The sequence below is a fragment of the Gouania willdenowi genome, chromosome 16, assembly GCF_900634775.1.
Source record: "Gouania willdenowi chromosome 16, fGouWil2.1, whole genome shotgun sequence".
Lineage (NCBI taxonomy): Eukaryota > Metazoa > Chordata > Actinopteri > Blenniiformes > Gobiesocidae > Gouania > Gouania willdenowi.
Window position 1 is genome coordinate 9,690,857 of NC_041059.1, and position 261,083 is coordinate 9,951,939.

Consider the following 261,083-nt stretch of genomic DNA (forward strand, 5'->3'; position numbering starts at 1 on the left):
GAAAGCAACTCTGGCGACTAGATTACATTCAAAATCAATGATGCAATGTCAAGCGACCGCCCTTCAAGCGGCGGGACTCGTGCAATTCCAGTGACTCAATCATGCGATCTGAGTTGCTGGAAGTTGCTCAAAGTTGGAAATTTTTAATTTTTTATGCGACTATGAGTCGCAACATTCAGTCAGCAATGTGTTTCTCCCTACGTCACTTCCCTGGTCTTCATATTACTGTAGAAACATGGTGGAAAGAGTCATTGTCTAGCTTTATGGCGATTATGGATTTTGTACAACAAGTATAGTGCTGCAATCGTGGTAGGATTAGCCTTATTCATGTGAACATGAAGACTGAGCAGGAAACGCACTTTAAAATTGTCGGGGTAGATGAAGCGGGTGGAAAGCGCGACTATGTTCAAGCCACTCATCACGGGTGATTTAAGTAACTACAGTCACCGAAGTCGCGTTTGGTGTGAACGCACCTTTTTATTGAACTTTTGAACTTCCTAAATCTTTGTTTTGTCACACCAATTGTTAATATCATATTTCACTTTGTAATATATCACAGTTTGCATACACACTGCAGATAGTCACTGTGGATGCTTGGTACAAGGGCAAGTTGGGTCACTTTTTATGCCTTGCCATTCTCAGCCAGTGTATTACAGTGCTATAGATTTTTCATCTCTGTATAAGATATACAGAGCATCAAATGACCTTAGCTACTTTGTACAAGCGGTACATCTATGTCTGAATCTTGCTATCATAATAATGATAAAGTGTTGTTTTGCTTCTATTTGTCCTGCCTCTGACCTCTGACATTATTTATATGATAAACAACGAAATCCCTCTTAATCTTTGTTTAGTTCAGAAATCTGCTGGGGATTATTATGAATCCTCGCAGTGGATTAAGATTACACAGACATCCAAAACACACGGAGCAATGCTAATACGGCCAAATGGCAAGACATGTATCCAAAAATCTCCTCATGGCTGCTCTTTATTGTGCAAGCGTTGTGGGATAAACGTATTGAGAGTGACATTTAGATCAGATGCTAGAGGATCTTTTGCTTTCACTTGATGTGGAAATGTAACCTTGACTTTGATCTCAACATGAAGTCATCTACACAGTAACATGTTTCAACAGTTTTGGCTCTGTACTTCAGCGCATTTCATCTACAAAATAGCGCTAATATGTTAAAAGTGTTCACTGTCAGGCTTAATTTTTGTGCCTTTACATCTACGTTAGAAGAGTGGTGAAGCTATTCTTCTGAATCCTCAAACTGCAGGACAAAGCAACAGACTGAGGCATGAATTTACAAACCTTCACTTATGATGTTAAGTCCTACTGAAAAGGACATTCAACACCAACTTACGAAGACAGCTCATCTGAAAGACTATTACGGTATATGTAACTTTTACTGGTAGGAACGAAAGTTGATTTAGAAGCTGTATATGCAATAAAAAGCACTTTAAACGCACGCTTGTGGAGGTCGACATGTTTGACAAACTGTGATGTATAGTGAGTATGCTCATGGAAGTGTTTCATTAACGTAACTCCAACTGGTTTTACGAGGTTAAAGGCATCCGATGGTTCTGATCACAGCATAGACTTACCTCTTTTAAGATGTCTTCCTTTTTCAAAGTTCAATGTCTTGTTTCCTGATGGTATAGGTATCACTTTAATGTATGTGCCAAAGGTTCCAGTCGACATCATTTTACCCATTCAACTAAATATATCAAAACACTCGCTGATATTACAATATATAGATTGGGAACGACCAAAAAAATTAAAAAAAATAAATAAATAAAGTAAAAACAATGGGAGCTCATCTTGATTTTAAGCTCTTCCAGATCAGGAGCGTGATTATGAAAAGCTGTTTAAACGTAAACTTGATATCAGTGATATTAACCATAGTTACAGTGCCTTGCGAAAGCATTCGGCCCCCTTGAACTTTTCGACCTTTTGCCACATTTCAGCCTTCAAACATAAAGATATAAAACTGTAATTTTTTGTGAAGAATCAACAACAAGTGGGACACAATCATGAAGTGAATTGAAATTTAACAAATAAAAAACTGAAAAATTGGGCGTGCAAAATTATTCCGCCCCCTTAAGTTCATACTTTGTAGCGCCACCTTTTGCTGCGATTACTTCTGTAAGTCGCTTGGGGTATGTCTATCAGTTTTGCACATTGAGAGACTGGAATATTTGCCCATTCCTCCTTGCAAAACAGCTCAAGCTCAGTGACGTTGGATGGACAGCGTTTGTGAACAGCAGTTTTCAGTTGTTTCCACAGATTCTCGATTGGATTCAGGTCTGGACTTTGACTTGGCCATTCTAACACCTGGATATGTTTATTTGTGAACCACTCCATTGTAGATTTTGCTTTATGTTTTGGATCATTGTCTTGTTGGAAGACAAATCTCCGTCTCATTCTCAGGTCTTTTGCAGACTCCATCAGGTTTTCTTCCAGAATGGTTCTGTATTTGGCTCCATCCATCTTCCCATCAATTTTAACCATCTTCCCTGTCCCTGCTGAAGAAAAGCAGGCCCAAACCATGATGCTGCCACCACCATGTTTGACAGTGGGGATGGTGTGTTCAGGGTGATGAGCTGTGTTGCGTTTACGCCAAACATAACGTTTTGCATTGTTGCCAAAAAGTTCGATTTTGGTTTCGTCCGACCAGAGCACCTTCTTCCACATGTTTGGTGTGTCTCCCAGGCGGCTTGTGGCAAACTTTAAACGACACTTTTTATGGATATCTTTAAGAAATGGCTTTCTTCTTGCCACTCTTCCATAAAGGCCAGAGTTGTGCAGTATACGACTGATTGTTGTCCTGTGGACAGAGTCTCCCACCTCAGCTGTACATTTCTGCAGTTCATCCAGAGTGATCATGGCCCTCTTGGCAACATCTCTGATCAGTTTTCTCCTTGTATGAGCTGAAAGTTTAGAGGGACGGCCGGGTCTTTGTAGATTTGCAGTGGTCTGATACTCCTTCCATTTCAATATTATTGCTTGCACAGTGCTCCTTGGGATGTTTAAAGCTTGGGAAATCTTTTTGTATCCAAATCCGGCTTTAAACTTCTCCACAACAGTATCTCGGACCTGCCTGGTGTGTTTCTTGGTCTTCATGATGCTCTCTGCGCTTTTAACTGACCTCTGAGACTATCACAGAGCAGGTGCATTTATACGGAGACTTGATTACACACAGGTGGATTCTATTTATCATCATTAGTCATTTAGGTCAACATTGGATCATTCAGAGATCCTCACTGAACTTTTGGAGAGAGTTTGCTGCACTGAAAGTAAAGGGGCTGACTAATTTTGCACGCCCAAGTTTTGATTTTTCATTTGTTCAAAATGTTTGAAATATCCAATAAATTTCGTTTCACTTCATGATTGTGTCCCACTTGTTGTTGATTCTTCACAAAAAAATACAGTTTTATATCTTTATGTTTGAAGGCTGAAATGTGGCAAAAGATTGAAAAGTTCAAGGGGGCCGAATGCTTTCGCAAGGCACTGTATGTTATACTAGCACATTTTGAGTACATGTACTCAATTTTGGTTTACTCGTACACAAGTAGACTTTTCTAGTAAAGCAAAATCATCTACTAGTACAATATTAGTATGTTCATGATCAAAATAGCGGTAGCCGGGAATATTGTGCTACAACTAGTACTAGTAGATGTAAACTCTCAAAGCTTTTCTTCTACTAGTAACACAAACTTGTCTACTAGTAGATGATTTTGTTTTACAAATAAATTCTACTCACATGTTAGTGCTGCGAAGACCTTTACTAGTAGAACTAAACATTTGTTTATTAGTACTACCAGTACACTTAAAATATCACTAGTAGTACTGGTACTAGTAAACTGGTTTAGTCTAAAAGTAATATTGTACTCGTAAAGCCAAAGGATTCACTAGTTGTATTAATAGACTTAATGCAAATGAAGTAGGAAGGATTATAACCAAATCCAGCACCCTGATTTGTTGTAAAATGTATAAATGCCTTCCTTTTACTGTATATACAGTATAAGGCTTAATCGTGACACTTTTTCCTTCCCTAGTAGTCTACGCGTGCAAAAGTAAACCAAAGTTAAGTCATTTTTTATTTTTTTTTTCGAAACTTTATTTGTCCCTGAAGGGCAACTCAGTCTCTGCATAACTCATCCCTGAGGAACATTGGGCAGCCACGGTGTAGCGCCCGGGGAGCAGTTAGGGTTAAGGGACTCAACATCCCACAGTGATGGCCCAAGTGAGATTCGAACTGACAACAATCCGATTACAAGCTCGCCTCTTTAACCACTGGGCCACCACTGCACCAAACATGTACTTCATATTTGAGCATTGTCAAGTTTATGGTCAGTTTGCCATTAGTGATAGCTTTTTATACTGCAGATAATAACATATACAGGGGAACAAAATTACATATTTTCTGGAGAAACTAAAAGAATTTGAAACAATAAATGGTTAACTATGGTTACATTAGACACCTGGGCAGCAAACCTATGTGGATCAGTGGTGAACATGTGTTCACTTGGGTTGAGATTAGTCCTGCTTGTTGTGTCTTTCATCCTCCACTCCTACAATTAGGGATGCACCGAAATTAAAATTTGTGGCCGAAGACGAAGCCGAATAAAATATAAACGCTTGGCCTAATACCGAATAAAGAATACTGAATGCGGTGGTTAAGTTTTTCCCTATTTTTTTTAATAGTGCATAAATGGCCGAGAATAACTTTTTTGACATGTTTTTCTTTTTTTTTAAAGAAAGTAAATGTTTACTGAATATAATGACATTTTTAAAATAATCCAGTAGTCTTTGCGTTTCAAAAAAAGCACAACAGTTTTTCATTTATATTAGCCCCTCAAATAAAACAAAATATGCATCAAAAAAATAAATTAAGTAAAGTGCATTAAAGGGGGGGTATGATGAAAAAAAATCACTTTATAATGGTTCTGCTTCATGGATATACATCCATTTAGCCTCATTCAGAGGGACAAAGTTGAAAAAGTTCTGTTTCTTCCCTCCCTTGTTATTCCACATTTTGTAAAAACTTTTGCCCACGTTGGCAGGTGACGTCACCTAACACGCCTCCTAGAATCTGAACTCCTCCCTCTCCAACTATCTTACAGCTAAAACAAACACTGCGGTTTAACATAGAATATATATTATACTTTATTGCCATATATGTAAATAAAAACTGCACTACTGGACGCCCAAACTGCACTACTTTTTCTGCTGTCGTTTGTGTTGGAAGTCCCTGCTTGGAGCCACGAACCCATTGTTTACACAGATCAGCTATTAGCACTCCGTGCTAATGCAACACCAGGCTATGCAGCAAGACCCGACATTGCTTGTGAACTGAGGAGGAAACAATGGGGATGTTTACGGATTTGTGACTCACAGTGCTAACAACGAACTCGGTTGTGGAATTGGACAGCTTCCAACAACGGTGACGGACGACGGAGAGCGGTAAGCGGAAAGGAGAGAGTCTGGCTGTGTTTGTGTGCGGAAAGGAGGAGCTGCTGCTCCTGGTTCTGCAGCAAACACTTTTCCGACTCTAAATCACTGCAAGTTGTTTGATTGCGTCATTGCGTCACACGGTGCTATTCGGCCTTGCTTTTAACTCACTAAACCGAAGGCCGAATGTGGGGTTTTTTGCAATATTTGGCCGAAAATTTCCGGGGGCCGAATATTCGCTGCATCCCTACAATCCCTCATCAGTTTGAAGAATAGAGTTTCATCCCAGTGACCATGATATGCCAACTTTAGGACTTCTATGTATGAAAGATTACCGACAGGCAGAGATTTTCACGGATGCAAATCAGCACACGTGAATGTTGTTGCAGTGCTGTGAGAAGCAAAGACGTCAAAATCATGTGAACTGCTGTCATCATTAAGCTGGAATCAACTCTCGCTCTTCTTCTTTCCTCTTCTTTCCCCATCTTTCTGTAGACGCCCGTGGGACCAAACATGAAATATATAGCTCATGTGAGTTTCTCATAATTGTCTGTAAGGTGACACGAGTAAACAAGCTGTTCCTGCTGACTCCAAAACAGGCGAGATGAATTCAGCCTTTGTACTTGTGTGTACTAGTCTCTCAATGCTGGTTTTTGTTGATATGGTTGGCAGGTCTCAGGCAACCTCCAGTCGTTTTAACAGACTTTAGTCACAAGGCTGTCTCTATTTGTGAATATGTGTGTTGTTTCTGTCACTGGCCATGTGCTCCTAGGTTTTGTTACAATATTGTTGCAAAAGGAGAGCCTTCTGCACTTATTTGTCTGTTAAAAAAGCTATTTCTAAGTGTTGTACTTCATTTTAAAGAGCTCATGTTCGCTTGCAAAGTAGCAGCGCTGTTCCTCGGCAAGAGGGTTCATTTGTCAATTTTCCCTAGAAATAATTTCACTGTTCAAAAACATAGACTATTCTATACATCCAAGGGACTGCAGATGTAAATTTGCGTTAGCTAGATGACACAATGCATCAAACGGTGACATTTTTGTATAATATTGTACAACGTCCTATTTTTTAAATAAACTACTACTACTACAAACGTGTCAGTTAGGTTTAGGTGTCAGGATGGTGAAACCAGAGATAGTGTGAATACTCAGGTGTAGAATGGATATTTACATTTGGTAAACAACAATTTTAAAACAGTTGGAGAGACTAAGAAAAAAATCTCTGCTGACGTTTATCTGGAACAGTCTGAGATCCTACTTGACGTATTTTGATTGAATCATCGATGCTAAATGATTGTGACTATGCTGCTTGACCATGGTTATAGTTCTGATATTTACATGTGTAAACAACAGTAAAATGCAAACTTGAAATGTGCAAGCAATGTCGTCGTTTCATGTTGTTTGTTGCCATTTCTAAAGTGGTTAATAGGATTATAATGGCTGAAAAGCTACATTTACAGTACAATGACCAAAAGCCAAAACTCACAAAGCCACAATGCAAGTTGATTGTGTGACCCAACCAGAGATTTACCTCTTTGATCTTTTTAATTTTATCTGTTGGTAAAAGGAGAAAAAATTCAACAAAAAAGACCACAATAAACTTAAATCATAATTTATAAATATATAATATGTAAGCAGCAATTAGAAACTACGTGATACGTGTGTGAGTTTCTCTGTGTTAAGAATAAATTATTATTATTATTATTTATTTTTTTTTAATGCAGGCTGTTGTGGCCAGGTCTTCTACAACATATAATTGACTGCAAACCAAAGCTACAAATAACTGTAGTTTCAATGTATTGTATTGAACAGAAAAATCACTCTTAATCCAACATCATCGATATTCAGTTTACTTACTTACTTAATCTACTTTCTGGTTTTTACACAAACTCCAGTTTAAATGACGTCATCGCTGAAACTGATTGTGTTCTAACTTTCCAGCTCCTCAGTTACTTTGGTTTTATGTGTACTTTAGTAGGACATGAACACTAACTCTAATCACTTACCAATCACTAAATGGGAAGCTGAACTTTCAATCACTACGAACACCGAATTCTGGACAGAAATTTGTTGTAATACTTTTAAGATGACTAAAAACACAAATATTCCGCCAATTCAATGCAAGGTCCTCCACAGAGTGGTTGGTCTGCTGGCTGGGGGCGCCGGGCCCCGTCGGTGCCATGTCTGGGCAGGGGTGTCTTGGGGGTGGGTCTTTGGGTTCGGCGTCTTGGGGCGCACCGCCCCGCCGCCTGCCCGAGGACTGGCCGCGGTTCAGTGAGGTACCGCGCCGCCTTGGGCGGGGTGGGGCTGGTGGCTGCTGGTGGCGCGCTTTGGGGTGCTTGGTCGGTGTGCCTGGGGGCCGGCGAGGCAACTTGCAGCATCCCCTTGGTGCCCTCGGCGACTATGGGCGTGGTTGCCTTCCCTGGGGGCGCTGCTCTCTTTGCCGCTTCCATTCCAGGTCCTTCTGGCCTGGGGTCCGGTCCCTGCTGGCTCTGGGCCCACCGGCAGGCGCCCGCTGGCTGCCCGTTTGGCGCAGCTCTGGCCGTCTGCTGGGCGTGGGCCTTGGCTCCTCTGCTGGGGTCTCGGGCGTGGGGCTCTCTGGGCCCTCCCCTCGGGGGACGGGTGCTTGGGTGTGGGTGGGTGGGGGGGCGGGATGCTGGCGGGGGGTCTTGGGGTTGGGGGTTGGGGTCTGTGGCGGGATGCGCTGGGTGCTCGGCTGCTTGGGGCTTCCTCGGATGTGTGTGTGGGGAGCGGTGGCTGCCGCTCCGCCTGGGATCTTGGGGGCGTTTGGGGGATTGCTCGGCCGTGGGGGGGTGGCCTGTGGCTCCCTGGCCCCCTCTCTTTCTGCTGGCCTGGCTGCATCTGCGGGCCCGGGGTAGTTCCTGGGTTTGCGGTAACGGTTTTTGCACATATACTGGTATACGATGCACTGGCACGCCTTGAGATGTGGATTAAAACTCATACTGGGCTTAACTTTAGACACGGTAATCCCAAATACCTGCTTTAGGTACTAAGACTCACTCACTCCCCCTGTCCACAGCCACCACCAGTATAGCTAAGCTTCACACTTGATTACACAACATAATAAGCACAATATGTTCTACAACTTCACATTTCACCCTCACTGTAAAACTATCTATTCTTCCCCACCCTTTCTATTTCCTACCTTGAGTCTCTCCTCCCTGCTCCCTTTCCCCTCCCCCTCCCCCTCCACCTAGGTGTAACACTGCTCTCCCTTTTTATATCCTCCCTATAATAAAAGATTTCTTACCCTTCCTTAGGGAGGGCTGGTGATGGTCACAATTAAGTAATACAATAAATCAATTTATTTTTTTGCAATAACAAAACATGCATTGCTGTCTCATAATGATTGCACTTCTTGTAGTGTTGACCTTTGACAGCATGTGCAGAGAAGTAAAAAAAAAAGAAAAAAAAAGTAGGACATGAAGGCCTAGGACAATGTGTTTACTGTATTTTGTTGACTGTGCGCCAGTAAGGAAGAGCACAAACTTTGATTCAAAAGGTCCCTACAAAGCACCTCCTGTATTAAGACCCAATGATCACTAATCAGATGTTTTATTCGTACAAAAACAACGCTTGACTCAAAATCTAATCACAATTTTCAAAGTCATTTAACGCTATGACATCACTGAACTGTAAGAGGGGATGATCTTGTTGAACATTCAGCATGAGAAATAAAAAAAACATTATTTCTTAAAATTTAATTAACTTTATTACTGTTCTAAAATTTTTACCCCTTTTTTTCAAATTTTGTAGTGATGGGGGTGTCCTGGAAACTTTTCAATCTTCAAAAAGGGGGTACAACAGAAAAAGTTATGGAACCACTGTCAACATATAGGGACAGACAGCCATGCATTCATCCAATCTCACAGCAAGTTTGGACTCTCCAATAACAATACACCATATTTTTTTATGAATCCTAGCGTACTCAAGGCTTATTTAATGCAATGTTTATATAAGGCCAGAAAAGCACACCATACACACACAGCATCAATACCAAACATGAATATCTCACCCAGAGTTTCACAACTTTGAAAAAAAACTGAAAACTATACTGAAAAAAAGTAAACAATGATCTTGCTATTATTAAGCAGGGTATATGGGTTGCTAATTGTTTGATATTTTATAATATTCTATGTAAAGATGATGGGATTAAGGCTTAAAATAATATTGTTGTTTTTTCTCATCTTACTTGACAGCATCACTCTGCCAAAATAATAGAAGAAGAAGAAGAAGTCGATTAAACAAGACACTGTCTGTTTGCTCATTTATTTAATGTCTGTCATACAAAAGCAAATATTTAATAACTACCATCATTGTATTTGTTAGTACTTAGTGTCCCTGGCAATCCATTATCTATTGTAATCCCCCAATTTAATAACTGTTAGTCATCAACTTCCTTAGATCATTTCATTGAAGAAGAATATTTGGGTTGAAGCAACACTGAAATATTTATTGATATTGTTTTATAGAAGATAACTTTATTCCTTATATTTTAGTAATTGAATATAGAGAGGTTTTGTTGTCTCTATGGAATTTAACTCGCATTTAATGAATATAATTAAAAATGTTTTCTTCCATTTAGTTTAAAATGAATCAAAAAGGGATTTCTTTGACATGTTCAATTTTTAAATCCAAATTTGCATACAAATGAATTTCAGTCTTTGCAGACTCATTTCCAAGTCACAGAACATCACTTTGATTATAATTGGTGGTTACTTTTATTAGAGTATAAACACGTTAGCTTAGGAATAAAATATTCAATAGCAATTTAATTGTTAATGACACACATATTTTGTGATCAGGGATATACTGTAATGGTGTTGCTAGTGTTACGCTGTAAACAACTGCATAGACGTTTGCTGTCAGCCCCTCACATGAACATAGTTAATGGATATGAAATTTTTTCATTTTTTGCTGGCATCTTTGTTTAAACCATGTATTTTATTAGTACAGTACTTTTATGTTAATTTGGTTGACAGTGTTATTTTCTACAAAAAAAATATTTTATTTAAACTTCACGTTTTTATTAAAATGGTAAATTAGGCCATTCGTGTTTGTATGAAATTTATTGTGTCCTTAACTCATTCTAAGTGGAAGAGGGGGTACATGTAGCCCAAAGTGGATTTTGTTAAATAAAAGTGGATGTTGTTCAATTTTGCATAATTGTTAAATTGTACAAATATTACATATTTACAATTAGTTAAAAGTTGTTTTTTTGATGGCTAGTAAAATAGGAACATGATGATTTTCTGTGAAATGTAATTAAAGTGAAACAATTGCATGAATTATGAAAAACACAAGTGTTGCAAATAAGAACCTAAAGATTTTCTACCCTTTCAAGCGACTGTTAATCTTCCTTCATTATCCAAAATGACCCTAAAATGTAGTATTTATGAAGTTCTTTTTAAACTGGGGACCCTGTCGGACTGTTCACTATGTATGAAGTAGTGACCCCTGCTCCAGACACTCAGCATCACATGCACACACCCTTAAATTCTTATCTATTCGGTAGGGATGGACGATATAGACTAAAAAAATTATCCCGATAATTTCTGGTATTTATCACGATAAAGATAAACATCACGATAAACAAAAACCATAAATAAATAAAACAATTCCCAACTTAAAGTGTAAACAGGTTTCTTACAAACACAAGTAAATCTTAATACATCAACACTAGACACATTAAAAAAGACTACAATAGCTGCTGACTCAAAGAGCTCACGAGCTGATATTTTATAGAATACAGTATATTAGTGCATGTGGATTACTCTATTAGTGTAATTGTATGTAATTAATGTATTTCCTCACTTAAAATGAAATCATTTTCTAAAACTGGAAAGCACAGGAAAAGCAAAAATAACTCCATGAGTGTTGTTACTGCTGCTGAATCTTGTTTCATTTATCTTATAATGAGTTACATAAAGTTATGGTTGATAAATATATATCTGATTTCCAATAATTAAACCAGATCAAGCTGATGATTGAATCATTCAGTATATTTTGGTGTAATAATCTCAATAGTTAGCTTAGCATAGTTAGCTTTAGTTGAGTTTCCAGTTCATAATCATCGTTGCGTGTTCAACAACTGTAACATCACATTGCACTCTCACCTTCAAGTAGTCGATTCTTCCCCACCCCTTCCATTTTCCTACCCTGACTCTCTCTTCCCTGTTCCTTTCCCCCTCACCTAAGTGTAACACTGCCCTCTCTTTTTATATTCTCCCTTTAATAATTTTTTTCTTACCCTTATTTAGGCAGAGCTGGTGATGGTCACAATTATGCAATAAAATTAATGCATTTATTTAATTGCAATGATAAAACATGCATAGCTATCACAAAAAGACTGCACTGCAAGTAGTGTTGACCTTGGACAGCATGTGCAGACAAGGCAGAAGAAAAAGGGAAAAAAAAAAGATGATTTATAGCAATTTACACAAAACGTTAAATTAATGGTAAAATAAGGGTTGATAAACAAACCATTCACGTGGCATTTCTATCTATTTAAATAGCTGTAGTGCTTTTCCTAAAGCACGTGACAATTCATTTTTGTTTATTTTTGTTTTCAAAGTGAACGGACGTGTTTTATTTGTTCATTGGATTAGGTTAAGGTTATGGTTAGATAAGGGTTAGGGTTAGGGTTATAATCTTAGTACGCAGGTGAAAGTAAAAAAATGACTGAAAAAGCAGGAATCGTTATGTAACTTAAACTCATAATATTTGCAGGGGCCTTATAGTTTTCCCTGTGCTTATATCACATGATTGCATTCATTTTTAACGTGAAACTTTTTTTTTTTTTAACTAAAAATTCTTACTAAATCCTTAAATTTTCCTAAAATTCTTACATGATATTTTACCAAATCTGGGAAATTTAAAATGAAGATCCTATTGGGACTGATATCTGTCACTTATTGCATGTACAGTGTCGGTTTCTTGTATATTTAGTATTTTATCTATATATGTAGAAGTCTAAACTCGGGCACAATAATGTTGAAATTACTAATTTTCCCACATAAAATCTGTGGCACACTTGAGATCAAGCTGTACCGTATTCGGCCCCTGAACTAAAATGAGTTTAACACCTCTGTCCTAAAGTCCAACTCAATATGTTTAAATCCCTCTATTGGAACTCTGATTGGCCAGTTTATGGAATATCAACATCTGGAAAAAGGAGAATGGTGTTTATCACAAAGACTGGAAACCCCATCCAATGGGCTGCGACATTAGTGCAGAGCTCTCTTTGTGATTGGCTGAGATTCCTGTCATTCTTGTGATTGTGGGCGTGGTTATGAAGCTGTTGTGATTTCAGTGAGAGCGGCTCCAGTCCTGTCACACTCACCGCAGTGAGGGGGCGCGTTTTGTCTCGCTGGCGCTCTGGGATTATTAACTCGTAATTTCTTCTTTTTTCCGGCGTTGTTTTCGCTATTTACCTTCAACACTAATCTCTATTGAAGACTGCAAAGACTTTTATTCACACAGTGGAGATGTAGGAGGCTGCCAAAGAAGGGTAAGAGAAAGAGAAGTGGCTGCTCGGAGTCTGTGGCGATGCTGAAGCAGCTGTGCCTACTTTGTTGATTAAGTTGGTTACACCGGAGTGGTTTTCTGTGCGTGTACAGGATAATAGACCTTATAGGTGACATTTCTGGGTGGTCGGATTGGCCAAATTTGTTTATTTGGCGCATTTCTTTTTGTCATTCGATAAAGTCACTGTATTTTGTGTTTTTCAGCGTTGTTTTTGGTCATTTCTTGCAGGCTTGGAAAGGGGGAATTGCGTTTTTATCTCGGCTGCACGGCTTTTTCACGTTTTTGTGTCTTTTCCGCTTTGAATAACCTACAATATGTGGACACACACATTGCTTTGAGTTGAGTCCGATCGCATCTCCTCTGTTGTTGCAGGAGTCCTGTCCAAGTTTGTGCCATAAAATGTTTATATTTCATTTTTCCTTTTGATTTCATCTTACTTTAGTGTCTCATTTTGTGTTCTGTTTCCCAGCCATTTCAAAGACATCACAAAGATTGCTAAAAAGGGATTATGGATCTCTTTTGTTTGCAAAGGGGATTGCTTTGTAAGACATTATTATTTATTTTTTTTTCTTTTAAATTATAAATAATGCTTATTCCTTTCAATGCAAAACAGATTGATTTTTGTCAAATAACAACACTATGTCTCTGCACACATGCCTACTGTATTGTTGTTCCGAACAATACAGTAGGCTATAACCTATTTTTCTCCTCTTTGCATGCAGTAACTGCCCTGAATGATACTCCTCATGCAAAGCGGGTTCTTTTAGCACATTTTAATAGCCAGATTTAACGAATTTTGGCATCCATTTAAATCCTGCTCAGTTTATGCTTCTATAAAACACACTGTCAACACATAAACTAATCCCTGTTTTTTTTTTTCTTCTTCTTCTTTCTAAATCATGTTTACTACATGGTTTCTGTTAAAGGAGCAGAAACACCTCCAGTAATGTCTCCCTATGCATGCATCTTCAATCTTGATTACTCCATCTGCAGTTGTGTGGGGATGCCAAACTAGGAGGTGAAACGATGAGCTCATTGTTCTAACAGGTTTCTGCTCTAGCACGCAGTTCCAAATTAAAGAGAAATGAAAAAAAAAACATGTTTTTACTTTCCAGTGGTGTTTATCAATGTTCAAATATTTGATTAGGAGCACTTTTTTCTTTTCTTTATAGAAAAGGGAGGACCTGACTTTGTCTCAGCTTGTTTTAGATTAATCCTCTCATCCAGTAGGTCTCCAGTTTGAGGGGGTGAAAACACAAAGGCAAATACATCTTCCATTACCCAAACAGAGAGAGATTAGAACACTTATTCTCAGTAGAGTTGGCTCTGCTGCAAAAAGCGATGTTTGTGCCCTCTGGTCTGATTTGAAGGATGCCTGCTCCTGTCATTTTGCTATACACGCTCCTCATCTTTACCAAGATTTACCAATGTTTTTAAAAATGCAACCACAGTTTGAAGGATTTGGCTTGTTTGAACAACGCAGCTAGGTAGTCAGAGAAACAGTCACATGTTGTAGTGGTCCTGTGATTCCTGTTGTTGTGCCCTTTCGGTCCGTGCTCATCCTGGCTACTGCAGGAGCATGGTACGACAAAGAGGGGCCACTAATGATCTGCGGTTTCAGAGTGACTCGGCACTCTTTGTTGCTCCAAGGACATTAGAATGTGGTTTTAGGGGATCTGATTTGACTTGTACCTAGTTTGTTGACATAGTGCTGCTGTTTCCGTCCGGCATCCAGTGAGATTCTCATGTGCTGTGATTTGGCGTTATATCAAATAATGTGATTTTGTTTCAAGGTTATTCAAACTGTTTTTCTAAACCATTGTTTCACAAATGGGGTATACGTACCCCTAGGGGTACGTGATGGCACTAGTCGGAAATTAAAAAATAAAATGTCAGCCTTGGTCCCACACCTGGCATAAGATGACTGGAAAGGATAAAAACTGTAGAAATCTATTCGGGTGCCACTAAATCAGTGTTTTTCAACCTTGGGGTGCGACCCAATGTGGGGTCGCTTAAAATTTCTGAAAAATTAAAAGATTTTTGAAGCTTTGTAATTCTTTTTTTTTTTTTTTTTATCAATATATCAATACAGAATCAGAAATACTTTATTGATCCTGGGGGGAAATTGCTTTTTTTAATTTTAAACAGATGCCCCAGAAATGTTTTGAATGAAGACATTAAAACATAGAAAAGAAAAAAAGTGGAAAGGCATGTGTATGAAGCCCAAAAAGCACTTTTCTGATGTTTAAAGTGCAGAAAAGTTGATTTAGCGTAACATTAGCCCTTTTAAGTGAAGAGTTGTATGAGATATTCATATTACAATCAAACTTTACGAGATACAGATGAACAAGAATATTATTTATAGTTTTTCACAAAACAAGCTTTCACATAAATACATTTTTAACAGTCACAACTTTCCTTATTCCATCTTTAACAATATAAGTGTTAAACTGAACAAACCAGGCTACATAACTCACTCACTGTCCCTCATGAGATAAATACTAAGGTGGTGACGCGTAACTAAAGAAGTTTCGTCACATGTTGATGCTGCAGGTTGTTAAGAGTGATTGTATGGCATTTCACACCAATGACTTTGACCCAAAATCATCTTATGGTAAGATGTTGATGGTAAAAAAAAAAAAAAAAATATATATATATATATATATATATATATATATATATAGTACACTGACTTTACACTTGGCAATGCATTTTTTTTTTTTTTCATCACAGCTGAAGATGCTTGCTCTCGGTTCAGTCCTCTTTCAGACTCTGGTGTTTTTGTCACTTGGGTGGCATGGTTAATGATGCTTTAGGCCCAGAGTGTGATTTTTATTTCTGATTTCCATTTTGAAGGCTCCTTTTAGTTAGACACCAGGAGGAACCTGGTGTCTCTAGATGTCATCTTCCTTAATGGTCCTCAGGGTAATGATGGTTGAAATAGTCTCATAACCAAGGCCTCTAGACTGTGGCCCTTTAGGGACATTACGACAAGCTTATTTCCATTTTCATCATAAGAGCAAAGTGCTCCTAGATACATATATGTAGTTGTTCATACACAGTTGCTAGTTTTGAATTATTGGAATAGGAGACAATGTTTTCAAACAGATCTTGACACTTCCTAGATTCCTAAAATTGGCTTTGCTAAAATACTGCATTCAGGCTTGTATCCGTGTCATTTATGGCCAACTTGAGAGCAATGGATGATATAGTTTAGAGCCATTTTGTTGCACTTCAACAGCAGTGAATTGTCTAAACCTCAGGCTTACGTTCACCTATGCATAAAGGTTTAGGGAAGCAACAGTTAATCTCTGTTTTTCATCTCCATCATATGTAACATTGTTTGACCCCACACCTGAGAGAGGCTCTGGTGTGTGGCACCTCATATTTCATTCCTGTAATGGCTGGTAACCCATGGCAACTGTGTAGCCAATAGGAACTTTGCTTTTTGAAGGGCATGGGGAAAAGAGTTGACTTGAGAATATTTGCTCCATGGCTCTGTTCCCTTCTCCCTCTTTTAGTCTTACTCCTTCATGGGAGGTTTAGTTAGCTAAGCAAAGAACCTCAGACCCCTAGAAAGAGACTCTTTACTCATCTAAAAAGACTCCATGTCTTCCATAATCCAAGGTTAAACCTTCAAAGGCCTGGTCAAGTCCACCTGACTGGACAACCAAGTCCCTACTGTGGGTTATGGCTCATTTTGGCAACAGCTTGATGGAATGAGATTACAAATGTGCATCTGTGATGTGAAGTTTCATATTAAAAATGGGAAAAAGCATTTCTACAATTGGGTTTTAAGTAATGTCTTATTTTCTTGCATCAAGCCCTCTGATGAATCTCATCTTATGAAACGGCTTCTTTGTCGTAACTACGGTAGGACTTCAGATTTTCTACGATTGCGGAAAAGGGACGGAAGGGTATGGATTTCACTTCCTGAAATAGAAATTGCTATATGGTATGAAATATACCCTCTGTTAAGGCCCCTTAAGAGGTTTGTTACCAAAGATGATTAACAGAATAAATAAGTTCATGTTTTTCCTAAATATTGCTTATTTATTATCTTTAGAAAATTATAATTATATTAATACCATACTGTGCTCAATGATTATAAATGTTCCTGTTTAAACCAAATCATGTCATCATGACATTCTTCAGTAAAATATGCAACTCTGTGCATGCACTTTGCAAGTGTTTTTAAATTTAATAGAATAGTCTACACAGCCAATATTTAAGACGAGGGCATTATTTTTCAACAATATTGGCATGTCTACATTTTCTAGCTCTGAGAGCTTTGGCCATTGAACTGTCTACTGCGTTTGGAAAGGCACACTCACTTGTGACAGATGTACTGTATCTCCCCACAGTTTTGCTCCGCCGTCCGGCAATCCCCACGGTTGCGTTTTGAGTGTGCCACGGCGCAGTCTGGTTGGGTGACTGACGTCCCGGGACCGAGGATTACTCTCGATATTTATATGATCGCGCAAGAAAGGTTAAAGGCGCATGTTATAAAGGCAACAACAAACGGATAAACAGGTCCATGGTGTCGTGAATGACCTCTGAAAACCTCATACCTGTAGACCCCGCATTATGACGATTTGGTGATGTAGTTACTTGAAATATGATCTGAAGTGTTTTATTTTGAAAATTAACCGAATGTTATAAGTATGTGCTTAACTTCCTGTTTTGCTACATTTACACTGTGCTAAGTTGATGCGTCGTGCTCCGGCATCCGCCAGAATTAGAAGTCCTGCGTATCTCTACCTGAGGGCTTCAGACTGTTGGAGCTGAGAAGGAGCAGATATGCAGCGCACCGGACCCGGTGGAAATTAACACATACCTGTAGACTAAAGTGAAACCTATTAACTTCACTGGCGTGGCGGAGATGTAACGTTCTTGTGAGTGGAATGTTATGTTCATTTCTTGCATGGAAATGGCAAACTCTTTCACTCCCTCACAATCACAAGAATGCATTGAGGTCCCGAAACATGGTAACATTTGATTTTCCGTAAATCTGTATCAGATAATACCAAAGGAATTTGGTCGTTACCTAAAAAATGACCTGATTTCATATGAACGAATCGATGATCGGTTCTTTTAAACGCACTGCTCTGTGATCAGCCCAAAAATCCTGATCATGTAAAGCCTAAATGGTACTGAGTGGAATTTGAAATGGAAAATCTGAGGTCCTTTTACAATACTAATTTGTTGGTCTTTGCCTATATTGTTTAATTACTGCATTCCACTGAAAAAAGGTGAAAATATAAATGTTTTCTTTTTCTCTCTGAACCCTTGACAAGTTATTTAAAACTTTTACATTCTATATTTGTCTTAGGCAGTTTGACTATTTTTTCCATTCTTTTTTTTTTGGAAACAGACTTGCAGTTTCATACATACTCTTTTCCTTGTGCGGTTAGGGCAGATCTCAAATCTGTAACTGGTGAGTGTGGATATTTTCAGAGGTGGCTTTAAAGTTCATTGAGAGGCCAGAAGTAGTGAAAAAAGGAGTGGAAGACAAAAAAAGTGGTTGACATGCCTTGGTCCTTCTGTCCAGAGTGCACATGGCTGTTTTTTTTTTTTTTTATTTATTTTTTATTTTTTTGTTAGGCTGGACTACCGACCTAAAAAGCCACTCACTTTGTTCTTGTTGTGTACACTAGTTAAAATCGTTACTCCTCTGTTATTCGTGAACGGATCCGGCTGACATTTGGTAGGTATAATCTATGGATGTGTATGCATCAACGCTTGGAGCCTGATTTTTGATTTGAGGCCCAGGGCCCCCAAAAGTTTAAAAAAAAAAAAAAAAAAAAAAAAAAATCAAAAGTTGATTTTTTTTTTTTTTTTTTAAGTTATTTGTGAGTCAAACATTACGACAGTTGGTGGTACCGAATTATTGGCACATAATAATATATAAATGGGACCCATTACTAGGCCTGGGCCAATAATTGATAAATAAATTAATGGGATGGTAAATAAAATGAACTCAATAAGATTGCTGGCGCCGGTATATTGCCATATTCACGCATAAATTTGCCGACGCGCCCGTCGGTGGAAGAGGCTAGTGTTAGCAACAGATATTAAACAGCAGATGACTCAGTCAGTTCTAATAATTTCTCAGTGAATTTGCATCGTAATTACTCAGATGTAGTAGTAGATGCTGCAACTCTGGACCTACTACGTAGCTTCGGATTGCTACGCCGGCTGCATCCAGCGGCCTGTGAGACAGCAAAGCCTCTTACCCGCGGTGTCTGCCAGCGGAAGAGATGCGGTGTGATCAGAAGCAGAAACGGGGAGGCTGAGCAAGGCTAGCAACCAAGCTAAGTTTAAGTATTTTTTTCCTCGTGTTTCGCCTCCAAACTGGCTGGATGACAAGAGGGTTCACCCTCAGCGCCTGAGCATTGTTGTTTGTTCCATAGCGGAATGAACAGAGTAAACTAGAAACTATTTGGTTTATTCTGTATGGTTTAAGACTGAATGAAACGGGGCGGTGGGGCCGCTATCATTTTTGTTTACAAAAGTTCTAACTGGATTGAAAGTGTTTCCTGTTAAGGAATGTAAGACTATATGCCTCTGTGCCTCAATGTTTCATATTTATTGCAAGTGCAATTTTGGTTTTTGAGAGAGACTTGATAAACCATTTTATTTATTGCTTTGGTTGTGTGTGGTTTTGCATTTGAGGAGTTTTTTTTTTTTTTTTTTTACTATAAAACAGACACTGTCTATTTTATTGCTTGTTTGTATATTTATTCAAGTGCATTTTTTTGCTAACAGAGACTGAGAGTTTATTTTACTTTGAGTGTTTTATTCGTTTAAAATATTTAAAAGTTCTTGACATTCTAATTACAGTGGTAAAAAATACTAATGAGAAATACAAGTTGATTGCATTTTTATGATGTGATTAATTATTGGCAATACATTGTCGGACGATATATTGTCAAACAAAATCTGTTATTGGTCGAGGCCTTGTACATGTCACGGGGGTGCCAGGGGGCCACATTTTTCAAATGACTACTCTTCCGTTCTTGTTAGATCGGAATGCAGTTTGGTATGAATACTCTGAATATGATGAGACACTCGGAGCCCTTTTTTGAAATGGGGCTCCGGTAATTTCTAAATTTATGGGAACAGTTGTGATATATCATTTCAAAGGAAATTCAACATAGATTACTATTATGCCTCACACAATTCGATTAGGGGCCCAGGGACCATCCCTGTTTTTTTTCTGTTATTTTTATTAAAGTTGATTTGTCTTTTATTTGTGAGTCAAATATTGCGACATACCAATATATGAATGGGGCCCGTTACTCCGTATATGCCAGGGGGCCCCATTTTTTTTGCTCTGTGGAACTGAGTCATTTGACTGAATTCTCGGGAACGTGGTACGTGCGTGGAGACGTTTCGCGGGGGCGGCCATAGTTCATCCAAACTTGTTTTTTGAGCTGCTACATGGAAACATGAACCACCGCCAATATGAACTTGGGCTCTGCTTGAAAACCCACATCAGCCACTAGCAGCATTGTAGCATTGCTGGATAGCTCTCTGGTTACCCTTCATAAAGTGCAGTGGAGTGACTCCAGCAACGGGTAAGGATGAACTGTGGGGCTATGTCAGCAAATGGCCCCAGATTAATAACTTTACACTAGAGTTTGACTTGCATTCCACGAAAGAGCCCTTGGTCTATGATTAAACCTCGAGCTCTAGTGTACTTTCTAATCTAATTTCCTTTTCTAATTTTGAAGAAAAGTAATTCATTCAAATTTAAGTTTTTCTAATTTTATGTCTTAAGTCGGTAATACTGAAGCTTGTTTTTGTCTCCCATGCTCATTTACCGTTTGCCCTTTAAATGAAGGACAGAGTGCTTTCCTCAGTGGCCACAGTTACATGATGTTTTTTTTTTTTTATTTGAATTAAATTATTCAGAATTAAAGTGTTTATTATAGTAAAACCAGTTTATTTGACTTTAGTCAATTCCGCTTTAGGTTTTGTGGGCTGGGAAGGGTTCTGATTGGACAGGGGATGAACATGACATATCACGTCTATCGGGATAGACTATTTTTGGCTTCAACATGAAAGACCGCATGATAATGGTTTTCACTTTTAGTTTGATTGTAGTTTTGAAGCAGCAGCTTGACAATAACACAGTTTTGCTTTCATCCAAGCAAGAAGTCCGTACTTTGGTCACTCAAAAAGCCAGCGGTTAATGAAACAGCTATTCTACCTCCATTATAAAATGAACTTTATAATGATCCATGCTTATTAAATAAATAGTCCGGGCGGCCATCCTGGACTATGTCATCACGAGCGCGTCATCGCGGCTAGTCACGCTTGCACAGACAACCGGAATTAACTTAAAGCAGAATGAAGTGTTTACAAGAGGATTTATTTAATTTGGAATTCAATTTGCATCAGGAATTTAGTGTTTACAAGGTCAGTTTAAAGAGGAATTAACTTTTATTCTGAATTTAAGAGGAAATGAAACTCCCATGTAAACTAGGCCAATCACACCCACTGATTTGCGTAACAAGGGAGATTTGTGTGCTACCCACAGGGCAGCCTAAAAGCAGCATGCACAGAACATAATCTTTAAAGAGGACCTAAACTAGTCATGTTTATTACACAAAATGTGTTTATCATCGATTAACAAAATATGTGCAAATTCATTTAAAAAAACACATTGAGTACTTTTTGCCTCGATTTTTATTTTTTTTTATTTTTTTTTCACATTAAAAGTAAAATTTACTTTTTGTTAATGTTTCTGCAATGCTTTTCTCAATTTTCTTCAATATAATTTTATTTGTTGCTACAACAATGCAAGAATTTGTGTTGAAGCTACTTTCCAGCTGGAGTTTATTGTGAGCTCTTGTTGCGCATCAGAGCGGCCACAGCTGGCAGTTGATATGTGACTGAAGTAAATAAGAGAGCGAGTGAACTTACTAGGGAGGAGTCTGAGGACATTGAAGGGACTTAGAGGAGGAAAATCCGGCAGAGAAGTACCCAACGGCAGAGCCACTGGCAGCGCAAATTCAGTGGTGTGACATCACTACAAGAGTCTGAGGGGAGCAAATTAGCACTGACAGTATCTCCCTTGTGACCAGGTTTTTTTCTACTACTGGATGTTCTTATCTAGCACTAGAAATTGAAATAATATTTTTCTGTTAAGGGAACAGTAAAATACCGTACAGGGTTTCAAGGTTTATTAGCTGATGGCTGAGCACAATAATCTTCAAAATTGCACTTTCCTCACATTTGCATGAAAATACAGTTAATCTAAAAAGCTTAGTACTCATTAGTAGGCAACAGAAACCCAACATCCCCTTTCGCTGCACAAATTTTAAATTAACGGTTAGGTGATGTTGAGGAGGTGATTCGAATGCTGGCCTCAGGCAACAACTCGTTCTTGAGTTGTGTGCGTGCACAGACTGGCATGGTGTTGGGCTATAATTAGTTGGGCTTAAAAAACTCATCTTTTTGGATCAGATGGGTTTGGACCACATGTTTGAGGCCCGATTACAACTCTAACCAGGGTTTACCACAGCAAATCAGACCCAATGTGCAGCCTGTGAGAAAATGCCTCTGAGATGCTTCAGCACATAATGGCATGGGAGATATTGGTATGATTCAATAGCATGAAGATGTACAGTCAAGTAATTGGGATAGTGTACTGTAACCACTGTGCTCAGTATGAACTGGAAGCTCCCAAATCCCTATGGGACAAACCAAGGTTCTGTAGACTTTTTTCTGCCAGACTAAGAGCTGTTGGCTTAAGGCCCAAACATACATGGGCCAAACGGAACATTTAGTAGAAGTCCGCATGGACTCGCAGCAAATGTCCGCAAGGCCAGTATGCAAAAATCCTCTTTTAATTTTATTATTAGATGCACTCAATTATGGAAGCTCTATTGACTGTGGACATGCCACATAGTCTACTCCCCACACAGTCTGCCCACGTATGTTCGGGCCTTCATAGGGCCCTATAAAATCCACGTTAACGGAATCGCGGACGGAATCACGGAATCGACCAATAAACGGTTAACCGCGGAAATGGACAAAATCGGCATGAAACGCCGTTATCGTAGGGCAAAGAACGGTTTTTATGGGGAAATGTTTCCGGGGACCACTTATTAGGTGCACCAACCTCTCTCCTCCTGTCCTGGCTGCATTAAACTCAGCTTAAACCACCGCAAACACCGTCTAAAACAACGCAAACCATCACTGACTCCTAACTACAGAACCTCTAGTGCCAGTTAACTTTGCTGTGCCTGTAAAGCTCCGCCCGTATTTCAAGTAGCGCAGCGGTGCTCCATGAGAATGTGATCAGCTTTAATCATCTTCACCTGCTCAGTGTTTGAACTGATAACTCAGTCCATGTTGTCCTTTAGTTCTTTTTATTCCAGCCTTTTGTCCCTGTCTTGTAGGTAGACATTCACAGTCAGAAAGCTACCTCAAGTACAACCGTTTCAGTGGGAACTTCCGGTTTACAAAATAAAAGTTTGTTGGCGCAACGTTACATTTTATCATCTCATCAGAGCTACAGTAAAATGCATGTTGAAATAATGAATTAATAAAAAATGAACTAATGAAAACAAAGTTTATACTTAATTGATATTTTTTAAATTAAGCAATGAAATATGTATTTTTTTTTTCTATTTAGAGTGCATGCCTTATTAGCCAGAACATTGTTTTGTTGTTTTCCTAAAAAAGATGTTTTGTTTTCTTTTGTTTTTTACCTTCAGTGTATTGCATGGTGGTACTTTCATCCTGACTACGGGGGACAAAAGTAACAAAGTGCAACATCTGGTCAATGTCAAATTACACAGAAGATGGGGTAATTTAAATTAGGTTAATTTAAACTAAGATCATCAGAACCTAATCAGTAAACCTGATCAGATTCCGTAAACCATTGAGTGGCATTAATGCTGTTCTCATACATCTTTATGACTTATGAATAATTAAAAAGGAGCAGTCAGAATAATCCATGTCACTACAACTTATATCTACCTTTTAATTGTATGTACTTTATTTTTGACATACATTTGGTTTAATTATGAGGTTTTTTTTTTTTTAATTGATTAGTATTTATTTTGTTCCCTCACAGGGGTTAAAAACTAATTTCTTTTAAAAATTATAAATATTTCTAAAAAAAATTAAAGTGGAAAAAACGAAATTTGGAAAAAAATAAAACAGATTTTATATGGCCCTACCTTCACAACTTAAATGTAGGTGGCTGACAAACACCAGAACAGGGCAGTGTTGAGGGACGTGGAATACCACCTGACTGAATATCAGGAAGATGGAACACAAAGTAGAGAAGTATCAAGGTTTCAACTAAGGAACAACTGCAGCAGATGTGGATGGTGAAAGTGGAAGCACAGTGACTCCAAACTAGAGTGTGGCTTCAACAGGTTCCAGGAACAACATCTGAAGCCTCGGTCCAGAAGGGTGCAGTGCTAGGAACCATCAGACTCTCAGGCCTCTATAGAGGAGTCTAGCTTGACGATGACAGTTACCATTCATTGAAGGGGGAGAGGAGAGTTTAAAAATGTATAAAAGGTTCTACAGCAGCAGGTTGTCAAATCTGCTTGTCTAACTACTGTATATTATTTTTTATGCATCCCACCACTCTTCTCCAGTTCCATCTTCTTCGCTGTTTGTTGCTTATTTTAATTCCATGAGCCTAATTTCCCAGATATTGTCTCTCAATTAAGCACCATGGGGAGCACTTAAATGTCATTTTCACCCCATCATTCATTTGCACATTAATTTTCTTTGTGTGTTTCTTTGCCCATTAGGCCATAGCCACTATCGCAGCTACTGCTACCAGCCCAGTTACTCTCCAGTTACCTCCAAACAAATGACTGTTGTTTCTGGATGAAATGTGACTATACATCTTTGTGCCAGGGGTTATTTCCCTTGAAAGGCACACCAGATATATCCGGGGTCACTCCCTACATCTATTTGATTTGCTTCACACACTTAAAATAGAAAAAAAAACCTTGACAACGATGTTTATTTTTCTATTATTTTCAGGATCAGAAGTTATTGCCAACACATGCTGCTTTGAATTTTAGCACGTTTGTGCCTAGGAGCAGGATTGGGGAATTTGTTTAACAGCATAGTTTGTCCTGACTCGTCTGGATGAATATGAATGCATCAACTTGTATTCAGCCTTCGGTGACATGATTAAAATCTTACAGTTGAATAAGTAAACAAAGAGGAAATTAGGGTGAACCAGATACGTTTGGAAAGAAAAAAGGTTGGTGTCTTTAAACTTGGCAGACTAACCCTGAGAATTTGCAATTTTGGCACAATTTGTCTTTAATTTATCAGTGTTATTCAAACTTAAGTGGGGTGGATTGACCTTCACAGCACACTGCTACAATTTTAAACTTTATGTCCATGAGTCATCATATGTTCAAGCTTTCCTGTTTTGTGAATTTTATTGTTGCATGATGTTTTCAGAAAACACTGCACATGCACAAATGTTTGTGTGTACCTGTTCAAATTGTAATTGCACGATACCCACGGTGCCAAATTGTAACGGTTCCTACTATACTAGAAATTCTACACGACAGTACTATCGTGGATTACGATACTACCGCTGCCAGTTCCATTACATAGCGGCTGCCTCTACTTTCCTCCCGGCTTCTCACTGCATGGTCTAAGCTCACTGCACGCTGCTCACTTGAAAACAAACCAACATGGGAACCGAACTACACAGCTGCTGAATGATTGGCTGTTTGCCTGTTACTGGGTCCGCCCGTCTGTTAGCTGATTGGCTGTTCGTGTGTTTCTCCCGGCAAGAACAAACTCCATGAAGACAGCGCCACTTTGACAGAAACTTGCTTCAAAACAAACAGCAAGCTGAAGTTCTGACTCTCCTGGACACGTGCACAGCTTACAGTCACACACGAGACAACACATGGCAGAAGCACCAGCAGTTCATAAATATAATAATAAAAAAAAGGTTTCAGTATTGCGATATTACCTGGAACTGTGATACTTTGTGACAACTCTAGTTCAAATAACCTCTTAAATGTAAAAATTGTCTTGATAAAGTCATAAATGAATCAAAACAGCACAATGGATAAATAAGCGTTCATTTTTGAATTTTTAGACCTGTTATGTAGATTGAGAGCCATGGTACACAAATACACACTTGGGTTTGTTGAAACAAGATTACTGGAGCGCATTGAAGGCTTCTGATTAGAGCTTGGTATTATGGCCAATTTCCTGAATTGATTCAATTTCAATTAATTAGGTTTTGAATCGATTATTCACAATTTGATTTCAATTAGTAATGATCTTTCAAATTTTACTTGGATATTAATAAGAGTTTCAAAAAACTGGCTTAAGTTAGGGCGGCTTACCCAGCCAAGCTTTGTCTACAATATTTGCACTGAATCAGAATGAGAACAGTTTTATTTGCCAAGTAGAGTTTAAAACAATACAAGGAATAGGGTTGGGCACCGAGAACCGATTCCAAATAGCAACCGGTTCCTAACATCTGGAACGTTATGACGATGTTTGAATTTCGATTTCAAGTTTCGGTTCCTAAATTCCCACACTAGTTTGTTTTTGTGGCTTGTATTACTCCACCTGGCTTTCTCTGCTTGTTTCCAGGGTTTGTATTACTCCGCCCTGCTTGCTCTGTTTGTTTACGCGGGTGCGTTCACACCGAACACAACTGTAGCGACTGCAGTCACTTCAATATAGTGGCTCTTTTTGGTCACGCCATCACTTCATCGCTCCAGTGACCAGGGAACAGACTCTGTGGGTGTGTGCGGGAGAGAGAGAGAGAGAGAGGGTTGATCACTTCTTCTCCAGCCGCATCACAGACAGCGGTGCTTTTACGGTTTAAACAATCAATTTACGGAGTTACTAAAGAGTTCACCCAGAATATAGGCTTATTCCAGAAGTTAACAGATTTAATTTTGTGTAGTACAGCAGTGCGCTGTAGTTGTCTCAGTGGGAGGGAGGGGCTGTAGCCTCGGCTTTACAGATAGTGATGGCTGAGGGAGTTGTTGCTTGAAGTCGCTTTAAAAAGTTCACATTTTTCAACTTTGAGCAACGAGGTTGTGCAGGACCTAGCTGCCAGAATAATAATCTTCCCCAACTGGAACTGTTGATTGATTTTTGTCACATGACTCCTCCAGGGTTTGTTTGGTTTTTTTTTCAGTTTCACATCTACCTGGGCTGCTGCTCCTAGTGTTTTTAGACTTCTGCCAACTTGTTTGTAAGTGTTGTTTCAGTTTTACAGTTACAGTTGGGGACTTTTGTAATTGAATACCCTAGTTATAGTACAGCAACCAAATGAAACTGTATCAAATAAATGAATTAATAAAAATGGCCTGTGTAAAGGCTTTTTCAAATGAAAAAATAATCCTGTGAAATCTGTGACCTGTTGACCTGCACAACTCAAAGAATCACAATCAAGAATTGCAATCAGAATTCCAAACGATACCCAACCCTAACAAGGAATGTGACTGTGGATGGTGCGAAAAAAAACCCAAAACAGAAACCGTATTATAATAAATATTAAGAATAGAACCCACTCTTGCGTTGAGTAGGCACAGTAGTCGACTTTGTTAACGCCACACTAAAGAGTAAAAAAACAATCGATTTCAACACTTATGAAGTGATTTTGGAAAATTTCCATGAAATCAATTTAATTGAGTAATTAATTAATTTTTTTACTCAGCTTTACTTTTGATGGGCTTAATTCAAGTTTACTATGTACGGTATATACGACCTCGCATTTGTGGGGACATAATTAACTTCTGTTTTTTGTTTCCAATGTTGCATTTTAAAGTGCAACATTTGCATCTTGACGTTTCAGTATGTTTTAATGTTTTACCATAAAAATCAGTTGTACTACAGATATTCTCCATGTTAAGTAGAAATGCTTACATAAGCCTGTTTTTAATGAAACCAGAATTATTTTTTATTCCAAGTTCCTCCTCAACCTATTTATATTAAGTCATTTCACTTGTGTGATTTGCCGCTGATGTTTTTGGAGTTTGTGCAGGAAGATGACAAATGATGCACATTTGCATTTCAAAGATTGAGGTTTATTATACATTAGCATTATCTATTCTCTATTTTGTACATTTAACAGGCATTTGTAAATTAATTTGCCAAATTTCCAAGACATTAATTAAAAACAAGTTTTCTGTAATCATCCAATATTTCTGAGAATGTCGTCATTTATGCATTGTTGAAATGTGGTATTAAAAATGCAGAACATCAATAATTTTTTCTCGGCATTCAAAATGTGCTGACCTGAAGTGAGACTTTTAAAGATTAAAATGGGCTTTAAATTACATTATTTTCTTAGCAAATTGCATCATTTTCTGAAGAAATTGGATGACGCTATTGCAGAACTGTAATGTGTATGTACTTTTATTTAGTCCTAATTGCATTTAATTTCCAAGCTTGCCAAAAATAGCAAAGCTGTTTGACCTTGTTACTGAAAAAATTGCACCCCTTAACTTCACACTGAGAACACAGTTTGTATTTCAAACTGTCTGCATTATAGGTGGAAAAGTTCATAAAGTTTTTTACATTTGGCTTCGATTACATTTTGGACTTCTACTTCTGGCTCTTTATCTAATAATTTATACAGGTGACCTTTGCTTTGTAGATCGGAACTGTGGTTGAATTCCAGCAACAAAAACACTTCATACTTTAATTAATCTATAATTAAAATCAGACTGTGCTACATATCCTCATGATTTAGCCCTAATTTCCACTGATATATAAAACAAGAACTGTAGTTTTCAGAACTGAGTGCATGTTTAAAGGTAGATGTTTTTTTTAATGACCCTCCAGCTTTCATGCTTTTGTGTGTAATTCAGCCGACATTATTTTTGTGGTGAAAATGTGCCTCGGACATGGTGTGTGTGGTAGTGTGTGTGATGTCCCTGCTTACATTTGGTTTAGTTAGTTTTCCTCTACTTCTCAGTACCCTAAGATTGTTTCCATTGAGGTGAGGCTATTTTTAAACCAACGGAATAGAGGGGTGGGTAGTACAGGGGTCTATTGGGAGGTCTTGGTTAGTGTCATCTGAAGCCAACCCAGGCAGTGATCCAGGGTGAGTTAGACGGGCCTAATCCTCCTCCTCCTCCTCCACTCCAGTGCCTTGAACTCTGGCTGCATTCTTTGAGTCAAGAGGTAATGAGGAATTCTTCAGAGATGCATCAGGACACCGTCAAATGGTCAATCAAAAGTCCAACGAAAAGTGAACTGGGTTGTATTTTGTTTTTTTCTTCTCAAAAACTTAAAGTATCAAGATTTATTTTTAATACACACTTATCATAACAGGATTAAATCATTTAAGATCAAGGTTTAACATGCATTTTACAGAAGATTTCTTGCTGCGTTAAATCATGATATTAGTTTCCCTCCTTGCTTGATTTTAAAATTTTTCACATACAACCTAAAGACTAAACTGTGGGCTTAAAATCCTTTTTATTCAAATAAACCACCAGGTACCTTTTACAGGATATGGTTGTCTGTTTAATCCAAATTATCAAAGAAAAAAAAAAAGGATCCTTAAAATGGATAGTTGAAAGTAAAAAAAAAAAAATAAGCAACTTCAGCACGTTTGATGGACATGAGATATTCCTACACAGCAGTGTTCTGCCATAAAGTGAGAAAAGGCAAATTGTCTAAGTTCATGCCTTGGATAACCCAAAAGGTGACCTACAAGGAACATGGCAAGTGAAAATACATTCTGAAAACCAAATCTAATTCAAATATCTGCATGACAATCTGTTTATGGCGATTAGTGTTATCTTGCTACTTCATCTGAGACAATTGACTACTCCTGACTTATTCTTGCACACTGAGCAGACTTTTGCTATATATTTCTGTGCATAATTTTTAGAGGAAATATTAGTTTTTAACTCATGTGAGGAAACAAAATATGAATAAATAAAAAAAACCCATAATTAAACAAAAATGTATGTCAAAAATAAGATACAATTACAAGAAATATAAGTTGTTCTGTGAGGATACAAAATAAATACTAATAAAAAAACTAAACATTAATGTATGTCAAAAATAAAAATAATTTAGAATGAGTAAGATACAATTAAAAGGTAAATATAAGTTGTACTGACATGGATTATTCTGACTGCTCCTTTTTAATTATTCATGTCATATAAATATGTATGAGAGTAGCATTAATGTCACTCAATTTCCCCTCAGGGATCAATGGTTTACTGAATCTGAGCAGGTTTATTGATTAAGTTTTCATCAACTTAATTTAAATGATCCTGATGACATCATTCCAAACTGTAATGATTAAACAAAAATAAGAAGTGTTTTTTCACCACTAGGGCTAAAATTGAAAAAGGTCCGGTCTGAAAGTTGTGTAATCAAATACACAGGTACGGCAGTATATTTAAAAATTCATATCATAACGAAAATAAATACAAATATACCACCGAGCCCTACTATAGGTTAACACTTTGTATGCAATAATTTTGCGATAGTTAGGAATGTTTTATTCTTGCAAAAAATAAACACATTTATCGAAGTGCTTAATTTAACCGGCCCTTCTTTAAGGGAGGGTAAGCTTAACTTGATTGGAGGTAAGATGTAATAAGAGAGGGCAGTGTTAGGGCAGGGGTAGCAACTCCAGTCCTCGATTACTGGATTCCTGAGACTTTTAAATGTGCCCCTACTCCAACACACCTGAATCAAATGAATGGCTTGTTATCATGCTTCTGCAGAGCTTGATGACAACACATTGGTTTCAACCAGGTGTGCTGGAGCAGGGAGACATCAAAAAGTCTCAGGAATTTGGCCCTCGAGGACTGGAGTTGTCTAGCCCTTTGGGCTGGCTATCACCAGGTACCGCCAGTGAATCGATAACGTACCGCTAGACGAAACCTCGCGATATATCGTCATTTATATTTTGGCACACCCTTACTACCCCTGCACTAGTGAGAGGAAGAAGAACAGGGGAGAGAAAGTTGGGGTAGGACATTAGAAGGAAGGCTTGATGCTAAGCTATTTTGCTTGTGCTGAGAGTATAATGTGATGTTACTATTGTGCTGTGGGGTGCAATAGTCTGTGCCAGTCAGGTGACAAATGCAGAGAGAGTGAAGAAGGGTGAAAAGCTGATGTTTCACCCAGTCTTTGGCATACAATGGCATGCATGTGCTTTCACTAGTGCACCCTCCCCACCCATCACTTCAACCTTTAGAAAAAGGTGAACTTTATCTCTTCACACCTAAAAGTTCCTTCTTTGGTATTAAAATGTCTTCTTTATACTCAAAGGTCCAGCTACTTCATTCATCCATCTGTAATTATGGGCTTACCTTCTGACAGTTAAAATAAGGTTAAACTTATTCTTAAACAATATACTTTTATTTCAAGTATCCACCTCTTAACGTCTCTGTGCGTTTGGTCAAGGACATGCCCTACAGCAAATGTCAATCTTTCCTTTACAATTTCAGAATAATTGAAAATGAGGATATTCAGGTTGAAAGGTTTTCTTTGCACAGAAAAAGTGATTCTCAATCAAAGCTTTTGTCCAATTTCACTGAGGTTCTGATGGAATGAATTATGTTTGCTTTAACAAGCCCCAGCTCCCTTGCCATGATCTGTCAGGCATGCCTCCTGCAGCCTGTTTCACTCGCCGCTTTTTGGTTCAAGCCTTTCTGATGCGAGAAAGGCAAGTGTTAAAAATTAGTGAGTCTGGCTGGTCGGTTTCCAGCATGTGCGGAAGTCACAGGTCATTTATTGCATCGAGGCAACCTATTCACAGAAATATCTTTTTAATTAGGCTATGTCCTTTTAATTAACCAGCCAGCAAGTAGCCTATCAATTTGTCACCCCTGCTTTGCTCAGTGGAGTTGGGTGAGACTACCCTCCTTTGTCTTCTCACTGTTTTAGAGGTCTCTGCTTCCTATTGTACATTCTCATTCATTGCACTGTTTTTTATTCCTCTTTAAATTAGCATGATAATACCTCACGTAAAGGAGGAAAAGCAGTGAAGATGTATTACCGGAGACCTCATCAGATTCCCCACGTGCGAGACTCGGCTATTATCATACTGAATGCGCCATCAGTTAAACTAACAGCCGGAATTGCGACGCTTATCTGCACTATCATAGACTGACTGTCAGTTGCACAGGGAGCACAATGCAAAATTACAGGTTATGTCTTGCTCCAGGATAACTCCCCAGGGTAATTATGCTATGCTAATACTGCCCCGCCCGACATGCACTTCACATGACGGAATGAAGCCCCTTTGACTCAATGGAGGGAGTGTGCGCAGTGAGTGACTATACATGCTAAGGCCTTGTCTGCATTTATAGCAAATTTGTGAAGGACAACATGGTAAGTTTCTAAATAATTTTAAAACTGATAACAGTGCACGTGGAGGGAATTGGCTTACTTTTTACAATGACTGCGGGAATTTGCTTGTCAACTACCTCATTGGTTGTCGCAATTTTTTAGACAATATAGAGTTGTAAAACCAGCTTTTTTTGTACCTTCGATACAATAACAATATTGCCGCCTTGAGTATGGGTCAATACTAATGGTAAATGGACTTGATTTTATATAGCGCTTTATCCCCACACTGAAGCAGTCTCCAAGCGCTTTACATATCAGCTCATTCACCCAATCACTCTCACATTCACACACCAGTGGGACAGAACTGCCATACAAGGTGCTAGTCAACCACTGGGAGCAACTTAGGGTTCAGTGTCTTGCCCAAGGACACTTCAACACATAGTCAGGTACTGGGCTCGAACCCCCAAACTCTCGATCAGAAGACGACCCATTACCACCTGAGCCACGGTCGCCCGTGGCTCAGGTGGTAATATAAAATATGATCCAATATCAGCATGAATTAGAGGTGTCCCGATCCGATATTGATATCGGATATCGGTCTGATATCAGGCAGAAAACGAATATCGGATTTTATTGGACTGCATCTAAAATCATAAAAATATAAGCTCTCTGATAACATTTTCCGCTCCAGCACTTCTATCCATAGGTGACTGTGGTTCACACTCCAACAAAGTAACCTACTGTTGCTGACTATTGTTCTTTGTTTGAGTAAAATCACTTGATCAAGCCTTTTCTAGCATTTCACACTACAAAATAAGTAATAAAAGTATGTATGATTCGTGCTGATATCGTATCGGATCAGAATCGGTATTGGTCGATACGTAAGGCTACAATATTGATATCATATTGGAAGTGAAAAAGTTGTATCAGGACAATCCTAGCATGAATCAGAACCTTTACAGAAATTTGAACAATGAAAATTATAATCTACAATCGAGTAAAATGAAAATAAAATAAATCAGACGATCCAGAAAAATAACCTCAAGAAATCATTAAAATCAAATATATATTTTTAAATTGCAAAATAACCATTAGTTTAAGTTAAACATAGGAACAATTGATTAAAATAAATAAAAATGACCTCAAAACCAAATAAAAAAATATATATACTTTTGAAGTGCAAAACACCAATTTAAGTTCACTATTTAGTTCTGTTTAGAGTTTAGACTGCTTTTGTCACAGTGATTATATCAGATTTTAGATGCAGGCCTATATTATCCGATTAGATTTCTTTTTCGATAGCTGACCGATTTCCAATCCTGCTGTCCATTTAATTTTTAATTGTTTCAGATGTTTTATCGCCCTCTGTGTGTTTGACTGACACAGGGCTTTGTTTCCAATGTTGGTCATTTCTGTGGAAAATAAAAAAGTAGCCTCTAACAAGATGGGAGATATTCTACTCTGGAACTTGTATCCGTTTCTCTTGCAGACAAGGTCAGATGCAGGTCAAGCAACCTTAAACTGACCGGCTGGATTTATTATTGCAAATGTGGACAGGTCGTGCCATGCTCCTCCCCTCAACATGATGACTTTGTTAGTATTTGATATGGTTTGGACACTGGCAGCATAGACAAACTTTGGTCATACTGTTTAAGGAGAAGCCTACAAGGGTCAGAGGTTGTAAGTTAATGGGGGGCGTCTCTCTGGCATGGTCTGCATACTGATTGATTTTCTATCTTGGGATGTAGGCCATCTCTGTTGATGGCAGAAAGGTGGGAGGGTCAAGCTGCTTACCCTTACCCCATGTGGCGGTGTGTAGTGAGGGAATGTAGTACTAGGGAGAGGAAAGGTTTCTGGAGTAACAAGCCTGATGGTTGTGCTAACTATGTAAATCCACAAGTATGTTTTCACTTTCTCTGTAACATGAAGCTGGACCAGCCTTTTATTAAACTGTTGTGCACAGGAAAGACTGCAGTCTGTTTGCCATTTAGAAGACCTATTCAGTTCGGCTAGATTTATTACTTGTCCATAAAGCGTCCTCGCTGCCCCATTACCATAGCTTAAGAGAATGAATACAAATAGGACTTTTTTTGGTGTCGAGATGCATTTAAATAATCAAAAATTATATTTCAAATAGGCACTTTGACAATATCTCTCCTAATCAGCAACTTTAATTATTACATTGTACCTCCTTTTACAGTGCCTTGCCGGTTGGTTTTAGCACGGCAAATGGTGAGATGTTGATACAATCTATGCTTTTTCTATTTTACTATACCTAGCATCACGGGTGGCTTAATTAATCTGTGAGTTTGTTTTTTCAGAAGGAATGGAAAGACTGGTGAGAATGAGTGAAGACTTCCAATTCAAAAGCACATAACTAACTGTTTTTATAAATATTCAGAAAATGTTGGGGTTTTTTTTCATGGTTTAGTTATTTTTAATGATCACAAATATAAACTTAAACCTTAATCTTGGATAAGGCAGGATACGAGGGTTCAGTTGAGTATTCTACCTCAACTGAACAACAAGACCTAGCATGTATAGTAATGTTTTGTTTTGTGTGCATTTCTTCTAAATCTCTGACATGTAGTTCACCCCGTATAATTTTATTTCTTGAATAAAATGCTGCATAACTGGGCGGACATTTATATATTTCCTCTTGAAAATAGTAGTGGTACTTGTTGATTAATTGTAGATATAATTGCAAAGGTTGTTACATGTTCTCTAATTCCATTGTTTTGTCTGTTTGCTTCAATCGATGAACAAGTCTCTTAAGAGTGAGTCAATGCATTCATAATTGATTTAGCAGATTGTCAGGATCTAAATGTTCGAGGTAGACAAGTAAACATCCGATCCAGGGCTGAGGTGGCCAACACATTGATCTGAATTATGCTTGAGTTATAGCTAATGTCATATTGGAAGTTGTTAAAATACCATGACTAGAGAATTCTGTGGACCACTTTGCTGGGAAACCTGAATGTTGTGCTTTTTTTATGGTTTATGAGATCTGGGGGTATTTCATGAAATAATTGATTAGAAACTGATCCATTATTAAGTATCTATAGTTATTGTTTTGTTTTTAAACACCTGCCAGGGCCGTAAAGGATTTTGATCAATTGTTTCTTGGACTATTCAGTGTTTAAAGTATGTATTAGACTTAAAAGAAACATGAAATTATGTAATGTGGACTCAGTGAGCTGTAATACCCACACTAGTTAAATTGCAGCGTGAAACCAAAGCCAACTGAATGAGATATATTTTTAATTTCCAAATAATCAGAATCCATTGGACTGTCCTCATATGAAAGTGGCCAACTAAGTATCAACTGCTACTCAATTTTGTTTTGACTCCAAGTTTAGGTTTATAGCACATTGCGATCATTTTTTCTTTTTTTTTTTTAAAAAAAGGGAGGGGGTGGGGTATGAGCAGTGACTTAAACACATCACCAATGACTATTGAACATCCTGCTGTCGCCTTGATCCGTCAGCCTTATTTTCAGAGAACAAAGTTGGTGGTTTTTTGTAGCGATTTTTTTGACTGACTCTGAACTTTTTTCCAGTTGTGCCTCTTTCTGATTTGATGGTTGTTTTTATCTACTGGCCTTGCTGTTGACTGCTGAAATTGAATCTTTGTGATTTTTACCTGTTGGATCTGTACCTGTAACATTAATGATTCCAGTAGATGTAAAAAACAAATCCTGTATATATAGGGCCATTATTGTAACAAAACTATTTGTGTGCGTACTCCAATCTTTGTTTGTACCTTGATCTGTGTGTGTTTCGATCCGATCACCAACACTACTTCACACCCAAATACTGTTGTTTTTTTTAGCAGAAAAAAAACTGGTTTAGGGGTTTAGTTATGCTTTAAATAAGCCAAGCCCACATCAGGGGGCAGAGGATTAAGCTCATATTCTGTGTTTCTGTTGCTCTGTCTTTTCTTCAGCATGGATTTTTCTATGATGCCTAGTACAAGTTTGTGTTTTCACTGCCTTGTATCATAACTACTCATCATTGTTTCATTTTTGGCCTGAAAGTAAAGTGACACATTGCTCTTAATCCTCTGATTTTTCTCTCTGTGTGTTTATTGAGCCGAGATGAGTGATGGTACGACATCAAAACATAAGAGATGAGAAAAGAAGCAAAGAATGACTTCTCCGTGAGACTGCAGTCACACAAACAGCTTGGTCGCCTTTTTAACAAAACTGTATAGTCTGTACATGAAAGAAAATAAATAATCTAATCGTGCTAGGATTGATGCATATTAATGATGGTATCAATATTCGAGCAATCCACTTACCACTGGTGTGGGAGGCCTATTGGTCCCATCCACAAGTTTGTGTCTTGCTGGAGTTAAATAGTGATTTAAAACCATGCAGACATTGTTTTAGGCTCTTTAACTAAAGTACTCCTATGAAGGACCCCGTTCATCCTTTCTAGATGCATCAAGGGTTTTTTTGTTGTTTTAATGGCTCCAGAGATACTGTAGTCTGGAACTGTTATCGAGGCAATACAACATTTGTTCTCCACAGCAATTGACCAACAGTTTTTGTCTCAATTAGAAAATGGAAGAAAATAGATATTAGTGGTCACCTAATGAAGATTTTTGATAAATTAAGTGGAAAAAAAAAAACAAAAATCTTATTTCTCTAACCCTAACTGAACCATTATCAACATGTGGCCTCCAGCTGGAGAGCAAACTAAGCCAGAGATGCGGCCTTAGCAAATCTTCCTGGCCTTTCATTCTTCAAATATGCCAAAGTTTGAGTCATACTTTTGCAGTAATTATGGAGGAAGTGTTAAAAGTTGTTAACTTGTTAAATACGAGACTATACAGCACATCTCTGAGAGCCCTTAATGCTAATATCGTAATTGTCAGCTTCTTAAATAATTGTCATGTCAAGTGAAGCTTGAAGGTGAATTGTAATGGATTAACCCATTATTACACTCATGCATGGAGAGAGGATATTTTTGGCCCTTTTTTCCATACTGGGTAATCCAGCTGTGGTCATGGTGTGCTGCTAGCTTACTGTACATGTACTGTATGAGATGACTCAAATTCAACATTTGATTGTTGGTATCTGTTTTAAGTGCTCCTCTAAGCTGGTTGTTGAGATTTATGTCTGACCTGATATAGCATTCGGTATAAGGCTATTTTTTTTATTTTTTATTATTGCCCTCTTTCTTCTTTATCATCTATACTACTTTCCTAAATGTTCAGGCTCACTCTGAGGAGGGAGACACCCTGTGCTCTGACTCATGAAAAGATTTTTCTTACGAGTTGAAACTTGTATACAGCAGATGCAGCTAACCTCTTCAGCTATGCTATTAAACATGAGTTATTTCACATTTATAGCGGTGGCATGTTGTGGAATGTAACTATTAAAAGTGGTTAGCATGTGTAATCGGCCATTGTTATTAGAATGAGAGTTTTTTTTTTTTTTTTTTTTATGTTGCCATGCATGTTTCAACTTCAGGGAATTTGCTTTGGTGTGTTAGTCGCAAAAATATAACAACTTTAAAATATATTAGACGGTAGAAATACATATTTATATACATGCACATACTTTCCAAAACTGCTCATACAGAGGCTAATCACAGAAGGACTGATTCATGAAATTTTACAGTTTGATATCAAATTCTCTCCTGTGGTTCCCCTGTGGTTCTACTGTGTCTGATCTTAAAGTAACTCTAGGTTTATATTTGTTCTTACCTGACACGGTTAAAATTTAGTCCCTTTCATGAACAATTTTTTGTCTCCCTTCTAGGTTCACTGACCCACTGCAGGCTGCTCTTTCCTACCTGTGGGCTTGAGTCGCACTCCGCAGACATCTTGAACCTAAAGGTAAGATTGCTATTCTTTAGAATAAATGCAGTCCTGTCAGCTCAAAAGCAATAAAAGCTTTTTGACAAGATGTGAAGCATCTCCAGAGAAATTAAACCATACAAAGCAATTGTATATTGCCTTTTTTAGACATGGATGAACAAGATTATCTTCAGACTAGAAGTGGTGTCATTGGCCAATTTTTTAAAAGGGTGTTCCAAATATGCAATGTTTATTCTTTTAAAGGTTCATGCACCATGCTTTTGAAATTATCGGGGCAAAGAGATGCAATAATATATAATAATACCAATTCGAGATGTTCACTTCATTGTGTTTGCTTTGTAAAGAGTGGACGTCCTTGGAGTTTTCTTTATTAAAAAAGGCTTTCACATCTCAAAGAAGCTTTTATCCAGCTCTTTTGTTTAGTGATACGCCATTTTTTTTACCATGTGACCATATTTATCATGACCTTGATTATTGAGAACCTTTGCATACCAATTGTTTTGTCCTGGTTTCTATTAGTTGTGCAATGTTCGGTTTGCACAAGTGATTTAAGAAAATAAATATTCTTCATTGATTTTTTTTATAACTTGGTTTGATGCATGATTTCTTTCAATATGGAAGAGGAGATCTACTTTAAGGGAGGGGTCCATAGGGAGTATTTTAGATCTTCAATTTAAAAACCTTTCCGTAGTAGTTTTCATGGATATCCGGATGATATACTGAATGTTCTGGATTTAACTGAGGAATACTGCTGACTTCTTATAGAGTTTTCTCTCTATCCAAGGACATCTACTTAAATCAGTCAAAGATACGAAATGAAAAAAGTCCAATTCAAGAAAGGTAATTCTCCTTCAGTATGTAGTTACCCCAAAATTTGAGGCAACCTGGTTGTCATGACTGTCATAGTGGACTTTAAGCTGAGGTGAAGTTTACTTTTGATATATTATTTTCAAAGCCTTCCTTTTTGGACTTTATTGTTCAAACTGTGCTTTATTTGATGTTGCTTGAAGTTGTCCTCTGAATTGTCTCGACATCCTCATTGCCCTTTATCTTCCTGGGATAGAAAAAACTAGAGGTGACAATGACTTGATTCTTATCTTGTCAATAGCTCCTGATTGGCATGCCGATAGCCAACTTTGTCGATGTGTGGTCTAGTGTTTTTTTTTTTTTTTTTTTGTGCGTTTTTTTGAGAGCTTGTCAGTCAACTGAGAGACATCTGCATAAAAGTGTCAAAAAACCTTGATTTAAAAATAAAAACAGCTGTTCTGAGGCAATGTGTTTTTCTCCGTAAGCTTGAATCTGAACAGGAGAGGAAGAGATGGGAAAGCTCCTGTGACAGAATGCCACATGGGAACAGTGGAGACAGATGGTTGGCCAGATGCAGGCCTTCTGTGACCTTGAGCATTTAAAATGTCTGTTGCAATCAGCAAAAAGTGACTAATTCAACAGGAGGGGTGATTTTTACGTGTTTGTACTGTAGTACATGCAGTGATCGGAGTCTACCTTGTCTTGTTTAAACCGCCTCTCATTTGTGAGAAATTGCTTTGTGCTAGCTCTTTGACTACTTGCATTTCTTTCTCTTCATATATTGATTAAAATACATAACAAATGAGACTGAATTTGATCATCAGTTGAAAATAAAACTTGCTGCTTATGCATAATCTACTATTGGCAAGTCTTCTACCTACATACTACAGTGCTTACTGTTTAAAACATCATCCAAACATATATTTGTGACAGAAAGTTTAGCTTTTGTGGCAATTAAACTTTTATTTTGTGATTTTTGTATTATTTATGTAAGGCAAGGCAAATTTATTTGTATAGCGCATTTCATACACAAGGCAACTCAGTGCGCTTTATATGATAAAACATTCAACTGTTTAAGAACATTTAAAATCAAAAAAAATCATTATCACCTTAAATGCACTGTTCCTGTAGTTAATAGAGATGAGGAGGTGAAGAAAGTGACTTAGCAGCTTAAAACTATGATGTTTGAAGCAGCAGCTGAAGCACACACAGCCGCTGAGACTCACAAAAGCTGCTTGAATATCCATGTGTTTTACTGTAATGTGCAGTTTTTTGGCTGAAAACAATAAGTGTGCGGATTGCAAAAAGAAAATCGCTTTGGTGATCACTGATCTCCCTTGCCGTGCGAGACCAAGGCATGAAGTCAGCATCGACAGACACACCTACTCTTGAATATGCTTAAGCAGGCCCTAAAGCAGCCCATTTATATAACTGCTCAGAAAGTCACTTTTCAGAGGGCTACAACTCCAGAAAACAGGCGGTTTTGCGAAAATAAACCTCAAATACTATGTTGTTGGGGTTCTTGGAACAAGTGGAGATGGATGAAAAGCAGTATGATATAGAACCTTTAAACCCTAATCCGTATAATGGCAATACAAAAGTAAAGTATAGTGACAAAAAGATCACTGGAATGCCAAATATGTACAGAATGTTGATGTAGGTAAAGATAACTAAATGGAGATGTCTCAGAGCAGAGGAGGAACCTGCAGACAGAGGTGAAAAAAAAGAAGAAAAAAAAAACGGAACAAAACAAATTTCAGCCCGATCCGTTCATGAATAACAGAGGAGTAGCAATTTTAACTAGTGTACTTAACAACAAGAACAAAGTCGGTGCCATTTTGAGTCTGGTAGCCCAGCCTAAAAAATCCCATTTTGTGGAATGAAACAGTGTTTAGTGTCTCCTGAATAGATTTATTTCTGTAATTTCTCTCAGATACGGTCATCTTCCGCCTGCTGTGGGACCAAGACTGACCTTGATTTTGATTAATGGTCTAATCAAGATCATTGTCATCATTATTATTATTATTGTCATTTTTACCTAAAAATTAACATTATAAATCCCCATATTTTTAATGCTTTCAATTTCCTCTCTCTCTCTCTCTCTCTCTCTCTCTCTCTCTCTCTCTCTCTCTCTCTCTCTCTCTCTCTCTCTCTCTCTCTCTCTCTCTCTCTCTCTCTCTCTCTCTCTCTCTCTCGTACCCCCTGTAGTGCCAGCACGTACCCCCATTTGAGAAACACTGTCCCTAGTATACATAACACTCCATCCAGGCTTAGAAGCTAGCAGATTCCTAATACTTTTTCAGACCCTCCAGGGCTTTAAGTTAAGCAAAAGGAGACCCATGATCAGAGCAGGGAGCTGGCCATAGGGGTGTAAGGGTGTGAAGAAGAGGAGGGAAAAGGTAGGGCAGCTGTGAGAACCAAAGAGCGATTGCGGAGGGTCGAGATGTCATGAGTATAATTGGGGTGAGGCGATCTCTGGGGTGGATAGAGGGGAGCTTTATTAAGACTACTAGGGTTTGATGTGCTTGCACAGCCACTGAGCTCGTTTTAGCGTGCGCGCACACCTACACACACCCATACACACTTTACTGACCATCCACTTTTCCACAAGATTCTGTAACAACAAAGGGATGAAGGCTATAGTCCTCATCCTCTCCTCTGTCACAGATAAGATAAAGGACCCAATTACTTTAAAAGCACTGATGTGAAGGCAGCGGCGCTTACATCTGTCTTTTCATGTTGAGTCAAAAGATTTTTAATTATTTTTTAATTATATACTTTTATTTTCATTCAAAGTAAGCTAAACAACTTGGTCAAGAAACAATCTATAATTTCTGCTCTGGTTTTGTGCTCCTGTGGTTTTTATCCAGTAGATTTATAGCTATAACTTATTGTATTTATATAAAAACATGGTAGGAGGGAAAACTGCCTCTGCATAAAGAGGGCCCCTTCTGCAGCCATGTTGGCTAATCCGCTGCTGCCTTGTCATGGCAGAATGATTGCAGAGTTTTTCAAAGCTGGGTTGTCTTCAAAGTAACAGGGATCCAGGGGCTTGAAGAGCACGGTGAAAATGAGCTCCACCTCAGGCAACGACTGCGATGGGTTCACCTTGCATTTCTTTGGAAATACAGATGGGACTCGCTAACCTTTTTTTGGATTACAAATACAATCACACGAATAAGAACATTTATGAGTCATTAGGATCATTTCAAAACTACCTAAGAAAAACATAAAACACAATACAAACGTAACTCTGCAAATGGGCATGAACTATGCCTCAGAGAGACGCACCGGAAGCTAAAATCGTGTGTGCTGTTCTCAATTTCTTTTGTCTCCTTTCACTGTAGCTGCCAAAGTTTCTGAATTACTTTAATGATTCAAAATATTTTCATTTTTATGTGTTTATTACAATAAAGCATTTTCTCTGTGCTCTTAGGTTGCTAAGGCTCTTATGACGCTCATATCTGCTAATGTAACACAGTGATTGTCTTAAGTGGAGCCATGGGATTTAGGTTTTTACGTTATTTTGTCTTTATGTGTCAGAAGTGTTCAGTGGAAACACACAGTGACAGTCTGACATGAATTGCATACAGACACGCATTCAGCTATGTTGTCAGTGTGAGATGTAATATGTGTGATGCTTTACTAAGGTATAATCCATTGTGTAGGTTAAATTGGTTCAGTGTTTCCCCTGGCATTGGTTCCTTTATTGCAGTTTTTTCCTGTTTGTTCCAATGTCAAGACTTCCTGCCTTGATTAAAGGATAGTTCACTTTTCTCTCAAGTAGCCTTTTCTAAGAAAGATAGTCAGTGCTTATTGCTCAGTCAAAATTATGTATGTATATATTAAAAAAAATTTTTAGAAAAATGACAAATGAGATACCAGTGCCTTGTCTTTAATTTTAACGTCAACTTTGTTGGTCTACATATCGTTCATACAAAATACATTTTAATGAGTACCATTTTAATCTACTAATGTTTTTAATGCCACTTTTAAAGAATTTTTTTTATCAACTCATTTGATAAAGACGGTGGTGGAGCCTAAGCTGACCATCGAGGTATTCTGGTCCAGGCTTCTAGTGGACTTGTCTGGCCTGCCACAGTGAAGTGAAGACTGACTCTATTGACTATACAAGTCAGTGGTTTATGGGTGCAGTTGATGCCGCATGTGGTTATTGAACGAAGCTGCTGTTGTAATGTGGGTGGACCCGCCTGATTAGAAGTATTGACCGCGTTGCAGTGAGGCTAGGTTATTTCCTTTACACTTTCTTTAGACATTCCTCACCTTGACTGTTTCCACTTGAACAGTCCACCCACCACCACATTTTTTCCACCACCACCAAGTGATTTTTGGGGTGGTGGTGAATTGGAAGATGCAACAAGTTGTGGTAATGCATTTCTTTATTGTATGTCTATTGCCACAGTCATCCTTTGACTGTTGTAAAGGGTGAAGTGGGTTACTTGAGACTCATATTTTACTATTTTATGAGACATTCATTTGGCTGGAATGTAAATGCAACATGTTCAAATTAAACCTTCAGTATTTCATTCAATCAATGAAGTGTCTATAATCACAATAGGGTGGCTCGAGGAAGAAGCAAGCAACTTGTTTTTTTTTTTTTCCTCCGGTTATTTTACAACCATTAATCACAATATCAAGTTTTAATCCCAAAATGAAAGAATGTGTATTTTAGGTTCTTTAGGAGTTATACATACTGTATGGTGTTAAACTATTGCAGTTTTTTTTAATTAATACTGTAATTTATTTATATTCTACCTCATAGTAATTTATCCACATTCTACCTCATTGTTGTTCGTTATTTGTTATTTGTTGTCCGTATGTCTTTAGTTAAGTTATTTGTTGTATAGTATTGCTAGTTGTCTTTTTTTTGTGTGTTTGTTGTGTGTTTTAAGTGCTCTTTTTATGCACTGCAGGTTTGCACTGGGGGTTGGGGGGATTGCAATTTCATCTGTGCTGTATGTTTAACATGGGGCATATTTGACAATAAAGAACCTTGAATCCTTGAATCCTTAATGTTGTCAATGCTGCTTAGTTCAAAGAAAATGCACATTAATGATTTTTGAGGAATAATGCATGAATAAGTAATTTTCACATTGAAATAACATTTTCTACCTGTGATCATGTTTATACAAAGCATGCATTTGGTTGCATTCTGAGTATAAATATGATCCTGTTTGAGTGTTGCAATGTTCAAATATTCTATTATATTCCATTATCATACTGTTGGTACATTTCTAATCAAATAAATCCAATCAATAAACCATCGTCTCGTGTTTTTTTTTTTGTTTTTTTTAGGTTATTCTTGCTGTAATGCTATGACCTACATTTTTTAGTTCTTGAATAATGTGGCATTTTATGATGCTCGGCCTCTTCACCATGCGTGTCCCGTGATGGACGACTTGTTAACTGACACAGGTAGACTTGAGCATTAAGTCTTTCTGTCTGTAAAACCACCAAACTCCCACTATATTTAGTGTTATTGACAATATATATCATACATGTGTGACAGTGGTGAAAATGAGTTCACCTTAGTTCTATGCTCATCCTCGACATTACAAGATGCTTTTGTGACATGAAGAACATTATCTCCACATCCGCACATCCCGTTTGTAGTGGGGGTTAAGCGCTCTTCTCATAAGCACTGGTGTGTCCTGAGATCCCAAGATGGGAGTGGGCGTATAGAAGGTGGGTCATGATGATGGAGTCTATAAGGTGGAGCAGGTGAACATGGAGGGCCAGGTTGGGGAAAAGGGGCAAAGTCGAAAGTGGAATTGTTTTCAGTGCTGGAGTGAAACCTTCTTTAGAAAAACACTTTGCAGTCCTTTAATTCTGTTTGTTTTTTCCCCTCAATCGTTCGTTTCTCCATCTGCTAAAGCCAATTCGTTTCCTCATTTGTTTTGTCTTTTCTGTCTTCCCCTTCAACTGTCTTTCCCTTTCACCTGTACCTCCCTCTGCACAGCTACTGCACACTGAACATCAATGATCTAATCTCATCCCTATTCATAGGCTTCAGAGCACTTTTCCTTTTCTTCCACATCACTCAGCGTGTAGCCTGCTGCTTCTGCCCCTCTCTCTGTTTCACACATTTTGTTTAGCTTTTAAGTCCCCTTTTTTTTTTATTTAATTCTAACTGATTCGCTTACCCCAAGGAAAGTTGACACAAATTCGTCTGCAAAAGGCTTAATAAGCTTTTTTAAGAACCAATCACATTGCTCCTTTTCCACTGCCATAATTACTGCTGAAACAAGCTGCTCTGGGAAGCTTCAGCACTGGTGGACCCGTCATTACTGACAAACTCTCAGCCTTTATCTGCCACTGCTAAGACCCTCGCACACTATGTGGCTGTGATTATGGCCTGTGCTGGTAGAGCGAGAATAGTGTGTTGAAGAGGAAGGGATGATCAGAGCATGAAGTGTTGCACGTGACCTGCGAGAGATGTAGGTGTAGTTAAAACCCTTCAAAGGGGAAAAAAGTGTCTCTAACCAAACAGCTCCTCAAAACTGCTGAACAGCCAGCTCAGTTACCATGGTGATTTAATACTCTTCGGCTCCAAGTGGCTATCTTCAAATCCATTAACTCTCACTCAGTCTGGCACGTCTTTCTTTTCCTTTTTTTCTGATGAGGTGTCCCAGCTTGGCTTACAGCTTCCTGTCAACACCCAGGGCTAAAAATCGCAATACGTCTCAAACTTCAGATCAAGACATCAGCAGTTTGTTCTTTCCCAACTCCAGATGTACTTTGTTTTTTTTTTTTTTTGGTGGTGGGCTATGGACCAAAATGATATCTCAATTATTATTATTATTTTTTACAAAGTCGGACTATAAAGATAATTTTTGGGTTAAAATCACTCGTGAAAAATGCCACATAGGCAGTCGTATTCACGGCCAACTGCACAATGTCAACATGTTGTGCTAGTTTTGGCATTTTCTCTCATTATAGGGACAGTATGTGTAAGTACATTCTGTAGTGTGGCCACTTTAATTCATGGTGGGGTTGTCACCACATGAGTGTTTCAGACCCTGTCAAACACATTATTCAATGGTCGATGTTCTTATTTATTTAAAGAAATAGTTTCCCCTTGTATGTTAGGGAAGTTCTACATTTGCTCTGCAACAAAACTGAGTTCCACTATATTTATGAAATTTGCAGACTTAGGAACAAGTGTAATGGAAGTAAAAGGTACTTTTTATCTTTGGTAATTTAAACTTTTTTAAAGGAGGTCTTGTATTCTTTTCTACAGCTCTTGCAGAGCACCTGATGGGCCACAAATGGGCTCTAAAAAAACTTTTTTTGTAGTAGTGGAACATCATGGTGATTGACCCCGATGCAATTTGTTTGTGAGCACTGCACAAATTAATGATCAAGAATGACATAATGCATACAAATTTTGTCACAATGAAGCATTGCATGAAATTGAATTGACACCTTTAGACACAATAATTTAACACAATTTTAATGAAATACAGAGCTGGTATTTCAAAAATAGTTTACTAGAGTTGTTTTTCCCTAACTTTTTCAAACAGGACTTTGAATTGAATTTGTATTTCTTGCCATAGCACTTGGCTCTGAGTAATTTGGTGTTTGTTAGGTAAGTAGTTTCAGCAGCCTTTCAAATGGTGAAATATCACATATTTTTCAGTTTTAGAAATCTCCTGTTGACAATGGTTGCTAGTCATTGGTAGTAATTTTGAAGGTCTATGAATGTTTGTACCAGCTATTGTGCGGGCTGCACCCAGTGTTTGTGCCCCAGCCTTCTATGAAATAGTTTGGCTACATTTTCTGGCTTTTAGGTGTCATTACGTGCGTGCAGTTGGGTGTTACAGTGTTTTGCATTGAGCCCTATCCACTCCCAAGTGGGCGTGTGACGGCTAAAAAGAGAAAAGCTGCTGGCAGAGAGCTTCTTGGAACCAACAAGTAGGGACAGGTGTTTTTAATTGCCTGCTTGGCTGTAAGCAACCACCCAAAGGTGAAAACAAACTGGTTTAAAAAAAAAAAAAAGATACTCGACCAGTGAATGCAGTTACTTAAAATGCAAATCTGTCACCTGGGTGTGGTTGTGTTTTCAGTTAAGAGACAGAATTGTCTTTGTCAACGTCAAACCGAATGTCATAGGAAAAAAATCCCTTTTCACTATAAAATTCAAGCACATCCCTCCATTGGTATGTTTAATTATACATTTTAATTTTTTTCCCAACAAACATGTATATTAATGTGTAGCTTTATATGAAAATCATGAAGTAGATGAAGCGTTGCAACATTTTGTGCTTCGTTCAGCCTTCAAAATTCAAATTTTGTGTTCACTTGATGTAAAATTTTGATGTGTTAATGGGCAAATTAAACCTTTGCACTTAGTAAATTATCTGCAGCACTAAAATATGGAATTTACTGTTGCTTCAAGTCATTTTTCAAAAGATGTAATTCTATACATCATTGGAAGTAGAAGCATATGACATCTCACTAAAATTAATTTGAGTTACAACTGCAGAATTATACAATAATGCTTTTTATTACTGGTACACATAAGGCATGCTTGATGACCTTTGGTTGTGAATTACAGTAATTACTTTTGCTAGGGGGAGGCTGTTATATTAGTTGACCTAAGAAAGTATTTCTATCACTTGTTGTTGCTGTTCATTTTGTTTTCTCATTCCAGCATCATTTTGTTATTCACTGATCATTTTACCATTAATTTCATGTCGGATTGATATCACATTCTTGTATAAACTGGAGAACCGCTAATGTATTCCATCATTTGGCTACGTTGACCTCTGGTATGACGTTTTTTCTGTATTGCTCTTAACATTTGTTTTGTAGATATGTGCATCATATTAAAGTTTAAAGTCACAACTAGAACCTGTTAAGTGTTTTTTGTTCCTCTTTTTAAATCCAATTTTCTGGTTATTTGAGCCAGCATGAAAATGATCCTTGTTGTACCCCACACACTCATTTCACAGCTGTGTTTTCCTTCAAGCTCTGTTTCCAGTTATAACATTGGTGGGATCCTGGTACCTCTTTCAATCATAAATTAATCATCAGTTTATTTCTACCCAAAGGTCACATGCATAATTCAAAAAATGGACGGTGTAACCATCTTAGAATACAGTCTTCCTTGGTCGTTTTTTTTTTTATTCTTGGATAAAAGTATGCGTAGCGTTGGTGAATGTTATGCAAGTGTGATGCAGTGGGAGGATTTGTTTCAGGATTGTACATTCTAGGACAAGTATACATGTACACTAACTGCAGAATACCAACTCAAACTGGACTTTTGGTGTCCCAAGCAAAGTCTTAAATGGGGAAAAGTCTCTGTGACCTGTGAAACCCATCCCTGCGAAATTTGAAGAGTGAGCCACAGTTACTACATAGTTCAGGCGTGCACCCGTTCAGCTTTTTTTTTTTTCTTTTCTGTACACCTCCCCACCCCCACCCCCTGCTTCTGCACTCATCTTCTCACTTTTGAAATGGTAATGGCATTGAACCACGTCGAGCTCCTCAGCCAGGAGTGAGCCCTCTGCTCTGAGAAAATACTTTCTGGACAGTCATGCAGAGTTTTCAAAGTTAGTTGTGGTAGCGAAACATTTTGTGCCACAGTCTCAGCAGCTTACTGTTGTACAACACTGCTCTCTGGCTATTGTGACTTTGGTGATTCTGCATATACAAATGATATGCTGCAGGACTCACCAACCTTTCTGAAACTGTGAGCTACTTCATAGGTACCAAATAGCCCAAAGGGCTACATGTTTTAAATACTTTTAAAATAAAAAATACTTTTTAAATACTACATTTTCACGGTTTCATTTAATTACAGGATAAGATGAGACTTGCCGTAACTTAAAAAAAAGATAGGAAGTGTTTACATTTCAACATAGTACTCTTTATTTCTCGTAATTTATGCAATTGTTTCATTTTCAATACATTTTAAAGAAAATCTCCCTTGCAGTTTTAAAAGTATGTATTTTATATATCATATTATATATAACCTACCACTGAACATACTGTATACCAGATCCGCAACACTTAAACATTTGTTTCAGTGAAAATAAACATTTAAAGATTGTTGATTTAATACTAATTCTTTATCTGCACTATTTAACTCTACTAAGTACTAATTACATCTCTCATCTATATTTATCTTTGTGAATTTGAATCCTGGAAAATAAATCAGATTTTAGATGGAGCTCCTTGGTGACTAGAGCTTCTGAGGGCCCCTCACATGGTCCAGGCAGGCTGCCGTTGGTGACCCCTGATATACTGTCTTTACTGTTCCCTTTTCTTTGCTCCACATACGAATGCAACAACGTCTACATGCCACGTTTACATCTCAGTCGAGCTAAATCAAAGTTGCATTTACAGCAGAGACATCCACAACATTCATCATCCCCTTCCATTTAAAGATGGCGTAGCCACAAAAGAGACAAATCAAAGGCCTAGATTGTTTTTGGCTTTCGACAAGCGTGGACGTGATCACACATAAACTACAGACCAAAGAGCTAACCCAGAATTCATCTGTCAGCTATTGTTTTTTTTCTGCTGAATCCAGATTTCACAAACAACCTCCAGCTGCCAGAACACTTGTCACATAATAAACAGGAAATATTTCTTCTAAGTAACTTTAACCACTGAGAAAAATTCACATTAGTTAAATCCACCAGAAAGGCATTGAAACGGTTCTAAACTGGTAAAAACATTACACAGCAATACCAGTAATACCATACAAAAATATTATCCACATGTGTTTTATATGTTATATGGTAAGCTCTACTTCTAAAATTACATTTTAATGATGCTTCGATGTCAGTTTTTCCTTTCATTGCGAAGCAGAATTCACCAAGGTTTGGTCGTTTCTCCACTTTTAGAGCACGTGAGCTGTAATTGGATATGTTTAATTTGCCATACTAATGGTGTGGTGTTGCCATAGTAATTTTTCAATCCGTTGATCACTTTTAATACATTTTTTGTGATTTTAAACTACTGTTAACTATAAAACATGAACAAAGATTTTGGATGTCATTCCAACTTGTACCAGTTGACAGAAGTAAACAAAACTTGATGGCATAAAAGTGGAAAGGAAATCTCTTTATTTATAGATGAAAAAATATACCCTTGATTTTTTAAAAAAAAAAAAATTGTCTTTTTTTTCTTTTCTTTTTTGGGGGGCATTTTAATTTCTCACTTATATATGAAAAGGTTTCTAATCAAATATTGAAACCTGCGTAATCATTGTTTCAAGTCAATTGATCACATAACTATTGACCTAATAAAGCTGGTTTATGTCGAACCCATTCCTTTTTCCTAGTAGGTAACTTTGTGAGAGAAGTGAACTCATCTGGAGAAAAATCAAAGCACAGCAACCCAGCAACTTCTAAAAATAGTTGGACAAATTTGAAACAGAGGCTGTGTTGGAAGGGCTGGCTAGACTAGATGGTCATCTAGCACTGATGGCATCAATGACCCCAACTGCCCTGCTGTCAAACTGTGTCTTTAAATAACTGGACTGTATTGCTACAGTGTTTTTCAAGACTTAGATCTTGGAGAATTTTATATCAACTGGCCAAAAGACTAGAGAATAAAATAAGACAAAGGCTACAATCGCACATATTTACTAAATGTGAATGTAAATGTATTTTTGTACTTTTTATTAATAAATGAATAGATAAATGTGCATGAGTTGACTGGGGTCAAAGAGTGAGGGAGAGTCTGACTGTCCTGATATTCTGTTACGAAGTAAAGTGTTGGTGGCCAAATTGTAAATGAACCGTATTTAACACTGAACTAATGATCAGGAGATCAAGGTAAATTTCCTGAAAAACAGTTGTCTTAATAACTGGAATTATAATGCTCTCTGCGAAAGTAATTTATCTAAAAATAAAAATATTTTAATGTTTGTCGACACAAACAAAGCTTGGCCTGTAAAAGAATGTTCATTTTAAACCAGAGGCAGCAAAGTTTATTCTCTGTGCATTCTGGGAGTTTTTGGACATTTTTGAAGATGGGTAAAGGATTGTGGTAAAGTGCTCCTGCAGGCTATAGAATGGGACTCAAAAACTTATTAAAAAACTTTGTCTATAGTTCCCTTAAACTTAAAAACTGGCTTCATTGTGGCTTTCCAAAAAAAAAAAAACCTAAAAAACATCACTCATGCTTTTAATGAGTTTTATACCTTTTAATTGAGAAACGTGTGCTATGTTTGTGTGTGCAATGTTTCCATTCTGATTCTCAGTACCTCCTTCTGCTTGTGTTTTCGTGTACCTCCTTTTCCTCATTTAACATTTCTGTTCCTCATCTCTTTCATTCACAGGCCTGAAACGCTTAATTGACTTTTTACTGACGCAAGCCGTAATTGGCTTTTAATCACCGTTTTACATCATGTTTTAAAATTCTAATCGGCACTGTCAGCTCTGAGAAAAGAGTCTCTTTAGTGCATGGCTGTCATTCACAATATGTAACACTGTGCCCTTGATGTTGCCATGACTCTCCATTCAGGAACACAAAACGACTGTCATTTGGTGGTGTAAGATGTTGGCACCCTGGGCTGTCCTTGTGGATGTGACAATGCATTTCATTGAATGTAGCTAACAATTGATGCACTAGGCATTCTAAGTTTATACCTGAAGCTTTAGGGAGATTCTCATCTTAGTCATAGCTGTTGCTGTTTCAAAAGCAACCATTGGCTACAAGGGAACCAAGGAATTACACGTTGATTAAAGTCTTTATCCTGTACATGTACAATAAAACGATTTATTTGCACTTGTGGAAAAAAATAGGTTTTTAAAATAATTAATTTGTGATTAATTTGCTCTTCCAACATCTGTTTTATCAATAAGATGAGGAAATTGATCAATACATATTGAATATTGATGTACACATACTTAATCCGTAATATTGATAACAAATACTCGACAATTGATCAATAAGTATTGGTTACTTTTCCAACCTAACCAAATACATCGATATTAATGTCAGTTTCTACAAGCTGTGTGGTCAAAACTATTCCTGAATTAGTTTTGCTTTTTGGCAGAGGTAAATCCACAGGAAGATACTGCTGTCATCAGGGATTGTTACTACTGTGTCTGTTGTCAGAAGCAGCTCTCCATAAATTAGGAATGTAACGATTAATCGTAAAGCAGTTAAAAATCGATTCATAGGTATCACGATTGACATTGATACTTTGAAAATTGAATCGCAGTACTTTTTTTAAACAGCAGCTATATATTTATCCCTTCTTTTGTCCAGCAGTGAACACGGCGGACCGAATCTGCTACTACTTTCTTTCTGGCCGCCTTCTACTCTTACAAAATGTGAGTGTGAAAATTACCACAACAAATCTTACTGAAGGTTTTACCATTAAAACAATAAAAGCACATGGTGGAGATATGATGTTTATGAAACTAAAATAATCAAATATTATGATTTAACATAGATCCACACACTGTTTACATGTTATATTTAAATCATCTAAAGCAAATCAAACAAATGGACAGGGCTTTTGGCAGTTTGCCACGTCATACATTACAAGTGCTAGTCAATAAGTCAGGGTCAATCCTCCACAGTCACTCGACACAGTCAAAGCCGTTCCCACGCTCTCCGCTACCAGTCGAGGACGAGAGCCACACCACTCATCCTTTATACAGCACTTAAGTCTGTTCTGTTTTCTTTTCTGTCTTTTGTTATGATTAAATATGGCAGCCAAACTCAGCTGTAGAATGCCCATAAACTCTCCAGCTTCACCATGGCATATCGTTATTTGTGCTCGAATAGCGAACACGTCCAATCCCTTGATGGCTCCGAGCTCTACTCAGCAGCTTTTCATAGCAGTAGACAGAGTGCCACAGGAGATATGGATTAGCATTCATGAGTGCTTTTCAACTTTCCTTCTGTTTTTCTACTCTTTACACTTTGCCAATCCCCTCTACTCTCTCTTGCATTCTGTCACTGTCTCTCTTTCACTTTGTCATTATTTCTCCCTCCACTGTTGTCTCTCGCTCTTCTCCCAAGTGGCCGAATAATTCTGAGTGACGTTAAGCAACTCTGTAACTGCCAGGGAGGCTTTGGTTGCATGCCTGCTCTTTTTAGAGTGTCCGATTCTCCCCAACAAATTGTGACACCGAGTCGAAGCGTAAGATGGCAGCCAGCATGTAAACCATTCAACTCCTCAGACCAAGGACAGGGTTTTTTCCTCTCACTGCACCATGGGACCTATTCTGCTTCCCTTTCACTCTCCCCAGGCTCCAGGCATATTTAAGTGTCTTTCTTATTGCTTCTTGAAGAGGGAGCAGAGATAACTCTCAATGCTTATTGGACTAGCACACCTCAATTTCCCATCTATTACCTTCCTTCATTTAATAGTGAACATATTTAAAAATATAAATAGTTTTCTAATTACACGCGCAAGTTTTGATTGTCTGAGAACCTAAAAATGTAATGAAAAGAACACCAGTCTTTTTTTTTTTTTTTTTCAGTCTCAGAATTTTGAGTGATAGTGTTCATATCAAGCAGCTTCTAATTTGTTAATAGATGCCTCTGAGGCTTGGGAAGCTCATCACTGCTTCTACTGTGGGATGTGACTAAGAAAATGTTAAATAAAACCTACTTGAATTGCTGAACTTTTTTTTGCTTTAACCAAAGGCAATTTAAACAATGGCATGACTGACTCCCATTTAATAGGAGTTTGAATGTGACTGGTCAATTGTGAACACTCACATCCACATTCACACTGCAATATTTCAGCATTTTATTTTTTTAATACTTCTCCCAACAAATGAATTCAGGTTATCTCCACCAAAAAGGTAATTCTTTCACCAGCATTTATTTCTTTGCTTGTTTTTTTTTTTAAAACTAGATTTCAACCAAAGACAAACTTTACACAGATTCCAGATCAATAAACCGATTCTGGATCAGTTCCAAAAATTGAAAAATGTTTGTTCGTAATTGTACGATCTTTATGAAATTTGACTTCAGTTATGTTGGGTTGGTTCCTCAATTACCACAAAGAGTTTCATCTGGAACAGATCATTTTATTGAAATGTTTTGATATAATGGGACAGCCCATACATTTTGACCTACTGTATAGAGATTATTGCAGATAGACATGTCTTCCAAGCGATTAAAGTGTTAAAAAAAAAATCATTGTACCATAATCAGGATCACTGATCCAGATCACTACCAGTATCTGGCAAAGACGGTGCTTGGCTCTTAACTCATTCGCTACTAGCCATTTTCAGAGCAGCCAACCCAATATTGCCAGGCATCTTAGATCATTTTCACTGATCGTTCAAGACCCACAGAATAATTTGCACTATGACAATCTGAAATCTGAAACCAGATTCTGAAAGATTACTTTTTTTGTTCTTTCGTAATCAGCAGTTGAATAGAGGCAAGTTTCACACAAATCGCCAGTTTGTGACAAAAAGCAGAGTGACTTTAAAGCATTTTTTTTTTTTTTTTTTGTTGCTTTAGGGACACCTCAACATTGGTTTCCTTCTGTAAAACTACAAAAACAACACTGAGACCGGGCTTTTGATGGCAAAATTGTTATCTAGGTCAGAGTTGAATGATTTTCTTACTGTATTTTGGCCTTCCTCCAGGTTTTTCCCCCCCGTCATTCTCCACACACACAACTTCCTCCTCATTGCTCCATTTTTTTTTTTTTTTTTAATCGTTTTCTCTTACCATCGCGACATTTTCAATAGTCCACTTAGTTCCACACGTCCTCTGGTCAAGTGTGCGCTGCTGGGAACTCAACTCAGCATCAACTCTCGTAGTGCCATTTTCTGTAAATTCTTTTCCTCTTTCTCTGTGCTCAGCACATCATGAGTGATCCCTCATCCAAAGGTGTGCTGCTACCACCTACATGTCACCAGTTGGTCACTACATCATGATACAATATTTTCCTAGCATTCTCAGCCAAAAAACACAATTGACATCTTTTGACGTTATTGGCAGTCAATCAGTTAATGAATCATGTTGGTCTCATTTTAATACACCCCAAAACCTCATTTCATCTAGGGGATGCATACTTATTATAGCCATTTTATGTTTTGCATTAAGTTTTAAGGCCCTTTTCCGCATGTGTTTGTGCGAGGCACCATATATAAACCAGAAGTGACACACATACATGCATGTATTCACATATTGGTGTATAGTAATATGCAACAGATTCACACAAATGTGTGTATATGTGAACAGCGTTTAGTTAGCTCAATCATGTTGAAACATACGTAGCAAGCACTGTTGTATTGGGATCAACTCTTGATAGAAAAACAAAATAACCTGCTCTACTCCAGTCATATGTCTCAAATAAGAGTGAATTGGGTTAGGCCCCTGATTGGATTTGGCCAAATCCATCAGAATGGTCAGTCACTGGATGACTCACCATTAAAAGTTTGTTCAGTCTGAACCTTTCATGAATCACTCACAAGTCTAAAATTTAGAGCATTTGTCATTTCTGTTGTTGTGCCACATCGCACACTACGTTGATTTGTGTTTACACTCCTCCAACAGCCTCTGAGCACCTTTTTTTTCCCTACTTCATAAATCACACATTTCTTCTACATTGCAGTTCAAAATATTTTTTTTTTACGTCAATCATGTTTCTGAAAAAATTTTACAAATTGTAATATATTTAATTTACATGTAACAACGATTCGCAATTTTAAATTTTAAATAGAATCATTGGTCAGACTAAACTGCATAAATGAGAGACCAATATAGAGGAGCAGAAGAAGACTTGGAATTAAAAGTATTTGGGGAGTGAATACAAGGGCGATCGCTGCTGGAAGGCAAACTGAGTGGTAACCTTTGCTTAAGTGAAGTTTACCATTCGCTCTCCTCATGAGGATGTGACATTTCAGAGGTTGGTGTCTTGGTTTTGTGGAACTAATTAACATTGCTTGATATGCCAGCTGGAGAGGGATGGCCCGTCAGTGCTGCTGTCTCCCCTTTAACCCTCAGTCGTGTTTGCCCATGAAGTTCTGTGCTCTCTGTAAATGCAGCTGGCTCTTGGTGACTGCTCCCCTATGCCCCGAGGTCTTCATTGTGTGACGACACACACAGGCTGTGCCAGTGTCGTCTCAAATGTTCCACTGTGACTAGTTTATTTGGAATTGCCAGAGGTGTCAGGCGACGGTGGCCATGGTGACCACTGGTTTGGTGTCTGAATTCGTTGGAGGTGTCTAAGCCTTCAGGGTACAAGAGATCCAGCTTCAAGGGTCTGTCATGCTCAGTGCACTACCACGTCAGATACAGTACGTGGATGAATGTCAGGTCTTTGTTTTCAGTGGTGAAAATGACACCATGTGTTTTGATGATTTACATTTATTTAAATATATATGTTTTTTGCATTAAGTTAGAAAAAAATATTTAGGCTTTTAGTTACATCAGTCAGTTTTAAGAGTTTTTTTTTAGGTTTATTTGTATGTCTCTTATAGGGTACTTTGGGATATTGATGAAAAATGTATTTGACTTTTCTTAAAACAACTTTATATTGGATAGCAAAAACTGCTTCTACAATAATTGGTTAGGGACCGTTCTTTACTTTTCCCCAGTTGCTCATTACAACTTGCTTTATTTTAGGGATACACCGAAATGAAAATTCTTGGTCAAAACCAAAATCCAAAAAAGAGAAGGCCAAGGGCGAAAACTGAAACGCCGAAAAAATGTATTATGTAAATTATTAATCCCATTGCATTTATGGGTATAAATATGTAGTAACCTCACTAAAATAAAAACATTGCAATTGTATAAATTAATGAATGCTTCAAATAATAAATCAATGAAAAATGTGAAAATAATTATTTAGAACATTAGACTTTTCAACAATGCACAATATAGAATAAAATAAAAATTGATGCTCATGTCTTTACAACAAAATCTTTCGGTGGCCGTAATTTCTGTGCATCACTACTTTATTTCTTTATATTTATATAATTAAGCTGATATAGCTGTTGATTAAAAGTAGCATCAACTGTTGGCTGATTCTGTAAGAGCTCAAACACCATCGGATTAAAGTCGGCTACTTACCGGGTCAGGTTTTTAAATTTAAAAATGCTTGTTTTTTTTTAAAATGATTACATCATAAATTAAATATAGTATAGTACTGAGTTGTGTAGCTGTAGGTTCAGCCTTATGTTTCCCTTTGTTTTGTTTTCAAGCATTTGAAAAATTGTGCAGGATCCATGTTATGTAGAAAAGAAAAGCCAATGAAATCACAGAAAGTCAACAGCAGCAGCAGCACTGAACAATTAGCAAAGCAAGGCTTCTGCTCTGAGTTTATAGTTGCAATCAGAGCACAGGAGGAGGGTTAACTTTTTCCTGCTGCTCGTCTTTCATGGCAATGAAGCACAGCAGTTGGTTTATGTGCAGTTTTCTTACAAAGTATCATAATATGTAGTGTGGCTGTGCAAGTGTGAGAAAAGAGAATATAGGAAGTGATCAAATATTCTGCTTTGTACAGCTTTTTTAGTGCAGAGCAGTGTGATGCAACGCATTACTGAGAGCTTTGATCTTACATCTTTCACCAAATAATATCAAAATGAAGCTTTGGGGCGTAAGCAAAAAAACATGGTCCTTCTTATTCCATTTATTTTTAGTGTTATTGTTCCAGGTAGAGTTTATTCCGGTATTCAGAATCCTGTGTTTTTCGGTTCAGTGTTCCTTTCTTTCTTTGATTTTTCTCATCCATCTATCCATCCATATGGTTCTGCAAGGTATTTTCCTATTGCTGAGGGTAAACTGCTACATCTCTACCAACTTAAATATTTAAAATATGTATTTAAGTTGGGGCAAAAGGGTGAAACTAACTTCCAGTTGATAACATCAGAATAAAGAAATATATTTTAAGGAAAGCACACTGTGCCACTCATTTTCATTTTGAGCTGCCAAGCTCCGTCAAACCTTTGCTGCTATTATTCACATTGCTAGCATTTTAGTCATGATTGTTGTGTTGCATTGTTATTCTAAATAACACTGATACAAAAAGTCTTTCTCCTGATTTGAGTGTGCACGTGACTGTGTTGTATTGTGATTTACTCATCAACCCAGAATTTGGCTGCTTATTTGCAGTGCAAGTGCGTATTGAGCCTGTAGAAAATGACAGATTTGCTGGACTTGCTGTGCCAGGCTCTTAGTCCCTGAGCCCAGAACAATGGAGGACAAAACTCAGAGTGGCAGCTTAAGGTTGGAGGGGCGTGAGGGCGTTATAACTTTTGTTAGAGATGGATGCCACGCTAGAGAGGCAATGAGTTCACTCACCAAACAGCGTTAGTATCAGTGATTTGAGGCTATGGATTGCTCAAAGACTGATTCAGCAATCTTCTGTCTTAAAGACATGTGATGAATATAAAGCACGAGTGGTAGCGTTTGATGTTTGCTGCTGTACCCTTGCTGTCAGTTCAAAGAAAATTGGTTTTTTTCTTTCCCATCTGCTTCTTTTGCTTGAGGTGGAGCTTTCCTCCACCCCTTCCCTCATTCATGTGACATTTCACCGTCTTTGATATCCCTGATTGTGTACTCCACCTCAATTTAAACACTGTCTGTGCAGGTCTCTATAGACTGTCTCCACTGATCAATTCCTCAACCCATCTGTCTGCCAGCTTACTCACAGGGCCGCACCGCAGGCCACAGCAACTCTCACAGCAGGAGTCTTCATTAAACCGACCCTACTTCCTCCTCCTCCTCATGCTCTTCTTCCTCTTTCTATCTCTCTGCAGGCCTGGGAAAAGTTAATAAGGAGGTTCGATCAACTGGCACCGCCCCACCTGTTTACCCTCACCTAAGTCATCATCACTGCCATTGTTTTCTTCAAGTTTCTACATTGGAGCATTGGACAGAGAATCCAGGTGGGATGCACATTCTATGATGGTCACCTTAGAATCCATATTATCACTCATTAGATCATTGTTGGTTGTAATATTGAAATAATTAATAATCAAGCTTTTTCATTTTTTTGATCAAATTATTCTGAAAAATGTATTTTAATTCAATTTTGTTTAAATACCAGTCTTAACTTTCAACAACAATACATTGTTGATAGTTCTGGATGCATTTGTAAACATTAAGTTTTGTTTGACACTAATGAAACTCTAATGAAACTGATAAAACACTAATTGTCTAAAAATATTTAAAAAAAAAAATTGAATCCTCTACCACTGGTTAAAGGGTAGTGAATTTCTATTAAAAGCTAAATCAAAAGATCATACACTGTAAAATATTTGAGGTTTTGTTTGTTTTTTCTTGAGAAAGTTTCGTAACAGCCAGGAGTTATATAGACCTGCCATTTCGTCAGACATGGAGCCACCATATAGTGGTTCATGTTTTCTGGTTCCGGATTGTGTCACAACTCCTTCTACAAAGTAGTATCTCTGACAAAATGAGAGATTTAATTAAGTCTTGGCTTCTGCAAAAGGACTTTTAAAGAAAATAACCCAACCAAACCTCTTAATATTATATATGATCATTTTGATAGAGCTTGCAATTGAATTTACTTCAGGTATTCATTGAATCAATTCACTTCAGTTTGCTGAAGGTGGGAAATAGAAAGGAAAATAAACTGAAGTATATTGTGTTTATTTAGTCCTTAGTTGAACATCATTCACACAATGTGACTAGAAATATTAGAAAAAGTGCTTTTGTCAAATAAGCATAATGCATTTTTTTGTTTGTTTTATGAATCGTGCATAGACACCAACTATGAACGTTTTTAATGAAGAAACATCTTTAGTTCACTTAGCGCATTGTCCTGTTGTGATATTTGGTTTATTTACACAGATTGTTGATTTATATGGAGAATGTGAAACAAACAATGCTGCATTCTGGGAATAGTTGACCTTCGGGATAAATGTATGCTGTGTAAATGAGTATTCGTCCAAGACAAACAAATAGAGGAGGTTAAAGTAGATCTAGTAATGTAGTGTTGTTTATATGCAGTTAACCTGATCATAATTGATGTAATTTTTTTTTTCTTACTTTTGTCTCAAAGTGGTGCAAACCTGTGTTTGTGAAAGAGCTGAAGGACAAATGCTCATTACAAGGACTCCATTAACCAAGCACGCATGTTTTTAGGCTCTGGAAGGAGGCTAGGGAGTCACATGAAGCCACAACAAGCTGAAAGCAGCAATGTTATTGTTAGTATTTCACAATAACCTTGTGACAAATATTTTGCATGATACTTTGTGGATTACATTGATTTATGCTTTGCTCCTATATACAAACATCCCCTAAAAATAACTGCCTCCCTATTAAAATGGTGTTTGTTAAAACCTCTATGCTTAAAGTTAATTCTAGTGGCTGTTGGTGGTGGTGGAAAGTGATGGTGCTGTTCAGTTTTCCTGCCAGAGAAATGGATTTGCAGTGATGGATCACACCAGTGGCAGTGTACAAGCCTCAGCGTGTTGGTGAAATGCAGCTTTAAACTAATTTTGTGTTCACAGCGGAGTCATTGTGCTCTTTGCCTGAGCTCGAGGTTGCGCTCGTTTAACAACCCAGCTGAAGCTTGCATGACAATTAACCCTCAGCTGCTTCTCCAATAAGAGCAGACGGAGGTTAGAAACTCACTTGCTAAAACAAATGTTTTAATACATTACTGTTTTGTTTCATTAAAACAAGAACCACCTACACTTTATCATTGGGATGATGTGTGATTTAATTATATTTGTCAGGCCCTTATTTTCCCTTTGCCATTTGTTAACGGAGTTCACTGCCAACAACAGCATCTCCTGTTTGATTTACCTTATCCTAAGCGTGTTGACATCCTCTTGATGTCTTGTGTTTTGTAAGTGGTGCACAGGTCTCAAATCTGTCTCCAACTTTTGATCTTCCGGCACGATGCCTACTTTGTTATAGCTTTGTAGGAGCTGCTAAAAGTATTTATTTATTTTTAATGGCAGAATTGGGCTGTGTTCAAATCTGTGCACCCCCCACCCCCACATGCTCACAATATTAGTAGCACAATTATTACTTCCTGATTGAGATTGCAGGTCTATACACGTAGCATTATAATAGCAAAGCTTACCAATGATTGTCACCTGACACATCAAATGGGATGAAATCATGATCATTCTCTGACATATTTTGATGTTTTTGCTATCATATTCATGCATGAGGTGTGGAGCTGTAGTTTTGGAACAAAAATCTGAAAGAGTGATTTTATTTTTTAAGTTGTATCAAACCAAATTTGTCCTTAAAGTTACATTTTAAAGTTAATTTAACTTATAGCCTTTGTCATATTCTTGCAATGTTTTTTCCATCATCCATCCATCCCTTGCCAACCCACATTTCCTCTCTAGCAACCATATATTTGATTATCTTTGTCATTGGACACTAATGCCTTTTGCCAACAAACCAAATGAGGAAGTTCCTGAAGTGGTCAAGAACCTTTTGAAGGGATCACACAGTAATGAGTTTTCCATTTAAGATGGTCTATGTATTTAATCTACTTTTATCATTTATGATAAATGACCTTCAAACCTTTGGATTATCTTAATAATGGGGCGTAGAGAGTTTGATTGAAGGAACTGGACATTATAGCAGTTGAGACGTGTTCTCTGAAGTGAGAATCCTTCTCATTCCTTATCTGATTAATTGGTCTGGGTTAAGCCGGGAAAATAGTAGCATCAATGGTGCATTGTGCCAAGTAAAAGGTCGGTGCTGTAGGGTTGTTTTTCAGGATTTGGCTAATGGAACCCTGAAGTGGATGCCACTTAAGATAATAGGTGTGTAAAGGCAGATGAGTAAATATTTATAATATTGTGGTTTTATATATGTATAATATTATGTTACTCGGTCATTATATATGGTATTGTATGGTTAATTATTAGGGCTGCTTTAGTTTTTGCTTTTTTAATTCAAGAACCCTTTTACATGGCTTTGGCTTGCATAATTAAGGCATGAATAGTTACTTATTCAAAGTCACACCTCTTATCTTTCCTCTGTTACAGCTAGCTAAAACCAGCAACCCTCATCAGGTATAATTTCTCAAAAGTCATACATGAGTCAAACAAATAAATCTAAAGCAACCTGTATATGTCTAAATATTGAAGTCTAAGTTTTTTGTTTAAAATGATATTAAACTTTCATATGTTGGCTGAAGTTTTATAGAATAATTATATCCATCTCAAGTCACTGCTCATTCTTTTATTTTGAAAGGAGCATGGCACGGAGAAGATAAACAAGATATACTTTAATACACTGTGCGACTGACTCAAAGTGTCAATATTGGGTGTAAAATTTGCAAATTATCCCAACCAAATGCTTATGCCATTAGGCAACAGTTGCAGCCACCAGTTTCTATTTTAGTGTTCAACAGATAAACCTACTGGTCTGCTCAGTGTTCACCTGTCATTGGCAACGATATTAGAAAAAGTGGAAAAGCTATGCATTGATTAAGTTTTTAGATTTCTTACATCATCCCTTGTTGTTCTTAACGATCATATCCCTCTACATCAGTTATGTAGCCAGTATTGATGGTATATATGCACTTTTAGAGTAAATACACACATCTGAGGTTATACAGACTAAACAAATGTGTTCTATTTCTGTATTCTCACAAAGATCTGTAGCCATCTTACCTTTACCCCCCGCCCCCTCTCGCTCTCACGTTGGACCTGTTTGTCTCTGTGATGCATAAAGATGAATGCAGCCATTTTGCTGTCAGATGATGAATCACGGGCTGCAGGGGACTCTCCGCTATGTAAAAGAGGTGCTTACAGGCGTGGCAGTTTCATCAATCAGATCAAGGACTACTGTGATGCTGTTACACTGCAGAAGATAAGGAGCAGTCTCAGTTTGTATGCTGCAGACATATTTTTTTTTCATAGTTATGCATGCATACTGAAGAAATTCATTGGATAAAAATCTTGCTTTAGAGCTCATCCAAGGTGATTCCATTACAGGGTCAGCTTTGCTTTCACTGGAGAAAAGATACATTATCAGACCTTTGGGACACACAGATGGCATCATCAATGCTGAAAGTGACACTAACAATAAGCCATTCACAAATGATATAAAATAAGTTCCTCTACAGTCTGCCATTAACTTATGTATTGATTTATAGATTCACCAATTCTGATAAACATGGCTAGTGTCTTTGCTGTGGTGATGTGCTGCAGTAGAATTACCCATTCAGGAGTGTTAATGGAGCCGTTGGGAATAAAAAGGGCTGTAGCTTTTTTTTGTATATTATTTTTGTAAACCACTTTTTTAATTTCAAATCAGTTAAAATAGCTTTATAACATACTGTATATAGCCTTAATGAAACTGAGAAGCATCAACTTTTTATTGCAACTTTAACAGATTTGGTCATTAACTTGTTACCAGAGACCTGTGCTTTACTTGTCATTGCTATACCTTACAATAATACAAATCAAATCAGTCAGTTAAAGCCATAAAGCTGTTTTTAAGCTCTCTGTCTTTAGTTTGATCATATTTTCCTTCAGCTCATATTCTTCCACCATCTCAAGAAATGACACTTTTTGTAAGCTCTGCGAAACTTACCAGTCCATCTCCTCTCCTCTGCTTCCTCATCTCCGCTTTCAAGTTTCCACTCTGTCATTCTCTCCACGTGAGGCTGTGCCGTCCTGGTTGTCGTTACGGGAGGAGGTGTGGTAGAACCCCGGCTGTTTTGGCAGATAAGCCTCAGCCTGCTCACCTGCTTCCCTGCTGCTCATCAGCCAAGCAACACAAGCACTATCACCAGTGTTCATTTGGCAGCAGGAGACAGCCACCTCAACATATCACCACGACCCCGTCCTGGTGTTAATTATCATGCAAGTGAGGGACAAAGTGAATCAGATCTACCTCAAACAGTCCAAAGAATCAGAATTCAGGCAATCAGGCAAATTGGGTTCTAGTTTAACAAAAATCCACTGTTTTACCAGCTTTATTTTATCTCTTAAAGTCAGACTGATGGCCAAAACATACACATTATTGAATCAGTTTTACTAAATAAAACAAGTGTTTCCTAATCAAAAATTACTTTTTAATAGACTAGTCATTTCGGTTTGTTAGTGTGAAAAGGTAAAAACAATTTGGTACTTCTATTTTGCATTAATGGATAGAAAGAAAATTACTGTTAAATATAGTCTGTACTGCAGCACTGTCTGCTACACTGTTGAAATTCAGCAGATATCTCCCTCTGAGTGGTTAGTGGAAGTTAACTGATGTGTTTTTCTATATGTCATTGTTGCACAGTTTAAGCTATAGTTTCCATGTCTTGATTGCACATTCTACATTCTTCTCAGGCATTGACTTGCACACAGGCCTTCAGTGGGTGATAATACCTGATTGTATTGGTTTCCATAATAATGACGGCTACAAAAGGTTGTCATACAACCATCAGACTGTCAGTGAAGCTTCCCCCTTACCATATATAAAGTGTCCCAAACTGTGGTATATTGGGGATTTTACAGACCTGAGTTGTGACATGCATGACATGTTCCTTGTTTTCTATTTGGCTGCATTATCCACCCATTTAGAACAAAAACACCTCTGACTTTTTGCACTTTGTTTCCCTTCATGTGAGTTATCGGAAACCGATAACTCATGCACCTGTCTTTCCTACTGAGCTTCCATCTTCTTCTAGTTTGGGATGAATTAACAAAGCCGACTGTTATGTGCTTCAGAGCATCTGATGTTTTTGATGGGTTATCCTGCTCCTGTCCCACACAGGAACACCCTGCTCAGAATCTGGTGTTCTGGTTTATATAGTGACTAAATCACTGCCCTTTTTGGTGCAATGTTGAGTCCTGCATCCTGTCTGTTGTAAAAGTGATGGTGAAGTGATGTATCCCCAAACGTCGACAATTCCTATGCACAAATAAAACTGGTGTAATTTAAAATAAATCAAAACCTGCTTATGCTTCCACAGGGAAAAGTACCTGGCCAATGAGAGAAAAAATAAAATATCACTGTAGTCCTCTCCCTTAGATACTCGGCCAGGAGTGCAGCTGCCAATATGCAGTCCTAACACCCTCACCCCCTAGTCTGCGGAAGGAAGGCCAGTTAAGAAGCTGGTCAGCGACAGACCAAGGTTCAGGTCGGGGTCAGTTAGTCAATTTGGCTGTGAAATAACTCACCACAGGCTGCATCTGAGGCCCTTACAATTTCTATCAGCTTTTCATTTCACAATGTTTTTCCTGTGTGTTTTTTCTTTCTTTATTCGATTTGTTGCTTACTGGCAATATCTTGTTCCTTTTAGCTTTTGTTTTATCCGCTGACACAAGCAGAAGCATTCACGTTCTCCCTTTCCTCCAGAGACTTAATGTTTCCTGTTGGAAACCTGTTTACCAGGCTTCACAAAGAATTAGTTAACGAAGAGAGTGCAGGGCAGCAACGTGAATTGTCTAGGAATACCACCTCTCTACCATAGCAACTCATCTTGCTTTCATTTTTCTTTGTTTGCTTGTTTCTATATATAATTGGTGAGTTATCAAATCACTAATTGGTAAAAATAAGTCAATCTATTGTGATGAGACTTAGTTTGTAAAAAGATGTGTGTAATTGAGCATAAACAAATATCAACTCCAAACTTGTAAAATGTGTGTTAGGGCTGCTACTAACCTATAGAGATACTACCGGTCATTAGTATTGGTCTGTTGTGAACAAAGCCTCCAAGGGAACACAAAGGGCCATAATGATTCATGCAGTTTGAGATACAAGCGTGTTAAAAACAAATTCTTTAAGCGGCCACTCTATCCTTACAGTTTATCCGTGTGACTCATGACTTGTTGCTGTGAACTTTTACTCGGCAGGTTTATAATGTGGGCTAAATATGCATCCATCCTGCCAAAGTTGTTGAAGTTGGTGCGTTTCAGCTCTGTTGTGACTGCTCTCATTCATTAATGGAGAATGTGTCGGATGCATTGGTGTGTGTGTGTGTGTGTGTGTGTGTGTGTGTGTGTGTGTGTGTGTGTGTGTGTGTGTGTGTGTGTGTGTGTGTGTGTGTGTGTGTGTGTGTGTGTGTGTGTGTGTGTGTGTGTGTGTGTGTGTGTGTGTGTGTGTGTGTGTGTGTGTGCGCGCGATTTTGAAAAGCTATTTTTAGAGAAAGGCTTTCATAATATTGTTGTAGACATTTGTAATTATTCATTTAATTTCCCCTTTGCTTCAGAACAGAAAATCAGGTTCAAACTGTAATGAAGAGTACTGGTACATAAAACAATCCATACGATAGGGAATCTAGGAGAGCACATTTAAAGGTCTGTATTTTACACAGGAGTGAACATGTGATAGATTACGATACATTCACCTTAATAAATAAAGATTAGCTGTTGTTTTACAGCTTGATTCCTGTAAACCTGTGTCCAGCCCAGAGGTTTTAGTTTCTGACGTTCTTGTTGAAAGCTCCACCAAAGCAGGTTGTTTTGGAACATAACACCCATATGTTAAGGTAACACGCAAGCACAGAAGGGAATGCCACTCAACAGGACACGCTATGATGCAAACTCTCTTTTACAATGGTAAACATGTTGACAAGGAACAGACATAGGCACTTTAAACCCCGGCAAAAATACAACCTCATGGACAAACCCTTGGAGCTAAACCTCTCGACTTTGAGGGAGAGATGTTGATTTAAACACTCTGGTATGTCACACTTTTATTTATCCATTAGGAGTATTTTTTGCGATACAAGATTGTGATAACCTCCTTTTATGCGTAGTTTAAATTCATATGATGAAACTTAAAGTGCTATTTGAGCTTCTGTCAAAGTAATGCTATGGATATTTATTACCTCACCCAAGGAAGGTAATTATTTTTTACCAGGGTTTGTTTGTTTGTCAGTTAGCAGGATTAAGTAAAAAGTACTTTCATGGATTTTAACAAAACTTTTAACCAAAGATAGACCTTACACCATGGAAGATTCTATTAAGTTTAGGAAGGACTCTCGATCAATATACGGATTCTGGATCAATTTTGAAACAAATTTTTGAAAAAAAATTAGATATATATGTTTGTAATTGATTTATCTATTGACTCAGTTATGTTGGGTTGTTTCCCTAATTATGTCACCGAGTTTCATCCATATCGGATGTGGATTGGGCAATTTATCGCCATTTTTCCATACATCATACATTTGAACCTATTATTATTGTGGATGAAAATGTCTTCCAAGCCTTTAAAGTGTGAATGATCATAGTACCATAATGAGGATCACTGATCCAGATAACTGTGTATATCTGGCAAAGAGAAGATTTGGTGCTTGGCGGAGGTTTGCACTCTTCTCCAAGTACTTTTGACCTCCAATCTTTTCTAAATGTTCCTAATATGCTTTGCAATGTTTGTAGAAATGATTGCCTTCTGTCCTTATTTTGAAGCCATCCATTTCTAAATGCAGATTATGTTTTTCTAGATCACCTTTGATTGGTTCCAGTACACCATGGCTCTAATGTGGGGGATATTAATGTAAAGTAACATTGAAATATGAATAGGTTGTTTGTTTTCCCCTGTTACAATTTGTGTGCTACATATAGGTAAAATAATACTATTAGTATAATAATAATATTAGTTCTTAAAGCTTGTAGTCAAAGTAGTTTAATTAGAGAACCAACAGCTTTACGGGCTTGTTTTAGACTAACTAAGGTGCTAGAAAACTTGGTTTTACTAGTTTCTTTTAAAAGACACTTTCTTGGTGTTTGGTTCCCTAATCGGTAGAAGCAGCTTTGCAAACCTCCAAAAATAAAATAAAAAAAAATAAATCCTTGCTAGAAGTGTTGATGGTTATTGCCGATGAGAGGGATTCTTATGACATTGTTTTTATGACAGTCATTGTCTTTTATATGTACCATAATTACTGAAGAGATATGCTCACCAGGAGATAGGCAAACAGGGGCTTAATAGTCTAGCTATTTGGGTAGAAGAATGAGGATGTCGTTGACAAGACAACGGGAGCTCATTATCTCCTCATCTATGCCGATCCACGGCGTGCCTTTGATGGGTGTCGGAGGAGAGTTTAAAGCGGACAGATGGGGTTTCACCCTACATTTCACACAAAAGTCGAGCGAGTGGGAATAATACATTTGCAGAAATGACATATCGGTGCTGTAATCCTGGATTACCTGTCTGCCTTGCCTCGCTCTCCTTTTCCGCGTGTTGCAGATTTTCACATCAAAGATGATCACGGCTGCAGCGAGTCTGTTTTTGAGCCTTACTGTCAACTCGAGTTAAAAAAATCATGTTGTAGTCTTTCTGCTCAACCTTTGCTGACCACATTGTTTCAAGTTGAAGGAGTCTAGTGGAAAAAATCTCCTCTATACGTATGAACAAAACACTTAAATGATGGCCTTGAAGTAAAGATTGTGATGGTACTTTCTCTGATGTGTAGTAGGCAGTTATACATGCATATGATCAAAGCAGACCAAACATCAATTTGTAAATGAAATTGGTAATCCACGCATGGTTTTGGGTGACTGCTTGATTCTCTCATACCTGATCGAGAATACAAGGTTGGCTACACCCTGAACAGGATGCTAGGTCAGTTACACACTTTTACCTAATGGCCAACTTCAGAATGTATTGGTTATTGGATAAAATAGTTGAATCGTGGTACTTTTGTAGCTCTATCTGTGTTCTGCTCACTTTTGGCTGGAGACAGTTGAAGTTTTTGTGTTTTACTGCGTGTGGCTGCTGCACTGATTGCTGCCAAGAGAATCTGTGGGACATCCTCCAGCTTTGTTCAGTACCTATTCTCTTGTTTTATTTTCTGAGTGTAACAACTTCTATTCTGAGAGGCTGTGGGCTGTTTACATTTATGTCTCTCAGCAGTAAAAGATCCTTTGCTGGACCTGTTCTGCTGCTGGTGTTTACTGAGGGTACGTCTCATGTTTGGAAGCACTGAGTGGGAGAAAAGCGAGTCAGTGTTGTCCCTGCTCACAATTTGCATGATTTTGGTTTGAAGCACGGTGGAAGCCTGCAGAACTATAGGCACAGCTTGTTTGCACAAATAATCACTGAGAACAAGCAGAGACGAGACGACTTGGGTCGTGGCTCAGATTTACTTTCATATGTTGATGAGGATCGCTGTTGTATATTAGAAGAGCTGTGGTGCTCTGACAATGCTAGTGATTGTGAAAACACACTTTGTAAAAATTGTTTCACAGCTTCAGAATCTAATAAAGAACATAGAACATGAGATTAGGCTGCAGTGTGACAAAAATCTATCTGATGGAAATTCACCCGTTTTGTTTTCTGCTAGCTTATTTCTGGTTTTGTGCTTGAATTAGACAATTTTTTCACACATTTAAATTGTATCAGTAACAGGATTTCAGTCCAGTGAAGAGGTCCAACATGTCTTTGTCATCAACACTTTTCAAATATCAAAAGCTAAGGCACACTGTAAACATAATACTTTTTTTATTTGACCATATACAGTATATTACCCAATACTTTTAGTATTGTTGTTGTTGTTGTTAATATTAAACCTTGCACTAAGGGAGTGATGTTAAAGTTAATCAAAAAGAGATGTATATAAAAACAATAATTTAAAAGCGAAAGTTCATATCCTAATCAAACGTGAAATAATTGTAAATTTTCATAACAAAAACGGAAATTATAACAGACAGAAATGTAATTGTAACCAAAGCATACTTAGTTTTGTTAAATCACACACTGGTGAAGAAACACATCAATGTTGCAGGAGCAGCGTTGCAAAAATAGTTGTTGGGTTTTGGTGGTTTAGTAGAAGAGAGTTGGCTCTGTGCCCTGCTCAAAGGCTACTCCACATCTGGCACTAAAGAGGGCACTGGAGAGGGAATTAAAAATGAAGTCACTACAGTGCCCAAGGTGTTAAAAAATGTTAATTAGAGGCTCTCAGTCTCTTCAGGGTAATTAAGATCGAGAAGCCACCACACCATAACTGCATATAGAACAGAGAAAGTTCTTATTTTAGGTTGTAAAAATATATATTTATTAAAATTATTTTTAAAAGATAACAAACCACCAGCATAAAAGTTTCTTCTCCCTCATCATATACATCACATTGTCATTTTTCAGCTCACATTATATTTACCTTCAACTTTCCAATTTAGCTGTACGTTATTGAAAGGATGAGGAGAAACAAAACAAAACAAATGTCACTCAACAATAGAACACACACACAGTGTTTTTCCGGCACCGTCTGTGGGATTGACTAAGACAGATTTGCGATAGACACATCAGAACTGATGCGTCACACACGGTAGGAGGGAGAAAGCTGTGAAGATTGCTGGTGACGCGATGGAAAAGCAACATGTTGTACAAACAAAATATGCACTGCGCTGTGTTATTGAAATAAAGCTCAGGTCTTTGTTCTTATAGTCGACTGTACAAACACCCGAGTGTGCATCGCTGGGTTACTGCAGAAGGGAAAGAAGTGCTTTTTGGTGTAATGTGTTGTTTAATAAAGACACAGGCTGGCAGATTGGGAGTGTCAGTGCATGTGACATGCTGCCTCTTAGGTGATTTATGAGCACACAGCTAGGCTATTACATTATAAGCCCCAGTCCTATTCACAGGGAGCGATAAGAGCAGGCCACCTTTGTCGTAGCACTGCAGCTACAAGCATTTTGTTTTGGTGAACATCAGTGTTTTTTGATAAAGGAATTGTGTAACAAGTGTCTCATCCAGCTAGTCTCAGTGCCTTTGTCCTTCAGAATTTGGAGTTTTTTATGTTTTTTTTTAGATTGTTAGCTTTGTTGTACAATTTCTGACCCATTTTGTAAACATTATAAAGTGACTGGTTTTCGAAAAGTTGTGAGAAAAGATGGATAACTTGAGTCTTCAGTTTGTGGTGCAAGGGAAAGGGAATTTGAAAAATGATGAGGTGATTACCACAAGTCCAGAGTTGACTCCACGGAGCATTGCAGGCAAACGCCAGTTGTCAACAACCAGCAGAGGGTGAATCAGCAGGACGTCAGCCTGAGTGCTTTGGAAAAAGGACGAGTCAGGGTCGCTTTCAATTAGCGCAGCATGGGGTCACTGCAGCAAGCCAAGGGAGCTGAGAGAAGGTGGAGAGAAGGCCCTTATTTTAAAGAAGGAGAACAGGTGAGAAAAGGGAAAAACAAGAAGAAACTACTTTAATAGCATTTTGACAAACTACATTTTGTTGTCTTCAAACATGTAGTTTGTCACCCTTCGTTGTGCACGAACACGCCCACAACATGGCTCTGTGTGCGCATAGAAGTCAGATGCCGAACTACGCTGCAGGTGAATCAGTTTACCAATTAACGCACCGTACAGTAGTTTAACAAGTAGTGCATTAGATTATAGTTCCCCCTATAATGAAAGCAGTTACAGTAATAAATAACTGCAGATGTATTCGCAAACGTGAAAGCGTGTATTGACGAACAGCAGATTGGGGGTCATTTATAATTGTAATCATGTAATTGGTAATTAATTACAATTGTGACATAATTGAAATAATCTATTGCTGTTGTAATCATAATTGAATTGTAATTGAGTTTAGAAAATTGACTGTAATTGTAATTTGAGTGATAATTCTGTCATTTTACCATTTTAGAAAAAAAGCTCAGAAGGCCACACCAAAAATATGAATACCAATATTTTCATTAATTAGGAAGCTTAACAAAGTAACCAAGAGATGAAAAACAAATTAGATGATAGATAATATATTTTAGTATATTTTACAGCTGATTTAAAACATGGGTCAAACTGACCCATTACAATAAGAAATGTTAACAGAGGCTAACACAAGAGGAAGGCTATGATTTACGTGGTTATTTATTAAAGACACCTCAATCATGACGAACAGTTATATGTGCAGTTAGTATTAGAAGCAAATGCATTTTAATTAATTGTTGACCATCACCAAAGGCTTTTAAAAAACCAGAAGTCTTGCGGTTAATTTTTTTCTAAATAAAATGTGTTTCAGCATGACCACTTATAGAATAGATATATTTCAAATATCTGTTTCAAAGCTTTCAAGACCCTTGTGCATTTTGTGTTTTCTTCAGTTTTTGTCGTCTGTGCCCTTTTGTTTCAATGTGTTTTCCACAATGGTCTCAGCGTAAAGAGCTGCCAATGGATATGAACAATAAGACTTCAGCTGCTGCAGTGGAGTCAAGCAGAGTTAAACTTCGTCAGAAATGAGGAACTGGTTCATAACTGGCTCCAAGGAGGATGAAGGAGCAGAATAATTAATGTTTAATAGCCCACTTTATCCTGACAGCCCTTCAAGAGCTCCTCTATGACAAGAAAGCAAAAAAAGATCTATCTTTTAGTCAAAAATAATGATTAAGAACAGTCTATTTAGGATTCATAGCAGGAAATCAGACTGAAAACAGTGGCTGTGTTTGGGAATTTAATAGAAGGGTTGTTCTGATTTATGATGTTATAATGTCCGAGATGGGAAATGGATATATGCAATTTCCCCACCCCACAACAAGGAGTAATTAAAGCAAATGAAATAAAGTTTTCACACGTAACTGTAACTAGCTGTATAAGCAGTGGAGTTTTCCCGAGAGGTTTTGGAGAATCAGCAGAGAAAGATTGAATCCTCTATGGTGTACTGATGAAACAAATAACGCAGTTCCTAATTTGGTCGGCATCATCCCCTTCGAAGTGCAAGGCTATTTATGTTGAGTGTGGGTGGGTGTAATGAGTGTGGCTGCACCAATGTGCCAATTAGACTCGTACTCCGAAAGTCAAACATGCCGCCTGCCTCGCCACTTGTTAGGAATCAAGATATACTTTTGACATAAATAACTGTTGCAGGAAGGGTGATGGTGGGCGTTGATTTTCAGAGCAAACTAAAATTGTGTCCCTGGAATCATGTCATAAGGACCAGAGTGTTTTAGGATGAAACTTTTTGACCACTACACTCTTGAGCCCTATTCGCATGGGACTAGTTTTACCTAGGGGCCACATGTAATAAATAAATTACCCCCCAACATCTGCTTTTTATGTGGCGTATTCAATTTTACTGAAATTTATGGACGTCTGAAAACGGGAAACAGTGTGTGAGATTATTTCAAACAACTTTGCAGGCTTTTGACCACAGCTCGGTGCTGTGTTACTGCTAGTGCTAGTCAGGTGTATTAAATAGAAGGCTACAAACGGGGAAAAAAAGTGACTGACATGGCCGATTAGCACGGGATTAACATCAGACATTTTCCGCAATTATTACAAATCGCATGTGGTCCCTAGGTAAAACTAATCCGTGCGAATAGGGTTTTAGTCGCAAACATCACATTCATCATGTTGGAGATCACATAGTGACACTATATGGTAAGCAATTTAATCTTATTTACATGTTTCGGGCTGGGACACAGATTGTGGAGGAGATTCTATTTTCTGAGGGTTCCACTATGTGTCAGCCAACCATTTTTTAATGGTCAGCCATTCATTTTTTAACCTCGGTTAAGGAGGTTAAGTTTTGTCTGTGAACAGTCTTTCAAAAACTAATTGATGGATTTGTGTGAAATCCTCAAGAAATACCAGATATGGGATAAAATGCTACTGTAGTGAATTTGTTTTGGGGATTATCTGGATCAATATCCTGAATCTAACATTTAGTTGACAATGCAATATGGGGAGAGTGAGTGGCAGAAGAATGCTTGCTTTAAAAAAAAAAAAAAAAAGAAAATAAACAATTTTTTTTTTTAATACAATTGCTTCAGTACTTTTACTTAAGTAATGTTTTGACGAAGATCTTTGAACTGTATTAAAATAAATGTTGACAACTAGTATCTAGGCTTTTACTCAAGTAAATGAAGTTGAGTACTTTGTCCACATTTGGTAACATATAAACATAAATAAATAGCTAAAAACAAACTAAAATAAACACTTAACTTTCAGCTTTCGCTTAAGTAATTTGGGCTTTGGTCAGGGGAATTGATTGAGGACATAAAAGATATCAAGTAATCTGCCATTTGGGGATTTATTTCTGAAAAAAATATGATTGACAACTCAGCAGAAAAACATTTCAAGTAGCTAATTTATATCTAAAAGTGGGAAGAAGGTATTTGTAGAACACATAAATATTCCCTAAAACAAGCTTATGGCAGTTGACTTGTTTTTTATTTTTATTTAGTTGGAGTCATGCTTGCTCCATTTGTGAGGAACTCTTTTGTTATGTTTTTAACAATGATCTCACACCAAAAACTCTGATGTGGATTCTCTGAGAAACTCTGAAGGACAGCAAAGAGATGAAGGCAGCTCAGTTTTCTCAGATTCTGCAAATAGTTGTTAAACAGCACTCTCGGCCCATTTTTTTCAGATACCCAAGAGTCTGAATGAAGAACTAATGCAATGCAGCTGAGTTTTTACATGGTGATTTCAAGGTCCAGCTGAGGATTCAACAATTCATCAGACCTTTTTTAAATACGTGTTGGTTAGCAGTAAAAGCATACTAAGACTTTTTGAACTCTGATCTCAGAGGATTCATTCCTTAATTGAAAAGTCCTCCTTTTAAACAGACTTGAGGATAATTTTCAGCCAACCATAGTCCTTTACCCTCACTCTTGTCAGGGCCCCACTCCTATTACATCCTCCTCTTTTTCTAAAAGACTGCAATTAATCTAATTAGTAATCAATCAGCCATTGGGCCCCCGCCTCCTCAGGGCTAATGGAGGATATGACAGGCCTGGACCTTGCATTATTAATACCTCCATTCCTGAAGCCGAAGGCCCCCTTGATGCCCACAGCTAGGGGCCATTGATCACCACCACAACCCAGTGAGCACCACGGTGTCTACAGGGAAATATATGCAGAGAAGTGGGAACGTGGTGCAATAAATCTGTTAAGTGGGATTTCGGATAACATTTGGAAGGAATGGATTTTGTCGACCATTTCTCAGAGGAGATGCAAAATCCTGAAATAAAGAAATGTTTGCCTCAGCTCATGGTGTGTTTGATGTAGAGAGATTGTATGAGTGCTTTTAATGGGAATACAGTGCCCTGGAAAACTCGTTTGGCAAATGGGGCTCCCTACAAAACCGTTCCTCAACGGTACAGTTACCGGAAAAAGAGATTAGAATTTATTGGATGCCACTAATACACAAGCAAAATGATTGCAGTGTTGCAATGAAACAATAACTGTGATATCATCCTCCTCCTTTATGTGTTACATGCGCACACAAGTGCCACAGAGCTTGATAACAATGCCAGCACCAGCTGATCTTGTGTGCTTATAATCAATACCGGGACCTCTGGCTGTTCAGACCGGAGGGAACAAACAGATGAGCAGAACAACAAAGCCTGTTTGCCTCGAGGGAAGATGGTAACAAATAATGGGCAAACACACGGCCTTCTGCACTCCGAGTCCTCATTGACTGAATCTGCTGACCCTGATTCAGCTAACTGGTTTTCCATTGACTGGTTGTCCATTGTTGGAGTTGTTTACAGGAAAAGCAGTCTGAAATGTCAACCACTAAGTGCATATATATGTAATATCTATGCGCTGACTAGGATTAGACAAGTTTAATTGTTGTTGTTCTTCAAATTAGTTGACACTTTTCCTAAAACAAACACAAAAAACACAATTTTTTAACAAGGACATATAGCGTTTTCTCCATAGATCGATTTGTTTGGACACATGAGAACTCAGCAATCACACTCGCACTGTAGGGGAATAAAACAAGCTGTCCGAGATAGTCTAGAAGGGGCACTCAGTTCGCTTCCATTAGACACCTGTAGCGGATCGTTACAGTGAGAACATAGCCGACACAAGTGACTCATAACTGCGGTTCATCCTCTGATCAAGGGTCTGGCAACTGGCAACCAAAACAAACGAAACATTGGAAGAAGAACTAGCCACCAGGGTTGGGGTCAATTCCATTGTACAATTATGTCTTTGATGTTCAATTACAACTCAAGTTTACAATTACAATGAATCACAAGTACTGAGATTGAAATAAATAACCCTACAGAACTTTTCTTTCCTCGTGTTAGCGTTTTGTTAGCATCTCCTTTAACGCATCGGTTTGTCTTAAATTACCTGTAAAATACACTAAAAAACAATGTTTACCTAGCTAGGCTTCCTTATCCATGAAAACATTGGTATTAATATTTTTGGTGTGGGCGTCTCATGCTTTTTTTTTGTCAGTATACCCCTAGATTTAAATTGTTTTAATGAGAAAGTGACATTCAAGACAACTGACAGGTAGTGGGAAAATTTAATCTGAGACATATTTTTATAATTAACTACATGTGTGTAATCTGTAGAACTGTAACATGGTTCCACAGTTTTGCATTTAATTTAATTGTCATTGACAACTTTTGTATAATTTCCATGCTAATTCCAACTACAGAGTTAAATATCTGAACTGAATTACAATTATATCAATTACAATTATAATTGATCACAACCCTGCTAGCCACACATGCTGTTGTGCTCCATGGTTTTTATTTTGTTAACTCACTTAATTGCCCTACGTTGTAAAACTGTGTGACCTCACCAGGCCACTTCCATCAACTACATCCAAGTGATATTTCCACCCTAAACTCTAAACTTTCCTCTATTCAGCTCTACCTTCATGAGATTAACTACTTACCTAAACACCCATTCAAGTCAGCACACCCAAAGGCTAAGTCACCACTAGCCTGTGTGCCAAAGCTGTCGCACCATGCTACTTGATATGCTTAAGGCTGAGGTTTTTAACTATTTACAGGCCCTTTGTGGATTTTTCGAGCTATGATGGGAGGGAGCATTAGTGCTGAGCTCACAGCAGCTGCAGTCAGCCACCTCATTGAGAAGGGATTGGGAAAGCAATGCACATCATCTGCTTTACAGTAGGGGGTGAGTCAGTGGATCTGTTTTATCTTCAACAGAGGATGTGAGAAACCACTTTGCGGTCAGGACCTCATTAGCCCTCTTCCCTCTTCTTCCATCTTGAATGTATGTTCATCAAAATGCCCACATGAAGACCGACTTTGGTTACAGCAACTCTAGTGATCAGTTGCCATTAGTCATCGTATATGAATGATGTGAGTTTAGGGGTGCTCAACCTGCAGTAATAGTCACTGGAAGTTTATCGGTTCTGAATTTTCTTCTGCGTGTTTAAGGGGTTTTTTTTTCCTCCGTATTCGAGCCAAGTACAGGATGTCACCACTGTTGATGAGGTATTTTTACAGAGCAGTGTGGGTCCAAACCACAGCTGCATTCTTTGAAATTGGTCTCCTGAGGACTGATAGGAGCTTCAGGCAAACAAAGTTTCAAAGTAAGAAAAAAAAAAGACAAGAACATCATCGAATAAAAAGTCTGCGGAAAACACAGTGAGTGATACAACTCCACAGATGACTTGGAGGGGGAAAAACTGCAAGGCTGCTGGAAATTTGAAGTCAAACTTTTACATGGAATGCAGTGTTTATTAACACAAAACTGCAACATCTGCAGAAATCAGGAGTGTTACTTTTGTGCTCCCAACTCTACTGCATCACATCATGCATTTTGTTTTTATTCCGATGTTATATTCCATTGTAAATCTCACTTTTGTCATCCCCTAAATATTCCAACAGTCCAATGGCATCTTTGTCAAAAATCAACTTCATTTCACATCAAACTTTGATCTAACTTTATTCCTGACTTTAGCCCAATTAGATGATACAAACTTGATGTTATTCAGCCATGTTTTCTTCACGGTTTTAAACTTGTCAACTGGACAGGTTTATATAATGTCTCTGGATTTTATTCTGAACCGTCTACACACTAGGGGTGTGACAAAAATATCGATACGATATATAGCGAGGTTTCGTCTTGCGGTACATTATCGATTCACTGGCGCCAAATATCATTTTTTCTAATTTATTTATTTCTATTGCAACATACAAGACATGACTAAAACAATTATATAATATGATACAGAGATAATGCAGTACATACACAGTACAATGAGACAACAGGTGCGGAGCTACTGTGCAGTATACACTTTGTTTTACTTGGCTGTCATTGATGTGAAATTGATTGACAATGTTTTGTAATTGCTGTGAAATTGATTCAGTGCAGTCAATACATTCTGATTTTCTTCAGTGACACAGATATCGTAATGTATCATGGATGAAATTTCCTGCAAAATATCGATTATGGCAGAATCGCTGTATTGTAATATAATCGTTATTGTGGGCAAAATATTGTGATGTATTGTATTGTGAGGTACCTGGCGATGCCCAGCCCTATTCTACACCCAAATTAAACTCTTTCTAAACCTTTTGGTGTTTGGGCTTCAGTCTGGTTGCTAATAACTTTTCTATGCATGCAAAGTTGGAAATTCTGACCAGATCAATTAGGAACTTGTAGCTTCTCAAGGTTCATTGTCCATGTACATACTTTGGTAACAGAAAGCAACACTGAAAATATGTTTTTGTTTACATAATAATTGTAAAACAAATTAAAACAAGAGAGAAAAAAAATCATTCAGGCTTCCAGAACTATTATGCCTTCTGGTCCTTATTATATCTTTGCCAAGTTTCATCTTTACCAGAGAGCATCCCAGCACATCTGGCTCTATTTACAACCACTCTGCTGTAGTTACTGCTGATGTTATGACAGAGCAGTGACTGAAGAGATTACTCTGAGTGGACGATGAGCTTCTTTCCACGGAGGCTCTATGGGTCACTAGCCCCATTTAAACTGCAGAGATAAAACCCTGGAGGTTTCATCACTTTGTTACGCAGAGCAGCTGTTCCTGTTGTGTTGTCCGCACTCATGTCAACTTCCTCTGTTTTGCACGCACAGAAATTTCGTGGAAGTCTCTGTGGGAAGAGAGCCTCAAAGAAGCTTGTACCCTTTTCTCCGACAAGCTGCTGTGCTAAACTTCAGCCTCCATAATACAGCTGAGCTGAGGTTGTCTCACAAGGGAACAAGGAGGAGTACGGAGTGCTCGGTGGGGCAGGAAACAGATGTAAGTGCAAGTTTCATCCCTATTTTTGTTCAACACCTACAATGCGACACGTTATTGTTCATTAAACCTCACTGTTTCCCAATGACTGCTTCCGTCATCATCTAATTTCCTTTATACTTCCACTATTCCAATTTGTATTCAGTGATGTTTTATTTAGAATAGAATAGAATTTATTGCCATATGTACAAGTTAAACAGAACAGGTTCATTGGAATTCTTGTGCTCGGATTGAAGAAAAATACAAACTATCAGCCAAGTTGGTATAAGTAGAAAGTGCATAACAAGGAAAGAACAGAAGTACACTCTACAAAAAGATAAATGAATATATATAAACTGATATTTAAAGTTTCATTCTGTTCTTTTTTAAAAAGAGAACGCCCTGTAGCACTCTTAAGATATCTTCCTATCACATAACCAATTAGAGAAATTATGTAGAATCGTTTAAGATTAGAGTTTGTACAAAGTCTGGTCACGTTTTATTTGAAGTTATAAACATAAGGCTGACATTACGCTGTCAATATCTGTCATCAGCATGAATAAGGTGTCTTGAAGGTTGTTGTTTGCTAAATTATGACACCTTTCACTAAATTATGGCACCTGTGGAGCTATGTTGCCATGTTTTGGGTTAGATAGAGGGGTCTAGTGTTGTTAGTTAGGGTTAGAGGTTAAGGTAAAGAAGGGTTAGGGCGAGGGTAACGAATGACACTTAATAATAATGATACATTTTCTTTATAAGGTGCCTTTAAAGGTACCGAAGTATATATATCACTGTATAGAAAACAGGTTTAAAACAGTAGTAGTACTGAATACAAAAAGAGATCAGTATCTAATTAAAATATTAATATCAGCAAGTAAAAAGTAAATAACAAGACTGTGGTATAAACTGACGCCCCCGAACGTGGAGCGGTGGGCGGACACTGTGGAGGAAATGTATGCAATGGAGAGACTCAAACAAAGACTGAGACTACAAGAACCACAATTTAATAGCAAATGGGAAAATTATGGACAAAATACAGAAGACAGGAAGAGGATGCAGCCACCACCACTCCTACTATCGGACAATAAGGACATGTTGATTACTTGATAATGTATATGTTGCACTTTTCCACTGTAAATGTTCAGAAAACCTTAATAAAAAATAAGTCAAAAAAAAAAAAAAAACAGTAGTAGTAATGACACCTTATTCATGCTAATGACAAGTGTCATGTCCTAATGATGATGACAGCAAGTATAAAACTTCGGGTCTTTTTCGGGTTTCTTGTTTAATTCAGCACTCATTTAAGGCAATTGCATAAAAAAAAAAAAAAAGTGTTTCAGTGGATTTGGTGTGGATTACTGTATTTGAAAGCACTGCTGTGGTGCGATCCTTCTTTTGGCTGCCAATGCATATGTGCAACACATGAGCATTGTGCATCAGTCAGAGTGAATAGGAGCCCACCCCTTCTGCACCGGACTCTGCTGACAGCAGGAAAACAATACATGATGGGTGGGTGAGTAGATCGAGCACACAGTGCCAAGTTGTTGGTGTTGAACAAGATCATCGGCTCAGGGATCGCAGTGTAGCCAAACGTTTTCTGCCTGTCAATATTTATGATACAAAGACTCTTCAGAGTGTGGCTTAAACACGGTCAGCTCACTCAACTTGGTTTTTTTTTAAATATTATTTGAGACAAACGTGACAGAGGTAGAAAGCCACTTATGACATTGTTCTCATACCTTGTCACCCACTCATTGACAAAGACGACACTGTGTCCGTGACTTGCTTAATGAAGTATGAAGCCATGCACTGTTTGGATGTATGAACATTTGTTCATCGCCCATACTCTTGATACATGACACAAACAAAGGATTCTTTGTACCAAACACCAACATCAAAAAGCCTGGGGCGAACCCAGTTCTCTCACCCACTCCAGTCACGTTAACAAGCAATTGAACAAAGCTTTAGAAGCTGCTTGATGTCGCCACATAAAGGATTTGATTCAGACTTTAGACGTTACAACCTCTGAGTTACAAACATTATTTCCTGAATAATGTTAAGCTTCCTTTGCAAACCCATGTGCAATGGAAAGACTCGGTAATTACAGGATTCTACTGACCACAGTGATATTCAAGAGCACACAGGTATCACACTTCTTCAATCAAGAGGTATCTTCCAGTCTAATATCATTTCAAGAGATTTTTAATGAAATGATTGAAAACCTCAAAGTTTACCGTACTTGTATTTGGAGCAAACGTACACAATAAATCTTACATTAGTATACTATCATTAGTATACAGTTACACACAAAAGTTTTATAGTGCATGGTGGAGTAGTGGTTAGCACGTCCGCCTCACTGCAAGAAGGTCCTGGGTTAAATCCCTGGGGTGGACACCGAGGTCCTTTCTGTGTGGAGTTTGCATGTTCTCCCCATGCTTTTGTGGGTTTTTTCCCAGGTACTCAGGCTTCCTCCTACAATCCAAAAACATGACTGTCTCTAAACTGCCTGTAGGAGTGAATGTGAGTAGTTTTCTGTGTGTGTGTTGCCCTGCAATGAACTAGTGCCCTCTCCAGGGTGTACCCCTACCCTGAAAAAAAGTTTTATAGATCGTCTGATTCTCCTGTGATTGTATGTGGCAGTCAAATGGAGGGTTTCTGTCTTTAAGACCTGATGTTGCCAAACTGAAGCAGGAATATCCAACCTTTTCTAAAACTTACAGTTGTATTTCCCCAATCAAGTGTTCAAATTACCTAGACCAGTAGGTTGTCAAAAGGGGCTTGATTAAGGTTACAGATAGGGACACTGGAGGTACTAACTTACCCATCTGATGGGGGAAAGAATTCAGATTCTGGCATGACATTTTTCAGACAATGGAAAAAGGTGACAATCTTGGCTCCCTGTAATGCTTCCTCTTCAAAAGATGAACCAACTAATGAACAGACATGACGACACAAAAATAGCATTAGCACTATGGAAAAACACCATGACTTACCATTATCCTATACATTTTCTGCTTTATATTTTGTCCGTAGAGAAAGATAAATCCATTTCAATGCTACGATGCATATTTGTAATGGTGTCTACAGGTTTCCTTTCCTTTACTTCAGTAAAGGACAAGCAGCTGTCATTCATCCCGCCGTATTTGTAGCAAGGCAATAACTCACTGTCACAGCCAGCAATGTGTCACAGTCCAGCCAGATAAGGCTTTTGACTTGATTACCCCACAAATGGTGCTTTACTATCTTCACAGCTATCTAGATTTTATTTATTATCTTATAAAACAAATATTTATATACATTTAAATGTTTTTCCACAACATATGATTTTTGTTTGCCAAGCTGAGACAACCTTGTAGCGTGGGCAAAAATGATCTCTTTTTCTTCTACACTTGCTGAAGCTACTCAGGTGTTAAAGCTCATTAAAAGGCACAGGTCAAGGTTTCTAAGGTCAGTACATTGACAGAATGTCTGAACTTGCCTTGGCAAAGCTTGATGGCCATTTTTCTCACTTTAAAAGTTGTTTTTGCATCCTATAAATGATATAGGGTGCATTACTGAGTGTGCAATTTCTGTCTTTATGAGGCATATTTGTTTTTTCTAGATCTATAAATGTTAGTTGTTTATAGGCTGTAGGCCTATATCCAAAACAAAAGCAGTTTGTTGTTGACTCATCAAGATTTGTCTTTTGTATATTTCTTATTTTTGGTACTTTGTTGAACTCCAGTTGACCTCCACTGTCTCATGAGAGCCTCAGGCTTTTTCCAATGCCTTTTTCACCCCCTCCTTTCTTATTTTTCATGCTCTGTTGTTCCGGGTGCTGTGCTTTTGTTCAATGTTGAGCGAGGGCACGTCCACATTTCTATGTGCTGTGACAGTTTGGCACCGAGGAGGCAGATGGTGACAGGGAGGAGACTAGTTGTCATGCTTTTCGCTCAAGCGACATGAATTGATCTGCATGCTACAGAGCCACCGCACATGTACCACTTATGTAATCTTTACTGTGCTAATGTAAAGCTACACTCGCTATAGCAAACTCTGATCCACATGACACCCAAAACCAGCAATCCCTCACTGTTTGCATCAATGTTGTGGAGGTGCTTGCTGTTACTGGCTTGTTTAACAATAACATGAAAGCTGAGGGAGTTCAACAGAGCGCGGGCTAATGGTTGGCTGGAGGAAATGCTAACAGAATACAGTACACTTCGCATTAATAATGTGCCATACATGTCAGCTCAGCATGCCTGACTATTCACTAGTAATACTGCCGTCTTACAAATGTTTGCCCATGAGGCTTTGGTGCAGATCGGATGAAATCCCCATGTGTGTTTTTCCATTAGAACATGATTGCTGCTAAGATGATAGTTTTTGTGACATGACTGGCACTGTTCCTTAGACCGTGTCCTGTGGCTGCTACAATGTTCCTCTCCTGGGTTTTTCTTTGCTGCCGCACACACCAAACACTTTAAAATGCACCCTTCATGGTTAAAATTCCATAGGGTTTAACCTAAGTAGGAACATATCTGCTCACTTTCCACAAGCAATTTAAGCGAAGTGAGCACTAACGTAATAGTGGCATTTAAAAAAAATAATAATAATCTTTAAACACATTAGAAACATTGGATGGTTTTTTGGAATTTTTGGGGTTTTTCTTAATAATTTTATATTTTGGCCGTGCTTCAAGATGACTTTTGTTGTAATTTGCACTATAAATAAAGTTGAATACATGAAATGCTGCAAGTCAAAAAAATACAAATTTATAGCAAAAATAGCATTTAGATCTTCTAATTTTCCTCCCCAAAAAACAATGTAATTTTAGAACTTAAAAATAAAATATTTAAAAAGTGGATTGAAGGCTTTATGTACAAATACCATCAATGGTGTGTGTTTTTTTTAATAATATTTGTAAAAGATACAAAAAAAATTAAAGATTATCAAATTTCTTGTTAAACCTCCATTTTAGATCAAATTTCAGTAACCCTTTACTTAAAATTTAATAAGGCTGACATTACGCTGTCATTAGCATGGATAAGGTGTCATGAAGGCTTTCATTAAGTGTTTTTTTATTATGACACCTTTGGAGCTATGTTGGCATTTTTTGGGGTTAGGTGGAGGGATCTAGTGGGGTTCATGACACCTTATTCATGCTAATGACAAGTGTTCTGTCATAATAATGTCAGCCTTTATGTATAAAACTTCAAGTAAAGTATTAAAAAGCATCTAAATTGGCTTTATTACACCCCAATCTGTTTGTTGGGTTCAATTAAACCTGTTAGTGCCTCAAAAAATGAACAACATAATGGCATCATTTCAGTCTATTTAGTTTTTGACTGTAAACAAAATTAACTTGTTTGTAAGTATTCTTGTCGAATTCTGTGGAAATGGAGTTAACAATTCATTTGAATGCATTTTTTTCAATTGAATGGACTTTGATTTAAACGCATGTTCAAGCAGCAGATGGGAAATGGGATAATTACCGGCTTTGGCTTTCCTCACCTGGAACGTGACGGGATAACAGTTTCCCACGGTTGCTTAATATTCAGTGAACCTGAGAGCCCTGAGCAGCAGGAAATCGATCTGGAGATGTGATGCATTCACTGCCTTCCTAACTGGCATCTGCAGAGATTCGCTTTTAAACAGAGTACTTTTTTATGATTTTACCAAAGCTGTTAAAATAGGTATTATTACAGCTGATTTATTTAATTATGTCTTAAAGAGGAAAACAAATCTATGTTTCTCTAAATTCAAGCTATAAGCCAATTTTTGATTTGACTTGCTGCATCACATGCAAACATCTGAGAGAAAAAGCTTATACCATAAACAACATGTGAAGTTGGCACCCGAATAGACACTTTTAAACAGTTTAAAGTTGAATTTTCATTTATTAAAAGTGATTACTGTAGATGACGAAGGTAGCTAAAGTATGCGCAGAAATAAAGCTTACAATTATAATAACGGTAACTGTACTGTTAATACAGTCTCCTGGCCATGCCTTGTTCTTGTTAACTATTATTATTATTTAACCTGTGGTTCTGTTCATTGTTGATTTTTCTTGTTATTGAAATTGTTTCTATTAAATTTAAGGTCATTTAATAGAAATAAATAATACCTGATTATCGGTATCAAGTTCAAAATGTTAGTATTGTGACAACCCTAATTAGTTTACAGGCTTTCATTAACAGAAAAAAAAGCTTGTACACTATCAGTGAAAATGAAAGTGGGAAGCAGACATCTTGCAATCATTTCAAATAAGGTCCAGGCATAGCTGGGTATTTTTTATAATGCTGTTTCACTTAACATTTTACATTTTTCTTCCAAAGCAGCAGCAAAAACTCATTAAAAGCTATAATTACCCAGTAGTTCTTAAGTTTTTTATTTTTTTTTTTTTTTTTAAATCAAACAGAGAAATGCATCTAATTGGGCTGTGGGGTCAATCCTTATTTCAGAAAATGCATGCGTACTTGAGTAGAAAATGCACATGCCACTCAGAAGGCTTAAGGTCTTTATTCAAGTGGACGGACCTTTTAGTTGAGAGGCAGGATCATCAACCTCCACTTTCACCGTAATCTGCTCGAGTAAATCAGATTAACAAGCCACAGCTTTCACATGAGGTAAGTTCCACTTTTGACCGATGAAGTTGAGTAAACCAGTTTCTCATTTTAAAAGTAGATTTCACATTAGCGTTGCTATATTACTGATATATTGACGTAAACAATCAGGATACACGTTTGGTTGAGGCTATAATACTTTGACTCTAAAGATGATCTGGACATCCTGATAGGATGTCTAATTATATTGAAATATATTTGCTTTTTTTTGGAAAACCAATTTATCACCAAAACTTGAGGTTTTGTATCTTAGTTTGTAGAAGACACATCACAACATTAAAATGGATAAACCTCCCAAACAGATTCCTTATATAAAATTGGATTATATTGTTTAGCTTGTGACTCTTTGTATTATTAATTGCACATTATGTTTGCTGCACATATTCCTCTCAATTATATTCTTGACCTTTCGATTCAAACAGCGAGAACAGTTGCAGTACAAAGGGCCGATGATTGTATTGCTTTTAGGTAGTGAGTAATATGAGATAATTGTAAAGTTTATTTGATGTGCAAAAATGACTCTTTAATTAAAAAAAGCTGTCAGAAATATTAAAATGGGTAGAGGTCTTAAAAAGAGAAAGTAATTAAAGTTTAATCAGTGGCTAATCAAAAGCTTGTGACTTTTCAAATTAAAAAGTCTGCACTTAAAATGTCAAGGTTTCAGATTGTCTCACCTGCATGCAAAAAGGCTCGCTGCACTGTTAGCAAAGTAGAAATATTAAGGAGCTTCTCTTTCTAAGGTTACTTTCTAAATATTTAAACTTCCACAAAAAAAGTGCCATTTAGGATTTGGTTTCAAAGAGAAAAAAAGATGCCCAACACACATTTTCAATGCATGTTACACACAGAGATGAGCTGTAAAGGGGTCGATTTTTTTGCTATAGAAACCTGCTGCTGTTTCAAATCTAACGGTCGAGTATATAGGAAAAAGTGTTTCCATCGCGCTTTTGTGACACATTTCAATATTGAAACGTCTGAAATACCTCCTCATGAAAGCGTAAAAACTTTTTAGCAATATTTGAGTGTTTTTTTTCCGAAATTTAGGTGTTTCCATCACCAGTTTTTGTTGCACTATTTAGATTTTGCACATTTCAAAGGGCAATGGAAACGCAGCTGTTGTCATTTTGTTTGTTTAACCATTGTACAACAGAAATATACTCCCACTGATATAGATAAAACACTGATTCTGCTGTGATCTACTAAACGTAACTTTGTTTTGAATTCGGTTGCAAAGTTTACTTGACCAAGAGTTTGATATGTTAAACTAAACAGTTTTTTGTAAGAAGAAAAAAACAATTATGTTATAGACAGTGTTGGGATGTAAGGCAGCGTAGAAATATCAGAAAGTCCCAAAGCTATGAACTAAACTTTTGTTGTTGTTGTTGTTCAAAACATCACGAGATGTTATATCTCAGATATGATTGGAGGGAGTCAAAAGGTTTGAAAGCAAGAGTCGACGAGCATCAGAGCCTAGTATCCTTTTCTTTTTTATTTTTCTAATGACAGAATGGGCTCCGGCATTGAAAAGACTGATTAAAAGCCTTTTGTGCTACAGTCTGGATGGCGATAGCATATGGCCACTGGGCTTAAGCATACTGAGTCGACATCTGTGGCAGCAAATCACTGCTATGGAATCAGAGAGAGAAGTGACTCTGCCTTCTTCTTCCCCCAAAGTCTTAATTTATGAATACCACTAGTTTATAGTTTTCAATGCATGACAGAAATTTAGGGCATGACACATTATTGCTATTAGTACCACTGATTAGTTAGTTACAGGGCAAGAACGTTTTGTTACCTTACTGTTAATATTCAATATTTGGTGTTAGGTCTTTGAATATTTGTTTGATGTTGAACAGCATCATAGCCTTAAAGGGGACATAATGTGCTTATTTTCATCCATCTAAGAACCCCAACAGCATAGCAATGACCAATTCTAAAACTGGGCTGTTTGAGTGTGCGTGTCTATAGACGCAGACTCCAGTTGATCACTAGCAACTTTCTTTTCCCATTCACACACTCTTGTTATTGTTTTTAGCCAAAAGACTGCACATTACAGTAAAACACATGGATATTTAAGCAGCTATTGTGATTGTGAGTTAGAAAAACGCTGTTTCATTGAGTGTGTGCGCCGTGCAGCTTTAACAGTAAAAGTAGCGGTTTCAGCTGCTTCAAACACTTCCCAGAGCTGCCACGTTGCTTTCTTGTCATCGTAGGGATTACAGGAATGGTCCATTCATGGTGTTAGTGCACTATTTTGTCCGACCACTGCATCGCATTGTCACAAACAGTGTTGCCAGATTAGTGGTTTGTGTTTGGGCTGTTTTTATTGGAATGGGCGGGTTCTAAGATATGATTGGGCTGGAAATTGTCAATCTGATCTGGCAACACTGATTCCCCATTTTACTTGTGACGTCACAAATGTAGAAAATTTTAAACGGAGCAATTTTCACTGTGTTTTAAGACTTACACAGACCACAAACAAATGACTGTTGGTGGTTTTATGTCACATTTTGTGTGCTGGTGGGGTCTGAAGTTACCTCATGTGATCAAAAAAAACTGCAAAAGTAGATTTTTCATAATATGTCCCCTTTAAAGTTCAAAGGTTCAGTATAAACATTCCTATACAGTCAAACAGTGGCAAGATTGGAGTTGAATGACGTGAAAGATGTTTATCTGTAAACATTAGAAATGCAAACAGTTTTCCCCTAGGCAAACTGACTGTTTTATTTCTTCAACTGAATTCATGTTATATTCATTTTCTATGTTTGTGTTAGGCTATACAACATGGAGAGAAATTAAATTATTTCAGTCTTTCAGATGCATTCATCCCCTCTGTCATTATTTTAACTTCAAAGAGATTCAGACCATGTTGCCACTAAACCCTGGAGTATTTAGAGCAGCTTTGAGAGTGATTTTCAGAAGTTTTCACTCATTCTTATACTGACAACTGGTGATTTTCATTTTATTTTTTTTTTTGTTTTATGCAATCAAAGCCCTGGTGCAAGTCGATGTCTGAATAACATATTGTTATAGTCAATAAGTCTAACTAGATGGTCGTATTATCTAAGATGATGAGTTTTCCAGCTCTATTGTTGTTCATCAGCAGTCAGTGCATGATGTGTAAAGTGGCACCTGCTCCAAAGAAGCTCACGCTTAATGAAAAATAAACTTCAAGGTCATTGTGTCAGAGAATCTCTCAAGAGGGCCAAACAATCATCTGCAAAGAGAGCAAATAAGGCCAGGTGGCCAATGAACTCCAGAAATAGTTTGACAAACCTCACCACCAGTCACGAATTTAAATGCCATCGGCTTTCCCCCCGTGGCGTCACATAAACTGTGCAGTTCTGCTTAGAGCTCGACAGTGCACGAGAGGATCAGGAAGAGACACAGTAACAGAAAACACAGACAAATTCTTATTGTCCGTATTGATAAATCCAGACATCCAGGCGCCTGTTCCAGCCTCTGTATCCTCTTCACCACCACCTTACACAGCTGAACGACGCCGTGTATGACATGACATTAAACTACAGTGGATGAAGGAATGATAACATTCATTTTCTCACTTCGCTTATGTCACACATGGCCTTGTTGATGCTTTGTGTCACAAACCTTTCTGCAGATCCAATTCAGCAGAGTGCTGTTCATAAATAATAGTGAAATAAAAGAACTTGGCCAGGGGCAGACAGGTCATTGTGGTTCAGCTCAGACACTCGAATCATCACATATATTCACATGCAGACATGGAAGTAGTGTTCTGCTTTACCCATCCATAGGGAACACTGTGTGGGACTTTCCTTTGTGAAGAGGTAGAATTTCTGATTACCATGACACGGAAAACAAGTTATTTCTCCTTTACCTATACACTGGGGAAAAAGTACTCATGTTATTCTAGATGAGTTGTTTTTATGGGTACTTGTACTTTTTTTTAGAGTACATTTTTAAATCAGTAATTTTACTTGTACTTAAGTACATTTTAGTGAGGTAGTAAAGTAATTCATTACATTTCTACACCTAACCGTTTCTGAGTAAATCGTTATATATATATATATTTTTTTTTTTTTTTTTTTTAAATGATCAACTGATTTTGTGAAACTACAAAAAATGTAATGACCACACAACACTCAAATGCAAACCAGATGAAACGTAGTGCACTATACCAAAACAGCATTGAATGCCGGTTATTTTCTAAGTTTTTTTTTATTAAATTAATTGGTCTTTTTTTATTTAAAAAACACAAACCTTTTATTTTATACAGAGGCCTTTGTCGAAAATAGATTAAGTCAAAATTGTGCAAGATTAGTCTCTTCCTTTTTAAGTTTATATGAGATGTTTACTGTATGCAAGGGAACCGTGGCAAGATATATTACCAAAAATAAACATGGGGTGTGAAAGTAAGTGAGTACTCTTTAATTGACTTCCTTTTTACTTGTACTTGAGTATTTTGTGTATGATGTACTTTCAATCAAGTAACAGTACTTACACTTCTGCCTATACATAGTTACATAGTCTATATCATGTCATCACATATATTAAAAAAAAAATCAGGGTACAACTTTCAAACTATAACATTTATGAGTTTCTATTAAAAATACCACTTGACATTGGTTGAAATGTTTAAGCAATTTCCCCATGAGATTAATAAATAACTGTAAATAAATTCTGAAATGCTTTTACTTTATAGAAAACCCTTGTTTCTAGCTGCTTCTGCAGCTTAAATAAAGGAAATAGACAGTCAAATAGAAGAAAACATTCCCAAAGTCAATTATACACATTTAAACTAGTATTGATTGTTTTTTTACTGTGGAAGTGCATCATAATCATTTTGCACAATGTAGAAAAAGCTTACATTACATTTTTTATTGAAATGTGCCCCACACAACAAGTCCATGGCTATCGCCTCTAACAAATCTCAAAACTAGCTACTGTACCAATGAAAAACTCCTAAAATTAATCTGTTATAAATCAAGAAATGTCATCTGAAGTGTCTTCTATACATTCACAATCATTTCTCTTGAAGTCTCTGCGTTTATTTCTATTACATAGAAAATTAACCATCGCTCAGGGCGGCTGCATGACTAATGACCTCCAGGTCATCCCCTGTACATAGACTAATGAGAATCTCAAATCCAACCAGCATGGTGCATTTATCACAAACTCTCACTTAATGAGACAACAACCCAGGCTCAAGAATGAACCACTATCACTGCCCGATGGATGATTAGGCTTGTACTTGTATTTTTCAGACTAAGAACAAAAAAGGAAATCTGATTATCAAAAATAAGCCTTTTTTTAAATTAGGAATACATTTTCTCCTGGTCGTAAATGTATTCCTTGGATTTCAAGCACATTTTTTTTTTCTTGTCTAATGTTCCTGTTGAGCTTTGGTTAATGAGTTGATTGAAGCTGCATACTGTGGTGCTTTGACAAACTCTGAATATTTGACTTTTAAGATAGTTCATACATTGAACTACTATGATTACGCACAATGGGATTTCGTAGCATAACAGCTATTTAGTAGTTAACCATATTACAATTCATAAACGCAGTCTGGTTTAGTATCCATATCACAAAACATTGTTTAAGTTGGAAAAATAATAAGAACTGTTGAAATCCTTACTTACCATGAAAAGCACATTATCTAAACTGAGACCAAGGCCAGTTTTTGAGACACTCTTTATAGACATTAGACAAATACACTGCTTGACAGTCTGATATCAAAACATTTTGTAATATGAACCGTGGGCCGCTTGGATTGCTGCCACCACAGTGTATGAAGTGTATCACAGCTGTCAGATTAACTGCATCAGACCATGTGCCTGTTTCAAAGGGATGAGCTAAAAGATAACTGAATTAATTCAAGGCTTTCTGCCACAACAACACATGATTGTAAGCACAGCCAATTTTCCCACACCACTATCACATTTGTCACACTTAAAATAATTTGTCAAAATTGTTTTTTTTTGCCTAAATCATCTCCTCATGATGCCGGCAGTGACCACCTATGGTAAAATCACCTACATCCTCAGTTGATCAGATCATGTGATTTTACCCTTTTAAGATAATGGCCTGTCAAGTATGTTACACTTTTGGTGAAGTTTTTTGTGTTTCCTGAAAAACTTTAAAAAATTATTTAGGCGTTTATTTGACGATTACTGTATGTTTGTGGTGTGGTTAGCATCGTCAAAGCATTAACTAGATCTAAAAGCAGCAGCTGATTAAGTTTGTGACTTGAAACTAGGGCTGTGTTAAAAATGGCATACTAACGTACTACTCGTACTAAGTATGACGTAAGTATGTAGTGGGTTCACATTAGGTAGTATGGAAAGATTGAGTATGCGAGAAATACCCTAGTCATACTGAAATGCCCCATGATGCATTGCGAGAAGAACGTAAAATTGTCCTAGGACAGGCTTCAAGCTAAAAGTCAAACATTCTTTTATCAAAATAAAAGCATATTTTCTTGTCTTCCATTAGTTTAAAGTTTTTGTAAATAGGGCTCTTGTTTTGAAGTTAACTGGAAGTTTCATCAGTAGCACAATGGCAGGTCTCCGAAAATCTCTGAAATGTCGGCATGAAATGTGTTTCCATGAGTTTTATGGATCAAATGACCAGATGTTGATTTTCTACTTGGTTGCTTTCTCACTTAAAGTGTTTTCTGTACTTTCAAAAGTGGCGAATCCACTGAGATAATTAGCCACAGTGTGCTTCTGGTTTTTGTCGTTGTAGGTTTGAAATGCATTTTTGGAAACTTGGAAGTAGACTTTAGGTCATCATCCTAATCCTCCTAACCATACTAATGTTATATAGTAGACGGTATATACTCATTGAGTGAATAGTGTATAGTACATTTGATTTTTCATCTGTTTTTGATTGCTAAAGTTCTCCTGTAGCAGCACATCAACATTCACGCAGAGGTCGTGCAGTCACATAATGTTAGAAGTAAATGGCTAAGCGGGGGCTGATCCAAAGTAGAGCACAGATCGTCAGCACTATATTGTTTGTCACAGATCACTTGCATTTGTCACATGTGACTACTATAACTACTCATTAAAGTAATTTGGCTCTGCTGATAATTGGTGGTGGAGTCGGACCTGCTGGCCTGAAACTGAGCGGTGGAATTGATTTTCTGATTCCGGACCAGTGAGCTGTGAGACACTGTCAGTTCCCTCCTCCTCCTCCTCTTCATTGAGATTTCTCCCTTTCGTCTGTCACTTCATGTACCTTTTTGCTGTCTGATGCCTTGGATTTCTCGACCCTCTACCCTTGCTGAGGTGAAAGGCGCTATGCAGCATGATTGCCTGCACCCTTTGGCTTATTTATAGTTTTTATGAATGAGCTTAAGGTTCCAGTATTTGCTGATATGATCAGATCTAGTAAATCCAGGTCAGTCATCACTGAAGGCTACTGACCTCAAAGCTTCGGCTCTTATAAACATCTTTTGTGTAATGACACCCATGTGTCAGGTTTGAGTGGAAAAGTCGTCCAATAATTGGATGCATGCTCCGCGTGTGGAGGAATGTTTATCCCAAAGACAATGATAAAGTGTTTAATCTTCTCAGGAATAGCGAACCACACAGGCATGAGAATACCATTATATCTGCACAGCGCTATCTCAACGAAGGCTCACTGTTACCCTTGATTTATACTTCCTCTCATCAGCATCGACTCCTCGGATTGCAAAGATCGTTCATTTCAAAAAGCAGGGCTCAATGCTTCTGCACTTAAAAACCTAAAAAGCACCACTTTTGTCACATTTCTTTCCCCCATTGTATTTTCTTGTTGAGTGTGATGTGGCAACAATGGATCTTCTTTGTGAATGCTGTGATTGTTTCATTAACGAGGGACAAAAGCTGTGGAAGAATCTTCACGGCTATTTTTCCTCTTTTCGATCAATTCACAAATTCTTTGCCTTCTCCTGCTTTTTTTTTTTTCGAGAATAAATCTTTCTTGTTGCACAGTTAAAACTCTGACATCCTCCTTTGTCAATGCAAAGACCAATAATTCTTTATAAAAAGGTTCCTTAACACAAAGGGATGACCGTATTGATTGGCACAAGAGGGCAGGTAACTGATATTTCATCGATTCACAGTCATCCTAATTTTGAAAGGGATGTCACTAAGGATTCACTTTTTTTTCCAGACAGGGTGAAAGCCCCATTGGGTTGATAATTCATGCAGGATGTCTTTCAAAATAGGAAGCGCTTGAAATGCAAACGGTGCAGCAAACTAATTGGTACCACAGGGGAGATTGAGATCAAATAGGCTCAGTGTTAATAGAGAACTCACACTTTACTCTTGTCTGCTGCCTAGGTAATGGGTGCAAAGCCTTCAAGAAGTCCTCTGTAGTGGTGGTCTTAATTTTAACATTTCTCTACTATGATTAAAAAAAAAAAAAAAAGGATGAGTTTTGTACTGGTTTCTTGGAAAACAGGCATTCCAAAAATGAACCCTAAATGAGGATTTCTTAGGGCCCTATAAAATCTGCGTTAACGGAATCGCGAACGGAATCGACCAATGAAAATGGTTAAACGCGGAAATGGACAAAATTGGCATGAAGCGCCATCACCGTGGGGCAAAGAACGTTTTGTTTTTTATAAGGAAATGTTTCCGGGGACCACTTATTAGGCGCACCGCCCTCTCTCCTATCTTGGCTGCATTAAACTCATCTTAAACCACCATAAACACCCTCTAAAACAACACAAATCATCATTGACTCCTAAATACAGAGCCTCCAGTGCCCGCAGCGGCACTCCTTGAGAACGTGATCAGCTTTAATCATCTTCACCTACTCAGTGTTGGAGCTGTTGGCCTGGCTAACTAAGAATAACTCCGTCTGTGTTTTTTTTTAATTTATTATTATTTATGTTGTTTCCTCACAGGAGTTAAAAACTAATATTTTCTGATAAATATTTTTTTAAAAAAAAATGGAATTTAAAAAATTTAAGTGGAAAAAACAGAATTTGGAAAAAAATAAAACAGATTTTAACAGGCCCAAATTTCTTGAAGAATGCGTTTAATGTAAATGCCAATAATAAGGAGCTGACGAACTATCGCTTTTTAGCTTGTTTGTATTTGTACTATGGGCTGGGACTTCTGTGCAACCAGCTGTCTTTATTGTAACACTAGTAAAATCATAACCTTTATAATAATGTTCTCCATTTAGGATTTTCAGTAACCTCAATGACAAAGTACTTAACATGGAGCAAAATATATATATGAAAAAGAAAAAGGCAGAACCAGTAATGGAACCTTGCCAAAATAAAGATAGAAGTATTTGCCTAAAAAAAAATTGTTCCAGAAAGTTAACAAATGCAAATATCTGCTTCTCATTGTGGTAATCTGAATTGAGACGACTAAATATGAAAAAACAGTGAAAAAAACAACAAAAAATTGAACCGGGGGTCCAATGAATTAAAGCATGGCTTCATTTATGACTCAGAATCTGATAGGGAATTGGTAATGATGAATAAAATGTGAAATTATTGCGTGCCAAATTTAGGTAGCCAAAGTCGGGTCCCCACTCCGGTCTCCACTCCTTGACGTCACACTACGGAAAAAGCAGTTTTATTTGGTTTTAGTTTTAGCCTTTATTTTCCATTAAAATCAACTTGTTTTTTTCATGCCACTAAGACTTTAAGTCCTTTTTGCTTCTCCATAATGTGGTCAAGATTTTTCTTACTTTTTCTCCATTTTCTTATTGTATTCTCTTATTTGATTGTTTTTGATGCACTGTTTCTGCAGTGCCTGTCTTGGTTGAAAATATACCACACAACATTTGTCTTTGCAATGCTGCAGCCCAGATTCAGTTGTTTCAAGCCACACTCGCTTCTTTTTTCGAATTCATTTGCATTCTATCTTTCATATGAGAGCCTGTGCATACCAAACTCCCAAAACTTTTGCACTCACCTCTAACCATTACTAAGGGTGGCATCTCTATTTGATAAGTTGGCTGACTTGAACTTCTGGGTCAGTCCAGAGTTCCTGAAATAGAAAGGTAAAAAAAAAAGAAAGGAAACGCAGAAAACTTCTACGATGCTCCTGACTTCTCTTCTCTGCATTTTGCATCAGTAGCCTCCCGGGGTATCCAATTATGACGCCCTTGAGAGAATGACAGTGATTAGATTTCTGTCAATACAGGGTTCAGGTAGTGTTTCTCAATAACATCCTGAATTATTGATGACGGGGAGATTGAATGAAGATGGTGCTGGTTAGCGTTCACATTTTTATATGAAGAGGATATAAACTGGAGGAGGCAGAAGTGCCAGGATGTGAAATACCAGCCGGCATATTTTACAGCTATTTGTATGATTGAGTGAGTGATGGTAATGCTCACTCTCAATGCCAAAAGGATTGCAGAAGATGGATGAGAAAGCCTCAGTGACAGAGGATTAAAATGCAGTAATTAGATAAAAATATAAGACCTCTCAGGATAAATGGAATAAAAAAATAGGGCAAACAACTAAAGTTGATTTCACTGGCTCATGTTGGTCCATCTTACACCGCTGATATTTCTCATCCATTGCAAAGTAAAACTAGGCAAGACCTGTATTCGCAAAGCAATTGCGTATTTGGCAATTGAAAATTTATAAAATTGGAAATAATTACAACCTGTATCTGGATTTGTTGACAAGTTTGTTATTTTTACTAATTAAATTGAAAGCAATAATGCAGGAAAAACAGAAGACTGACCTTAAATATGACCTTGAAAGAAGGTCAAGGTCACACATTGAAAGAAAAATGTTGTTCAATGGTACCAGTCTGAGCACTGTATATCAATTTGTGGCCAATTATTTATATATGTATATATATTAAAGCGAAATCCACACCACACTCTAATCGGTGCAGAATTTTTGATTAGGACAGTGTATAGTCGTCAGACACAGTGTAACAATCCATGGCCCCTTTGAAAGGACAACCTGTCACTTGTCTGACCTTGGGTGGGAACTAAGGTTAAAGCCGTCCTCTCCTGGGAACTAGCTGAGTGGCACTGATGGCAAGGAGGGTCCCAACCTCTCTTGACAGAAAGATCTCAACTTGGATACCAACCTACCTTTTCTCTGCCATATCATGATGCAGACAATGTTAAAATGAGACTATATTATACTATCACCAGGCAGCTGACATACTAATCCAACAAAAGGGCGACCACAGGGACTATTGATTTTTCCTCCCTCTAATAAATGCATCAAACCACCTATCAACCATTTTGGAGTCATTATGGTAATGGAGATTTTAAAAGGTTGCAATGCTGTTTCTTTCTAATAGCAACTCTTTTTTTTTTTTGTTTTTTTTTTTGCCATTGTGTGGTCTTTACGTTCCATCAAACTTCTCTGACTCGCTTTTCTTTTTAAAGCCTAGCTCTTTATACAGTTTGTTTGCACAAACAATTCAGGTAAAAAACACTGAATCTTCAAATATTTGTTTCAAATTTGAGACTTTAATACCCCCATCACTCTTTTGAAATTACAAACTTTGTCTGATTAAAACCTAAAAAAGACTTGGTTTTGAACTGAAGTAAATCATATAGACCTGGGTTTCTCAGCTGGTCTCACGCTAGGACCCACATTTTGCCAAATTCAGTTTTTCAAAAATAGCTGTTGAAAATATTCATGTAATTGTAATCTTTGTAGAAGCATAAATCTATGTATTTTCCTGTGCAACATGCGTTTCACAGCATGCCCGTTGAAAGAAACAAGTCCAACATGAGACATTAAGTAAGCTATTTATTTATTTATTTATTTTTGACCAGCTGTCCGCGACCCATCTAGTATAGGTTCGTGACCCACTTTTGGGTCCCGACCCACCAGTTGAGAATCACTGATATAGACAACATATAGTTGGTGCCGTAACAAATGTTTATTTTTTATTTTTTTCTGTTCATGTTTGTCTGTTAAAAGGATGAGGTCAAAAGAACCCAATGGATTTTGGACAAGAACCAAAATATACTGATTCTGGATCATTATTTATTTTATTTTTTTTTAATTCAAAATATCCTCATTATTGGCAAAAATTCATATCTTGGTTTATAATGACCGATCTTTATGAAATTTGACTCAATTATTTTGGGTTGGTACTTCAGTTACCCCGCTGAGTTTTATATGTATCTCACTCGGATTGCAAATTCCATTTTTTTTCATTAAAAAAATGGAATTTTTTTACATCCTTTAAAAGTGTGTTTGATTATGGTAGCATAATCATGGTCACTGATCCAAAAAGTCTGCCATAATCTGGCAAAGAGGATATTTGGCGTTTGGCGGAGGTTTGTGTTCTCTGTTCCCAAACAGCTACATTTCCCACTATGATTTCTACGGTGTTTTAGTTACTTGACCACATGTAGAAAACTTTCCACCTAAGACCCCACAAGTAAATGTTTAAATAAAATAAAATGTACTTTCTGATCTCAATTCCAAATTGCTGCAATTACATTGATTGGGTTAACCATTGAAAAGAAAGCTAATTATCCAATTCCTCCCATGTGTGGGTCAAGTATAAAAAGTGAAAAGAAAAAAAAAACAGTAGGTTGAAGGATGAATTAAAGCTATTTTTTTTTTTTTTTTTTTTTTTTTTTTTTTTTCTTGTGCCCTTTTTTGTTTTACATTCAGCGACTGTAAAATAAACTCTTGCCCAAAGGAGAAGTAACTGTAAGATAAACCACCCTTTGCTGATGGTTATAAGCTGTGTGATTTGTCATAAGACTGTAGGGGGGTTTGTTTTCTGATGAATCTTCCAATAGGAGTTTTTTTTTTTTTTTTTTTTTCTTTTAGAGGTAATGTAGCTCATTTCTAAACAACGCAATGTTTATATCATAAGTCACCAGTCATATCATGGGATGTTCTTTTTTTTTTTTTTGCTCCTTTTGCACATCATTCTCATGCGACTGTATTGCTTTGAAGAAAGCAACCATCAGGCTAAAAATGAATGACTAGATATATATTGAAGTGGTAAAATGAGAAAAACAGGGCGAGTTGAAAAGCAGACATAATTTTCTCCTTTGAACGAAACACATGATCATTGCTGTAATATAGTATATGGCTTCTTTTAAAGTTATGTGCCTCCATAAAGATATTCATACACCACTGAAGAGTAACTGCTCTTACAGCAGGTTAATGGAGGTATAAAAGATCCCACAAAGACACTAATGGAAACTGATGTATCTTTAAGCACCACTTACACCATCTCAGTGCTCCATGTAGTGATATGTATGACCTGCACAACATAACCCCTTTTTTGTTAATGTAAGGCTCAGGTAATAAGACATGTTTTTTGGGGGGAGTAGGGTTTCATTTACAATTGTAGAAATAAAGCGTATTTATTCTAATTAATGGTATATACAAACCCCACTCCCCACATTTTAGTGCTTTACAATTCTCCACATTCACGTGTCCCAATGCACACTGAAAATATAAAATTTAATTCAATAACAGTAAAACTAATTTTAACACGGAATTTATGCAAAAGTCAAGTTTAAGCTAGGAAAATAGAAAACATATCATTTTGTATTGATAGGTAACAATAGTCAAATGTAAATTATCATAAAGTAAGGTGTTGGATTAGTGTTGTCCAAACTGGGTTTAAGTCTCCACCTTTGGACCTTCCTCTATATCAGTGTTTTTCAACCTTTTTTGAGCCAAGGCACATTTTTTTCATTGAAAAAATCACGAGGCACACCACCAGCCAAACATGTTAAAAAATGATACTCTGTAGCCTATGGCCTATATTAACAATATAGCCATTCTCATCAAAGTGTCTTGAATAGGAATCAAATAAACACAAAGAATAAAGGACTTTATCATCATTTGTATTTCTTCTTTCAAATAAAAAGTGCACTTAACATGTCCACTTCAAAAATACAGCTTGAACATAACAAATGAAACAACAATGTGGTCTTAAAGGTAGTAGAAAACGTCAAAGTGTTTTGCAAACTCTAATTCTGTCCAAAATTATTAATTACCAGGAATACAGAAATATCGTGCTTATTATGACAGAAGCAATAATATTTGGGAAAGATTTCACTGTTCTACACTGAGAATCCAAATGAAACATAACTCTCTCTGTATTGCCTCGAGCTCACCGTCTTTGTTTTCTTTCCTCCACTCATACTAGGGCCTTCTTCTGGGTCCGAATTTTGTCCAGGGCCCAGTTCGGAATTGGTATTTTTCCTCTTCAAAAACTTCTCCATCACTGTCACCGTAGTTTCGCTTACCCACAATGCTTTTACCGCCAGCTGTCACTTTCATGCCTCACTAATTCTCTTGTCTCAACGGACAATGCAATTCGCTACCTGCTGCCATCTAGTGTTATGGAAGAGTTTTACATGATTACGTTCTCAAGGTGGGTTCACACCGAACGCGACTGAAGTGACTGAAGCGATGCGATTACATTAAAAATCAATGTAAATGACGCAACGTCAATTTATCCCCCCCTCAGCGACGCGACTTGCATGATCAAAGTTGAAAAAATTTAACTTTTTAAGCGACGTGAAGCGATATCGCCCGTCCTCCACTGTCTGTAGAGCGGAGGCAGCAGCCCCTCCCTCCCGCTCCCGCTTCAGTGCTGACGGCTGCAGTGGAGGCTGTTCTACTTCCTCAAAGTATCAGGTTCAAAATTAAAGCGGTAAATTTCTTTAAAACCACAGTAACTACTGATCAAACACATTCTGAGTGAAGTCATCCTTTAATATCTCCGTTAAGTTGATCATTTAACCGTAGAAGCGGAGCAAGAAGGAAAAAAAAAGACGTCATCAACACTCTCTCTCTCTCTACCCTGTTACCGGGGCGCCACACACACACACACACACACACACACACACACACACACACACACACACACACACACACACACACACACACACACACACACACACACACACACACACACACACACACACACACACACACACACACACACACACACAGCTCCCTAGTGATCGCGTCGCTGGAGCGATGAAATGATGGACTGACAAAAAAGCACCACTATGTGCAAACTACCGATCAGGGACGATTTAAGGCAACGGCATCGCTTCCGTCGCGTTCGGTGTGCACGCACCTTTAGTCACTACTGCAGCACGGACACTCGACAATGGTATATTATTTGCAGATAATAATTAATATGTTTTCAAATTTTTTTTTTAGACCAATTAGGTGAAATTGGATAATTTCCCACGGCACACCTGACGATCTCCCGCGGCACACTAGTGTGCCGCGGCACAGTGGTTGAAAAACACTGCTCTATATCATCTTAAAGTACAAGAGCTAACTTTTGTGTTTTGCACATTAACTGTTTGAATAAAATGTAATTTTGAAATGTGCGATAACGTACTTGATAAACCTACACTGATCATTTCTTTGGAATATTTTTGATCTTTTATTCAAAATGTTTCACAGCATGTTTTCTTAAATATCTCTTGTTTTTTTGGTTTTTTTTAACAATAAAGGTAATAGTGGAATATATAGGTTATGTAAGGGATGCTTTCCTTGCCTTCCATTTTGCACCTCAATCAGGTGACAAATGTTAGTTTTTCACAATTTAAAAAAGTAGTAAAACATTTTTTGCATTGAGTTCTTCAACATCTTGGCAAGGATTACAGCATCCCATCGATCCTTGGCTAGTGTTAGTGTCAGCATCTCATACTGAAATGGCTGATGTGCTCTTTCACAGAATATATTTTCTGCAGTTTAAAATTCCACAGGATGGGCTCCATGCCCTATAATTTGATAAAGGTGTGTGTCAGAAAGTTTACCGGTTGTGAACTTTATTTTCAAGTTCTAATAAAAGATTTTGTCTAATGCTAGAAGTTCAGTTGGGTATCGTTGGTCATAAATCCTTTTCAAGGCATCGCAGTAACCAAGTAACAGTTCCTTTGGAAGAAACGTCAGCACCATGTTGTGTCCTTCATGGGCACTGAGGCAATGTTGTTTAGTCTGATTAACAGTACTCGATGTCGATTTATACAGCGTGTTCTGAAATGACTGGAGTCTTGATTTAGAACAAGATCTTACCTGTTCGGCACATGTGGATCCACCGTCTCGCACATCTCTGGTGGCTTTTTCCTCCTCGTATTCACTAGAATGTGATAACACTCCTCACCATCATTGTCCCTATCTGGCTCAAGCAGATAACCATTCATAGCCATTTCATTACAGTTACTAACCATAAGTTTTGGTCATGGTTCTGTTTTCCTACAAAATTCAGTTTACTCACAACAAATAACTCAGTATCAAGACTACGTCACATTCGCTTGAGAAAAGCTACAGCCCATTAGTTCTATCCCAAAAATAGAAATGTGCATGGTTTTTTGCTAATTTGTAGTACAGAAAAAAATATTTGTTTATAAATATATATATATATATATATATATATATATTCTATAAATATGCCTATTACAGGTATATTTTCATGCAAAAAAAGCACAGTTTGTCAAGACTTTTTTTTTTTTTTTTTTTTTTTTTTTTAAAGGTGTTTAGTTTTTTTACTACTCTCTTTTGTTTGGCTTTTTGCCTATGTGACAATTAAGAAAGCAGTCATTTATTTACATTTCTTTCACATATACCAAAGAGTGGTTTGAAGTTACTCGGAGCTTTATTATAATATCAGGAATCTGCAATGATCCACGAGCTGTCTGTTAATTATATATATATATATATATATATATATATATATATATTATTACACAGGCCATTTGTGGTTGAGCATGGTAGGAATTTTCACACTCTTAAACAGTACAGTATATGATTATGCACTATATTTTAAAAAATGCCTTATCTCATAAGCCTTTTTGACTCCCAACTACCAAAATGCTCTATTTAATGAATTGTATGTATAATTTTATATAATCCAATATGCTCCACACCAAGTTTTTTTTTTTTTTTTTTTTTTTTTGTGGAGCCATGATAACACCCAAGCCAAAAGCCTATTTCATACATGCCTGTTGAGAGCAGATCCCAATGTGGCCTTTTGTGTTTGGAATTACCATCAGGCCTGGAATGTGCTTGCTAAAATGTGCTCGGGCCAGTGTGCATCTGAAATGTGTCACCGTGGAAGGTGTTGTGCTTTTAAAAAAACTCCCAGCAATGGGACTGGGAGATATCCAAGTACACAAGCTGAAACGATTAATCTATTCTGTGCAGTGAAAAGCCTGCAGATTAGCCTGTCACTGCAGCACCGAGCAGGTTTGGGGGATATTTGAGTTGATTCAGCATCTGGGGCTATCACGTCAGATTGAGGCTGAATAAGAAGAATCATATTATACCGTATATATAGATTTGACACACTTTAAGGTTTCTTGGATACATGTATGAAAAAAGAGTAAATACTTCCTTGTTTCAGTCAAAATGCATTTTCATACATTACTGGATCAAACTAAGTGCAGGCTTTATCAAATAATCAAAGGTTTGGACTTTTCAAGTTTTAATTAAGTTCATTAAAATGAAATTATCCAAATGTCATCTAAACCTGCAACACAGAGCAAAGTAAATCCACAGAGCTATAGTTTATATCTTTTAGATTGCCTTTAGCCCGATTGATTTTGTTAATTTCACCCATTTATTATGTTATCGAAGTTTGAAAAAAATGTTTCCACAAATCAGAAATAACTTTTTCTGTTGACGCACTACATCGTAGCTGAACAACAGAGGCTTAGCAGCTACCGCTCAGTCTTTGTATTGAAAAGGTCAAATGGGATAGGAGGTAATTTGCCTGAGCTTAATGAAATAAGAGCCTTAACCTTTAATCTACGTATGATGAATCTCTAATCACTCAGCAGGTTTTATGCTGGATTTTTGGAAAAGCTTATTGAAATATCGTATCATTTAAAAGAAAGTCAAAACCTAACTTTATTCAGCATCACAAATTATGCCTGGCGAGGACATTGTAAATGAATGTTATATGTTGGTGCCTTGAATGAAGAGCAACTTCCCTGTACAACTTTCTGCTTGATTTTTCCACCTGTGAGGGTTTAAGGGACTAAGAGCTTCATTCATTCCTGTAATAATGAATTTGTTGTTCAAAGAAAAGTATTTGTAATACATATTTGTTTCCTTTTTTTGCCTGAAGATACAACCTCCTTTAATTATAGCTTTTAAATGTGAATGTTTTTGGATCCATTGTTTTTACATGAAAGTAACTCAAATCATTTTGGCTTGAAAAGTTTTTTTTTTTTTAATCAATTACTGAAAATTAAGGCATCAACAACTGATCATAAAGTGCACACCATCACACTAACATAATGCATTTTGTTTACACTCCTTTGAATAATGGTGCATATCAGAATGTATGGTATTATGTGCCTGATGATGTAGTAAATCAGATCTGAATCAAATGCAACATTGGTAATGTCTTAGCTTGTGGAGTCGTGTTCTTCTCAAGGATGGAAAAACCATTTGAAAAGTGTCTGATTAAAACATCCTGTCAGATTCTGGCACAGTGTCTCTATAGTTGACGACTTGTTGACGTGCTTTCAGATAATCATACACCTCCTCCCTGTCTCTGACAACTTCCTCAGTGCTTTGGAAAAACACTGAAGGTCACAACGAGACAGGCTAACTTGATTTTCAACTTTTGGCACTGGCAGCCATGGGAGGTATTGCTGCTCGACTAAAGTACATACAATAATCTGTGTGTTTGTTATAGAAGAGTCAGGACTCTTTGACAATGTTTTCTTTTGCTCCAGTATTAGTCTATGTGAGAGTCAAACTTTCAAAGCCAGTTCTTTGTTTTTCTTTGTGTGGCTCTTGATCAAGTTGTTCCTCACACACTGTATATAAACCCATATTAAGCCTTGAGGCTGAAATTATGTCTTATAGGCTGGTCATATGCAGCAGTAGCGAGGCAGGATTCTGATAAGTCCTCAGCAAACAGCCTGGACTGTCTGTGGTTTCACTATGATAGCCTGAGCTTTAAGGTGTGTTACTGGCCTTCGGGGAGCTCTTGTTCTCTCTTAGGTGGTCTTGCTGTGCACGCATCATCTTTGCACATTGCTGGCTGCCTTCCCATTGCTAAGTATTTGGTAAATAAATAATCTCTTCCTTCCTCATTTGGAGAAAGAACTCCATGTTTACCTAGCTTTTGATTTTGGTAATTCCCCATAAATAAATATTTTTGCTGTTGCACTGCTGTGAACTGAAGAGTGACTTTCATAATGATGTTCAACATGTTCTTGAGTTTATATTCTACTTCTCCATTCTCTTTTTTTTAATATTAGATACAAAGTTTGCTCAAAGTGACAGCAGTTAGATTCTCGACCCAAACTGACGCATATTTAGTTTGTGGCCATCCTTTTCAAGGAGAAGGGACATATGCGGCTCATCCATCTGGTGTAATGTCCTTTTGTTTCTCCCTAAAGGCAGGATACATTGGTTGTCGTATTTCAAAAAGTAAACACAAGCATCCCATAGATTTATAGCACAGAGATCATAACTTGACCTCATCACTAAATGCAGCGTTGTTCCCTCCATTTAAATTAAGTTGACCATTTTCAATATTGATGGAAGTTTGTGGCTCTGCTGAGTTAATTTTCCTCTCCCACTCAAACCGTCCGACCAAAGTCTCACTGCCAAGCGACACCATCGCTCAGACCTGGGGTGACTTCTATGGAGCCGTTTAGATGACATGTTGGCCTTGTGGCAGGCAAAGATCTGTGTAGTTAAAGATTGTTCTGACAAGTAGCACTTTCATCCATCTTATGCTGTGTTTTCCTCTTAATACCAAACAGATGAGAGAATTAAACACGTTAAATGTCTAAATGACAAAGGATTATTCCCACACAGACTTTCCACTCATTTCTATCCTAACTTGTTTTCCTTGGAGTGTTATGCACTTATGTGGCTTTCAATCTCCGCATTTTCTAGAAAAAATGTCTTAAAAAGCCACCATCGATGTCTTCTGTGTGTTTTTGTGCCTTTGTTTTTGTTCTACATTTTTTTTTAACTTGTTATCAGACGCGGTCTGAGATTTTATGATTCAAATGTAGTTCCACAAACTGATTTTATCTTTTATTGTCTTGTAGTAACACAATGCATGACTCACTGACTTGCATGGTTGTTGTTTTTGTCTCAAATAAACATGCTGTGTGTACATCTGTGTGTTTGGCATTGTATGTTCAAAACAACAATTTAAGCAAACATAATGGCCACAGAATAATAAAGCTATGCTACAATAAACCCAGCAGTCACTCGGAAAAGTAAAAACATGAGCTTTATTAATATCTAAAAAGGAAAATATGAACAGCATGCACTGCATTTGTAGTTGACCCTACCTTTTTGAAGGAAAACTCTACAGTAGTAGTTCAATAGGATACAAAAACAGCCGGGAAAATTGTTTTGACAGTAACGTACAAGTTATATTATACATTGCAAAAAAACAAAACAAAAAAAAAACAAAAGAAACATGATCAATTGATTTATTTTAAGATTGTTGTGAATGAAAGTTGTAATCCGTGTTAGCCACCTTTGTTTAAGGAAAAAGCAGTGGATTGTGCTGACTGATGTTGGCAGCAGATAAACTTTAAAACTCTAGGTTTTTATTTTTCCTTCCAACATCATCTTATCTTGAATTTATCCCAACAACTTGGGTATAGAAATGTCGAAGGTCACTATAATGGCATTAGATCAGGGCTGTACAATTTGGGAACTGCGGGCCAAGCGATTGAAATTATTTTTATTTTTTGATACCTTAAAAACACAAAAATTAATGTAATACAGTACAGTGACTTATAAGAAAAATGACTAAAGCTGATTTCCAATTACATTATTTTTCTCAAATTTAAAGGATTGTTCAAGGCACTGGAAAATGTAGTGTTCAATCGTATCGGCGGCGTATGTTGTCTCCCATTTTGTTGAATTTATATCGCACTAAATTATGTCTTTGAAGACATTTAGATGTTAAATAATTTTATGCCATGAAGCACAATAAAGAAAAGTGTTCTTCAATTTCAAACTACTTCAAGTGCTCATATTGCACAGTTGTTATTGCCGCATTTAATTTCATGCACTGCAACATGGACCTTTATTTTTGGCCCACGGCCCTCCGTCGTCATACATTTTTTGGTCCTTCAGTGAAAAGAATTTGGGCACCCCTGCATTAAAGTATGAATTATTTAGATATTTTAAACATATCTTTAAAAACTAAGTTAATTTCATACATACAAGACATCGATATTTGGTATTGAGTCACACACCCAAAAGTTAAACTCTACATCTAATAAAACCACCATTAGCACTTTGCGTCGTGGCAGCTATAACAAGGTGTACATTTGGTCTTGACAAAGTCTTAATTTAAACCTTGTCACAGGTAGCAGGCGGTAATGTGGTAGGTGTCCTGGTGATCAGACCACCAGTGGTCAGCCTTCTTTTTGGGCGGCTTCCGTGTTTACATCCCCTTTATTCTGTTTGTCTCTCTAAATGTTATAAATTCCACTCACACAGTTGTTGGCTGACACTAATGTTGCTCCTTTGACATCAGGCACTGAATGCTGATAAGAATTGACAAGATTAAATTTATTTTGAACTACTAATGAAAGCAGCTTCATCTATCCACTTAATGAAGTGGTTTGGATAAATCCAGTCTGTGATCTTGTACATATGAAAGTCTCTTCATACTCGTATAAATTGTTGTTTTAAGCAGCCTTTTGGCACCTCATCGTCATTAGGTTTAACCTTTGACAGTTGATAGGATAATGTAAATTAAGTTGATCAAAACGTAATCAGTAAACCAGCTCAGATTTGGTAAACCATTGATAAATTAGGTGGCATTAATGCTGCTGTCATACATCTTTATGACATGTAAATAATTAACAAGGAGCAGTCAGAATAATCCATGTCAGTACAACTTATATCTACCTTTTGATTGTACCTTACTCATTATTTTAAATTACATTTTTATTTATTTATGGTTTTATGTTTTTTATTAGCGTTCATTTTGTTTTCTCACAGGAGTTAAAAACTCAATTTGGGAAGAAAAAAAAACCATTTGGAAAATATAAAGCTGAATTTCAAAAAATATGTAATGGATTTTATAGGGCCCTAAGTTGACACCGTTGCACATCTAACAACGACAATTACTTTAGCTGCTTCAGGAGGCATTACCGCATTGAACATTTTATACATTTAATCAATAACAGTAATTCAATTCAACTTTATATAGCGCAAATTACAACAAAGTCATCTCAAAGCGCTTAAAATATCGAGTCCATAGTAAGAAAGAAAAAACCCAACAAGATCCACATGAACAAGCATTTAGCGACAGTGGGATGAAAAAAACTCTGTTTTTTAATAGGATGAAATCTCCAGCGGAACCAGGTTCAGAGATGGCAGCCGTGTGGGATGGTCTCAAGGGCCCAACATATAGGGAACATAGGCGGGAAGGGCAACTAGCATGCAGACCATACCTAGGAACAGTTTAAAATCCCTTGTCCAAACTTCTACAGGTTATTATATATATTTTCACAAAACTTTGATGCACTTGCTTAGAGATGTGGGATGGCATGACATAAGAACTTGCAAATCTTAAATAAAACATTACTGCTGATGTATGCCAATATGTAATTAGATTCACCATCAATGCCTTACTACAAAACAAATGTTTCAGACAATTATACAAATGTTATCAAGATTACAGATAATTAGACACATTTGAACAATAAGAAAATTCTAACTGTTTGCATCCGATATTGAATTTGAACTTTAAACAGAAAACTGACAGTTACTTTAGCTCTTGTTTTTGGGAATGGGAATGAAACTTTGTGCGGTTTCCTGACTACAAAAGTGGCTGTTATTAGGGCTTTATTTTCTTTATTACAATTCTATAAATTCTTAACATTTCTTTGGTATATTTTACTTTATCTTTGATTCACACTTGAATGGGTTTGTGGGGTACATGTTTGCATTATACAAACAAACTCATGTGCTTTACACTCGATGTCTAATTATTGGAATTTTCCATTTACGATCAAGTCCGGAAATAGAGCTGCAACACAAACTAATTATATCGGCAGTGGTAATTAATTATATAAAACTTTCTATTGTAGCATCAAAACTTTAGCTGAATTTAAACTGCCTCAGACAAATATTCACAAGTCTAACCCTTGTTCGTTTTTGTGTCCTATTAGTTGGGCTGGATGCATCTGTGGTGGGCCATGCATTTCTGGTGAAGACTCGTCTCCTGCCAAAATGTGGCTGATGTCCAGCTCACCTCGACTTCTCTTGCCGGTCCTCCTGGGCCTGGCTTTAGTCTCCTTACCTCGGCTGTCCTCTGGAGCCACGCCGTTCCCCCAAGACCTGGAACCAATCAGCATCGTGGGCAGAGATGGTAGGTGGAAAATATGTTATGTTGCCATGGCAATCCCTCATGAAGGTAGACATGAAAATGTGGATTGGCGTATACATTGTATCTCATCACAGGAAAACACGCAGTTTACTGAGGTGGCTGTGTTTGAAGCCATCAAGTAAAATTGTGCAAATGTATTCTTCTGCTACAGCTTACATTACTGTTCATTTGTTGAGATTGGTTGGTTTGGAGGACGAACAAGCACGCTTTGCAGTACGGTGCAAAACAACAAGCAACAAACAAGTGCTCTCAAGCATTTGTTTATAAGGGTATAATTAAATATTTGGATTTAAAAACTAAAGTTTATGCAGTGATTTCTTTGTCTTTACAGATGAGGTGTAAAACATATAGTATGCATGCAAAAACATGCCAACCAGACGGTTCATGGGCCTCATTTATAACTGTTGCGCACACAGAAATCTGGGCTTGAAAGCATTCCACACAAAGTTTGTGATTTATAAAAAAAACGTACCGTGAAAATGTGTGTACCGGTACTTTCCCAATTGAGGCCACATTCTGACGGTACCATGCCTCTATCCTTTTGGCCTTCACCTTCAAATCAAGCATTTTCTTCTTATTTATTAGTGATGCAACATACAGTATGTGACCACCAAGTATATAATATACTTTTTCTGGCCTCTACTTTGTTCTGAAATTCCTTTTCCTAGTGTTTTCTGCCATGATTGTGTAAAATCCCACTGGGATTCGTTTAGATGCAGCAATGCATCTATTTAATCTATAGTCCTTTGCATTGGCCATTTTTAGAATGTGGGTGTGTTGAGGGCAGGATATGAAGTGAATGAACTTGCGTAAACTTTAGGGTGAAATGTGATTCGTGGAGGGGAATAATGGCTGCAAGTGTACTCGGCATGGTTTTATAAAACTATATATAAAACACACTTTCAGATTTTTGCCACACTCACACTTTTGATATGGATCCTAAGCATTGTTTTATAAATGAGGCCTTAGGTCAGTTTTTGTACAAGAGTCACAGGGAATTTAATCCATACTTTGCTGTTAATTTCAACATCTGATTCATAGCGTTTATAGAACTATTTGTTATAGTTTACACATCTAGAATGTATTGTATACAGTACACAGTTCTTCTTGTTGTGTTCTATTACAAAATCTTATCAGCATTGGGTAAAATAAAACCATGTCACATGACTATACAAACCCAGCTCACGTTCCTACGAGCACGTTTGTGCAAGTGGATCATGTTACCAATCGAGGGTAGATCGGAATTACTATTTTATTGTATTCATTGTTTGGGGACACACGGGCAGACTTTCATACTCGCACACAAAAAACACTTTGAAACGAGAGATGCACACACACACACACACACACACACACATTATTTTTCACAGTCAATTTAGAGTCTCCAGTACAACTAACATAAGGACAGTGGGAGGAAACAGTAGTTTCCAGGTTTTGCCAAGACAATTAAAGAAACTAGGTACAGTATGCAAACTCATTATCATTATCCAATAAACACATTCATTTTATTCTATTTATGCAGTGGTTGTACCTTTATTTAAACATGCAAACATTTAAGAATAGGTTCTTTAATCCATCAGCAACCTGAGATTTACTGTAAAACTCCTGAATACATTGATTTGTTTGTCTTTGCTGAGTCGTGTAGATTTAAGCATTAGTTCTATAATTTAGAACAAAGTAGTTAAGCTTCATGATGTTTGTATAAGAATTTTTAAATATCAAAATTAAGTAGTGTAAATTGTAAACAGTGTTTATTCCTCTTCTCCCTCTTAATGGCTTTATCGGTTTGTGCTAGTCTTGGTGTAAGATAGCTAACAGCATGTATTGCATACACTTGCAAAAGTATAAATGGTAGAGAAAAAAATAACTTCTCAACACAGCAATGATTCTCTTGAAACTTTTTTTGTCTGAAACACCTACAGTATCTCCAACAATTTGAGAGATTGTTAGGTAAAGGTTTACAGCAGGTGCACTAATTTTAGACTGAAGACACTATTTGAAAAGACATCTTCTGAGACACCACATCATCTGATGAACCCTAGGGACTCATCAATGCTTCCCAATCATCGGGGAGGTTGGCCGAACAGGTCCTGGCTACAAAGCGTAATGGTCCATAATTGATTTAGGAGGCAGCTGAGACAACGGCCTGCACACTGTAATTGATCTATCTAGAAGAGAGCAACGTAGCCATTAGCAGAAATAGCTGCGCTAATAGTGCTATATGTGGAGCTCCGTCCCAGGTGTAATGAGTGCAATTTGTCACCTCTGGTTCCACCAGGTGACAGCCCAGCGCGAGGTCCTACGCAACTGTGCGAGGCAGTTATTATGAATAGAAGTACTTTTCTAGCTGGAAGTCTGAAAGTCTATGGAATGATACCCAAGCAAACCTCTTTTACACAAAGATGAGTCATCTCCACCTATTGTATAGACCAGAAACTGGATGTGCTTTTTACACAATGCCTTCAGTGGTGTCCAGCCTAATCAATCTTAACACTAATACCGTCCTTATGTCATCACAGACTGAAACTACTACTACTTTGGGGCGACCGTGGCTCAGTGATAGTGGGTCGTCCAATAACCGAAGAGTTGGGCGTTCAAATCCTGCTCTTGACAAATCATTGTCGTTGTCCTTGGGCAAGACACTTAGCCAATTGCCTAATATGAATGTGGTGTGTGATTGAGTGAGTGGTGGTCGGAGGGACTGTAGGCGCACTATGCCTTCCTCCTCGCTGCTCTTTTGCCCTGGCTCCAAACTTTCCAAAGTCCCTCCCTCAGAGGAGCTAACAAGCTAACGTTAGTTCGACAGCAATATCACAGTAATATAACATGCTCTGTTAAAAGCATATTACTGCAGCGCTTCTCTCTCTCTCTCACATGAACAACACATGCACTAGTTTAACAATTACAAATCAAACATAATGTAAATCAAGCAGCAGTAATTATCTCTCAAGCAGAAAAGTCACCAATTCCATCTTCTACTCTTCAATACCTTACACTGTAAAGAAAAAAACGGCACTCCAGCTCCGGGAAAGGGGTGGGGACTTTGTCAGACAGTCCATCAAACACAACCCAGGCTATGTTGTGTTCTTTTTGCTCGGTCGCGGTGCATTTTTTTTTCACGCAATCTACTAGTTTGACGTAAAGCTGTACTTGCATAGTGACTGGCTCAGCAAATATGACAAAAAGTCACTTTTATAACAGTTGCAGACTGCACCTTTAAGGGCATCTGATAAAAAGAAATCTACACAATCAAGTACACACTAGATGGTTATGGTTTGTTTTTATTTTTTGTATTGAGTTGAAAAGGTCATATCCAGACTAAGTATGTAAGTATGTTGAAAATTAAAGTAAAATAGAAGCATGGTTATTTTGTTAGCTGCAATTTCTATTCCTGAAAAAATGTGTATTGTTTCGTACCACTGCTATTAATCTCCCATTGCCAAATATTTTCCATCCACACTAGTTCATTATGTTACGAGTCCACTCTGGTTGCTTTTTTTGGAAACCACCGTTGCCTGTTACCATGTGGCTCTGCTTTCTCTCACTGTGGTCTTATTTAAACAACTCAAGTTCGCAATCACTTTATGACCAAACAGCACTTTGATCTTTTCGATTCCATAGGGCATAGGTTCTGACTTTCCTCTGCAGGTAGAAACATATGTTTGAAACTAGCTAGACAGAGCCTGATGGCTGAACTTTCTGCCTCTCATTCGACATAGTTAAGAGCAAAGAGTTCTACTGGGAAAACATGGCACTAACAGGTCTTTAGGATATATTGGTGCTTGATTATTAAAAGCTTTGGTTTTTTTAACAGGAAAATGTTGAATTGTTTTTTATTTGTCACTCAGATTTTGAGCTAAGCAGCACCTTGGCACAGCATCGGCTTCCTCCAAACTCTATAGGATGTAGAAGTGCTGAAGGGTCATTAGAAGTCCTAGTTTGCAGGGCGATCCAGTGGACTGCTGAGCCACTGGGAGTCTCTGCACCAGGACAGAACAGCAGGGTCCAGCACTCAGGCACACATTAGGCCCTTAAATCTTTAAACAGTCGATTTCAGACGAGTGGTTGAGGGAGCTCGCGGCTCCCTGTAGAGAGACTAATTTCAGGTTGCGGTGTATTAGGAGAGGGGCTTGCTAATTCAGCAGGAGCTCAGGTCAGTTGGGAGGCTGGGTGGGCACTTAATATAGTGCTTTGCAGACCCAGAGCGCACTGCTGGCCTTGAGCTGAATCTCTGTTTTGTTTTGCCTTTGTTTTTTGTTTTTTTCTTCTAATAATAGGAAACAGGAGGATAATTCTTATGTGGATTATAACTTTGTGTCTGCCTGGAGCAAGATTTTTATGATTTGTTTTATTCTTCTTGGATCAGTCAGGACTGTCTTTTTCATGATTTTTGTTATCTACTTATTCACCTTAGACAGTTTCATTGTAAAATCCCCATACATTACAGCCATTATGTAAGATATTTAATATAAAACTTATTTTGTATTACTTTCCTCAGTATAAAAAATTCCTCCTTCACATTTCTTTGCACTGGCGAAATTGTTTTATCCTTGACTTCCATGATGAATTTCTTCTTGGCGTATTTGAATGTTTTTACCAGGTGTTGCCATTTAAACTGCATTGAGCACAACACTAAGTGGAAGTTTGAAGCCCTCTGAGACGGCTGATGCTCTTTGAATGTTGTTTGACCAGACAAACCAACTTTGCACTGAGCTGCTGTTTGATTAGTTTCTGTCGTCTGCTTCACATGGCAGTCTGCTCAGAATAAAGCTTACCAGGGGCCATTTATTCAAATCAGGTTGACTTCAATGTCACAACTACCTCATTTATAACTTGGCATGGTGGGTTCACTTTTTAATCACCTGCTTATCACATCCTTGGAAGCACATTAGCATACAATATCTGGCAATATTTGCAGGCTAAACTGTAGCATCCAGCTACATTGGTTGCTTTCAAACATTGATATTTTTAATTTGCTTGTACACTATTATGTATGTATCCCTAAAATTATTTTTTGCATTTCTTTGACATTGTTCTAATTATTATTTTTTTTATATTTAATGGATGTTATATTTGATGTACTGCACTTTGATTGAAAGCTCTCTATGAATAAATCAGGGTTAACGTGGATCCTTAAACATTGCACAATTACGACAGTGGAACCACCTACAAAACAGTGACGTGGTTGCAGCTGGACTGTGTGCAGATGCTCATCATGCTTGTTGCAACTTTCAACAACATTGCCTGTCCAACAAAGATTTTTCTTAATGGTTTTTATTTTTTGTATTTTTGTTGTTTCATAGATTTCTGGCTATTTTTGTAGTCATCTTGTGTTTTTGGAGTGATTTTGACTATTTTAGACTAGTTTTTAAAATTTATTTTACTGTTATTTTCTGTATTGTGTGTTTACTTTAGGGGCCTGCACTAGACACTGGGAAAAAATGTACCCTAACGCTATGTATTTAATGTGGCATTTTACCCCCAATTGTGTTTACTGTGAAGCCGGTCTTGAATTTAATTTAAAAAAAACAGTAAAAAGTCTTTATGTCTTGAATTTAATTTGACTGCAGCTGTAGGAACTCTGTACATAAATTTTTATTATTAATATTTTTTTTGTTTGTTTTACTGCAACATTCGCTCTGATTTTTATCAATTTTTGGTTGCATGACTTGGAGATGTTGCAGGAAAAGGCTTATAATTCCTCAAATGTTTTTTACTTCTCTATTTGTGCCCACGCAGCCACCTACCTCTACCCCAGCTTTCAGGGACTCATGTCAGACAATGACACCGTCCGCCTCGGCCTGGATTTCCAGAGGATGCTGAGGATCAACCACATGCTCTACATTGCTGCCCGGTCAGTAGTGGTCCTCTCTCTCTCTCTCTTGCTCATTAGCTCATTGTGTTAAACAAAGCTAAGACTTTAAACAGCCTCATTATCCAGTTCATATGTCACGTATGAAGGCTCGCTGATAAACTATCTTATGTATGCGCAAGCATGCTTGTTATTTTTGGGCTTAGAATGTGATTGTGCATGGCTTAACATGTAATCACACTACAATCCTACTGTTTATTCAATCAATGCAAGCAACAATATTTTATACTTTATGATGTATTTAATCACTTAAGTTTTGCTGTGTAATCAATATTAGTTAGGCCATATGTTTGGTTAAATTGAGATTTTCTGTTAAGAAACAAATTGATGGTGCGTTCCACAATGTTTGAAGCTAGCAAGACCTCCTCTAAGCCCCGCCCCTTCATCAACCTCCCTGTCCAAAGCCACAATCCCAAAACCTTGAGTGCGCATTGGATATATATAAAAAAAAAAAAAATCACACCAAAGAAAAATAAGGTTCGCTGAAAAGTGAGCTCACAACAATGTCACATGAGTATGAATGCGGGAGAAGAGAGGGACCAAGGGGGTGTGGCCAGGACAAGACATGAAGGTGATTGGTTCTTTCAATTGCAGACTGTACCTGTTATCAGTTATTTATAATTTTTTCATTATCAAAAACTTAATCAAATGTAATTATCCACTATAGACCTTCTGACTTCATTGAGATGATAACAAATAACTTGTATTTTAGACATTTTATGGTCCTTAAAATGATGAATGAATACATTAAAGCTTGTTCATCTAGTCTACACAGACGTAATGACATTTATGAAATGTGCAGTGAATCGAAGGACAGCTGCATTAAACTTTGTACGAAGAGGCGTTATTGATAAACACCATCTTTAAGCTTTCTTATAATTACTTTTCTACAACGGTTCTGGCTACGTTTAACTCGTGATTAATAAAAAAAGAAATTGGTTGTGATGATGTTTTTAGTTTGAATGGCATTATTTTCTCCAGCTCCATCCAACAGCTTCTGTTTTTTTTTTGTGTTCTGTAGCTGTTAATTGGAGAACATTTAGTGTTTCAATGAACTTCCTGTGTTCCAAAAACTAATAAACTTTGTCGAGTAATCCAGCCTCCAGTGTGCTGCTACAACAGCTGGGATCAATCCTGTTCATCTGAACACAAACATCTTATGTCCGTCCATGCTATAGCAGGGTTTGTTTTTGTTGCAATGTTCTATCAAAGATTATGTGGATTTTTGTATTCAAAAAGCATCGGTTGATGAAAAGCCGCCTGTGATGGCTGTGCTAATGTGTTGACTCTGTCTTGCAGGGACCATGTGTTTGCCATCAACCTTGCCGCTTCGTCTGAGCAGATAATCCCACAGCAGGTAGGACAACCTGTCCATTCTGTGGATTAGAAAACCTTCTGTTGTTCACCTTGTTGGCTTTCACTGGCATCTGCATATGATCTGTTTATCACATTTGTTTGTCTGATATTCAATTCATGACTGTGCGTTACATTGTTGCCGATCTTTTAATACGATAATTGCTTTGATGAAACATTTTTGCTTTCACTATTTACATTTTAAGTTTTTTTTTCTTTCTTTCTTTGTCTTTCATGTACGTGAGTGTGAGGGATGTGTTGTATAGCTTTTGTTTTTTTTATTACTAACCTGAATAGACCACGTTGCAATAGGATTTTCCAAAAGGCTTTGATAAATACCTGTTTTCTTTCATGGACATTTTCAGTTTTATTTGGAAAGAACAAAACCTTTATTTTGTCATTTAGTCAAACTCTTCCCTTGTGGCTTTTTATTTTAGTATGAAACAATCTCTCTTCAGACAAGTATCCACTACATGTGAAGCTGTGAGCTTCCTGTGGTTGAAGTGACACTACTTATCTGAATCTCATTTGACAAATATGATTACTCTTTGAAAACAACAGCCCTCTAAGCCCTAGAATTGTTGTTTCTACCAAATGAAGGGTATTTTTTTCTGATACGGCTGCCACTAGATGTGGAAGAGATCTTAGCTATGGATATTGCTGTAGATTATCAATAATTATGTCTAGTGAATCTCTGGTGTGATGGCAAATATTTAAAAGAAAACATCCAAATGATTGAAACCATAGCTTCTTATATCCATTATCCATAAATAGTCCATCAGCATGTGATGGACTTAACCAAAAAATAAAAATGCATGAGCCTAAATGCCTTCAATTTCTTCCAAAATGCATTATTTAAATCGCTTGTCATTTTTCACCCCACATGCTGATTCACATTCTCCCTTCACCAATCTTGCTAGGCCTGGGTGGCCAAAAGTAATTATTAGTAAACCAAATCAAGCGCGGATAAGGCAGGCTTTATTCCCATAATGCTGACTCCCCCTGAACCGCATTGAATATTTACATAGTTGAGCAGCGTTTTTTCTTTTCCAAACTGACCCCAGGGAAGAAGGCGGCTCAGCAACATAGAGACTGGTTTCTGAGTTTCATGTTTAGGAAGCGTCTCAACCTCAAGAGCCACCTTTAGTTCTAGAAATCTCACCCGAGGGTCAGATCATCAATTGATGGGATGTTATTTAAACTAATATATATGTATGCAAATAAAATATAAATATAATTTCTTCTTTTGTAAATTTTTTTTTTTTTTTTTTTGTAACAATTGGAATAGCTAGTCATCTAGAGCAGTGGTTCCCAACCTTTTCGGGATTGTGACCACATTTTGATTTCAAGAAATTTCTGGCGATCCCAAAGACTTTTTTCTAGAATTTGTTTTTGATCATGTTTGTGTATTGTTTTAAAAAATATATTTTAATTTTTCAGTAATTTCAGGCGACCTAACAGTTGAAAAACACTGATCTAGAACAGTGCTGCTTGAGCTCTTTTGGCTCAATGACCCCCTTTCTCTTATTTCTCAATCCATGTTCCCCATTTGTCCGACAACAACATTTTACTCAGAAATCTGTGGAAAAAACAACAATAGAGCATAATGATGGAATGAATGAGTAATAACACATTTTAAAGAATCTAACTTTGTAAATAAGTGGAATGAAACAGTATTCAGTGCCTCCTGAATAGATTTATTTCCAGTCATCTCCCGCCTTATGTCGGACCAAGACTGACCTTTGTAGTTTCAGTTCATGTTCTAATCAAGATCATTTCTATCATTATTTTGTGTGTTTTTGGTGTCATTTTGTGTATTTTGTTGTTTTTCTGTTCTATGTATTATTCAGTATATTTTTTCTCTTATTTTGTGTTTTTGCTGTCATTTTTGTGTGTTGTTGGTATTGTTTAAATTATATCTCAGTGTGTGTTTTTTGATGCCGTTTGAGAAACACTGATCTAGAGTCATCCTATCATATCTTGCACATTTATACCTCAGGAATAGTTATTATTATTCTCTTCAAATTTACTGTAATTACAATCAATTATTTTTATCTTTTACTCTTCCATATTGTTGTTTGATTTATTTCTGAGTCAAGCAAGAGCTGCACATTGTGTGAAATAACTCCAGTTCTCTTCAATTTCCACTAGTCAACATCCAATACCATTGTTGAATTGTTACTCTATGGCTACGATGATATATTGCTGGTAATAAACCTGATATTTGATTTGCAATACAATTAACTGCTGTGGTAATCATGTGGATACTTTAAGGTTGGTATTAAATTGCATCCCTAAGATAGAGCATAATGTGTTCTCCATTACACTGCTATGGATCTTCATACAGACCTAAAATGTGTCTGAGGCTTTTATGAGTTGTATCGATAGACTATGAGTAAATTTGAGATAATAAATGGCCAGCGTCGGCATGGAGCACAATAATCCTTCAGCTGGAAATGCTTGTTAACAAGTTGATAAAACTTTTCTCTGGACAACAAATTCTGACGTCAGAAAGTTGTGTGTTGTGTCCAAAGATCCAGGGCGGGGCTTTTAGCTAAAGGTTTTTATTTGACCTAATTGAAATCTGCTCATTAAGAGACTCTAGTATTTCTTTGTGTGTTTTCTGTGTCCCCAGTGTGTGTCTGTGCTTACATTCCTTCAGTTCCAGACTCATCCTGCGGCGTGATTTTATCACTATTCAGCTTCTCCCTGATGAGCTGCTCAGGCCGCCACAGGCATTCCCCATTCTTCTGTGTGTAAAATGTATTGAAATTAATGAGATTTTCATCACAGCTGTCCCGTAATGGCACTTGAAGAACGCAAAGTACTGTGAGCCAGGATGTGAGAAACAGCTTGTCTTTGAGCTAACAGTCGACTCTGTTTCTTCCTCAGAAGCTGACTTGGAAGACGAAGGATGTGGAAAAGTGCACTGTTAGAGGGAAAAACAGCGTGAGTAAAATCCTCCTGCGGCACACTTTTATTGTTTACTTCATTTAATGACTTCCTCTTTTACCAAAAAGTTTTGAAAACAGCAAATGTAGACAAAAGAAGCCATTGAAAATCAGCCATTAGGTCAGGAGATTATACAACTCTCCCTGTCGACCTTGGAGATAACAGTTGGGAACACTTCACTTGAAGTTTCATACATGAGGCTGACATTACGCTGTCATTATTATGACATGACACCTGTCATTAAGTGCCATTGGTTACCCTAACCCAGGGGTCTGCAACCGTTACTCTCAAATCAGCCATTTTGCCTAATCTCACCTGGATTAAAGTCCTTCCGGAGCCAGAAAAAGTATCTCCTCAATGAAAACAATACATAAAATTCTATACAGTTAAAATAATTTTGATAAATATTTACCCTTAAAAATTAAATCTCCGTTTTCTTCCAGAATAGTCTTTTTGTTGGTTTCATTATCTTACCAGGGATTTAAAACTTAAGGTTAACCATAGATGCAAGGAAAGTTGATGGACTTTAGAGGTTACAGGAGGTGAAATAGGAAGGTGGCAGAGTTATTGCACAATGCAATCTTTTTTTTTTTTAGGTTTTAAATTGTTATATCATGATTTTATTTAGTGACAATGTCATTTATGATTAATGCCCTCTGTAAGAAATAACAATTTGTTATTTTAATATTTTTATAGCTCTCGGGAGTCATTGCAAAATAGTCAAAGAGCCACATGAGGCTCCAGAGCCGCAGGTTGCAGACCCCTGCCCTAACTCCTAACCCTAACCAGGATTGGGGTCAATTACAATTGCGATTGCCTAATTGATAATTAATTACAATTATGTTGTGATTGTAGTTTTAAAAATCTGTTGCTGTCGTAATTGTAGTTAAATTGTAGTTGAGTTCAGATAATTGACTTTCTCATTTTAATTGTCATGAAAATTCTATAAAAATCAAGGGGTGTACTGACACAATAAAGGCTCAGATGCTTACACCAAAAATATTAAAACCAATGTTTTCATTGATTAGGAAGCCTTACAAAGTAAGCAATAGATGGAAAAGAAATACGTTTTTTGTGTGTTTTACAGCTGATTTAGGACCCGTTATCATAAGAGATGCTAACAGAATGCTAACACAGGAGGAAGGTTAACTTTTATTAGGTTATTTGTTTCAGGCTCAGTAATTGCCATTAATTAAAATAAGTTTAGTAATTGAGAATGCAATTGTAGTTGACTCTCTGAGGATAAAAAAAAACAATTTTGATTTAATTGTAATTGGAAAAAATGCTGGTCATTATAATTGAACATGAGTAATTTAAAACATAATTGTATACCCTGCCCCTGATCCTACCTAACCCCACTAGATCCCTCCACCTAACCCGAAAAATGCCTACAAAGCTTCAAATGTGTCATAATTTAGCGAACAACACTTAATGACAACCTTCATGACACGTTGTTCATGCTAATGACAGATAATGTCAGCCTTATGTATAAAAGTTCAAGTAAAGTGTTACCAAACATTTAAACTCTCCTGAGTGTCATTTGTAGTGCATGAAGGATCTAAATTTACATCTACGCAAAAAGTCACTGTGTTGTTTCTTCACAGGACGAATGTTACAACTACATCAAAGTTCTGGTGCCACGCAACGACGAGATGCTGTTTGCATGTGGCACCAACGCCTTCAACCCCACCTGCCGTAATTACAAGGTAAAATAAGCTTCTGCTTTGGGCTGCTCCTCTGCTTCAATTTTAGATACGTTTTCAGATGACGAAGTCTTTCAAGTGTGATTATCAGAAAAATACACTTTCAAGCCGGTGACTGATGGAGTTACATGTAATTTCATGAAGTGATTGTACCAAACGCTGCATGACGCTTTCCTTTTAATATCTGAGCTATTACTGATGCTTTTTTTTCTATTGGCCACCTGCGTCATGGAATATCTGGCGAACTTTGATGGAAAAAAGCAACTGCGACCACTTAGATTTTTTTGCATTGTTTATTACCTTAAAGGTCCAGTATGATAACTTTCTGAAAAGTCACTTTCAGAGCGCTCCTAAAAACAGGCTGTTTTTGGGCGTAAACATGTTGGTTTATCACAGCAGCAGTAAATCATTAAAAGTCTTCGTTCTCCTTACATCTACTGACCACAGAAATATTCCATTTAAGACGATAGTCCGCTGTTTTGTCCATCGCATTTGTGTCACAAACACGTCAGATCAATCCATGAAGGCGATTCGAAGCGGTATAACGGCTGCTAAAAATGGAACTGATTGTGACCGCTCACTCTGCACCGCAGGGAAATAAACTCTGAACTATCAGCTGAGTCAGCTGTTTCGAACACTCACATGAGCTGCTATACCGCTTACTTCTCCTCCTTACCTTTTCTGGTCACATGAATAGTCCATTTAATACCTGTACAATAGTCTATTGTTTTGTCCAACTGCACGTCAGATCATCCCATAAAGGCGATACAAGGTGGTATAATGGCTACTAAAAATGAAACTGATTGTGAGCGCTCTTCGGTTTATCTGTAATATACTGGATTATCTATATACTAAATGTAAAGATATTAACTGTAATATCAATCTTCCTTTGCTATGCTGTGAGGTAGTTTGAGAGGGAGGAGCTCACATTCTTATAGGGTAGGAAGAGCCAGGATTGTCAGGAGGAGGAGTTTCCGCTTTGTGACTTCACAACGCGTGAAAAATCCAACTCGCCAGTTTGGAGCTGACTTTTTACAAAATGTGGAATAACAAGGGAGAGAGGAAACAGAAGTTTTTCAACTTTGGCCCTCTTAATGAAGCTAAAGGAATGTATATCACTGTAAAAACCATTATATAGTATTTTTTTATAATACTGCCCATTTAAAGACTGAAGGAAGACTGAGAAACATTGTGACACCCATGACCCAGTTCTGTGTTCTTCCCTCTGGGAACTAAAAAACTCTTCACATCCTGATTTTACTGTGAACAATAAGTCACTAATTGGTGTTTCAAAGTGTTGTTTTGGACTAAGAAATAGCATAACTGTATTTAAGTGTACAGCATTGATTTAAGCTTAAAGTTGCTACCATCGACAATCTTTAATTAGATGAAATCATAGTGCAGGCCTCGTACATCAATAAATGAAAGATCATTTCCTCCAAAAAGAAAGAAAATGTGCTTAAAATTGCTGTTTGAAAGTTTTGTTTGGATCACCACTGTCAACACTGGAGTGCCGTAATTGGATGGATGGAAGTGTTTTTACTTCATTCTTACCCTGGTGATTCGCTTGACACCATTTTTTGTTCTAGTTTGTTCCTGGCATTCATTATGAATTCAGAATTAAGTAAAAACACTTCTATGTACCCCTCTCTACAACTCTACATCCCACAATGCAATGCATGGAAATGTAAACAAATTGTGTTTATGGTGGAAATGAAAACAAAATGTCAAAATTTACATCAGGTTTTTTAGTAAATGATCTTTGATTTATTGATCAATAGGTCCTGTAGTATGGATTTATCTGATAAAAGATGTCTATGTCCAGCAGTTTAAAGCCGAAGGTGTTAATAATGCCCCCCCAAGTTGAATACAGATTCTAGCTGACCAGTTCCATCCAGTGTTTGGATGTGAGAGGAAATGTTTTCATAGAAATATCCATCCAAGTCCACAACATTTTTTGCTAACGTTGTAGTGTATATAATGATAAATGGTGCAATAAATGTATGTCATAAAAATATATGACCATAAAGTCAAATAAAGGTAGAATATGTTTACGCAACATAAGCCTTTTAGTGTTTTATAAACAAAGGAAAAAGCACACTGCTCTGTTATATGAAACTCTCAAACCATACCTCTGAGAGAGGTCATACACTTATATTGTCAGCTTTATTAAAAATGTGGCTGTCAGTGCTTACTGCAAACACGTCAACATTATTAAAAATAGTTTGAATTACTATTGCAAACAAGTGTGCAAACATTCTGGATTTATAAAGAGGAAACATAGCTGCAATTTCCTGTTAACGGTACACATGTTGCATTTTGTATGTGTTTTTTACACCTATTAGATGATGATTCATATGCATTAAGAAGATTTTAGAGAGTAGACTGAGTCACTGTAGTGTTTTTGGTCCTGTGATATTTAAATATCACTGATGGTTGTATGTTATGTGTGAGTACCCTTACATGCAGCTCCCTCACATGTTGCTCCCTCCCTGAAATCTGTCAAATAAAACCAGGATGATGTTTTGGTGAAAAGTTGGTGTGACTGACATCATTGTTTTTGGGTATGTTTTAGAGCGATTATTGGCTAAGAAAGAATTAAGAGGCCTACTGCACGGTTTGTAAATCATACAGTGCAAGGAGTCTCAAAGCCAAGGAAGAGTTGATCAACTCCAGACTTTACATTTGTGTTGCTTTTCCCCCCGCTATATTTATTTATTAACTAATCACAACATTCATATTAAAAGTTCAGGGGGGGTGAAACCCAGAGGCATGGGCTTCCCAATAGATTGCATAACAAATTAGAGAGAGGTAGTCATAAAACGCCTGCTGTTCATATTATGCACAGCAAAGTTAGAGACAAACTTATGCTTTAGATCAGGAGTTTTGCTCTCTTTGGAACCAATACCTAAAATAATTCCTGATTTAAAACCAATTTCCATGAAACCACATGAGTTTGCCACCTACTGACTTGTCATAAAACCATAAGTGTAACTAAACAATAAACGATGTTACTTCTCAGCTAGTTCACTTTATCTTTACTACATTGTAATGTTTTCATTTACTTTGCTATTGGCTGTGTGTGCGTGTGTGTGTGTGTGTACAGTAAAGGTAATTGGAATGAGGATCATTGTTGGAACCAAATAAAGTGGATTCTGATTCTTATTTAAATGCTGTGCCCAGCCTGTCTTGAATGTCTCACTAACCAGATTTTATTCACTTGTAAACAAGAAATTAAGATACTTCAGGTTATGTTTATTATATTAAAATAAAGCATTTTTAAAGCATCAAGTGTAACAATGATACCCTTTTAAAACCACAAAGGAAAGGCTTAAGCTGGTCAAAGTAGCAAAGATTTTTATTTTTTTTTTTTGACTCATTTTATACACTGAACAAAAATATAACACTTTTGCTTTTGATCCCATTTTTCATGAGCTGAACTCAAAGATCTTTAACATTTTCTATTAACACAAAAGTCCTATTTCTCTCAGATATTGTTCACAAATCTGTCTAAATCTGTGTTTGTGAGCACTTCTATTTTGCAGAGATGATCCATTCACCTCACAGGTGGGGCATATCAAGATGCTGATTAGACAGCATCATATTGCACGGGTGTGCCTCTGGGTGGCCACAATAAAAGGCCACTCTCGAAATGTTATATAGGAAAGATCTTCAGACATTTAATTCACCAAACAAAGATATGGACAACATTAAATACAATGCAACAAACAATAGGATTTTTTACAGTGCGTATAAAGGCTTTGTAATCTAAATTTTTCGATACAATATAGTTACAATGGCGTACAGCAGTTTTTTAACCTTGGAGTCTGGACCCCATGTGGGGTTGCATATTAAAAAAAAATTATTAAAAAGAAAAAAATATTGATTAAAATTTATTTTAAAATGATTTTTTTTACAAATTAAAACAACACACAATCTTAAACAACTGTATCCTTTACTTACATGTTGTCCAATATTAATCTAGTTATTATTAGTATTAATAACTAATTATTATTAATACTAATAATTATTAGTATCAGTAATAATAACTAGATTAATCTTAATATAAGTACATATATTTTTCTAAGATTGTGGCTAATTGCAATTAGGGTAAAGGAGGCATGTTGTTAATAATAATCCATTTTAGAGGACAAACAAACGCTCTAAATATTGTTGTATACATGTGCTCCTGTGTTTTTGATTATGCAGGTGTTTGGAAAAGTGTGACCCTTTAAATGCTGTAAATGGGTGTCACAGTTAATCTCCTCCTCTGGGCAGCTGATGGTCAGCACTTAATATCACTCAGCATACTCTGGAGCCTTATAAAGAAAACACAGCCTCTTCACAGGCTGCGATAGTCATAGAATACTTTTCTCTGTCTCACATGTCCTTAACTGTCCTGCAGAGAAGCTGCAGACCTCCATTCAAGTGTTATCGCCCTTCCTGCTGCAGACTCCATTTTAGTAAAAAATCTGACGTTTTGCAGTGTTCACAACATTCTTCTTGTGTGTCTGTGAAACTCATATCTGTGCCTGGCAGCCTTCATCCTTTTCTCTGGTGATAATTATCTGTTTCAGAAGAAGATGGAGTAGTGATGGATATCCTACTCCAAGGGCATATTTATATTCCTTTTACGTATAAAAATCCATGTCAAAAGGTTTTTCATGTCATTGCAGACATTTTTCTGGACATTCTTTTAGTTGACATGTTTGTTCCTCCCACTTGGAGTGTTTTGAACTGGTAGTTTGTTGAAAGGATTTATTTGGTCCTAAGGCATGCATGGGTAATGTCAAAGGGATCATAATATGGTATATAAATGATAAAGTTTGGTTCATGTTTCCAAAGCCGTACAACAAAAAGGTATTAAAAGCCCTGTTAGAGCCCGATATGTAACAATAACCCAAAATGTAACAAGACCCAAATTGTTATTGGTCAACTGGTCAATAATGTAACAAACAAATAATGTAAAAATGTTTTGCCATCATTGATACATTATGGGGCTGCCGAACATGTTTCCCCTAGAGTAATAACTTTATTACATCATAGAGTAAGTATATACTGTACATATATGTATTGTTAAAACCTTTTGGAGAACCTTGACATTTTTGGTAACTTTTTTTTTTTCTTACCTTCATATGTATTTATATATATTTATATAAGGCAAAACATTTTTATGTTTAGGGGTCAGAATCTTGTGACATTATTAACCAGTTATCAAATCTCAGGTTTTATAAAAACATTTTAAATTTATTTTATTGTATTTTTTTTTTTTTAAACATTTTAGGTCTTGTTACATTTTGGGTCGTTGTTACATATCGGGCTCTAACGAGCCTACTGTACATGGTTCCTGGTGTACTAACCCATTAAGTCTGTATCCCAATGCCTTTTTTGCACATAGTTGTGGACAAATATTAACCATATATCCATATTAATGTATACAATTGACCTGAGGGATGGCAGTCTGGGATTTAAATGTTTTAATCTCATATATTAAATGGACGCCTATTTGTAATCATGCAGCGCCGCAGACGAGTCTGAAGAAAACAGTGTTTTTAATTAACATCTTTTTACAGTAAAGGGAAAGGAAGTTGACTGAAAATGTTCTTGTTCATGTGCCTGCAGGGCTAATGACCCGTCCAGTTACGTTTGGTCATCAGCTGTGACAATTTTATTCTTAATTCTACAATTTTATTTAGCAGACAATTTTATTCAAAGCGACATACAACACAAGCAGTTGAGGTTAATGGCCCAGGGTTGGATTCGAACTGGTGACCCTCCGATTACAAGCCATCAAGGCTGAAGTCATTTTACTTTAGATCGAACATTAAAATAACCACATTTGTTGTTTTTTAGTTTGTTTTTTCTAATATTTGTGTCAAAAGTGAAATTGTAAAACCCATTCCAACCACTCACAGATTTTTTGAACTTCCCCTTTAACCGTATTTTACATAAAAATGACATATTTACAAAATTAATTATTTATTTTTGATTATGTATAATTACATAGATGGAGGAGGAAACAATTTAGAAAGAAAATCAGAACAAAAACTGCACATTTTGTAACACAGAAATGATATTTAAGGCAGCGCTGTTGTGTGGGATTTCATCAGGTTCAGCAATGCAGTAGTGAGTAAACACATGTGCCTCTGAGAGACTCCAAATGTTTTTGTACAGAGGCTCTAGGGCATTTATGCACAAATTAGATGGCAGAGTTGCGTTGTGCGGCTTTCTAGATTGCCTATTTTCCCCTCTGCTGGATGATGGGTTTTTTTTTCACATGTACACAAAGCAGCCATTAACCCGCCGCCCACTTGTCTTAGAATATCTCAACACAATTGATGTTCAGAAAATGATCAGATGGCTCTCTTTCGCTGGGGATGGGTTCGTTCTTTTGGAAAGCCATCAGTACACCATGATGTGCACCGGATGCAACACGTTATAAAGACCAGAGTGTGTTTGGGAAATGCTCGAGCATTGTCAAAATGCTTTTTAAGCTTCTTACGTTCCCCATGTTCTCATTTCAAACAACTCTGAGGCCACAATAGCCATCTAGTAGGGATGTAATGATTCACTCAACTCTCGATACGATTCGATTCAAGATACTGGGTTCACGATACGATTCTCTCATGATTTATTTTACAAAATGGGACTTAATTTGAATTCCAAACAACCCCACAAGGTTAAAAAAGCATTGCATGTGCAGCAGTAGGGGGTACATGGCTTCAAGTTAAATGTCTGAAGAGATACAGAACTGTGAAAAGTTTGGGAACCACTGCTCTAGTCTTAAGGGCCAGTTTTGTTTTTTGTGTTTGACACGCCCTCTAATGTTTTAGCTGATCAGCTCGTTTCCATTAACAGCCAGTTTGACACTCACGCTGGCAAACTAACAAATGAGGCACAATTAAACATGTGATGAGGGAAACATTAGCTGAGCCCATGTAGTAATGAACCTTCGAACACACACGTGCAGTATGTGTCACTCACCTTAATGGTCACAGAGGGTCTCACACCTCCTTCTGACTCTCTTATTGTCGTATTGGATGTTTACACCGTTGTTAACGACAAGTTGGGAAACAGCAGTGTAATATCTGCAGCTGACAGATAAATGGGCTTCTGCACTCGTAACAGAGGTGCCTGTAATTTCACACACTCGATCAACACAACACATTACAGTAATCTTTACAATGCACATGTTTTCATTGCACAATAAATTGGTGCACATCTTCCACTCTCGTCCCCAGCCCTCATGCCGTGGGTTTTGTTGTTCAGAGCTGATTGTGTCGTCAGAGCAGCTGCAACCTGAACAGTTGACACGTGTAAACAGACGATGGACATTTATTTTATGTCCCAGTGTTACAGCTTTGTACTGAGCCTTTGAGTGTTTTTTTGTCTCCTTTTCTATGGTTCAGATGTCCACACTGGAGCAGGAAGGAGAGGAGGTGGTGGGACAGGCTCGCTGCCCCTTTGAGTCCCGTCAGTCTAACGTTGGTCTGTTTGCAGGTGAGTGACTGCATGTAATTTATTTTAAGCCGGACAAGTCCTATCTGTGTTTTTAATGTTTTATAACATCTTTTTTTCATGCTTTGTTATTGCACTTCAATTTCAGACTTAATATATTGTAGTTTGCAGAGTTTGTGCTCTCGTGGTTCATGGCAAACATTGGAAAATCACCTCATTTTTTTAAATTATTGGACGTTTATAGCTCTACAGGAGTGTTATTTGGTGCACACGGTGGTGTAGTAATGAAGTTTGCATGTTCTCCCCATGCTCACGTGGGTTTTGGATGAATGGATGGAAGGATTGTTGTGTATCTCCATTTGGCTCCCAATTCTAATCCAATCCACTTTATTTATATTGCACATTTAAACAACAAAACGTTTCCAAAGTGCTGCACATGAGATCATAAAAACAGTAAAACCAAAACAATGCAAATGAGCTTCACCACTAAATGAGTATAAAAGAATAAATAGAAATAAAAACACATTAAAAACCAATAAAATAAATAAAAAGACACAGGGGACCAGACAACTTATGCCATAGCAAATCTAAAAAAATTATGTAAAAAAAAAAAAAAAATGCTTTAATTGTTCCTTAAAATGCAGTGATAATTTCCTTTTTTTGTTTAATACAGACAATGGTTAACCAGCAAAGACACAAAAAAGTCACAATATATGGTTAATAATTGCCCATAATGACTAGTTTTCAGCAGGAATATTGGTGTAGACACTGTAACGGCTGAAATCAACTGAGCTATGTATTGTATTCATGGCAAATCCTCAAGTTTTCTGACATCAATAAACTCTGGTTTGATTTAAGGAACTACACCTGCAGTAAAAACTGTTTCACATTCTGAACTGTTTAAGATTAGAAAAAGTAGAACATAATACTGAGCGAGCTTTGAATTTGTACAAAAATCATACTGACTAAGAAAAAGACAATTGTGATATGTAAGTTTAAGACATTTAGTCTGAACAAATAGAAAGTTAGTGAAAGTCGGTCATTGGTATTTGCTTAGTACTTCATGTCTTCTCCTCCATTTCTTAGGTGGAGATTTCTACTCGGCCACCATGACGGATTTCTTGGCAAGCGATGCAGTGATTTACAGAAGCCTGGGAGAGAGTAGCCCCGTCCTGCGTACAGTAAAGTATGACTCCAAGTGGTTGCGAGGTGAGTCTCCAACTTAGATTATTTTGAAACACAACATTTATCTGGAGCTGTAGGATATAAAGGCTTGCAGATTTATCCAGGTTTCTGCTGCTTTTAGATCGCTATCATCTTAAGCACTAAAGTTACTTTTACCTGTGACTGAGTCCAGCTAAAGATGAGTGGTTGTTCTTCAAGTTTTAACCAGTCTTACATGAACAAATAACATTACAGCATTTTAATTAAGCAATATTGTTAAAGATTAATGTTTATGAAGGTTATCCAGGTCAAGTTGACTTCAAAGATGCACGTGTTATAATTAATATTTCTGTTTTTAAAGCCTATTTAAAGATTGTTTACAACCAACCACTGACATCTCGCACTGTCTTTTCTCCTCCTCCTACAGAGCCTCATTTCCTCCACGCCATTGAGTACGGGAACTACGTGTACTTTTTCTTTAGTGAGATCGCAGTCGAGTACACAACTCTTGGCAAGGTGAGGATGAAGTGGAACAACACTACTTGGCAATCAAACCACATTCCGTACTAAATGTCAGCTCTGTCTGACTTTTAATTCCCTGCTGTGTTGTCACGTGATGATTTCCACTGCTCTTCTCCTCAGGTTGTTTTCTCCAGAGTCGCTCGTGTTTGTAAGAACGATAACGGAGGCTCACCGAGGGTCCTGGAACGCTACTGGACTTCCTTCCTGAAAGCAAGGCTGAACTGCTCTGTGCCGGGCGATTCTTTCTTTTACTTTGATGTTCTGCAGTCACTGACCAATGTGCTGCAGATAAACCACCGGCCGGCGGTGCTTGGAGTTTTCACCACACAGGCAAACAGGTGAAATTGGGTTTTTTGAAAGTTTCCCATTAAACTCTGCTGTCTGCTGATGCATAAATTAAAACCAATTAACAACAGAATGCAAATCCTTATGGACAGGGGTGCACATAAATGGTGTGCGGGTGGGGCATGCACAACCAAAATACACAAAGCACAACAGATCAAATGGTGGAACATGTTTGCGTTTCATTGGGATGGTGTCATAACAGCTGGATGTCAACCGCTGTAAAACAAAGCTGAGCAGATTTCTCATTTCATTTGGTTTTCAAACATTTGTGTATTTAGTTTTCTGTCATTTCTTAAAAGGGCTTCATATTCTGTGAAGCTTTAAAGTATGTTTAGTTGTGCAGCTTCTATTTATTTTCAGTTAAACATTCAGTAAAAGGTCACGTTATCTACGCATCCCTCTATTGTGTTTCTCCAATGAGGGGGTTATGGAAAACATGTATTTAAGGAAAGAAGCACAACTCAACAATCCAGACCCAAAAAAAGTTATGTGCAGTTTTCCAGTGATAAATCACAAACACTTTCGCTACTACTGTGGTCAACAACATTCCTAAGGACAGATTAAAAGCACATGTTATATAGTTGAGACTGGTTATTTGTTTTCAATGAACAATGAAAGAAAGACAAGCAGGGGATTCTGGATCTTTTAACTTCTTGGCGTTTTTTGCTGATCCTTCAACAGCATCACAGGCTCAGCCGTCTGTGCTTTTTACATGGATGACATCGAGAAGGCCTTCAGTGGCAAATTCAAGGAGCAGAGAAACAGTGAGACAGCGTGGACACCTGTACCTGAGGAGCAGGTCCCAAAGCCCAGGTTAGAGATGCATTTTTTAAATAGACAATGATTATTTTCCAATTCCTATTTCTTTGAAGTGACCCAGGTTTTGTTTTTTCCTCTCCTGTGCTCTTATTGCTGCTCAGGCCTGGCTGCTGTGCTGGTGAAGGCTCAGCCGCAGCCTACAAGTCGTCCACCACATTCCCTGATGACACGTTGACCTTTATCAAGTCGTATCCGTTAATGGACGAGTCTGTCCCCTCGGTCAACGATAGACCGTACTTCACACGCACCACCAGCAGGTATGTTATTGTATAGACAACATTTGCTTTTAAGGAAAGAATAAGTTGAGATGGGGCTAATCCACATTACGTTTACACGTGGGTCGTGTAGTGGTGTGTGCACACGCTAATCAAAGTCAAGTCTAATCAAATACAGTGAAGGAAATATGAACCCAAAGGCAGAATGTGCATTTTCTGGATTTTTTTTTTTCTTCCTATTTTAGTTGCAAATAGTCCACCTTCCGGATACCGGTCCATAGCCTAGTGGTTGGGGAACTGATCTACTGGTCAAGCATTATCGACCCAATTGCAATGTAGTATGTTGCGATCTTAACCGTAGAATTACCCATTATTATATTGTATTAATATTGGTTAACACACTTAATTTAAGGGTTTCTAATCTGTTGTAGTCTGTCACTATTATTTCTCTGAACATTGGAGAAACTGTTAACACAACAAAAGCTGTGACTTAGATATTCTTGTTGTATTTACTGCACAGTATTTAAAAATGAGGGTGTTGAGGAGTTCCGTTTGTGTTTTGTTTGGGGTTATTTGCTTCTTTTAATAATAGTTTTAAAAGTTGACCTTTTTTAATGTTTCAGTATCAGGAGAAAGGAGCAAAGACAAAAGGCTCGCCTGATATACTTCAGCTCAGAACTTCACTCAGGAGGTTCAGGATGTTTTTTTCGAAATGTGACACATTAAAAAGATAATGCGCAAATAAAATGGCAACCTCTCTAGATTAGAACAAATTTGAAACCAAAGCCTGGCTTATTGCACATTATATTTTAGTGACGGTACTAAGTGAAGCTTTAATCCATTTCTTACTGGGCAGAACCACCTCATATAAACTGAGGGTGTGGGAATAAAATTTAGGTATTTAGGTTGGCAAAACTAAACAGGCTGAAGCAAAGCAGTAATACTTCATGTTACAGGTCACTTCCTCTCGTAACATTTTTTTTTTTTGTCTTATTTCTTAATGTGTCTTTATGTTCTTGGAGTAAATCAAGGAAAGGACACCTGCGCTGCTCAATATCCAAATTACTGAGCTGAATTACTTCATAGAGAAGTGCCTCATTAGCAATAAACAGAGCAGAGAAGCATCAGCACTAAAGAACATTTACAGTGAGAGTCATTTAGTGGTGGAAACCGTTTAAGCAGCTTCTTTCTCTTTTTGATTCAATATAAATTTGGTTTCTTGAAGATTGAAAACTCTCCTCCTCGTCAAAAATTGTAGAGAATTTTTGACCAACTGTTTAATGTGTTGTTGCTTTGGAACGCTGATAAAGTCAAATTACATTAAAGTTAAAGCTGGGTGTGTCAGAAGTGTGAGAGTTCACAGTGCTGCGTGCGTGTGTGTGTGTGTGGCTGCATTACTGCAGATAAGTCGGAGTGGGCACCACATTCCCACTTTAATGGGAAAACTATTCCCTGTTGGCAGTGACTTCTTTAGCAGGGTAAGAAAGAAAAAAAAAAAGAAACTAGAATTTAGGAACAGCAGTTTTTCTACTTCTACTAAATTCTCCAGATCTCCGTCCAACTCAGCATCTCTACTGAACAGCCACAATCATTCAGAACCCACATTGCAAATGTCAGGACTTTAGAGAGAAACCCTCAATAGTTTGCAAATACTAGTTGTTGCATGAAACCAAGCAACACATTTGTTAACAGTACCTGCTTAAATGTTTTCTGCTGCATAAAAAAAATATTGTGCATCACTGTAATTATTCTTTGTGTTCAATCATCCCTTTTTCACTGCTTGAGTTTGCTTTAGAGCTGGATTAGGTTGGGGCATTGTCAAATAAGTCAAAATATTGAAGTAACAAAGTAAAATGGTGTAAAAGGTATCGACTCCCATTTTATGACTCTAATTATTCACATCCTTATTAAAAAATTATAAACATTAAAATATCATATTATACTAACATTTTTTTAAGGACTAAAACCAGTTTGGCCTTTAGATTATGTAGAGATTGCATACTGTAGATTATCTCGAGTAGGTTTTCTCAAGCTAGGGGTCAGGACTCTATTTTGGGTCACGAGACACTAGGAGGGGTGTCGCCAGATGCCTTCAAGAAATATTTTTAGAACAATTTGAGCGCATTTTGGCTTATTTTTGCCATATTTCTGCGACCGAACCAAACTTGTCATAGTTTAACCTATTTTCATCAATTTTTCTTGCCTTATTTTTGCTCCTTTTAAAGGGCCTATATCATTCAAATTAACTTTTTTTCAGCTTTTAACCTTATTACTATCTTTATCAAAAACACACCCAAAGTATTGATGGGCTTCCTTCCTGCATCTCTGAGAAATCCTTAATAATCCTGCTCTCTGAGCTGCTGCTCCACCTTCTTCTGAAAAACGAGCGGTTTGTTCCAAACTGACGTTACGTCTGAACCGCCCCCTCCAGGAAGTGCCTGCTGCCGAAGCTGCACCTCCACAATGAACATACTGTAGTGTATGCACTATTTGTTCATGTGGAGGTGTACTGTGCATGATATGGGACCTTTAGTAGATATTTGCTCCATTATTCTCATTTCTGCCACTTCTTCATTAAAATTTCAATGCATTTTATGCACATTTTTGCCACATTTCCGGCATTTATAAACCCTTTCCACCACGTTTTTCTGTCTGTTTTTTGCCCACTCTAATTTACAACTTTTAACCAATTTTTATGGTTTTTAAAATCCCATTTCACCAGCTTTTCCACCATTTTTGGTCCCTTTTAACCCATTTTTATCCCTGATTAAAACAAGAATTTACATCTTTAAGATGAGTATATACTATGGTGCAAATATACACTGGTTAACAGTGGATATTATTCAGATGAATAAATAAATGTGGTTATCACAGATTCATAGAACAATGGACCATCATGTTGTTGACGTTATGGATGCTCCCCAAAGAGCTCTCCCCTTTATTCCCCCTCATAGATGGTCCTGTCTCCACATGACTGTTCTTCAATGTTCAAGTCTGTGTTCAACCACCTTCAGGTACAGTGGGGGTCCTCGGGCACTGGAACCTTTCTTTTCTGGGTCACAGGCTGAAAAGGCTGAGAACCACTGTTCTAAAGTACCATTATCGTATTTACAACACATTTCCAACTGTGATTGGTTGATTGCAGCCACAATTCATGTTGAGGGAATCCTATTGTTGCTCTGATTTCACCTGCTGAAGTTTGAATGCAGTGCACATATCAGAGGGCACGTAGCGGTGTGTGTTTGTGTGTGCACTTGCATGTCTGGGTACATGTTGTGACATTTGAGAGGCCACTGATATCAGATGAAGTGTCACCAGTGTCTCTGGAAGCCTCAGACATGGAAAAAAAAAACACACACACACACACTGAAATCCACGTGAAGCATAGGCTGCCTGAGAGCCAAGCAGACACTGCAGCAGCTCCACACAGGGGAAGCATGCGCCGCTTCACATCTGGAGCCAAAACAGTCACATCTGCCACTGCTCTCCTTGGAGAGGCGCTAGATAAATTAAATCCAACCAGACGCAAATCATGCTGCACTGCAGCATCTTTGCAGGGACATGCCAGTCAAGTCCATGTAGGCAAACACAACAAGACCATCTGCAGAAGAAGACTGTGACTGTTCTTTTAGGGAAAGTCCAGCTGGTCCAGACAAATGATTGGAGGAACGCTCCTTTTAAATGATCAGGTCAGAGAGGGAAACGCGTGCAGAGTAAAAGAAAGCCTGAAACCTTCCCACCACACTGAACTCGAGGTCCTTTTCATTTTTTTTTCAATTCTCAAATGCTCCAGCAGTGTCGGCAGCAGAGAGGGATGATGACACTGAGCAGCTGGTCGATGTTCCTGTCCTGTGTTTTAAACATTAGAGTGCAATGGGCTTTAGTTTCACCAAAGATTTTTGTGAATGATAAATACTGCTTGCACATTTTTTACTTTTTCTATAACTGCTATAGGATGTTGTCCTAACCATGTGTATTAATAATAATAAACTTTATTTATAGAGCACTTTTGATAATGCATGTTACAAAGTGCTTTTCAAAGGCAGCTATATGTTAGAAAGTAAAAGATATAGAGTCTTAGCTGGAGATTAAAACTGTATAAGAAACAAAAAAACAAGTCAGAAGTTACTTAAATCCAAGGAAGGCTCTCCAATAGATAAGTTTTAAGAAGTGATTTGATTATATGAAAAATATCAATTGATTACTAAAATGCTGCTGCAAGATGCTATACAAAATGTAATCATTAAAGGTAATATTTGACATAAAATGAGACAAAAAATACTTTTAAAAAGTCAAGTAAAACAGATAATCATAGATCTTGTATATAAAACAAAGGTTAAAAACAAAAAGCTTTAACAATAAATAAGTGATTACCAGTCCATTTTCCACATTTGTCAAACTCAAGGTCCGTTAGCGCATCCAATTTGGGCTCTAAAGAGAAATGAAAATCACAGAAATAATTCATTACCTGACTGCATTTATTATCTCTAATACTGCATTTTATATCTCTAATAGTTCAAAGAACTCTTAATGTTTCAAAAATCCTGCATTTTTTCTTAAGATATTCAACATTCTTTCGTCAAATTTAATAGAAATTGATTACAAAATCAAGGAAATTGTAATTTATTGCATGGATATTGTTTTTGCCTTACATACTTAAAATATCATTTATATGAAGAAGTTCAAACAAGTGCACATTAATGTTGAAATTGCTCATTTTCCTACCTAAGAGCTGCAGTCCACGTGGGATGAAACTGCTTCGTATTTGTTGTAGAAAATTTTTCAAGGTCAATCCCCATGATTGATTACGCAGTGAAATAACACCCAGACTGTAATTTGCGTAATTTAAAAGCATTTTCTTGTCTCATACAGGTTCAAGTTAACCCAAATTGCAGTGGATACATCAGCGGGGCCTTATAAGAACTACACTGTGGTGTTTCTGGGCTCGGATAACGGCCACTTACTGAAGATTCTGGCCAGCACAGAGGGAGCCAACGCATCTTTCAACACTCAGCTCCTGGAAGACATAGACGTCTACAACCCCAACAGGTCAGAGACTCTGTCCTCTTTATTTATGACGTCCCCAGCTGTGTTCACACACTGCACACACACACACACACTCACACACTGGTTCTCTAGTGGTAGAATACTATCAGGATGCACCATCTGGCAGTTAACAGAGTAACCGGTGTTAATATGATGTTAGCACTGGGTGGAAGGTGTGTAGAATAGAAGCTGACATCACAAGGTCAAAGCCTTTTCAGAGGCTGCAGCTTAGTTTGAATAGATGCAGTTTCCTACAAAAGTTGCTGCCTATCTATGTGCAATGTCTGTCCAAATACAGTGCCTGGACACAGGTGTTTTATACCTCAATCACTTCAGACACACCCACACCACTCAGGTGATCCTCTTTTCAATTTTTGTGAGACTTGGCAACAATTAAGCTGTGTTCGAAATCGCATACGAACGTACTACACACTCAATGAGTAAATACTGTCTACTATATACAATTAGTATGGTAAGGAGGATTCGGATGATAAACTTAAGTATACTTCCAAGTTGCCCAAGATACATTTCAAATGTACAACAACAAAAACCTGAAGGACACTGAGGCAAAATATCTTTGTTGATTCTCCACCTTTGAAAGTTTTGAAAACATTTTAAGTGAGAAAGTGACCAAGTAGAATATCAACATGTGGTCATTTGATCCATAAAACTCGCGGGAACACATTTCATACCAACATTTTGGAGATTTTTGGAGACCCTCCATTGTGCTACGGACAAAACTTCCTGTTAAATTCAAAACAAGAGTTCTATTTCAAAATGAATTTCTGTGATTGCAACCATGTCGGAAATGAACTGAATAAATAAAAAAAAAAATAAAATAAAAAAATATTTTACAAAAGCGTTAAAAAGTAATGGAAGGCAAGAAGAGATGTTTTTATTTTGAAAAGAGGATTTTTGATTTTTAGCTTGAAGCCGGTCCTAGGACCATTTTCCATCCGCTCGCAATGCATCATGGGGTGGTTGAGTATGACTAGTGTCCACCATGCATACTTAAAAATGTCCCGATATAGTATACATCTGGGTATTTCTCGCATACTCAATCTTTTAATACTATTTAATGTGAACGCATTACATACTCAATTTGACGTCAGACTTGGTACGAGTAGTATATTAGTGTGCCACTTCAAACACAGCCTTAGATCGGCCTGTATTGAATTTGACCATTACATTTAAAATGGGGTGAATAATATTGCAAACAATTATTTTTGTTTAAATATTTGTGTTTATTTGACCTGACTTTGTAGAAGCATGTTTCTGTTTTGACTTTGAACAGTTATTTTCAATACATTTTTGTGTAAAAAAAAAAATAGCCTCTTTTTTTGCGTTGATTTCTTTGTAAGTCATAAAAGGGTAAATCATCCAAGGAGGTGAATCCTTATGATAGGTGCTGTATAAGACTCTTACTCTCAGATTAGCACTGATTTTCTCCACAATAATGAAGAAAAACATGGTAATATAACTGTAGTATATTTGATTTTCATGGATATCGAACATAAAATCTCTACCTAATTGGTTTATTTATTTCCAAGTGCAGTTGAGATGTCCTGTGGTCTTTTTTCCCCCTGTTTTTACTAAGTATCTTTCTTTTCTTCTCTTGTTCTGTCTTGATCTGTCTTTCCCACCCACCCTTTGGTCTATTGTAACTCTTTGCATCACCTCGCACAGCTCGAGGGGATGCTTTTTTCCCCCCTTTTCTGTGTCTCTCTTTGCTTTCTGACAACACAGCCTGTAAAGTCTCTCTTTCTGAAGTTCTGCTAACCACCAACTCTGTATAATTCCCAGACTCGGTGCCAGCCAATGATTAAAACACAAAGTGTCTGATCCTGACAATTGGTATTTTTCTGTGTTCGCTAGATGCAACGTTCAGGGGGAGGACAGGAGGGTGCTGGGACTGGAGCTGGACCGGGAGCATCATGCTTTGTTCGTGGCCTTTTCCAGCTGTGTAATCCGCGTGCCGCTCAGTCGCTGCTCTGAGTACAACAACTGCAAAAAGTGAGTGACAGTAAAGTCTTTAAGCAACTCCACAGAAAGGGGTTGCATCATATTTTCTAGCAGTTTCAAAGCTTACTGAGTCTTTTGTTATCCTCAGTTAAATGCTGTTAGATCACTAACGTTTTGGTTCAAAATGCATAATAAATTGCTGATACTTTTAACCCCACAACCATTAGGATGTTAGTTTTTTAGTTTTAAAATAAACCAATAAAACCTTTCCTCAGCCTGTTTAAGATCTGCTCAAATTTAGAGATGGTTCATGTCAGGGTTGGGGTCTATGATAATTGTAATTAAGTAATTGATCATCAATTACAATTATTGCATAATTGTAATCAAAACATCTGTTGCTGTTGTAATCATAATTGAATTGTAATTGAGCTCAGATAATTGACTTTGTAATTGAAATATTTCCTGGGATCTGCTGGAGCCACTCCTCCAGTTTGGGAGTCATTGCCCCGAGTTCCCCAATGACCATGGGCACCACTGATGCCTTCACCCTCCAGGTTTTCTCCAACTCTTCTCTGAGCCCCTGGTATTTGTCTAGTTTCTCGTGTTCCTTTTTCCTGATGTTGAAGTCGCTTGGTATTGCTATGTCGACCACAACGGCTTTCCTCTGCTCTTTGTCCACCACCACAATGTCTGGTTGGTTCGCCATTACCATTCTGTCCGTCTGTATCTAGAAGTCACACAGGATCTTGGCTCGGCCATGCTCTACCACCTTTGGAGGAGTTTCCCACTTTGACCTTGGGGTTTCCAGCCCATACTCTGCACAGATGTTCCTGTACACTATACCAGTCATATATATATATATATATATATATATATGATTTAAGACATGGGTCAAAATGAACCCATTATCATAAGAGATGCTAACAAAAAGGTAACACAAGAGGAAGGTTACGTTTTATGGGCTTGTTTATTACAGGCTCAGTAATTGTGATTAATTGAAGTGGAACTTTGGTAATTGAGAAATGTTATTGTAATTGATTATCAGTGGAAAAATACTAATTTCTGGTCACCTTAATCATAATTTAGTTGTAATTGAACATGAATAATTGAAGACGTAATTATAATGGTAAAAAATGTGATTGACCCCAACCCTGGCTTGTGTTTCAAGTAACTGCCGACTGAATAATGCTCAGTAGGTTTCTTTGATTATTGCTGTGAAGAAAGTCACATAAATGCAGCTTATTTCAACTTATAAAAAGCAGGATCAGTTTTTTCTGCACCACCAGTTTTGAAAGATGTGTCCGTTCCCTTTACTGTTGATAGCTCTGGCCAAAAGCCTGCACACTGATAGCAGATGTTATGTTGTTATCTGATGGATTTCTGGCGTGCGTTGGAGTCCACATTCCCCTAAAAATCACTCTAAGTATTTGTGCTGTTGGCAGGTAGCAAAGCGTGAGAGGCCGTGATTGCAACATGAATAATATGATCACTATTAGGTTGAACATTCTTTGTGAGGTGACAGACTTTAGCCATCTTTTCCCATATTGTTCAAGTGAGACTCCTGCAGTGCAAACGGCAACTCAACATGTATTTGAGAAAAAGACACCAAAGTTTTTCTTTGTCTTGTCATAACGTTTGTTTACATGCAGATATTATTTTATTTTTATTAAAAAGTGGGTTATTGAAGTTATATTGTGCTTCCCGTTGAACCAGAGGACACATTTACATGTGCAGTAAATATATGCATCCGTTTATAATCAAATTCTTTTTCCACTGTCAACTTAATTTTTACCTACTGTTGATTATATGATGTGTAATAGATTAACTTACATTTTCCCGCTGATTTTCAGATCTAAAATCTAAAACCGGTTCTTTCTGAGAACCGTTTCCCAGTAATCAGTTCCTAGGAATCCTTTGTTTGCTTGCCTGTCAATTCCTGTCACAAAAGTTGCTTTTTGCACCGGCTTTTCTTCTGAAAACAACAAACTTCCACAAGAACACATACCTGGTCACCAGTTTTTGTCCTCATAACAAGTAATTAGACACGGGAGACGGACTGGTACTGATCTTTCACACACACACACACACACACACACACACACACACACACACACACACACACACACACACACACACACACACACTCACTCTCTCACACACACGGCTGATGACGTCACGTAACAATGGGGACGGCGTCTCTGAGGGTCCATTTATGGAAATGTAAACAAAGGCTAAACTTAAGTTTTACCGTTTAAATACATAATAAGTGCAGCTGTACTTTTGGTTATGTTCTTTTTTACAGAACAATTATTTGTTTTATGTCTGAATTAGTTTTGGATCAAGTTGTTTAAATTCAAAAGGAGCACTGTAAATATTCTCAAATGTGTGTCGCCAAAATGTGTTATATGTTGTAATAATAATAATTATAATAATTCATCAATTTTATATAGCACTTCTGTATATATTATTGTTATCAGAATTATATCCAGTGAAAACAATCTATACCTGGTGAATTAAAAGAGAGATAATATCCCTGCAGGAAATTAAAGAGACAAAGATAATATAAGGTAAAATAAGATAATAAAAAGTTAAAGCAATGAGAATCAATAAGAGAATTGGTAAGGAATCGAATCGATAAGCACTATCAAGAAAAGTATTGGAATCGCTAAATTCATATCAATTCCCATCCCTATTTATCAGGGAAAATGGTGTATATTGTTCCAAAACATGAAGGTTATTCTGTTGCATGATGCAATTCTGCTCGATTTCGTTTTAAAGAATAATGAAAAAATAATTATCAATATTATAACAGTAGTGCCATTTCCATTCCAATAAGTGAATTCTGTAATTTCCATTCATTATCTGTCATCAAAGAAAATCAGAGGCACTGAAAATGTAAGTACTATAGCTGGCACCTCATGAATTAAACACGTGAAAAAAAGTGACGCTTACCCTGCTGTACAGAAGGTTTATCCATTTTCTACCAGGAACTACAATTACACTTTTACAACGTGTTTTTTTTTTATTTACAATTATAAAAAAAAGAGCAAAGCCTGTAGCTTCAGCAGCATTCATATTGTTGTAACATTTAGTGGTAGCTAGTAGCTAGCTAAAAAAATCTCTGTTTTGAAGGAGTCTGTGATGGACGAACAGCTTGATGAATGAGGCTTATGTTCAACACACAAGATGAGACCTTAAACAACGATTAAATCAACGTTTTTAACGATAAAACAGCTTTTGTTCTTGGTCTTCATAGTTTCACTGACCTTATTTTACATTTTGTTTCTTTTGAACCAAGGTGTAAGCGATACATTAATGTGAGAATCTTTAGCAAATGACAGTTGTCAGCAGTCTTTGTCTCACGTTAGTCTTTAAAAATAAATCCAAACATTAAAAGCGCTCAATGAGTAGATTACTACAGCTGTTTGCTTTCAAACATTCCTTAAGCCTCAGCTAATATTTTTGCCTGTGAGCTTGGACGTCTATTTTAGGAACTGTGAGGAATGTTGGCCCCTTGTTGCGCCCCTTTTTCCTCAACCCCTACAACCCTGAAGAATGGTTCCCCCCACCCCCTACCCCCCTCCATGTTCCTCAGGGGTTGTAAATAGCCCCATAGCATGTTAACTCTTCATTGCTGAGGCCTGGAGAAGCTCTCAACATTGTTCAGTCATAAATTGAATCCAGTCGATTGGCCAAAAGCCAACAGCGATAGTTGCCACTGTTTCCTTTTTAAAACAAAAAAATAAAAGGAGGGGTAAAAAGGGAAATAGATATGTGTTCTTATTTCCTAAACTACATCATCAGACCTATTATAGAGAGCAGAAGTAGAGCACACCTCATCCTGGGATTAGGGGCCCATCAGCACTGACCAGGAGGTCGTGTTTCAGTCACCATATCCTCCGTCACCGCCACCACTGATCTGTCTCCCTCCAGAGGAGATTTACTCTGTTGTTCCTGCTTCCACTTTTTTTATATATATATATTTTTCCTCAGTCTGTGCGCCCGCTCTGTCTCGCTCTCTCAAGTTGTTTATTCAGCTTTGTTTCTTTACACCAGGCCCTGCTGCCAATATATTCAGGGTTCTCCTTTTTTAAAACAGCAGCATGGCATTTCAACATATAAGAGTTTTAATAAAAGAAACTAATAAAAGGTAAAAAGAGGCTTTAAACCCTCCAAATCTATGGATCAGCTGCACAGTTATATTTCTGTTCTTATATGAACTCACTGGCAGAGGTAGAATAAATATATATAATATATATTTCAGTCTTACCTTCAGGGATGTGACACTTCTAAGGCTTGTTGCACTTTCTCTGTATACTTTAGCTAAGGTGTATTGCAAGAAACAGAAGTCTGTTGATTTATTACATAAAAGTTTAGTAAAGTGTTTAACAGGAGCCTAAAAACTATGACCTGATTTGTGACATGACTTTGGCTTTATTGATGCTTTTGTCTTGTGGCGCATTATAATTATGTTGGGGAGGCTTTCAAAATTAAAAATCAATCAAAAAAAAGTTTTTGCTATTTTAACAACTTTGTTGTGCTTTCAGTGATTCTGAAGCCGATTAAACGCGAGCCATTATTATAGACCAGTTGTTCTCAAACTTTTTTGGCTCTTATTTCTGAATCTAAGTACCCCCTTTGACGACTACAATATTTTACTCAGAATATCAAGAAAAAACTACTATTGAGCTTAATGATGTAATGAATGAGTGATGGGGAATGAAACAGTATTTAATGCCTTCTGAATAGATTTATTTTTATAGTTTTTTATAATTTCCGGTCATCTCCCTCATGATGTGGGACCAAGATTGACTCTTGTATTTTCAGTTCATGTTCTAATCAAGATCATTCCTATCATCATTATTATGATTCCGTTTTTTATTACTAAAATAATCATAAAACCCTTATTTTTAATTCTTTCATTTGTAAATTCCCTTCTCTCTCAAGTACCCCCATTTGAGAAACACTGTTATAGAATATTAAGCACAAAACTACGTTTCTCAGCTGAAAACAAATATATTTGTGTGTAAAGTGTTGTGGATTAGTTCACGTCTAACCATTGGCATTTTAGTCAAATTATTTACATTTTGGACATCTTGTTGTAATAACTGCCCTCTATTCGTTGAAACCCTACTCATACGATCAAATTTTGCTATTGCCAGAGAATGGTGGTTTGTGACGGTTTGGTGGTTTCTCACGTCACTATTGGCTCCGCCCCTCCTATAAAAATTAGCACCTGTGGACTTGACAATCTGTGGTGAGTAGGTTGGATCGAGAGAATTGTGAACAGAGCGTTGTAGTGTGTATTGAGTTGGTAGTTAGCTTAGCATAGATTGTTCTTTGGAGATTTTATAGTATAGACTGGGTGTGTCTTAACTGCTCCAGGAGCCCCGCCCATAATCAAGGCACTTTTTGAATTTTCAAGCTCGACGCTTGTCAGCCAAATCCTCAGGGTTCAGCTACTCTTTACAAAGTAAAGCAAAAATCTATATCCAATGTGTTGTCCAGTGGTTCTGGTAATATGACGGTTAGAAGTTATGAGCCTCCGAGGTTTTCGGCTGCTAATTTACGCTCCTTCCAAAATATGACAACTGTGCGCACGCACACACACACACACACACACACACACAACAGTGTTTATCAGTCTATGACTAACAAAAGCTTGACGTTTTAAAGGCTGAAAGCTGAAAGCATCCACACACTGACCTCGTGGCTCAACTTATTCCCAAACTACAGCTGGAAACAGCTGACCCATTTTATTCCCAGGCCTTTTTTTTAACCTATGTAACCGTGAGAGAAGAAAAGAGATGTCACATACAGCCTGTGGTGAATAATTCATTGCAGAAGATCTATGCAGCGTCTCTCCCTGGTTGTCACATGTAGGGGTGATGGTAAATCCAGGCTGTTGGTACTCAGAGTTTCTCGATCTGTGAAGCATGAACAAAAGATATACAGTGTTCTTGCTCATGAAATTATTTTTTTTTAACTCTATTGTTTAGGGTGTCAATATTTTTATCCCCCAATTAGAACAAAATGGAGTGCTCGCATCGATGACTTCTGTTTTATTTTGGTATGTATATGTAGTTCATTCTGCAAATTAATTTCCCTTTGGAATAAGCCTAATTACTAAATTATGCAGCTAAAAATTATGTATTTAGGATAACAGTGTTTGTTTTTCAAGGTTGCACATTCCCAAAAAATCAACAGCAGTCCTTCACAGAAAACATAAATGTCAAAATGAATAAATATACAATGTTTGGAGTGTATTTTTATTCAAAATCACCAAACAAAAAATTTAGCTTCTGTGTTCGTTTTTTTGTGATCATGAGAGAAAAACCCACATATTTTGATTGCTAATAATGCTTGTAGTTGGATGACCCACATGCGATTATATGATGGTTTAAAAAAAGCTTGGTGCCATGCATGCACAATTATTTTAATCAATTTAATGTCCATATGCTTTATCCAAGCTACTGAAGGTTTTATATGTACTTATAGTCACTGGAGGATAATGCATGTTGTTTAACTATTAAGACAAAATTAAAAAGCAACACAGGTACAGAAAAACTGAAGATGGAGACACCCGACCTGTACAAGATCTATCGCAGCCCTCCTATGGACTGTCAGGCTCAAAGTGGAGGAACGCTGTAATGCACGGATCATATTTCTAAACCAATCCATGTATTTATTTGACGGTGCTTGAGAGTCTGCTGGAGAAAAAAACTGAAAATAAGTTTATGGGATTGTACTTGGAAGGCGTGATCATTAAAAATGCATGGCAGATCAGGCTGGATCGATGGAATAATAAAACATAGTAAACTGCCCTTTTGGACTCTCCAGCAATAACTTGTTGAAAAGGTTTTTTGTTTTCTCCATCAAAGCCAGGTCTTGTGATTTATTGACTGTTTTTAAAATTTATTATTTTTTCTTTTATTGATGTTTGTGGGAGGCATCAGTTACGTGCATTAGTATTGTCCCAATATGGAGTCATATCGTGGCCGTATAAGCTCACACCACATCACAGAATGACGAACGTCACAACTCAACACAAAACAAAAGCGCACACAAATACAAACCCCACAACACAGCACGAAAGCAGTCCGGTAAAAATCCACGAATAAGAGTGAGGATTAGGGGTGGGAACCTCACGATACGTGATACAAAGCTCACGATATGACGATACTGCGATCATCAATATATTGGTCAGAAATCAATCTACGATAATCTGACATAACAAGAAAAAGAAAGATGAACTGAAAAAATAAAATTTTATATCTCTGAAAGACAATAAATTTAAAAAGTGTCCTATGAACAGTGGCACTATTTTAGTGCAACATTTCTGTAAATAAGTGTCAACATACCAATGTAAATGATAAAGTATCTCCAATAGTGCTTTCTGTAAACAAAAAATAGGGTCTTTCTTACCAGTGACACCATTATAGTGCAATATTCCAGTAAGCAATATATTGGTTCCTTCAACAAACAAGTGACAAAATTTCTGTCAAGACGTATCTGCACATTTTAGTGAAAAAGCAGAAAAAGGTTTTGGAGAAGAAGAAAAAATTATACTTTGTGGGAGCATATCGATAAGTGAGCGTGCGGAAAAATATCGCGATATATCGCCGTATCGAGATAACGTCACACATCTAGTGAATGTTGGTGACGGTCCCCGATCCTTTCACGGGCCTGATCCTTTCCGTCACTCTTCTTCGTGGATTTTTACCAGACTGTTTTTGTGTTGTGTTGTGAGGTTTGTATTTGTTTGCTCTTTCGTTTTTGTGTTGCGTTGTGGTGTTTGTCATTTTGTGTTGTGAGCTTTTATAGCCACTGTAGACCCCAGTTTCCATAATTTTAAGGCTCCCTGCTCCAGTACATGTCTGTTTTAATGCTATACAACAGGGGTGTCCAATTCCGGTCCTCGAGGGCCACTATCCAGCATGTTTTAGATGTTTCCCTCTTCCAACACACCTGATTCAAATGATCAACTCCTCATCCAGCTCTGCAGAAGCCTGATAACGATCATAATCATTTGAATCAGGTGTGTTGGAAGAGGGAAACATCTAAAACATGCTGGATAGTGGCCCTCGAGGACCGGAATTGGACACCCCTGCTATACAATGACTCATTCCACCTAAATGTATCTACTTGTTTGAAATTTCTGTAGATCTTTGGTTTGACATGCTCCCCAAGCAGTGTTAGGAACACACTGTTGTCCTCTCTTGTCATTCATTTTCCCCCAGTTTACTTTGTGCTCATTTTGCTGATGATGCTTGGTAAATAGCACAGCCTTGCAAAGAGAAAGCAGCTGTGAAAAATGCTGTTTATTCTCTAGCTGACAGCCACTGTTGATTGCCACTGCAGCGCAGCACAATAAAGGCCCTGAGATTCATGCAACTCATTCCACAGCAAAAGGATTACAAGCTGCAAAGTTCCATCGAAAGCAGGCAGAACATCTGGCAGCACATCACTGGAACACTTTTAATCAACAACACTGGATCTCAGGTCTGAGTGTAGGCATCCCAGTGGGATTTCATACTGCTGGGAATGTGACTAATAGCTATTGATACTGGTTAATGCCAATGCTTTAAAACAGAAGTAAACTAATTCAAGTCCACATCTCACATTGTTCACTAAATCACAATGCTGGAATACAGTGTAGGGCAGCACAGAGGAATCAGGAGATTGATTTTGTGCTGCTGACTAATGCAAAACTAGCATCAAAGCTTCCTGCAGTTATTCTGGCCTAAACAAGCGACTACATTTGTAGTTACCTTACCTTTGGTGATATCAACTTGTGTTGGAGTTTTCTGAGTGGTGATGGAGTTCACTAATGCAGATTTTATCAGCCCAGGTGTGAAATGTACCACACTGTGTCCCACTGACAATGATGGCTCCTTGTGGTGCTCATACAGAGCTAGTAAAAGAGTGGAAATACATTGGTATACCAAAGATTCCTAAGAAGACGCTGCTGTGCCTTAGTAACCACAGTGGATGAAGTCAGTGACTAATATTCTGGCTTCAAATATATATAGAATAGTCTTTCTGTTGGTTTAATTATCTTACCAGGGATTTAAAACTTAAGGTTAACCATAGGTGCAAGGAAAGTTGATGGTCTGTAGAGGTTGCAGGAGGTGAAACAGGAAGGTGGCTTTTATTGCCCAATGCATTTTTTTAGGTTGACAAATTGTTATATCATGATTTTATTTGTTGACAATGTCACTTAGCATTAATGCCCTCTGTACGAAATAACAATTCGTTATTTTAATATTTGTTATAGCTCTCTGAGCCATTGCAAAAGAGTCAAAGAGCCACATGAGGATCCAGAGCCGCAGGTTGCTGACCCCTGGGTTAGGATTAGTAATGTGTACAGAGACGATCGACTATAGCAGGGATGTTTAACTCATTTTAGTTCAGGGGTCAAATACGGACCAGCTTAATTTGAAGCGGGTTATTGCCGGGTAAAACGAGCACTTTCAACACCACTGTACTCTAGTGTGCACTTCCATTCATAACTGATACTACTCGTTGGTCCTTTACTTACTTTTCCTTGATTTTGTGAGCATTTTTTATTTAATTTTAGGAATTTATTACATTTGTGTTTAAAAATCATGTGATTGAACCATGGAGAACTGTGAGCTCTTGCAAATATTGTAGAGTTTCATTGGATTTGTGTATTTGGAGAGACTGAGATATCTACAACTGATTTAGTTGGTAATTTATTCATTTACGAATTAGATGCTCTTATAGGCCAGATTTGGCCTCCATGCTGTACGTTTGACACGCAATTTAGAGACCTTATTTGACCTATCATGCTAGTTTTTACTTATAGGTAAGAGGGAAATTCTTAAAAATTAATATTTTATATTATTTATATAATTCACAGACTGTTATCACCTTGACTTAAACCAGTAAGTTTAACTTAAACACTACTTCACTGACCAGCCACTTAAATTGCAGGATTTGGGGCTAAATCGGAGCTAACTGGAGAAAACAAACTCCACAGAGTCGTATGAAAGCCAAACATTTCATCGCTCAGAGGCAGTGTTTTCATTTTTTAGTTTGTACTTCTGAAATCAACACAGTACACTGTTGATCAGTGGTGAGTTGATTGAAGGTATGAGTGTTTTTACAGTCTCATGTTTATACACACGAGCTCTTTTCTTCACAACTTGATTCTGCGTTAATTACTTCGACTTCTCAACAATCACTTTAGATTCACTAGAAATCTAAAACCTCGTAGAGATGCAGAAAGGTGACTGAAATTCAAATTTTTTTCCTAATCTGCACATTTCCCTGGATCAACAAAAACAAATGCTTGATACCAAATCTAATCATAACTAATCTTTTGTGGTGAAGCTTTTGTCATTCTGTGTGCTTCTCTGCATTAATCTACACTGTAAGGAAAACAATGTCAGGATCATTTCTGTTTATGACTAAATAATAGTAAACACAGCTAATTGCATAATTTATTCATGTACACTAGTGTTGCAGTGACACTGCTGTGCGTTCTTTAATGATTCAGCTACATTCTGAGAACTGATATTTCAAGTATTATTAAGCGAAGCATGTATGTCAATGTCAGCATTTGATATCAACAAATAGTGATTTGCATTCATATGTTTGTGGTCACATTAATGCAGAACGTGTTATGTAACTATGTAAATGTTCCTTTGGTTCAGAGGATTCAAATGAATTTTCATCACATTTAGTGAGACGGACTCACCAGGATTAGAGAATATTGATTTTAGTTATTTAAAAAGCCAAATGTATTTTTTTCAATACATATATAAATACATATATTATTGTTTTTAATTCCTTTATAATCCTGCAAGATGTGTGTGTGTATATATATATATATATATATGTATATGTATATATGTATATGTATATGTATATGTATATATATATATGTATATGTATATGTATATATATATCTATATATGTGTATATATATATCTATGTGTATATCTATAGCAAAAAGTACAAAATAGTTATCAATCGCAAAAGGTTTTCTACAAAGCAGTAAAACAAAAAAAGCTTAAATTAAGTATAATAAAATACTGAATTAATTAGTTTGAGCATTTTTGACTAATATAAGTGTACTGTTATCTATATTTGCTACCATGTTGGGTCGTTGACTGCTTGTTTTTATTAAACGTATCTATTGTAGAAGTGCAAATAAGAAAACCGTGTTATTCTCCCGCTGACCGACTGTTTTTATTTTATCCACAGAAGCTGCTTGTCTTCACGGGATCCATACTGCATTTGGCTGAAGTCAGGCAGCTGTGCCACAGTGTCACCTGGTTTAAAGTAAGACACCATCATGTTTAGACTTATTACAACATCACTGTGCAAATGTTGATATCATCACAAATATAGTCCTTTTTATCTTGTAATTTTCTCCTGGTATAAAATGCACATTTGCTTCCAAATACCGTGACAGATGCTTGCACACTTTGTTGGTTCAGGCATGCTTTCAAGACTTATGTCTGTGTTTGCAGCTTGCAGCTGTGCTACTGTTTGTTCCAAATGACAGTGTTAATAGTTGTGTACACCTCAGAGTCTGAGACAATGGCATTGTTTAAAAGACTTGTTCCCTCTACTACATAAGTGTCAATGTTCCACGTGCACATACAAAAGCAGTGACAGTCGCACAAATGAATACGTAGTGTCAAGTATGAAGTAAAGCTGTACTTCTTTATTTACCATCAGTGAGTTGAAGGTTTATCTCTACTAATGTAACATCCTTAATATTTAGTCTTAGTTAACATCAGTACCCTGGTGAATATTTACATATATTTTCTGAAGGACCAGCAGCAATGATCTCATGAGGAAAAAATAAAGAAAATCATTAGTTTAGATTAAAAATAAATAAATAAATAATAATAATAATAAATACCATAAATAAGTAGAGCAAATATTTAGATATTGTAATCTTAAAATACATATTTTGAAGGAGACTTTTATGAAAAGTTTTAGCTTACACTAAAAAAAGCTTTTATTAATATTTACCATCACCCACTTACTTTAAACGGAACAGCCAAAAAACAATACACTAATAAGATAATGTAGATATTTGGATCATGTGCATAATCTTGGCTGTTGGTAGTATTGTATGCTGCAACTGTTTTAAGTCAGTTTAATCAAAACATGTTGGTACAATTTCATAAATGTTATTAAAAAGGTTAATATCTAGTGTTCTAGTTTTGGGCTTCCCTTTTAAACAATTAAGACATGTTTTAATAAATGTTGGTCAATTTGGCATTTTCACTTAATGTGGAAATACATTTTTATGTCAAAAACACAAAATTGTTTCTTTTCTTCACAACAAAATCTTACAGTGATTGGTAATATTGCTTGAATTAAGATCTGGTATAAAAGTGCATTTTTTCTCCGTGAGCTTCATTGTCTAATAATGAATGTGTGCCGAGTTTCTCCCTAATCGAACTGTCAAAGTCGCTCCAATTAGAAAGGTCATTTACTCTGGTTATTCTGAGAGCACAAGGGTGGTGCATGGCTATGGGGAAAACTTTATTATCTCAGTAAATTTACATTAGCTGAAGACAGATTTATATCTCTGTCAATATCTTGTAGCCGTACGGGAGCAGAAGCAATCTTTTTCATATTTCCTGTTGATCCTCAAATGGGTTCTTCAGCTTCGATTTGATCAGCTTGACTTACACAATGTGGAGAGGTCACAGACTAGTCACAATCAATGTCTGTTGTTACAGAACACATCAAGTCAACCTGTATAAAATGTATTTCTCATGTGTTCTGTTATGTTGAATCAGTAATTTTGGATTGGGATTTGCAAAAGGGCCTTAAGTTGTTTTTTTGTGTTATTTGTCTCTGTTGGCCCTTAAGTCGTGGAAAAACACAAATCTAGAGACACGTATATCCTTTATAGTTGTGCTCAGATATTCTTAAGGAAAAATATGTTTTGCCACCATGGTTTCATTTTAGCCTACTCTGAAAATCTATACCAATAAATATGGGGATCCAGTTACATTGTAAATATTTGGAATGTGGAGACAGACGGATGGGGCTCGCCTTATTATAACCTCTAAAATGTGGTCTCAAACACTCTCCAAAATGCCCCAAACGTGAAGATTTTTTTAATATTTTAGTGAAAATTGTAAATCTCAAAAAAGCATGTCTCTATAAACAAGAAACTGCGTGATTAAAAACTACCTAGAGGCTTTTATTACGTTCTGTATGTAGCTCCAATTCAGATCAAATTCATTAGAATGCTAAATTGCACTATAAATACATTTAAAACCAATCATATGGTAAAAAAAAATTGATTTTTGTCATTTATTTTCCAAAAATAATTTTTTTGTCCCCCTTTTTTTTTTGCAAGAAAATAGTTTGCCTCACTATACAACGTTTTTTCCATAAGATTTTCACCTCTGGCAGGGAAAGTGATGTTAGAATTTAGGAGGCTGCAAGTGAACATTTTGTCCTTAAAGATGACAATTTATAAGCAAGGATAGATTAAAGAGAAGAAAGATAAAAAGAGTAATACTTTCAGTGAGGCGAGGGCCATATTATGATGGATTGTCTGGTGGTCAGTCCATCTTCTAAACTTGCAGCTCTTGTGGTGTTTCCACTCTGCAATGGTCTGTAACTGTCAAATAGAATAAAGGATACTTGCAGTTCAAGAAAGGAGAAGCAGTGAGTCGGGGACAGTGTCATTGGGTGTCCAAAGCTCAAGATTAATGCTGCGGGGGAAAAAAGTCTCCCCTGTTTGGTCGTTTCCAATAAATTCGCTAAGAACTTACCACAGGTTAATGCTGATAGAAAGGTGTTAGACTCCAGAGGGCGTTGAAGTTTGTTTGATATTGAGCTACATAACAAGTCCAAGGAGCAGCAATAATTCCCCTTACTTGGAGAGCACATTGTGCCAGAATGTACAATTGGAAGCAGGTGGCTCAGCCTGTGGAGGCAACATGCATGGAAATATGGAACCTGTAGAAAGTTACTTTACCACACACTAAGCCAAACGTTGCCGCAGATAAGATCTAATGTTGCAAACAGGTTAATCTAGGCCAACGTATCTTCTCAGACTCAGTTTCAAAATGAAGAAGCTTTTTTGATGCGTGGTGAAACTTTTTAAGCAAAACTTCAAGTCTAGTTAAAGGGCCCGTGTTACACTACATCAACTTTTCTGTGCTTTAAACATGATAAAGTGCTATTAGGGCTTCATACACAGGCCCAAAGTGTTTTTTCATTGATTCCCTCAATCGTTAGCTAGAGGGTGATTTACTCCTTTCTTACTGCAGGGCGACTCAAACACCTCGCTCCAATTTGATGACGCGTTCCCACTTTGATGACGAATTTGACGTAGCACTGAGCTGGAGAAGCCGCGCTTCCAAGAAGCTCTCTGCCGTAATTGACATGTCAATAGACACGCCCATGAAGGTGAGCATTTCAGCGTCCTTCACGCAGTGCTATGTATGTATTTTCTACAGTCTATGTATGTACCGGTGAACGCCCCGCTTTTATAAAGCAGCATGAGCTCGGCTATGGAGTGGGTGGGAGGAGGGCGGGTCGTCCTCTGGCCCTACATCACCGTGCGGGGAGGAGGAAGTCAGTGTCCCATCTATAGACACGCCCACTCATGAATATGCATAAGTAGGACGCAAATCAGCCTGTTTGTGTAGAGTTGCTCAGAAAGTGACTTTTCAGAGGCTAAAACTCTGTAAATCAGGCGACTTTGGGAAAATAAACCTCAAATACAATGTTTTTGAGGTTCTTAGAAGAAATGGAGATGGGTGAAAAATAGCATGAAATGGGACTTTTAAGACTCAACTAAGATACCTAAAATGTGTAGAAATCTGCTGAGCATACAATGTGGAGATGCTGTTTATTTTAATAAATCTTGCAACTTCATTATCAATCATCAGCTCCATGTTTGCCATCCAGCTTCCTCATGTCCGCCTGAAGGCTTGTCATGAATTCAGTTGTGATGTTTGACCGTTTCGACGACACCACTGTGTAACACTGGGGTAAGAATGTTGAAAAGGAGAGACGCTCTAGCTGGATGGACAGATATATGAATGAGAACAGACGGATGCCGTAAAAGGTGGAATAGAATTTGGGGCAGTTAAAAGCACTATTTCTCCTTCTGACAGTCAAGGTCTCAGCATGTCCGTGTGTGGTTGATCTACAGCTGGCTGCTGAATCGCCTCATTCAGAGCAGGTCTTAAATATTTTTTCGTGAGTCTGCTGTAAACTGTTGTGTATAGATTCTGGAAAATTACATTAGGCGTTTACCTTTGACCAACACACGCATACACATGGATGAGCACGACATCTCCCACCCTTTAGTTCACTGTAAAGATAAATAAAAAAGTGCAGCTCTTGTGTCCTGTCAGAGGTGGTCATCTGAACAGATGCTTAGGGGAGATTTCTAAGGCATGTTGCCCTCCAGCTTTGACCACAACACATGCTGTGATTTTACTTTGGCGCTTAGATATGTACGCTGGCTGGCCAAAAAACTAAGCAAATGAGTAAAAGCTTCCCATTGGATAATTACTGCATGGATGATTATTTAACCCGAACTGATGCAGTAAGTAGCTTCTCTTTTATTGAAGAACAATTTGGAAAGACATATCCTGTGGTCTTGAAAATATGTGGTAACACTTGACGTTTTATACATAAGGCTGCCATTATGTCTGTATTACAACATGATACCTTTCATTAGCATTAATAAGGTGTCATGATGGCTGTCATTAAGTGATGTTTGTTATCCGAACCCTTTTACTTTAACCCCAACCCTATAAAAAAAAAAAAAAAATGCCAACATAGCTCCAAAGGTGTTATAATTTAGCGAAAGTTGTCATCATTTAGCTAACGACACCATATTCATGCTAATGACAGATAATGACAGCATAATGTCAGGCTAAAACATCAAGTTAAGTGTTACCAAATATGTTCATCTGTTTCAGAAGCGTCAGATTATTGGCATGCATCAAGCAGTGAAAACATGGAAGGAGATTGCTGAAATAACTAAAATCGGGTTAAGAACTGGCCAGTGCAAAGAAACATTGTATTCAAGGAAGGAATGCAGTCGTAAATAAATCTTGAATGATCAGTGATCAACTATACGTTTTGAAATGAAACAGTAAAAAAAACATCTGTAGAATACAGGGCTGTCTTAATAGTGAGAGGAAGCGTGTTTCCACATGCTGAATGTATAGGAATCTCAAGGGATTGAGACTAAACAGCTGTGTAACTATTAGGAAAACACTTATCAGTGAGGCTGATTAGAAAACGGGGGCCTGTTCCAGAGTGGTCGGTGCATCAGGGTAAGAACAGAGCTGGCTGAAGTGATGCACCCATCATGCCCAGTGCCTACCGTACAAGCTTGTGAGGGCGGGGCTATTATCTTGACTTGCTGCAGTTGGTCAGGTCTATGTTCAGCAACGTTATGTGCCCAAAGACTGAGATCAACTGTTAAACCGGATGACTAGGTCATTCCATCAATGGATTTTTTGTCCTTCCCTTATGGCGCAAGCATATTCCAAGATGACAATGCCAGGATTCATTGGACTGAAATAGTGAAACAGCGGTTCAGGGAGCATGAGACATCATTCTCACACATGGATTGGCAACCACATGGTCCAGGCCTGAACCCCTTTAAGAATCTATGAGACGTGCTGGAGAAGACTTTGTGCAGTGGCTCGAATCTCTCTTCATCAACACAACATATTTTTAATGAAACTGGACAGAAATAAATGTTGCAACATTGCAGAAGCTTGTGGGAATGATGCCACAGTGAATGCATGATGTAATCAAATCTAAAGGCAGCCAAGGAAATAGGGTGTGACCATATTTTTGGCCAGGCAGCATCTTTTGTGAAGCTTCCTTTTTTCCGTTTTAGCACATTTTGCTTTGGAAAATTTGTTGTGAGTCACTGACTTTTTCAGAGTCAGATTTATAAGTATATGAACACAGAGTAGCTAAATCACTATTGGCTTGGTTTAATAAAAAATTTAAAAAAAATCATACTTATTGAGTTCTTACACCAATCCTTCTGGACAGACTTGTTCATCGCAAAATACTGGTAATAAAAATAACACCATGAATGGATTGTTGCATTTAACTCACCTTAGACTAGATAGTAGCTTGTTTTCACTTCTTCTAAGGCTCTACAGTGAAAGTAGTAGAAGAGTGGCCTGAATTAGTGCCATTTTACTGCGGTTTTATGATCGTCAGCAAGAGTTACCACATTACACATGCTGTATATATATTTTATAAGCTTCATTTAGATAATAGAAAGCAATGACTTTCAATGAAAGTGTTTGAAGCATTATGTTGGTGACATAAAGAGTCATCAACTCGCTCTAATTTATTAGCATTCAGCAGAGAGTAGAATCCACGTTTCAGATGAGACTCGGTGTCTCATCTGAAAATAACAAATTGAGTAATTTCTATTGAAACAAACGTTTTTTTTTTTCATCTAGAATGTTGAAGTTATGTTGGAAAAGAACAGGAAATCTTTTTGCAAAAGTTTGTCTTAAGCTTTAAATGAAGGTCATTGCGCACTTAACTTAAAAGATAAAAACCTAATTTAACGTCTTTGCACTCAACTGCCTTAAAAGATTTTAAAGAGAGATATTCCCTATTATTTTCCAGCAGAATAAAGAAGTTGACACTAATAATAGAATGCGCTCACATGAGTTTCATTGAAATCAACAGTACTTTGGTACGAGTGTTATCAAGATGTACTTAATCAAACCCTTTTACTTTATGGAATGGTGAATCCTAGAGGCAACTGTTTGTTTTTTGTCGTCTGTGGCCAGAGGTCGTATTACCCTCTAGTAAAAACAGCTTTTATTTTATAATTGTAGCGGTGAAGTTCATCTGATGTCTGAGCGATGCATATATTACAACAGTGGTCATTTTCTTAGACTAGTAGTTGATGTACATCAGAAAGAAATGGTCATTTCCAAGAGTTTGCCTCAGTACAAAAATCTCTGATAATGATCAGAAAGTGCTACATTGCATGACTCTACAGTTATAATAATGGAATATCTGATTTTTTTTTTTTTTTTTTAAATGACTTATTGTGGTGTAATCGTTTGCTGGTAAGGACATTAGTTTATTGTTGCTTTCTCTGAACACTTTGTGTAAGAAGTAGGTGTAGATTTCAGAGTGACATTTACATGGGGATTGATGCTGTGTGTAATGAGAGGTGTGTTCGCTTTGGACACAAAGGAAGTGGAGCTTTACACAGGCGAGTCGCACCATCTGGCTGAAGAAGTTTGATTTACGAGATGTGATTTTGTAAGGGACAGAACTACACTGGAAACCAGTGGAGCAGCTCGAGTGGTAGATCAGTGAGAGAAAAAATAAGAGCGTGCAAACTGAACTCCGAGATCACATAGGAAAGAGAAATAAGAAAAACAGCAGGAGAGGGAGGAAAGTGGGAGAAAGGGCACTAACACAGAGCAGGGGGGACGTATGTAAAACGAGACGGATTGAAGGAGGATTGAAGAAAAAAGTAAATAAAGTAGAAACTGTGTGGAAAAGGAGCAGTGAATGCTATCAGTCTTGACAACACAAAGATCAGAACATCTGTTCTTTATTTACTTTTAGTACCGTACTCTGAGGAAGAACCTGACGTCCTCTGAAGGTATTTATGGATACCTTTCATAAACGCACGCCACAATGAAAAGGGGTTGATGAAGGAGGTGAAAGTTTGAGAGGTTGATAAAGGGATGGTGATGAATGAAAGGAGAACTGTCATGGACACAGCTGAAAAGCCCCCCTTCCTCCTGGGACGTCTTCTAGTGTCCGTCTGCCTCTTCTCCTGCAACACTCCATCCATGCGTTATCAGTCTCCCCCTTTATTCCCTCTTTGGTCCAGAAGTGGCATACATTTTAATGACTGATTTGTAGGGTTTGATACCAAATTGCAATACCAATATGGCACCAGTTCCGACGTCAACAGTAGTAACCAGACAGAATAAGAACAAAGATTTCCGTGCCTCATTTCGGTTTACACAGGAATGAATAATTGGCTAGCTCGGGGGTTTACTGTAACATGTGGCTCAGGAGCCACATGTGGCTGTTTGACTCTTTTGCACTGGCTCTCTATGGCTTTAAATAAATATATTGAAGTAGAGTTTTTTTTGTTTTGTTTTTTTTACAGTGGCCATTAATGATTATTGACAAATAAAATCATGATAACAATATTCATCTCCAGTATTACATAGTTTTATACAATACTCTTTTTTTAGGATTTAATTGTTTTTGTTTATTTATTATTTCCATATGTTACTTGTATATATATTATTTAAGGTAATACTGTGTTCAATTTGGCCCGGGAAATAAAAGGGTATTGTATTTGACAAAGTGTATGCAGTTACATTTTTTTTAGTACCGGTTAAGGCACCGGAATCGTTTGAAAAATACAGAGTAGGCACCGGTATCGGATAAAACCCAACCGATACCAAACCCTACTGATTTGTGGCTGATTTGGATGAACAGAATGGGGTAGCAGTTTTGTCTCTCCCAGTGAAGGGCTGTGAAGCTGGACGCTCTGGTTTTTTAATTGTTTCTGGATCCTTTAGTTCATGTGTCATTCATAATACATGTGACATTCCCTGACAACAAAGCCAAAGGGTAAATGCAGTCAGTAGAGATCTTTAAGAAAAGCAGCTCACACGTGAAGGATAGACTTATTTACCCAATATTGGGTAACACTTTATAACAACTATCCATTATAAGTAGGTAATAAATTATTAATAAACTGTTAGTTAATGAGTTAAAAATTGCTTGTTAAATATTTGCTAATTATATGATTTACATTTTATTGCATGAAATAAGTATTTGACACAACCGAAAAAGGGAACTTTATATTTAGTCCAGAAACTTTTCTTAACAATTACAGATGTCAGACATTTACTGTAGTTCTTGACCAACTTTTATAACTTTATATATGTTAGTAAATAAGGAATAATTACAAATTTAGAATAGCGTCCCAATAACATATATAAAGTTTTAACTGATACTTAACAAGTCATTAGTAAGTAGTATACTAATAGCTTATTCATGATCTATTAATAATTTATAAGGTATAGTTATAAATAATTAACATACAAGTGACATGTCATTTATTAATGAGGGGGAGGGGCATGTAAACAACCTCACGATTAGATTATTCAACAATTATCAAGATTTGTGATGCATCTTTTATTTTTCCACACTTTGTGGTATACTTTAAAACGAAGTATAAGTGTCGGTAGCCATTAGTTAAAGCAGTGGTTCTCAAACTTTTTAGGCTCAAGTACCCCATTTCTCTTATTTCTAATCTAATGATGGAATGAACAAGTGATGAGACACATTTTCAATAATGTCATTTTGTAAATAAGTGGAGAAAAACAGTATTTGGTGCAGTGGGTCCCAACCTTTTTTGGGTTTGCATTTTATATCAAGAATTTCTGACAAGCCCAAAGACATTTTTTTTTTCTAGAATTAGTTTTTGAATATGTTTGAGCTCATATATATATATATATATATACACACACACACTCAATTTTCAATTTAACTTTATTCATATAGCACAAATTACAACAATAGTCATCTCTTGTTCAATTTAGTTGAACTACATATGTATAGAAATACAAGATTGTGTTGTTTTAATGAAAATAATAAACAATCATTTTAATTTTTATCAGGCGAGCCCATATGGGTGCCCAACCCCAAGTTTGAAAAACACTGATTTAGTAATGTCTAATAGATTAGGTTTTATCACTTCTGGTCACTTTATTTGTTAATTTTCCTCTCTCTCTCTCTCTCTCTCTCTCTCTCTCTCTCCCCCCCCTCCCTCCCTCCCTCTCTCTCTCTCTCTCAAGTACCCCCTGTAGTGCCATCGCGTACCCCTAGGGGTACTTATCTTTTTATTTCTATCATAATATTCATGCAAACCTGGCCCGATGATGCCCATTTTATGAAATATCATGCAGTGAAATCCTTATAAAGTTAATAAAAGGAATGGGCCAATGATGATATTAGGCAGTGTCTTTGTGTCTGTGGAAGGCAGAGGTAGCTCGGTGAACAAATTATTTCTGTTTCTGCTGAGATCCTCCAGTTTAGATGTAAATTTAAGCTTTTACTATTATTTCTATTATGTTTACCACAAGAACCAGCATTTTCATTAAAATGCATACATTTCACACCTTGCATCCATTTTCCTTTTATTACCATTTGGGTAATATTTTTTTTTTTGTGTTAGTCGTCGTCATAAAAGGAATTCATAATCTCTCACCTTCGTCCACACTCAATAAACACATCTGTATTCATGCCAGTGGTCATTGTTTAATAGCACCCGGGTACGCTGTGTTTTTGTGGACCTTTTCTCCATCTTATCTGGAGGTGTAAATTTGTTGTGCAGATGATGACCTTACATGAATATATCTGTGCGGCTTCCTCTTTTTTTTTTTTACCCACTGCAGTTATTTAAATGAAAGGCTAGCTGCACAGCAGTGCTTTTCCTCTGATCTGCTGAATCAAATTTGTTATTGTGTCACTGTGTAAAGCTCTTTTATTATCAGTGCCAGGGTATAAAACCTGATCACACACTCCCACCAGGTGGAAACGCTGAGAGTTGTTGTTTTGTCTGGCCACGCAAAAACACGACCGGTGACACTCTGATGGCAGTATTGGTTGGACAGTTGGCAGCTGCTGGAGCCTGAGTGAAAAGATTTGTGGACGAAAGCCTCCAGCTCAGATCTAATTTTGGGGGAGTTGAGATGAAATAATCGGTCAGTGTTGACGTGGAACTGCAGGAAAACCAACTAAGACTATTTACCACTGCTCAGCTTACAGGTTTACACCCAAACACTGTGTGAATCTCAACTATCTTCTTGTTCTCCTCCGCTACATTTATAAACCTTTTAAATCTCTACGCTGGCTCCCAGTCGTCCTCGGAATAGACTTTAAAGTTCTGCTGCTGGTGTATAAATCTGGGAATCCATCAGTGAGTTGTTAGTCACGTATGAACACTGCAGGGCTCTAAGATGTATCGTCACAGGTCAGATAGTGGAGCCCAGAGTTCACAGCAAACAGTGACGCTGCTTTTAGTTGTTATGCTGCAAAGAAGCATCCAATGTGAACATTTTCAACTCTAAGTTAAAAGCTCCTCTTTTCTCTAATGTCTGAGACCGAGAAGGAGATTTTTTATTTTTTTGTTGATTTATTGTGTTCATTGTGTTTAAACTCTATTTAGATCATGTAAAGCACAGTAAATTGTATGAATTTCACTATACAGATAAATTAGTCTTGCCTTCCCTGTGGTGCCTGAGAGCTTCATATAAAGCATCATTTGACCCAAATCTGTGACATCTCTCTTCTGCATGAGCCTAAACTATCTTTCAACCCTAACGATGTATTTATTTCTAAAGCCTGGTATATGGTTCTGCACGAGGACCTACGCCGTCAACATGACGCAGAGGTTGGCCAACTGTTCTGCGTTGAGGGAACGCATCTGGCTGCCGTGCCGCTAGGGGGTTGTGTGTGTATGTGTGTGGTTACAAATGAGCATTAAAAGCCCTTGTTTATCTTCCGGTCACAGAAAACAGTGTTTTATAAGCATCTTAAAATGTAATTTATTTCTGGATTTCTTACTGTACCTAGCCATGTGTCTTTTGTTGGACACAAACATTAAAACAAAGGTTTCAAAAACGTGCACTTTATTTTTCAATTTAAACAAATGCAACACGTAAACAAGTATAAAAGTGTATCGAGCGTATTGTCGACTGCTCCAGTCAACGGTCATGGCGGGAGCGAGGGGGCCTCGACCCCGCCGTAGAGCGGAGAGGGAGCAGCGAGATAACCTGGTCTACGGCCACGGAAGCGGTGAGTGGGGAACGGAGCAGCGGTGTAATACTCGCTTTAAACATAACGTCATGTCTGCTCCTCTGGCAGCCTCCACAGCATGTCACTCATTGTTTACTGTTAATGAAACATATACACAAATACACTGTAGGTACAGAGACGAGGCAGAGTAGTGATAACAGTAAACACACACCTTTTGTCTGTGATTGACTCCGTTTGGCAGTGTTTCGCATGCTGCAGCCATGAAAGAAATGATAAAACTCTGGCACTTTCTGTTCGGTTCGGTTCTCTCTTTGACTCAATCCACTGTAGAAACAACTCTCGTATTGCTCCGCAGTAAGTTGAAACACAGCAGTGTTGACTGGAAATGGCATTGAACGGGGCTGAGGTTTGGAATCAGGATTTTTGGGATGCGCACGTCAGTGCTGGAGAAAACCTGGTAACACTTAACTTAATGTTTTATACATAAGGCTGATATTACGGTGTTATCGTTATGACATGACACCTGGCATTAGTAGGGATGTAACGATTAATCGTAAGGCTGTTGAAAATCGATTCATAGGTATCACGATTCACATCTATACTGTGAAAATTGAATCGCAGTACTTTAACTAGGAGTGTTGGCGGCGGGCACAATCTGCTAATACTTTCTTTCTGGCTGCCTTCTACTTTTAAACATGTTCATAAATGATTCCTTTCCCCTTTAGCACCAAAAAATATCTGTAATATTACGTAAATATCTGTAAAATTCACGTTTTTCTATTTGCTCTGTCTGCTAGCATAGCATCTCTTCACTGCAGGAATTTCTGCATGCCAACCGACCACTGGGTTACCAGTGCCCTCTGCTGGTTCAAACAAATATCTGACCCAAATACAGTGAAATGACTGTTTTTTTTTTTTTTTTTTTTAAGTCCAATTGTTAAGGCACAAAATACATTTTCAGTTGCACTTTTAAAAAGAACTATAATGCAGTTTTGCATTGTTTACTATAGAACCAAAATTTAAATTAATAGGCTTCTTCTTCATTTGTATTATTCCATTATTTATTTCATTAAAGATTTATTTTTAGTTAAATCGTATTGTTTTAAATAGTTTATCAAGGGATTCTTTTGACAATGAAAAATAAAAAGAAAAGAGTATAGTTTTTTCCCCCAAAAAAATAAAGGAATATGTTTCAATCATTTTTCTACAGTCCCATTTTGTAAAATAAATCGTGAGAGAATCGTATCGTGAACCCAGTATCGTGAATTGAATCGTATCGGGAGTTCAGTGAATCGTTAGGTGTCATGAAGGCTGTCATTAAGAGATAAGAGATGTTCATTACCCTAACCTTAACCCTAATCCTACCTAACCCCACTAGACCACCAAAAAAATGCCACTTAATGAAAGCCTTCATGACACCTTATTCATGCTAATGACAGATAATGACCGCGTAATGTCAGCTTTATGTATAAAAGTAAAGTGTTACTAAAATATTGTGACTTAAAATCAAGTAAAGAGATTAAAACCAGGCTTTAAACTCTGGGATCAGCTGTATGTTTTAGATGTTTTATCAGGTAGTTATTAGACCATCTGCACAGTCGATGACGCATTACTTTTTACATTTCACTCAGTTAAGGCAGTAATATTACGGTATTTGAGATTATTTGTCAGTACCTAACTTTACAGTAAGCTTATCACTGTATGTTTGTTGAGATCTGTTTACTGAGGGTTGTAGCGTTTGGTTATGAAAATATTGACTGTGATCATCATCTGGTTTTCTGTAATTAATTAATCACTCCCTGTTCTAAACTGCTTGCCTAACTCCTAAAATCAAAAAAACCAACAATAATAATGTATTGGTATTTACAAGATAATGAAGGGTTCTCTTTGAGCAGCAGGTGTGTATTTAAGTGCTGTGCAGCTTAGTTTCAGGTGTTTTTACAAACTCATAAAGAGTGTGAATACACAGAGAAAATTAAAGTGATTATTCATTTGAGGCTTTCTTCCTCTCCCATGTTTAGTGTTATTGCTTTTTCAGTTGCTTTTAATGTGGACATGTTGTCTCACTTAAAGGTGTTGAGATGTTTGTGTTTATCATTTCAGAGAGGTCGTGTGTGTGTGCGAGGATTTGTTTTTATAGGCGGCTGCTGGATGTAAGTAATTGAACGAGAGACGTATGAGTTATGGTTATTTAAAGAAACTAATTAGTTTGTTAGAGAGTAGATGTGTGTGTGTGCTTGGTTGTACAAAATGTTTTATTCAGACAGCAGCTCATTACGTGCAGGTTTCGTCATATACAACAAGCTCGTGTGTTTTATTTAGTTGTTTCTGACATGTGGGAAGAGCTCTGCTTGAGAAAAAGTGATTTTACTTTGTCGTGCGTCAGCTCGATGTCGTCACTCAGATGTCGGGGAGATGCAACATGACTCGTTGTTGATTCCCGATTGATTACAAGTGAGGATGTTTGGTCTTTTTTGAGCAGCGACAATCGCATCAATAGTTGGAAAATTTTCATCAGAGCTGCAGAAAATCAATAATTGTCAGTTAGCTTTTCATGTCGGTTTAGACTCCTCCTCGGAAGGTGAATTAAGAAGATTGAGACTGCACGCTTACAGGTTCAGTAAGGCCGAAAACAGAGGTGAAAGTAGTGGATTACAAGTACTCACGTTACTGTGATTGAGTTGCTTTTAAATATACTTTTTTGAAAAAAAAAAAGGAATTTGTTACATTTCTACACCCAACCGCTACTAAGTAAGTAAATTATCATTTTTTTGTTTTAAAATGATCAACAGACATTGTGAAACTACAAAAATAAAATGTCCAGACAACAATCAATTGCATCACACTGAAGCCGACAATCAAATTGAACGTAATGCACCGCGCCAAAACCGCATTGAATGGAGGTTATTTTCTCAGTTTGAGTTCATAAATGTAGCTATACTTAGAGCCTGAGAATTCATTTATTTTTAATTGAATTTGTTTGTGTTGTTTTATTTAAAAAATAATTGTTTATTTTGACAAACCTTTTATTTCATACAAATGCCTTTGTGGAAAATAAATTACCCGGTAAGTTCCAATTGTGCAATATTTGGTCTCTTCCTTTTTTAGTTTATACATGAGATTTATTACCAAAAATAAACGTGGGGGGTGAAAGCATCTAGTAACTTTTACTTTGAATACTTGTTAATTGAGCTACTTTTTACTTGTACTGTTTTTTACTTGTAGTGTTTTATGTATGATGTACTTTTTAAATCAAGTAACAATACTTCTACTTGAGTAGGATATATCAGTACTCTTTACACCGCTGGCAGAAAATGCAGAGCTCAGAACATATTTAATTGGTTTCAGCTTCTCTGTTTCTCATTTTGCTGAACTGAAGATGTAATTACACATCAGGAAAATGTAAATTCTTAGGCTTTCAATTTGTTGGTAATTTAGAAATCAATGTGTCTCACCTTTTAACCCTCGTTTTATCTTCTCGTCCCTGTGTATCTTTCTTTAGTTTAATTTTTAGTTTCCTTCTCTTAGCTTAATGACTAAAAATCAGCTTCTATAAAGTAACAACATCCAGGTTGATTTTTTTTCCATGCACCTTCAGTTGATTTTCCAAGAAGCTGGCCTTATAGAAACCATGTTGAGATCGCTCCTGTGTCATTAGCAGCAGGGGGTTCAAGAGCAGGCGGATGGCGGATGTCTGCAAAAATAACAGGGCTAAATGACAGGTTTTGGTGTCACTTGATCTGAATCAGCACACTTCTCCCAAAGCTATTTCACTCACAACCATAATGTAGAGACTGTCATTGCAGTGCAGGCGGACTGCAGGTAGCAATTTTACTAGCATAGGGCTGAGAGCATGGGGAGAAAAAAATGTGAGCAGATACTGAAAATGCTTTCTCCAGAAAGAGAGCTAGGCCTAAAGCATGTTGGGGGTATCTAAAGTGAAGGACACGAAAGTTTTCATCACAAACTAACTTCAGGCCAACATTACCCTGCAAGTTCAACCCTGAAATGAGGTGAAATAACTTTTCTGTTTCAGAGAAATGGGTTTAACTCTAAAAGTTAACCTTGGCGATGACGTTAACCTTCCTTCCTTTTCACTCCTGAAGTAATTACCAAATCTGGACCTTCACAATTGAGTAAATTATTTCAAATCCTCACACATACTTTTCCTAAAGAATATGTTTTATATTTAATTCAACATTTATTAAAAACGTTTGCACATCCCTGCATTGACACTTAAGCTACATTGAATATCTGACATTAACACCTGCTTCCTTCATGTCATGGTTACCAACATGGAGCTCCATCTTTTGGAAGGTAAGGTAGTAAGGTTTCTCAGCCACTGATTGGTGGCATCCAATTGCTCCCAGGGATATATTTACATGCATGAAATGAATTGGTATTTGTATGCAACTATAATCAGGGTTTTTGTCTTGTTTTGTCATCTTATACCAGTGGTTCTCAAACTTTTTTTGTATCAAGTACCCCCTTTCTCTTATTTCTGAATCCAACATTTTGCTTCGAAAACTATTTTAAAACAACTACAGAGCATAATGATGGAATGAATTAGGGATAACACATTTTAAAGAATCTCATCTATATCTATTAATACAAAGAACATCTGTGTGTGTGCAGCGCATATCTCCCGACACGGTGTCTGATCGAGCTGAAACTTTTTTGACAGCTTGCACATATAGTCCGAGTGTGTGTATTCGTTATTTTGGACTTATTTGGTGTAGCAAAACGTTTACAGCTTCGATTGCTCTCGGTTGCGATGGCAGTACTTCCGGTTCCGATTTAGGACGTCACTGTGTTGCAGTTTGTTTGCAGGTTTAAGTTAATAATTAATGGTTATTTAATTATTTTGGACTTATTTGGTGTGCGTCAGCAGCAGCAGTGTGGCTGAGTGGGGAAGACAGGGTCTCATCACCACCAGAGAGTCAACTTTATCAGTTTATCATGTGCCTGTCCCCCAGGGGTACACACACCCCCATTTGAGAAACACTGTCTTAAACCATCTGGTTTGGGAGTTGCTTCAGTTTGATTCTCTAAACTACTCTCGACAATAGATTACGAGATTCCAATTTTGATTTTCTATCCAAAGCCATGTATAACACGAGCAGTTAAGGTTAAGGTGATGTCCCAGGTTAGATTCGAACCGGCGACCCTTCGATTACAAACCTGTTTTTATAACCGTTACATCACCACCCCTACATCTAGTCACGTTTTAATGTTGTGATGTCTTGTTGCAAGATACTGTATGTTGTCCCTCCTTTGATATAAATGTCTTGCCCTGAGCTTTCTATTAGTTGTAGTAGAACAATAAAAATAACGCATTTATAACAAAAGCGCCTAGAACATAGTGCTCAATGTTTATCAACACTTGTCATCGTTCAATGCTGACAATTTATTGTATTTAGCTTTATTCTCCCTGAGTAGAAGACATCCCCTGAGCCATGGTCATAAATATGAGATATCATATTCTTACAATATATTGCTGCAAAGATTCCTCTCACCAATATTACACATTTTTTGTAATCATATTATTTGAGTAAGTGAACATGTTCATTATTTTCCAACCTAGACGTGTTTTTACTAGAACTTTTGAGTGCATTTTCAAAGTCTGCTTTGTGGAACTGGACCAAGGACTCTCATCAATGCTGCTGGAATTAATGCGACACAAGCTTTTAGAATAAAGCAGAGAGGTTCCCACGGTTCAGACCATTTCAGTGTTTCAGAAACAGCTCTGACCTTGTTCAGACCAAACACCAATACAAAGTTGCTACACTGCACTTGCATCCCTGTCTCCCAGTACTTCTAGTGAGCAAAAATCAATTTTGGAGAGAGGCGCTTTTGTTCGAAATGAGCATTCAGTGAAATGAATCGATGATGATTCACTGACGTTTCTTTGTGTGTTTGTTGTTTTCCAGAGGTGGCTTTGAACAGGACGTGGAGAATGGCTACCATCAGCATCCCGATACCTGCCACGGTGAGATGAAAACCTTTATTTATTCCCTCGAATTTACATAAGCAATATAAAAAGATTGGAAATAAAGTCTTATCAGATCTCGATGGCAGTCGGTACAAATGATTGTGAAGGAATTATAAATGATGCGTTACAATACGTTTATTTCAGCTCAGGTAGCAATTCAGTTCCTAGTGAAGGAGCTGGAAGAGTAGTTTGTCCGCCCCCGCTCACAGTCCCTGCTGGAGAACTGTTCTCTATCTTTCTATGCTAATTAAGCATTTGCTCATAGAAGTGTTTATCGTGTAAGACACAGTGGGTTGTTTATAGCTCCTTTGTGTCAGGGATGTGATGAGAACACGAGCAACTCAACGATAGATCAACACCAAAAAAAAAACTGTTGACATACACTGATGTTTTGTCTGTGCTTTGTTTTTCCCCACAGACGTCCTGGCAACCACACGCAAGCAAAACCCTGCTCTAGACTCTGCGTATGGTCAGTGAGCATTATTCATAAGTTGTCTGCATTAACTAAAGCCCTCTTTGTTAGTAAAACATATAATTTGAGGATTTTTTTTTGTGATTGCAAGCTTTGTTTTAGACATGAGACTCACCCCTATCACATTCAAATGACAGTGATTCAAAGGTAACGGTTATTGTAGCTTTACCATAAAGACAATAGCGCTGTTTTTGTCCAGATTTTCCTGCTTCCTGACCAAGGACAGCAAACACCACATTATTTGATGTCATAAGTTCATCCTCTGGTCTGAGGTGTGTTAAGAGTGATTTTTTTTTCCCCCAATAATTAGCTCTGAAGCGGGTCGGGGCTGACATTCATAAATATTGAACCTGTTCAATGTTTATGACCAAAACTTCTTAATTGTGGGGAAAGGCAATGACTCCCGACTCATGACCATGTGATTTGTGATGTGGGGTGACCGTGGCTCGGAGGTAGATTTGAGTTGAGTCGGGGGTTGAAATCCAACTTGTTGTCGTTGTGTCCTTAGGGAAGGCACTTTATGCACATTATCTCATATGAATTGTGCATGAATAGTGTTGGTGGCCGTTTTGTACCAACACTGGTATGGTTTCTGTAACGCACTTTTAGTCTTCCCAAAAAAAGCGCACATTTTCCGATAATTGACTCTGAAGCGGGTCGAGACCAACATTCGTTAATGTTAAACCTGTGTAATGTCTACGACCAAAACGCCTTGTGTGTGTGCGGGGAAAGCTGATGACTCCTCGACTTATGACCATGTGAGTTGTGATGTGGAACGGAATCAACCAATCTAGAAGCGAGCTGACTGAGAAACGCGTAACGCTACGTTCAAGGCAACTCAGAACCCTTTTGAGACATTTATGAGAGTTCAGCTGCAGTGGCTGACCACTGTAATAGTAGATTTTCTTTCCCAACTTTAGTTGGAGTTGCAAGTCACTTTTTCAAGTAAGAGGTTGGAAAATCAGAGCTCCAAGTTTCATGGAATGCAGCATTAGATCACGTTGTTAGATCCGGTTCGATATGCGACTTTGAGGAAAATCAGTAGTAGGATGAATTAGTTGTGTGTGTTCTGTGTTGAGATTATCGCAGCCCGCACACACAGTACGATGAAAACTGTTTTATATCTGATTTTCTTATCTTAATGTGAGATCTGTAACAGATATACATACTTAGAAAATCCTTGTGTATTACCTCGCTTTAGCTATAGTGTGGGTGTTACACTAGAACGGATTAGCTTCCAACTCTTCCTTCACATTTGTTGTTGTTTGTTTTTGATTTCAAGTTCACCACATGCTCAACAGCGCCTCTCACTGTAATTAGAGTGTCAGTATTATTTAGAAATGAAATGAAAAGTAAATATTTGAGCACCACAACAGCACAGAGGCACCAAACCGTATCCAGACAAATCTCCCTCCCAGCCAGTCGGACAGTTTAACATTTGAAGCCATTGTCTGAAAGTGTTGCTCCTCTGATGGACCTGGAGCTCTGCTGGTCTGGCAGCTTAATGCCCTGTATCAAGAAGGATCATCATCCCTGTCACGACCCATTACTCCCCCGCCTGCCACACCGCTCAGCCACTGGCAAGACCTGAATAAAAACAGAAATGCCACTAAGCTGCCTGCTGCACAGATAAGATTGAGGAGGTGGTGTTAGGACGAAGTTTCCCCTAAACTATCCATTTAAATCTGGTTGCTGCAAACTGGCCTGATTCTTTTTTTTTTTTGTCCATAAAACTTGTGTAGCTGCACAGAATTTTACAAACTCCACAGTTTAAAGGCAGGATTGACAAATTGGTGGACATTAAACTCTAAAACTTTCTGATAGCAATGAAACGTGTGTTTATCCTTTTTCATTTTTATTGGATTGACTTACCCAGCTGACTTACTGAAAAGCCTGTCTCAGGGCTTCCACCATGGATAGACACATTCAGCTGATCCACAGTACAAAACAACACATTTCAAAAAGTGGGCTGGTAGAATAAACGGTTAACAGAAAAACTTTTTTTCATTTGTTTTATTTTTATTTTATATTTTGTACAATGAAGACAATTAGGAGGCACTTTGTTTTTTTTTTATTTAGTTTGTAGTAATCATTGATTTGATCACATTTAAACAGGCAAGGCAAGACAAATTTATTTGTGTAGCAGATTTGATACACAAGGCAATTCCATGTGCTTTGCATGATTAAAAAGTGCAACAGAAAACATTTAACAATTTAAAAGATCAATAAGAACATTAAATCAGCAGTAGAAACATTTAAAATCAGCAGTAAAACATTTAAAATCTCCCTCTGTCATGAAAACAGGTCTCTTTTGTTTTCATGGCATCTCAATGACAACCTTTTTAGACAAATGGCCAAACTACATAGATTTTTGGACATGTTCCTTTTTTTGTGGCTGAATTCTGCTGAAAACTTTCAAAATATGAAGTTTTTTAGAGTTCCCGATTTTGTCAAAACTACCAAATTAGGACAACAAAGAGCAAAAAGCTGTCGTGTGTGCAGATTAATAGAATAAATTTTAACGCAGCAGAACTGCTGTGCATGTGTTGGTCACTTTCTGTGCTCGAGGCTTTAAAATGGACCTCTGCTGTCATGATGTCTCAGTAGCCTGTGAAACCTTCCCACTGGGGAAATTATTACTCAGTTGTTGGGACTTGATGAGAACTTTACCGCTCTGTCTTACTGAGCTCTCAACACCCTGGTGTTTCTCTGGACTTGTGTGACATTCCCACACACACTGTCAACATGGGTTGTTGTTTTTTTCCCCAACAGTTTCACACATCAAAAAATCCTTTTTGGTATCCGTACTGAGATCAATTATCAGCTTTTGTAGACAATAAAACAGCCCCATATGGCAAACAAAGCTGTTGTCACACAGGGGCTCTGTTCCTGCTTGGCAAACATACCAAAGGCAGGAACATTTTCTTTCTTCTCCATCTGTCGCACAAACAATCGCACACGGCAGAAGAGATGTCTCTCTGCTTGTGGAGGTGATCACATGTCTACTGTGTACTTTTGAGGTAGAGAAATCTATTAGAAGAAATCAGCGCTCCCGCGGATCCTTATAAAGTCTTAAATGGCATTAAATTAATGAGTCTGAAAATAAGACCTTATTTATCATTAAAATGTCTTAAATCAATGTTTCAAAAGTCTTACATTTTAACACAAAGTATGATTTTTATGATTATTGATGAATTATTCTCACATTTCAAAATAAATGGTAACATTCATTTTTTTTTCTTTTAAATGTATAATTTACTGTAACATTGCGTTATCGTGACTGCAGAACAAAATACAAACCAGTGACGTAGCTGGACTCTGCGCGACATGATTGTAGCAACTTTCAACAACATGGTAAAATGTAAATTTAAGGACAACTGCCTGTCCAATAAATATTTTTTTTTAATGTTTCATAGATTTCTGGATATTTTTGTAGTCATTATGTGTGTTTTTAGTGATTTTTATTCTATTTTTTGTGTATTTTACCGTCATTTTTGTGTGTTAATGTTTACGAAACATTTGACCCTAACTCTATGTAATTGATGTGGCTTTTTTTTTTCCTCAATTGTGTTTACTGTAAAGTTGGTCTTAAATTTAATTTCAAATGCCATTAAAAAGTCTTACATTTAATTTGACTGAAGCTGTAGGAACCCTGAAAATTATAATATGATGCCACTTCCATTCTTGGGGGGGAAAAAAAAAAAATCCTAAATGTGATGAAGTCGTAAAGCTTTTGTTGTAAATGTCACAGCCAGGCAGCCCAACGGTGAACGGTTTTAATTTGGCCCACACAGATGGCAAACCAACAGGGCGCTTTATTCAGGGTGAACGCTGTCAAGTGGCTCACGACAAGAAAACCTCCACTCCAGGTGTGAGCTAATGCAGTGCTAACATCATGGCCGACTTATCAGACCATGATCATAAGCCAACAGCATCACGCCGCCCCCACCATACCTCAAGGACACGGAGCTCATCGTGTAATCAAAGTGTGTAGCGTGGCATCAAGATAGATTTATCTGATAAAACAATATTCTGACTTTTCCTGGTGTGTCTGGAACGAGTCCCAATGTAGCCGTCATAATAACGTGAGCTGCTCTGTCTGAGAGTGTTGGTGTTTGACGCGTGTACAGATCTGGGTTTTTAATAGAGGTTAGAGAGGATAGAATAATGCTGGCTGTGTTTTTTATCCAATCTACTTTGACCTTTGTGTGGGAAGTCAGTTTCATATTTGAATTATTTTTCTTTATAAAATATTGTTTTCATGATACTATGGTCTGAAACTTTTTTTTTTTTAATGTCAATGCGGTTGTTTTAATGGGAATAACATGTACTGTTAGACCTTGATTGAGAACAGCACTGCTTTTTAAACAGTTGATTATAATGTCTGATAGAAAACTACACGACATGGAACAACTTGACCTGGAAAGTGACATGATGTCAGAAATGTCTCGTCATTCAAGATTAGCTCCACTCAGAGTTGGGGTTAATGACGTTTTTCAATTACAATTACATCTTTAAATATCCATGTTCAATTACGATTTTAGTGACCAGCATGTTTTCCAATTACAACTATATTTCCAATTAGTATTTTCCCTTGAAAGTCAATTACAATTACATTCTCAATTACTAAAGTCAAATTACAATTTATCACAATGACCACCGAGGCTGAAATAAATATCCCCATAGAACTTAACCTTCCACTTGTGTTAGCTTTCTGTTAGCATTTCTTATGATAACAGTTCAGTTTTGACCCATGTCTTAAATCAGCTGTAAAATATTATTTATCATCCAATTTGTTTTTCATCTCTTGGTTTCCTTGTTAGGCTTCCTTATCCAGGAAAATATTGGTATTAATATTTTTGGTGTGAGCATCTGAGCTTTTTTGTGTGTAATTATACGACTCAATTTAAAAAAAAAAAATGAATAAATGAATAATTAAAATGCTAAAACGATCAACTGTGACATGGTTCCACAGTTTTGCGTTAAATTAAATTGTAATTGACAAGTGTTTATATAATTTCCATGCCAATAACAAAGTCGGTTATCTGAACTCAATTGCAATTCAATTACGAATACAACAGCAACAGATGTTTTCAAATACAATGACAGTTATAATTATGTCATAATTGTAATTGTCAATTACGCAAATACAACTATAAATTACCCCAACCCTCGCTCCACTTTTCTCTATGTAGAATATTAACACCAGAGGTGTAAATAGTACTGATATATTCTACTGTTACTTGATAGAATTTGTTCTCAAGTACAAGTTAAAGTAAGTCATAAAATACTTAAGCACGAGTAAAAAGTGGCTCAGTTAAATAGTACTCAAAGTAAACATTACTAGTTACTTTCACCCCCCACGTTTATTTTGGTAATAAGTCTTACCACGGTTCCCTTACATATAGTAAACATCTCATGTATAAACCAATTGCACAATTGGAACTTAACTTGTTGTTTCTTTATTTATTGTTATTTCTTTATTTTTCTGTATTCCGTAAAGTGGCTTTGAGTCCCAAAAAAAGCACTATACTGTGTAAAATTGATGCATTTATTATTTATGATTTATTTTCCACAAAGGCATTGTATAAAATGAAAGGTTTGTCAAAATGTACAATATTTTAAATAAAATAACACAATTGAATTCAATTCAAAATTAAAAAAAGACCATGAAACAAAATAAAAAATAATCACAAATGTAATTTATTACTGATTTAGAAATATGCTCAAAAGTACAAGTACCCATAAAAGCAACTCAATTACAGTATTGTGAGTAATTATAATCCATTACTTTCACGCCTGATGCAAATGAGAAAGGATTTTTTTTTTTCTCCTAACTTTGAAAAACTTGTTTAGATTCAGAAAGCAACTGCTTTGTAAACTGGATCTATTAATTTAGTCTGCCTGTATAAAATCATAATATACTGTATATATATATATATATATATATATATATATATATAATCCAGTTCAGTTTCTAGTGACTATAAATAGCTGCACATCAGAATATCTATTGCTGTTTCTAGGATAATGCGCTCATGTGTTGGATAAGGGATGTGATGAATTAATAATTTCTCCCCTTTGTGTTGGTCATGTGACTCACAGTAGTTCCAGAGCCTTTGTTTTTAACAGGTGACGTTTTCCTCTCACTCAGGACTGACCCTCATTTCTCTGAAGATGATCCTCCAGGCCGATATTCACGTTTTTTACTAATCACTTACTCTGTTGCTCCCCCTCCTTTTCCTCCACCTCCTCCCTCTTCGCTTACAACCTCAGGGAAGACCACACCCACAAGCACCAGCGCTACCTTTCATGGGGCGACATTCCCAAAGGAGGCAGGTGACTCTGAAAGAGGTACAGGTCCTGATCGCCCTCCCCCTGTGGAGGAACAAGGGTCCCCTGACTCGGAGCCGATCAGTGTGGAGATGGAGGGTAAGGGGGAGGGATCTGTTTCCCCTTTGACTTATGACCTGCAGGGGATTGCACTGCTGGGCCCTAAATAAACCCCTAACTGCACACCTCTAACCAGACTAACACCCCAAAACTACCAAAAATATACCGTTTTTTTTTTTATTAGCATGCTTTCCCACACCACACCTTACAAAACTAATGCCAAAACTAACTAATTTGACTCCTTGGTAAAGGTTCTATAGTAGAACCTCAGTTTCTTTCCTCCACAAAGATCCTAAATCAGTTCATTTTTAACAGTCTTCATTTAATTGACTAAACATTTTCACCTTCATTTTTGTTGACTACACTGCACTACTTTTTTTATAAAACAATAAGAAGAATACTAATTTAAATAACACGTGTGAATGAAAATATAAAAATATATTAATATTTTTGGTAACTAATAAAAACAAAACTCATACGTTATGTATCATTTACACGTCAAAGTGCAAATTTTGGGAAATTATTCCTGAAATTGCTTGCTTACCCACCTAAAATCTGTGGCCCATTTAAAATCAAACTACTTGATAATTGACTCCTGAACTAAAATTAGTTTGACACCCCTGAAAAAAACAAAATTACATAATTATTAAATTGTACAAACAGGTTTTTAGTAGCTAGCCAAATAGAAACATAAAGATATCCTGTCAAACAAAATGACAATGGAAATAATTGTATAAATAAAGAGGAATAAAACGCTCCATGTTGAAACTTAAAGTGAAAATGTAAAAATCTAGTATTTAATAAGTGCTTTTTAAACTGAAAACTAGCTTTGAAGTAGTTTGCCGTTTCAGAACGGTTGGTAAACTCCGGAATAAACATATTTATAGATTAAAACATTGTTTAAAAATGTTTTTTGTGTTGTGATTTGTTGAAGTTGAGAGCCGTCTGATAACTTAGATTCCACTGTGGAATTGAAATTGGTTTTCTTCTGCCTTCATTCTTCGCTCAGTCATGACATTGAAGGGAAAATCGGTCTTGACTCGGCCGCTCAGGAAGTGTTTGTGCATGCTAATGTGCATAAATGTTCTTCTGGGGTGAAATATCCCTTTCATTATCTCACTAACATTCAATTCTTCAGTTGAAAAACAGCAAGCAATTCTTTAAATGATTTTTTTGATCCATTCGCTTCATTAGTTGCCGTCTTACAGGAAGTAATTATTTTCCCTGACAGATTCATTTAATGTTTATTACATAAAACCTGGTGGTTATGTTGAGCCACACATCTCAGGCACAGAGCGTAAGCAAGTGTTAAGTATTTTCAACATTTAGAGCATTGGCTAAAAATTCAGTTAAAGTTATATGCATTTGATTATTCAATTTCAATTGTTCTTTACAGAAAACACTGAATGTATAATTGGCAACGGGAGAAGAGACTTTCTTTTAAAAAGTTTTCTATTTCCCATATACAGAAGTAAAGAAAAAGGGTAAATTATAGACAGAAATAGATAATATTGCATACTTTAGATTTCAATCAGGTTCCTAGTTATGTATTTTAGCTATTCATAAATTCAAGTTACTGCATGCCACACTGACAAATCTACACGGTTTCTTGGGCACAAGCTTGCAGAATATAATTGACAAAATGGACAGAATTTAATCCCCCTCTATTATTAGTTTTGATCTCTTACACAATTAGAAATTGAAAGTAGTAAATCCAAACCCAATTTAAAGTCTAACACTTTTTCGGGACCATCTGGAGTCTATATATCTCCTCTCCATATACTAATTACATAGTGATTATTTTAGGATTCATTCTCATTATGTCCTACATTTTTATTTTGACTGACTCTTCATACTTATTCAGATCCAGAGTCTATTTTAAGTCTGTGCTTCTCTGACAAGAACTGAAATATATGCATTCTGAGTGCCGGAGAAGTTATTACATAAAGAAAATGAATGTACTCCGAGAAAGAAAGGACATTATGATCTGAAATCCAGAGCATATTTCAACAAGTTTAAGCAGTAGATGCAATTAATTTGGCTGAGATTCAAAGGGGGCAAAGCAGTCTGCCAGTGTTTTGTACCCTCACTGGTTTCCTGCTCCTGAACCATGTCAGAAGTCCATAAATCTTCTTCGAGCATAAACAGCTTGCATACACAACGACAGACTGTGGCTACAATAATGAGCTACTCAAGGTTTATATGACAAAGTCCATTGGAAATAAGGGCCGGTACACACAGGCCGGTACACAGCCAGAAAGTCAAACGAGGAGGGGGTGTGCAGGTGCTGCAGGAAGTGATGGAAACAGCAATGCAATCTATTTAAGCCAGATACTGAGTCTAGCATTCAATCAGATGGGCCGGACGGCCGAGTTGATAAGACGGAGAAAAGAGCCAGTGTGGAAGTGAGAGAGAGTATCACACCTCAGAAACTGGCCTCCTGTCCATTTCTCAGGCGATATCTTCTTTTCTGTTGTCAGCTTGTGTAGAACCTCAGCAAATCTCCAATCTGAGCAGAGCAGCACCCATCACGATGAAGTCAGATATCCAAACAGAGCCACACAAAGTGCTGCAGATAGGAGAGAAATATAAAAAATTATATGATGGTACTGCAACATATCAAATAATCAATCTGATTGTACAAAGACCTTGTAAAAAAAATCTGAGTTGATAGGGTCAGATAATTTTTTCATCTCTACTTATACCAGCTTAAAGGGTGTTATAGCATGCTGGAGTCTATACCAGATGACACAGGGCTTAAAGTATTCTCTAGACCAGTGCTTCTCAAACTTTTTGGGCTCAAGTACCCCATTTCTCTTATTTGTGAATCCAAGTATCCCCTTATTCCGACTACAACATTTACAACAACTATAGAGAATAGTAATGGAACACATTTTAGTTGAACTAGATTCACAAAGTGAAAATAAAGAAGTACAGCTGTTTTAATTATTATTATTTTTTAATTAAAAAAATATACAGTATCTATTTTAATTTTTCTGAAATTTCAGGCAACCCCATTTAAACCCAAGGGAACCCCACATGGGATTCCCACCCCAAGGTTGAAAAACACTGATTTAGTGGTTCCTGAATAGATTTATTTCTATAGTTTTTATCATTTCCGGTCATGTCACGCTCGGGGTGGGACCAAGACTGTACCCCCATTTGAGAATCACTGTTCTAGAGAAAACACGTAAAAAACAGCCATTATTTTGGACTGTAATACGAAAGGAAAATTCAATGCTGAGCAGGAACTGGCAACTGCTGCATAGAAAGATCGAGGTCAGTGATGCTAGCCTTAGCAAATGGTTTTTAAAAAGCTGAATTTCACTCTCACTTTAGTTGAAATACTGTAACAGAGTCCAAGTCAATAACGCTAAAAGAATTATCATCAGAAACTTAAAAAATGTAACGATCACAATCAGAGCTTGTAATACGCTTCATCCTCAGGTAAATCTAAATAATCTAACATGTTCAACGAGGACTTTCCTGTTTAAAGAATCAATGCATTCTCATATTGTTCGTCTCTCTCTCATATAATAGACTCAGCATTATGAATGCCTGCCCTGGCAGGTGAGGGTGACGTCTTTCTGTACGTGTAAAGCTTATTTTCCATAAGTGCCAACCTTCTTTATAGCAATAATTCATCCAGCCATAAGCGCTTTTAAAACACTTCACAATGCGCACCAGAGGCTGGGGGCATCAAGGGGGGTCCCTAATGGATATTGCTTTGAACACATGCCAAGACATGGAACTTAACTTTCCCACATAGACAAAGAACGTGCTCTGGTAGTTCTACTGCCTTTTTTCTTGCACTCTGGCCATTATAACAATCTGAATGATAAACATAAAACTACCTGACGCCCTCTTTACAGCATAGGTCTTTTTTTTTTTCCATTTACAAATGTAGCCTTTATGACCTCTTACACTGATTAGGACAACTTTATCAGAGGTAAAATATATCTGACTTGGTGACAAGACAAAAGTACCGTTACACCTGTACAAGGACTGCATACATCTCACATTGTCTCCTAATGTCAATTTAGAGATGGAAATGTAATTTCATTGGTAGGTAACCTAGTCATGTTATTGTTTAGCATGCTAGCTCTGCATAGAATAAGGTTAGTATCTAAAATGGGTGAGCCGATACGATAGATAATAATGGGTTTGTAACGATACAATGTTTTTTTTTAACTTAAACTAGATATAAATACTTGCTCTAGGTGTGAACCTTATACCATTTCAATATTGTAATCTCTTGTTGCACGATACACTCCTTTAGTGTCTAACCCCTTGGCCTTGCACTAAAACTATAGCTTAGGGTTTCAGAAAACAATATGATCATGATTTATTGACAGTGCAGATGTGGCTGCTTCAGAAAAACAAAACAAAGTAGTGAAACCTAAACTTATACCACAAAGGTATACTGTACGTTTGGCCAAAAAAGAGGTATGTGGAAATTAGATCACCCATTGGTTTCATGTTGGTTAGGATTGGCTTCTATCTCTTTTCTCTAATGTTAGTAGCATCGATGCATTCACAGTTAAAGAAGATATAGACTGGGCCAGCAAACTAGCTGACTTGCTTTATGAGATAAAAGCAGTCGAGTCAAAATCGCACTAGTCCGACCACACACCCACCTCACTGTTTTGTGTGAACACAGAAGTCGTACGTTTTTCTTTCTTTTTGCCCTCATAATTTGGACTTTTTTGCTGTTTCCCAAACACATTTAGATCATCCACTAACAACTTAACCAAACAGTCAGTTTAGCAGATAATTGAAGTGATAAACAAGGGGAGGTGTATTTAAGTCTGGCTGGATCGAAGGTTGAACTTTGTCCTGAGGGTGACTTCTGTCCGAGGGGGTGACATTGATGCTGAGTAGTTTTTTCTAAAGCCTTATTTATACGGACCGTGACTTCTATCATTAGACTATCCTCTCTAGCCACATTATCTCCTTGATTCCACATCACTACTTACCACATTTTAACATCGGTCAAGTTAAACAGTTTCTTGATGCTGTAACTACCAAAAGTAGCAAATCTTAATTAAATGTTTCTGTTATATAAAGCAAAGAAAGCTCTTGAAGGAATGAGGCCTGGATAAAAGCCTTTTATAATGACTTCCTGGCCTACTGTGGATGCAGAAAGCCATGAATATCAGTAATCAAAGTTGGATCACTAATCAGCCAAATGTCCAGTCTACTTGTTCCAATTTAACATCAAGAGTTTCATTCCAATGCCTTTCAAATGAAATCCAAGATATTCAGAGTTTAAACAGATTGGACTTTTAAATGTTAAAAATGAGCAAGAGTGAGACTGATAACATTTAAAAAAAAAAACAAATGTCTGTTCTTCTATCAATCTTAACAAACACAGACAACACAGACATGCATGGACCTACATAGTATATAAGGGAAAAACACAGACCTATAGAACACTAACTCACACTCTTTGAAACTTTGTAAAATAAAACCTCAGGATTGTCAAATCTTACCATGAATGCATATTCATCAAATTCTCCCATAGTGTGTTAGCCACTCTGGCTCTGCTCATTGGGCCCACAGTGAATTAATCCACCTTTGCAGCTCCAGCCCCTTAACCCTCACTATCTCACTTTGTCTCAGTGACCACTGGAGAGCATTTCTACCTTGATTCCCTGCCTGCTCCTGACTTTCTTTGTTCTTTTTGCCTAATTTTAGTTAAACTAACCCTTGAGCTCCACCTGCCTCCTTTGTTGAATCCTAACTCACTGACCCTTTTCATTATGTTTTCACCAATTTTTATCTGCCTATCTAGATTTACAGCCGGCGGTTGAAACTGTCTGTCAGTTTCTCTGTCTTTTAAAGCAGCAGTTCACCCCAAAGACAGCACTGTGTGTTGCAATTTAGAAATGTATGATAAAAGTATTGGTTTTTTAAGGTATTTGAACTTTGTTTTTTTTTTTTGTACCCCAGATTTTTTTAGATGCATATCCTCTATCTATTTTACATGTGTGCATTTCAAGGAAGCTTTGGTGTGGACTGTTTCTTTAAGTGGGCAAGTAAAGCTCAGATTTTTCCTGTCATTTTTTGTTTTTGAAATGCATAAAATTTCCCCAACAGATGCATTGGAACCATTTTCTTTTGCTGCATGTATTAGGAAAATGCAGTTAGTGCATGTAATCTTTGGTTATTATGCAATGATGATGAGCAGTAGATGTATGGTATTCTTTAACGGTGCATATGAATTCAGTAATGTTGTTTTTAGGATATTTGTCTCTGAATAAAGGCTTGCACTAGATTTGATTAAAGCTAAGAGATCAAGACTACACCCTTTACCAGCTTTCAAATTATTTTGGGGTTCATTTGATATACTTATTTGTCACTGTTTGCCTTTAGCTGAAACTTCAGGGACAACTATCTTAGATGATCAATGAAAAACAGTAAAATTGTCCTCTGGAGAGGTGAGAAAATGTGTGTTCTGAGGAAAATATAAGTGAACGCTGCCAAAAATAAGTCTTAATGCAGACAGTATGACTCAGATTGCCAGAAGCCCCGACACGCTTGAATTATCTCCATTCAATCAAAGCTGTAATGACGTACAGTATATGCTCCATATGCATCAGCACACCTGGAATGAAGCGCAGTGTTTATTACAGCTACTGTTTATCAGGAAATGAATTTGCTGCTGTGCTTGCATTAACCCACATCCAATTGGCTGATCAGTGAGACGGATTATTATGCAAATTCCTAATACCAAGTGTACATGATTGAATGCACTCAGTCAACAGCCAAAGACTTGCACGTATGCTTCTCGTACACCGAGTGAGTGCATGCACGAGAACGCACACAATTACACTTCATTTGTTAACCATGTCTGTCAGTGCACAAACATCAAGTATTAAAACTGTCAGATTGCTAAAGCTCGTGGAGGAAGGGGTGGAGGGTTGGGGGTGATTGGGCAAAGCCGCCTGCTTTTCACATGGATTTGACAAAAGGAAATAATTCATTTGTTCCAATCCTTCACCTCCGGCTGTATTTCAAGAGTCAAATCCTTAATTTCAGTGTGGAGGAAATAAATCTTCAGCATTTGCGGGGATTGCCATGGCAGAGGAGGGATGGCATAATGCTTGCCTAAGAAGCCCAAAGGCCATTTTTGTCCTTCTGGCTCCTCACTGCGATGGAGTGGCTATTAACGAAACAATTACATGCACTTGGGGCAGTCACAGCATGTAGAAGCGGGAACTAATTAGAATTATTTTGGATCGCCGTCAGTTGACGGTGAGAAATAAAGCTGGATTTCCCCCCCCCAGGTTACTTTTTACAGTCTTTTCAAACACACCCTTGAGATGTACCCCAGAAGAAGAAAAGTTATAAAGTTTTTCCTTTGCATTTGACCTTGAAGGGGTTTTATTTTTATAGATCTGATACTCTAAATTTCTCAGTAAATGGTCAAATCAGTCTTCAGATGACCAGTTATGGACTTCTTCACCTGCAAATACTATAATGTACTAAAAGATGCACAAAAGGGGTCACCAACACAGTTCCCGCGGGCACCAGATAGCCCGCGTGGACCATGTGAGGGGCTTTCATTAGCTTTACTTACCAATGAGCTCAATCTGAAATCTGATTTACTTTCCAGGATTCAAACTCGCAAAGATAAATACATATGAGAGATGTAGTTGGTATTTAGTTGAGTTAAATACTGCTGCATGTGATAAAGTATTAGTATTAAAATAATCATCATTCAATGTTTATTTTCAGTAAAACATTGTGACATATGTTTTTAAGTGTTGAAAATCTGGTGTATGGTCAGTGGTATGTTATATATAATAAAAATAAATAAAAACGCAAGGTGGATTTTCATAAAATATGAATGTTATATGATTCATACTTTTTTATTTTATATTATTTACTTATATTTAATTATTACATATTTATTTTATTTTGTTCATTTTAAATTACGATAAATATTCTATGAAACCTAATAAAAATGAAATAATATATATATATATGTCATTTCTGCAGCTATGTGGATGAGCACCAGAGTTGTTTCTTACTGAGCATCAGCCTTCAAAAACTAAGAGTAATGGTCTGTCACTCACCCTCTCAAGTCTTCGTCTTTACGCTCCTCACCATCATCATCCTCACTCCATTCTGCTACTTGCTCATACACATCTCACTCCACAGTTTTTCTCTCTCGCACCTTAGAGTTCTTCCACAATCACTCCTTCATCCAACAAAGGTAGAATTTTATCCCTTCATCTCCAGTTTTTTTTTCCTTTTTCTTTGGGTGTCACCATCACTCTCTCTTCCCAACTTCTCTGTCTCCACTCACACAGCCCCATCTGTCTCCTACCTTTTGGCTGACTTGTGTATTGCTATATTAAGCCTTCGCTCAGCTAAGACCACATTGAGATGACAGAAATATATTGTGACAATGTAGAGGAACAACACTTACTTTAAAGCTCTGTGAGCACTGAGAGGAAGTCGCGTAAGTAGCATAATAAAGCATTAATGCTTTGAGAAGAGCCGACTCTTTCTCCCTATAAACGGGTTATGGTTTGAAAATAAATGCTTAGATCTTCCATAGGAAAAAATTGTTTCCGTTACAACGGCAGTTCACAGCAAGACAGAAATAAACAAGAGCCAATAAAACAAAAGAAATGTAGCAGGATATAATAAAAATTGTGCCACTATATACACATTGTAAAGGTGTTTGATTCCTATCCCTTTGACACCCAGTGGGAATCATGGTTGCCACTTCTACTTAGAATTTTTAAAACTTTGTTATAAGTGTTTAAAAAAAAGTTCTCAATGCTCATTTTATTTTATTTAAAGCCACTACCTAAGATAATTTCTTACCAGATAAATTCATATTGTAGGCCTCATAAATGAATAAATCAAACATAATTAGCTCGAAAGAAAGATGTTAAAGATTTGAATATATTGATTATTTAAAAGGGACAATGCACATTAATAAACAGACATGCTGTAAATGAGCCAGATTTAGCCAAAAGAAGCTAGTTTTCATCTGGTGTCCCTGGCCAGATTTTAAAAGGCAACTTAGAATGTAAAATGTATTAAAAACAGAGAGAATGCATCATGACACAAGAGAACAAGTATGACAAATAACAATAATTATTGAAAAAAACAAAAGCTCAAAGCCTGGACTAAAACATCCACTCAGTATATTACCACAGGAACACAGTTCAAACAAAATAGTTATGACATACTTAACACAAGAGAAACAATGTACAAAAATCAAATCAAATAATGATAAAATAAAACATTGAAATTCCAGCTTAAATGTTTTTTTTAAAATCTTTAATCTCTACTTTAAACATTCCTTTTGTTGACAGTGTTGCACATTGCATTGTGGGATGTGGAATTCTGTAATCAGATGCATCATAGCGTTTCTTAGCCACACAAGGACAACAGTGGCTACCATGGCACCATTTTTGTTCTAGTTTCCCACAATGCAATACACAAAAATGTCAACAAACAGTGTTTACGATTGAGATGAAAACAAGCTTTCAATCAGCAATTTCAACCTTTTCTGTCTTTTTTTTTTTTTTTTTTAGAGCTAATGGTCGCTGAGGCTTAGACTATAGATTTATCTGGTAGGAAATGATTGTGTTTTGCAGCTTTAAGTGACCACAAAATAAAATGTATTTACAAGGAATTATCATTATATTGCCTTCTAGACTGTGTGAGAATAAGACAGTGAAGAACAATGACGGCAAACCTGGAACCTGTCCCACGTTACATCAAACTAAAGCCTTTGAAGTGACATTCTATAGAACTATCTCATAAATAGGATGAATGGGTGAATATAATACACATTGTATTCACAAAGATGTTAGATACCACAGCAATAAGTGGATGTAAATGTGAGACACGGCTGAGGCCAAATATTTAAAGCTCTAAAACGTTTCTCCTGCTGCAAATATGAACCAATGTATGTTAGTTGGATGCTGTGCGATTGACCCATTGGTCTGCACCAGTGCACCACATAGCTGGCTGCCAAGCTGCTGGTCTCATTCACAGGGTATTAATTTCACTGTGACCAGTGGTACCATATGTTCTTCTCACCCAGTGATTAAGTCATCCGCTTATTCATATAACATGTTTTGACAGATCTCTTCTTGGGCTATAGATTTGTTTACTTCTGCAGAATTTCACTCCCCCGCGGAGTGGATTGACTCATAACCCCACGATCAGGACTAACACCCGATCGGGTCTGCAGTCTCAGTCAGGGGATGAGGGAGGAGGGTGTCATGAGCACCAGGGTGCGATTGACTCAGATACCAGATGCAGGATGCACATTAGAATAGTTTTTGTTGCCTGTGCGAGGAGGGCTGCAGAGGTGATTGGCAGCTACTGTAATGAGACTCTGGGACAAAGCCGTGAGATTAAAAGTGGCAGCATTACCAGGCTTACAGCAGCATCCCTTTTGATTGCCTTTCCCAGTGGGATTGTAATTATGATTTATGACTTCTTAATGTGGTCTTAAGTCAAGGCAATCAACAGTTTCATTTTTTTTTTTTTTTTAAATGGCTTTTTTAGACAAAGCTGTTTTCAAAGCACTACTTCCAAAAATATTTGAGCACAAAACCTTGGTGTGTATATATTGGATAGTTGTTGCGAGGCAAAGTTATGTGTCGTTCGTTAAATGATGACACCTTTGGATCTATGTTGGCATTTTTGGGGTAGGTGGCGGGATCTAGTGGGGTTAGGGTAACAAACACTTAATGACAGCCTTCATAACACCTTATTAATGCTAATGACAGATGTCATGTAATAATAATGGCAGGGTAATGTCAGCCTTAAGTATAAAACTTAAAGTGAAGTGTTACCAGAAAATCTACTGATAATGTAGAAATGACGTGATGGCAAAAGATGAGGAAGAGCAAGAGGAGGAGAACAACTGTCACACCAACAGCAGGACCGAAATATGAATTGAACGTATCCATGCAACTATACTGTTAATAGTGATGGCTATCCATCATACTTTACCCTGACTCTTTATTTAATAAGACTTTCAGATTACAGCTCCACCATGATGGGGGGGGATTGTTTTTTTTCCAAATTACGTTGGGTTAGAAACTGGGCTCCACTTTACCATGGGGGCGTAAGGTTCAGATAGTCAAGATAATTAGTTCTAAAACATTCAAGTTTTTCTCCATCATAAAAAAACAATGGTAACACTTTACAGGACGTTTTATGCAGAAGGCTGACATTATGCTGTTATTATTTTATGACACCTGTCATTAATATGAAAATGGTGTCATGAAGGCTTTGTTACCCCAACCCTGCCCCTAACCCTACAAGATCCCTCCACCTAAACCAAAAAATGCCAACATAGCTCCAAAGGTGTCATGATTTAGCGAATGACACTTAATGACAGCATTCATGACACCTTATTCATGCCAATGACCGATAATGACAGCGTAATGTCAGCCTCATGTATAAAGCTTCAAGTAAAATGTTCCCGAAAAATTGAACTGTAAAAGTAACAAAAAAAGAAACCGTGAGTTGAAACTCCATCGTGAACAATATATCACCGGCGTCGCTCAAGTTGCCCTCGCTTTGCAACTGCTATTGATGATCGAGCAAATCTATAAAATCCCTCCACTTTCTTAAGCATACTGGTCATTAGGAATGCAGCAGTGCAACTATCCTTACTTTAGACATGTTACTACACATTATACTTAATTACATTTTTATATAAATAAACAAGTCTTTACTAACAGACAGGTCTATTTATAACGTATGACTACTCTCTCCCAGCAGCAATAAAACGGTTATTGATAAAGCCAGGATTACAAAAGTCCTTTCCAATTATTCTGCTTGTAAAAGCTTAAAAGACAGATTTTCTGTTCAGATCATCAATAACCTGAAGTAATAATTTTATGGTTAAAAAGAAGCTTTAAAGAAAGATGACTTTTTGATACTATTATTCATTTGATCTACATTATTTTTAATCGAAGTAAAACAATGGGTTGTCTGGATGTGAAGGTCATCAGGACCGAAATATAACCAAACAAAATATTTTGCTATTCCTCCATTAATATGACCTCAGCATTCCTGGTATGTTATTAAAAATAGTTTACAGTGATGCAGAGCTGCTGATATTGCCTTTTTAGGCCATATGGACATTCCAGCATACTTTTTTATTCCTAATCACCATCTCACTTCCTTTAAAGTCCATGTAAAGCAGAAATAAATTTGTGTTATGAGTTTGTCACACCACAGAAACATGTCATTGACCACTGAGCCAAATTTGAAAGATGAAAAAAATCGCTAAGTATATAAAATTAGGTCTCAAAATCATGGGAAAAACAAGTACTTCTCTCTGCTCTTAAATGTTGGGGGTGTGTCAGTTAGAGGCGCTCGAACCACGCCCACACACGGGAAGGGCGCCGCCTCCGTGTATTAACCCTAACCCTATGAGCGAGAGCAGTGTGAAAGACCAAAAAACTTAAGAAAAATCCAAAAATGCTCGGATCTGCCCAAATGTGGTGTCAGCGGAAGGGTCTTCTCTGCCCAAGTCTGAATATATGCATCCCTCCCAAGTAGAAAAACGAGTAAATTTCATTGAAAATGTGGCACCAGCGAAAGCGTTTTATTTCGGTTTTATCTACGGGCCGAATTGCACCCGCTGGAGGCCGCGGAAGTTTGGTGTGCTTCAGCAGCCCTGTCTGGTTTATGCTAATGATGGCTCCGTTACGTAACGTGGCTATGATTTCTGACCCGCCCATTTAATCCTGAAATTTGAAACACAGTTTGTATAGCCAAGCTCCACAATTAAATTATAAATGGTTGATTGACTTTGTACATGTTTTAAGGAATACATTTCTGGCCTATTTAATGTGTTTAGAAGGAAATGTCAGTCTTTAAATGAAGCGCTTATTCTCACATCCATCTTTGCATGCAATACCACTACAGTGTGAAATTAAACACACCAGACCAACCCTGATGGATTTTATTCTTATTGGCAGCTGCAACCAAAGATGAATTACAGTGAATTTCTAAATGTTACTGAATCAGAACAAAAACTATTCATCATAGAGCATTTAATCTAAAAGTACCATTGTGATCAATTGTGATGCAAATGCACTCCTCTGCCAATCCTCCTCTTCCCCGTCTCCTATACTCTCATCATGCCAATTTAGATGCGATTGTTTTTCATTTCCATTCATCAAGCTTTCACTTGCAATTTAGTTCAGCTTTTTTTTGGGAACACCTGCCTCTGTTTTGCTCCTAAAACCGTGGTTAAGGGCAGAGACGAGGGTCTGACACCACAGATGGCTGCAGCCTCTTGCAAATGAGCACTGATTACATTTGGTGGCAGATTTCCTTTTTTTCACTGCTGCCTTTCACGCTTGGAGGCAAACAGTGCTAAGGTCACCAAACCTTTGAGCGTTTACATGGTAGACGAGCACTCTAGAGTTTTTAATGCACTGTTGTTAGAGCAGCTGTTTCATGGGCTTTATTTTAAATCATTATGACAACATTCCTTTAACTGCATTTGGCAGTTGTGCACATTTAGACAAACCTGTTACTTTGGCTCGTTCAACCACACCAGGTGCGCTCACTCCTTATCAGCACATTGGAAAGAGAATTTTGCCCTCTTCTTTGCTTCCATCAATATTTAAAGCTTCAACTTATCTCAGACTTTCAGTTTTCTCTGACAGGAAAGCGTCTGGCTTCTGGCAGTCTGAGGGAACACACAAGATCTAAAAGTAAAAGTTATATTGAGCTCATCTGTTCACGGTGAAAGAGAAGGAAGCCAGGAGTTTAGTTCAAAGACCTCACCTATGCAGTGAGTCTCTCATATAGTGAAGCCTCTGTTAACACAACCTGTCTGTCCCAGCTGCTGCTTGACCTACATTAGCTCTGTGTAGCTTTTTTTTTTTTTCATTTCACTGAGTCTGAAAAGCTGCTAATGAAATATTCTTTTTCAATCTTTCTCTGTTTTGAAGGAGTGAGGCGACCTCCGGACCTGGACAAGACCAACCACAGTGTCCACTACACCCTCCTGATCGCCTGTGTTTTGGTGGCCTTTGTCCTTGGCGCCTTCCTCTCTGGATTTCTGGTCTCGTGCTACTGTAACCACACGAGCCACAAGACCAAGAAGCTTTCCAAAGATCCCGAAGCTCCAATCCCACACGCCCTGTCACTTCGCAGCCTGGCCAAGCTCAATGGCCTCCTGGACAGTCAGAGCAAGGATGACAAGCTTGAAGTGTCATCCCCAAAGATCTACAACTCCTTCTTCACCAGCAGCAAAGACCACCATGGACAAAGAAGAATTGGTCACCACGCAATGTCGATGGGAGACCTTGTCCACCCCCACCATCACCACCATCACCATTCCTCAGAGTTGTCTGGTCTGCCTACACCAGACTCAACCCCAGAGTTGCCCATCAAGAGCATGAAAGCCTTCAAAAACCAATGGGAAAAGAATCAGAACTGCAACAATGCTAAAGATCCAAAGTCGCAAAATATTGGTTCAAGGCCCAGTTCAGCCCTGCTTCACCAGCAGGCCTATCCCTACTCCCATGGCCTTGCCAATGGACAGCCAACATCTGGTAACCTCCATCAAGATGATCGGAAAATTCATAATGTAGAGCGTGTGTTGCCTCAGCAGCCGTACTCTGGATACCCTCAGAAGATCATGGAGGTAACGTCACTGGATGAGCTCCTGAAACACATCCACGAGGCCAGCAGCAGCAACAGCAGCAAAAACACTCAACTAATGAGTCCGTCTGGTCTGATGGCCAGTGGAGGAGGTTGCCACCTCGCCTTCACCAACCACATCCAGCCTCAGATACCGGAGACGGAATCAGCTCCGTATTACAGCTCATCCACTTTACCTCGGGACAGCCTCACCCGTCGCATGGATGTCCCCCCAGACATTCCCACGCACCATCAGTCCACCTTGGAGAGGAGGCATTCTTCACAGAGGCATTCTCTCATTGCTGCAGCCACCAAAATGCCTCCCGGAAGCAACGGAGGATGCGGAGGAGGAATGATGCCTCGCCAACACAGCTTCAGCCAACGAAACAACGGGAACCACCAGCAGCCTCCGCTGTTAGCGCGGATGAACTCAACAGGAAGCTCCTGCGAAGTTCACTATCCCCTCATCCCTAATGGGTACCTAGCACGTCAGCACAGCTATAATGGAGAACAGCAGGAGGTCCCACACAGGGGGGCAATCGTACGCAGGGTCTCCTCCCTCAAACCTGATGTTCCTCCAAAGCCTCTGTTCATACCTGCCACGTCACCTGTGAACGAACAGGGGAAATACAACTACTGACGGATACACTTCCAAACTCTAGAGGGAGCTTCCCCCTCATTACGTTATTTTTAAAGAACTTCCCTTTGAAGAAAAGTTGTATTTTAGAGGTTGCAAGTCCTCACCAGAGAACACAAGCAATTGTGCGGCAGCCAGTGTCACTGTGGACTAAAGCCTGAACCAAACTTGTTTTTCCCGCTTCTTTTTGTCCAATGATTATCTTTGTACCATATTGGTATTGCTCAGCTTCTTGCGTAATATAGTACCACTGACTGGGGGTGATGTAAATTCATCTTCTACTAGGCTGCCAATGTCCTCAATGTGGATTTACAATGCAACTCAGTTTTTGAACAACGTTGGAAAAACTCGACACGTTGGTCATCTTGAACATTTTAAAGTCGGAGGCTCCTGCGATGCTTCGGTTCATGCTTTTGCTTCATACTTTCAGACGTAGTGTTGGTATCCAGTCCCCACCCTCGAATGTGTTTATATTATGCATGTGTGTGTATATATGTGTGTGTTTATATTCACACCGTATATGTATACATATACATATGCAGTATGTGTAAATGTGGTGAAAAGTAAGCAAATTCCCCTAAAAGTAGATTTGTCTTTGCCTTACTGTCATCAGTTTTGGTGGCATATCAAAATAATTCCTCCACAAACCAACTCATGCACTTCACCAACACAATGAATTTCTAGTTGAAAGACGCAGCCAAATTAGTTGTGTTGACAGGGAAAATGAAATAATTAGAAAGCAACAGTACTGCCTTTCTTTTCTTTGTGTGTGTGTTTTGTTTATTTTCCCATTGACCGAAACCTTGTGACAAACATTACTTGAGAAGGTTTTCATTGATGATCCACAAATGAAGTGTCAAACATCTGCTAAAATGAATATCTCAAAATGTTTAAACCAAAAGAAAGCTGAACAAACATGACATTATTGGGCAATGGTCATAATGAACAAAAAGAAAGTGCAGTTATAGTATTTAGTATCTCTGTGGCCAATGGATGTAAATAAATACTTACTAGCCAAATTTAATGTATGTGTAAATGTGTGCCTTATTTAATAATTAGTGTGTTATATTGAGGTCGGGGTAATTGCAACACATTCGGATGGCAACTATCATTGTCATTGTCGAGGTTTATTTGTTCAGATAAAGTGAATCCTTATTATTTGTCTAGAATAACTTTAGTTCAATGTCTTAGATCTGTTTACTTGAGGACTGATGTTACATTTTTTTGGGGGGGGAACCTGTTTTTAATTTTCTCTTCACATGTGCGAGAATGCACATTGTGTTGTATTGCGTGTCGAGCCTAGCAAGAATGTTGACTGTGACCATTTACTTGTGACCGACTTTGTATCACGTCGCTTTTCAATCCTTCTTTTCCTTGTAGAATTTCTTGCGTTTCTTAAAGTGCAGTTCACAATTCCTCTTTAGTTATCACTGTGGCCAATGCAGAAGTGACGTTAAACTGGTCACTGAAGATGGGGTACTTTATATTTTGCTTAATTTGAAATGTGAAAAAGCATTTTGTCTTTTCTTTTTAGGGGGGGGGGGTGGTAATTTTGTGCATCAAAATATCTAGATTTTGTGTTAAGAAAAAAAGAGGCGGTGCTACTACTGTGATTACATTTGTAGTTTTTGAGATATGCATGTCTACAGCCAGCTACTTTAAAATATAAAGAAGTTCAATGAGTTCAAACGTTGTCTCCATTGGAGCTAAACCGGCTATTAAACAGCCATCCTGCCAATTACATAATGGGAATCTGCCTCCGAAATAGTTGTATTCTCTTGTCGCAAAGTAACGTTGGAAATCCACCCTCTTTACTTTTTGCACTTTTCAGGAAAGTCACTTTTGCCTTGGTTGACTGGAGGCGTGATTAATTCTATGAAAACAGCACTGTGCTATTTACTGTTTCTGAAAGCAGTGTTTATTGATCCAAATTTCCCAGAGCTCATTAGATCCAGTGTAAAGTTTACCTCTCATAATAATGCAACCCTTGAAAATGAAGGAAAAAGAGGCAAACAGTGTTTGTTGTAAGGGGGGGGGGGGGGTTGAATTTGATATTAGTGTGCAGCAAAGCATTAAATAACCTTTCAGAAAACAAATACAAAACATCCAAAGTGATTTTGTGTTGGGGCAGTGATGTTTCCTCAGAGGAATTGTGGCAGCTACAGCGTTTGGGTCTTTTTTTTTTTTTTTTTTCATGTACAAATTGTATAAGAGAGAAGTTGGGCAAACCTCTCGATTCTCCATCAGTATTTCAGTTGGTGTAAATACACTTTTTTCAGGGTGGGGTCTCATTGATTCAGTATTAAGTTTTTCACTGTTTGATTTCCAAGCTTTGCCTCCTACCTTACTATGAATTTGGTCTCACACAATACAATTGTATGTCTCTTATACTAGGAATAAAATCAAAGTATGATGCATAATATTGTTTTGCAGGTGTGTGTGTGTCTGAATATAACTTTTTGATGGGATTCAAATTAATTTAACTTTATTTATATAGCGCCAAATACAACAAGTCATCCCAAGGCACTCATCACAAAATATAGTAAACAAAGTGATGTTTTTAATTTAAATGAATCAAACAAATCAACATGAGCAAGCATCTGCACCGATGATGAAGAAAAACTCCTTTTTACCAGGCATAGAAGTGGCAGACTGGTTAGGGTTAGTGGACAGGAAGAGGAAAACGGAACAAGATAGAGAGAAAAATATCAGAGTATGGTTTAATTGCAAACCACAAATCAGGAACAATCGGCTCCAATGCCAGGAGACTGAGAGAAAAGAAAATGAGAGGTATTACAAAGGTAAGAGAGATGATAGTACAGTCTGCTAGAGAGAAATAATGAAATGTCAACATGTAGGATTTTTCATCTTTTCCAAACATTATTGTGCAGTTAATATAATTGATTTTCAAACCCAGTTTTTGGTCTATGGGGAAACGATAAAAAAAACGAGCACTCAGAGTGCACACCTCCGCCGTGTGCCACATTTCCTCTTTAACGAGTAACTAAACCCCAAAAACCACTTTTTTTTTCTTTTGAATACAAATGTATTTGAGTATGAAGAAGTGCTGTTGATTGATCCTGGTCCAACTCTCAACATTTAATCAAAGTATTTCAATTTGGCATATTTAGTTGTAAAATGTCAGTGACTGCCCTCTATGGGTTGAAACAGGCTATTACAATTAAATTGTGCTATTGGCTGAGAACAAGATCATGTGATGTTATGGGACCATCTTGCGTCACAAATGAGAACTGTTAGCCCCGCCCCTTTAAAAAAACAAACTAGCACCTGTGGGCTCTATGATCTGTGGTGAGAAGGTTGGATTGACAGGAGAGTGAATTAAGAGGTATATTGAGTAATGAGTAGCTAGTTAGCATAGCATAGATTGTAAGTTGGAGATTGTATAGTATAGACTGAACGTGTCTTAACTGCTACAGGAGCCCCGCCCATAATTTAATCTACTAACTTTATAGTTTTTTTTCAAAACATTGTGATGAAATGTGTAATGTAGATCTGATCCAATAAAACTCTTTGATTTGAAACTCAACCTGACATAACTCAGTCAAATTACATAAAGATTGGTCAATAACGAACCAAGATGTGAATTTTTTATATTTTGGCAATGATTTTTTTGATTTCTGAAACTGATCCAGATTCAGTGTATTGATCCTCAATGGCTTAAAGCATTGCCAGGAATGTGTTAATTACTGATTAAATATATTTTTTAATTGTTTTAATTAATCCTTTTCAAATTAAAACACAATCCTTAAATACTTTGACTTTCTCAAATATCAATCGAGTTCAAATAAAAGGCAGTATAAAGAAAATAAGAAAAAATGGACTTTATTGATCCCATGGGAAGGCTCCGTCAGGGAAATTACAATTCCAGTAGCAATACAGAAAGAAAAGCAGCATACAGGGTTGAAATATATGAATGCAGAATATATAGACTAAAAGAAGAAACCAGAATGTACAGAAATAAATAATAAATAAACAAGGTTGGTGCTACAGACAGCTACTGCTCCTCTGTCTATCCGTTACCCCTCCTCCTCCCGACCCAGGAGTTATGTAGTTTGATGGAAATAGATATAAAAAGGGGAAAAAATGCAGTATAAAAATATCTGACCTGTCACATCGTGGCTACTAAAAATATTTGGGGTCACCAGGTATTTGTTATCCAAAAATGAGGTCAAGCTCCAACAAAGGTTGGAAACTGGCTTTTTTTGGGTAAAATGTCGAAATCTATGAAGTACTTTTGATATAATCCTGCTAGCAAACAAAAAAACGCTGATGAAAATATTGTGGTAGCTCCTTGGCAGACGTAATAAAGAACTTTCACACTTTTCTCTGAATAATTTAAACTTTTTATTCTTCTAGCTGAGGCCGAGCTTTGATAAATCTCTGTTGAACTGAGCAGCCCATTTTGCCGTACATTTATTTGAATTTCCTTTCCCTCAGCATTTGATTTTTATAAAGTGACAATGGGAGTTAACGCGTGCTTGTACTGGTCTCATGTGACGGGGTGTGGGTGCCCATGCTTGGCCTAAAAAGCAGCTGTCAATAGCTCTTGCACCACACAGATATACAAATGCATTACTTGAACGTCACTTAAAAAAAAAAAAATGTGAAAGGTCGATTGATCACGAATCGAGAAAAATAGGTCACCAGCCAAAAGGAAAACCACTTGACCCAGAAAAATTGCTAAAAAATTATCTTTGGTTCTAAAGATTCTAAGATCAGTTATGAACAGAGGTGTAAAGAGTACTGTTATATCCTACTCAAGTAGAAATAAAAAGTGGCTACATTAAGTAGTACTCAAAGCTCAAAGTACAATTTACATGTTACTTTCATCCCTCACCTTTAATATTTGGTAATAAATCTTACCACAGTTCCTTTGCACACAGTAAACATCTCATGTATAAACTTAAAAAGGAAAAGATGAAATCTTGCACAACTGGAACCTAGTTTATTTTCCAAAAAGGCATTTGTATAAAATAAAAGGTTTGTCAAAATGTACAAGTATTTTCGAAAATAAAATAACAAAAGTTTAGCTTTATAACCTCTAAAACAGATGTTTTAGAGTTTTGTATTTGTTTTAGCACCGTGCATTACCTTTAATCTGATTGGGCGGCTATGATGTGATGCATTTGATTGTTGTCTGGTCATTTCATTTTTTGTAGTTTCACAATGTCCATTGATAATTTTAAAACAAAAAATAATAATTTACTCAGCAATGGTTGGGTGTAGAAATGTAACAAATGACTTCTTTTAAAACATATTTAAGCACAAGTAAAATTCCTGATTTAGAAATGTACTCAAAATGAGTACAAGTACCTATAAAAGAAACTCAATTACAGTAATAGCCTCTGGTTATGAACACTGAATACATTGGCATTCAATATCCTAATGTTCTATTTCATAACGTTTTTTCTGATGTCTACAATGGGATTATCGTAGCTCCTGTATTGCAGACAAGCTTATCGCACGATACACCAGCCCCCAGGGCGACAACATACCAATGAAAAGGAGGACCGCCTATTCCACACATGGAGAGGTAACAACCAGACGATAAAACCGGACAAAGGTGAGGGGCGAGGACCTCGCTGCTGCATAAATATCCTTTACAGACACTCCCCTGAAAAAGGAAGTGGCCGAACCCCGAATGGAATGTGCCCACAAGACAACAGACGGCTGCAGAACCTGACTCGTATAAGCCAAAGCAATTGCTTCCACCATCCAGTGTTACAGGTGTTGCTTAGTAACAGGCTTCCTCTTACGGGGCGGAGACAAGAGCTGATCGCTCACTCTGAAGCACGCTGTTATATCCACATACGCGTGCACAGCGCGTACAGGACACAGCAGATGAGACCCCTGCCCACCCAGTGGCACATGGTGAGGCGTGATGGCGGGGTTGTGTTTCAATATCATCCTCGCATCGCCAGCAATAGCTGCCAGATACACTTTCTCCTGCAGAAATGACAAGATCACTCCCACAGAGCACTAAAAAGGGATGTGTCCCGCCCCGAAACACCAATCCTCAAACAACTACCACCTACAGCCGTACAGCAACCTGGTAGAGGAAGCCCTAGAGCTCTGTATCGTGGAGATCACACGCTGTGAGAGACCCACGGCCGACAGATTGCACCACTCAGGGGCCAAGCCCATAGTGCCAAGTGCACTGGGTAAGGGTGGAAGACCGCTGGAGATCCGCGCTCCAACGCCCCCTCACCGATCGCCCCTCGTGCATCACACCCCAGCCCGACAGGCTGGCGTTCGTGGTGACAACCACCCTGGATGTAACGATGCCCAGCGGGACCCCACACGTCAGGAAAGACCTGGCGCACTCCGGTGTGACCAACACCCTTCGTACCCCTGCTATAGGTGATGTAGCAGGATACACGTGTGCGCCCTGGCCTTCATCTCTGATTGTGCCAAAAGCAACCAGTTGTCCAGATATGTAAGCCCTGTTGTCTCAGCGGGGCTACCGTTGCTTCCGTGCACCATACAAACACCCTTGGGCCCAGAAACAGGCCAAAGGGCAGGACCCGGTACTCACATATCCCCTGGAAAGCGAACCGTAGGTACTTTCTGTGGGGAAGATAAATCGGAATATGGAAATACGCATCCTTCAGGTCGACAGACGTGAACCAATTATCCTAACGCACCATCTCCTGAGATACCTGTTGAGAGCACATAAATCCAGGATAGAGACGATTTCTGCCTGCTGCAGCCCGTCCACTGAGAAGGGCCCGTACCGTGGTACGGTGGCGCCCTCTAGCAGAGGGACCATGCCGGCAACCCCGAGGGGAGCGACGTGTGCTCTCCCCGGGGGGCAGCGTGGCATTGGAGACACCACCGTCCCCTACTTAACGAAAGGGGACAGTGACAGTGGTGAAGGCCGCACAGTGGACGCAGGACCCGGGGGAGTCCAGGGCCCACTGGGCGTGTTCCAGCCCGAGGAACCTGGTGCGTGTCAAGCTCAGAAATCTTCTTCCCACACCTGCAGAGGCAAGGCCCCGAGGCCTCAGCTCCTCCGGTGTGTGGGGCATTTCTCTCCATCCTTCCTCGCTGTGCTTGGGCACAGCAAGAAGAAGATGGCTAGCGCTAGCACGTGGCTGCTAGCCGCTAAGCTAGTGGAGGCCGACAAGGCTGCAGCGTTCGTCGACGGAATCTGAGGTAGAGTCCACATGTGGACAGTTGAGCTAGCGCTGTGAGAAGCTTCCTGATGAGAAGAGGTTTTTGAATGCCAACGTATTCTCCGCCTACCCTACTTATAGGGGGCAGGACAACCTACGACGGATGAATACATTTCACCAGCCAATCAGGTTGGCTTTATGAGAAAGGGCTTCTGTGAATATGACGCAGAGGCGTATATCCCATATGAAATAGAACCCTTGTACATGCAGTAGAAATGTGATATTTATTTCTAACACATGGGTTATGAGAAGAAAAAAAGCTTTGTATGTGCTACTATCATTACTCATCCTGAAACCCTTAACAGAAGCTAAAGGCTGAATGAATGAATGACCCATACAGTGAGATATAGACATGTAATTAATTTGCCCTGCAAACAATGTTCCTCCTGCCCTGAAAGGCCCGCGTTACAATATTGATTCTGGAACATTACGTGTGCGGCTGCATCTGAAGCACCAATAAATAAAAATTGCTCACCCAAAGCTTGTGGGTTGATTTTTCACCATATCTGAGTCGTACCATCTGTCTCGCATTGACTACCGTGTTCCTGCAGGTTGTTGCGTAACATAATAAGCATTCACATCTAGATTGCATCCAAGTAGCAAAAAAAAAAAAAAACACTTTTAGTGGGAGGTTCAAGGATAACTTGTGAGATGAAAAAGAAGGTGGAGGGAAAACTGGCTGCATGAGAGACTAATGGAGAAGTTTGATGAAATGTAAGATTTATGTATTTTTTCCAATTGCTTTGACCGAGCATTGAAAAGGGCACTGACAGCATTTCCTCCTTGTTTTGTCTGATATTTTTGTTGTTTTCTTTGTTGGAGAATAGTTAAAATAAATCAGCGTGATGAAGTGCATTCAACCCTTTGGACTTTGAACTGAAATGCTCTGATGAAATATTGTCCCCAGCATCCAACAAAGGTACAAAAGTGCAGCTTGGACAACAGGAGGCAGCCTATACCTTCCTTTTCTGTAGGTGAACAAACGCACCTTATATTTGCCTTTACAATCTGTGATATTTCTGAACCAATAACTCAATAACCAGAGTGGTTGCCATTTTCCTGCTATGTAATCGATCCGATCCATCACGTTCTTCCGTTGCACTCTCTCTAGCTTTGATGCTCTCATGCTCAATATTGACACTATTTGGTGGACAGGAGTCAATATGGGGCACTGTGGTCAGATCAATACAGTGGACTGATGAATACTCACCTGATTACTTGATGATTTATTGATTGGGATGTTTTTCTGTAATCCTAGAAATGCCATCTTGATTAACAGCTCGTCTTTGCAGTCCTGATTGCAGGTTTTGTGTATTTATTTTTTTGTGCTTTGTCCTTAATGCAGGAATGGGCAACTCTATCACAGTGGGGGCCACAAAATGAGATCCTTGGCTTTTTTTTGTGTGTTTTGAGTTGTTATGCATGTTTTTGTTATTTTTTGTATTATTTTATGTATTTTTCTGTCATTTTGTGTAATTCCGTTGGTATTTTGTGTGTCTTGGAAGTCCATTTGTATGTGATGCTGTTTTTGTAGTCATTTTGTGTGGTTGTTCACTGTCTTTGTTGTAATTTATTTTTATTTTTTCTTATCATTCTTTTTTTGTATTTTTTTTTTAATCTTTTTGTTATTTTGTGTACTTTTGTTGACATGTTATGATTTTTGCTGTCGTTTTATGTTTTGTTTTTGTGCTGTGTCCTTAATGCAGGGATGGGCATCTCTATCACAGCGGGGGCCACAAAAATATGATTCTCTGATCCGAGGGCCACATTATCAACATCGACGTCAGACTGAGCATTAATATGGGAAAGAACAAAGGGTTTTGTCTTTGTAGTTCCTTTGTGTGGTTTTTTTGATGTTTTTTTTTTTTTTTCAGTTTTAAGGCATTTTGTGTGTTTTTAAATTCATTTTGTCTATTGTCTTGTATATATAGAAATATTTTGTGGCTTTTTTTGTGTGTGTTTTGAGTCATTATGTGTGCTTTTGTTATATTTTTTGTGTTATTTTGTGTATTTTTGTGTCATTTTGTTGGCATTTTGTGTGTCTTGGAAATCTTTTTGTTTAAGATGTCATTTTGTGTAGTTGTTTAGTGTCCTTGTTGTAATGTTGTGTTTTTTCTTCATCTTTGTCTTTTTGTGTTATTTTGTGTACTTTTCTTATTTTATGCATTTTGCTGTCATTTCATGTATTACATTGACCTTCATATGACTTCCAACTTCACGAATTACAATTTTGTTTTGGGGGCCGCAAGTTGCCTCTGTCTGCCTTAGTGTTTCTGTGATGTTGATTCCTTGTTAATGCATTCTGAAATCTAAAAGGCCACTAAACTAACCCATTAGCAAAGCTCTGCTGGGTTTTCCAGGAAATCTCTGCATTGTGAGCATTACAGTGATGTCTCTTAGTGTCTTACTTTAATGCTTCACAGCTGAGGAGTTCCTGGATGGGCCAATTTTGTTGCTCTAGTGAGGAATAAAATGTTTTCCTTTGAATGAATACAGTGAAAAGCCAGCGATAGCGGGGAGACTGACCTTTTAGCACAAACCGCTTCCTAATGAGGCAATATCGATTAGTTTAAGCAATTATCCTTCCTGCAGTCTGTTAAATAATCGGGCCTGTTTGTAGGAGGACACGGGATATGTACCTGTGTGAGAAGATGGACGTGTTTGTTGCAATTGGTGCTGAATGAGTTTAGGAATGGAAGAAAACTAGCGTCTTTGAGTGTCCAAAAAAAGGCAATACTAATTTGATGTATTATTATTATTAATAAAACCCGCACTGATTGGCTGCAATGTTTTTCTTAAACCTGCTAACATTAGCTAGCTAACCATAAAAGACTGCTGGTGAAGGAAAAATCCTTATCTTTGTCTGTGAGGATGGATCCAACTAATTCCTAAAGGTGCTATTATTGACCTTTTTCTGTTATAGATGAGGTAATAGTTAGTCATTTTATTAAAAAAAAAAAAATTTAGTTATTAATTAGGTAAAATTGGTAATCCTGAGTTGGTGATTTCCCTTAAAGGTGCAGTCCGTGACTCTCAGATCCCTCCCTCCCCGCTGCTCTCTTGCCCTGCCTTCAAACTTTCCGAAGTCCCTCCCTCAGAGGAGCTAACAAGCTAACGTTAGTCCGACAGCGCTTCTCTCTCTCAATGTGCACACACCTCAGCAGCAGCAGCAACACGTGTCACTTACAAAAGCCCACACGGAGGCTGCTGCGGGCACATATGAACACATGCACCACAGAGTTCTAGTGTAACAATTACAAATCAAACACAATGTAAATCAAGCAGCAGTAATTACCTTTCAAGCAGAAAAGTCACCAATTCCATCTTCTACTCCTCCAGACCATACACTGTTAAAAAGAAGGCGCTGTAGCTCCGGGAAAGGGGCGGGGCCTGTGAGCAACAGCTGTCAGACAGTCCATCAAACACAATCCTGGCTCTTGATTGGTTCTTTTTGCTCTGTAGTGGTGCATTCTGACAATCTGCCAAAGGCTGCAGGAGCAGCAGGGGGGACTCAATGAGTCGGTTTTTTTTCACACAAACTACTAGTTTGATGTGAAACTGTCCTTACATAGTGACAGCTTTAGCAAATATGACAAAAAGTCACTTTTATAAGCAGACTGAACCTTTAATTCCAAGTTTATAACCTGTTGTAGTCCCGTTTGCGACAAAGGAAGTTGCACCTATAATCGTAATGTAGCAGCCCAAGGAATAAGGTGCATAAACACAGAAAATCAAACCATGATGATTAGTACGTATCGTTACTTGATTTTGCTCACATACCAGACGGAAAAAAACTTCCCTCACAGACAAAAAAATCTTTGAATTTAATGGAATTTTTAAATCAATTGACCAGTAAAGTATAAACGGTGTTCTGCCTCCATTCTCCGCTACTCTCTCTCTCTCTCTTCTTCTGCTCAGCAGAAAAATGTGAAACCACATGTTATTGTGGAGCTGCTGCTTCAAAACTACAGTCAAAATAAAAGTGAAAATAGTTTGTATGTGGTCTTCTATGCTGTTACTGAAAAGAAAAGGTTTGTGTGTTTTTTCCTAATAGGTACGTTACATTTGCCCCCCTGTCCAATTAGAACACTTCCCAACCCCCACACCTAAAGTGGAATAAATAAAGCCCAATAAACCTGTTTTCCATGTAAACTTCAACTCGGAATGACTATTTCCATGTAAACACAAAGCAGAACACTTTCATTCCGAATAATTTAATTTGGAATAATTAATTCTGAATTTAAAAACATGTAATCCTGGCCAGTATGACTATTTAAGAGTAATTTTCATTAGGAGCCTATTTGGGATGTTGAAAATCATGTAATTCTAAGGTTGTGGTAGCTCACCTAATTTCCTGTATTGTATGACCAGCATAGCAGTAGTGTTTATTTTTTTCCTATTTTTTGTTTAACATGGGGTTAAAAGATTAAGTTTTTTTCCACACCGTGGAACAGAGTGAAAACTATTTCATTTTTCAAATGAACAACATGAAAGTGGGTCACACAGCCCTCACACACGTGTACAACTCAATGGTTCCTGATGCAATACCTGTTGCAAAATTCATCTTGCGATGTCGGTACCCAGAGTTGTGACATGGCGAAAAGAGCTGAAAATCGTCAATTAAACCTGCACGACAAAGAAAACAGAAAAACTAGCGGAACTAAAAAGCTAGGATTTTTCTGCTTGATTAAGCAATACACACTTGATATTTCAGTGAGTAAAATTTTTCCTGGAAACAATATGTTAAAAATGTATTTTTTCTGCATTTGTGCTTCTAATGAAAATTTCACCTATTTACATTTTCTGTTCATTTTGTATTCTAGTGTCTGTAAAATTGCACCAATTATTTCCAATTTTAAAAATGTAATGACTTTATAAGCACTATCATTTGTTTTTATGTGTGTGCATGTTTTTCCAAACAGTATATAAATATTTCACCTTTAACAAAGCTTCGTCAGCACTTGAAGCTGAAAAAGAAAGGTTATAACACGACATACAGTGATTGACAGTGACAGAAACATTTTCCAATTACAGTGCACAGTTCCCTGCATTTCCTAATCTGTCCTAACGGTGACTAAATGGGTTTTTGTGTCAGCAGTTCTTCCAGCTTGATCTCTCGCCCCTTGCCCCCTGCCCACTGTACCTGAAAATAAATATATTAAATGCATTGGAAAACACGGTAAGAACAAATCACAACCTTCTATTCTGTGCACTTCACTCCGCTGGCCGTGTGCTGACAGTGAGCCTCATAATTCACTCTGTCTTTTGGTTTAAAAGAAGCTCCTACCTTATTGTCACTTTCAAGAACCTTTTCCAGTTTCTAAAATTCATTCTTTTCCTGTGAACTGGTAAAGGTGTGGAAGGCACTGATATTCATTTCAGGACACGTTTACGACCTCGACTTGCGGTCGTGCTCCTATGTCTTGCATCAGTGTTTGGTAGCTGTTCCAAGGCCTGCTGGGATATTTCCTCATTCATCACTGTCAACAACCACCATTGTAAAACGTTACAGTAGCTTTTAGCCTTTAGCAGAGCAGCCAAATCTACTGTAGGCTCATAACCAGTGATCGACTGCAACCTGTAAGGGTTTAGTTCAGCCCTTTGAATTTAGGATTATAGTTTAGACTGTAGGTTCATACGGTGTCTGTTTGCATCAGGTTTCTTTGTTTAGGAAGTACAAATGGTCACCAAACACTCGAACATGATTTACTGGCATTTCTACGTCCCATCATTTTTGAAAAATACTCTAAACTTCTCATCACGGATCAGCTGACAAAGATCCGGCTAATGAGTCTCAAGCCAGATAATTACATATAGGAACTAGGTTTGGTCCATGAAAATGTAGATTCATTGTTTTTGTTTAATAATGTCTTAATGTTTTCTTTACCATCATGTACCCCAGGCCTTCTGGTTATAGCATGACTACGATCTCATGATTCTTAAAGCTGCAGATGTAGAATCATGAGACTTGTATAGAAACAACCATGCTCCCCCCTCCCCTCCTGGTGTCCTTGTGAATGTGCACAACTGAGGAGCTCTTAGCTACTTTTTTTCTCAATAGAAACTAGTGACAAATGTAGGGACTTTATCTTGTGTTATTGAAGAGTTTTCTGGTGTTTTAGAGACTCTATCGTGAATGCATGTGTCAGTCTGTAGTTACTGTCCTGTGCAGCGGTTGCTGATATGAGATTCTGCCCCGCCACAGGCTGGATCAGCTGCTGCTTAGACCCACACTAACCCTAACCCTTGGATATACTTCTCTTTGGTTTACATGTGATTTATCCCGCCTGTTATCACTCTCCCTCTGACACCAGTATGTCGGACAGACACGGACATCCGCATTGAATCCATACTGCCCTCCCTGAGTCCGTTCTGTCCGAATATCTTTGTGCCTTTAGACTGTTGCTTTACCATGTCGGTCTTCCTTTTCCATGTAATTGCTGTACCTAACGCTGCAATTGGGACTTCTCCTGCTAGAATGTCCACCATTGTACTTTTCTACAGAGGTAGTGAACGCCCATTGGCTTTAGTCGGGCAGCCAATGCTAACGCCCCAAACAGCTCATGGAGCACTTTGTTTGTAAGAATATCTCTGATTGGCTGGAAGGGTTTGTCACGCTCCTGGATTTCTAAACTTCATATACAGGTCCAAGAAAAGATGTAAAATGATAAAGGTGATTATGGATTCTTGACCAAATGAAGCAAAAAAAAAAAAAAAAAACTGCATCTTTAAGTAACAAATACACTTGTGTTTCAGCAATAGTCTAGCCTCAACACACACAAAATAGGCATGTAAGCAATTTATCCCCGTTTTCATGATGTTTTGGCTATTTTGTTGTTGCAGAATCAACAAATGCACCCTTTATAGAAAAGCTTGTGAAATGAATATCTCATTTTGGAAGTAGTAGACTGATTGGATGGCAACCTGCAGCTCTTGGGCCACGTCATTTTAACTGGGTGCCAAAGGTTTTTTATAGAAGAAATTGAAACACCAGTAAACCTCTAACCTGCTCATTGTGTTTCACTGTAGATTTATCCTCAGATAGGATTTACATGATGAAAAGTAGCTGTTTTCACTGTAAATTAGTTCTGGATTTTGACTTCACTCATTCTCTTTGAGCTTTGACAAACACCAGGTTAGTCAACAGCACCCAGCAATACTGTGTATATGTGTACATACAGTATGTTCAGGTTATATCTCATAATGTGTAAAATTACCTCATTACGTATTGATTATAGAAAAAATTATCAATCACCTGGCTCTGATGTTTTGTATTTCGGGGCTAATCTACGCTGTGTATTTTATGAATATTAATAATGAATAATTAAATGTGTTTTATCTTCTGTTTTTGTAGGCAGGGCTAAAATGGCTCTAAGTTGCCAACCTCTGGTTTAGATACGCCACGTTCATAGAATGTGATAATTTACTGAGGGATCCATGTACCTCTGATTGAGAATCACTGCTTTAGATCAGTGATTCTCAACTGGTGGGTCGGAACCCAAAAGTGGGTCGCAGACCTGTACTGGGTGGGTCACAGACAGCTGGTCAAAAATAAATAAATACTTAATATTGCATGTTGGACTTGTCTTTTATTTTGAAGAAACTTTGCTTTTGACAGGCATGCGGTAAAATGCATGTTGCACTGGAAAATAGATAGATTTGTTTGATTAAAAAAAAAAAAAACAGCTATTTTTGAAAAACTAAATTTGGTTGGTTGGATTCTAAAAAAAAGTAGGTCGCGATTTAATGACCGTGGCAAAATGTGGGTCCCAGGGTGAGACCAGTTGAGAACCCCTGCTTTAAATCACACTTAAAGTCCAACAAATACTGTATATTTAAAGAAACCATCAGTGAAATATTTTTTCTGGTTTTGCCGTCATCATCTGACGTGTCATCTCAGACAATAGAATGACTTTTAATTACAGTCGGTGTTACTGCCTCAGCGCTCTGCATTTAAAGATTGGATTCAGAGGTGACATTTGTGCTGCTTATGCCCAGGACCAGATTGGAAGAATGTGAGAAAGTATCTCATTAAAGCTGGCAATAATTTGAGCTGGTTAAACATGGCGATGTGACTTTCATCTAATTTTGGTGACAGAGGCATTTTGCTGAAGCTGACAGTAAAGAAGTCTTTAGCAAGAAGTCGTGCAGCCGGATGTTTCCGCTGTCAGGATGTATCCTGGAAGTATAGGGTAAAGAACTTTTCTAAGGTTTCATTTCTCATTAACTTTTTGAAGCTTTGAAGCACCGTCGATCCAAATGTGTCATTTGTTCAATAGCTTTGAAGCTCTTTGAGTATCTACAGGTGACCTTTGGGAGAAGGAAAGTCATCAAGATGTCTTTTTTTTTTACCATGGCAGGACTTAATACAGATATTATCAATAGTCAAATATAATTAGGATTACTTCATCCTGTCCGGCTTCACAAAATCAAATATCTCATAAATTACTGCTGTGATTCTCCTTAAAATACTTATCCTGAACAGTAAAGGTAAATTTAAACAATTTACCTTTAATTTCATTTAATCTAATCAGTAATTAATACATAATCTGCAATTTGTTAAATAACTGTGAGGGTATTTCCACAGGGGACCATTGGGAGAAGGATAGTCATCAAGATGTCTTTTTTTTAATTATAGGAAAAATTCATGTATAAAAATTCCAATACAATATTCTATTATAAATTGCAATTTAAAATTTTCAAATACATTTTAAATTAAATTAAATCAAATTAGCATCTTCCTCCTCCAGGCTGAGAGGAGGAGTGCAAGAGTGAATAATTTATGTTTTAAATTAATTAAATGAAGTTAAATTCAAATAATCTAAATTAACTTTCTTTAATTATTCAGATTTTAAATTATTTAGGAGGAGGTTTAGGCATTTAAGAGGAGTGAAGAATTTCTAAAAATTATTATTTTTAAAATTTCAATTTCAATTCTTTTTATTTCTTTAATAACATTTAATTAATTTCAATTTCATTTTATTTTAAAAATTTTCATGATTTAAAATTTAGATTTTTGTGTATTTTATCAATTGAAATGTATAATATTCATATATATATATATATATATATATATATATATATATATATATATATATATATTATTTTATTTTTTCTTCTTATGATTGTTTGTTAATTAAATTAAACTAAGAAATTTAATCAATCAACCAGTAAAGTCAATCAGGCAAAGGTCAGAATAAAAAAAATGTCTTTATTAAGGATGCACGATTATTGATTTAATGTCAAAATATTGACATTTTACCAGTTTCCGAATCCTTAAATTATCTAATCTTCAACACTAAAGTACACTGATCATTAATTTAATCTGCAAATAACAAAATTCTATTTTTTATTCCTAATCCTATTTGAGGTAGTTTGTTTTGTAAGGTTAAGAAAACAAGCTGTTGTTCAGAAAATGCTGGAGAGAGAAAAGCCAGAAAAGAGTCAGAAAAGTCATCAAATATTTAGCAGTGATTCTCTGATGTGCTGTTGCCTATAAATGCTGTGCCTGAACAATCCCAGTGCGTACAGTGTCAGGCTTTTTCATCATGTTGTTTACTTATAGGACGCAGTGATCTGTCCAATCCAAGTGTTTCAAGTGTTTGGACGGAAAATCAGGTGTTGGGGCTCTAATCTACATAAACTGATTTAATATTCAATTTAAGGACAAACAAAAAAAAAACACTTTTTCCACTGATTTACAGAATAATTTAAAGGCAGTCATTTCTCTACAGGACTCAGGGCAAAGAATGGCTGCATGTGCAAAGTAAACACTTTGATTATGAATTTGATTGAATTTATTGTAATTCCAACCGCACACAATAATGTACAGTATATACCAGTGGTTCCCAAACCGGGGTACGTGTACCTCTACGGGTACAGGAGCACCGACTCACTCTGCCATTGACTGTCTGTATTTGTTATGTTTCTTTTTTTATGATCTTTTCCAATTTGTTTTATTACTGTGAAGCACTTTGTGACTCTGTGTCTGTGAAAAGCGTTATACAAATAAAGTTTACTTACTTATATTACAAGGGGTATTTGGAAAGATTTAAAAATTATTTGAAAAATAATCGAGAAATGTTCCTGGTTCCTTTTTTGGCTTTTTCTGGACAAATTTACCAAAAACTAGCAGTACTATTGCCCCAAATAAATTACTGTATTGTACTGTATTATGCTAAAGAGGCCATTTTATCACACTTCTGACAATAGTAGACAGTAATTAGCTACATTTTACAAAGGAGAGTGTATTTATTTATCTACATTGTTTTGAATTTGTAGATTCAGCCGTAGGAAACCAATGTTTGAGACACAGTTAGGGGTTTAGGAGAGCCCCCTGTTTCATATTTAAAAAAAAGCATATGGCATTATGGAGACGGTACTTATGATATAAAGAGGGATATGCATGATTTGGCAAAAATATATAGGGGGTACACGGGACAAAAAACATTGCACCATGAAAAAATAAATAAAAAAATATAATAATGGTCTCTGATAAATTACTAGAGAATATTATGAGCTACTTAAATACATATGTGCAAAAAAGTACATATAATACTTAATTTCTATACATTTTTCTTCATATATTGTACGTCTTTTCACACCGCGATTGGAAACATTCCATCTTTAATTTATTGAGATACATGTGTAATATTCAATTCCTATGCATTTCTATATACATACAACTCATATATGCACATTTGATAGACACAATAATGCATACAATATATTGGAACAAAGTTAACTATTTTTCTCTTTAAAATGCAGCAGAAAAATGATTACAGACTAAATGAAACTAAAATCTGTTCGGAGTCATTTCTTTTTCTCAGAGCCTTGTTAAGATAAAAGTAAGGAGTTGAATCCGTTCCCAATAGCAACAAGATGGGAACAACACACATTACTATTCATTTTCTGTGGATTTGAATGGGCTCATTAAAGCCAGCATGAATACACAGTGAGTTAAAGGATAATGAAAAACGGTTTGATCACCCTGAGTTTTATTTATTTCACGTCATAAATACCCAACCGATGGATTTTATAAGCTTTGAAACCTATTTATGGGGATTCTTAATATCAACGTGAGAAGACAAACAATTAAATGCAGCCAATCTGGGGGTAGGAAAAACTCTTCATCAGTTGTTAGGATGACATTGTTGAGTTGATAATCAGCAACTTGCTGCCTGGTGGAAAAAGCTCATAACTCTGTGTATTTGTGCTGGTTTTTTAAGAGTGAGCTGTTGGCAGCTCACCAGCTGGATTCAAAATGGACTTGTGGGCCGCAAACCACTGCACATTTAGATGGTTTTAAAACGCCTCATAAACACTGATGGAGAAAGAAACACACACACACACACATACACACAGAGAGAGAGAGAGAGAAGTCTTCCACCCAACTCTTTCCCTGAAACTCTCCAACCGCTCGCCCCAAAAATGACTTCTGGCTCTTTTCTTCTCTCAGTTGCTGCTTTTCCATGAAAGAGGCTTTTGGGACAGGAGTGAATAAGAGGAGAAATTGTAGTGGTTACGGGCTGCCAGAAACATCATTGGAGCTGGCTGCTTATATGAAATTCATCCCCACCTGACCTAATATTACAGACTGACTCAGAGAGAGATTTCTGACAGGACTGCAGGAAACATTTGACTTCAGCTCAGGCTTCACTCTGCACTCCTCCTCCCCCACCTCCTCCTCCTCTCAGCCTGAGGTACAACCTTCACTGAGCATCCGTCCCACTGTCAGGAACTGCACTAACATAAACGTTGTCTACCATTCTGTTGTTAAGATAGAAAAAGTCCCGCAGGTCGCTGTGAGAAAGGAAATGTCCACGTTTTGTCGGCTGTGTTCTGTCCACTCAGCAGTTGTTTGAATCAATAGGAAGTTGGTGCCTGACCTTGGTTAAAAATACCAAGCAGTGGAGAAAAAGCAAACACTAACCTTGACTTTATTAAAAAAAAAAAAAAAAACTTCTTCATTACGTCACATTAACTCATTGGCTGCCAGCCATTTTCACAACATACAGTATACTGTACTCCCTCACTGCCAGCCATTTTAGAGCATTTTGATAATTTAAGACCCACAGAACATTTTTTTACTATGACTATGTAAAATCTGAAACTAGATTCTGAAAGAATAGACTCTTTACTTTTATCATTAAAATAATTGTGTTTCTATTTTGTTTTGTTCTCCCGTAATCAGCAGTTGAATATCAGTAGGTTTCACAGAAAACGCCAATTTTTGACCTGGAAGCTGAGAAATCAGGCTTTTTGAGAAAAAAAAAAAAAAAAAACCTGTCAAGCAGAACATTGTCTGTGAGGCTAATGTTTTAGCTTTAGTGACACCTTAAACATCTGAACATTGGTTTCCTTCTATAAAACAACAAATTACCACTGAGACCAGGCTTTTGATTCAATGATTCAAAGTGTTTGTTGTCATTTTAAAAAAACATGTTTCGTTGCACAATGAAATGTGGCGTCGTGAAACACTTTGAGTCTCACCGCTTGTTCACCAGTTGTTGATCACCTTCTTACATGATCAACACACTCCTAATAGTCCACCTACATCCACACATGCTCTGCTCCGAGTACACTGCTTTAAATCCACCGTCTTAGAATCCATTTTCCATTTTCTCTTTCATAAACGTGCTGTTTATAACCATCGGCTAATCTCTCAATCCAAAGTGCGGTGCTGTCATCTACAGGGCAGAAGTTGGTCACTACACCACAGTAGAAGTTTGCTATATAACGGAACACCTCAGCCAAAGTGTTTCCTAGCAACCGCTGTGAAAAAACACAATTGACGTACATATTCGTCAATGGCAGTGAGTGAGTTAAAGAGTAGCTGACCCTTGAGGTTTTTGCTGACGTGCGTCTCGACAGGAAATTTAAAAAAAAAAATCCTTGATTATGGGCGGGGCTCTTGGAGCAGTTAAGACATGCCCAATCTATACTATGAAAACTGCAAAGAACAATCTATGCTATGCTAACTACCTACTCAATGCTCACTATACCTCTCTCAATCCAACCTACTCACCACAGATTTCACAGATGCTAGTTTTTATAGGAGGGGCGGGGCCAACAGTAGTGGTTCATGACATCACAAACCACAATTCTCAGCTAATAGCAAAATTAAATTGTAACTGGAATATTTGCATTTCCTGTAGAATATGCAAGTCATGATGCAGCTGCTGGCCCGCATCATTGAACACTGTATTAGCATTAGCTTAGCATTAACCTAGCATTAATCTAGCATAAGCTTAGCAATAGCATTGATATTAGCTTACATTAGCTTAGCATTAACTTAGCATTAAGTTAGCATTAGCATATCATTAACCTAGTATTAGCCAGTGTTGGGAACGTTACTTTAAAAAAGTAATTAGTTATAGTTACTCACTACTTGTTCAAAAAAGTAACTGCGTTAGTAACTAAATTACTCTATAATAAAAGTAACTCATTACCAAGGAAAGTAACTATTTGCGTTACTATTAAAAAAAAAAAAAGTTGCTCTAGGTCAAAGAATTCACATTTTTTAGATGCGTGTATCGTGAGGTGCTTCATTAAATTTTAGTTGCTTACAACAGATGTGGACAAAGTCTTCACTCCTGGATATAATGTACACTTCACATGCACGTTCTTGCCTTTGACCACAATTAATTTAAAGTAGTGTTTGTATCGTCACCTTAAAAATGTCAACTTTTCATCAGACTGCTCCACGCTCGCCATCTCTGCTGCTTCATCCAATCTGCTCTGTGTGTGTGTGTGTGTCGCGTGTGCTGGCACGTCACCTTAGCCAATCATAATCGCTCACCTTGTTTTTAACCCACCTCCTCACAACAGTCAGAAGCCGGGGATGCTTTCGTATAACATTTTATTTAATCAATGCATGTAACGCACCGCATTTAACGTTCAGTAACGATAACGGCGTTGTAACGGCGTAAAAAGTAATTAGTTAGATTACCCCGTTACTGAAAAACAAACGCCGTTTCATAACGCCGATACTTTAAACGCCGTTATTCCAAACACTGGTATTAGCCTCGCCAATGAACCCTCTGTGAAATAATGCAGAGCATGATTAAAATTGTTGAAATAGGTTGAAGCTTCTGAAATAATGTAAATAAGGTTGAAAAAGGCTGAAACATTGTAATAAAGTTGTATAAAGTTGAAAACGAGACATAAAGGATTAGGATAAGGATGTTTATTCCAAAATTAGATACAATACAAAAATAATAATCAACAACACAACTTAATACCCAAATACATTTGTTTAGTTTAGTTTCTCTTTCATGCTCTGACCTCTGCAGCAAAGAAAATCTCTGAGCAAAATCTCATAGTTTACCTATGAATCTCATAATCAAAGGATATTTGTTGGTTTTCTTTGACTTTTCAGCTGCTTTTGGTTGTGTATTTACATTTACTGTAATGGCACTGAAAAGCATTCATTGAAAGTATTGATTTTTCCTTGTTTTGTGAGCCGTTTTTTATTGTTGGAGTAGCTTTATGAATACAAATCTGTCATAACCTGCTTTTGTCTTTTGAACCTAAGCAAAACCTTGGCACCTGACTAAGTCATCATTCATTCATAGAAATGGAAACAAAAAAACTTGTTTGTTTCTACCAAATACTTTTAGCTTGACGCAATCTTTTCGCAAACAACTGCATGTTTTTCTTGCAAAAATTCTATTGTATAATTGTGACCATTACCAGTCTTTCCTCAAGGTAAGCCAGACTTTATCATGGGGAAAGATGTAAAAAGAGAGGGCAGTGTTGTGCCTGAGTGAGGAGGGAATTAAAAAGACGTCTCCTGGGACTGGAGAAACAATCAGAAATATGTGTTTAATGTTGGTAAATTCCCTGGGGAAATGGTCAATTAAACCAAATGCATAAAAGGAAAGTACTGAAAATATAGTGCAAAAAGGTATTGTGTAATTCATTGGTCACCATAATAATTGCTAAAGTAAAACCTATTCTGAAATGAATGTGGTTTGTAGTCCAGTCTTTACGAGCTGCTCCTCAAACTGACCCAAATTTACTGCTGATGGCTTGACCAGCGTAAGTGCCTTATGTAACCACACTTCAGATAACTTTTTTTCAGGCTATGGCATGATATACACACTGTTTTCACACCTCGATAATGATGTTTCATTCTTTTAAATTAGATTTCCTCTGAGGGGGGGAAGCAGTTCATGGTCTCGTCAAGCCTGCACAAGTGTCTTTTCATTTCAGAAGCAATAAAGCCAGGGTTCATTATGAAACATTTCCCACATTTCAGCAGCATTGCCTCTGACCTTAGATCAGAAAAACAGACACATGTAGAGTGAGTGTGAGAATGTAAAGGCTATCTCAGAGTATATAGAATACAGGCGTATCACCACATAGGAAACATTTAAAAGATTAAAATGCTAATATTTTATAGTTACTAGGTAGCAGATTAAATCAGAGACAAGCGGACAAACGCACGGACTAGTTTGAACGTTTAAATGTCATTTAATTTTTTTCGACTTCTCCCTAACAAGGAAAATGAAAGATTAAAATGCAGATGCGTTCATCTAGCTCAACCAAAGTCATGGACACCGGAATGGATTTCAGCTTCAGCTGCACTTAACGCAACATGATTCATCTTTTTAGATTAAAATTTGTCAAAATAATACGTTTGACTTCCCTGTGAAGAGTGAACTTAAACGTGACTGAGTGCATTTTAACTGTCAATCAATGAGTCTGACTGTGTATCATTGGATTTTCATTCATTTGTTTTCACAGGATGACTTTGTCCTTTGGCTTTACACCTTTAACCACGATGTCACTAAACTCAGGTTCGGCCTTAATGGAATATTTTTAACACCAATTGGAAAGCATTAAAATACTGACATTGCTCATTTATTCAGTATTCATTATTGGCTCTTTTTCTTATAACTTTGTTGTGCTGACGACACAACTTAAAAAATTACTTGCTTGGGGCTTCCTCGGATGTGTGTGTGGGGGGCGGTGGCAGCCTCTCGGCCTGGGATCTTGGGGGCATCTGGGGGGTTGCTCGGCCGCGGGGAGGTTGCCTGGGGCTCCCTGGCCTCCGCTCTTTCTGCTGGCCTGGCTGCATCTGCGGGCCCAGGGCAGTTCCTGGGCTTGCAGTAGCGGTTTTTTTTTTTTTGCACATATGCTATTGTTCTATTCTTCCCCACCTTTTCTATTTCCTGTCTTGAGTCTCTCCTCCCTGCTCCCTTTCCCCTCCCCTTCCCCCTCCCCCTCCACTTAGGTGTAACACTGCTCTCCCTTTTTATATCCTATAATAAAAGATTTCTTACCCTTCCTTAGGGAGGGCTGGTGATGGTCACAATTAAGCAATAAAATAAATCAATGTATTTTATTGCAATAACAAAATATGCATTGCTGTCTCATAATGATTGCACTTCCTGTGGTGTTGACCTTTGACAGCATGTGCAGACAAGATAAAAAAAAAAGAAAAAAAAAATTACTTGCAACAATTAATTCAGGATTAGTGGACTTTACGATAAAGCAGGGGTCTGCAACCTGCGGCTCTGGAGCCACATGAGGCTATTTGACTCTTTTGTGATGGCTCCCTATAGTTTAAAAAAAAAAAACATATTATAATATAGAATTATGATAAAACCATTTGTTAACCTAAAAATAAATCACAACTTCCTACTTCACTTCCTACAACCTCTACAGACCATCAACCTGTGGCTAACCTCACGTTCTAAATCCCTTGTAAGATAAATAAACTAACAAAAAGACAATCATTGAAGAAAATACAGATTTTATGGTTAAAATGTTGAAAGAAATTAGAATTTAGCATGTGTTGACCGACATGATCAACTTTTTGTAGCTCTTTAAATACATGTTGTTTACATGAAAACATTGTTCAATATAATCTTAACTGTATAGAATTTTACACACCTACTGTCTTCATTTGGAATATATTTTTTTCGGCTCCGGAAGAACTTTAATCCAGGTGAGATTAGACAAAATGGCTCCTTTAATAGTAAAGATTGCAGACTTCTGCGCAGGCTATAGGACATCATCCCCATCATTATCCTGCCCGTCCTTAGGTAATTCAGTTAAAAAAAGTAAAATAATTAAAACCTTTAAAAATGAAACAGAAAGAGAGGGCCTTCTGCCTTCTTTGAAGGTAATTCATTTTAGGGGGCGTGTTATCGGTTTAGGCTTAGGGACGGGGTCGAGGAGGTTAGGGTTAGAGAAGAAGGATTAGGGCACACGTATCAAACTCAAGGCCCAGGGGGCCAAATTCGGCCCTTTGGAGCATCAATTCGGCCCGTAGGAGAAAGTAAAAATGACAGAGAAAACATGAATAATTGTGTAAATGAATATTTGCAGTTGCTCACAGTTTTCCTGGTACTTCTATCAGATGATTTCAGTCATTTTTATTGTTAAACAGTTGGAAAAACTCAACATTCTCACAGAATCCTTAATTAAATAAAATTTGGTCACAAAATCTAGGAAATTTAAAGTGAAGACCCTGTTTAGACTGATATCTGTCACTTATTGCTTGGATATAAAAGCGTAAACTAGGACACAATAATGTTGAAATTACTTGTTTTCCCGCATAATCTCTGTGGCCCACTTCAGATCAAACTGCTCCATATTTGGCCCCTGAACAACAATGACTTTGACACCCCTGGGTTAGAGTATTAAAACAATGTAGGTTCCCCTTATCCATTCCTGTTATGGTTATGGTGATCACTCCCATTAAAAGGCATCACTTTGAAATCACTACCAGGAAGTGCCACAACATCAGATGATGCACAGCACCAACGAAACACGTGTTGCCATGGACGCAAAATTAATCCTAAATGATTTTGTTTCATTGTTGCAAAATTTGTGTCTGGGCTGAAATGATGCGTCCACCTGCATTTTCAAAGTCTGTTATCTTGCTTCCTGCTAAGCACAACGTCAGAATCCTTTCATCAAAATGTTCCTGATCTTCTTACGAATAACTTCATAACATCCAAGTAACTGGTCACTTAGCTAAGCACTAAAGTATGGGAGTGAAATGTTTCAAGGAAGGCTTTAAAGCTGATATCCGGAGTTTCTGAGAAATTTGTTTATGTGTCATTCTTTTGAAATGTGAAAAATACCTAACTAGTGTTTTATTATGGTCCACTGCCGGTGGTCATTCATATACATTAATGTACATAAGTCCTATAAAAATGGAAACGATCGCTGAGTATGCCCGGCCAATAGGCTTTGACTTCCTGGAGCAAGGACTGTCAATCAAAGTGAATGCACATGCTGCGTAAACTGTGCACGGAAATGAGACCGCGTGTCTCAAACAAGTATCACTCCGAGCAGCGTAGCGTCACGGAGGAGCGCTCCGAAGCTCCAGTTACCGATTTCACGATTGCCAACGTATAAACTTTCTACTAAATAGGAAAAGAAAAATCCAAAGCTTGTGGATAAACATCTTTGTGACCGCAACAGAATTTATCTCAGAGCTGCTTTTAAAAGGATTCCAAACGGACCAGGATTTGGCGACATTTCTCATGGACAGTTAATAATCATGTTTTAATCAAAAGTTAAGGCACTAACAATAAATGTGTAGTTTTTGTAGTTATGCGACTTTGTTATGTCTTGCAGTGCGCGTGCACAAACGTAGAGGCGTAGCTTCTGGTAGATTGGCAGAGACAGGGGAGGAAGTAGAGCTGTTGAGGGCGGGGCATCGACACATTCTCTCAGAAACTACGAATAGTAGCTTTAATGGGAGAGGAAATACAAATAGTAGCACTGTAAGAGCCGTTCCTAATAAAACATTGTTGCATCTCTCGGTCTTCATTAATTCCAGATAATTCACCTAAATCTGAAGTCCTTCAAGTCACAAACCTTAATATAATATAACCTTAATATAATATAATTATTATTATCCTATTATCTTATTATTATTATTATTATTGTATTTTTATTTTATTTCATTATTATTATTATTATTATTATTATTATTATTATTATTATTATTATTATTATTATTACTATTACTATTACTATTATTATTATTATTATTATTATTATTATCTTGTTATTTTTATTTAGTTTGCACATATTAGTCTAACTACTCTTATATTTATGTTTATACTTCTTTTTTTATTTATTTTTTATTTATTTTTCTTTATTCTAGTTGATTGTTATTATTTAATGTTACACTACCTGAGAGCACAGGTCACCAAAAGAAATTCCTCGTGTGTATTCATACACCCTTGGCCAATAAAGTTGATTCTGATTCTGATTCTGATTCTGATTCTGATTCTGATATAATTCCAAAACTTCTTCTGGCCATGTAAACTCTGCCTTTTGCTCTAAATCCCTTCCTTATTTACAGTACATTTAAATTAGAGAAGAATTTGTTGCCTTCCCTGTGGTAGATCAGATTTCTCCTTAGTGATGGAAGCAGAGTTGATTACCCTTTGGGTCACAAGTTAATTGTTTGTGTGACTCGTGTGTCACTGAGAAATGCTGTCATCTGCATCACCGGGAGACCAGTAAGAAAATCCTGACACTGTATTAACTTTGCAGCTCAACTACGGCAAATCATGAGGAAAGATTATTGGATCCTCGATAACAAACTCCATCTTAAGTGTTTGCTTTAGAGTGTCAAAGATTAAGCTTCAGATCAAAGTAATCAGTGGCAGCTGGAAGCAGCCTCTTCATAGGCTGCTGCTGTCAATATGATGGAACATGTTGTAAATGTAAAGTGAAGGGGTTACGTAATGTCAAACAGCCAGAGCTGCTCTGCAACAGCTGGTTGGTGGAGCACTGCTAGCATGGCTGTGGTCTGGTAGTGCTGAGTTTGCATGTTCTTCCTCGTTTTCAAGGTCCAAAAACATAATCAGTTATAATCATGTGGTCTGAGTGGTTGTATGTGACTGGCATTACTAAAAAAAACTTTATTCACACATTATTCTACATCAGTAAAAAAAAAAAAAAATTGATTTTATTATAAGCAATAGTTAGCATCTTAATAAGGCCATATTAAATTCTTATTAACATTATTAATTCAATTCAATTCAACTTTATTTATATTGTGTAAATTACAACAAAAGTCATTTCTAAGCACTATATTAAGGATATATTGTTTTATTAAAAAGCTTTTGTAATATATGTATTGATGGTAACACCCTGAAGCTGCTTGTAATAAGCAGCAAATACATAATAATGAGCTTCTTAATAAGTCCTTAAGAATTTAATAAGGTCTTATTAAGAGATTAGTTTCAAGCAACGTGATATCAAGTGTTACCAACAAACATCCTGTATATGGATCATTTTACTTAAAAAGAAAGAAAAATAATTATGAAGCGGGGTGCCTAAATCCAGTCCTGGAGACCTTCAGTCCTGCATGTTTTAGATACTACCCTGGTCCACCACAGCTGACTGTAAAGCATTAGTCAAACTCAAGCCCCCAGGGCCAAACCCGGACCTTTAGACCATCAAATTCAGCCCGATGGAGAAAGTTAAAAAGACAGGGAAAAAAAATAATAAAATGAAATAAAAATTATATATATATATATTGTCCAAATTACCAAATAATTAGTTGTCTCAGCTCAGATATCTAAATACACAAATTCTATCACGAAATATTTGGAGGATCACAATTTTCCCCATGCTTTTTTCGCATTTTAGTTCTCAAATCATTCAAAGAACTCAATTTTCCTTAAATATTTTCACATAATTTCCCCAAATGTAATAAAAATTGGTCACAAAATCCTGCAGGGATAAATATCTGTCACTTATTGCCTGAATATTGTTGGTGCCTTACACAATGTATGATTTGTATGTCTTGTGAAGTACAAACTTCACAAGACAAATATTGCAATTGTTTTCCCACCTAAAATCTGTGGCCCACTTAAGCTCAAACTACTTCTTATTTGGCCCCTGAACTAAAATGAGTTTGACACCTCTAAAGAGTAGCTTGTTATCAGGCTTTCTGTAGAGCTGCATGATGACACAGTCATGTTGGAACAGGGAGACAGCTAAAACATGCAGGACAGGGGCTCCCCAGGACCGGACTCCACCTTTTGGTGTTTTCCCTTAGCGTGTAATGATCACACCAACTCTTATGCAGTTGTTGATTCTTGTCTACATAAACTCTGTAGACAAAATGTCCGCTATTCCACACACAAAGAGATGATGTAATATTTACTTCATGGTTAAAGCAGAATGGAGTGGTGAGAATTTCCACTGAAATCCTTCAGGTCATTTGGTGTGATTTTTTCATCTGGGGCAGCTGCAGATGTTGAGCCTTTTATCACCAAGAGCTTTGGTGCATTTTTCAATCCAGCAGCTTGTCCGACGAACTCTTCAAAGCTTCGTCTTGTTAAACTTCAGGGATTACCATATGGCTCCAGTTTTGCAAACTTCACCTCTCAAAGCCGCCCACCTGACAAAGCTGCTGACAGCAGCAGCTTTGAGGCCCAGCCGCTCATGGTTCCTGCTGATACTCAATTAGTCCTGGAACAGCGGTGCTCCCATTCATCTAATGATTCACCACAAACCCACACTCGCTCTCCCCTCTTTTTTAACTCCCCTCTCTCTCGCTCTCTCTCTCTCTAACTGCAAGACATTTCTTTATTCTCATCAAAACTAATTCTTCCACTAAATTGCATGCCTCAAAATGGCAGCGTCTCCGTATCATTATTGTCAGCGTGAGATTGAAGAGATGACAGTTTTTTAAGGAATGTAGATTTCTCTGTGCAGGCGGTAATATGTTCAGTCTTTGTCGCTCTGCGTTCGTGTGGAGGAGAGAAAATAGAAATCATGAGCACAACAACGGGATTGATCTCAAAGACTCACCTCATTGATTTCTCTCATCTCTATCCATTTGCATTCTGCTTAGATGAATGCACAGAAAAGTCTGCTCTGAGTCATAATGCGATCACATGGTCGGCTGTATGGAACGTTCCTCTTTGCATGCGTTCAGGCTTGTTCTTTCTACTGTATTTTATAACCATGGAGTTACTCACAGACTCTCAATGAGAATTTCATGGTCATGGATACATGTTGTGTTTGGAAGATGAATCTTTTTGTTTTTCACAGACTCCAGCCTTGACGGACTGATGGTGATCTTCATCACAGTTTGTGAACTTAAATCAAAGCTGGGGCTCATTCCTGTTTACTGTGTTGATCTTGATTTCAGAAATATTTATCTATAATATAAGTAGTTATTCTGCAAAAGTCCATGCTGGCTCCTAGGGCAAACACTGTGAGTTTTTAGTCTTTTAGGCAAGGTACATTTCTTTCATACGCAAGCCAATTCAATGTGCTTTACATAATTAAAAAGTGCAACAGAAAAAAAAAAAAAAATCAACAATGAAAACATTAACCCATTACATTAACAATAAAATAATGTAAAAAATCTCCCTCTCGGTCATAAGCAGTGGAGAAAAGAAGATTTGTTTTAACTTTGATTTAAAAATGTTCACATGTGATGCTGACTTCAGCTCTGCTGCAGTTTGTTCCACTTCTTTGCAGCATAACAACTAAAAGCACCATGTTTACTGTGAACTCTGGGCTCCACTATTTGACCTGTGTCCATAGATCTGAGAGATCTGCTGGGTTATTACCTGACTAACATCTCACTGATGTATTCTGGACCAAACCCATTCACACATTTATAACCAGCAGCAGAACTTTAAAGTCTATTCTGAGGCTGACTGGGTGTGAGTATAAAGACTTTCAAATCCCTAAATTAGTCATTGTAAATGATAATGTTTTGACAATGTTTAATTCAGGATTTTCAACTTTGGTCTTAAAAATACTAGAATTATGCATATTGTGGTCTTTGTCAAATTCAAACACACATCATGAAAGGTTAATAAACGTCTTGTCTAGAAATCAGCTCGACCTTTCTTTCTGAGCAGGGCTTACATGTTCTCCTGAGCTTTTTTCCTTAGGTATACATTTCTGATTAAAAAACATACACATTTGTTTTATTGGAGTTAGGGCTGGCGGTATACCGATTCATTCCTAATACCGGTATACAGTATATTTTTGTTATGATATGAATTAATATACCGCCGTACCGGTGTATTTGATTACACAACTTTTGGAACGCTATGCTGCGCCGCGTTTCAGACCGGACCCTTTACAATGTTGCATTTTTAAATAAGAAGGTAAACAGTAGCGCTATGGTGTTAGTTGTGGTGTAAATTATACGTGTAAATGGGTAAGAAAGACACGCGCATGCCTCTGCTACAGGAGAACAACACCCACGGACACGGAAGCACGGTTAGCTTAGCATGTACGCAGTTCTGCAGTGATACACAGAAAAAGAGAGCAAAGGATCGCAATTTGTATTTCCTATAACGCGAAATTAAGTCCTGGTGGAGCTGCAAACAAAACTCTACCTTATTCACCATAAGAAACCACCACACCACTGAATATGCAGCATTTAAAGCTAGAAATCAAGCTAATGCTAAAGCTAAGCTAGCGCGGCAAAGAACCATCGGGCTGCTGTTGCAAACTTGTATTACTACTAGTGTGGAATTATTCTACAATATTCACTCATCATGACAGTAAAATAAATCATTCTAAATCAATCTACTGCAGTAATTCCTCTCTCAACCAGTAGAAAATTCTGTGAACACCATGAAAAAAATAAAAAAATACCGTCATATACCATGAAACCGATAGAATTTTGAAAAATACCGTGATATACATTTTGGTCATAATGCCCAGCCCTAATTGGAGTCTCTAAAATACAGCAGATATTTTGGTGTCTGTGACTGTACTGCTCTGTACGAACTGCTGACCTGTTGGTGTCTCTCTAATGTGAGAAATGTGAGGCTTTAATTAAGCAAAATAAATGTACCTAAAAGCAGGTGTGCATGTTTTTATCGGCATCAACATGGATGTTAAAGAAAGCTAATGAAATTATTTAATTTATGCATATGATAGAAAAGATAAAGAAGCTTTGACCCCTTTGTGGGTCTGAGATCTAGATTTATTTATTTTTTAATAATAATAAACACAAAAAAAACCTTACTTTTAAACACTTATAGACTTAAACATGTTTTTATATATATATATATATATATATATATATATATATATATATATATATATATATATATATATATATATATATATATATATATATATATATTAAAAGTAATACAAAGGCAAAAATAGTTTTTGGTATAAAACGTGTTTATAAGAAGGTTTATTTTTTATATACAGTACATATTTTTATATATCTGTTTTCTCCTTGGTTACGGACACAGATTGTGCTGATCTTTATGTATAAACGTCTCATCTTCTTTAAGTGTTTTGTGTATTTTCCTTTTCAGCCACAGCTTTTCATTCTGCGCCGATTGCTTCAGAGTAAATTGTCACATTGTTGTTGGGATCTTCAGCTGTAGAAAGTGTGTAATATTAAAAGATAGTAAATGATTTTAAAAAATAAATTTGGAAGCTATTTTTTACAGATTTTGGTTCATGAAGCACAGCTGAGCCTTTGAACTTCGTTTAGATCCAAACATATTTGAATCCTAGTTTTAGAAGAATGTTTTGCTTTTGCTTCTCATTTATCTTAATTAAAAGTTAGTTATAGATTGAACTATTAATTTACAAGGATTGTTGCACAAACACTACAACTACTTTATAAATCCACCATGCTAGTTTTCAGGCCCCTGCATAGCATTGCCAATGTTTTCAGTGTAACTGACAGATCATGAAATACTATTTCAATCCAGATTACCTTTTATCTCACATTTCAACCATGTTTAAGGTTTTGTCCGTCCAACTAACACTTAACATGGTTCAGAGAAACAGCTTAGGCCGAATATAATGAAGCTATTAAACAGACAGTGAACACTGATAGGAATGAGGAAAATTTATCGCTCATTGGTGAAACAATTCCACCTATTTTCACATCAGTTGTGTCAGTTCAGCTTTTTAATCAACTCGCTTCATTAATTCAAATGTTGCGAAGCAACAAAACATTGTTGCGGCAATCAGAGGGTTAGTTAATCCTGCTAATTAGTCTCCAAGTGGCCACGAACTGATCACAGTCACAGAAAGGCTTTCAGATGTTTTCCATTAGCACGGTGAACAACAAAAAAGCAACTAACCTATTAGTGCTTTTTATCAGCTAAACTACAGGGATAAGTGTGTAAAGTGATTAATTGTCATGAGCCGATTTTCAAAAGAGACAGATTAGCTACAATTCAACAAGAATGTTTACATGATGCAACGTTCCATATAATAGCTTTAAGCTAATATGCAACTGCTGTCCCTGAGCAGATTTTGAATAAATGACTGTAAACCACACATTTCTACTTAAAGTGCATGTTAAATAAAATACTTGTTTTCTCCTAAACACTTGCCATGAGTGCTTTTCTCAACCTTAGGGTCAGGACCCCATTTGTGGTTGCGAGACACTGGGAGGGGATCGCAAGATTCCCGGAACTAAGAATACTTGTATGACCATTTGAGCCCTTTTTGTTTGTTTTTACCCTTTTTCTGCAACTACATCAAACTTGCCATGTTTTAACCTATTTTCATAAATTTTCTTGCAAAATTTTGGCTCCGTTTAATGCATTTTTGCAACATCACTCTCATTTCTGCTATTTCTCCATCAAATTTCAATGCATTTTCTGCAAACACTTGTACCTTTCCACCATTTTTCCCGCCTCTTTTTTCCATATTTCATGCTTATTTTTTTCAAATTTAACCACATTCACGATTTGTCCTGCCCAGTATTTGCCAGTTTAAACAAATTTTTCCTACTTTTTATATTGTAATAGCCTAACCCCTCCTCCCTCCATTTCTGCCATTTTAAGCCAATATTGTCAATTTGAACCCTTTTTACTACTTTTTATGTCCATTTTTGGCTACTCTAATTTGCAACATTTAACCAATTTCTATGGTTTTAAAAATCCCATTTCACCACCTTTTCCACCATTTTTTCTGATTAAAACAATGATTTACATCTTTGAGATGACTATGGTGCAAATAATAATAAACTTCCTGGATAATAGTGGGTATTATTCAGATGAATAAATAAATGTGGTTATCACAGATTTATAGAACAATGAACCACCATTTTGCTGACTTTATGGATGAGCTCCAAGCTGTCCCCTTTTTGTTCCCCCTTATAGATGGCCCTGTCTCCACATGACTGTTCTTAAACCACCTTCAGGTATAGTGGGGGTCTCCGGTCTCTGGCACCTTAATTTTTGGGGGTCGCGGGCTGAAAAGGTTGAGAACATAATCTCAGCGTTTGGTAATGAAAAATATCTGCTCTTTGTGACTTCATCATAAATCTAACCACGAGTATAAATAAACAAAGATAACTGAAACTGCATCTAATGTAACTTTTCTCATCTCACTCTGTGCACGCACACTTGAAACGAGCCGTGTTTACACTTTGACAGAGAAAATCAGCAGAGCAGTGCAGAGGCAACCAGACAAAAGTCTGAACAAACAGGAAGAGTATAAATAGTAAATGCATGTAAAAAGTGAAAGACATAATCATGCAGAAGAGCTGGATGTTAATAAGAATGAAGGTCGGGCATGTGGCAGCCCTCAGTCGTCATTTATTTGATTGATATACTGTAAACAAAAAATAAATGTTAACATAACATATTTTCAACCTCGCTCATAGTGACAGACGCTGATGTCTCTCTAAAACTTTTCTGCACAAAACCTTTACATTTATATCTTATTTGTGGTTGACAATCTACAATTATTTTTTTATTTTTTTTACCATTTACTCAAATGGATGCCACTGATTATGTGCTGTATCTGTTTTTACATTTGATTCATGTTCTGAATATGCTTTTCTGGAGAATGCAAAAGTAGAAATGGGACCGTTTCATTTGTCAAGATCCGCGGTTCTCAAGCTATTCAACCCGCAACCCCTGAAATAAAGGTCCCCCCCCCCCCCCACTGTACTTGAAGGTGGATGAACACAGACATCAACAGTGAAAAACAAAAAGTCAAAAAGTAGCAACAATTAGTTGAAACTGGCAAACAACAGGCATAACAAATCCTGAATGTGGTTAAATTAGCAAAAACAAGCATTAAATATGGTCAAAAGAGGTTAAAAGTGACAAAAAAATGGTCAACATATGACATCAGGTGGTTTATAAGTGCCCAAAATGTATTTAAAGTGGAAAAAAATTGCAGAAAAGGCATTGAAATTTAATGGAGAACAGGCAGAAATTGGAGTGATGGAGCAAAAATTTATAAAAGTGATGAAAATGAGTTAAAATATGGCAAGTTTGGTGTAGTAAGCATAAAAACAAGCAAAAATTAGCTCAATATGTTAAAAAAAATAATAATCTTAGTTTCTTAAAGGCATCTGGCGACCCCCTCTCAGTGTCTCACGAGACCAAATGGGGTCCCGACCCAAAGGTTGAGAACCCCTGATCTAGAGCATCGCCAAAGTTGCCAACAAAACATTGCAAATAAAACCAAGCGTAATCAACTCTTTGCTAGTGTGCATTTCATATAATTATCATCATTTAACAATATATTCTCCAATGATTAGTATTTAAAACTAAATGAGGCTTTTGTGCAAACAAATATCAGTCTGAGGTGGATGTATAATGATATAATACTGTATGTAACCCTGGGATCTCACTTAGCTTTGCATTGACCTCAGACTCCCACCCAAACAATGCTTCACCACAGGCAATATTTTACAATGCATCTGGGTTCATATCAGAAGGTTTTTGTTCCTGCTTTATTTTAACAGATGCACACTGACACCATGTGTTTATGGGATGGTAGTGCACTGTTAGTGGTAGACTGAGGTGAATTTGAGCGCTCATCTGATTGGTTGTTCCTGTAACATCAAAGTTTTAATTCTGCACCCATATGAAACATAGACCAACAAAGATACAGACCACTGGGGTAAACCCAAGGTTTCCAATCATCGACTGTAGGTGAAGAAAGTCAGCATCAAGTTGTGGAAAAAAATTACATTTTAGATATTTCAACCTCACATGTTCAGCGTCTGGTAACCATCACTCACTTCAGACTTAATTTAATTACAGTTCTGTATTAACATCCTGTTACAATAATGTCATTCTCTCACTGTCGTTAAATGAGCAAGTCTGCCTTCATTGGGAGATAAAATAGTACAGAATGATGAAGCTACGTGCTGATAAATGTCTTTATCTTTTGCACATTTTTGGTTGATAGAAATATTTATCTTCCAGTTAAATCACTGGTGTGATTCCAGACTTCACCTGTCTGTGTGTCCTTGGGCAAGACACAAAAGCATTTTACTTCCAACGGACGACAGCAGTGAGTGTGCATGAAAGGATAAATGTGACTAATAAAGTAAAGTGCTCTGAGACTACTCAAGTAACGTAATAATTCAATACACAGTGAAACTGTTTCCGAAGTTGCAAAAAACTTTCATTTGTCATGTTTGTCCTTCCACACAGAAGCTTCAAAACATCAAGTAGATTAAGGAGAACCAATTTAATCAAAGTGTAATTCAAGTATTTTTAGATGACTGAGCCTGTAACTGAGACTATGTGCCTCAGCCAATGGTTGGTTTTAAGACTGGCATTAAAATGAAAGATTCACAGAGAGGAAAGCCTTGAGTTGTAAGATAATATCTTATTAAATCAAGTGTTAACATGCAAAAATAGAACAGAAAAATATAAACCAGACAGGGACCATTATGGTCTAATTTTGAGTGGCCTCTTAAAGTAAATGCACAAAATGACTAAAAAAACACGCACAATTACAGAAAATTACACCAAAGGAGAAAGTCAATACACAAAACAATTCCCAAAACACACAAAATGCCAGATAAATACATGAGAGGACAGCAGAAAATACACAAAAATGACTCCAAAAACCTCAAATGGCAAAAAATTATAATTTAAAAATACACATGAATGACTCCAAATACCCAAAAGGACAAAAAAAAATATTTTAAATAAATGCAAAAATGACTTCAAAAACACACGAAATTTAAGAGATTTACACCAAAGAAGAACACAAATAAACAACGGTTCCCAAAACACACAAAATGCCAGAATAATACATAAAAGGACAACAAAAAATACACAAAAATGACTCCAAAAACCCTAAAGGGCAAAAAAAATTATTAAAAATGCACTATATGACTTTAAGAACACCTAAAATGGAAGAAAAATAATCAGAAAAACAACAGAAATACACAAAATGACTCCCAAAACACACAGACCCTTTATTATTTGCTCAAATTGGTCATTATTCTAAATGCTGACATTTTTCAATTCAATTCAACTTTATTTATATAGCGCCAATTACAACAAAAGTCATCTCAAAGCACTTTCAAAATATGAAATTCTTAATAAAAAGTAAAAAACACAACAAATCCACATGAAAAAGCATAACCAGGTTCAGAGGTGGCAGCCATCTGCCTCGACCGGTTGGGTTTAGTGGAAAGAAGGAAGAACGGAACAGGATAGAGAGATGATTTTGTGGGCCTTATGTGATAAAAGTTGCCCATCACTGATATAAACTGTAATCAAACAATAAATGTAAAACATTAGATCATCTTTGGGAAAATAGTTTGAATGTAAATCAAAAAGATTAGGAAAGTGCTGTAAAAACTGTGAATGCAGGACGTTTCATTCAGTCTGTCTGTTTATGGTTACAAAAAAGAACATCAATACTTTAAGGAGACGCTGTGTAAGTCAGGGTCTGATCAATGAAGCACACGCAGTAACGCAATAACGTATACACGCTAGCCATTAGGCGAACAGGTTCCCACAAACACTCAGTAATGACTGAGAAGCTCCTGGAGATTATTCAAGGCACTAAATTGGATTAGTAGAGATTGTTCAACTGGCAATTAGACTGAGGCTACAAATGAAGGAAGCACAAAGCTATTAATTAATGCTAGTGGGGAGATGTGCCACTGAGTTCATTGAATAGTGGTGAAGATGAGTCGCTGAGGGAGAGGAGGTGTCAGACAAAGTAGCCCATCAGATGAATAGGCTAGAGGAAAATCAATAAGGCTGTGAGCTCTGCTTTTAGTGCGTTGATGGCTGACTTATAGACACAACTTTGAATGCTGGAGAGTTTGGCCTATGGAAAAGTTAGTTGTAGACTTTTATAAAGCCATGGCATCGACTTGAAAAGGCGTGTGTGGAAGATCCACAAGCTTAGAAAAAAGTCTCTTATCAGTCCACAGAGCTGGTCCCAAGTGTTGCTTTGAGTCAGCAGACTCCAAATTAATATCAGCTGTGTGCAAGCATTGGTTAAACCGTTTAGATTCAAATTGTTGTGATCCAGAAGCTATTTCTTACGGAAACACTTGACCTTAAAGAGGAAATTACGCTCTTAAACTTGACATCTAACAAGTGTTCTGCTGCTTTCATTAGCATTTTTTCTTTTTTTTTTTTTTTTTTTTAAGCATTTGGAATCAGCCTTTATTCTTTAATTTCCATACCTGCTGAGGTGAGGGAACGCAAGAGTCCTCAAGTATCTCAGGTCGTCACTCTGGACTGTGTGAGCTTCAATTACCAAAGACTGCGACTGTTTTCACCCTTGGTCCCCCTCGAAAACGAGATGTTGCACCTCAAGGGGCTGTCCATGAATACTTTTCTAATTTAAAACATTCATGTTATAACAACGTATATCCAATAACTCTTTCGCACATAGCTTCATGAAGCATGATCATACCGGTGGTTTAACCCAGCCAGTACCTTTAGTTCCAGTCTCCTTCTGTCTCTGCGACATCATATCTACAGTGTAAGATCAAAGCTGCCCTTTGAGCCTCACTGTCACTCATCTTCTCTGCACATTACTATGTTGTTCATCCCACTTACTCATTATTGAGGGATTTTATATATTTGCTCTTGTTTCTAATAAAAACGCATGTATCGCTGTTTTTGGTTATTTGACTTTTCGTCATGTGTCCCTCTGAAGGTGAAACAACACCTGAAAAGTGTCGTACAACACTTTATCAAACTTGCTAAAGAAGGACTCCAAATTAGATCAATTTTATTGATGTAATGCATTGTGGTCTGAAAGACTTTACATCGTTATTTATTTAACAAGGATAAAAATAGCCAAAAGGAACAATCTACATAGATAGTTTGAATGCGACTTGCAAAGCACAATATTTACAGAAGTTGAGTGAAATCGACCAAAAAAAAAACTTAAATTTTGTTGTGAATAGCTAATGTAGCCAATCCTATATAAAGATATGGGCAAAATGGGTAAGTTGTGATGATTACGTGGTCTTTAAAAAAAAGAATTCTTGTCCGAAGTCAACCAGGTGACTATGATAATCGACAAAGTTTCAAGCCATATTGAATTTGTAGACCTGTTTAATTTTTTATTTCAAACATCTTGAGGCAAAGGAAAATTAGGCTTGGAGAAAAATATTTCTGTAAATATAAAAATTCAGGATATATGATCATTTTGACTGTAATAGAAATAGATTCAATTATTTCTTTTTTAAGAGATCTGTGCCTTAACTTTTGGGGCAAAAGCATTTTGGGGAGCGGGCCAGGACATAGCGATGGGTGTGTGTGGACCTTTGACAAGCTAACAGGTAAGATGACGTATTACTGTACTTTTTGATTGATCTGACAAAAGCATTGAAAACTTTGGCTGTGGTTGTTGAATCGTTAAATTATTTATATGGCTTCAGTCGCAAGATCGTAGCTTTCCAATGACATGCAGCCTGAATGATAACGTGAGCATACTACAGTAGTTGTGTAATCATATGAAAACAACATCTCGGCAGACTGACAAGAGATTCATGTATAATATATATATACTTTTCTGTGATTAAATGATCACTACAGACTTTATAATGTTGCTTTTCTGGGTCAGGTCGGAAAGCTTTCCGATTGATGATGGATAGCCATTTGTTTCTCCGTTCCGTGGACAAGACGTTCTGTTTGTTCTCCTTGACTCGTAATTATTTTAGGAATGCAATAAAACTGTCTTATTTTCCCCTGGCTTCGCTCTGTTTGATCAACCCCACACAACACATGCATGCGGCATGACACACGGCGAAAACCGGGTAAAATTGCTGACTTTGGGTTACCTGTAAAGTGCCACACAGTGACACACAAGATGGCGACACGCACAGGGGATCCTGGGAGTGGAAACCCATCTATTGCAGCGCAATGAAGCTACAGCAGATGAGACAGTTTGTGATGCACTTTTGAACGGCAAGACGTTTAATAATCATATTGAATATTATTATTATCAGTGTATCTAAACCCATTAACGCGTGCATTAAAGCATGTGAATGGATTATTCCAAGCTAAACTAGTAGATTAAGGGATCATTAGCAGATAACAGATGAGGATATGCTAATGTTACTGGATAAAGCCTTAACCACAAGGTTCCATTTTTGCAGTAGTAAATTCGATGAATTAATTAACTAATAATAATTAATGCCTAAAAATGTGCCTGCAGAATAACTTGAGTTTACTTCACACACATAACTCTGTTTTATCTACCCACATAGGCTACTTTTTTTTTTCTTTGCTCAAGCAGTAAACTTTTCAATTGTGTTATTTGTGAAAAAGTGCAAATGAAGTGTTTGAATGTGGTTCCCTCACAGATTTTTTTAATAGTTATAATCCTGATTTAAATGAGTTTTCTCCTGCCGACTTTGGCTAACCATTTCTTTCTCCTCTCGGTTGGGAAGCCATACATTTTAACTCCTTTTTTGGAGCAATTGGAGCATCCCCATGCAGCACAGCAAATCATGGTGGCTGTTACGGTCCCTTCCGGAAGATAAAGCTGAATCAAAAGAGACCACTAACATATGTAAAAGAACACAGACAAAGGTGTTTGAGTTCCCAAGATTTATTGCAAAAGAACAATTAATTAATTAAAACAATAAATCAACAAAAAGAAAAGGGCTGCAGGCGTCGGCCAAAAAAAACAAAAGAGGGGTGAAGGACATGGCTAACCGCTCCATGGGCAATCGGACAAACCACCACCCTGGCTAAAGCTACCTCAGCTAAAACAAGCTAACTAATCACACAGAGAGAAAACACGGAAAACGGGACTACCGACGACTACAGCCAAGCTAAAATAACAAAACCCAGCAATCTTAACATGCATGGGGAAAAATGAATAAGGGGGGAAAAGGAACGCTCTGCTACTTTAACAGAAAGAAGGTTCACAACCCAACAAACAAACCTCCCTAGGTCTCTGTCCCAGGAGACAGCTCCGCTGTGCTCCACTCTCCTGCCAACCTAAATAATTTCCCTCACCCTGAGTCTCAACAGCAATCAGGTGCTGCAGCCACCCAGGTAGAGGCAGGAGGGAGACCAGAGAGAGAGAAAACACAGCAGCCTGACACACGTAACAGTGGCGACTACATGCAAGGACACCACGTATGAAAGGCACAGACAAACTGCATGACAAGTTATTAATGTTTCTGATTTTGTTAGACATTTATTTAATGAATTAATCTATGTACATAAGTGCATTGTAAAAATCTAATGTCTATTTGTATATATGTACAATATAAACATAATAAATATCTTTTCATTGTGTCCTGTCTGGATGTAGTGCTTTTCTAATGAGCCCTTTTTTCAGATTTCTGCACATGCAAGCCAAAGATATATTTCTGGCTTTTGTAAAACAAAAAGTAGACATTAAAGTTATTCTGAATTTGTGAATATTATGCATTCATGTATATGCAGAATCAGAATCCTTTTATTGTCATTGTTCCTCTTTCAGAAGCACAACGAAATTAAAAATAGAAAGATCTCGTGTATATATAGTGTTATGAATGGCAGGATTGCATACAAATTGCAAACAGAAAAATTTAATTCAATGGATTTGCAATGGATTTCCTGGACAACGCAACAGCATCATGCTGCTGATGCCAATCAGCAGTTGACGATCATTGATAATCACCTGTCAGACTCCTGTTGTCCTAGTCTGTCCCAGAGCTCTTTCAAGGTTATCTGAAATATATAGATATCTGAAAGTCAAAGATTACATTAAATCATTAAGATTACATAGGCCCTTAATTACCATGGGATTACTGAAGTGGAAGAAAATAAACTAGCATGAATCGCTTGACAATAACTTCCAACAAATTGAGTCTACATGAAGCATTTTGTCTCAACTCTCTCTCTTTAATGGCTCTGGACAGCACAAGACATGAAGGCTTCTGATTGGTTCTTTCTACTTGGATCGAATGGCAGGGATTGGTCAGTATTTTTACAGGACTGCAGCTTCAACAGAGGTCTGATTCTTTTCGTTCCTATTTTGAAATTACAGACCTTTGCTCAAAGCACAAAACTGACACGCTGTCCAAACTTTTTCTGAGCAACAAATGGAGCCTCGTCTTTTTGTCTGTGACCTGAATCATTCCCCAGCACAATGATCTGAAGTGGTGTTTCACTTCAATTTGGTGAGGACTTTTTTTTCCAACTACCACTAGTGCAAGGCAAAAAATAAGGTCAAAGAAAGTTTCCTCTCAAAAACCTTGATGATGTCTCTAAAGGTGTTGCCAACGTGTTGTCCTGATGGCCTCATTCTGCTGTTGTAGCCACTCCTTCCCCACAGCGTTCTCCCTGTGCCCTCCAGGGAAGGCACGAGGAGAGTACACGTACACATGCACTATTTTAAAACCACTGACCTGTAGAAATTGCTGTCATCCATTATGTCTATTCCAGAGATGGACAACTTTTAAAAAAGCCGGGGCTTACAACATTGTGATTGTCTGATCTGAGAGCCACGTTATCAACATTCATGTCAGCATTTAAAGTATAATGAGCAGTCTGAGCATTATAACAACAAATAACAAAGGGTTTGTGTGTTTTTGGAGAATCTTTTTATCTGTATTTTGTTGTACTTTTTGTATTTTTCTGTCATTGTGTGGAATTTCTTTTTTGTTATAGCTTATTGGAGTCATTTTTGAGTATTGCTTGTTGTCTTTTATGTATTTTTCTGACAATTTCGCATGTTCGCGTGTTATTTTGTGCTTTTCTTGAGTTTTAAGAGTAATTTGCTGTACTTGTCATTTTGTTTGTTTTTGGGGCCTTTTTTTGTGTGTTTTTGTTGTTTTTTTGTGTTAGTTGTAATTTTGTGTGTTTTGCTGTTCTGGAGTCATTTTGGGTATTTACTTTGGGGGCAGCACAAAATTATATTGAGGGTCACATGTGGCCCCCGGGTCGTCAGTTGCCCATGTCTGATCTATTCTTTGCAGGTTTGCTCTCCATTCATGCAACGCAAGCTAACTTTACATGTTTGATCAAATCAAAGTCATTACATTTTGAATAATTCTTATTGTTTTCATATATTCAACTACTGCAACAAGCTCATTGCTCTCAGATAATGCTGATGTATTAGTTGTATAATTGAATTAATTAATGCCCCATCTGCCACACAGAAAAGTTATCTTTGGTAAATAAATGAAGAAACTTTCAAACTTTCTTTTTGGAGTTGTAAAAAGACACAAGTAAATGTAAGGATTAACACAGGATCTCTTTGATCCCCTACTGTCTGCTCACATTAGAAACGTACTGGTTGACATTTTCTTAAATGCCAAGTAATGAGAGAAGAAAAGGTTCATAAAGCTACAGCAGATGGTTAGAGCTTATTATTTAACAAAGGTTGGGTCGACTTCCTCTAGGCAAAATGAACTCGTAATGTATTTATTATAAGACACTATTGGTGTTAGGCACCCAATTCATACCAATCTCAAATGTAATTTATTTTGTCAGCTTCTTTTGGTTTAACCCTCTACTTTCCTAAAATAGTCACTGTATGTAGAGCTGCAGGTTTCATGTGTTTATTGTAATTTCTCTCTTTGATCTGTCATTGATAGATTGTCTAATATCTTTGTGTCGTATTCTGTCAGAGGTTTTTATCTTTTTATATTGCTCTGTTCTTCAAGCATGATGATTTTTGTATTCCAGTCAGTCTCCATAGTCTCCAGATTCATGCTTGCATTGTCTGCTCTTACATTGTGTTTCTTAGTGTATATCATTTGGTTATGACCATAATTTACTGTATTCCTGCATCTATTTAATCCCACTGTCTAAAACACGTGTCAAACTCAAGGCCAGGGGATAAAAATCCGGCCCTTTGAAGCATCCATTTCGGCCCACAGGAGAAAGTCAGAGAAATGACAAAACATGAATCATTGTGTGAATGAAACTCAACAATATTCGCAGAGCTCAAGGATTTCCTGGTGCTCATATCGCATGATGGCAGTCATTTTAAAACTATTAAAGAAAACCCTAAAAATTCTTACAAATCTTTTAATTTTCCTCAAATTATTACATAACATTTTCTTTAAATAAAAATGGTCACAAAATCTAGGAAATTTAAAGCGCAAACTAAGGCACAATAATGTTGAAAGGACTCATTATCTATAGCATAAAATCTGTGCCCCTCTTGAAATCAAACTGGTCCATATTTGCTCCCTGATTTAAAAGAAGTTTAACATCTCTATTTTAGAGCATTCAAGTCGGCTCGTAGAAGAAAGTAAAAATAAGACAGAAAGCATTTATCACTGTGTAAAATACTAAATATTTCAGTTGTAGATATTATCTCATTTCTGCCAAATTCATAAATTCATTGAAACTCCAGAATATTTGCAGGGGGTCGGTGTATCCCCTTGCCTATACTATACGTGACTGCAATCAGAACTCACAAAATTGCTCAAAATAACAAAAATGTTTGTCACAAAATCAAGAAATGTTGAAGTGGAGATCCAACAGAGACTGATATTTGTCATTTATTGTTGGTGCCTTTCAAACTGTGTGAAAATGATGGCTGGAGCATTTATTTGACTGTTTTTTGCCTGCAGTCCTCACTGACTTCCACCAGGTGGTGATGGAGAATAACATTTGTGAGTTTATTTGATCAATACAATCTCTTCGATCTTCAGACTTCTCTGCACAGCCACATGTCTGACCCTTTCACTGACCATTACAGACACCTGAGTGTTTCTGTATTTGTCACAGCAAAAGATTTTCAACACGAACAAGACATTCAACATGTCTGTTCAGTAGACTGACATTTTCTATTTTTACAACCAGTCTGAAAGTCATCAAACAGAAGAACAAGGTGACTGGTTTATATTAGAGGATGTTTTGTTACTGCAAAGCCTTTTTGTGTGCAGCATTAAAAAAGACAAAGTAAACAACATTATCTCACATTGTTATCAACCTTTCCTCTTGCTCCCACGTGAGAATCATGACGCAACATATTATGTGTTGTGTTACTATGGTAACAACCAACAGTTCTTTGTGAAGCCATGGTGAAATAAATGCATGAAAATGTCATGTTTAAATCCTAAACAAGTCCCTGCAATTTGTATTTATTTATGAAAACATTGTTTAAATGTGAACGTTAACAGGTGGTTTTACTCAGTAATGGCTTCTTTGGCTACAAAACAGGAAGTAGGTATAGGGAATCAGAAAAAAAAGATGGCAATTGTTAGAATCGTTGTTTGAAAAAATATAATTTATTTTGCAATGTTATAGGAGCAAAAAAACACTTGAAGGTATCAGTTAGCACAAGTCTAGCCAGAGAATCAAGGATATCTTATCTGCTTAGGCCTTGCCAATATTAGACACGACCCTCATTTATCAACGTTGCGTAAAAACGGGTGCAAATCTGAGGTCACATTGTGTCGTTCGCACCATCGTGAGACTTATGAAACATTCATATCCAACCAATCCCAGCGCACCAATGATGGGGTGTTGATAAATGCGGCTGTCATTAACTTGTTACGCCCTCAAATATTCCTGGTTCGAAGGCCCCGCCCACTGAGGTCAAACAAACACTGGCAAATAAATAAACATTTCCTAGATGAAAATCAGCGTCCTTACAGCTGAGGTGTAGAAAGACAAAGATTTGGTTTTCATAAGTGTGAAAACTGGAATTTAAAGAGCAAGTTTAAACCCTCTGTGGGAGAGAATAACGAAGGCACTGAACAGCGTTTCTGTATTGGAAAGGAATCAAACTGAGGTTTGAATTAAATTCTCCGTAATTAACTTAACCAATGCCTAATGATGGTTTGAATTACATTTTACACAACAACTATCAAATGCGTCACATCATAGCCAACCAATCAGATTAAACATAATGCATCACGCAAAAACAGCATCGAATGCCGGGTATTTTCTCAGTTTTAGAGTTCATAGATTTAGCTATACTTGGAGCCTGAGAATTTCATTTTGAATTGAATTAATTAGTACTCTTCTACCTCTGACCCTAACTCTGAACCCTAACTCTGAACCCTAACCCCACTAGATCCCTCCACCTCACCCAAAAATGCCAACATAGCTCCAAAGGTGTCATAATTTTATTTTTAGAATAATAGTACATTTTAACAAACTGTTTATTTTATACAGATGCCTTTGTGGGGAAAAAAAAGTTCCAATTGTGCAAAAATGTTGTCTCTTCCTGTATAAGTCTATACATGAAATGTTTATTGTATGCAAGGGAACCGTGGCAAAATTTATTACCAACAATAAACATGGAGGGTGAAACCAACTAGTAACTTTTACTTTGAGTACTATTTAATTGAGCTATATTTTTTAAATGTACTTGGGCACAATTTCAATCAAGTAACAGTACTTCTACTATAGGATCTCGGTACCAGTGACGTGCAGTCAGGGTGGGCAAGGTAGGCAGTGCCTACCCAAGGGTGAATTGATATTTTGATTATTTGTTTTAATTATAATGTAATTGTAAATTATTTATTTTTCATTTTCCAATAGCCTACAGTATCTACTAGTTTTAAAGTGTCAGCATTTTGTGCTTTTCATATCCCAAATTACTAAACATCACTATTTCCTGGTACAGCAGAGACGCTGCACAGTCTCACTCCGCTGTAAGACAGGAGGAGGCACATTGCTGCTCTGCCTCTGTTCCCATAGTGTGGTTTTATGTGTTTGCGCATGCGCAGTCAGTTCCCCAAAATAAAAATCATTTACGTAAAAAGGCAGCTCTCTACGGTGCCTTTGGACTGAACCGCGCTATGCTAAATGCTATACGTACGTTCACAGTGCATTAGTGAATTGATATCACGTGGCCGCTGCTACGTTTTCTAGCTAATGGGTGGGATAACACTACAGGCAGGATGACAGCGCTAGAGACGATAAGGAAACTTTCATTTGAGGAAAAACAACAGCTTTTAAAAGATGATAGACCAACACCTGAGCTACCAGACCTTCAGCAAAGGAAAGGTCAGAAAATTGTTTGTATTTTCTACAGTGAAATGAAGGATTGACTTTGTGGATGGGCCTCACTGAGGCTGTTCTGAGTTGTTGTTGTTGTCATTTTCTCCTTTTTTTTGTTTCCAACACAAACAACAGATGTGCTGCTGTGTCATGAGATATATCTTGTTGGGAGAGTATGGAGGCTATATAAAATAATTGTTTATGTTTCTTTAATGGTGTTTTATGCTGTTGATTTTGTTTGATGGCTAAATGCTTGTTCATGTGGATCTTGTTGGGTTTTTTCTTTCTGAATTTTATATTTCGATAAGCACATTGAGATGACTTTGTTGTAAATTGCTTAATACATATAAAGTTGAATTGAATTGAATTAATACTTGCCAGCAGAAACATATGAAGATGTCAAAGTTGACATTGGTGCCTACCCAACCCGAGTGCTCAAGGCACGTCACTGATCAGTACTCTTCCACATTTTCCCCTAACCCTGAACCCTAGCCCCACTAGATCTCTCCACCTAACCAAAAAATGCCAACATAGCTCCAAAGGTGTCATAATTTAGCAAACAGCACTTAATGACAGCCTTCATGACACCTTATTCGTGTTGTAATGACAGGTTTTATGTCATAATAATGACAGCGTAATGTAAGCCTTTACGTATAAAACTTCAAATAAAGTGTTACCCATGTTTAGTTTTTGTTTTTTAAATCAAAGCTGATATATAATCATATTTAAAGTTTGCGACTTTATCTTGACTGACCCTGCATTGACTGTTATGATCTGCTGCTACTTGATGGCCACACCTCATCTCCCATCGGCTTGCAAAAATATATAAGCCTATACCTGGTGGATTGCTATGGCAACAGGTTGCCATGAGCGACGGGGTACCACTACATCCCTGCCTGTGAGTCTGCGGGGATGAGCCGGGACACACACACTCATACACACACACACGTCTGTGAGGCAAAGGCAGAAAGAAGAGTGCCGGGCTGCAGGCAGCAAACACAGAGACAAACACCCCGCTGTGAGAGGCTTGTGTGTCGGCCATGAGGTGAGCGGCTCCTCGGGCTCAGGCAGCTGGAAACAGACGCGTCCGCTCGGCTCTTTTCGTTGTTTCGGTGACGCCTTTCGGATCCATGAGGATGGAGACCCGCCGCTGACGGAGATTCCCGAGCTCTGCCCGAAAACAACAGGTTAGTGCTGCTGATGGACTTGTGCAACATTATCTTGACAATCTCCATGTGTGTAAATGTCATTGCGTTTAACTGATGCACTAAAGTAGCCGGTGGTGCCTTCAAACACACTGAAGGATGTGCTGACCAAAATAGATGATTTACATCATGTTTAATAAAATTTATTAATTTTTTTTTTTAAAACAGCGCAGATTGCAAAGCTTTATTCAAACGATGGATCATTATTCTGCACTAAAATGTTGGAATGCATGGGTGGGTCTACCCTTGATCCCTATGTGAAGATTTTTAATGGGCAATGAAAAGGAAACAAATGTTTTAAATATTGTTATTGAATAAAAAAAAAAAAAAAATGTATTGTTTCGATTAGGTGAATACAAATACTTAAAAAAAAAATGCATTTTTTGAATTAAGTTGACAGCTTTACTGTAATTATATTACCCAAAAAAAAATAATGATTTCAACCATGAATATTCCCAGTCACAAAAAAGAACTGAATACATATGTAAATATGGTAATTAAGAATTTGTTTGTAAAATGTCTCATTCCTTCAAAATGGTGGAGTTTTGAGAGCACTACAAAGAAAGGCTCTATATTGAATAACTTAACCTTTTTCTGTTTAAAGGACAAAACAAAATTAGCATTAGGTGTGCAAACAATTACAAAATAAGGTGCATTTCAATGGATGTACAAAATTTTGTGTGTTTTTAATCACATTTATTTATGGCCATGGTCAAATATGAATGGCAATGATAATAAATGTTAGTATTATATGACTATATATTTTAGGTGTTAATAGCCCATCACTGTGTCACAGACTGGCATGTGTCTGACATGAGCTATAGACACCAACAGAACCCAATGACAATATACAAATGAAATAATTATTTTCAGTAATAATGATAATAATATTGTATTTGTAATGCACTTTACATCCACATATCTCAAATTGCTACAGTCGCTGGTATTTATATATATTTCTATAGTTCTATTTCTAAGTTCTATAAGAACCCATTCTAGATGTTTATATTGACTGAGATGAACTATATATAGATATGATCGGTTTGTCTGTTTTAACCTCTCTGCCTCATTCTCTGCTTCCCATCCTGGTTGGTGTGGCACACCCAAAGTTTCCCACCTCAGACGTGTTGGTATAAAAATAGACGGGGTGTGTGTGTTTGTGAGGATGTGTGGGTTTGTTGCAGCTACACGTGTGCAGAAAGTGTTAACGTGTGTGCTGTGTGTGCGTGTGTTTTCACAAGAGCATTGTGTTTTTCAGAAAGAGTGCATGTATAACAACAGTAGAGTGTTCGTGTTGTGAATACAGGCCACTTTCTATCACTGTGTAGTTGAGCTGTGGATGTGAATGTAAATGTAATGTTACACGCAGAATTTGCAGTATCACCCTCAGTCAAATAATACAATAACGTATTACTACATGACGAGGATAAAATGTAAATGTCAAGATTAATGTAAAGATCATTTTCATAATGATAATACTTCTACTTTTCCACTATATGGTTTAAGGTTCTCTAGAATAGAACATTATGAAGTATTTTTGTGCAGCAGTTTAATAGCACTGGGGGTTTTTTTTACCCTGTGGTGTGATTGACAGCCCAATGAAAAATGTTGTCCATTGAGGCCCCTTCACCATTTAATTACATATCCTCTATTGCCTTTTCAAAACTCCATTCGTCTTAATTGCCTTACACATGGGCACACACGCTCGCACACACGCAATCCCTCACTCAGTATGTCCAAATTGACTGCTGTCCTTTCTAAACCTTGGCTCTGTTTCCTTGTCTAACCCACTTTCCACACTAATTTTACTCCGCTCTCCTCCACACAGCAGCTGTTGCTGCACAGATGAACCAAAATAACATCATATAATTTCCAAAACTTATTATAGTATGTGTTTCTTCTCTGTCATTGGCAAGCTATTGACACGCCATAGAAAATACCGTATTTTTACTCAAATGCTGTAGTTCAAGACTGCAACAGGTAAACTATTTCTGGCCTTTTTTGTTTGAAAAGAGAGGCTTTATTTTGTATTTGCATAGACGGAAACTCAAACTTTCCGTTAATCTCTGTGAAAAGGTGTCAGATAGAGCTCTAAAAAAGGTACTTATTCGCTGAGCTTTTGATGATGGGGACGTTGGAAGTCTTTGAAGTGCATTACATAAGCTTGTACCAAATAACAGTGAGAAATATTGCTCAAAAGCGTTAATGCTCCGTAACCTTAGCATGTCATTGGAGGGCAGGATGATGGGATTAAGACTTGATATGTACAAAGACAAACTGTTCCTTATCATGTTTCCCGAAAAGGCCAATGAGTCACTGTTGTGAAATATCATTTTTTGGTGCTGGATTAGAAGAGACGGATCAGTGAGGCAAGACTGAAGGCAGCTGTCTCACTGTCGCCCTCCTGAGAACACTTTTTTTTTTTTTTTATTGTTTGCCAGTAAGTGACAGCTCTTGTGTTCGCCTTGCCATTTCAAACCGCATTTCAAACCACCTCATAACACATCCATGCCCCTCCCAAGTGACCATCACACTTTGCAAAGGCTTCTCACACCACGAGCCATGTAACCAAACACAACACGGAAAAGACTGGAGTCTGATTCTTAAGCATTTCATACAACAGTCCTGGCACATGTGTCAAATACATATTCTGAATAAGCTTTTTAAAGGACAATTGTGTCCTTTTTTGTCTTAAACTGTTTGGTCTAGAGAAGGGCTGTCAAACTAAATTTAGTTCAACGGCCAAATACGAACGTTTGCACTTGCAGTTATAAATTAAATGTAAAGTATGAAAGGCATAAACAATATCTAAGCAATAAGTGACAAATACTTAAATGCCCTTTGATTTATTTATTTGTTTTTTCGATTTTTTTTTTAATTTTGTCAGATTTTGTGGAGTAATTTGAGAAAAATTGCAGGATTCTGGAAAAATGTATAGTTCTTTCAACAACAATTTTTAACTGAATTGTTTGGCAATACACAATAATTCATGTAGAATCAGATGCTTTAAGGGCCACATTTGGCCCCCGGGCCTTGAGTTTCACACAATTGGTCTAGAGTTTGTAAATGAATTGCACCAATTCCATTTCTATGGCTTAATGTAAAAATATAATTTGTGCATTTTACCGTGTGGTTACCATTGTCTGTATGCTTCTATTGAACGTTTGTTCAACCACAATTTGCAATCTAATCAAAATGCATTTTCTACCAACCTGTAAAAGTGAAACAAGAAAAAACGTGTTCCTCTTCTTTAGGTTGGTAGAAAATACAATAATCTGCCTCTACATTTTTGTAATACAGAGTGATATAAGCATCAAGGCTCAATTGTAATTTTTTTTTTTTTAAACCAATTTTTAGGTAGTAAATGGCAGCCACCATACAGCCCCAATAATTGAAGGGTTACGTGACTATCAGAATGATAGATGATCAGGTCTATATTGTACTTACAAGCCTGCACATCTCAATCAGATCCAGAGATTATTCACAAATCACTATTGATTGAGGTGGTCCAATTGGTTAAAATGGAAATGAACACACCAGCCTTGGAAATTGGAGTATGAAAAACAAACCTCATACTGTCTGAGAATTTACATATCCAAGGCTGGAGAGAATAATACAGGCTGTAGCATACGTGGAGTAAAGTCAAGAAAAAAACAAATGTAAGAGTTCGTCTCAGCAATAACTCAGAGAGAGTTTGCTCAGCAGGGGAAAAAAAAAACAACGCCAAACAATCAACCTTCCCTCTGGCTGTTTGGAGATCGATTAATTCACCTCCAGCTCATCAGAACAAGCAGCCAAACTGTCTCCTTCTCCTCAATCATTGTATCAGACACAGGCTGAGCAAATGATGCAAACAACTGCAAGCCTAATTTGACACATTAGAGTGAAGGAAATTATGCCTTTTTGGAGGTTTGTTGTTTTGGTCAACAAACAATTAAAAACCAAACTAAACTTAAAGGCTATTCGGGCCATTTCAGTGTTTGCAAGGCTCTGTTTTTTTTATTTCATTGGTGTTAGTTACATAAAGGACGATTTAGAATTTACATTTAATTTGAAAAGGAAATCTTATCCTTTGGTATAATAATAATTAAGTTTATTTTTTTACCTTAAGGCACGAAGTCCATTTCATTCATCTGTCTAATTGCGGCGATTATTCTGTAAATTACTGTTCTTAATCTGATTATTTTTGTCTTGATTGATCTTTGATGTTGCAACTACACTTATTATTCCATTAAGGGATCATCAGCAAAAAATATGGGCCAATTTATAATCATTAAACTCCGTGTTGGTGTTGAGTGGGTATAAAGGGATGCAAAATTGGTCAATAACTCTTGCAAGGATTATGTTTGTGAGTTTGATGGGAAATAAGCATCGAGTATAAAGTCAAGCAAACATATCAACAATCCTTGACTGTCTCTTGAAAGATTCAGCATTGGTCTGATTTCATTATTATTCACTGAATGCAGCAGCAATACGTGAACTTTGTAAACATTTGTGTAAATGTGAATGATTTTGGCGTCCCCGATGACTTGCAAGATATTAAGAATGCCTAACCTAACCTTGTGTACTGAGGAGGCTCTGAATCCATCAGTGGATGGATGGATTCATGCAAGGCCTGGAGGCAGACAAACACAGGCATGGCTCCTACTCACCCAGCATACATTTATTACAGTGAAAGGAACCCTGGTGTCCTGCAGAAATCTCATGCATTCACACTCAGCTCAGGGACGACCTGCTCTTAGAAAGTCTGAGGTCTTGTCATCCAACCCCTAAGAAGCAGTTCTGCTGAACTTTTACTCCTCCGTGCAGCCCTCGTCATGCTTGAGTGATTAGAGCTTCTAAATCAAACCGATGTTAATGAGCGCCAACCTGCTTGACACACGCTTTGGACTTTGGCATGTTTGGGACCGTGGGGCAGCTCTTTGCCAATCTTTCCTTTAGTCAGCTGTTAAACCATTTGCATTCACGTGTCATTCATGCAACCTTCTCTGAAGAGGAATATATTTCCTCAGGCGTTGCAATAAATAATTAAGTGAATTTATAATGCTTGTGCAGATCTGTTAATATTTAACATATGGTTTGATAAAGTCAGTGACACATTTACGGCCATGGTAATATTCTTTACATTATGTGTTACATAAAAAACGCAAATGTAGATTTAAACCATAGGCAGAGTTTTGGGTCGCAGAAGAAAAAATATAATGAAATATATAGATCGTCTTGAGATTTGCGCCAACCACAATGTGTGTAACCTTATACAATAATGCAAAAACGATTAGTAACATAGATAATGTTGACTCCAAAAATTTGCGTTGAAGTGTTGTTAAATGTTGTTGTTCATGATAAAATGAGGCTAGCGGCCGCTTTCTGCTTCATTTTTGCTGCAGTACCATACATGGGTACAGTGTCGCTTCACCATTTACATTGTGAAGAAGAATTGCGAAATAGAAAAAGAACCAACCTAAAGTCTCAAAAGTTTGGGATTATTGTTTTTGTTTTATGGCACTTAAAATATTTGTATATGATGTACATTGAATTCCCAAACTCCGCGTATGATTTAAACCTCCTAAAATGCTACTATTCAGTCCCCTGGGTCTCACACATTTTTTCACTCGACTTTCAAAAATAATCTCATTCAACGGCGACTTTATGCTGCACATTATGTTGCTGTCACCTAAATAATTCATCATAACTGATGAGATAACAGTTCATATTGATTATGCCTGTCACAACATGGAAGACGTGATCAATAATCCATCTTTCTGCATTTCTTGCGCAGGTGTTTTGTCACACTGAGCCCATATTTCCTTCGGAAGTCTTCAACAACCATCAAAGAGCTGGAGCCCAGACGATCAAGCATGGACGTGCCCAGGATGGCTGAGGGCCTGTTCAGCAGCACGCTGTCCTCGTCGGGCGGCGGCCATCACGGGCCGTCGTACCTGACGCTGGAACAGAAGGCGGCCTTCGTTTTCGTGCTGCTGCTCTTCATCTTCCTGGCCCTCCTAATCGTGCGCTGCTTTCGGATCCTTCTGGACCCGTACCGCAGCATGCCCTCATCAAACTGGACTGACCACACGGAGAAAGACACGTTTGATTACCGAATAGTCTAAAAACCTGCACAAAGCAAAACAAAAAAAGTCATATAAATAGACTGATTTGATGCGTTCAAAGCAGTTTTAATCAAAGAAAAGCCTAAATAGCAGGAAATAAAAAACTGCAAACCAATCTAACAGCTTCTCCCTGCCAATTAAAAAATCTCAGCTACAAAGAGACAGCATACTATGAAGAATATCAATCAAATGCACATCAATCTCTGTTAAAAGATGCACCAGAGCCATTTTACATTTTACTGTCCTTTTCCCCTGCCATCAAACTCCAGATGGACTACCTTTGCACCTCGTCCGTCTCGTGTGGAAGTTTGTTCTCACGTCTAACACAGGGTCAAATATATTTTTCAGATGCAAGCAAGTTGGGTAATAACACTGTTTACATTATCTCATGTTTACTCACCTCCTTAGACTTTTATTGATAATGTAGACAATCAGTGTTTGTAACTGTTAATGAAAAAAAACAAAAGACAATTTTTTAGTGCTTAGGTCATTAAGGTTCTTCGTAATTTATTTTTGTTTAAGGTTGTGGACAGAGATGAGAGGTACAAAAAAAAACTTAGTACGAGTAATTCAGGCAATGAAGATTTTAATGCCTTATGTGTGTTTAAGATATTCTGTCGTTATTCCCAATCTTAGGGATGGGGGGAGTGATAAAAGCATTGGCTGCCAAGCACAGTGAGGTGTGAAAGCTCCCTTTAAAGTGTATTAAAAGCTTGGATGAAGATATGCCTGCAGCGAAAAACTGTCTGTTGTGTTAGATTTGGGAAGAAAAAATAAATAAATAGTCCTTCCATTCTTGGAAGGGCCTTCAGTGTCTACTTTTTTATATGTCAACAGCTAAACGGTGTTGAAGAAGAAAAAAAAAAGTGTTTACTGTGCTGTACACTGTGCCTAATTTCAAAAGAGAAAAGAACGACAACGGGTTCTTATTTTTGGTTTTCAAATGTGTTTTTTTGTGTTGTGCCAGTTAGAGAAGCAGCATTTTACTGCCTGCGGTTGGTATATTGACAGTTGGTATGCCAGATCTGCAGAGATTTGATGGTGAAGATGAAGCGTTTTCACATCGAACCCTTTACGAACACGTCGTTGGCTCTTTTGTTGGGCAAATATTTCAACTGTGCGCCTTATAGTGTAGATTGTTTACAGTATCGTAGGTTGCAGAGATGCCTCGACCACTGCTGTGTGAGGTCTTTGCGCTTAACAGAGATGTCATACAACATGATGAAAACATGTAAAATATATATATTAAAAGACAGAATTTGTTTTCTGATTTAGTTTCTGCCGGGATGCAAGGTAACTGTGACTCTTTTGATGACACGTGATGTTCTTGTGATCTGCTGTGGCCTTTTCCTTCCTAATGCAGATGTTGAAATGTTGTGCTGAGACAGTGTTTCATTTTTGTTCATTTTTTATTCATCCGCATGCATTTCTGGCAGAGTCTGTCCTCCGTGCATGATTAATAGTGAAGTGCTTCACCCCTCATTTCGTAGCTATGGGTCAGCTGTTCCAGCTGCTTTTTTCCTGTCTGTGTAGGAGCACTTTTTTTTTTCTCTTGTTTTGATCTTCTTCTTTTTTTTTTTTTTGCTCCAAGCTGCAGTTTTTTTCCAATAAAAAGGGTCAACGGACACAATTGCCATTTTTATGTAATTATTTAATCACTGTTGTGCCAAATAAAAACGTGGTAAGGTATTAGAGACAAAACAAGATGGCAAAAGGAAAGCAATCTCCCGATCCTTTTCCTGCCATTTGCACGGCAGCACCGCAGGCTCAATACATTCTTTCTACCTATTTTATCAGTGGCTGCCAGAGGTAGCCGGCAGGTGTCTCGATTGGTTTTCTGTGAACCCAGACACTTTGTCTTGCTATACACCCACCCACACACACCCACACACACACACACACACACACACGGCCTAGTCCCCAGGCCCAAGCTGCTCTTTGAGCCGAGACCTTCTAGCACGTCACACAGAATAACAATCCTCTCCCCCTCACACACACACACACACAATGCAATCATCTGCTGAGCACCACCTTTAAAATCCTGCATCATTTCTCACACATGACATAAACAGATTGAGCTTTCGTCCTGCGTGCCAGCGACTATCCACGTCTGTTGTGTTGCCTAGTAATTCTGCTGATTTCACACATCCAGAGGTTTATTTTTCCATGTTTCTCTTTAAAAGAAAAAGACAGGGAGACTGAGGAGTATCAGAATTTCAAATGAGATCTGATCCCAGTGCAGGGGAAATGTACAGGCTGTGCTGCTCAGATCATTATGTAAACATCCTCTACTGAAACCTTCTTTCAGTTTGTTCTCTAAAGTCAAAATGGTCACAGAAACACTCTCCACCCAATAGATTGTCAACGATATGAAAGGAGAACTAAAAACGCACCATTTGTCTCTCCAGAAATAGGAAGTTATGTTGTTACACCGAGAACTTTGAAGTCAAGATGTGGAAATTAAATCTGAAAAATGAAAGATTTATCATTAGCGTGTGTGTGTGTGTGTGTGTGTGTGTGTGTGTGTGTGTGAGAGAAGTTTTTTCAATCAGAGCCTAAAATAGAAACCTGCTGCTTTTGAATCCCAAACCTTCAAATCCCATTAGCTGACTTAAAAAAAATAATATATTATAATCCAAATCGAAACAAAACCTTACATGACATTCATGGATCAGTTCATCCCCCGTGCTCGATACAGCACTACTTATCTTTTGTTACTGTGCACACACAAACCTTAAAATGGCCTGCAGGACCTCTTTTTTTTTTTTTTTTTTTTTTGCTAAAGTTATTCCCTTCTCGTTTCAACTTCACGTCTCACCACCAAGCATGCAGTTAATTTAATGGTCTCTGAACAGGTTGGAAGGGGATTGTTCCCCTGTGAATATGAGAGGCTGTTCAAAACCACATCAGGAGGCAGCGCTAATATATGATTAAATGATTCTTTTTCATTCGGACTTTTATGACATTCTGTCACCTGCCTCTGAATGAAAGAGTGGGAGGATAGAAGGGCTAATGAAACACTTTCTGAACCATGAGCATTATTAAAAAGCTGTCGAGGGCTGAGCCTGTTAGACGCAGTTTGTTTACGCTCTGCGTCATTTTCATCATATACGCATTACAGTTTGGTTCCTCCAATCAAAAAAAGAAGGGTTGGGGTCAATTACATTTTTCAATTACAATTACATCTTCAAATATCCATGCTCAATTAAAATTGAATTACGATTACAGTGACCATCATTTTTTGTAATTACAGTTAAAAGTACAATTATAGTTTTCCCCCTGACAGCCAATTACAATTACATTTTTAAATTACTAAAGTTTAATTACAATGAATCACAATTACTGAGCCTTTAATGAATAAGACTATAAAACATAACCTTCCTCTTCTGTTAGCTTTCTCTTAGCATCTCTTATGATAACGGATCAGTTTGACTATGTCTTAAATCAGCTGTAAAATACACTAAACATAATTATCTATCTTCCAATTTGTTTTTCATCTCTTGGTTACCTTGTAGGGCTTCCTAATCAATTAAATTATTGGGATTAATATTTTTGGTGTGTGCGTCTGAGCCTTTTTTCTGTCAGTAGATTTATATTATTTTTAAATGGTAAAATGATCCTTAAGAGAACTGATGTTAAACTTGTTCTGAAACATTGTTTAATAATTATTAACTACATATGTGAAAGCCATAGAACTGTATCATGGTTCCACAGGTTTGCGGTTAATTAAATTGTAATTCACAGTTTTTATATAATTTTCTTGCCAATTAGAATTACAAAGTCAATTATCTGAACATAATTACAATTCAACTATGGTTACAATAGCAAAATATTTTTCCAATTTCATTTACAAATATAATTACATCATAATTGTCATTAATTATTAATTACGCGATTACAATTATAATTCACCCCAACCCTTTGAACTTTTATCTTCTGCTTAAGCATCTTCTTTATTTCACTGAATCTCTTAAGTGCCAATTTTTGCAAAATCATTGGCCTTAAAGACGATATCCAGAGTTTCTGAGAAACATCTCCATGTCCCGCCCTAAATAGCCTCACTTCCTCCCACTGCCTCTCCCAATCTACCAGAAGCCACGCCTCTACTCTTCTGCACGTGCATCGTGGAACATAACAAGGTCGCATCAGGTCGCATTGATATTGGTCTATGGGTCAGGTAAGAGCCAAAATCATATTTACCTGTTTGCTGTTGTGACCAGTGTTGGGAACGTTACTTTAAAAAAGTAATTAGTTATAGTTACTCACTATTTGTTCAAAAAAGTAACTGCGTTAGTTACTGAATTACTCTATAATAAAAGTAACTCATTACCAAGGAAAGTAACTATTTGCGTTACTATTAAAAAAAAAAAAAGTTGCTTTATGTCAAATAATTCACATTTTTTAGATGCGTGTATCGTGAGGTGGTTCATTAATTTTGAGTTGCATACAACGGATGTGGACAAAATCTTCTCTCCTGGAAATAATGAACACTTCACATACACGTTCTTGCCTTTGACCCCAATTAATTTAAAGTAGTGTTTGTATCGTCACCTTAAAAATGACAACTTTTCATCAGACTGCTCCACGCTCGCCATCTCTGCTGCTTCATCCAATCTGCAGTGTGTGTGTGTGTGTGTGTGTGTGTGTCGCATGTGTGTGTGTGTGTGTGTGTGTGTGTGTGTGGCGTGTGCTGGCACGTCGCCTTAGCCAATCATAATCGCTCACCTTGTTTTTAACCCGCCTTCTCTTGCTGGCACATGTGTAAAAACACTGTCTCTGATTGGCTACCATGAAACATGACGCCGCCTAAGCCAATCATAATCGCTCACCTTGTTTTTAACCCACCTCCTCACAACAGTTGAGTCAGAAGCCGGGGAAGCTTTCGGATCACAGTTTATTCAATCAATGCATGTAACGCACCGTATTTAACGTTCAGTAACGATAATGGCGTTGTAACGGCGTAAAAGAGTAATTAGTTAGATTACCCCGTTACTGAAAAACAAACGCTGTTACATAACGCCGTTATTTTAAACGCTGTTATTCCAAACACTGGTTGTGACGCATGGCCTTGTTTCCGTGCACAGTTACGCTTTCATTTTGATTGACAGTCTCAAAAACAGGAAGTCGAAGCCTATTGGCTGGACGCACTCGGCGATCGTTTCCATTTGTATAGGGGTCTACAGGACGAAGGAGGGACTTATATACATTAATGTATATGAATGACGACTAGGAGCAGATCATAGTAAAAGACCAGCATTTCAAAAGAATCATACATAAATATAGATTTCTCAGAAACTCCGGATATCAGCTTTAATAAAGGCATGACCACAAACATTGACTTACTTCAGAGGAGTATGTTGTTAAAGGAACTTGACTTATCAACCTTACTGGTATTTATAATCATGTCTCAGGGTTTCATTAGCTCCTTTTTAAAATTGAACACCTACCTCTTTAAAGGTCGGTCCACGGCCCTGCCAAGGAGTCTTCAAGATTTGTCTGACATTCTGTGTCCTTGCTTAATTTAGCAGCAACTTTCCCTGATGATTTGTAGACACCAGGTTGGGGCCCACGGTTCCTTTGTCCGGTTGTTGATTTGAATAAATACTATAGTAAATCAAGAACCGACAAGTTCACCTCAATTTGACAGGAAATGCGGCAACCCATTACATGATTGCACATGAGATGATTGGTGTAAGGCATAAATTTGTGCAAGAAATGTTTTTGGAGTTATTTCTATCAATGATTAGCCTTCAGACGCACGTAATATTGGCATTTTGGAGATATATCTATATTATGCTCTCGTCACGTCATGATTACTCATCATATTACTGGTCCCAATGTTACTCTGTGGTAAAATAGAATTTGAATCCAACATTTAGGTTCTTAGTTAGATTTCATGTGTCAAACATGTCAACCTTCAAGCATTTGTTTAAAGTGCATTTTTATTGCAGCTTTGAAATCTTTGTCATTTGCGGTGTCAAACTCGTTTTAGTTCAGGAACCAAATATGGACCAGTTTAATCTTAAGTGGGCCGCAGATTTTAGGTGGGGGGAAAAAGAACAATCTAACATCTTTTTGCCATAGTTTTAAATATCACTTCAATTCACTTCAAATTTTTTTGATTTTGTTACCAATGTTTGAGTAATTTAGAGTAAATTTGTGGAACTGTTTGTGAGAAATTGTAAGATTTGTGACAGTTATTTTCACAATTTGCAATTACATATATGGTAAATGGACTTGATTTGTATAGTGCCTTATCCCCACACTGAAGTAGTCTCAAAGCGTTTAACAATATCAGCTCATTACTCAACCACTGGGAGCTATTTAGGGTTCAGTATCTTGTCCTAGGACACTTTGACCAGTATAGACTGGGATCAAACCCCCAACCTCTTGCTTAGAAGACAACCCCCTCTACCACCTGAGCCATGGTCACCATATATCACTGCATCCATCCGATATAAACAGGAAAAATTTAAGCTCCTAAAAATATTGTGGAGTTTCATTAAATTGGTGATTTTAAGATATCTACATGGATTATTTGGTAATTTACACAGTAGTTAATGTTTTCTCCGTCATTTTCACTTTCTCCTGCGGGCCGAATTGGACGCTCTAGAGGGCCAGATTTGGACCCCAGACCTTGAGTTTGACACAGGCTTTAAGTGAACGGTTTCCCTGCAGCCAATATCAATATAAGATTTATAAAGTAATTATATAACACTACGCATTATTTTTTGCTTTATTTACTAAATGCGTTAAAATAAAGTCTACAGAGACAATGAATAATAGCAGTGGAAAACATTATACATGAATAATGATTGTATTTATTATGGCAAATACAAATTACAAAACATTACATCAAACCACCTAAGCTCAGCCTTTCAAATGTGGTTGTCAAGAGCCACAGCCTGCATGTTTTATGTGTTTTACTTTAACGCACCACCTTTAAAAGGAGGCTCAGTTATTATAAAGCAAGCCTGGCTGTGAAAAAACACATTTGACCTAAGGTACAGAGAATCCATCCAGCGATGAAAAGCCCAAGTGTCTCCACTGCCTCTGGCTCCGTCCTGACCTGCAGTGACAGGTTATCTGTCCAATAAGAAGCAAATACAGTAACTGATTGTGTAACGGTGGGAGTGGCTGTTTATTCATCATCTAAAGCTGACAACTTGTGTTTGACAAGGAAAGAAGAATGACTAATTCCAGACAATAATAAGAAAAACTGCTTCTTGAGTAGATGATTAAAACCTCAGCTTTAGTTTCATGTTTTCAAACCATGTTCCTCTTAATATTTTATGCTAAATCTAACTTAATTCCTGTTTTTTAGCAAGTTGTTTTCTTATTTCCTTTTGTGTTAAGGTTTTCTTTAGTACTTATTGTTTACTTCCCATTATAGTTCACTTTAATACACCCTTTTAATTGTCCTGTTTTCATGGTGACACCTTGTCTTGAAATGGATTTCAGGTTTTATAGCCTGATTTTATGGACAACAAAAGGTATGAAAACTGTTAATTTATTCGTCTTCCCACTTTATAACATAAGCAGCTTCCCACTGATCCATTATGTGAGTTGAGAAATTAACACCTGGCACATTACAGATTTTAACCCTATGCTGCTTCATATAGCTTTGTCATAAATAGTTAAGAATTCATAAAATATAACTTAGCAGTATTTTTTGTTTTTACAATTTCTCAAATGAAAGTTGTTGTTCTGGGGACGCGTTGACAAAACCAATCTCAAAATTTATAAGGTGTTGTAAAGGTTGTCATGGCTCATTGAATACTCCTACTGCTCAATCTTCACTCGCAATAAACTAAGTGGATTATTACGAAAATAAGATAGTGTTGAGGGAAAATGGGGAGATGTGACTATACGCATGAACAGATTTATTTGCTTTTTAAACTCTCAGGCTGCAGCAAAGAAATTATATTTTTTACTCTTTAAAAAGAGCCAAAATGATTCATGTGCAGGTCCACTGGGAAGATTAGCTGTACTTAGAGCTGTGACCTTCTGGATTGGTATTTACAATTTTGCTTGAAAGTGTTGGAGCCTCCATTACTCCAACGATTAGTGTTACTTTCACCCACTGTTCCACCACTATCACACACACAATACTGTATAAGTTAGATACTTCCAACTGTATAGCCTTTACTGCACTATCATTGTTATAGGGATGTACAAATAGATTAAAAAAAAAAACTTCCAACTTTTAGTCGCTTAAACAGACTCAGGGCAAGAGTTAGGTTTGCACAATTCATGTTCATAAAACTAAAATACAGTACTGGTTTATATTTTTCTAACTTATTACGGGTCTAATAAGTATATTTTTATATTAAACATCCTGAATCGTCCATTTAAAATGTGTTAGAATAGGTTTAAAAGTGTTTAAATCATGTCGGAGGAGTTTTCTAAGGCATAAAGTCACTGCTTCAAAGGTACCGAATATCAGTTTTGCTTTAATTAGAGGGTAAAATAATGACTGAAGACTAGCAGTAACTTAAAAAGGTAGGATATAACGACATTCATTTTTTCTAATTTATGCAATTGTTTCATTTTCATTACATTTCATTGTGTTCCTATTTTACTAGGAGCTACTCACTAACAACTTTTAACTAATCATAGAATATTTAACTTTGAACTTTTTTTAAATTTTTATTTCATATACCAACTCACATAACCTAAATCTGCAACACATAAAAACATTTGTCACAATGTTTCAGTGAAAATAAACATTTAAAGACGGTTACTTTGAAACAAAAACTTGTCAAGTGCAGCATTATTTAACTCTAGGCTCCTCCATCGGTATTTATCTTTGTGAGTTTGAAACATGGCAATTAAATCAGATTTTAAACGCAGCTCAATGTTGACTCATGCGCCATTGACTTTGATAAAGGGTCACTATATTGCACATTATCTAATATCGCACTCCCTGCTGGAACGTTTCCCACTCAGGGTTCACGGAATACATTTTATTTGGGTTGTTTTATTTAAGTACATGCAAAGCTTGGAATGTAAGTATCTATTAACCTCAAAATATTACTAATTATCAACTCGATAAATTCCAAACTTATCATCCATATTCCCATGATGACAATCATTCTTCTCTGATTGTCAGAAATACCAACGACGTTTAAAAAAGAAGTTGCTCTCATGAGTGGATGTTCTCAGATGATTATTGTTGTCAAGTGCATTTGGTCATAAATCAGAGAATTAATCAAATTAACTGGTGTTAAACACAGTCTCTACATAGCACTGGGATGAGTCAGGACGCACCAAAGTCAGCAATTCATCGTCTGGGTGCCATTAAGCCTGTACATAAAGTGACAGCAATCCATTCAATGGTTTTTGGTTGGATTTCAGGGCAAGACAGAGTGACATTACTACAACACTGCCAAGTACAGCTAGGAGATGTACCACAATGCTGACAAGGTCACAATTAAAGACTTGAACGCTTGCAAGTCTAATTAAATTCATAGACCTTATTTTAATCCCGACAAATAAAGAAGCCAAGACTTAATGTAACTGCATTTCAGAGCAGGTTACCCTGAGCCTCGGGGTCCAAGAGCAGAAAGTCTCTTCACTTCTGTTTTAGTTTCCCAACCACGTGTTGTTAAAATAGTCCTGGCAGCCTTTACTGTATCACCGCAGACGTGCTTCTGTCTCCAACTTCTCATTAAAAGCCAGAATCTGTTCTGTCAGACTCATTTCACGTGCAAGCTGCTTCATTGCACAAAGTACACGAGAGGAAGACCAGCTGCTCAGGACCAGAGTACGTCACACAAGGACCCTTCACTTTCAATGAATCCTTTCCAACACACCTGCATCTCTAGGGCTCTGTGAAACCAGCTGAGAGCAATGCAAAGTTTTCATCACTTTGGCTGACTATTGGGAGCAGCCCAGTACAATGATAGTCACCATTACTGGTGACCACTGCACACCTTTAAAACTGAAGCTGGAGGATTAATGTTTTTGTTGGCAACACCGAGCAATTTGAATCACCTTAGCATGTGAATTATGACGTTTAGGGCAGTGGTTCTTAGCCTTTTTGGGGTCCTGACCCCATTTTGATATCACACATTTTTGCTGAACCCAGATAAAAAAAATTTCTAGATACACTAGCTCAGATATTTTTATACTGCATTTTATTTTACTAGATTTAATATTTGAGAAAGTGAAAGTATTAAAGTTAGTTGTTTAAGATTGTGTGTCATGTCATAATTTAAGAAAAAATAACGATGAAAACATTTTAAGTAAACATTTTGAATCAGCTTTTATTTTAGATGATCAATTACAAGACATTTCAGGCGGCCCCATGTGAATTCCAGGCAACCCCACATGGAGTCACGACCCCAAGGTTGAAAAACACTGGTTTAGGAGGAGGGAAACTTCAAGAATTGATGAGATGACATGAGATCAGCTACGGATTTACAGATTCATCAATTCACAAATAATTTATTGATAAGCAGTCCATATCTGAAGTATGTAAGAAAAAACAGTGGTGTAGAGAGTACTGATATATCCTTCTCAAGTAGAAGTACTGTTACTAGATTGTAATTATACTCAAGTACAAGTAAGTCATACATAAAAAACTCAAATACAAGTAAAAAGTAGCTCAATTAAATAGTGGACAAAGTAAAAGTTACTAATTACTTTCACCCCCATGTTTATTTTTAGTAATAAATCTTCCCACAATTCCCTTGCATACAGTAAACATCTCATGTATAAACTTAAAAAGGAAGAAACCAAATCTTGCACAATTGGAACTTAATTTATTTTCCGCAAAGGAATCAATATAAAATAAAAGGTTTGTCAAAATGTACAATTCTTTAAAAAAAATAAAATAAAATAACATCAATAAATTAAATTCAAAATAAATAATTATCAGGCTCTAAGTATAGCTACATCATTTATTAACTGAGAAAATAACCAACATTCAATGATGTTTTGCATTGTGTTTAATCTGATTTGTCGGCTATTATGTGATGCATTTGATTGTTGTTTTTTTGTCATTTCACAATGTCTGTTAATCTTTTTAAAACAAAATGTAATAATTTACTCAGTGACGGTTGGGTGTAAAAATATAACAAATGACTTTACTTCTTTTAAAACGTACTTAAGTACAAGTAAAATTACTGATTTAGAAATATACTCAAAATAAGTACAAGTACCCATAAAAATAACTCAATGACAGCAACGTGAGTTACTTGTAATCAGTTAGTTTCAGCTCTGAAAAAAAACGCACCACCTTTACACATAAAAAGGTTAACAAAATCTAAACACCTGCCTCTGCTAACCAGATAATCCTACTGATGTATTGGATAAGCCAAAGATTTTTTTTAATCAATGTGACCTTTCAGCAAAATTAAGAAATTGTCTTAATTTTCCAACTTCTATCATCACTCATGTCATTTGAAGGTGACCTTGTTGGTCAAACGAAGGAAGGAGGGCACAAACGTTTGATTCTCAGGATAACGAGGATCTTGATTCACTCCTTGAGTGTCCTTGAGTCCAACATCAGGCTCCTGTATCTGCTCACTGCGGGGACTCTTACCGTAATTGGCTCATGATTATCTTTGCCTGTACAGTTGCATGTCTTCTTCAGTGGTGGTATACGTCAGTTTTCTGCCTGAAACACCCCTGTCAGAGAAGCGCTCGCCACAAAACCAGCGGGGACAAAAATGATAAAAGCAAACAGAACATGAAAATGAGGATTCCACACAGAATATTCAGAGTGTATAAATAAACAATAAACTAAGCATTGAGCTGCTCCTTACTGACAGTGGTTTACATGTGCTCCTGTTCTGCACTCTCTTTTGTCTTGACAATGTCTTACAGACATTATTTATGAGGGGGGAAAAATCCTAAAACTCTGCAAGTAAAGCAAGTTTGAGAGGATTCAAGATTATTTTGGTCACCATTTCTATGTAAAACACAACATGGGACTGCATCTACTACATCCGACTGGAAATCAGGCTTTGATATATGACTTTGATGACATTTCTTTGTCCGTAGTGCTAAGTTAAGTATCAGGAATATCATTGGGCAAAGCAGAACCATGTTGAGAATATCATAAGGGTCAAATATAAATGAGATATTCATTTGATAAACTCATTACAAAATCTTCAAAGAATGCAAACTTTTAATATCCAATAAACAGAAACAGATTTATGGGAGAGAGGCCCAAGGCCAAGGCAGGCTGACTAAATAATACTGTATCTTGTTTTTCTGCAGTCAGTGCCTTCTCCTCGCCCTTCTTTCTCTGTTCTGTTTCAGGTGTCGTGAAGCTGATGATGGCAGTTCCTGGTCTGTGGTTCACGGCTCAACTAGTCTGGGACACTCTGATGTTCTATCTCTCTATCCTGTTCTGTTGGTCCTTCTGTCCACTAACCCCAACCAGTCGAAGCAGATGGATGCCACCTCTGAACCTGGTTCTGCTGGAGATTTCTTCCTGTTAAAAGAAGTTGTTTCTTCCCACTGTCGGTAAATGTTTGTTTATATGGATCTTGTTGGGTTTTTTTCTTTCTTATTATGAATTTTATATTTTGATAAGCGCATTGAGATGACTTTGTTGTAAATTGCGCTATACAAATACAGTTGAATTGAATTGAATTGAATTCAATAACAAGATATAATTTCATACATTATTTATTATATACCTCCTATCATTACAATTTTGTTGGCCTCTTGGTTTCTTTGCTGAGTGAGCAAATTTTGCAGCTAAATGACCAATTAAAGAAATAAAAAGGAGTAGTTGAAAAGAAGAAATCATATTTTCGTTTTGAAGTGGGATTGTGGGTGTAGCCTCAGCCCCACTTTCCTATTTGAGGGATGTGTAGCTTTTAGGTGTTCTAAGAAAAGGGCAGAGCACAACACTATGCTTTTATTTTTCCCTTTTGGCCATTCGTCCCATCGTGGTGCTGAACTCAGTGATGGATGGAATACAAGACTAAAGCTGTGCAGTAAGCCTTCAGCTCTTTTATGTTTTAGTTTAATATATCTGGACTGGTTTTCACACAAAAACGCATTGCCTAAAGTGGTCAAAATTTAATAAAAACGCATTTGGACAAGCACAGTCTTACACCAACATTTGAAGAAGGGAACTACCCCATTGTAGTGAAGCCTGGTATTGTTCCCTAATAAACCTAAAATAAGCGTATTCACAAATCCATAATGTCATTGTTTTTAGTGTCATCAGTCTGTGCAAAACTGTCTTCAGCTTTGGCATCTTAAGTAAAAACCACAAAATAAATGTATGTCCCCATTAATAACCATACTAAGTTCCAATAGGTACCCCCATTTTATTTTTAAAATTGTGATAATATGCAAACTACTGATCTGAACAGGATGAAACTCAGTGGTGCAATTGAGGAACTAACCCAACATAGTCAAATTTCGTAAAGATCGGTCACTTACAAAAATAACGACAAAAACTTTTCATCGTAGTTTTTGTCGACTGAATTGTATAATAACAATAAACAGACTATGACTAATTTAAGAAAAAACTGAATGTGGATATTTTTGCAGATAATAATTTTGTCATATGGGATGAAATCCAATGAGAACTTATCTAATCAAGATGTCTTACACATTTATCACACCAAATCTATTTGTGTGTATTCACAAGCAATCTAACCCTTATAAGGGTGATCAATGGTAATTGAATCGTTTAAAAAATGCATCAACATTTATGCTTTATATCTTAGTCGATTGGATCTTTAACAGATTTAGTTGACTAAAATCTTAATATTTAGTCAACTGAAACAAGACTATAACTGAAATACAGTAGTCCGAATGACTACATATTGACGAAGTTTAATTTTGGTCAAAAGACTATGACTAAATCTAAATCAAAATTTTCTGTCAAAATTAATAGAGGAACCAAGATGTGATTTTTTTTTTTTTAATTTTTCCAATAAAATGAAATAGAGATTTATTCAATTTTGAAACTGATCTAAAAATCAACTTTTCAAAGGCTTGGTGCATGGCAAACTTAATATGTTTCTCCATACAGGAACAGATAATATATAATTAACAATTAACTCTGATGACAGACTTTTTGCTATGTGCTAAAATCACTGTATTGATCCAAATCCCTTTCAAGGCAAGGCAAATTTATTTGTATAGTGCTTTTCATACACAAGGCAACTCAATGTGCTTTACATGATCAAAAAGTGCAACAGACAACAGCTTAAAATCAATAAGAACATTAAAGTTGGCAAAGAAACATTTAAAATCATCAGTAAAAACATTTAAAATCAACCAACATCAACAACAACATGACCAAAAATCTCCCTCTCAATCATATGCAGTAGAGAAAAAGTGTCTTTAACTTTGATTTAAAAAATGTTCACATTGGATGCTGACTTCAGCTCTGCTAGCAGTTTGTTCCACTTCTTTGCAGCATAACAACTAAAAGCAGTATCACTATGTTTACTGTGAGCTCTGGGCTCCACTATCTGACCTGTGTCCATAGATCTGAGAGGTAATAATTTAGCACAAAGCAAAACAAGGCAAATTTGCTCACTACATGCCTTTTTTCTTTCACATTCTTCTTCTTCTTCTTCTTCTTCTTCTTCTTCTTCTTCTTCTTCTTCTTCTTCTTCTTCTTCTTCTTCTTCTTCTTCTTCTTCTTCTTCTTCTTCTTCTTCTTCTTCTTCTTCTTCTTCTTCTTCTTCTTCTTCTTCTTCTTCTTCTTCTTCTTCTTCTTCTTCTTGTTTTACTGAAGCCGTTCCAGTCTAAAATCTCTGAGTAGTATTCAGGAGTACTGACCACATACTGGATTATGTTCACGCTCACTCGCTGCTGCCTTTGCAGGGTGAACATGAACAACTGGCCCACAGCCAATGCTTTGTTGTATCATTATTGCGACATTTTCTAGAATGTTTTTATCACCTCAGTAGACACAGGAGCCTTTGCCTGCTCAGTTTGACAAGTGTTGTAAAGCATTTCTATGACTCTCACAAACAAAACTAAAACCCTAATAAAACAAAAATGTTGCATAACCATGAAATATTTTAAGCATTGCACGACGGCAGCCACGATGGTGCGGAGTCTGCACCAGTCCGTCATTGTAAAAGGGGAGCTGAGCCAAAAAGCGAAGCTCTCGATTTTCAGGTCGGTCTACGTTCCAACCCTCACCTATGGTCATGAACTTTGGGTCATGACCGAAAGAACAAGATCACGGGTACAAGCGGCCGAAATGAGTTTCCTCCGTAGGGTGGCTGGGCTCTCCCTTAGAGATAGGGTGAGAAGCTCAGTCATTCGGGAGGGGCTCAAAGTAGAGTCGCTGCTCCTCCGCATCGAGAAGAGCCAGATGAGGTGGCTCGGGCACCTAATTAGGTTGCCCCCTGAACACCTCCCTAGTGAGGTGTTCAGGGCACGTCCCTCCGGAAGGAGGCCCCGGGGAAGACCCAGGACACGCTGGAGAGACTATGTCTCTCGGCTGGCCTGGGAACGTCTCGGGGTCCCCCCGGAAGAGCTGGAGGAAGTGGCCGGGGAGAGGGAAGTCTGGGCCTCCCTACTGAGGATGCTTCCCCCGCGACCCGGAAACTGCTAAGCGGGAGAAGATGGATGGATGGATGGACGATGGCAGCCTTAGTTGTGTGACTTTGTCAAAGTAAGAAAAGTTTACATCAGGAGTATAATTAGTTGGTTTCCTGCTACACATCTGGGTTTTTTCCCCTTGTCTTTAATTTCAATAAGCACAAATATGATGTTTATCTTCTCATATTTCATTTAGTTTATTTCTGTGCCACATCACATTTTTCCACACAGGTTTTTTAAGACAAGACTGAATAAACTGAGACTTTTTCTACTCACCTGCACATGTCGTAAGTAACATAACAATTATGCCATTTACTGTTCAGATTGTCTTACTGCAAATTCATTTAACATTGACTTATACAGCAATACTGGTTAATTCATATTTGATATTGGCTAGATACAGTACATACATGATTTAGAATTTTTTTTAAATTAACAATAATAATCAATTATTTTAGGAATAGAAACTTTTGAAAGCAAAAAAATTCGAACAAATGACCTTTATAAACAAAAAAAACACAAGTAAATTTCTGTGTGTGTACCCTACTGGGCTTTATATAATTTTATTGTTACATATTTTATTTGGGGCTGGTTCTTTGTAAAAGTAATCAAAGAGTAAATTAATTTAATGTACTTCAAGGTGCACAAAGCTGTTTAATGTTACCTGCAGTTTTGGGAGTAACTAGTTATTTTTGTAATATATTACATTAATATATTCCTTTTTGAAGTAACTCAGAAGTGTAAATCATTACAAAAGTGAAAAGTGGTAATATATTACTAGTTACAATTAAAGTAACTCAAGTTACATGCATATTTAATTTAAGTGCATATTTGCTTTGTTTTCTCACTGTTTGCAATTATTTGAGGAAAAAAAGATGATCATTATAGTTAAATATAACTCATGGGGAACAAAAAAGATCTTTCTGCTCCTGAAACAGAACAAGTATTTGAAATAAAAGTTAGACAGATGTTATTCGAACATCTATCAGTGTGATATAATTAGTGTTCTGGACCAAAAGTAATTAAAAGTAACTCAAAGTAGTGTAACTAAGCTAGATTTTAAAAATCAGTAACATTGTAATACAAATATATGACGTTTTAATCCCAGTAACTAGTAATATAAATAAATTACAAGTTTAGAGTAACTTACCCAACACTGGTTACCTGTCTATGAGACTGAGTGGACCATAACAGAGATACACATGTTTATTCCAAAAGTGAAAACTCATAGATACAGATATGGTTTTGATTTTTGCAGTGGAGGAAAACAAAAGAATACAAAAAAAGCTTCGATGCAGAATGATCACAATTCTTGATTATTGGTCATCTGGTCACATTTCCATGACCCGATGTTCAGTGCTCTATGTTGCTGTCAGGCATTGATCAGCCAGCTCATGGCTTTTCTTTTATCTCGCACGTTGACAAAAGAGAAATTACCTAATGCTCACTAGAATCTCCCACGTACTACCGGCAGGCCTACACACAACGTTATGTAAGGCTTGAAGAGCAAACCATGCATTTATGTTATGGTACATGACGCAAATAACAAGAGCACTCAGAGAGTACAAACCTCCACCAAGCTCCAAATATTCTCTGTGCCAGATATTTGCAGTTATCTGAATCAGTCATGTGATCGTCAATAGAAGCTTTTATATCAATAAGAAAGTGCTTTGGTTGATATATAAATAATGTATATATTATGTCCATGTCTGTGTGTATATTGTGTCCATTTTGTATATATTTTTTATTGTCATTTTCTTAATTGTATGAGGACTACAGATGGAAAGTAGCTCATGTCTAAATATGGCACATTTACACAAAGTATTGTACTGGTGTTCATTAATGTGCACTGTCTTCTCAAATAAACAAATAAAATTAAGTAATAAAGTAATCCTGATCATAGTACCATGATTATTCACATTTTAAAGACATTTCTATTCTCAATCATAATACAGTAGGTTGAAATATGGGAATCGTATTTTTTTTTTAAATTTAAATATGATGAAATGGTCAATTTGGAGAAAACTGTGGGATAATTGTGGAACCAACCCACCATAACTGTGTCAAATCTTATAAAGGTTGGTTAATTACAAACCGAGATATGGTTTTTCTTTTTCTTTTTTTTTCACCAAATACAATAGGCATTTTTCAATTTTTCAAACTGATCCTAAATCAGTTTATTGATCCCGATCCCCTCCAAAATTTGAATGGAATCTTCCATGGTGTACACTCTATCTTTGGTTGAAATTTGACAAAATATATCAATTACTATCGATGTAATCAAGCAAACAAGCAAATAATACCAATTTTATAATCCCAACAATTTACATGATCAACTAAAATGTGACTATGTAGGAGTTAGCATTGGTGAATGGGATTGAAACCAACAAAGAGTGAGATATGCTCATAACGTAGTGATTTGCAGTAAGCTTGAGGCCATGTGAGTGATTGAAGAACTGTTCAGTGGAGCAAAGAAAACCAAATCCTGTTTACGACTTCATCTCTGCCATGTTAGGCTGCAGCAATTAATATCTATTTATCCTTTCAGGCAAAACAATTCTAAAAGGTCTAAGCAGCTCAGTGCTGCCAAACCAATGATCAATACCAAATAACATGACATCATTACAGTAGGCCACCATTGTTTCCATTGATTCCCTGTTCCTACACATTATTCTGATTCATTTCATATTCATATCCAGGAAAAAAATGATTACTATGGAAAACAAAGGCTGTGGAATTACCTCTAAGCCCTAATGAATGCACAAAAGCAGTGCCACACACTCGAACAGAGATCTCGCAAACTTCAAACAAAA

General features: G+C 37.4%; 2 protein-coding genes and 1 long non-coding RNA gene across 7 annotated transcripts; all 3 read left to right on the forward strand.

Annotated features, from left to right (window-relative positions):
• Positions 1-12,816: 12,816 nt before the first annotated feature.
• On the forward strand, positions 12,817-189,975 carry sema6cb (semaphorin 6Cb). Of its 5 annotated transcripts, XM_028469966.1 has the most exons (22): positions 12,817-12,985; positions 38,075-38,151; positions 58,665-58,793; positions 78,610-78,775; positions 108,457-108,656; positions 114,414-114,528; positions 115,846-115,903; positions 118,792-118,848; positions 120,456-120,557; positions 127,964-128,054; positions 129,099-129,221; positions 129,604-129,692; positions 129,819-130,036; positions 130,725-130,856; positions 130,964-131,119; positions 135,950-136,126; positions 137,999-138,136; positions 149,318-149,395; positions 166,843-166,901; positions 167,323-167,373; positions 173,653-173,808; positions 187,734-189,975. In XM_028469966.1, exons 5-22 carry the CDS (start codon positions 108,518-108,520, stop codon positions 189,065-189,067), a joined length of 3,273 nt encoding a protein of 1,090 aa, XP_028325767.1. In that variant the 5' UTR covers positions 12,817-12,985; positions 38,075-38,151; positions 58,665-58,793; positions 78,610-78,775; positions 108,457-108,517; the 3' UTR covers positions 189,068-189,975. The 5 variants fall into 5 exon arrangements, with proteins under 5 accessions (XP_028325767.1, XP_028325771.1, XP_028325768.1 ...); XM_028469970.1 differs by lacking the exon at positions 173,653-173,808; XM_028469967.1 differs by lacking the exon at positions 78,610-78,775.
• Positions 189,976-201,202: 11,227 nt separating this feature from the next.
• LOC114477437 (uncharacterized) lies at positions 201,203-223,351 on the forward strand. The gene is made up of 3 exons (XR_003675705.1): positions 201,203-201,213; positions 208,557-208,566; positions 223,212-223,351. It is a non-coding gene; the product is annotated as an uncharacterized LOC114477437 (long non-coding RNA).
• A 12,922-nt stretch (positions 223,352-236,273) lies between these two features.
• LOC114478053 (cortexin-3) lies at positions 236,274-242,867 on the forward strand. The gene is made up of 2 exons (XM_028470850.1): positions 236,274-236,602; positions 242,400-242,867. Exon 2 carries the CDS (start codon positions 242,479-242,481, stop codon positions 242,728-242,730), a length of 252 nt encoding a protein of 83 aa, XP_028326651.1. The 5' UTR covers positions 236,274-236,602; positions 242,400-242,478; the 3' UTR covers positions 242,731-242,867.
• Positions 242,868-261,083: the final 18,216 nt, after the last annotated feature.

Coding starts and splice junctions, on each gene's coding strand:
- LOC114478053 (XM_028470850.1), top strand. CDS start 242,479: ATGGACGTGCCCAGGATGGCTGAGGGCCTGTTCAGCAGCACGCTGTCC.
- sema6cb (XM_028469966.1), top strand. CDS start 108,518: ATGTGGCTGATGTCCAGCTCACCTCGACTTCTCTTGCCGGTCCTCCTG. Junction 120,558..127,963: donor CCACCTGCCGTAATTACAAG/GTAAAATAAGCT, acceptor TCTATGGTTCAG/ATGTCCACACTGGAGCAGGA. Junction 129,693..129,818: donor AGTACACAACTCTTGGCAAG/GTGAGGATGAAG, acceptor TCTTCTCCTCAG/GTTGTTTTCTCCAGAGTCGC.